The sequence below is a fragment of the Myotis nattereri genome, assembly GCF_964212035.1.
Source record: "Myotis nattereri genome assembly, chromosome: 18".
NCBI lineage: Eukaryota > Metazoa > Chordata > Mammalia > Chiroptera > Vespertilionidae > Myotis > Myotis nattereri.
This window is the reverse complement of record NC_138093.1, coordinates 23024470-23302616: the sequence shown is the minus strand read 5'-3', so window position 1 is coordinate 23302616 and position 278147 is coordinate 23024470. Positions and strand designations below refer to the sequence as shown.

At 43.0% G+C, this 278147-nt stretch overlaps 6 protein-coding genes across 7 annotated transcripts; 1 reads left to right on the top strand and 5 right to left on the bottom strand.

Moving 5' to 3' along the window:
* Window positions 1-27268: 27268 nt before the first annotated feature.
* Window positions 27269-29238, bottom strand: IER5 (immediate early response 5). The gene has a single exon (XM_081112890.1). It carries the CDS (start codon window positions 29057-29059, stop codon window positions 28151-28153), a length of 909 nt encoding a protein of 302 aa, XP_080969016.1. The 5' UTR covers window positions 29060-29238; the 3' UTR covers window positions 27269-28150.
* Window positions 29239-51776: 22538 nt separating this feature from the next.
* LOC308533713 (major histocompatibility complex class I-related gene protein) lies at window positions 51777-63211 on the bottom strand (the record flags this gene model as incomplete). The annotated part of the gene is made up of 6 exons (XM_081111804.1): window positions 51777-51847; window positions 51946-52050; window positions 52632-52907; window positions 56530-56805; window positions 57494-57754; window positions 63133-63211. 6 exons carry the CDS (start codon window positions 63209-63211, stop codon window positions 51777-51779), a joined length of 1068 nt encoding a protein of 355 aa, XP_080967930.1.
* A 3931-nt stretch (window positions 63212-67142) lies between these two features.
* On the bottom strand, window positions 67143-68081 carry LOC308534166 (tRNA (cytidine(32)/guanosine(34)-2'-O)-methyltransferase-like; the record flags this gene model as incomplete). Its single annotated transcript, XM_081112514.1, has 1 exon — window positions 67143-68081. One exon carries the CDS (start codon window positions 68079-68081, stop codon window positions 67143-67145), a length of 939 nt encoding a protein of 312 aa, XP_080968640.1.
* Window positions 68082-72145: 4064 nt separating this feature from the next.
* STX6 (syntaxin 6) lies at window positions 72146-97856 on the top strand. 2 transcript variants are annotated; one of them, XM_081111802.1, is made up of 8 exons: window positions 72146-72396; window positions 81940-82109; window positions 84043-84137; window positions 86715-86777; window positions 89733-89858; window positions 91095-91201; window positions 92330-92424; window positions 96342-97856. In XM_081111802.1, the coding sequence occupies exons 1-8, from the start codon at window positions 72362-72364 to the stop codon at window positions 96416-96418; spliced, it is 768 nt and encodes a 255-aa protein (XP_080967928.1). In that variant the 5' UTR covers window positions 72146-72361; the 3' UTR covers window positions 96419-97856. The 2 variants fall into 2 exon arrangements, with proteins under 2 accessions (XP_080967928.1, XP_080967929.1); XM_081111803.1 differs by lacking the exons at window positions 72146-72396; window positions 81940-82109 and adding an exon at window positions 82912-83905 and having other exon boundaries at window positions 84049-84137.
* Window positions 97857-108613: 10757 nt separating this feature from the next.
* On the bottom strand, window positions 108614-135766 carry KIAA1614 (the record flags this gene model as incomplete). The annotated part of the gene is made up of 10 exons (XM_081111801.1): window positions 108614-109798; window positions 112684-112868; window positions 113583-113710; window positions 116606-116861; window positions 118547-118673; window positions 120553-122075; window positions 126679-126825; window positions 132506-132569; window positions 133272-134218; window positions 135717-135766. 10 exons carry the CDS (start codon window positions 135764-135766, stop codon window positions 109605-109607), a joined length of 3621 nt encoding a protein of 1206 aa, XP_080967927.1. The 3' UTR covers window positions 108614-109604.
* A 20411-nt stretch (window positions 135767-156177) lies between these two features.
* XPR1 (xenotropic and polytropic retrovirus receptor 1) lies at window positions 156178-258223 on the bottom strand. Its single transcript, XM_081111800.1, has 15 exons — window positions 257943-258223; window positions 230617-230668; window positions 202241-202342; window positions 195656-195879; window positions 192181-192330; window positions 191759-191842; window positions 190474-190555; window positions 184048-184238; window positions 183678-183857; window positions 179881-180052; window positions 178538-178732; window positions 168636-168802; window positions 164807-164946; window positions 159198-159419; window positions 156178-156669 (listed from the first exon to the last, which is right to left on the bottom strand). Exons 1-15 carry the CDS (start codon window positions 258009-258011, stop codon window positions 156609-156611), a joined length of 2091 nt encoding a protein of 696 aa, XP_080967926.1. The 5' UTR covers window positions 258012-258223; the 3' UTR covers window positions 156178-156608.
* Window positions 258224-278147: the final 19924 nt, after the last annotated feature.

The window sequence follows — 278147 nt, the reverse complement described above, 5'->3', positions numbered from 1 at the left end:
GTCACCTCACTGGCCACCTGCCTCCTTTCCCCTCCCCCAGCTCAGACCCACCTGGGGGCTGTGCGCTGGGCAGCTCTTTGCCTCTCTTCCTGTCACTCTCTGAACTACCTTATTTTATTTTTTTCATAACACAACTATGTGAAAGCATATTATTTCTTTCTTTCTTGGGACTGTTTGCTTCTTTGGCTTGTTTATTTGTATCTGTCTCTGCTGCCCAATCCCTCCCCACAGTGTCAGCTTTGCGAGAAGTCGGGCATGTTCCCCACTGCACCCCTCGCTCCCGGAACAGCTCCTGACTCGCAGAAGTACTCAGTCGTTATCTGTTGGGTGAATGAATGAATGAGTGAATGAATGAATGGGAAGAGACCTCAGAGGAGAGGGAAGCTGGGGCTTTCCCCCCACCCCCCACCCACACACACTGTAGAAATGGCCCCATCGAGCTCCCCAATAGGCCATGTGAGAAAGCACAGCAGGGCTGGAACATAAACAAGACAAGTGTTTGGTCAAGGAGGGAGAACTATTGGGAAATTGGGAAGTAAAGAAAGGAGACTAGAAATGTTGGGTTTGTGCTGGTTGCTGTGATTTTTAAAGGCCACTCAAGGGGGTTTCCGTAATGGCTCAACATGAGCCAACATGAAAACTTCTAGAAAACAGAGGAACGGGGGTGGGGGTGGGGGTGGAAAGAACTAAATGTTGTGAGCGAAATGGAAGCGGCTCCCAGAGCTTGTCCTCATGTGTGTGGGCTCAGAAGAACTTCAGGGTGGCCTCCTCCAGAAGGAAAAAAAAAAAAAGGAGGAGGAGGAGCAGGCGAGGAGGGGGAGGGGGAGGGGAGAAGAGGAAGAGCAATCATAAACAAGGCAGCCCAGTGACCTCAAAGTGGGCGTAGCCCGTGTCCAGATAACCTTCACAGTGAGGTCACGCGGGGAGGTCACAGTGTGCTTGTGTACTGACTTCAGAGTTGCCAGGGCAGGCAGGTGCGAGGTGGAGGGTGGAAAGCGACTTAGCACCCCTGTGCGATGCTCCAGCCGCTCTTCCTGCTCTGACCTGTACTTGGCGTTACCTGCTACTCAGGCACATCTCTTCGGCGATGGCTAAAACACACAGTCCAGAAAGAAAGGCCAACTGAGCAAGGTTGCAGGTGGGGGAGTGGAGCGTAGGATACACGGAGCATCAAAGAGGTCCTGTGCCTGGGGCACTGGAGTGTGTGTGAAGATTGAGAGGAGACATGACACTACAAATACCCAAGGTCCAGTTCAAACGGCCTTTTATTCACAATAGTGGGTTTTTCATTTATCCTGAGGTCGCAGAGAGGCACTGTCCAGCACAAGGTGGGTGGAAGGGGGTGGGGAAACTCCAGGCAGAGGCCACTGGGATGAGCAAGCAGATAAATTCCTAGAGCCTGGATTAGAACAGTGGCCCAGAATGGAAAGAGGAACTGGATGCCTGAGCTGTTTGAGCAGTCAGAAAAACAAACATGAACATGGGGATGAGAGAGAGGGAGGCTTCACACTTCAGAGCTAGACCAGGGCCATTTACCTAGGGGACTGAGGAGAAGTCAATGACGGTGAACTTGGTTTTAGATAAAATGAGTTTACAATACTTGAAGGACAGCTAAGTGGTACCCATAGAACTTGCAAGCAGCACCGGGTTCAGGCCTGGCCCTTGAAAGAATGGAGACTGAATAAGACAGTGTGGGAAAGCAACAAGCCCTGGGCAGCACACGGTGGGAACGCCAAGGATATGTGTGGAACCTGAAGGTGATCATGATCATCAACGTGTCTCTGTTTATATACTGTGACCAGGAGTGTGTGGGCAGCTCCTTCTTTTCATCACGGTCCCCTCAGGGCAGCACTGGCTCAGAGGAGAGGGCTGTGGCCACTGAGCAGGGAGCTGTGGTGTCCACCTCCTCAGCTCCCACGCTGGGGATGTGCCTGCCTCTTCCCGCTCCCCCACAGCCCGCCTGCCCAACGGGATTCCAGAGCCTAGGAGGTGTCCCCCATCCTGACTCAGGCAAACTGAGAGACTGTTTCTGACATGCAGGCCCTGAGGCGAGTCTTGCTCTGGGAAGATAAACAGGTTTTTTATTACCTCCACCTTTGGACAAAGCTCCACCTCTGGCTGCACTAGCAGCACCGCCCTGGCCGTGGGAGGCCAGAGGGGAGAGCTCCTTGAGGGCAGGACCTGGGTCCCTCAGGTCCCCATTTTCTCCTGGCACCTAGCACCTTGCCAATGACCTGGTCAAGTACATGGTCCAGGAAGGAGTGTGAAATTTTGACTCCTTTGTGTTTGGTTTCTACTTCTGAGCCAGAATGGACCAAGGAAGCAGAGTAAGACTCAAAACTCAACAGAAAAATGTCATTCATGCTGGGTGGCGGGTAACAGTGTCCAGAGCCAAGAGTTCCTGCGGCTTCCTCCTCCTCCAGCTCTGCACCTGCCCCGGCCTCTGAGGCTGAGGCTCTCGGGCACAGATTTCCAAGTCACTTCTGAGATAATACAATTGGTTCTTTAATAAGTGAAGTTCACCAGCCCCCAAATGACATCACCTATCACCTTTAGCAGGAAATTGAGGCAGCTCCACAAGCTTCTCCTGCCCCAGGGCCTCCAACACTGGTCTACAGGAGCCTTGGAGTGGGAGCCAAAGACATGGGGGCCTGCCCCCTAACACCCCACAGGGGCTTGCCACTAAAAACAAGCCAACTAACATGAACTGCCCCTCCCCTCCATATCTTCTGTTCTGTTCGCTCACCTCTGTAACCTCTCTGGCCAGTACAAGGCAGACACCCAGGGGCTGCTTCTTACTCCAAGGAGCTATGGCCATACACATGCTAACTCAACCCTATGCCCCAAACAGCAGTTATGGCCTTTCAGCAAAAGGGTTGCTCCCAGACCAGCCCCGCTCCCTCTTGATCCCCTGGGCACCCTTGGCCCCTGATTTGGTGACCAGCCCAGCCTATCTTTGCATTTTGGCCAGCCCCTGACCCTCCCTGGTGAGCTGTCAGTCATCCAACGACTCCACTTAGAGAACAATCAATTTAGGTTTCAGAGATTTGGGAGACCTGGGGAGATTTTCCTAAATGAGATCCCCACTTCCAGTACAAACTCCCAGTTGCCTAGCAACTGTAGGAAGGGATCTGGGAAATCCAGAGCATACTCTATAGCCCTGTATATAGTGATGAGCTGGCTCAGTGTGGCTCACCTACAGGGGAATGCACTGTAGCTGATAATTATCAGGGGTGACAACCAGAACCAGACCTGCTATTACTGTGTTTACGGAGAAGCAATTGCTACAGAAGCTCACACCACTGGCCTTTCCCAGGCCCTCACCCTTCCCACCCCATGCTGACTAAGGGAGTAGAAATGGCCTCAGGCTGTTCCCAGGAGTAGAAGCTATAGCCTCAGAGTGCCCCAGGGTGCTGTGACACCGGTTCTGCCACTTAAGCTGCTCCCCAAAGCTGTGAGTGGCCCCCACAGAGGCAGAAGGAAGGGTGTAAGTGCGGCTCAGGGCACATACCCTTGACCTGGGTAGAGGCAGGGTGCATCCAGGGCCAAGAGAACCAGAAATTATGTTCGGGATGCGGGATGGGGGTGGGAGGGGAAGGAATGATCCTGTTAAAGGGATACAGGGCTTTCTGTTTCTTTCCTGAAGCCAGTGGCCTGCTCTCTGCCTTCTGGGTGGGTCACTCAAGGGCAGGCTAAGGATGAGGAGTTGAGAATGTTAAGCCCCACTCTCCACCCACCCTCAATTCCAGCCCCTTCCGGTCTCTGTGGCTCTCCAGCTGTGTGAATATGAGCTTTCATCCACTGTCATGAAGCCAACAAGGAAAGAGGGAAAAAGACATTGATAAAGCCAGCCCACTTGCATCTCTCTTGGGAGCTCCCTTCTTTATGAACTGCTGACCTAAGGTTCATGGGTAAAAAAAAAACAACAAAAAAACACCCAGACTTCCAGCAAATTCTCTGAGAATGATATATCACCCTTTCAGAAAGCGTCCCAACTCTGCCTTCTGTGTGCATTCTCCATGCTCTGGTCCCACATCCTGGCTCTAGCAACAATATTCTGATGTGCCCCACCTCTTTTCTTTGGTTTCTCTGCCTCCATGAGGCACAGGACTATGGTGGAGCCTACCTAGAATCAAGACCATGAGGACAACTAATCAAAATCATGGACTCTTAGGCTGTTAAATTTTGGCATGATATTACATATAATCTCATCTAATGCCCCCATTTTACAGATGAGGAAACTGAAGCCCAGAGAGAGAAAGTGGCTGACCCTCAACCACACTGCTGGTTAATGGCAAAATTGAAACTGATTTCCAGTCAGTGTTCCCTGTGACACACCAGCCTGCCCTTTGATTCTGCTTGCACTTCTGGTTCAGATCACAGAAACAGGGTGGTTGGTGTAGTGTTTTAACCTAGCATTGTAGGTTTAGATACCAAACACTCCAAACTTTTTCCAAAAAAAAATTTACAAGGCTCTTATTCTATCCTCAAAGCTTTGATTTCAGGGAAATGAAGTTGATATTATTCTCTTTCTGGTCTCTGAGACCAGAAAGAGTTGCCTTGAGTCACAAAAAAGATGTCAAAGAAGAAGTGTTCATGTTTCCTGACCCTTTATCCAGGGCTCCTTCCATGGCACTCCATGCCTCCATACACAGGAAGTACCCAAGTGCCACCTGTCACAGGTGGGGCCCCTTCCAGAGAAGAGGACTGGACACATAGCCAGACATCACGGCACTTTAATTCTGAGCTAACCTGCTTCCTCATGCAAGTCACTGGTCTCCTGAACATCATCCTTGAGGAGAAGCCATTCTCCCCTTTCTCGTCTCACTGCCCCCTCCCAGGGTCACCATGCCCTTGGGGAAAGAGCACCCCTGCTCCTCTGTCGAGTCCGCTCCTGGTGGGAAAAGGGCCTCTGGTGGTGGTGTCCATGGGTGTCAGCACCTTTTGCAAGCTGTAGGGTGTTCACCAGGAAGCCTGGCCTGTTAGAGCAGTTAGCGCTCCAGCCTCGGCCTCCCTGCTCTGGACAAGGGTTTCTCTGCTCAGACTCCTGCAGACCCTGTGGGAAGGTTGTGGCCCTGGAAGAGAGCATCAGAATCACTGGGGAGGCTTGATAACCACAGATTGCTGAGCCCCAGAGTTTCTGGTTCAGTAGGTCTGGGGTGAGTCTGTGAATTTGCATTCAAGCTCCCAAGTGACGCCGATGCGGCTGGTCCTCCTGGACTTTGAGGACCGCACTCTGAGAACCACTGTGATAAAGGCCACAACTCACACAATCTGTGATCACCTGCATGGGTCTGGAGTCTGGGGAGGATCAGAGAGTGTGCAGAGGAGGGCTGGGGCTGAGAAGGAGTTTGAGGACCAGCCACCTACACGGAAATTCGGCATGTGCTAGTGGTGCACACACATGTGACTATTGAATGCTCATCCCCGGATGAGTGTAGCAATTTGGGAATTGGGAGCCTGGAGATGAAAGGCCCTGGCTGTTTTCACTCTCCCTGGCCCCTTCACTCTCGGCTGCTTCCCTCCAGGGAAATTTCTCTGAGCTTTGGCTTGCTGGAGCTGCAAGGGCAGCAGGGTGGTGGAGTGGGGCAGCAGAGTGAGCCATGCCACGGGTCTCTGTGCGCACCTGACTGCAAGGCACAGAGACTTCAGGAAGGGCACACTAAGGAGCTCAGAGAGCAGAACTCGCTGGCCAGTGGACAAAGGGCCCAGATAAATCGCTGAAGAGGGAGGCATTGGGCATGACAGGGAGAATGTGGGGACAGGGCAGCCCCAGCCACTGTTGTCTTCTGTTGGCAACTGTCCCTCCCCTCCTGGGTTCCTTCAGAGGCCCAGGCAGGGCCAGATGTCTGCCAGATTTTCAAGAGGGCAAGAATCTAGTCCCTTGGGAGGTGGAGGAATGGCATCCAGCCATTCACCTCCCCCCCACCTCTCCTTGCTGGTCCCTTGGGGAAGGAAGGCGGGAGGAGAGAGAAAGACAGTGCCTCTGCAAATCAGTGAGCATAGCTGCTTAATCAGTCAGAGCGTAAGGCTGCCCAGGAGGGTGAGAAGCCCAGGCTTTACAGCTGAGAAACATGATGACTAAATGCCAAGAAAGGTGACCCAACCCTCCGGAGTCATTTACAAAAGGGCTTCCCAGTGGCCAATGGGCTCAATGTGCCCAGAACCTGCCTTATCGGTAGGCAGAGGAGGCATACAGTGTGTAATTTAAGGGGAAGCCAAGCAGATCTGCCCCCAAATCCCTCTTCTGTATCCTAAACTAGAGTAGGGCCAGAAATGAGTTTTCATTGCTGTGGGACTTCAACTACTTGGGAAGAGAAGCATGCTCGTGCCAGAGGAGCATCCCAGGCATGCCACCCCGGCCCCTGTGAGCAACACGTTTGGCCTCCCTGCCTCCACAGCCTCGCCTCTTCCCGCCTCCCCCCGGTCAGGCATGTTGCAAGACTCCACTGACCAATGTTTATAGAATGCTCCTAAGCATGATCCAGTTGCCAAATGCTTGAGTCACCTGACCTAGTCACCCTTTGCTTCCCACCAGCGTGGAGATCAGGCTCAGCAACATTTCGTCATAAGGCCTCACGGGCTTGGAGGCCAAGCACGCCTCCTAGACCTGCTTTTCCAAAACCAGGCAGGAGAGAAAGAAAGACACCTTTAGCAAGTGCCTGATATACGCAGGGATGGAAGCAGCTGCCTTCACAAGGTTTACATTATCAAACGTTACAACCTTGTATGGCTTCATGGCACCCATTTTCAGCTGAGGCAACAGGAGCAGACAGGTTAAGTGGTTTGATCCAAAGACAGAGCTTGAAAATAGTAAATTTAAGAGTGGAACCCCATTGTCTTCACCTGGGTTCCCCCAAAACCGGAGCCTCAGACAAAGGTTGATATGTGAGCAGTAAATTTGGGGATGTGACCCAAGGCAGCAGAAACAGGGAAGAGAAAGCCAATATGGTGATGCACTGATTGTCCATAAGGGTCGAGTGGTTGACCAGTACCATGGGACCATCTGAGGACACTTGGATGTATCTCAGGATCATCCATCGGGAAGAAAAGGGGAAAGTACTGATCCACTGGCTGTGGTCCCCTGTTGCCCCCAGGTATTACTTCCTCTATATGTCTCATTTGCATGTGCACAGGGCTGGGAATCCTGCACAGAACCGGCCATGGTAACAGAGGCTGGAATAAGATTCCAGGCTGCAAAGACTTGAAGTTGCACCTGGTCCCACCACGTCATTCCTGTAACTTACACACAGTCCATTGGACACTCAGGGGAAGAATCAAACTGCGGATTACAACCCACTGCTTCCATCCATTCATTCAACAAGTAGTCATTGCAGGCCCACTATGTGCCAGACACTGGGGTTTAGCAGTGAACAAGGAAGGCAAGATCCTTGCTCTTACGGAGCTTAAGTTCTAGCGGGAAGGGTGGGGACAAGGACGATTAGCATCTAAACAAACAAGTGCTGACTGTACACCAGGCACTGTACTGAGCACAAGGAAACCCCAAAGAAGTTGTTTCCTTGTTGGGGAGATGCAAAAGCAGTGTACCGCCATCTGTTATGGTAACTGCCATGTTAGGGAATACACACCCTTCTCTGGAGCACGCGGCAGAGGCCCTGGGGGTATCAGGAAGAGCTCTCTGGAAAAGACAAGACACAAGCTCCTTTGAAGGTCAGGCATCTCTGGAGCGGGGAAGAGAAGGGTGTGCTCCAGGAGAGGGAACAGCATGGGCAAAGATAGAGGCGAATATGAGTCTGCCATGCTCCGGAAAACTACAAAGAATCCAGTGTGAGTAAAGGGTGCTCTATGTGCAAGATGGCGTCAAAAGATGAGGCAGGAAAGGCAAGCAGCAGACAGACCACAAAGACTTGAGTACCTAATATTGAAGCATTTGGAAGTAATTTTGAAAGTGAAAGTGAGCCTGTTTTAGTCCTTTAAACCCAATGAGTTCTTGAATACCTCAGCCAAACAGGCACAGACAGGCTCCAGTGGCCTTGGAGGATCTGAAAATGCCAACTCTGAGTTGCCTGGGTTACATGTCAACAACTCAGCTCTCACACTTGATGGGCCACAGTGGTCACTCTGCTCAGTGCACCACCCTCAAGTCAGTTCCTTTGAGGCTAAAGAGTCCACCTTCTACCCCATGTCTTTCACCTTCCAACTCAGTCTCTCCCCTCCTCAGCCTTCCCCTTTGCAGGCAGAATTTCAAGGGCTGTAACCCAGGTCTGTGACACTGAGGACCCTGAGTTCTTCGGTTTGCATGGAATATTAACCAGGGCTTGGCAGCTGAACCACACCACCGAGAGCTAAAACCAGAGAAGCAACTGGCGTCTGGCTGCATCCCTCACAGAGGCCCATCACATCCATCATCTGGGCAGAAGAGCTTCCTGCAGCCCACAACGCATCCATCCCACAATTCCCTTATAGAGCCCTTGTCAACTGAGCCCCTGGCTTCTGTGCATTCTTCAAAGCAAAGAGCCCTACGATGATCTGAATGCAGATGAGAGCAAAACTCAGCAGCAGCCTTCTTGTTCTCCAGTTCAGCAGAGAATGAAATCCCATTCCAGCACCCTCCTATCCCAGAGAGGCTCTGAGATAACCCAAGCCACAGTCGTGGGTCCACAGGCCCTGTAGTTCCGAGGTGTTTGAGCACCTTGAGCCTGCAGCCAGCGCCTGGGGTCAGCTCAGAGTCCTTCAGCTCACAGGGAAGACATGAAGACAACTAGGCTCCTAATCCTAGCCCTGTTGTTGGAATTTTTCTTCCTTGATCTGTCCCTATCCCCAGCAAAAGTTCCTGGTCCTACATCCCATTCCTCCAGGCTCCTGGTCTGTGCTGGGTGGCCCTTTTCTATGCCTGCCTGCTGGTCTGCTCCTCACAGCAGATGGTTATGTGAGTGCGCGTGCGCGCGCACACACACACACACACACACATACACACACACACACAGCCCTTCAATCCCACACCCCGGTCCTTCTGGAGCTATAGGACATGAGCCCCTGAAGGACATTCTGGGCCTGAGATCCTGAGTGTCCACAGCTGTCCTGGGAGGCTATTCCAGGACACACACAAACATAAATCAACAAGGCAGCAGTTTCCATCCCAAATATGCCAAGGATTCTAATTAAACTGACTCCTGGGTTGCTCCCCTGAATAGATAAGCAAATCAGAATCCTTGTGTGGGGCCCTCTCGTTTCCCAGACATTCACTATCCTGCAGTTCACCTCCATCTCCACCTCCACCCCCACCCCGAGGCTCTCCCTGGCTTACAGGTCCTGAGAGTCCTACAGATGCTGGGACTCTTCTTGAGGGGGCGCTGACGGGAGATGTGCGGTGCTGAGCACCGGCCAGGAAAGGAATTTCTGGGGTTTAGCAGGACTTGTCTTGCCAAAGATGGGGGGAAAGATGGCCCCAGAGCTGACTCCCGGCTCCCAAGTGCTGGGATGCCATCTTTCACAGCAACCATGGCAAGCCCCCACCCGCTCCATCCCCAGGCTCCTGGTCGGAGCCAACAAAACAGATCTGTCTTCATAAATCCAGGCCCTCTAACTGACACTGCTCATCTTTTAAAAAGACCAAGAGAGACTAACCCTCCCGGTCCCTTCCTGAGTCTCAGTGACAGATTTTTCTGATTCACCTCATTACCTCCTCCTTTCTACAGGGGCCCATTCATTTCCACCTCATTTTCCTCGAGGTTCTTATTCCTGTCCCCATCCCGCCCCAGCGTATCCCAGCAGGGTGGAGTCTGTCTTCACTCAGCTTTCACCCTTGCAGACCCAACCCCACTCCCTCGGCACTTCTCTCTGGATTAATAGTTTCTCTTTTCTGCCCCTCTCCTATAGATCAAAGCCCTAGAAGTCTTTTAATCCAGTATCTCAGGAAGAAACAAATCACAGGGCAGTGGTGTAAGAGGATACTGACCTGTGGGCTTTGATTGAGAGTGATGGGGGACAGGACCCCTCACTCTGGCTTGGAACCCTTCCTGCCTCCGTTTGCTCTGAATATCAGTGACCTCTGCAAAGATCTTAAACACCAGCATTCACACCTCTGACCCCCCCACGGCATCTAGCAGAGCAGCAGTATAAAGTACACACTCACCAAATAATTGATGAATGGAATCCCTATATAACTGGAGCCATTCGTTGAATGCTGCCTAGGATCATCAGTATATTTCAAAGTTGCAGGCTCTTGGAGTTCGAAGGGACGGACCATGGAGGCCATCAGTTCCTCCCCCTCCCGGCACAGGAACATGCGCTGCAGGATTTCTGACAGGTGGACATTTAGCCTAGACTCCTTGCCCATCTCCATGACTATGAATGCTCAGGAAGCCCAGCCCTTCATAGTTGAGATCTCTGATTATGAGAAAACCCTCATATTCTGTCAGAAATCTCCTCTCCCCATGGCTGTGCCCCACACCCCTCCACACAAAAGCCACAGAAATGGTTGCAGGACTTGTGTTTGCTGTGAAACAGTAAGCTCTCAGTGCCCCGGTAAGTGCCCAGCAGATGGGTTTGCTAAGTGAAGGTGATGGCAAATTCCCTGTAGAGCAGCGGTTCTCAACCTGCGGGTTGCGACCCCTTTGGCAGTCGAACGACCCTTTCACAGGGGTCTCCTAAGACCATCCTGCATATCAGATATTTACATTACGATTCATAACAGTAGCAACATTATAGTTATGAAGTAGCAACGAAAATAATTTTATGGTTGGGTCACAACATGAGGAACTGTAGTTAAAGGGCCAGAAGGTTGAGAACCACTGCCCTAGAGCACTAGGTAAGTAGAACAGCAGGAAAGGAAGCCCAACCCCATGGCTCTGCCCATACTTGTCCCAGGTCCCCGCCCCTTCATACTTTCCTCTGCTAAGGAGACAACAATGTAAAACCAAAAAAATTAAAATAAAATCCTAGAGTTGTTGGGCTCCCATCCTGACCCTCAGCCCCAGAGCACCAAATGTTGTTAACACTTTCCCACCAGAAGAACATGCTTACAGAGAGAGTGAGGATGACTTTCCAGACTGAGAAAAACAAAAACCTACTCCCTCTGCTCAGTGTTCGTGACTCTGTTAATAACCCAGAAGATGGGCAGACAAACAGCAGTTAACTTTGGACTAGGTTTCAGGTTAGCTCTTCCAAAACACAAATCAATTTTTTCTCATTCTGAGGCTTTCAAAGAACAAGATGCTGCCTGGAGAGCCATAAACCTGGCTGGCAGTTTTCTAGCCATTTGGATATTAAGTGAATGAAGATGCAAAGATACACTATGCAAATAATAGTCACATAGCTGAGCACCCGTTGGTACTGGACCACAGGCCTAGAATAGACCAAAGCACGTCCTTGCCTGTGTTCCTGGGGCCTGGAATTGGGCCTAAGTTAGAAAAAAAAGAGTGGAAGGAATGGCAGAGAGCAATACTCATGAATATTTATTCCCTGAAAGGCTGAGTTTTAAAGTTAGGGGGGGAAAGAACCAAGTAGGGAGGTGATGATAATGGTTGAGATGAGGTAGCGTTAAGTGACAGACCTTTATAAACTGTAACACCCTTCGTAAATGTGCAGTTACAGACTGTAAGAGTAGATTCACACAGAGAATGTCCTCAGAAAATGTTTAGAATCCTTTTTCTTACCTGGGGCATAGTTCTACCCTGGGGCTTTTTATGGGGGGAAAAGGCAAAATAAAAGCTGACTGTGTTGGCCAGAAAAGAAGCAAAAGGAAAGGGAAACATTAATGAAGCAAGTGCTCCGAGTCTGCAGCACACATTGAACTCTGCCCACCTCCCTTAAACATGCCCACCAAAACATGCATCCCCTCCAGGCTCAGGCAGGCAGTCCCAGCATGGGTTCTGGGAGATGGCAGCAGAACCTTGGTTCTGGGATGGCCTTGGGCTTGACTTTGGAGAGCTGAAGAGGAAAGAAGTTCAAACAATGCAGCGCCCTCCCACCGGATTCCACCTTCTTCTGTTGGCCACTTCCTTCCTTCCCTCCTTTTTCCTTCCCTTCCTGCAGGAGCTGCTCTGCCCCACCTTCCTTCCTGGGGAGGAGGACCTGCCCTTTCCTCTTCTAGGGCTGGTGCCAAAGGGATGAACAATGTGATGCTGAGGGGGGCAGGGGCAGAGGTGAAGGGACTCTAGAGGTGGGAAGAGACAGATGGTGGATGCGCTAAAGCAAAGAGTGGCCAAGCAGAGGTGGAATAAGAGAGATGTTTTACCAAGGTTTTCTGGTTACTTCCCAGTGTCCTTTAGTATGATCCCAAGCAAAGAGACTGCTAATGGCAGCAGCAGAACCCCCTCTCTCCCACCTACAGGCCTACCCATGATACCCGAATAATGTGATTTCAGGGTCACAGAAAGGGGTAGTGTCAGGGAGATAGAAAGGGGGCTCAGTTTAGGTAGCCAATTGCCATTCTCTCCCGCTGTCCACAGCTCTCTGAGAGAAAAAAAGTGGGAAGGGAACCAGAAAAGAGGCAGAATGTCAAGAGGGTTTCTGGAGGTCTGGAAAGGCTGAGGGCAGAAAGTAGGGTTAGTAGGCAGGGGAGCAGACAATAGAGAAAGCAACTCAGAGCTGCGAAGCAGAAGGAGAGGGAAGCAGTCGCCCTTATAATAAATGTATTAAGGAGAGGACAGCATGGGGGAGGGACAAGGTCCAATGGAGTCGTGTTTTAAGGCAAAGCTTTGGAGTGAGGGCCAAACTGGAGGTGGCAGCACAAAAGAGAAAGCACCCCAGGAGGCAGCTGTGCGGGTGGACCGAGTGAGAGATGAAAAGGAGAGTGGGAAGAAATCAAAGGGTCGGTGGAGTGAAGGGGGGCGCCCGGGAGAGTCCCGCTTTGTTTGTCAAGGGCGGCGGGGCAGCACGTGCAGCCAGCCCGCACAGGGCCACCAGGCTCCCCGCGGAGGACCCGAGAGAAAGCAGAAAGCGCGATGAGCTGGGGGCATCCTCCGCCCCTCCGATTAGCCGGCCTCTCGCCGGAGGCCCGCGCTGCAGAAGGGACGCATTGTTAGGTCCCTGGCCGCAGCAGATTGCCGCTGTCCTGCAATACCCTCGCGCCCTGGCACCGCGCCACTGGCACACCCGCGGCTTGGAAATAGCTGCGCCGTTCCCATGGTGACGAGGCAGCGACTCCCGCCCCCGCCCGCCCGCGGAGCTGGCCCGTCCACCGGGTTGCAGCGGCCTACCCCCCACCTGGGCTCCCCCCTTGTTACCCCAGCAACCGTGGCCGCGGCTGCGGGAGGCAACTCTGAACCGGCCCCGCCCCCGCCCGACCGGCTCTCAGGCGGGGCGACCGGGGGAGCAGCACAGGAAGCCGCCCGCCCCTCCCCGGATCCCGCCGGAAAGGCGGGCGCAGGGAGGAAGCTCCCCAGCGGCGGAGGCTGCCTGGAGCGCCGGTGCTGGGCTCCCAGTCTCCTCACCCCTGGCACCGCCTGACCTCCCTGCCCCTGGAAATCTTCTCGGGATCACCCGCCCTTCCGCCAGGGCTGGGAGGGGACCTTGATGGAGGCCAGATGAAAGAGGGGCCTGCAAAATAGAGCCCTCTCTTACCCCAGGGCCTGAGAAACCTGTGGGCCCAGGGAGAACTGGGCTGGAGGAGGATCGTCCTGGGGTGTCCCCCTCCCCCAAGTGCACTGCACCCCATGAAAAAGGTCCCTATTGCTCCGTGCTGGGATTACCACCCCCCAAAAAATTTTGAAGGTGCATGACCCGCCCACCCCATCCCGTGCGTGCGTTTTGTTTGCTGGTGTGCTGAAGAGGGAAGACTGCAGATCCCCCAAACAGTGTCTCCAGCATCCAAGTTGATCAGATCAGAACTGAGGCTTTCTGACCGACCAAATGGGGAAGGGTGGGGAGAAAAGGGGCAGACCAAAGAGGGTCCCATCTATGCTGTCCTCTTAAGGGATAGTCTACCCCTAACTTACGTGGAATGTAAGTTCCTTCAGGACAAAGTCCACGGCACATAGAATGTTCTGAACTAAATTAATGGTTAGCGAATGGATATGGCTAAAACCAGGTAGTGCCTTCCACATTCATTTGTCCTGGGTGGGCAAGCATCCTAAGGAAATACAGTCAGAAATAATTCAGGGTCACTTGCAATTTGGTCCCAAATTAAAAGAACATAATAAAATAATACATTGCATTGATAAAGTCCTTTCCTCTAAAAATGTCCTCATTTCCTATATTTTTCTACTTGAGATTCTATATCCTTGAGATACCAGAGGGGGGAAAAAAAAAGATTCATATGTGGTGAATAAAACAAGGGTGGCAGCTATGTATGGTCATAGTGGAGGAACATAACGAGTTCGACTTTGCTCGTCTTTAGAGCCCTATGTCTTCTTGGACGTGGTACCGTGGGATTACCTTGGTATGGAGGAAAGAATTGGGGGGTGGACAGTCAGAGGACCTAGGCATGAGACTTGCTGGGCCATTTACGCTTAAGTCTCCTCATCTGTGAGATGGTGGTTGTAAGGATGAGATGAGTTAATGTTTGAAAAATTCTCCATAAGCCATATAGGATATGCCACACATTGCTTTCGTGATTGGGACATCTATAAATAGATACATAAGTCATGATTCATATACTGTAGCTGCAAAATGCTTCCCTGTCACTGCTGGTTACTTCTCCAGATATCCTCGTAAGATACAGACCACCTCTGCCAGTCTCCTCTGAATCAGGGAAGAAATCCCCTCAAAGAGAAATTGAGCTGTTTTTTCCAGGGCCACTCCTATATCCTTGGCATAAAAAATACAAAAAAAAAACAAGCAGTAACAGACTTCCTTTTTAACTTCTCAGCCTAAAAGATAGCTTCAATTACTACACACCCCAAGTGAAGGTACCCAAATCCAAGCCCAGAAGAGCAGTCCCAATAACAGACAGGCAGGGAGTTATGAAAGAACAGATGTTGACACAGGACCAGAAAAACAATCTGTTGTCCAGAGAGCAAGACAAGAGGGTGCTTGGACTCAGGATTTGCAAGTTGGGGGTCTTGGGGCAGGACAAAAGGGTTCTATGTACTGTTGAATCTCATTTAATATTTACTAGGGACTGAATTATGCCCTCCTCGTTCATATGTTGAAGCCCTAACTCCCAATGTGATTGTGTCTGGAGACAGGGTCTTTGGGAAATAAGTAAAGTTAAGTGAGGTCATAAGGACTGTGGCCTCCCCACCACCACCTTGTGAAGAGCTGATGAGAAGGCAGCTGTCTGCAAGCCAGGAAGAGAGCTCTCACTAGAACCCAACCATGCTGGCAACCTGATCTCAGACTTCCACCCTCCAAAACTGTGAGAAAATAAATTTCTGTTGTTTAAGCCACCCAGTCTTTTGTCATGGCAGCCTGAAGATACTGAGACAGGTGTGTCTTTGCTTGGAGCCGAGTGGCCCTCCTACCACCTCCACCACCTAGCGTTTTGTTCAGCACTTCCACCGTTGTTTCATTTTTAATTTGTAACTGTGAGTTGGAATCGGCAGAATTTAAAACGAAGAATTTAAAACTCAGAACGATTAAGTGACTTGCTGAAAGTCATACTGATTGCAAATGGCCAAACCAAGACTCAAGTCTCCCCAGACATCCTCTCGCCAACTAATGCTAAGTACGTACCACGTGCTAGGTTCCGACCTAGATTATGGGGGTAGAAAGATGAATGTGACTTAGAGGACGGGAGGGCACAGTCTGGTCAGGAAAAGAAACATGTGAACAAATAGTTACAGCAAGAAATGTCTGCAAGGAGTGACTGGCCCAGCAGGCATGTGGGGAAAGTGGTCCAGGCACAGGAATCCTGGGAAAACATGGCTTTGAGGGGAGTCACAAGGACTGCTGAGAGCAGGGGACAGTGGAGGAAAAGAAGAGGCAGAGATGCCCCAGATGCCATTGGAGATACTGCAATTTTTCCTCCCAGTCAAGGACTCCGGGTGCCTCCTCAGAGCCCTGGCCAAAGGGGAGAACTGAACTTGAACAGAGACCAAGGCTGAGGCCTTAAGGACCTAATCTCCCTAAGGAGAAGCAAGAGTAAACTCATCAGTTAGGTTCATGTTGGTAGTCTACAGTAAATTACCTTTGTTTGTTTGACCCGGGGCCTCCTATTGGTTCGTTATTGCAGCCCTAACTATTTGTAAATAAGCGATAATGTGCTTTAATTAGGAGATGATTGCATAGCGATAGCTTTAGGAGCAAGGTGTCACTGTTTTCACAGAATCTCGGGTCCCTAGTCGCAGGAAGTCTCACGTAAACGAATACTTGACCATTCCTCACCATGGAAATGCAGAAGGCAGACACCGGACTGAGTTCATGTCCATCCGTTCCCTTTGAGGGGCATTAGTCCAGGTTCTTGCCAGTTATAGTCACACACGTGAGGATCAGCTTTTCTTCTACTGTTTTCTTTGAGTACAAGTTGCATACTTGTGTTTATCACATCTTTAATCTGCTCTAACTTTCGGGGGTTCATTACATGCTGCACTCAAATGCCCTCCTGGGGGGAGGGAGACTGTGGGTTGGGGAAGAAATGAGCCCAGTAGCACTACTTGCACTCCAAGCCCCTCTCCCAGAAATCCACTCCAGAGGCCCAAGTTGCCCACCCCCACCCCCACCCTGCCCCCAAAGGGTAGCCAATTTAAGAGCTGTTCTGGGATTTCAACATCTCTCTGTCTGGGAGGAATGAAGACTATCACTTCTCCCTCACTGGAGACCTCATTAGAACTTGAACTCTGGTCTTTGTTTCTTCCCAGTGGGTTCAATACAGTGGAGAAGGTGAGGGGAGAAGGGGGGTTAGTAAGCCCACAACTCCCAGAACAGCAGGAGTCCAACAGCCTCTGAGAACTGGAAGCGAGTAAACAGGCAATTACCTACAAGACAGCAGGGTAACCAGAGAAGTGGCTTAAATGATCAGATTCTGCTCACTGCCTCAGAGGCGGCTGCCTTCCCGGCAGCCCCCCTCCCATCCAGCTCCTCCCGGCGACTGGTCTCCACCCTCTGCCTATTTCCCAAGTGCAGCGCCATCCTCCTTAGCAGCAGGTCCCAGGACTGAGAGGCAGAAGGCTCTGTTCTGCCGCATCCTTCTTGGCTTGGCCATTGTCAACATCGCTGCTCTTTGTCTATACCATGAGAAGGGGAAAGAATCAGAGGGTGCCGCTTCCCTTCCTACTCAATACCCCTACAACCGTCAAATCCTTTTGGGGAAGACAATTTAGGAAGAAAGAGGAGTGGGAACCCAGCTGGCGGCAGGAATTGCGGGGTTGGAGGGAAAGAAACCTTACATTCCTTTCTCTCTCTTGGCTGTGGGCTCCCTCCCAAGACTTGTAGGCTAGTCCCCATTTTTTCACTTTCTTTCTCTCAACTGACATCAGTGTAGATCCTGGCACAGGAAGGCCTTTACATAGATAAGATTAAGGTCCAGCACTTATCTTCAAAGAATTTACAATTGGATGGGGAAGAAAGAGGTAAGGAATTTCAGGAAATTAAAACACATGGGCATAAATAACAATACAAGCCAATGTTCAATAGGTGCCTGAGAAGTGTCACTGTTGCTACTGGCCCCAGTCATTTCTCACCTGGATTTTTTTAAAACATGTTTTTATTGATTTTTTAGAGGGAGAGGGAGGAAAGGGAGATGGAAACATCAATGCCTCCCACGTGCTCCCTACATCTGGGCATGTGCCCTGACTGGGAACCGAACCAGTGACCTTTTGGTGCATTAGATGACTGAGCCACACCAGCTGGGCTCACCTGGATGATTGAACAGCCTTCTGACTGGCCCCTGCCTCACTCTGCCTCCAGTCTTTCCTCTTCTTCCATTTCCAGTCTTGTCACAAGACAGCCTGTGATGGATCTAAATGCAAATCTGATTGTGTCCCACCCCTGCTTAAAAGCCTTCATATTTCAAAATGAGCAAACCCCTAGCATGGCATGCCTGGCCTTTGTAGTCTGACCTCTCCTAATCCTTGGGGCCATGTCCACTCTCACACCCATGTTCCAACCATAATGAAGCATTTATGATGTCCAGACACTATCAGCTCTCTGGCCTCAGGGCCTTTGCACATGCAGCTCTAGCTGCCTGGAATGCTTTTCCTCTTCACTTTGCCTTTTGAGACTCAGCACAGAAATGACCTCCTCTTCCAGGAACCCTTTCCTGACATTCTGTCTGGGTTAAGTACCCCTCATCAATATTCCTTGATCACAATAGTACTAAGCCTGAACTGTAATGAGTTTTCCATCCCTCTTGCCCCCCAGGCACCCAGTTCCTCACTCATTTTGTACTCAGTGCTTGGCACAGAGTGGATGATAACTAATGATTGAATGAAAGGCTGAATGCCAGGCAGAGGAATTCATGGAGGCAATAGAGGCTTTGAGTCAGAGACTGACAACATCACCAAAACAATATTTGTAAGATGCATAATCTATTAGTTCTAAAGTGGGGCTAGGAGAAAGGGGGCGTTGAGGGAAAGGGGAGAGCGGACTAAAGTAATAAGGGCCTGAAGTAAAGAATGAAGGAGGTGACAGTGGGGACTGGGAAGCAGGAGTGGAAATGAGCTTCACTGTGAATGAAGGTAATGCTATAAGCTTTAGCAAGTGTCTGGATGTGTTGGCAAAAGGGGGGGCGGGGGGGGTGAGGAGAGAGGGGTGAGGCCAAGGTCTGCAGCCCTGGCACCTGAGAAGGAGCTTGAGTGGAAGAAGCAGACAGAAGTCAGGAGAAGGCACTGGGTGTGTATAGCAGTGGGGAAAGGGCTGCAAGGATCTGTGAGAGGAGATGGTCTGTTTTTAGAAATAGCGTCAGCTAATTAGGACAGGGCGCAAACAGACTGCAGGAATTTTGAGCTCTGGGTTGAGTTTTGTCTCTGGGTGGTCTAGGCATGCAAAGACTCCTGTTACCCTTGCAGAAAATTGTGGTGAAGGTCCGGTAATGATGTCGCTTTGTAAATCTCTTACAGCTTTAGCACCAAATGCTCCCACACCAAGGAGAGCTATTAATTCTTTTGCACACACACTCCCCCCTTCAGCCCCCGACTCCAGAGGACTTCACTGGGGGATGAGGCTCTTTCTCCATCTGGTCGGGGCTCCGTTTCATCAAATGCACTGCAGTTCTCGTCCACTCGCTACCTTTTCCTTTTCTCACATTCTCCCTGTTTTCTGACTCTGAGTTTATTTTAGTCTAGTGCTTCTCTTGAAACCATCACAGACATCTGTCTCTCTTGTTTCCCCACCCACCCACCCCTCTTCCCTCTCCCACTCCTGCTCTCATCTCCTTAACCTCTCAGCAGTTGCCTTCGGAGACCTGAAACTGCTGTTTCCTCCTCTTCTCTCAGACCCGGAGCCTCTGTTGGACATGTCTTCGCCTGTCCTCAGCCGCAGACTAATCCACCTTAGCACTGAAAAGGACAGATGAGGTCAGACTTGCTTGGGAGGAGAGGAAGAGATCATTTCTTACCCAGGAAACCACGCTTATTCATAACTGGCTTTCTGAATGAGAACAGGCTATGAGAGAGAGGGAGTGTGTGTGTGCATGTGTGTGTGTGTGTGTGTGTGTGTGTGTGTGTGTGTGTTCTGATGAGAAGAATACCAAATCCTGATTTCTATACACGCCTGCATCCCAATATGTTTTAAACTCCTACTTTGTGTAAAAAGGATGAAGCATCAGAAATATATATGTTGAGATGAGTAGCTGGCGGCACTGGGTTTGGGGAGTGGTCCTTTATCCTCCAGGAACCTCTCCTGGTTTGTTTACCTTGCCAACTGGTATGCCAGAGTTTAAGCTGCAAGAGTCAGGGCTGGAGTGAGGAAGAGAATGCGGCTGCTGATACTAACTAGATCCCTGGAGTGACTCATTGGTGTCTCCAGTCTCCTTTCATTTGACAGGAGAAGGAAAAGAACTTGTTGATTCCTTCTGATAAGAGACCCATACTTAGCAGTTTATAGATTCAGGCCCCGTTCACCTCAGTATCGATGTTTCTGCAGCCATGCTTCTGTCTTAGACATTCGCAGGCCCTTTGAATTGGCCCAACGTCCTCTCTAGCCATCACCCTGGTTCTCTTTTGCGCTTTATGTGAAATTTCTTGGGGAGGGGGATATAGCCAGAGCTTCCACATCCTGTCGTCCACTCCCTTCAAAATAGAGGTTTCTCTACCTTCTTCTACCGGAATCGCTCCCCAAATTCACCAATGACAAGCTTTAGTTCAATGGCATTTTCTTTGTTGTCATTTTCCTTTTCTGCTGCCCATCTCCTCTGGTTCTACTCCCGCCTCTCCACAAACTGTGTTCCGGCTGACAGCACCCTCTCCCCACTTCATTCCCTACCTCTGGCTTCCCCCTCACCAGATCCTTAGTCTCTGCCCTCCTCTCTCACCTGGAGAGTTTATGCTCTCGCTTTAAGGACCATCTCTAAATGTTTCCCCCTGAAGAGCAGCATTTGAAAGGCCCAGAGGCCTGCAGGTAGTATCTTGTGGCTGGAGGAAGCATGTAAGGGGAGGAATGGCCAGAGGGAGCTAAGCCTTGAGTGACCTCAAGCTGCGAAGTTCACACTTGACCCTGAGGTCAGTGGACATAGCTGCTTTTTAAACTTTAGAGTGCATGCAAACCACCTGGGGATCTTGTAAAAATGCCAGAGTCCGCTATCAGGGGTGGGCCCTGAGCTTCTGCACTTCTGGCTGACTCCTCATGAAACCCACGCTGCTGGCCCCTGCACCTTGCTTTGAGAACCCACGGTCAGATTTGGGTTCTCTGTTGTTTCTGCATCTCCTCTGGAATGTAATCTGACTTGAGGGCCAGAGCCCGGTTTGCATCTTTGTATTCGCCCTTGATGAGTTCCTTCTGGTGTTCCTGTAAATAGTAATAGATGGGACCCAGGGCTGAGTTGTTTATAGCTTCTATCTTCGCTTTACAAACACTGATTCATCTCCAGTCACAATTGTGAGGCAAGTGGATACTTTCCCCCCCTTTGGACTATAAATAGAAACCAAAGAAAGTGGAGTGACTCTCCAAGTAGAGTCACATTTTCAGATTCTGGTCCACAGGTCCCTTGCTCAGAGAAGTCCCCCCGGAAACCAGTCCATGGTGGGTTCTATCGCTGCCTCTGCTTGGGGGGAGGGGGGCTCACTTGACCATTCAAGTTCACTTCCTCACTCACTCTTCTGGGCTGTTTACTCTTTCCTGACTGATACTGTAGACCCTCCCTCTCTATCTCCCCCTCCCCCCTTCTCAGAGTGGGGAGTTCAAGGGCCTCAAAGAGCTGCTAGTTCCATGTCAGGAAGCCCGATGCCTGGTGCTGAGGTGTCTAAAGGTCGGGAAGCCGACAGGTGGGCTAGCCCACAGGCCAGAATCGCCCCCACAGCATCTTTACAACTGCTCTCCCCAGTGCAGACCAGGAGAGACTCTTCAAATACATTTTGAACAGGGAGTAGGGTGGGGAGAAACCCGCAGAAATCCGAGTAATAACCACCTGAGCGAAACGTCCCAGGTACCTGCAGTTCAGCCTCTGAAACGGAACCTTTGCTTTCAGGGATTTCTCCCAAGGCCATAAAAAGAAAAGCAACTCCAGTCTCCAAAGTAGGTCACACAGTCAGAGAGAGGGGGGGCGGGTAGAGAGAGAGAGAGAGAGAGAGAGAGAGAGAGAGAGAGAGAATAAATACAGATGCCAAGGCGCTCTCACCCTATTCCAAACCAAAAATAAAACTGGGAAGTTGTTAGAAGAAATGGGAGATGGTGGGGCTTGGAACAAGCCAAGGGGAAAGAAAAGTGGGAGGAAGGGGTGGGGTGTGGAGGGATCCTCCCGGGATTCATGGCCCACAGCTGACCTTCTTGAGCAGAACTTGACTCGGTGGCAATTCCTCCTGGTGACTGCCCTCTGCCCCACATTCTCTTCAGACTCTCTGAGGCTCTAGCTCACTTCCTGCTGGTCAGCCCTGTTGCATGTGTCCAGTGAGTTAGAACCAGGCCCACTCCCACTTCTGGAACTCACAGTTAAAAGTTTCTATTAGTCAATCAAAGCCTCAAGGGGGAAGACAAGGCACAGGGGTGCTTCTGGATCTTCTTCACAGAGCAGCTCTGTGATTCATTCTCTGTTCTAGAAAGTGGCGCATGCAGCCCCAGGAAAGGGAAAGGGGTGGGAAGTGCTGTGTAGCCGGTATCTGGGTTGCCCTGCCTTTGCCTCTCCTTCCCTCCATCTGGCCGCCAGCCAAGCTGGTTTTCATAGCTGCTGCTGTTTCTAGGATGGCTACTCCCACCCCCACCCCCAGCTATTGTGATGGAATTGGGGGTCTGGTGAGGCTCCAGGGTTAGGTGACCAGCTACCACAGCTGTATAGAGTCTCAGGAAGCTCTGCAAGTGTCAAGGTCATTAAGTCCAACTCTGCTCCTTCTTAGCGGATGGTGGCATTCCTGGTCACAGCTCTACCCTGAGCACCCAGACTCTTCCCCAGGCAAACAGTGAACGCCAGTGTCTTCAGGAGGGGAGGGCGGGAGGAGAGGGTTAGACCCAGACAGTCAGAGGACAAGCAGTGCAGCACCGCACAGAAGGAAGTATCCGTGCCACAGAGGGCAGGAGGATGCTCAACTGGCTAGAAAGAAAAAGCCAAGCAGGTGTGGATCAAGGTGGAGAAAAACTCCAGTGGGTGGTATCCTGGGTGCAGGAAAGTGTGGGGAGCAGCCGTGGGAAATCCTGCACCACAGGGACAACTTCAGTGCTTTAAGCAGAGGAGATAGGTTTTCCTTTACCAAGAGACACAAGTTCTTAGCAGCTGCCCTTCTCCAAGACTCAAGAGGCGGAGCAGGTCAAAGAATGAACAGATGGGAACACATGGCTTTTGGCACCTCCCTGAGTTCTAGAAAAACTGAACGGAGCCGTGCCTTGGCATCTACTGGAATGACTGGGCTGGGACAGCCGGTCAGAGGCCCAGTTCATAGGGGAAAAGTGGAGAGCTGGGGCTAGGGCTGACTTGGTGCTAAATGGGTAGAAAAGGGGAAGGTGAGTCTCACCTTCATCCTATAAGTTAGGGGTGTGGCTTATCACACAGACACAGGGGCTTCTTGTGACCAGAAAGCTATTAATAAGTGTATTTAGCTCGGCTGGTGTGGCTCAGTGGTTGACCGTCGACCTATGAACCAGGAGGTCATGGTTCGATTCTTGGTCAGGGTATATACCAGGTTGCGGGCTCAATCCCCAGTGGGGGGCGTGCAGGAGGCAGCAGATCCATGATTCTCTTTCATCATTGATGTCTCTCTCTTTCTCCCTCTCCTTTCCACTCTGAAATCAATAAAAATATATTTTGAAAAATAAGTAGATTTACCAACAAATATCACAGGTCTACTTTATACCAGTCCCCTAAAAGAATCATGTTTCGGGGCCAGCCTTCCTTCCAGCAGCTTTCAAAAGCTGACAGCCAATATTCTTTGTCACCTGCCCATGTGTGGGCAGCATCTTTCCCCAGAAGTGGGCAGGGCCCAGTGGTGGAGTATGCAGCTGGTCAGAAGAGCAGGGGAGAGAGAGAGGCCCTTTCAGGAATGCAGTCCCCGGAGGCTTCTCCCGCCCTGCATGTAAGATTCCAAAAGTCTGAGCTAAACCCCAGGATATAGTCCAGCAAAGATGCTTTGGGCTATATTCCTCTGGGAGAGAGCAATTGCTAGAGAGGGATTTTATTTTTACAACCCTCTTTCCCCGCCGGGGTTGGGGGTGGGGGTGGATGGTAGGCAATGGGAAAAAAACTGTGTTCGGATGAGGAAGGAAGCATTCTGCTAGCTGTGTGAATCCTTCTACACGTTCTGCTCTCACATATTCCCTTCTCTATTGTACCTTCAATAATTGTCTGAAAAACTCCGAGGGCATGAGTTAAGATCACAATGAATCCTAACATAACTCTGCTTCTACTATATTTTTGCTCCCAAAGCTTTCCACTGGGTAGAATTTTAAATTCGAACAATGGTTCAAAGGCTCAGAGACAAACTGCTCATTACTGGAAAGAGTGCCAGGAATCCTGGGAAGCAGCCCTCACTCTCCACTGGAGTTCTGCACCTAATAGTAATGGCTTCTTTCATGGTCACGGGAGGGTTGGATCAGCGTTTCTTTTCATTCTCGTTTTCTTTCAGTAACTGCTGGGATGAAAGCAAGTCTAGGAGAATAAAAATTTCACAAACAGGACAAGAATAAAATATTTAGGGCAAGAGATCAGAAGTTCTTTGGTTATTCAGTGAACTGAACTAACTCTACTTTTAAAAAGTATAAGGAAATAAATGTCCATCAAACTCCATGTCACAGTGGGTATTAGCCTTTCGACCCCATCTCACAGGCTCTAAGCTGCGTTGTCATGCCTAGCAAGTTGCAGTAAGAAACTCAGACTAATCCAGTGACAAAATGGAGCAGTTTTGTCATTATTAATTCTGTTCCCAATATTTACTACATCTTTATTCTGAGAAGCATTCTACCAACGTTGTTAAATAGCCCATTCTCTGTCACTTCCCACCCCAAAACCCAATCAGTGATGAATGGTAGGAACGGAAGGTTTATTATCACTGCTTTACGTCCCTTAGAGCAAACCCGATCACTGCAGAGGAGCAGTTCAAGCTGTCCATCAATTAGTGCCTTTCCCCAAGTTCAATCTGAGTGGGAAACAGTTGGAAAGAGACATGCTTGAGAAGTACTGTACTAAAACTTAACACCTTTACTCATTATTCAAGTGATCTTCTTGGATTGCTTGTCACAAAGCACTCCCCCCGCCCCCCCCCCCCAAAAAAATAAGGTGGTTGTTTTTTAAAATTTATCTTTATTTTTGAAAGAATTACAGATGACCCCATTTCTCCTCCCCATTGATCCTCTCCACTCCCATACCTCCTTTTCCTCAGGCCTTCACCAAACTATAGTCTGTCCATAGGTTATACATATGTGCATATAAATTCTTTGTTAATTTCTTCCCACCCCCAGCCCAGAGCTAAGGTTAATTTGATCAAGAGAACAGGTCCCTCGCAGAGTGGTGAAGAAGCAGTTAGGTACTAACAGTATTGCTTCATTTCTAGCCACATTGAATCTGATTTAGTTGTGTGTGATAACCCTATCCTGGCACTGGGAAGCTCTTTTCCAGGACCCATCAATTAACACAGCTTAAGAAACATTCTATGCCCAAGCAATTCAGGCTAAAAATAACTCTGTGGGCTATTTTTTTCCCCTTTGCTCATCCACAGAAAGCATGTCAACAGGATCTTTGCTCCTTGAGTGTTTTCACTCCTGCTTACTCCTCCCTGAAAATCGAGTTGTTTGATTACAATCAGGAAAGTTGCTAGGTTGGTGTGAGACTTGCCAACCAGCAAAACTACCAGTATGCTGATGGAACTACGCTTTGGGACTGTCAAGTGTCCAGAGAAAAATAGAAGAATAAAAGAACCCAGCATTCACAGACCGGATAATTAAAAAATAGATTATCCTTTCCCCTCCTTTCTTATAAATTATACAATTCTTTAATCATATCTGATTTATATACAGAATTCACTTCTACCTTAACAATATTAACTTAACAATTGAATGTATAAGGTACCTTGTTACGTATAAGGTACTTTTCTAAGAACTTTAGGGGCATTCACTCATTAATTTGCACAACTCTATGAGGTAGATATGATTATTTCAATTTCACATTTGAAAACACGGAGGCACAGAGAGATGAAGTGACTTGTCCAAGGGCCCTCAAGCTAATAAATGGCAGAGCCAAGATACAAGCCCAGAAAGTCTGGCTCCAGAGCCCATGTTCTAACCATTACACACACTGCTTCTGCAACAAAAAAGATGACCTTTTCTGAATTCCTACGAAGCTGTACCTCCCTAACTATCAAATATGTCAATTTACATTCTCTAAATTAAGCAGACACTTGGTCCTCTGGTTCATCTTAATGTGAAAACAAGGACCAACAGGAGGTTTCGTCTCATCTAAAACCTATCAACTCTCTTGTACAAAACAAAGGTTACCCCCTCTCAAATATGAAAATGCACCGAGATGGCTGTTCACGCATCGGAATTACTTTCTAGCAACTGGAAATGTTTGCAAAATTAAGGCCCTGGACACCTCTTTCAGTTTAAGCAGTCAGCACTCAATGGATCTCTTGTGGCTCTAACAGAACTTAAGTAGCTATCTCTGGAAGACAGACAAGTCAATTTTAACAAGACCCTGATTAGAGAATGTTTAATTCTATGAATATATTATGGTGATGGGGCATAAAGTAGAAAGTTCCTTATGCTTAATGACTCACCAATAGGTTCACAAAGATATCAAAGCACTGGCCTACTCAGCTGTGACAGAAGTTCATATAATCAGGAGTTTAGGAAGGCCAAAGCGCTATTCATATGCTCCTTTTGCTCAAAGGCCCTAACTTTTTACTTAAAACTTTGTCTAACCTTTCCTCAATTTCTCCCATCTCTCAAACACTCTCTGTATTCATAAGCTTCATAGGCCAATGCCACATTTCAAAGTACTAACAACCATATTTTAAGACACTGCTCTTCAATTGGTTTGCTTCTGAAATAGATTATTGAATAACTTTCAAATATTGAATATTTTGCCTTGGGCAAAAAACTCTCTCAAATGCAGTAACTGTAGTGAAATGAACTGATGACCTGGCTGTGTTGTAAACACCTATGTGTTTACAACCACCCAAACACTGATGTCACCGTTTGGATGACAAAAACAAATCAGGAAGTTTTGCTAAATAAGTTGAATTTGCTTAGTCCTCCTAGGCCTCCTCCCCTATCTGAGTTGACACAAGCAATTTCCTTTCACTTTCTACAGATATAACAACAAACGGTTAAAAGCATTAAAAATGCTACCCTGACAGTCACTGGAATGCAGAGGTGGGCCTGAGCAGCTGGGCAAATCAGTATCATCGGCTTCCTTCATATGTGAGTTATTTTCAATAACAAACCTGAGAGATGTTATATAGCTTAACAGGAGACAAAAAGGTGTTAGTGAAAAACATTTTTGTGGATGGGAAAACCTTCAAAAATTGGTACTTAGGTTATTTAATATTAAGACACCATCAGACTGAGCTGTAAAAAGTAAAACTGTCCTAAACTGCCTTTTGAAAAAGGCAGTTGCAGTGGCGAGTTTAAAAAAACTGGCAGGCCACTGATATTAGTATCTACTAGCAGGCCTCTGATGGGGAGAAACTTAAACGAGCCTCCCGATACTTAGTGAAGTCAGCAAACAATATCCCCGGCTGTGCCGGCCTGATATTAAGGGCCACACCTTCCATTTCCCAGCCGGGACCATAGTTCCCCGCCTCGCCTCCCTCCCAACCCAGACAGGTGATTACAGACAAGGAGGCAGTGATGTTGCTTCAAAATATTTAATACGTGTCAGACACGTGAAGTTACATTTTTATACAAAAAATCCATACAACGAAGGAGAAAATACTGTACAAAAAATCAGCTCCCCCAACCTTTATACAACAAAGACTGGAGTCACCATATCTACAAAACCGTAAGGTCTTTTCACTTAGGGGTCCTGTCTGTAAACTTTGTTGCATTAAACACTTTTTAAAAGCACTGTGTAGTCGTTTTGAGCTAGAGCTTTTAAAAATAGATCTTTTCTCTAGAACTCCGTATTTCCAAGCCTGAACTCTTCTGTGAAGTCCATCAAGCTTTTTTCCCTGTGGGGTCCCCTTTCCCAGGATAATGGGGGGGGGGTCAAAACGTTTCTTGGGCGAGAGAAAGGCGGGGAGGGAGAAGTCACACGAGTCTCTATTCCAGACCGAATCGCTCTCGTCTGATGAAATCTGCGAGGAAACGCCGCTCCGGGCCGCGCGGGTGTGAAGTCCCTTCCTGCCACGGGCGCGCGGGGGAACTCCCGGCCCGGTGAGCCGCTTCCTCCTCGCGGGGCCGGTGCAGGAAAGTCCCCGTCGGCCCCCCTCTCCTCCGCCCGGGGGCAGGGCGAGCATTCCGGGAGGACAGAATAGTCTTAATTCACGAAACACACGGACGGACACAGACACACAGACACACACATGAACGGCCGTCCTCCTGCGATAAGCCTCACGCTCCCCAGTCTCAAGAGAGGTCCCCAGAGAGGCCGACGCGGCCGGGCCGCCCCGCAGCACCCCGTCTCCCCGGGCGCTCGGCGCCGGCGGTCTCCGGGGCGCCCTCGGGGCCGGCAGGAGCCCATTCTCCCGTCGGGACGCCCGATGCTCAAGCTCCAGCCGCGCGGGCCGGGGGCTCAGAAGGCCTCGATGGCTGTGCTCCACGGGCTCATGTCTCTCAGCACCGCCGTATCGCAGCAGATCTGCCCGGGCTCGGCAGCTTCCGGACCCCGCTCCTCGCCCTCGGCTTCCTCCCCGCCGCCCCGCGGGCTTTTCCGTAGGAGTCCCGAGAAGCTGGAGCCGAAGATGCTAATGAGGTTCGCCACGTTCCCGGTCTCCATCTCCTCCTCCCCCTCCTCCGCCCGGCCCGGCCGCTCCTCCGAGTCCCGGCGGGGCTTCTTCACCGGGGTCGAGCCGGGCGCCAGGCGGCCCGCGGGGCCACAGCCGCCCGCCCCCGCCGCGGGGCGCTTCCTGGGGCCGAGCGGGGGCGGCGCAGGGGGCTCGTCCTCCGCGCAGCAGTCACCGTGGGGAGCCGCGCCCGGCGCCCCCGGCTGGCCCTCCACACCTGGGGGGCAGCGACAGTCGCGGCGAGTCTCCCGGGGCCCCTCCGGGAAGGAGTCCGAGCCTCCGGCTTGGTCCCCGGCTCCCCCTGCCGCCGCCGCCGCCTCTCCGCCCTGAAGAGTGTCCCTGGCGCAGGTCACGGTAGTCGCGGGCTCCGCGTCACCCGCCCGCAGCGCGCCTGGGGCCGCGGGGTGTGCTGGCTGCGGCTCGGTCTCCAGCCCGGCGGCGGGCGGCGGGGGCGGCTCTCCCCAGCCCGCCGAGGGCCCGGCCGCCGGCTCCGCGGGCAGCTGCAGGGGGGTCCCCGGGGGCCCGGCCAGGTAGAGACCGGGGCACGGGTCGCTCAGGTAGACCTGGCGGGCGCTGCGCAGCACCAGGGAGACCAGCAGGTTCTTGTGCAGCTTGATGCCGCCCCGCTGGACCCGCGAGTTGTAGATCTTGCCCAGCGAGATGCTGACAATGCGGTGCGCCTCCAGCTTGAACTCCATCCCGCCTGCCGACCCTTCTCCGGGGGACGGGCGCGGGGGTGACGGCTGAGCCCGGGCTCCCGGTCACACGCGGGGAGTGGAGTCGGAGGCCTCAGGAAGTCGGCCCCAGGGGTGGACCCTCGGTAACTGAAGACGACGCCGAGAGACCGATTTCGATGACGCGCTCACTGACCCCTACGTCCCCTCCAGCGCAGACAAACACCCAGCCTCCCGTCCGGTCGCTAACTGAGGGCAGCCCTACCGCCCGGCGCTTTATATAAGCTCCCCACCCGCCAATCGCGAAGGGCCGCCAACCATTCTGGGGCGGGCCGACACGCCCTCACGAGCTGCGCGCGGCCAATCGGAGCCCGAGGAGGGGCGCCAGAACCATTCGAACGTTAGTCCCGCGGAGCAGGCTCTTAAAGGGGACGCGGTGTGCAGGCGGAGAGCGACAGGCGGGTGGGGCGCCTGGGCTCAGAAAGTAGGTGATAGGGGAGGGGGCTTAGGCCCTGTATTGTTTGTAGGAAAAGGTTCTGGCTTGGGCGCTGGCTTGCCAGAACCAAAGCAAAACAAACCATTCGAACTTGCATCGTGCAGGTGGACTTTGCTCTGCAATCAAGTCCGGATCCCTTGCCTCATCACCCCACGCCCCGCCTCCATTTCCAAGGCGGCGCACACCTGAAAGGCTCTGGTCACCCCTGGCAGAGGTGGAGATGATAGCAAAACGTGGCAAGGGATATCCCTGGATAACAACATAGTATTACTGCACGGTATTTAGCAGATACTAATTTTGTATGAGTTCCTTGCCCCCTAGAAAATCAATCTCTCTCTCTCTCTTTCTCTCTCTCTCTCTCTCATCTGTTAATTGTAAACCCGAAAAAAAGAAAAAGGAGGTTCTAAAAGTTCCTACATTTTTTATTGCTTATCAAGAAATTGTGTCTAGGCACAAAGGCCAGCACCTATCACTTTGTTCTCTAGATTTAACAACAAGCACAGTTGTCACATAGGTTGCCATGGAAGGTGGTACAGATTCTCCACAATGATTTCTCTCCAGCAGGAGGGCTGACTAGTCACCCTTGGAAAAATCTAGCCAGTTCTAAGAATATAAATAGAGAAGTCCTGTGTTCTCATCGTGATGTCATAATTTTATTTTGTGCCAAGGTAAAAACATTGGGGAAGGGTGTTCCAGAATTTTCTGGTCAGTCAACCATCTACTGACCCTCAGTACATGACATTAGGGCAGAACCACCACAGGGTTGTCCAGGGTCCTGGACTGGGTTCCTGGAGAGTCAGTTCCAGACAGTCCCACTTAAACCCCAGCACAGACCTGCCTGACAACTCTGGGTGCGTAACCTCCAGACACTTGAGTTTCTCCAACTCTAAAAGGGAGAATTCACATATACATCTGCTCTGTATGCAGAACATGAATGACAGCTCAGCCACAATCTGAATCATGAAACTATGCACAGTTTTCTGGAAGTCTGTGTGGAACAGTTAGCCTGACTAGGATTTGGCCAAGTGGTGTATAGTAATTCCTCACGCAATGTCATTGCCAGGTTTTGTGACTTTAAGTGAAATGATGTATAATGAAACCAATTTTTACCATAGGCTAACAGACATAAACAAGAGTAAAGTTCCTATGACATCTCATTGTTATAAGGAAATGACGTCGAACGAAATGACATTATTTGAGGACTCGCTGTATTTAGTTAGGAGAAACAATAGTGAAAGAAAGGTGGGCTTGATTATGGCCAATTTGCAATCAGAGGCCTCCACAGGATGCAGTGGCTCAGTAACATTACCTATGCCCACAACTGGTTGATGGCAACGGAGACACCCATCCATGAGGCCCAGAGCTCCTCCCCTCTAGGAATTTTCAGCTCACATAAAGAAGGGCATACAATAATAACACAAATAACTACCAAAGCAACCTGCATATTTTGAGCAATAACATGAGAAATACTTTCTTCTATTCTCTCTTTCTTGGAGAGTTACCAGTCACTATAAGACACTGATTAAGAGCACAGGTTCTGAAGACAAGCTTCCTGAGTTGGAATCCCAGCTCCACCTTTTACTTGCTGGGTAACCTTCGGAAAGTTATTTCACCTTTCTGTGCCTTGGTCTTTTTTCATCTTAAAAGAAGATGATAATAGTGCCTACCCCTTAAGAGTTTTTGTGAGGCTAAAACAAGGTAACATGCAAAGCTCTTGGAACAGCCTGGCACATAATAAGCAACCAATGTACGATAGTTATCAAAACACATCACCCCCAACACCACGTTGGGGCGGGAGAAGAGACATAGTGGGTGGGGAGGGACTTAGATGGGAGAAAGAAGTTGTATTTAAGGAGGGTATTGAAAAATCCTGAAGTAGGATCCACAAATTCCAAGCAGCAGGAGCAACAGAGTCCCTGATAGGGAACTTCCCACCTGACAGGTATGCCACGCATCATAGTAAGTGGAAAAGGCTAGAAAGAGAGGCTGGGCCTCCGTGATAGTGGGTCATAGATGGCTCAATGAAGAGATGGGCCACTGGGAGCTACTAAAGGTTGTTGAGTAAGAGAAGCACAGAATGGATCCTAGAACAGTCAGTATACTTAATTATAGAGAGGACCACTCAAAGCTCTTGTGGGAGTTTAGGCAAAGGGTCATGAGGCCTGAACTAGGTAGAGACAGCAAAAATGAAAAAAACAAGAGACAGAATGAACCTTAGTGATTACCTAGGAAGCCATTACCCAAACAGGTCATTTATAGAGCCAGACTTCACGAAGCCTTCCTGACCCACCTGAGCAGGGCATTCCGCCATCCTGCATCGTATAAAGCATTCTTCATCATTGCCCTCATCACTTTCCTCTCTCATGCCCAGGGCCCCTCCCTAGCTGTGCTCTCAATGAAGGCAAAAGCCCATCTATACCAGGAGATAGTGAAAATATTTAACAACTGGGTGACACAGGCACTAACCATCAGAAGAGTCCCAGAGGCCCTTAGAGTGCCTGCGTTTGGTGGGGCGGGGGTGGGGGGGGGTGGCCTTCTGCAGGAAGGACTGAATGTCCAGAAAGGGAGGTACACAAGGTGCCTAGGGCAGAGATTCTGCCAGCTGGCATGGAAGCATTTCCGTATTTCAACAACTGGCCATAGCAGTGCATACTGAGTGATTGATTATGCACTTGGATGAATGAGCCCCTAATAATGATATTGTCTGCCAGGCACTGTGCTAGTCACTTTGCAGGCCTTATTTATCATCCTTATAAAGTTCTAAACGCACATGTCATTTTCTCCATTTACAGAAGAGGAAACTAGGACTCTGAAAGGTTAAGTAATTTCCCAGAGTCATACAATTGTAGACGGAGAGGTGGGATTCAACTCCAAATCTATTTAACTCTAAAGTGTGAGGGTGGGGCTCTGAGGTTCAAACCTTGTTTCACCTCTTACTTGCCGTGTGATTTTTGAAAAGTTATTTCACATCTAGGTGAAATGAGAAAACCATGTCCTAGTTTAATTATTTAACCTTTCTGTGCCTCTGTCACCTATTATGTAAAATGGGAATAAGAAAAAATACCTACAGTACTTAGTACAGTCTAGCAGCACACAAGCACTTTCTAAGTCTAGTTGTTATTGTTAGAGCAGTGCCTAGCTCCGTACTGAGCACATGGTCGGTACCCTGTCAGTGCTTGTTGAATTTTGAATGCATTTTTCTACTATACCACATAATAGGTGCTCAATAAATGTCTGCTGCCTTGAGATTGAGCATGATCACTATGATTATCAGGATTTTCTCTAATCCTGAGATAGCAAAATGGTAACTTGAGAACTTATTTCTGCAGGACCTGGGCTCTTATGATCAGCAAGCTTCACCTCCATTTCCCAAAAAAGGTGGGAAGATATATAACACATTCTTCTAAGTTTTAGGAAGCAAGTAATTGAATTTACTGTCATCAATCTTTGGGATTTTCTCAGTTAAAAACAAAACCAAACCACACAACTGGTAGCACTATGAGAAACATGAGGGCTATCAGAAAGACAGAAGCCCTGCTCTGGAAGAAGTGGCCAAGCATATGCAGCGGGTCTGGGGTCTGTGCTGTCTGTCCACCCCCTCCTCTCCCCATCTTCTCAGTTTGGCACGAGCAGATTAGCGTGCTGACTACTGGCCACAGCTGCTCCCACTCGGGCGCTATCTGGCTCTGGCCTGGGAATTCCTCTCATACAGGGTCTGTCTGCCCACTGCTGTTGACTTTATTTCTTGTTTGCTTGACTAATGAAGGCTAAGTATTATTATCAGGTGATTACAGTGCTTATATTGCCTTAAACTGAGTCTAGTCTGTATAAGAACAGTGCAGACTCACTAGGGGTTATGCACACAATCTCTCTGTAAGAAGTGACGATGAGTGAGAAGTGGGTGGGTGAAATAAAAATAAGTTCATTGAGGACAGAAAGAGACTTGGCTTTGGGTGATGAGCGCACAATGCAGTGTGCACATGATGTTTTATTGAGCTGTACACTTGATAACCAATATGGTTTTATTGATCAGTGTCACCCCAATAAACTAAATTTTAAAATCCTAAAAATAAATAAATAAATAAATAAATAAATAACCTGCACTGTGCCTGCCTTCCAATGTTAGGACTTTTGACATTTTCTTGGCCAAAGTTGCTGATGTGAGTGAATCATCATTTGTATGACAGCCTGAATTCTTTTTTTAAAATATATTTTTATTGATTTCAGAGAGAAAGGGAGAGGGAGAGAGAGATAGAAACATCAATGATGAGAGAGAATCATTGATCGGCTGCCTCCTGCACACATTCTACTGGGGATCAAACCCACAACTCGGGCATGTGTCTGGATGGGGAATCCATCCATGGCCTCCTGGTTCTTAGGTTGATGCTTAACCACTGAGCCATGTTGGCCGGGTATAAATTCTTTAGGTAAAAAGCTCTATAAAAGTACAGTATTAGCACTTTATGTAAGTGATACTCCTATTGCTCTTCTGAGAACAGACAAATCCACTTTTTAATCCAACTTTCTCTCTCTCACGATTCTGGCATATTTTACAGCCTTTTTTCTCTTGGCTGCTTGACTACTGTAGAATTTCTTTATCTCCAAATAGCATTTGACTAGGGGTGAGCACCAAAGCCTGCTGTCTTTCCTCACCCCCATTTCCTGTTACAGCCCCCACCCTTTTCTTGTCCTGAATTTCCTTTGGTTGTTTTTATGATCATCCTTGTCATACCTTGCTTTCTGTAATACTCCTAAGGAAAGCAAATCAATACGTAGAGCACTCAAAACTCCTCAAAATGAACCTAGTACCCTCTCAAGGCACAGAATGAGGAAACACCACCATATAAAACCCACACTGTTCAATACAGTAGCCACCGGGCCAATGTGGCCCATGCAACTGAGGAACCGAATTTTAAATTCCATTGAATTCTAATCTAAAAATTGAAACATGATCAATAAAACCCTTGTCCCGAAAACCAACTTTATCCTGTATAATAAAAGTCTAACATGCAAATCGACCAAACGGCGAACAACTGGTCACTATGATGTGCGCTGACCACCATGGGGAAAACGCTCAATGCAGGAGCTGCCCTCAGCCCGCAGGCCCAGGCCAGCCAAGGCAGGTGCCAGCAGGGCCACCCCTGCCCCGATCAATCGTCCCACATCGCCCTGCAAAGGGAGGTGACCAGCGGAGGCAGCAGCAGTCAGGGGCGGGGCCGGCCAGCGAGTAGGCGGTGGCAAGGGGCGGGACTGGTGAGTGGGCCCCACCAGGCAGGCCAAGACAGGTGCCAACCGGGGGCCCCCTGATCATCCTGCTGGTCGCCCCACAGATCAGCCCTGATCAATGTCCAGGCCTAAGGACCCTACCCTTGCACGAATTTCATGCACTGGGCCTCTAGTTGTGTCATATTTCTAAAGTTTGAAAATTTAGAGTGGAAGCTAAGTTGTAAAACACAGCATATTTCAGTCTCAGTACCAAAAAGAGAATGCAAAATATCTCATTAATATTTTTAGAATGACTACATGTTGAAATGATAAAATTTTGGATTTATTGGGTTAAATAAAATATATTAAATTTAATTTAACCTGTTTCTTTTTAGATATGTGGCTCAAATTATATTTCTATCAGACAACATTGTCCTAGGGATAATAGAGGAATAGGGAGGTGCAGACATATAAATATGCATGAGCATATTGTGAGCAATTAACAAAGGTCCTTGATTGGAGAAGAGGAAAAGGAAAGATAAAGTAAAAAGGAAATGAAACAAAAAACAGTTGCGGAGCTAAGGAGAAAATCAAAGGAAAATGTAGAAAACAGAGCTAACTGGCCAGCAGAGAGTTGTTTCTAGAACTGAGAAGTCGCCACAGAAGTAGAGAAACACAAGTCTACGTATCTGAATATGATGACCCAGCGATTATCACAATATTATTTTTTAATTCAAAATATGCACATGCAAACCAAAATTCCAGAGAGAGTACTTACTTGGGTAGCATCGCTCTCGTGTGTGGTTAGGGTGCCTTCGTTCTTTTCATCTTGAAGTTACAGGGCCGTTTGTTTTCAATGTGCCACTTTCCTGCACAACAGCTTTCAGTGGTCTCCATGACGTTTATGGCAAAAATCCACTCCTTGGGCCAGGTCTCCAGAGTGGCACACAGTACTCTGTCAAAGACAAACAGCCTGCAATGGTGAACAGAGCCCGCTATGCGTGGGCAGAGTTGCAGACGGTCCTTACCTGGTCAAAGTGGGGAGTTGGACTAAATTATTGTTTCTCAAACTGTGGCTGCACATTAGAATCGCCTGGGGAGCCTGTAAGTATGGAGATGCCCAGGTCTCACCCCAGATGATTTCATCAGAATGAGGCACTGGGATTTTTTAAAGCTGGGTAGGTGATTGCAATGTGCAGCCATGTGTGAGAGCCAGTGGACTAGCTGATTGTTTCAGGATCATTTCAGGTCTAGAATTGCATGATTCTATACATCTAGGCAAACCTTTCCAACCTCTCTACCATCCTGAGCAACATAAATGCCCCCACCTCTTCCCCAGCTAGTCAGGTCTAATCAAAAGCATATGTCACCCTGACCAGTGTGGCTCAGTTGGAGTGTGGTCCAATATACCACTGAAAGGTTGCGGGTTTGATTCCTGGCCAGGGCACATACCTAGTTGTGGTTCAATAGCCTGGTCTGGGTGTGTACCGAAGGCACTGGTCGATGTTCTCTCTCACATCGATGTTTCTCTCTCTCTCCCTTCCCCTCTAAAGTCAATGAGCATATCCTTTGATAACAATTTTTTAAAAAATTGCCTCCTCAACTTCCTCACAAAATGCCCTCTCCCTGGTGCCCAAGTTCTGTACTACCACCTCCTCCAGGAAGCCTTCCATGCCCATTGGTGTTTACAGTGCTCACTTGGACACACAGTCATTTGTTGCTTAAAACCTCAATATCACTTATCTTGTGATACCCTTATTTTGGTTTTGTATTTTGTTTACTCACATGTTATTTATTTAACTTGTATGTAGATGTATTTCTCTGTTCCCAGGAACATTATAAAGTCCCGGGAGATACTGCATTACACTTTTTTGCATCCTGCCTCATCTACACCAGAACCATGAATATTGGTATATAAATATCAAGGGATCACTAACTATTTGAAAAATTAATTAATGAGTTACCAAAAGTTGAAGCTAAAATATGCAAACAGCCAACTCAAGGGAAAGGAAAAAAAAGGAATACTTAACATAAATTATTCTAGTGGCATATTAGCCAAATTATCACTGCAAATACATTTCAACTTAGCCTAGCTCATAATTTAATTATTTATGATCATCAGCTCCACTATTTCCCTATAAAACTATTTTTCACATTTCTGCCATGCTATTTACAAATGTGTGGTTCTATCACTGAGAAAGTCATTGCTTACCTACTCTGTTCTGATTAAGCATTTCTTATGGGTTAGTGACATACTGAAAACCCTACTGGGTACCACCACCTCATTTAGGGGCAACTTATACTAGTATATCTTTCAGCCAATACAAAAGTCTTTCCTCTTCTTCCCATTCCCATCCTAATAAAACGAATTCTAATTCGTTCAAAAGTCAAGTTCATTTTAGATCAACACAGCTTATCTAAATGTTACCATAAAGACTCATTCAGTTTGAAAACCAAAAATCACTACCTCTTTTCAGGCTCATTTTGACTAAGTGAACTCCAACTACTCACACAGACACATCCTTCAGCGTAAAAAGAAATTTAAGACCTGCTGTCTGACCAGGAGCTAGGGTGTGGATTAGCAGATTTATGTTTATAAGGCAGTCCGAGCTCTTTTGAGGAAAATGACAGTAACATGGGCAGCATTCTCACATCCTTCCCTGCATCATCATTGTATAAAGTTATCTGAGTCCAACTCCTCCCGTAATAAGCAACAATTCCTTTAGTAATTCCCTGAAATACCAAAAAACCAGTTCGGGGAGAAAAAATGTCCTTTAAAAGTTAAGGTGGACTAGACATCTTTCCATAGGAGAATTAGTCAAGAAAGAAAAACAACCTACAGGTAGTTAAAAAATATTCTTTTAAGAAGAATAAGATTTGATCCCCTGTCTCTCCTCCCCCCTTCCCCCTCTCCCACACACCCCCTCCCCCAAGACTGAGTAATGCTTGGGAAGTTTCAGAGGCACGTGGTTGGTGAGGTCAACACCGCAAGTAGCCCGTTTTCAGTCTGGCTCTTTCTGTTTGATTTTGAACTTGCCCACGCGTGATGGAGTGAGCGCCTGTCACCATGGCTGTTCCAATCAGTGCGTCTGGGTAAACTGTTTTCTAGTGTGCCAGTGGTGTGTGTCAGTGGGTGTTGGCAGGGAGGGGATCTGCTTAGTCAGTTTGGCCTCAAGCGGCTGAATAAAAGCTCTGGTCTGAATGAATGGGAGGGCTTTTGATGTCTCTTTTCTGTTATGAAGGGGACTTATGGTTTGTTTATTTGTTTTGAGGCTTATAAGTGATTTTGAAACTATTGCACTTTGCTTGGTTGGGGGGGGCGGGTGGTGGTGGGGGTGTCAATATTGTGTTTTTAAATGTGTTCCCAATTGGTTAGAAGAATTGGGTTTATTTAAAAAACAAAACAAAACAGTTTGGTGCCTGTGCTCGAGGAGGAAAAGGAGCCCTTTATCCTCCTCCCCCTCTCACGGATGGGAGAGTAAAATAGAATGAAGAAGCTCTTCCTTCTCTCTCTCTCTCTCTCTCTCTCTCTCTCTCTCTCTCTCTCTCTCTCCCTCCCTCCCTCCCTTCCTCCCTTCCTCTCTCTGCCATGAGATCTAACTAGACTGGAAGGGTTTGACAAACAATTAACAATCCTTCCCACTCAGCCGCTGTTTCCCAAAATAGCATCTCCTTGGCTGCCAGGGTAGATGGGGGCCTTCAGGGGAGGAAGACACAGAGGTGCCCTCTTTCTGAAGCCTGTGTCTCTGCGATCTTGAAGGCAGAGGGGAAACCCAGGGGATTAAATTAGCAGGCAGCCTAGGCTCCACCTGGAAGGGAAATAGATGATAGGCTTTAAAGACAGGAAACTGCTTCGTACTCCAAAATAATAATTTTCAAAAGCAACACATGATGGATGCTGGGGGCGGGGTTCTCTCCCCTCTGTTCATAATTTGGAAGGAAATCACCCTTTAAGGTGCAGCTCATGGAAAGAGCCAGGTGCTCTGACATTCCTGCGATTCTGCTCACCTCGCCCCCTACTTGGAAGGACTATGCCAGCCAGCCCTTCCTTACACCTGACCCCCAGTCACAGAAATTGCTCAACGCCAGGTCTAGAGAGATCTGATTAGGGCTGGGCTTGCCTTTTCTTCTTCTTTCTCTGCCTTGCCCTCTTTCTTGCTTCCTTCCCTTTCCCCTGCTCTGCATACGCAGCAGCCTGCCATGTTTACCTCTTCCTCTTCTCTGAAAAACTGCCTCTCACACTCCCACATGTCAATGTGCTCTGCCAGCCCAGGCTCTCTGAGATGTCTCCTGTCATGACTGGGGGTGTGGATGGGAAGGGAAAGCACACAATGCATTAAACAAAGGGAACAGACCAGCAGCACGCGGTCCAGAAGGTCGGGAGCCCGAAGATAGAGGAGGAAGGCGGAGGAACGGAAGGACCGAACGTGCCCCCAGAGGATTAACAGATTACACATATCAAACTGGAGTCTAGATTTTGCTGTTTTTAAATTGCCCTGAAAATATACCCAGTGGGTATTAAAACAGCTATCAAAAACAGAGATCTGTTCCACAATTTAATTCACAATCCAGCTTCTAGAAGCTGTGGGCTTGGTTCCATTTGCATTGTGTATATGCTTCCCCTGCAACAGTGGCGTTCTAGCTCATGGTCTGATCATACAGCCACATCCCTCTGGGACTGGGACTTCCCGAGAGCAGCTGCAGGTCTCCTGTGTGTATCCTCAGTGCCTTGCATAGCACTTGGTCCAAAACACCCACTCAAATATTAGAAGGACTCAGAGTATTGTGGTGGATGGATGGGTAGATAAATAGACAGGTAGACAGATGGATGGGAGGCTAAATAGTAGAGGAAGACATTTGGAATACTCATACATTATCTCTGTTTCTCCTGATATTCTAGAAAAGGAGATATATAACGGGCAAACTTTCTTCTGACAGGTAGGCGAAACAGAGAAGTGATATGATTGATTCTGATGTTCCAACAAGACTTGCTCCCTATGTATCCTCTTCAGCACCTAGCACGGTACAGAGTTACACTCAGCACGCAGTTGTTAAATTAATAATTTAGAGGGGAGCTATTTTCCTTGAAGAAAGGGTTTTCAGGAAAGAGGATGGAGGAGTGATACAAATACATTATCTTTCCTACCCTTGACTCCCTGAAACAACCTCAGGGTGAAAGAAGACCATGGACAGCCTTGTAACGTAAAGAGAGGAGAAGGGGAGTGTATGCATGTGGTGTGATATTTCCAAAGGACCCTCCTTCCAAGGCATTTGCAGCTGACTCAAATGTTAGACTTTCAGATCCAGAGACGCTTACATTCAAGGACTCTGCATGATCAAGGGACATTAGTTACGGAGCAGGGTTAGAGCCAGAACAGTAGGCAAAATTGAATGCTTGCAGCTCAGAGAGCACACTTCTTCTCTGCCCCAGCCGGAGTGGGGGAAAGGCTGTGTGAATCCATAAAGGGCTGGAATGATGCTAAGCAACTACATGATTATGCAGGTATTTAACCAAAATTGAGTATAAGGACAAGATAGCTCAATCTGGATTTGTCACTCAGTTAGCTTTAAGGCCATTCATGTATTTAATTCCTCCCCCACTGCCCAAGCCCCACAAAAAACAACAGAAACCTTGGAGAGCTGAGATTTACATAGGCCAGGAGCTTTACCAAATTCTGAACACAGAATGTGCCTGGGAGGTATTAGAAAGGGCAGTTAATTGGTTGGCTCCTGAATGTGTTAATCCTGAGCAAAGCGGTGTTACTGCCTCATTAGCACATTAATTCTACGGACTATTCTCTGCAGTCCTGTATCACTTAATATCCTGGGCATTTCTGGAGGTTGTTTTACAAAATCAGGTTGCATTGACAAGAATGGCAAACTAAGACTCTTGGCTCAAAAGCCCTTGTTCAGGAACATTTTAGATTAAGAAAAGATAAGGTTGTAAATACGTGCCTGAAATACTGAGCCTGGTTCTTCCTTCTCTGCTCAGAAAACCTGTGGTTGGTCGGGGCACGGCCAAGGTCCCTTGCCTCTACTGAAGTACGCAGTGAGGGGTGAGCGGTGTTGCAACCCCACCAGCTGTGCTGGAAATAGTCTCTGGTACCAGTGAAGGCCTCGGTGACCCCAGCTCTACACTCCCAGAACCACTCTCCCAAATGAGAAGAGGGGCTCAGTTACTCCAAAGCCAGTCCTTCCAGTTGGAGCTCATTGCCACATTAATTTTTCATGCACCTTATTTTTGCATACATTTTCTACAGTCTTCTGCATGCATGTCTTTCTGCTTACTAGATTATAAAATGGTTCATGGTAGGGACCTTTTTTCAACTTCTGTTTCTCCAGTAGAATCCAGCCTACTGTCTTATATCTAATTAGTACCCCATAAATATCGGCTGCTTTGAATTTTTGAGAGAGAGAGAGAGAGTGAGAGAGAGCAAGGGATCATGGAAAGAACACTGGGTAAGGAATCAGATCTTCCTGTGGGTTCTGTTCCCTAGCCAGCCAGTGACCCTGTGCAAGTCAAGGCACTTCAGTCCTCAGGATCCTAGTCTGTGACATGATGAGGTTCATGTAAGGTCCCTCTAGTTCCAGCACACTAGAAAAAGAGAAATGAGAAGGATTTTTGAGTAGCCTAACTTTATTTGCTAAATTAGTGGCTGTGGAGGAATATTTAAAGGAAAAAGGAGATGAGATGTGTCCTAAATGTTTCTGGGATTTATTAAAATCCCTGCAGTTTGGGTTCTAAATGGACAAAATGTAAGAAGTCAGAAATAACCATCATAATATTTGAGTTAATCAACTTAAAAAATAAATTCTTCCACTTCATTCATCAGATGAAGATTCACTGATTGTCTACTATGGCCCAGGCACAGCTAGGGCCCCAGAAACACCAGGATGGGTATGGCCCCCTCCAGCGATGCCTCCACACAGTTCACCTCCTTGTCGGGGAGACAGGCTGGTGGGAGTATAGAAATTCATTGTGATCAGTCCTACAAGAGGACTATGTGCAAAGACAAGGGTGGGATCAGAGGGCAAAGGTAACTCCTCTGTGATGCAGGGCAGGGGGCAAAGGGAGAGCTGGGGGCCAAGGCTCACGGTGCTGGAGAAAGAGGTTTGAGCCACTTATTCTTCTTTTAGTTGTAGATGAGGATAATGAACAGAAAGATGAGGGTGGGTAGGAGAGCTCTAGCAACTTTCCAACCTTAATCTTCCCTCAAAGCACCTAGGACACCCCTTTCCTGTGTTGTTCCCTGCAGTATCTCTAATATCTAGGGCAGTAACTGGCACATACTGTGTTCAAGCAATCGTTGAATGAGTGAACAAAAAGAATACAATAAACATCTCCTCTGTCACCTTATCCCTAACTACCTTTTGACCAGTTCAGGATGGTACATGGTGGCATCAGAAGCCAAGGAAGATGCCAACAAAGGGAGTCTATTCAGTGATGTTAGTTCATGTCATGCATTGCAGAAAGGACAAGTGAAATTAGACTGAGACGTAGATTGGACAGGTGGGAGTGTCCCGGTGACCTCCCCAGCAACAGTGTAACTGGAGTGCTGGCGACATACAGCAGGCCTTTTGCAGAGCTTTGGAGCAGAAGTGAGGAGTGGAGACACCTAGCAGACAGCCTACTCTTAACTCGGTGCCATGAAGAACGTAGAGAGAGAAACCCAGGACCTTGGGAGGGGTTCTGAAAGTTGAGAACGATTTGCTGAAAGGCAAGGAAACTTCCTCCAGGGGAGGGCCATAGGGAATAAGAGGAAAGGGAACCAACCAATATTGAAGTTCCCATCTTACTTAATCCTCCCAACACTCTTGGGAAGGTGAAGGACTGACGGGTGAGGAAATGGTTTTTAAAACTTGCTCAAGACATTGCCACAACATGGATAAACCTCCAGGGCATTATGCTAAGTGAAATAATCCAGTCACAGAGACAAACATATGAGGTACCTAAAGTAGTCAAACCCACAGGACAGAAAACAGAATGGAGGTTGCCAGGGGCTGGAAGAGAGGAAATAGAGTGGTGTTTATTGAGTCTAGAGTTTCAGTTTGGGAGGATGAAAAGTGCTGGACAACAATGCGAATGTACTTAATACTACTGGACTCTATACTATAAATGGCTTAAATGGTGAATTTATGTTATGTGTACTTTACCACAATTTTTAAAAAGTTCTTAGATCACACAGCTAGTAAACGGAGGAGGTGGGATTCAAACACTTGTCTGTCTGGCTGGGAAATCTTTGCCCTTTTCTATATCTATCACACGAGTCTATGAAGTTGAAGCTACAGCAGGGAGAGGAATAACTGGTGGGGAAAGGTCTTGGGGGCGTCAGCAAGGGGTGGGATCTACAGCCTAAGAAGAGGGACCAGCCCAGAGCAAAAAGGAGAACACCTCTGCTGAGGCTGAAGGAAGGAGGTGAAGGGAGGTGGGTTGCAGGTCCCTTTGTGGCGGGAGAGATAAGGAACTTCTGAGAACCTCCGCTTTCTTTGTGAAGTTGGAGGCAAAGGCGGTGGGACCAAGCAGGGAGCCTGAGGGACTGAAGAGCCTTTGGATAGCTGTTATGGACAAAACCGACCAGGGTTATATATACAAATAAATGCCACGCAGAGTTGAGATTATGGCCATTATGCCTAACTACATACGTGGATAAATTCCATGGGAAGCTCCCTCTGAGGAAATAGGCAGTTATCGGAAGTTCATTCATTAGGTTGACAAGTACAGGCACAATGGGAAGCATTAGTTATACCCCTAAGACACTAGGAGCCCCAGAAAATGGGTGATTTCCTTATAGACACAAGGTGCAGCTGTGAACAGCTAGAAAACAGCTGCTGCAAAGGAACCAGTTCGAGAACCAACAATCAAAATGGTTCAAGTGTAATCAGTCTCAAGTGGTAGCCCCCTGCCTGTGCAGAAAGAGGCTTAAACTTCACATCACCTTGAGCTACCACCATCAAGCAATGAGAATTTTCAGTCACACAGGTAGATGATGCTCGCCCTAGGGCCTAGTAGGCAGGGGCATCTTCAAATTATGAAAGACAGGCTGAAACCGGTTTGGCTCAGTGAATAGAGCGTCGGCCTGCAGACCGAAGGGTCCCGGGTTCGATTCCAGTCAAGGGCATGTACCTGGGTTGCGGGCACATCCCCGGTGGGGGATGTGCAGGAGGCGGCTGGTCGATGTTTCTCTCTCATCGATGTTTCTGACTCTCTATCTCTCTCACTTCCTCTCTGTAAAAAATCAATAAAATATATTTTAAAAAAAAATTATGAAAGACAGCAGCAAGATCCAGGCACCAAATACCTTTTGCCTTTCATTCTATGGGGTTTGAAAATAGTGGAAATGTCCCCAATACTTCCCAAACAAATACTTTTAATTTTATAACAGGGGATGACCAAATTCTAGTAATACAGCCTTTTCAGATCATTCTACTGTTAATGGGTCCCCTTGCGTATCTAATTTACAATCTATTGACTGCAAACTAAATGGGATTTTTCCAAAGAAGAGTTTTTGGGGTAGCTGTAATAACAGGCACAGATTACTTTAACGAGCTCAACTGTCATTCACTTTTATTATTTGGCCAATTTTTACATGAAACTAGTTTCATGTGAGCCAGATAATTACAAGTTATCCTAACAGAAATGAGTTGCTGCATTGTCCTTCAAATTAAAAAAAGGTATTCGGAAATAATTAGAGTCACAGGAAAGCATAAAGATAGTCCAGAGAGATGCCATGTACCCTTTGCCAAGTTTCCTCCATGGTTACATTTTATAATTACGGTACAATATTGAAAGCGAGAAACTGATACTGATACAAGATGTGTACATAGTGCTATGTCATTGTCACAGGTGTGGATTCATGTGACCACCACTGCAATCAAGGCCTAGGACTCCCATCACTAAAAGGTCTCTCCCATGCTACCTTTATAGTCACGCCCACCCCCTGCCCCCCACCTTCCCTAACCCTGGCAACCACTTATCTGTTTTTCATCTCTATAATTCTGTCATTTTTGAAAATGTTGCAGAAATGGAATTATATAGTATGTGACCTTTTGAGATTGGCTCCCCCCCCCCCCACTCAGCATAATGCCCCTGAAATTCATTAAAATTGTTGCATATATATATAAATAGTTATCCCTTTTTGTTGCTGAGTAGTATTCCATAGCACAGAGGTAGCATTGTATAACCATTTTTCTATGGAGGTATGTTTTGGTTGTTTCCAGTTTCGGGCTATTGCTGGTACACGTTAATGTGTACACCCTTAAATTGCCAGAAGTGTAACTGCTAGTAAGTACATATCTAGTTTTTAAAGAAATATCCATGCTATTTTCCAGAATGTTGGTACCACTCTCTTTTCCCACCCACAATGAATAAGTGATCCAGTTTCTCCACATCCTTATCAGAGTTCAGTGTTGTCAGTACTTTTAATTTTAGCTGTTCGTATAGGTGTGGTGATAGCTCACTGTGGTCTTAATTGGCATTTCCCTAATGACTAGTGATGTTGAACATATTTTTGTAAAGACATGAAGTTTATAATTGGTTTCAGGGTTCCTTTTGGCAAATCATTTCACTCCCTCCAACCCTCAATTTTTTTTTTCATCTGTAAAATGAGAAAATTTCACTATATCACCCCTAAACAACCCTTCAGCTATAACCACTAGATCCACCCTGGGTGAGTTTGTTTGCAAGGTGAGGAGCTTTTAATTTTCCCTTTGGGCACCAGCTATTCCCATCGGGCAAGCATTGACAAGCAATGAATCTTAGCCATGGCCTTCATTGACATTTCCATGAAATGTGTGACAACTCCCTAGGCTTCATTTGGCCCTGAGGCCTTATTCAGCATTTAAGTCACATCATCAAAGGCTGAGCAAAAAGACTCGGGCTTTCAGGAATTTATAAGGGGCTTTATTGATTTTCTGATTCATTATAAAATTCTTATTCCTTTGTTCTCAAGGTTCACTACAGAGCAGGGTTTTGAGTAAGTGATATCTTACAATTTTCATCAAGCATCCCCCGAGTGTCTCCTGTGTGCTGACAGAGTGGTGCACTAGAAAGAGCACAGGCCATATATAGAGAGGAACTTGGGTTTGAATCATGCCTCTGCTACTTAGTAAGTAAATGTGACCTTGGCAAGACACACAACTTATCTGAACTTCAGCAACGTGAAGGTAACACCTGCTGACAAAGTGTTATCAGGAATAGAGATAACCTATGTAAATGCCCAGTTCATAGTAAGCACTCAATAAATGGTAGCTATGTTTACGTGGGACATAGGGAGTACATCCTGGAGAAAACCTAGAGGACAAGAGACATGACCTGTGCCACACCCGGTGCAATGTGCCTACACGCACGCACACACACACCTCAGTTAATTTCTACATTAACTAATGCTGGGAGACAGATAGTTGCAAACCTGGTTTTATAAAACGGAGGCTGAGAAGTTAAATAATTTAAGATCACCCTGATACTAAGTGAAGGAGATGGAATTCAAACTGTGTCCTTAAGGGGTTTATAGTCTAGCCAGAGAGATAAGCTGGGCAGAAATAGATAAGTACCAACGCAGAATGGCCAAGTGCCAGTTAAATAGCAGAGCCAAAAAGCATTTGCCAGTTTAAAGAGGGAGTTCATTCTGAGGATTGGCCAACTGGGGAAAGCAAAAGGAAACAGGATTAGAACTTGCTCTGTCTCCCTGAATACCCTTGAGTTCCTAGATGTCACCATCACAACTGCTTGTTGGTCCTGGAAGCCCAGCCCAGCTGCTGCAGGGACAGAGGCAGCCCTCAGCTCTCCCAGTCCCCCCTTCTCTCCCTCCTCCCATTCGTTAATGGAATATTCATATGCAGGTCGTCCCATTTCACTCTGAAGTTTTATCCAACCTGTGCTTTTCAGCATTATCACAAAAGGTCACTGTCAGAGTGGTAATTCTTCTATTAACACAAAACCCAGGTCTATTTTATAGAAATATGTTCTAGATTATCTTTCTTGAAATCCTTTTCTATGATGTGAGCTTGAATTGCTTATAAGCGTATGTCTGGGCCATTTCTGCACTTGGTAATTTTCAAAACATCTCTTTTGGGCTCTATTGCCTATGTAGTCTGGCTCACAGTGGGTACTGCTGAAACTCATTTTGCCAATATACTGTGTATTGAGCGGTTCCTATGTGCCAGGCACTGGAACATAGAATGTATGTTCTATGAATGGCTGATTAACTAATGAAGGCCATAAGAATCTAATTTGAATATCAATATCCATGGCAGATTATTAGTAAATAAACTCTGCAGCATTAATGAAAATATAGTGTATACAGTGACATACAGAAAAACTCCCAATTCCTTGTGGCAGGAAACAATCCTTGACAATTTCATCATTGGGCGTATAAACACGTCATCATGTCGATGGACTTTGAGTCAGCAAAGCTGGGCAAATTCATACATCTTTGAAATTTGATCTTAATTTCAATTGCAAAGGCCTAAATTGGGTTAGAGCAGCCTGCCTTCTGTCTTCACCGCTCCTCCTCGATCCTCAGGGATCAATGACTAATTCATTCTTTAAAAGTAAGGTAGAGGGCAGCCCAAAGACTCAGCCTCAGGGATTCCATCTGGTTTGCAACTTCCTGTGTGTAATGCACAGACTATGTATTTCAGCTGTTTTGTGAGTAACAGAGAACAGGCTTTAAGATCTTTTAAAGCATGTCAAAGGGTTCTATTCAGCAGCTGATGAGACTCCAAATGTTTTCCTTATTATTCCTAGCCCTCCAAGTTTCTCCAGAATTGTCACCGTTTAGTGTCTTTTCACGTTGTTCCCAAAATTCTCTATTTATGCTGCTGTCATGTTGCTCAGAAAAAAAAAAATAGAGCTTTTATTCAGTTCGGGTAACACCTTGGATCCACACCGGTACACCTCAAAAAGGAAAAAAAAGCAAAGACTGCCTTAGCTAGAAGTTGAATATCTCATTTCTTTCTTGGTTTCACTTCCTTTTCCATTCTGGTGGCTTCCCATTTTGGTCTGTGGCCTCCTGTTCCCTCAATTTATTTTCCGTTTGAGAAGCTGTTTTCTCTAAAGCTGTTTTTCTTGATTGTTCTCACTCTCTGGCCCTGTTTTGCTTCTTCAGAGGTCTGGCTGCTGCCGCGGCACTGGCCTCAGACCCAGCCTCTGCTTGCCAGGGATCCAGGCCAACCTGGCCTTCCACTCAGTCCCTCAGCTCCACTGTCCAGCTCCAACCGGCTCGGCTCAGAACCTTCTGGTCCCTAACATTCTCTCACACAAAACCCTGCCAAGGGACAAATGCAGAAGGTCCTGCCTAATGGGCTCGGCGAACATGGAATTCAGGGAAGGAGGGGGAGAGGAAAAAGTATACATGATCAGTCCTTAGAAGGAGCAGTTTCACATGCTCCTTAGGTAATTAATAATAACTGATGAAATTTGTATTTCAAGAACTGTAATGAATTAAAGACCCAAATGACAATAGGAAAAAAAATCCAGATTATATAACAGCTCTACAGACCTTACGAATGAAAAGATATCTGTTAGGTATCAGATTTGGGGCCCCCAAGATGACTTAGAACTCATACCTCAGCACCTCTTCTCGTAGCCTTTAAGAAAAATGGTGCTTTGAGTAAGAACCTTTGAATTCTGTCCTTATCCCTAATATGTGTGTGTGTGTGTGTGGGGGGGGGGGGTGGAGGGGGGGTGGAGTGTGGTTAGAACGTTTGGGATCCCTAATGTCACAGGCAAGGCAACGACAAGATAAAGTATTAAATAATGTTAATGCTGTAGAAACCTTGGAAGAGTTCAGACTAGTCTTTGGGACATTGATCCTGAGCTCTGGAATGTCTTATGATCCTGAGTGGGATATTTCCCCTCTATGATTTCAGTTGTAAGATGACACTGTTCTTTTGCACCAGTACATGAGGCCTAGCTAATTAAAATACTATACTGGTTCATTCAAGAAGTATTTACTGGGTTCCTACTACATTCAAGGCATCGTGCAAAGAGACTGTGTAATATGACAAAAATTTAAAAATAGATAGCCATAAATAAACTCCATGATAGGATTATGTAAAACCTTTCAGATAATTTTAGCTCTTTGGATATACAAACAGGGCTTCCAGTTCCACTGTTTTGAATAAACTGACCTGTTTTTTTCCACTACTACCCCTCTCTTCCAAATCAATTCATTCATCTTAGTCTACTGTCAATTTCCATCTATTTTCTAATGGTATGACCAGAGCTGCCATGTAATGTTGTGTCCGGCACACCAAGGGGACAAACAGGGCAGAAATCCATTCTATGTTCTGCTGATTAAGCCATGTCATCCAGCCTGGGTCAGTGTCCACCCAAAGGAACAATTCTCTAATTTGACAAATGCCCCCTATATGTATTAGCGGTGGCCCTGCTCATGTCCTCAGGTGGCTTACAAGCCAGACATAGAATAAATGGGCAGAGCTGTGTTGTGATCAAACAAGATTCATAACAAAGACACATCGGTTTTTGCTTTTTAATATATTTTTATTATTGATAGTATTACAGATATCTCCCATCCCCCCCTTTCCCTCACTCCTCCAATCCCTTACCGCCCCCCTTCCCCTCCCCCAGGTATAAAGACACATTTAATGGCATATATGGCGCTTATCTTCATTTATTTCTGTAAGTGGCCATATTTGGTGTCCTTTTTACTCAGCCAAGCCTACTGTGGGGAAGCAAAAAGAAAACTTGTTGGGGAAGGAGGCCACAGTGAAAGCCTTGGTGAGGTCCCCTGGAGCCACAATATGGGTTCCCCATGGTCTGAGTGTTTCCAGAAATCCTATGTCCAGGAGAGTCCAAGATCCTGGGACCTGAACTCATACTTAACTCACTGAAAAACATCAGCATCTTCCCTCTGGTAGATTTTGACCTTCTTACTGAGAATCAAAGATGACAGGTGAACAAGAGGCAAACAACAGTGAAGATTTTAGGGGTACAATAAGGCGGATCAAGGGGTGTTAATTCTCACAGTGGGGCTTTTATTTACTCTCAGTGGGTGGGGAATAAGCATGGAGAATAAGCATATTTATAAAGGTGAGTCAGGCCCATCTACAATAAGCCAGTAGAAAAAAGACAGAAATTGGATTGAACACTATTCTGATAAACATACTATCATTTTTATATTAAAAGGTTGCACTTGGGTCTAGATCTTTGTAGTTCCACTGAAGGTGATAATATGTCTGATAATTATTGTCCTTACTCTCCCACAGAAGACAGAAAGAATGAGATCACTTCCATAATCAGACCATGCACATTTCCAAGATTCCAAGCTACCAGGCAGAGATGCCAGAAGAATGGGACACTTTGGCTTTCTCTCGGGCCAGGAAATACGTGAAGTGATCCAGCTATTCACAGGGCACTATAGAAACTCGCTGGCTGCTCTCAGGGGTGGTCCAAGGCTGTCTGTAGGGTCACAGTCATGGCACCCATGGTTCAAAGCTCTTGCATAACACATTCTCATGATAGAAGAAAAAGGCCACTTCATGATATAGTGAGGTGCTCTTCACTGGCGGTATTCAAGTGGAGCCTGGATGCTCCAGTCAAAGGCACTAGAGAAGACATTGCTGGCCTTCATATGGAAGGATATCTCCAGCTCTGAGATTCTCTAATTTATTTGTAAATCATCATTGACAGATGGGATGTAGGGTAGTGTTGGATCACGAGACAAGCAAAAGGTAGAGCCAAATGTGATAAAGGAGTCCATCAGAAGAGCTTGAAAGCTGACAGTCTTTTGGGAGCCAAAGAATGAAGAAACCTTTGTGGCTCCTGTCTTTCTGCCATAAATGTTCAGTCCTGTAACATCCATGTCTGTGGTGGGTGTGGTCAAGAGCTTTGAGCACTGGACTTGAGTCCATAGGGGGCAGAGGTGACCGTGGGTCCCAGAGGAGAGACAACTAGAAAAGAGCTGTCCCCAATTATTGATCTGGTGCAGGAAGGTAGATGACTTCATTTTTCTCTGAAAGAAAGACTTTTTAGTCAGATACGTGCATTTTTCCTTATAGCTCAAAAAAAGATTATGCAATGTTCAGCAAAATCTGAGAAGCTGCCATTGACATTTTTAGCCTGCTTTGTCAAGATTCTCTCAGTACTTGACAAATTTTAACTCAAATTCACACACTCCACAAGATAAAAAGCAGGAACTCAGTGTCTCATTCTTGAGACAGGTGTGTCATTGTAAAACTTTTTTTTAATTTTCTTTTTTGTGTTGTTTTTTTGTTTGTTTGTTTTTTCTTTTTGCTTCAGCCATTCTTATTGCTTAGATTGAGATTAGTGCTGTACTTTGTAAAGAGAACAGAATGATCCACTAACTCTGAGCTGATTTTCTAATAAAAGGGGTTGTTTTTTACTTTGATCTAATAATATGCTTTATACCATAGCACTTGAATTGGGGTTGAAATCTGTGGTTATGAAGCAATACCAAAGTCCTGGCCCACACTGGGTTCAAACCCAAAATCCGGGTCTCATCAATATTATGCTGTGATCAACCTGAGCATCAACTGAAATCGGAGGTGGGAGTAGTGTGGGGGGAGGTGACCTTAAAATACAGCGGAAATCATGTCTGTCTTTTGCATTCCTATATCCCAGCATCCAGTACAGTGCCTGGAACATAGTAGGTATTTAATACATATATATGGAATGGTTTCCCCAAGGTATCAAGAACCTATATCCCTCCCATTTCTCCTTCCCCTCTGCCTTACCCCAATTCCCATTTTCCAAAGGTATCTATTTTTCAACATTTTATGTATTGAAAGATGAATTTAGAAGGAAAAGGAATTTCATATAATTGGGTCAGAAAATGTTTGTCAAAATGGGAAAACTTACTGATGTCTTGAAACAAAGGACAAAATAAAAAGTCAATAGTAATTAATAATAAGGATATAGTTTAGAAAAAGACAAATCAAGATCACTCTGTCTTCTCTGACCCAACTTCTGGGAGGACAGTTCACCTGGACAGAAGTTGTCCTACTCTGCTGATGTCAGGCATCACCTATGAAACAGACCACTCTCCTTGCAAGCATTATTCACGTGCGTGTTCCCAATATGGTGGGAGAGGTGTTCCTTCTGTGATCACAAAGTGTGGACCAACTCACATCTAAATGGAGGGTAGAGTGGTAAGTGCAGAAAATAAAGTTTGTGGGGCTATGGGAGTGATAATCTGCAGCCCCTTGGACCCTTCCACATGCCTCTCACCTTGGGGCCTCCTTCTCCAGGCCAGGAAGCCAACTCCAGCCAGGATCATGGCGAGGACAATGGACCCAGAGACAGCTTTGACCACCAGAAGGATAGCTTCTGACCCTAAAAGCAAGCATATGGGGGGAAATCCACAAGTCCTTCTCCCGCTCTGTATTAACTTTTGGGCACTTTTGTCCCTGTGATCATCGGGAAGCCCAACACCATTTTTCTTACTCCTGCTTCTCACTTCACAGATCCATGCAGAGCAGTCATCTAAAACAGGGGGACAGTAGCTCTCAAAGTGGGGTCTGAATGCCCCGGGGTCTTCAAGCAAGACCCTTCAGAGAGTCCACGAGGTCTGTCATGACTTCCCTTTCCTTATCTCTCACATGTGCACAGTGGGGCTTTCCAGAGGCTACATCACATGTGAGGACACCATCGCTCTGATAGCTCATGAAATGTGTACTCGTATTTTCTTGAGTTTAAATGTTAAAATTTTTAATATAGTAAGTAGCAATAGAGAAAACCCACATAAATAAAAGCTCTTTGGGATCCTCAGTTTTTAAGAACACAAGGAATCCCTGAGACCAAAAGGTGAGAGAGCCTCTGATTTAAAAGACACATTCTAAAGCATCCAGTGATCCCCCTCGCTGCTCGCCCCCCCTTCCTCGTCTCACTTCCCAGACAGCACACCCTGTCCTTACCCTGAGGGACCTGAAGAACCATTTGGACGTCACAGTGCTCCACATGACAGGAGTAAAGGTCGCTGCTCTCAGAATCCAGCTCCACAGAGACCCATGACTGATAGGTCCCATCTCCACTGGGAAGAATACCTCCATAATCCATTTCTTGGATCATTTCTTCCCCATTTTTCATCCAAATCATGGAAATTTCAGGGGGGTAAAAGCCATAAGCTCTGCAGACAAGAGTTGTAATCCCTGGAAAAGTTTCTTTGCGGCTTACTTTGACCAGTGGGGGCTCTAGGAAAAAGAAGATAAAGTTAAATAGAAATATCTTATGTACTGAGCATACAATATCAGAACTTGGTGACTGGGTTTCCCAATTAATTTTCTTCATTGCAGGAAACATCTAAAACCAAGAATGACCCGGAACCCAGTTTCATCAACAACAAATTTATTGTGCACTTCCTGCTAGGGCAGTGTGCTCAAGAATAATGCATGTGTTGCTGAGCCATATAACTGAGCTACAGAAGTTGTATGTAACTGTGACAAGTAATTCAGCAAAAGTTTGGAGATTAGAACTCAGCACTCCTTTTTCTCAATTCTGTGCTTATGCAAAGATATCACAGCCATCTCCGCTCAGCTTTGGCTCTGAATTGCCTTTGAACTCAAGTTGGTACTTTGGTGATTGCTGTGGTTTGAATGTTTGTGTCCTCCCGCCCCCCTCCGCCCCAAATTCATATGTTGAAATCCCAGCCCCCAAAGATGATGGTATTAGGAGGTGAGGCCTTTGGGAGGTGCTTAAGTCATGAGGGTAAAACCTTCAAAAATGAGATTAGTGCCTTATAAATGAAGTTCCAGAGAAATCCCTTGTCCCCAGCCACCATGTGAAAACACAGCAAGAAGTCAGCAGTCTGCAACCTGAAACAGTGTCCTCATCTGACCACGCAGGCACCCTGATCCCGGACCTCCAGCCTCCATAACTGTGGGAATACATTTCCGTTGTTTGTAGGTTACCCAGCCTGTGGCATTTTCTATGGCAGCCCGAATGGACTACGACAGTGACTGTCATCAGATACAAACATATGGAACAGGTCACGTCACAGTTATGCCCTCCAAGGGGCTATGGACATTCATATCCTGGAGGAGCGCCAGCAGTGACAGCAAAGAAACTGTCCATTTGTGGTCTTGCTTCCTCTTAACCATTCTGCTCATTTTCCATATGGCGCTGTCCTTAGTGCTTCCTGTTGACACTGGGTCACATCGAGACATGAGCCACACAGAGCCCAACGCCATCCCTGGAGGGGCGGCTTCCTGTTTGTCTCTACTCACTTCCTCACCCCACGGTGCTACCTGCCACCGAGATACAGGAGGAGCCCTCGTCTCAACAATACCTCCCAGTTCTGTTTTCTGTGGCATATAGTTTAGAAGGAGAAAAGGCTTTCCAACATTAACAAGAAAATATAAACGCCTCCGAGAGGAACTCTGCTTGCTGCCTGTAAGAAATGATCCCAGATCCTTTCCTAGGAGTGGGTTTTGACCAATGGGTTGAGACACCTTTAGGACACTCGTGGTAGAGAGAGAGTAGGCTTGGAGGGGGAGCAGCTATGCTGAAGTTAGACTTCCCACACTGCTCACGCACACCCCAGGTATGCAAGCTTCCCCCATTTTCCCAAAGAGTACTCGCCCTCAAATCCCAGTTAAACTCCGTCTTCCTTCTCCTACTGCTGGTTTCACTGAGAACAGCAGGCCTGGCAACTGGGTTCTCTGTTCGAAAAGGTTACGCCACTAATCATGCTGAGGAAGTAGAGACTCTCACAGCTTCTCTTCAGACCTGGCTGGCCTCGGCCTAAAATGCCTCATGATTAAGGGTCCCATGCAACCCCAAGGTGGCCCTAGACTTCAACCAGATCCTGAGCGGTCAGACGTTTTTCAATCTGGCAACAATACCATTTAATGGGTAAACGGAGACCTATAGTATACAAAGAGCTTTCATATACATTATTTCACAGCAATTTCTGTGAGGTAGGCATATCATTTACTTAATTTACTCACAGTTATTGCTTTGCTGGCCTAGCCTCTATTAGCCCCATTTTTTCTCATAACAAGAACCCCGTCTCCTGAAAAGCACACTCCCTATATTGAAAAATTAGTCCACCCCACCCTAACATCTTGCTTCTTTTAAGAGGTACCATTCTTACCTTCCCCCTACTGCTTCTTTTAAGAGGTACCATTCTTGCATGTGCCCTGGCAGGAACTTGAACTGTGACCTCCTGGTTCATAGGTCAACGCTTAACCACTGAGCCATGGCGGCCGGGCAAGAGGTAGCATTCTTAACCCTGACACCGAAACATAACCCAAGCTGTGTGTCCTGGCTGCTCTCTCTTTGCTAGCTCCCACATCTAGTATCAGGCCGTCTGTGCCCTGCTCTGTGCCCCAGGAGGCTGTGCTCACCAGACTGCACTCCAGGGCTCCCTTGCCCCCAGCTACCTGTTGGGTCTGGCCTCTGGGAGGAGAACCCCTAGCAAAAGATCAGAAAACTAGAAGAGAGAGTGGCTAGGAATTTGTCCACCAGTTGCCCAGCCATTGCAGTCTGCTATTGACCATGGTCCTCCATAGCCACAGCTCTTGCTAGAAGGTTCTTCCAGGGTACCAGCCCTTGCGGGGTTCTGGTAACAATAGTTCCTTCCCTTCTGCCTTCAGATCCAGGGGGAGTAATGGCTTCCCTCTGCTGCTAGTCCCTTAACGGGGGTCCTCAACCCTGATTGCACCTATGTAAATAATCTTGTTACTGACTTCCCAGTTAAACCATCCTGAGTGTGCCATTTGGTTCTTGTCAGGACTCTGTAACCCATGGCCAGTCTTAGAAACTTCTCCTGATGGGCACAGTGATTAGTGCAAGAGGTGGCACATGATTCAACTGAGGCCAATCAGAGTCCTCCTATAATTTAAAAAAAAAAATTTTGTAGCTAGAACTAGGAGAGAGAAGCCCATTCTTCCAGAATGGTGAAACTACAAGGACATGAGCTTTGTGTTGGCTACCACCACCTCCCCTTGGAGAAAACCATTCAAATCTTGGTTTTAATTCCTTGGATCCCCACACTGCCCTGATTTCTGCCTGATAAGTAACCTCCCCCCTTATGCTTGGGCCAGTTAGCGTAGGTTTCTGTTAACTGCAACCATTAAAATTGAGATTGTTACTTAGCTAGTGAGTAGGAGAGTTGAAGCTCAAACTCTAGTTACCTGCCTCCACAGGCAGGCTCTTAGAGAGATAGTCCACACTCATAACTGGGGCCCTGATGCCTCCCGAGGGCCGGCCACAGCTCTGGAAAGCCCGCCATTAAAGACCACCCCAGGGGGAAGAGGCACATTGTGTCTAGGAGTTTCCTATAGCATGATACAGGCAAATTCACTTTGAATAAGATTATAAGGGGAAAGTTCTGTATTAACTAAAAGTTAACTGATTAAATCCTTATCATTAATGTGTAAGGAGCTTTTCACCGAAAGAAATCTTATCATAAATCCTTTAGTAAAGCAAAGACCCTCTGTCTCTCTTCTTTGTAAGTCCAGATTTCACTCACACTGGTGTTATGGGAGCCCTTAGTTACCACAGAACTTGTGAGAACTGCTCCACTGCCCAAAGTGTTTCCCAGCTTATCATTGTCAGGAGATGGAAGGATTCGTCTCACTGGATCCCCACAAAAGAAGGTGTCCCCAGGGTACTCCACTCTCTCAAGTGGGATTGCTGAATCTCGTCAAGATGCTGATAAAAGCAACTGGGGAATTCACAGGGAGTCATAGATCATGATGGTCTGACTAACAAGGTGTGTTTCAGAGTAAGGTGAATATAACCTAGATTAGAGGAAGTTATAAAACCAGGGTTCTGGGGGCACAGGGACAAGGTGTTCTCCCTTCTTTTTACCTGTTCTTTGTAGAGTGTCTTTCCCATACTCCAGGAATCTCTTTAACCAGGCGATACATTCTTCTTCCAGCCAATTCTTCTGATATTGTAACTCATGCCAATTGGCCTCCCACGCCCTCTTGGTGATGTGAGCCACATTATCTACAGCTGTCCAGGAGAGCGTGTCTTTATCAAAGATAATGAAATCCTGTCCGTCATATGCATATTGCAAAAATCCTGTGGTGCTTCCATCCTCCAGTAACTCACAGCCAATCATCCTCTGGTAAGTGTGAAACCCTGCAACACATACAGGCCGGGAAAGGGTTCACACAGGGTGTGGAGGTGAATGCCCTGGGGATGGGAGTGGGGGTGTGGCTGGGAGCATCCTCCACCCCAGGAGAGAGCACCCCACAGGCCCACCACGGCATCACTGTCTCCAGGAGGTTCCTGTGACATGATCCCAGCTAGCAACAGATATTCGTGGCATACTTACTGTGTGCCAAAGGAATGTGATCATTCCTGCCTTGGGGAACTATAGGATAACTCCTATAATAGCAATGATTAATGGGTAAACTTTATAGTGCAGTGGCGCGAGAGATATGCAGGAGCCAGGAATATCCCTGGAAAAGTTAATGTCCTAAGTCACTATGCACACGTGAGCAACTCACTCAGCCTGGCCACCAGGAAATGAGACACAGAATGGCCACATTTAGATGGGAAAGGAGAAGATACAGGTCACCAGCCTGAATGATATTGGGATCAGGACACAGGGGGCAAAGGACAAAGGGCTCCTAGGGACGACAGACAATTTGGAAGATGCACAGGGCAGATGGCAGGCACGGAACCCCATCCAGCAAATTGTCCAGGCTTTGCCAAAAGCCACAGAAAGGGCAACTCGGCAAAAGCTTTCACGTGCTGTCAGCCCAGGGACTGGTCTTGGGCGGGGTGGGCCCCAGGGAGGGGAAGCAATCTGCTGCGCTCACACCTGAGTGATTGTAGTGTCTCTGCAGGCGCTCCAGTTCCACCTTGAACGTCTGCTGCCAGCCCCGCAGCAGCTGCGTGTACCTCTCCCAGTGATCCGGCGCCAGGTGCTCTGTCATCCACGGCGCCCGCGGCTCCTTCAGCCGAGAGACACTGTCGTATGTGGTGATGGGATGAGAGTCCACGTACCCCACTGAGAGAAATTCAGGGATCCCATGGCCAGGTTCTGAAACGCCCAGGCGGAAATATCTCAGAGAGTGAGTCCCTGGGAGGGAGGGAAAGAAGGAAGATATTTAGAGTCACAGACCATCCAGGCCCATAAGCTGCCGTCTCTTTAATCGCCACGCACTGCTCCATGTTCAGCGGTGCCCACTCCTCCCTGGACCGGCTGCTGCCTCCTCTTACAGAATCATTGTCCCAGGAACTGGGGCTGCAAAGGGCTTGAGAACTTTAGCCCAAGACCTGGAGCCTTTTTCATAAAGGGGAGCAGAGCTGAAATCGAATTTATTTGGAGTCTGCAAAAGTATGCTTTTATCTGTCACTGACTTTGAAACTGTGCTATTTCTCCACATCTGGAAAGGTTCTATGGCTTTGCAGATATGCAGCTGTTTAAAGATGGAGGCAAAAGGAAGAACAGATTGTGAACATTAGTTCTCACACCTCCCTGATATCCGTCTGTGTATTCAGCAGACATCTGAGCGCTCTGCACTAGGCCCTGCACACACAACAGACAAGACGGATGCAAGTGTCTGCCCTTATGGGGGGAAGGGAGGAGACAGACAATGCAAAATAAATGAAATGTATAACATGCCTTTAAAAAAGTGCAATGGACAAAAATAAAGCTGCAAAGAGGACTAAGCAATACAATTTTAAACAGCAATGGTGAGGGAAGGCCTCCCCAAGGAGGTGACTTCTGTAGGGAATGAGGGCATCAGGCAGATATCTGGGGACAGCGGTCCAGGCAGGGGGGACTGTGCAAAGGTCCTGCGGAAAGGACCTGCCTGGCATGTTCCAAGAGCAGCAAGAAGGCCTGTGGCTGGAGAAATGGGTAGGAATTGCTTCCCCAGTTACTCATAGAAAAAAAAAAAACACCTCACAGAAATCAAATTCTAGGCATAGAATGAGAGAGGAGAAGGAATAAGGAATTGGGAAAAAAGATGGTGTTACTGAGCTAAGTCGGATTGGTATAGAAGTGCCCTTGGAATATGGGGTTCCATGTATGACAGCTGGGTCTACATGTGTAGAACATGCCACCAAGTTAAAAATAAATAAATAAAGGTATTAACATCGTGGGGCATTTCTGCTCAACAGGAGAATCTTTTCTAAATGAACATCACTAGCATTACCACACACAATATTGACAATTCTTGTAATGTCACTTTCTTCTTAAAAATATCACTTCATAAAAGTCTGCATTACTAGAGTTTATAAGAGGTAAGTAAAGAGAAATATGGTCTGTCGACAATGCTGTCCAAGTCCAGTGTTCTACCCTTTTCTCCAACCTCAATCTCAGTCTAATTCCTGGTTGCGGAGCAGCTCTCTGTCAGCCAGCCTTGACTTCAAAGGCTGCTCCGCCCCTAGAGGCTGGCCTCCATCTGTCCATCATCTGCCTGTCCACCCCTCCTGCAGCCGCAGCCTGGCCCCACTCCAGGATATCTCAGCCCTCTCCCCTTTCTTCACTGTGAGCCTAGTTATCCATCTGGTGTGTCCATAGGTACGAGTCACACTGGCTCCTTAGTTGGGCTTCCAAAATGCAACCTCAGCTGTGATGGGAGATTGGTGGACAGATGTTAAATCAGTGACTCAACAGAAGAGAGAGGGGAAAGTCCATCATCCCCTCTCTCATGGTACCTTAGACCCTGTGATCATTTATATCCTATGGATATATTACCCGGATGATCAGATGAAGTAGAATTATGAAGGTTGAGTCACTTGAAAAGACCTATATTTGATCATTTATTATCTCCTAAAATGGCAATTTCATATGATCCCATCTAAAAAAATCTTCCGATTCTTTCTTCTTGCTCCAATAATTATGAAATTGGGTTTCTCTCTTCCTTTCCATGAATAGACTATCAGTATCAACTCACTTACTGAACTGAAATCTACAATTTTGAATTTGGTCTGTTCAGGCCAGTAAAACTGCTTCTCAAAGGGCCTCCGCTGCCTGTCCCAAGAGCCTCTGATAGACATTGCTGGAAAGCCTGAGCAACACAACCAAACAACTCTTACACCAGACACAGTGGTTAGTGTCCTAAATTATGTTCCTTTAACTTATAGATTAACTGACGAGGCCACTTTTACAAAAGGCTGTAAAAATCACTGGTTATAAAATAATTGATAGTGTTTTCAGATATGCCTCCATGGGGGCAATTTTTATTTATTGGGTATGTACCACGTACATGGAATTGTGAGCAATGTTAGGAAGAGAAAAACAAATCAGATACTAGTTCTTCCCTCCAGGAACGTACATTACTATAGGAGAACTGGTAACATAAATAAATACAGTGCAATGACACATAGCAGCAAGTAGTTAAGTGACATGATCGAGTGCTCAGAGGAGAGAGAGCTGCTCTCTCGTGAAGCAATCCAGAAATGCTCCAAGGAGGAGGTGATGATCCTTCCACCAAATTGGACCTTCAAAGAGCTATGGAGGGCCGCAGCATCTGAGTCATAACCATGAGAATGGCACTTATTTATTGAGCATGTACCGTGTGCTAGGTACCAGGCTAAGCCTTTGGTAATGCATTTCATTTACCCTTCATAGCAACCTTATGAGATGGGTTCTAAAATTCCTATTTCAATAGGATCAGAGAGATGAAGAAATGGCCCAAGATCATCCTTAGAATCCGTACGTGGAGGAGCCAGGATTCACTCTCCTCTGTCTTGACACTCAACTGGTCCTAAGGCAGGGGCACTTCTCCAGCCCAGACTATTATAGGTTCCCCTCTCCACCACCATTGCTCTCTCCTGCCCCCTTGTGTCTAGTATGATTCACTGTCACTGATTCCCCTAGTCCCCCGAGGCTCAGGCTTTTAGAACCTTCCTACAAGAAGCTGTGGGCCCTGATTGGATAACCAGGTCAACAAAGTCCCTATTATTTGCTGATCCTCCCAAGTAGCCTGATGCCTTAATACAGTCAGAATGACTATGATTTCTGGGAACCACTGTTTGGAATTTCAGGCATCTTGGGAATGAGGGGGAGAAGTGGATGGTGATATTTTTAGTTAAGAGAACCCTTGGACACTTCTCAAACCAAGCATCCAGTGAATGTGGACGGTTCTATAAGCAGCCAGAACTCATCTAACTGCAGGAACTGACTTAGGGCATGAAAGTGCTGAACGGGACAGTCTGACATTTCAGCTACTCTTTGGAGGCCACCCTTTTGGAGGTTACCAATGTCTCCTGTTGTATAAGTTTTATTCTTTTCTGAATTTGCAGTAGGCATAGTCCTAGAGCTAGGGATGCAGCAACGAACTCGTCAAAGCCCCAGCCCTATAAGCTAATTTCCAGAAGGTAGTGATGAAAATTGTGAAGAAAAATAAAGCAGATAAAAAGTGTGAAGAAGGCTGATCTTTTAGACAGAAGGATCAGGAAAGTCCTCTCTGAGCAGGTGGCAGTTGAGCAGAGATGTGAATGAAGTGAGGAAGTGAGTCATGGGAGAAGAACCTTCCAGAAAGAACAGCAAGCCCAAGTCCTTGAGGAGGCTGTGTTTAAGGAATAGCAAGGACACCACTGTAGGACCATGTAGAGCATGAGAGAAGGAATGAATGAATGAGCCCTGGTGGGGTTTTTTCTTCTCTCTATACAATGATGACCATGTGTCTCATATTTCCCAGGGAAATTCCAATTTTGTGAATTTTATTGAAGTCATAATAAAACCTGATTTGATACTTATATTCTTGAAAGGGTTTTGATAATAAATATAAATGTGGACATCTGAAACAATGTCCCTTGTCATCTATCTCAATCTGGGTTTCATAAAGCAAGTGGGGTAAGAGGATGGCTAAGGTCAATGGATTTTAGTGAAAATAGATATTCCAACTAGTCAGAAAAAATATCTACAAATTACTTGAATCTCTCCAATTTAGACAGATTCCATGTCAACCAAGAAGAAGAGAGCCTTAGGGGAGTAAAACGTTGTCTTGGAGAATTTTCTACTGCATGTACCTTAGTAACAGCTCCATGGAAACCGACTGAAGTCTAATAAAGTCTATAGCAAATGCCCATATTTCCCCCACATTAACTCTTTGAACTCAGGGTCATTTCTAAACAGATAATCTGTAAGTCTGTGTTTTTATACTAGCTCAGTTGTCAATTTAGGGGGCCTAGACACCATTAGTCTTTATCTGTGAAGGATTCCATCATTTGTGAGGCAAATTGATACCGCAGATTGATATGCATCCATAAAATTATGAGTAATATCAAGAGTCTGACCTTGGTTATTACAAGATTAAGCATACAAACCACATATGGCTGTGCAAGAGAGATCCTATGCAGGGCCCTAGCTAACTGCACCCACCAGGGACAGTTTCACACAGGTTGAAATGAAGAACAGGATGAGTTGTAAAGCATGAAACAACATTTTTTGGTTTTTTGTTTTCATACACATTCTGCAACTACTGTAAACCACCGTTGCAATTTTACAGTCGTAATTACTGCTCAAGTTCTCTCTGGCTCACAGTCAGATAATTTCAACTTCTTAGGGACATGACCTTTGAACATAAACTCACTCAGGAGGCATTTATTAAGTGTCTACTGGTCACTAGGTAGTGCTGGGGAAATAAAGAAAAGAAAAATGACGAGATCTCTCCCTGGCTTTAAGGAGAGCCTTGAAGGAAAGATTTCTGCAAATAGGAAATTAAAAAACTGTGAACAGGAGCTATGGGAGCACACAGGAAGGAGCAGTCTACTGCAGGCTATGGAGCCGATGAAAGCAACACACTGGAAGCGAGATTGGAGTTACCGTGACACTTCCTAGAGCTGTGCTCCCAAGCACTCCCTGCATTTCCACCTCTAGAAGCTCCTACGCAGGGCCAGCATGAGGCTCATATACCAATTAGACCAAGTCTTTTTTCATAACCCTGGCTCTCTTCCCTATCAGCATCCCTCAGTGCTCAAGAACTCTCAGTCAGGGTCATGGCAGGAAATAGCCTTCACTCCAGATGAGTAACATGAAGAGACCTTGAGAAGGGACTCCTTGTATGGGAGGTATGAGCAAGGTTAAGAAAAAAAAAAAAAAAAGAGGGATAAGAGGTCCAGACGCTAGCAATGATGGGAAGCCTTTACCACCCCTAGAGTTGCAGAGATAGGAGTAGCAAGTTGTGTTCCCCAAGCCCAGTGGGAGCTGGACCCGCATGAAGAGGGGCTAGTCAGGGGAAATTATATTGCAGAGGGACACCGCTACCACTGGAGACATTACAGAAATGGGAAAGGGAAGATGAAATACCCCGACCTGTCTTTCCTCCTTGCTCTCTGACCTCTCTCCTGTCAGTGTCTCCCATTGGGTGGAAATCAACCTGCAAGAGAGAGACTGGGTGATGCCGCCTGCAGGCGTCATCCTCCAGGGCACAAGATAGGACAGAGAAGGATGACGTCTAGGAGTGAAAAGGAGAATAACCAGAACAAAGTGAGCCTGCCTACCCTTTACAGAGGACTGGCTTTGTTTCACATCCACCATTACCCAGGTTCCAGGTGTCCGCATCCAGGGGCGCTGTGACATTGCGAGAACCCCTGAACTGTGGGCGAGAAGAACCTGACTGCTCATGACGTGGGCTGGGTTTCCTAGCCTGACCCAGGGGTTAGTGCGACCACAGCATGAAAGATTATGTTCAGCGGGTATTGTGGTCACACTATTGGACAGCTCTTTACGGATCAAAGGTAGCAACATATATGCGCCTTTCACCTTCTGGAAATAGCACCCTTTTCTCCCTTCTTCTGTCCATTAATTTCTCTCTGTCCCTCATCCCCCAATCTTTCCCATTTCTTATTTAAATGGTGGGATTTTTCTGGGTTAAATTTCTGCAGAAGTAGGACCGATGTCTGTCTTGTTCACGGTCGCAACTCCAAAAGTTGCTGGCACGTGGTGGGTCATCAACCAACATTTGTGTGGTGAATACACAGATGATTTGCAAGAGCTCCTTCCCGTCACCTCGGGAGTCACCGCCTGCTGCGGCGCTGACGCCGGGGAGACACCGCCTGCTGCCGCCCAGGGAGCGCAGCCCGAGCAGGAAGAGGAGTTGCTGAGGGCACAGAGCCTGGGGCTTCCAGCCATGGACCTTCTCGGGTTTTGGGGGGTAACCGTAGGCACCTGCTTCCCCAGTGACACGGGCCCTAAGCCATGGAAAACTCCTCCTGGGCTCAGGTGATATCGCTCACACCCGGGAAGCAAGTCCAGAACCAGGGTTTTATCTTTCTGGGACCTTTGGTCACTGGTGGAGCTTGTGGTGAGGAAGAAAAACAAACCGGCACGAGGACTCTGCTCCACTGTTCAAAGCCCCTGAAACTCTGACCACATCCCAGGAGCCTCGGGAAGCCAGTGAAGGGGAGAAACAGACGGAAGAGAAAGGGTCTGAGCAGAAAACAGGGAGCAATGCTCAGAGGAAAGTGAGGCAGCTCCCCGGAAGGTCCTTCCAGAATGGCTTCCGCCCCGTCGGGAGGGGTGACACTGAAATCCTGCACGCGGGAGCTGGGAACTGTTCACGAGTCCAGCCTCCGGCACGTCCCGGGTGTTTTAAACACGCTTTTCCGCCCGGCTTCGTCCACATTCCGCCGCGAGTTTTAGGAAGACAGGCTGTTCCCCCTCGGCGGCCGCAGCTCCGGAGTTCGGAGCAGAGGGAACTTGGGATACTCACGGGCACCGCTGCGCTTCACCGTGAATACAATGAGGAGGGGTAACAGGAGCACCATCGGCCCTTCTAAAATGCTTTCTTTCAGATTCTTTTAACCAAAACACCGGCAGGTCCCGGCAGATCTTTCAGGAACCTAAACTCCACCCACTCTTCAGGGCTTAGAAACTGCTCGAAGCTCAGGGCCCTCTCCCAATAAAAACGGGGGATATATGCAGTGTCATCAGTTGCTAGGCAGAATAGAGAAAGAAAAAAAACAAAAACACGAGCGCTTCCAGATTCATTTTTAACCCTTTGGTGGCTTCAGGCGCCGCTTGATCCTTTTGATATGCCTGTCTCAAACCTGTTCCCAATCTTTTAAAGTTATTATTATCATTATTATTTTTCAATTGCAGTTGGCACACAATATCATATTAGTTTCAGGTGCCCTATTCCCAACGTTTAAAATATTTACAGAGCACAGCTATGTGTAAGGCACAGGGAACACAAAGATAAGTCATTCCTTGTCCCCCCAGGGAGCACAAAAGAAAAGAAGCCTTTATTTCTTCACTGGAGCATAGATTTCACCGTAGAAGGATGTGCAAGATTCACACAAGGTCCCAGTACTTGCAACTCCCTGCCCCGGCTTCCTACAATGCAATAGTCCATACAGCTGATAGAGCACATATCACTTAGCCAGTCTTATCATTTTTAGCTTAGGTCTATTTTCCCTGATGCTCGCACCCAGTACAATAAACTAAAAAATAAAATAAAATAAATAAAATAAAATTTAATGCTTTAATAAAGGAGAGCAAGTAAAAGGCCTAAAAGTAGATTCTGAGGGGCAGCCACTTGGCTTGTTTGAGTAGCAATCTTCAGGATTAAGCTCTGTCTACATTGTGATCAGGAGAGTGTGACAAATTGATAGGCAGCAGCTTAAGCTTTTCCAGGAAACTTGGGGACAGGCCTAGGCAGGAAGTAGAGGTGACTGGGAGAGATGAGTGGAGTCAAGGCTACGAGGACCCAGGTTTGCATCATAGCTACTTGACCTTCAAGAGAACCCCAAATTGAGCTGAGGCTCAGTTTCTTCAACTGAAAAAGCAAATCCTGGCATATATTTCATGAAGTTGTTGACGTAGTAAGTGAAGTTATGTTTATGATGTACCTGGTAGGTATTAGAACTATACAAATTGATTTCCTTCTGTGGTAGGTAAATACTGCTCCCTCCCTTGCCTCCCCCCCCCCCCCCCCCCTCCACACACACATCTTAAAGATATGCACATCCTAATCTCCAGAACTGGTGACTGTTACTTTATGTGGCAAAAGGGACTATATGGTTGAATTAGTAATCTTGAGATGAGCAGATTATCCTAATTAGCTGATGGGCCCAATGTAACCACAAGGTCCTTGTAAGAAGGAGGCAAAAGGGTCAGGGTCCGAGACCAGTAGAAGCAAGGTTGAAGTCATGCCAATGCTGGAAGGGAGACATAGCCAAGGAAAGCAGACTGCCTCTAGAACTGGTGGGAGAGGGAACAGATTCTCCTGTGGAGCTTCCAGGAAGAATGGAAGCCTGCCAACACTTTGATTTTAGCCCAGAGACCAGTTTCAGACTTCTGACCTCCAGAACTGCAAGAGAATAAATTTGTGTTGTTTAGGCCACTAAATCCATGGTAATCTGTTATAGCATCATTAGGAGACATTGGGACTTTAGTTAGAGTTATACACACACTAGAGGCCCGATGCACGAAATTCAGCCCTCACAGCCCCGGCTTTGTCCCGAAGGTCATCCAGACAGTCGTTCTGGTCTAATTAGCATATTAGCTCTTTATTATATAGGATAATCACCATCAGCCCTCTTGAGCCATCCCAAATAAACCGCTAATTTAAGAGAGTAGGTCTGCCATGTATCCTCAGTTCAAGCCTCCTAGCCCTGCTGTCCAAATTTTTAAGCTACATTCTAAAACTGCCCTATGTAGAAATTCTGGAGCTGCTTCTGAAAATTATGCATGTATATCACCTAGCACAATGTCTGCTCCATAGTAAGGAAATGTTAGCAATCATTAGTACTCTGCTGTTATTCACTAGTTTACCAAGAGAGATTGTGGTTTCCCTTCCCCATGCACTGACAAGTTCATAGAGATGGTGAAGAGCCTATCTGCTCTCTACAACGGTTCAAATTCACTGTTTCATCAAGAAGTTCACTGAATTCGAATAATGAATTTTAACTTTTAATACTTGCCAAAATCCATTCATACATACATTCCTAATTTGCCTTACTCTCAAAAATATTTAAAACTGCTAAATTTTGATGTTCTTTTGCATGTGTTACTTGGCTTTCTCACTTCTCTTTAAAAAATATCTTTTTTAGTAATAATGGCCTTTTTTATTAGTAGGTCAAATTAACAGATATCCCATAATTCCAAATTAGTGACAAACATGAACAGTATTTCATGATGCCCATAACAATCCTGCCTTAAAAATGAACTGATTTACTGCTAGAATTCATATTTGGGAATAAGGCTAAATTTCAGTTATATTAGTGAAAATAAAGATGTATTATTTTCCTCCATCAAATTCATGGATACCCCTAGGAAAATCTCAAAAACCCTTCCGCAGTTCAAATGAACATTCCATGATGTTTCTTTCCTGGCTGTGTTTATGGCAGTCATTGCAAGTTCTCGCTCGAAGCTTGTGTTCAGGATCCACTGATGAGGACTTGTTTGAAAAGCAAGTTCACTGATGCAAGTTCTGGTTCTCCTGATACAAACAGCTGCTGAGTTGTCACAGATGTGTTAAGGTGAACAATTCATTTTACTGACTTCCACCTCAGAGGCCATCAGGGTGTGGCTGTGGGGCAGCCAGGGGCTGGGACAATGTGTCCACTGTGTTGATGGCGCAGTCCTGGGGATGGATCTCCCTGGCCAGCTGCTCCTTCTTCTTCAATGTGCAGGCCTGCGGGCACAGGGGTGAGAGGGGCATGTACTTGGGCTCTGAGCTGTCCTCCAGGTCCAGTGGGTAACTCAGGTCCGAATCATAGGAGCTCAGGTCCCCACAGGTCACAAATGGCACAATGCTGCGGGTGGGACCATCTGATTGGTTGAGGCCTCGATTGTAAGAGGGGTCCAGCAGGGGTTTGGTCAGGTCTGGCAGGAAGCCCTCAGGGGGGTCATAACCCTGACAGACAGCGAAGGCCTCGCTGCTGGCCTTCCGGCTGCTCCTGGGCTTGGCACAGAGCACGCTGGAGAAGAAGACATGCAGCTGGCTGTAGATCAGCGTCACATCCCCGCGGAAGATCTTGGCTACAAAGCAGCCTCCGGGCTTCAGGACGTGTGCAGCGATGTTCAGGGCGGCGAGGAGAAGCTGGGCCTGCAGATACTCATCAACCTCATGGAGGCCGGTTACATCGGGAGCCCCATCGCACACCACCAGGTCCGCCGGGCAGCCCTCAAAGTGCCGGATGATGTCCTCGGCTGTGGACAGCTGGGTGATGTCCCCCTGGATCTGTAACACACCTGGGAGCGGAGCCATAGCTTGAAGGTCCACAGCCACCACGTGGCCGGACCCCTGTGGACTCCCGATCTTCTGGCTCAGCACCTGGCTCCAGCTGCCCGGGGCTGCACACAGGTCGACTGCCCGTGTCACCCCTTCAAAGAGTCGGAATTCCTCATTGAGCTGTAGCAGCTTGAAGGCACTGCGGGCGCGCCAGCCATTCTCCTTGGCCAGGCGGTAGTACACATCCCGCTTGTCCTTCGACGCCCGTCCCATCTCGCACACTGTTTGCCCAGGCACTTTGGGTCTGAAGACTACTAGCTGCAGCGACGAGGGTGAACTTCTCTCCTTCCCTCGCTGGCGGGACAGCGCAGTGGTGCCTCAACCGTATAGGCCTGGGCCCACGGGAGGAGTGGGACGGAGGGGTCCGGTCCGCCCGCAGCCCCAGTCAAACCTGTGAGAAATCGCAGGGCTTCAGTTTCTGTTCTTAGTTGATCCGAATGCCTATGGCGCAGGCCTGCGGCAAGGCTGTCAGGGTGATGCGAAAACTGCGGGAGGCGCGGACCAACCGAACTTACTGCGCATGTCCTCTCACTTTGCGTCACCTTGCGTCACCTTACGTGGGTGACGTAGCTGAACGGAGAACTTTCCCAACATGCAAAGGGCACCACCAAAGCTGCTGAACGCTTCCAGCGGTTCTCAGCCTGTGGGTCGCGACCCCTTTGGGGGTCGCCTAAGACCTTCGGAAGACACATATATCATTACATATTGTTTTTGTGGTTAATCACTATGCTTTAATTATGTTCAAATTGTAACAATGAAATTGGGACTGTATTAAAGGGTCGTGGCATTAGGAAGGTTGAGAACCACTGGAAACATTTTTAAATGTTTTTTTGTGTTCCTGATGATCGAAGTAAAGATTTCATAGTGCCAGACTTTAAATGCATTTCCTTTTTACTATGTATACATTCCTTCTATGTATTAAAAGATTTTTTCTTTATAAAAATGAACAGAGTTGAAATCATATATATACAATTTTGCTCTTTCATACATGTCATTATACACTTTTAAATCACATTTCCCATGACCATCAAATGGGTATTAAATTCTTAATGGCTTGCTAGTGTTGGATATGTAAGTTGAGTAGAATTCCTCCGTGTTTACTTTAAACTAGTGTGTAGAGAGTAAGGGTGCAGGTGTTGGTCACAACCTAGGAGAAGGAAGGCAACGCACCCCGTGTGTGGCTATGGGTGTGGCCATTTCCTGCAGATGGGGCTGAGGCATGCAGACAGCTGTGGCGGGACCAGTGAAAGCCAACAGGAGTAAATGTTCCCTGCAGTGTGCCAGGGCATGCATCTGTACATCAGGGTTTTTAAAAGATCGGGATAATGATGAAGAGTGTAACACCTAACACCTATGCAACACGGTCTCCCTTACTTGGTGCTGTTTCTGAAAGGATTTAGGGGGAATTCAATAACAAACAAGCAACCCAATGAAAAATGTGCAAAAAACTTGAGTAGACATTTCTCCACAGAAGACAGAGAAATGGTTTATAAGCACATGAAAAGATGCATGCATTTTAATCATAGTTTTCCTTTCCCCACGGCAGTGGAAGCCAAGATCTTGTCTGGTTTGAGAGAAGGTGAAGAAGGGTGACATATTAAAGAAAGAGACACCCCATACTCCACACATACATATTATATCCCAACCCCCCCCATTCTCTTCATTGTTGGTACCTTTTCCAAACCCCTAATTTTGGGAATTCTCCAAGCCTCTGTCTTCTGTCCTCTATGTCTCTGGCCTCTTACTTGTGATTTAGTTAATAAATTCATGGAATAGATAATAGGCTATTCTAGGCTTTAAGGTGATAATAACATTAACATAGTCTTCCCCTCCCTCCAGGAGTTTTCTGGTTAGTGGAGAAAACCAGCATGCTAATTTCTATCCACCTTACATCTAATCCTCCTCCTGTGTTCTCTTTGCTGGTGATTAGAACTAACAACTGCCCACTTCCAATTCCAGAACCCTGCAAGCCTTCCTCCTTCTGCTTTCACCAACCTCAGAACACCCTGAACCAGTCAGTCACCAAGTCCATTGATGTTGCCTCTAAACTATTTCTCAAATGTATTCCTACTCCCCATCCTATTTGCCATGAGCCTATCTCAGGACACACTCATCCCTCCTCTGGACCATGACCTCCCAGCTGACTTCCCAGCCACCACAGTATCTGTCTCAAATGCCAGTCTGATCCTATTAATTCCCTTGACTGCCATGATCTACAGGAGAGTATCCACAGTTCTTAACATCACAATCAAGGGCCCTGATAACCTCACCCTGTCCATCTCTAGCCCTAGCTCTTCCTGCCACCATCCATCCCTTCCACTCTGCAAGGCCCTCTGCCATGGCTCCCCCACAGGCTGCCATGCTGTCTCCTGGCTGCCTCTAGTCACTGTTTAGGAACACCATCCCCCACCCCCTTCCCAAACACACACAATCAACTTGTATGGCCTCTGTGTTTCTATGGCAACCTGTGCCCTTCTCTCATTGTATGTAACTACCTGTCTCTCCTGCTGGTCTGAGAGTTCCTTGAAGACAAAGACCAAGCCTGTTCTTCTCTGTGTCCTCAGTGCCTAGCACATAGTAAGAGCACAACACATGTCAGGCACTGTTCTAAGCACTTTGCACACATCAATTAACTTAATCCGCATGACGTTCTATGAGGAAAATGTTCTTATGGTGTCCATTACACAGTTGAGGACAGTGAGAGATTAATCAATTGGCCCAATACATAATAGGAAGTATCAGAATTGGTATGGGAACTCAGGCAATTTAGCTCTAAATCACTGTTCTCATCTGCCCCTCAACTTACTACATGTGTTTGTTGAATGAATGAAAGATGATCCCTTTTCACCTCCCCATCACAATATGTCCACAACCAAATAAACAGTTCTCTCCCAATAGCTTCTTTTCTCCACATGTGACCATTGCTCCTCCAGTCTCAGAGAAGCCTTTAGTCTGTGACTTCCAACTCTCTCCTCCCTGACCCCATCCAATCTCTCATCATTCATTTCCTGGAGTTTTGCTTTGTTTTTCCTTGGAAACATGTGTCAGATTCATCTCAGTCTGGTCCTCATTCCTTCAGGCCAGATGTCCACAGCAGCTTCCTGACTGGTTCCCAGGCTTCACTACCTCACTCCATTGGAACCTTGGGGTTTACATGCATTTTATTAACACTTCACAACAGCTCATGGGCTCACCTTTGATAGATGAGAAACTGAATAAGAGAACCCAGGTTCAAACGGGGTTTGTCTGGCTCCAGGGACTCTTTCATTTCCAAAAAGACTGCTGATCTTGGTCAAGTCACTTAATCTCCAACAGTCTGATTTCTTAATGGTAAAATGGGGATAATAACAGTAATTACCTCATTGTGAGAGCAACTGAGACAGCGCAACGCCTGACACACAGGAGCTGCTCAAAGATCATCGGTGATTAAAGTTCACAACCCGCAGCGCATAGCTAACACATGAGTTGGCTAACTGTTCTGACCAAAATGCTTTCTTGAACCACAGCTGAGAGGAAGCTGCCATACCTGGCCCCTGCTTTGTCCCTCAAAGGTGCTCCCTCCTGGGACGCATCATACCACTGCATGAAAAAATTACGTTCCTTGTGACTTGCAGAATGCTCAGCAAGAGAGAACACACCCCGGCCCGGTGGAAAGTGCACAGAATCGGTGAGTCTGTTCTGTCCAGGCTGTGTGACCACAGGAAATCTTGATAGCTCTTTGACTTCTCTCATCTACAAAATGGAATAAATAATAATACACTCCTCCCCTAACTAATATCGAGATAATGCATCAATAGCTGTTAGTGCGTGTCCGGACACAGAGTAAGACCTAAAGGAGTTGTGCAACGTTATCGTAGTCAGAGCATCTATATGGGCACGCTTTACGGTAAGTCGAGGACGAGGTGGATTTATAAATCACGTTATCAAATCAAGTATGAAAAGTGCATAGAGGAAAGGTAACAGGACTGTGCACATCAGGTACCGTCGCGTCACCTGAAAACCTACCTGTCTTAAGAGACGAAGCGGCCCCTCCCCCCTGAATCCTGAGAGGTGGGTAGAGAGAAGACCCGCCCTCCTCCGTCGCCGCCAGAGCCCGGCCTCCAGGCCCAGTGACGCGAGCCCAGGCCCCGCCCATTAAGGGGCGGGGTATCCTCTGATCACGTGAGCGCGGGTGCGGAAGTGGTGCAGCAGGCGGCGTTGGTGGTTGGTCCGGGCCGTGCGTCCCGGGGGCGGAGTCAGGCACGCCGGACCCGCCTGGGAGAGCCGGGGGAGGAGGCGGCCGCGGGGGCCGGCACCAGGTCTGGGATTCGATCTGCGGTCCCATCGAGTGCTGGACCAGCGGCCGTCCGGGGCACCCTGGCCTGCGCGCGCCCGCGGCTCTGGGTCACCCCGGCCCCAGGCGCCGGCGGCTGCGGGAGGGGGAGAGGGAAGATCGGAGGGCGCGGGCGCCCTGTGTGCTGAGCAGGCGGGAGGCGGCCGGGGGCCGGGACGCCATGTCCATGGAGGACCCCTTCTTTGTGGTGAAAGGGTGAGTGTGGCCGAGAGCTCCACTGGAGGAGGAGGTGGCGATGCTGTCTGCCCGCTCCTCCCCGCTCTCCTTGCTGGAGGGGGAGGGGAGACAAGTTGAGGCTGGGGAGGGGACAGTGGGGACGGCTTAGCCTTCAGGGCCGTGACCAAGCGTCCAGAGACACCCCCTTCTGGATCTACCTGGACTGAGGAGTCCCAGCCCCTGGGGAGGGGGTCCCCTTTGGCCTGTGCGCTGCTGTGTAACTTCTGTGGGGGTCGAGTTGTTCAGCAGCTCTGCAGGTGGGGCGGGGGGGTGGGGAGGCACGGGTCCCAGCCCAAACTGGGGCTCTAGTGGAGCACGGGTCTCTGCTTCGAAGGAGGGAAAACAGCATCTGGGCAGGAAAAGGGAAATGGCCCTCCTGAGCTTTGTAGCTGGCTTGGACGGGGGTGAGCTCCCATTGTCCATTGAGATCGGAGCGCCGGCCCGCAGACTGGTGGGACCACGACCGGCCCGGAGGCGTCCCGGCACGTTTGCAGGCTGGGAGGCGGGGGCAGGGCTCCGGAAGGCAGCTTAATTCGGTGGGGGAGTTTCACTGAGGAATGGGCCGGGAGGAAAGCAGTCGTTCATGCTCGGTGATGATGTTGGAAGGAAAACAAAATGAAATCGGCCAAACTAAACTTTCCTAGGCTTTCTGTTAGCACCGGGATTTTCCCACAGTGCTAAAGGAAACGAGTGCTTTCTTTCCAACTCCCCGCTTTCACCCCGACTGTTGGACAGGTTTGCTCACTTGTTTTTCCCTGTGAGCTGTCCTGACTCCATCTTTGATTGCTGCTGGATTGTATGGAGATAGAAACTTTAATTGCATTTTATTTCTGTATCAGCTTTGTAGCCATTAAATAAATGCAAGAAAGATGGATTCTGAGGTTGTTACAACCTGTCAGCTTTATGTTTTAAATGTCAAAACAAACAAATCTGAGAACTGTCAAGTTCCCAGAAGGTTAGTACTAATAACCATCCAGTGTCCCTTTGCTTTCAACTAGTTGCTACTGGCTTCCTGTTTATGTAGTGGAGCAAGTTGAGCTGGTGCCTGGGTGTTAATTTTTTTTAAGGGTTCTTAGAAAAATGTAAATGGTACTTGAAGTGAAATACTTCATTAACCAAGATACAATAAAATATGTAGTTATTGACAAATTCCCTAAAAAGGGTTTTCTTCACCTTACTCTAATTTAGATGGGAAAATGTTAAGTTGTAGATTTGTTTTTTAGTAATATGTCACTATCTGGAAAATGTGTTATTTATTAAAAGGATTGATTTAGGGATTAATTTTTAGATGTTAAAGCTGTGTGTTTTCCCCCTGCATAAAAGTTCTTAAATGCTTAGGTTGCAAAGGTATCTCTGGCACTGGGGATCAGAGAGAATCAGAAATTTTTTGTTTGATTTTAAATGGGATTTGTGAAAATGTTAAATTGCTCTGCCATCTTGACATTTTTTATTTCCTGAGAGTATCCAATACAGTCTCCTGATGTTTGCTCACTGATTAGATATCACTGCTTTATTGGAACATTGACATGGGAGTTTTGGTTGATTTTGACATTTTATTGTCTGTAATGTGCCTGAAGGAAATGAGATTTTCAATATCTTCTGCCTGTGCAAAGGTAAAGTTAGCCACATAGGTGCCTCCAGACTCTATATGTGGCAGTATTTGAGAAGCCATGTACTTCTGCTTATTAAAAGTACTGAAAATGCATCACACAATGTGGAAAAATTAAAGACGCCTAGATTGTGGCCCTTATCCAGGAGCTGATAGTCTAATCTGAGAAACAACTGACCGTAAAACTTAAGTAGAAATGACAGGTGGCAAGTGCTGAAGTGCTGAAGTGAATACTACAGATGATAAATGCCCCAGGAGTTTGGAGAAAGGTGACTCATTAGGGGTGGTTATGACTGGAAAAGCTTTTGGAGGCAGTATTAAGTCTTGCGTTAGGTTTTGAAGGTGGGCAGAATTGAGGTAAGTCAGGCCTGTCTCATCTGGACTCTTACCGAGGAGTCTCTCATTGTTCTTCCTGCTGCCACCCTCTTTCCTCTTCCATGCACCCCTGGCTGTATCGGGTCAGTTCTATCCAAAATACAATGGGAGCCACAGATGCCATTTCACGTTTCCTAGGAGCCACATTAAAAAGCAAAAATAAGCAGGCGAAATTAGTTTTAATGTCAGCCGAATAGGTTCAAAATATTTCAACATGTAGCCGAAACCGGTTTGGCTCAGTGGATGGAGCGTCGGCCTGCGGACTGAGGGGTCCCGGGTTCAGTTCCGGTCAAGGGCGTGTGCCTGGGTTGCGGGCACATCCCCAGTGGGAGATGTGCAGGAGGCGGCTGGTCGATGTTTCTCTCTCATCGATGTTTCTGACTCTCTGTCTCTCTCCCGTCCTCTCTGTAAAAGATCAATAAAATATATTTTAAAAAAAATATTTCAACATGTGATTGATCAGTAAAGATTATTAATGAGATCGTTAACTTTTTTTGAACTAAGTTTTCAAAGTCTAGTGTGTATTTTACACTTACAGCACATCTTAATTTAAATGCTAAGTTGTTTTTTTTTCATGAGAAATACTTATCTGCGCTTAGGGTTTATTAAACTTAGCGTTGAGAAAGTAGAGTCACATACCCAAACTATTCCGAGCATACTTAACATTTTTCCAGCAACCGAATTACATATTAGTTTCTCAATTTAAATTAATTTAAATTAAAAATTTAGTTCCTCAGTCACACTAGGGCATTTTAAGCATTCAGTCGTCACGTGGCTTCCGTATTGGGCAGCACAGAACCCAAGCAGGGCTTCTGACTTAGTATCACTTAGCGGCTGCCTGTTGCCTGCAGAATAAAGCCCAAGCACTTCATGACCTTCATGACACAGCTTTATCTCCCCTCCTCTCACTCTCCCTGCCCCCATGCCTGGCCCAGTACTGTGACCATGACCCCAGTACTAGATGCTCCTACTCCATGTGCGCCTCCTCTGGCTGATTCACCCACATGGCTTCCAGCATCTGGTGTCAGCGTCTCCACTGTCTCCAGGAAATGCTTGCTTCCCTTGGCACCTGTAATATCTTATTGCACCTCTTCCTCTGTCTTGCATTATTAGATTATGAGCTCTGAGGGTTGGGACTGTTTACTTTTCCTGTACTTCCAGCTCAGCACCTTGGATATGTTAGCATAAATGTTGAATGAATACCCTTTGGTGGTGGTGGTGGTTCATGGGTGGGAACGCCAGCAGCAAAGGCCCTGAGATGAGCATTGTTTAGAAATCATCAAGGCAAACATCCCAGGTGGAGTAGGAAGTTTATTTGGGGAGTAATAATAATAATGGCTAACATTTAAAGGATGCCACTCCTATGCCAGGCATTGTGTGCTAAGTAAGCACTTTATAAGGATTTTCACTTCATAAGAACAGTTCTCTGATGTGGGTATTGGCCACATTTTAGAGATGAGGAGCTGAGGGGGCACAGAGGAGTTAAGTCACTTGCCCAGGGTTACACAGCTAATAAGTGGTAGACCCAGGATTCAGATGTGAACTGCCTAACTCATACTGTTAACTCTTCACAGGAAGTACAAGGTAGGATAGGGTCAAGGAGAGACTTATCTTGAGGCCACCAGAGATTTTTATAGCTGAGAAATTGCATGAAATCAGGGTTTCAGGAAGGTTGATTTGGTAATAGTGTTGGATAAATCAGTGTGAGGAAAGATGAAAAAGGAGACCAGTTAGAAAGCTGCCTTACAAGACAACCCGCTTGGGTCCCCTCCCTGTAGTAGGGAGCTTTTCTGTAATATACCTTTACTTTCGCTAAAAAAGAAAAAAAAGAGAAAAAAAGCTTATATATGCCATGATGACTGGGTGTTTGAGGCTCATTTTTTACCCTGTTGAAGTCTTGTCCGGAGTACAGAGGAGAAAAGCCCACAGCTGGAAGCCGTGTGAGGGATGGGGTGGGGTGCCGACAATTCACCGTGGTTTACACACATGGTCAGTGGTGTAATTCACACTCCATGCCTGAACCTCCTGGCTCTGCCTATCACCTTTGGCTGCCTGTGTCCTCTCCCCATCCATCAGGGTAGCCTCACTGGTTGATCCTCCGCGTGTTCTCAGGTACTTCCTGTGTGTCTGTGCACCTCCCACATCCGGGTTACTCTGGTACAACTCTCTCCTGAGAGCTTTTCTCTTTTCTACTAATTACTGCACATCCCCCACGCATATCCAAGGTGCTGGGCGCGTATCTTTTCTTTCTCTTCTCCTTCCTCCTGCCTATAAACGCCTGGCTGGTCCATCCTCTTCTCATCCCTCTTCACACCTGACTCCACACTCTCCTTCAGTCCTGTGTCCACTTGGTCATGTCCTATTGGTGCCATCACAAGGATATCTCTGGAATCTTCTCTAACGCTCCGGTTTTGGTTTGGTTCCTCTACCCTAGTTCATGTCCATGTCCTCTCCCACCATACTTTTATTTCCAGGTTCTCAGCTGTGGATCAGTGTTGAAATAATGGCATAAGTAAGCAGAAAAGCAAGATAGGGGTTATGTTGTATTATCCTCTCACCATACCTTATCTATATACTAGAGGCCTGATGCACGAAATTTGTGCAGGGGGCTCAGCCCTTGCAGCCCCGGCCGAATTGGTCGTCCGGCTGTCTGGTCTAATTAGCATATTATGCTTTTATTATTATAGATAGAACCTTTTAGAGTATGAGCTCCTTGAAGGCAAGCAATGTGCATCCTGTTCACAATGCTGAGAGAACTCTGTTTATCAGTATAGTCTCTGTGGAAAAAAAAGAATTCTTGTTGGCAGAGGAGCTTTAGTCCAGTACAATTGGATGTAAGTCATATCTGATTTCCTACTTTTAAAAACTCAGAATCAGATGTTTCATTGTAAAAACAACGTTACAAACACTGGTTATAAATGTATTGAATGCCTAATACTATATTTGGCTCCTGAGATTGTAGTCTAGTTTGGAGAACACTGTGCAGAATGGGAAGAGTGTAGGGGAAGACAATGTGCATTGTGTACAATTTTGGAATGGAGCTGAGATGCTGTGGAGATTGAAAAAAGGAAAGACCCTGAGTGGGAATGTTGGTCAAGGACACTTTAGTGACGCAAGTAGGGTCTCAATCTGGGCTTAAAGGAAACGTCTGTTTTTCATTTGCAGAGGTGTAGGGACTCTCCCCGGCTAGGGAAACGCGTACAGAAGTCCAGAGCCAGGAATGAGAAAAGGGAGGGTGCGAAGATGGCCTCCCAACTGAAACCAAATTTGTGTTAATGAAAACTCAGGTTGGATATTAAAGTCGGTCAGCTTAGGGGAAGGGGAGGCATGGAATACCCAGCTGAGGAGTTTAAATTTAATATGTTTCCTATCATCAATTCTTAACCAGGAGGCGGTTTTCACTCCGTTACTATTCACTTGCCTGTGGTCAAACAGCTTTTCAGGGCTCAATCCCAGGTGTTCTGAGTCCAGAAAGAAAATCCACTTGTCTGGAGGCTTAACAAAGATGGAATTGACTAGGTCTTCGTAGTGAAAGGTGCTTCGTACTCAGAGTCAGAAGAACTCGGGGCAGGCAGCCAAGATGGCTGAGCCCCAGTTCTCTTATTTGCTCAAAGAGTGCAGACTAGTTATCTTGAAAGTTCCTTCCAGATCTCAACTCCAGTGATTGGGCTTAAGTAGAGGTTGTGCAAGGTGAGAAGTGAGAGGAAGAGGCAGAGAGGACACTTGTCTAGACAAGTTTTGAATCTTGGAAAACAGTGGCACTATTTACTCAAACAGGAAGTTAGAGAAGGAAGCAGATTTTTAACCCCAGTTTTACCTTTTTGTTTGAATACTTGCCTTTTTGTGTGTGTAGGGAGGACATGGTTTGTTTGGTTTTATGCAGCTAAAATATAGGAGTTGATCCTGGGTGAGTGGCTGGGGTTGGAAACGCAGTTGGGGAGTCCTATAGGGGTCTTTTGAAACTGTGAATGTTGACGAGAACCTAGAAGCTGTAGAAAGACTGCTGAGGGAGAAACACGGGCCAGGTGGAGGAAGAGCAGAGAGAAAATGGGTAGAAACTAGAAGAGCACACAAAACCAAAGGGAGTGAGAGTTGCAAGAAAATCAGTATGAAGGCTGTGTGTCTAGTGACTGAAAATGAGAACGAGTTACGTCACTCACGACTCGGACCTGCAGGCAGTGGTGGCGGTAGCCCCATCCCAGGGGAGCCGCGGAAGCAGCAGCAGGTTGAGGTCAAAACTGTAGGTAACTAAGTCAAGACAACTTTTCTTTTAACCCACAAGAGTAATTGCAAAATTACTGTTGACCCACCCGGGGTGGGATTGTGGGTCATGTGGTAAGTGTACACTTAATTTTAAGAAACAACCAAACTGTTTTCCAAAGGGCTTGTACCATTTTGCATTCCCACCATGAACACATGAGAGTTCCAGGTTCTCTGCCACCTTGTCAGCACTCGGCACGATCAATGTTGTTTTCTTCTTAAAGCCATTCTAGGTCTGTAGTGGCATCTCCTGGTGGATTTAATTTGCTTTTCCTGATGACTAATGGCATTGAGCATCTTGTCATCTCTGTCTTCTGCGGTGAAGGGACTGTTCAACTTTTTTTGCCCCTTTTTAAATTAAGGTTTTTTCTGTTAAATTTTGAGTTTTTAAAATGTATATTAAAAAGGTATGTCATTAGTTCGATGTGTAAAAGTTTTCTCCCTGCCTTGGTGCCCATTTCCATATTCTATGGACAACATAAGCGCGTGCACGAAACACTCTTGCTATCTTGTGAAATAAGCTGGCTGTCTCCAGGAAAAGCACTTCCCCCACACAGAATCTCATTTCTACTTGAAAGAATGACTGACAAACTGATTGTTGAGACTTGCATATGTTCTCCGATCTCAAAATTACCTAAACAATACTTGAGACATTTTCTTTAAAATGGATGGGGCAAACCTGTCACTTCATGGAAAACACCTGAAAATATTTTTGCAGATGATACAATTAGAGTCGACCTCCCTTTTAAAAAGAATTTTGGAAAGTTTTTAACAACTATTATTATCTTACAAATTCCCAATGCTTACATTTTTTCTGATGAGATTGGTGGTGATATTACATGATTTGAATACTGTGTAATAAAATGAGTCAGCATTTGAAAGATCTGTGATACCCAGGAAAGTAATACTTTCCAAATGACCATTACATGATGTTATAAAGTCACACATGGGTAAAAGAGCCATTCCACATACAAGATAGAGCCATAGATTGTAATGTAGGATAGTTCAAAAAGTCTTTGATACAGTTCCAGGCTCCACATTGCAACGTTTAAGAAACTGCCATTTGCCGTGTTTTGGTCCACAATTACCTGCAAAAACTATTAAAATACTCGCTTTCCCAACTATATATCTACATGTGGCTGGATTTTATCATCTACTCAACCAAAATGTATGCCAAGAGACTGAATGTAAAAACAGACATGAGAGTCCCATTTTTTTGTGTGAAACCAGATATTAAAGAAATTTGAAAAAATAAAAATATTAAACAGTGCCATTCTTCTCATTATTTTTTTAGAAGTCAGTTTTTACGAAAATGTGTTAACGTGTAGTAAGTTCATTGTGATTTTTAATTAGTTGATACATATTTTTTAAAGTTCTTTGGAGTCTTCAGTCATTTTGAAGAGTACACAGGAGTCCTCAGACCAGAAAAAACACACATGGTTGCTGCTTAAGTAATTCTGATCCTGCCTGGTAGTTGGGTGCCGGTGGTGGACAATGTGGTATGCCCTCGCCTGGGGTTTCTTGGGTTTGAGGTTCTTAGTTCTCAAAAAGGAATTTGTATTTACTGTACAGAATTGGTCAGTTTTACATCCTTTAAAATGAGATATTGGTCTAGATCCCGCTCTGTCTTCCCATTATCGTAGATGATGTCCTACACTTACAAATAAACCCAGTGCCTCGTGGTATGGGAAGAGTGTACCTCTTTCTCCACCAAATCAGCCGGAAACCTCGGTAAAGAGCAAAGATAGTGGATTTACATCTCACTTCCTTAGGCCTTCCCCTGCTTGTCTCAAATGGAATTTCTCATTAGGACTGAAAGCAAAGGCCGATGGGAGAGGAACTACAAGAGCACTTGCCCAGCACGTAAGCTGGGTATGAACATACCTTGGTAGATGCTTTGCAGGCTGTGGAGCTCAGTGATGTATTCAGCTTGGGCCCAGCAGCTATATGATTCTCTACTGAACACTTACCCTTTTTGCTCATCAGTATTCCACAGACAAAATATTGTCAGACACTTTTCTTCATTTTTGTTAGTGTTCTCTCTTCTGGCACTTGAAATGTCAGCGGGAATCGGATGCATGCAAATATGGATTTAAAGCTACAGACAACAAACACCCTGATTGAACACAGAAGAATTGGTTAAGAAATGATAGAAAAATCAGAACTGATCTCTTAGTTTGGGAGCAGTCAAGTCATTATCTTTGTACACAAGAGACCATCTATAATAATAAAAGTGTAACATGCTAATTAGACCAGACGGCCGAACAGCGGAACGACCGTCCAGACGAAGCCGTGGCTGTGAGGGCTGAGCCCCTTGCACGAATTTCGTGCATCAGGCCTCTAGTACGATTATAAAATGACACCTTTTTTGGCTTTTATATGTGGTAGTGTTAGATTATAACATTTATCTAGTGGATTTTGACCCAATGGTGGGGGAAAAGTTTTTGAAACCTTGTGACATTATCTAAGGTAAAAGAATACTCGGTCACAGCACTTATGACCTAGTCCAGGGGTGGGCAAACTTTTTGACTCGAGGGCCACAATAGGTTCTTAAACTGGATAGGAGGGCCGGAACAAAAGCATGGATGGAGTGTTTGTGTGAACTAATATAAATTCAAAGTAAACATCATTACATAAAAGGGTACGGTCTTTTTTTTTTTTTAGTTTTATTCATTTCAAACGGGCCGGATTCGGCCCCCGGGCCGTAGTTTGCCCACGGCTGACCTAGTCTCTCTCTGACCCAGAAACACACGAATCTGCTTGACAGCATTGCTAAGTCCAGGAACTAATACTGTTGGGAATCTTCTAATGAGGTTTGGGGTTTTTAAATGTCCCAAATAAAAATCCTTTACCTCTAAAAGATTAACCGAGTAAGAGTAGCCCTTTTTACCTCCCCCTCACCTCCATCCCCAAGAAAATAAATGTTAATGGCTCTTTAGTTAATTTGTAGTATTGCTTCTAATACTGTGTTAACCTTAGTGTGTTCGAAGCATAATTAACTTTTTGTCCTTCTCAATCAAACTTGATATTAGAGCTGCTTAAATAATGTCTATTTTATTCTGGACCTCAGCTGAGAATATAATACTTAGACTGTTACTTTAGAGTTTTGAACTTTGATATTTGCCCTTGAAGAGCCTTCTATAAAGACTTTAAGACACTTTGGGGAATAGTGGTTGCTGCTGAGGATGGTGTGTGACCGTAATGTTCACGTACGTCATGCAGGAACTTGTTTATGGGACATGTTGTCTGTGACACTTCTACTTTCTACCTGATTACAGAGAGGTACAGAAAGCTGTCAACACTGCCCAGGGGTTGTTTCAGAGATGGACAGAGCTCCTCCAGGACCCTTCCACGGCCACAAGGGAGGAAATCGACTGGACCACCAACGAGCTGAGAAACAACCTCCGGAGCATAGAGTGGGACCTAGAGGACCTGGATGAAACCATCAATATCCTTTCCCTGCTGTCTGTGCCATTTGGGGCAAACGGACTGATGAACACGTTTTTCCCCAGATGTCTTATGCACGTTCATTGGGCATTTCCTTTTATAATTGGTTGATCTTGTTTTTATTTATATGCCAAGATCTTCTCTAGGGCATGGCGATCCTGCAACACAGCAGCATAGCGCAGTGGTCACGCGTTTGGACCTTGGAGTCAGTCTGCATGTTAAGTCCTGGCTCTGTCAGTTACTGTATGACTTTGAACACCCTGCTCTGTGCTTTAATTTCCTTTCCAGTAGAAAGTTAGGATAATAATAGTACCTAGTTCATAGGGTTGTTGAAAGTTTAACAGGCAGAGAGCTTAGAATGGTGCCTGACACACTGTGAGCTTCTGTAAAAGTGTTAGTAGGCATTACTACATAGAGGTACATACAGACCGATGTTACACATTGGTAATTGGAGCGCAAAAGAATTCCTTTTGTAGACTGCCTTTTTCCTGTTGAGGAAGTGATGTGACAATGTCCATTGGAGAAATATCTTTTTTCACGAAACAGCATTTAGTAAAAGAACTATTATGCTAAGTGATGCTATTGATGTTAAATAAGTCCACTGATCTGACCGACAAACCAGAGCCCTGTAGAAGCTGAAATGATGTGGCCTTTTCCACTGAAAAAATCCCATTTAATAACAACTTTAGATTGAAGACACACCAGGTATATGTTCTGGGTTCTGTTTTGTTTGTGTAAGTGTGATAAGGCATCAAGGGAACCAGACCTTGTCAGGAACACTCCGTAATAAGCACAGGTTCACATGCAGCCATTGCGTGAAATGCATCATTTCTAGTCATCATAATGACCCCAGACACCTTTTAAATTATGAAAAGACAAGTGTGTTCTCTAAAATGCGTGGGACAAAATATGTGAGAGGGTGGGATCACGGTAAGTCTTCCCTTGAAACGGGGCAAGATAAAAAGATTGGGGGAGATAGTATGAAAGAAAGAGGACAAAAGTTTTAATAAGTAGTCACCAGCTAGCAAATAGTTCTTGACTGTACCATGTGCTGGACATTTTGTTAGTTACTGAGGTTGGATTAATAAGCAAAACAGCGTACCAGCCCTCATGGAATGACAGTGAGGGGTAGAGAAGGACTCGGGGACAGACATTAATGAGATAATAGCACAGATGTGTCCTGCACACCATAAGAGACAAGTCCAGGGAGTCATGCCAGTGTCTGACGTGGGCAGCAGGACCAGGCTGGGCATGAGGAGATTGGGGGAAGCCCTGTTGAAGAGGCCTCCGTCTCCAGATGAAGAAGGGTTAGCACCTCGAAATAAGTGGGAAGGTTTAATGGCAAATGGAAATGGCTTGCAGAAGCTGTCATGGGAGGCCTGGCTGGTGTGGCTCAGAGGTTAAGCGTCAACCCACGAACCAGGAGGTCATGGTTGGATTCCCAGTCAGGGCACATGCCCTGGTTTCGGGCTTGATCCCCAGTAGGGAATGTGTAGGAGGCAGCCGATCGATGATTCTCTCATCATTGATGTTTCTATTTTTCTCTCCCTATCCCTTCCTCTCTCTGAAATTAATAAAAAACTGTTTTTAAAAAAAGCTGTCATGGGAAAGGTGATCTCGGGTCAAGAAAGAATAGATACAAGTGCTGGTCAACATCTGGAAGAGCCCATCCCAGCTGTGGCCAGCCAGAGGGCTTTATTGTGGACCCAGTCAGGCCTGTGGGTCTTCCCCTGGCAGGCGTCTCCACCCTGAGGCACAGGATCCTCCCACAGTGTGGGCAGAGCAAGTCTGAGAACAGTGAGTGCCAAGTTGACTGTCTTTCCAGAAGCCTTGGGCAGACTTGACTGCTTGCCTGTGACAGAGTCTGTGGTCTAAGGGAATGTGTTTGTGAGGCTGTGGTAATGACATGGCTTTCCCTTGACTTTTTGACCCACGCATAGTTGAAGCAAATCCTAGAAAATTCAATCTCGACGCAACTGAATTGAGTATAAGAAAATCCTTCATCACAAGTACTCGGCAAGTTGTCAGGGTAAGGAAGATGATCTTATCATGTCATTTGTGTGAGAAATAGCCAAACTTCTCAGAACTCTTTCCCTTAATTGTAAACTAATACGTCGACTCTGAAACCACTTCTTCATATGAATTGAATGCCAGTTTCCCACATAGACTTTCTCTAGTTGAAAAGAGAGAAATCTGTCTTTAGTATTGTCAGGCATATTTCTTAGAGCAGAAATGAGAGTTGACTGCTGGCTTTGGGAAGTTACTTCAGTGCTATCTACTTGTCCACACCTCTCACTCCTCCAAACCAGTAATCCTTTTCCTCTTTAGTTCTTACTGTACTATGTATCTGGACTAAAGGAAGAATTACTATTGTAGAGACCATTTGGTTTCTTGATGGATTGGTGATCACTGCATTGTGAAGAGGGACTCTTCTGGGTTTGGATGGCGGCTTCTCACCATCTGAGTTTGAGCTTCGGGAACTCTTGCCACCGACATTTCCATATACACTGCCTGACAGGCTTTCGAGAGTTACCCAGAGCAAGCAGGCATCTCTCAGAGCGCAAAACCCAACACAAGTGAACAAATATTTAGTCTCCAATTATTTAGGAAAGAACCCATTGTTTAAAAACTTAAGAGAAAATAGCATTTAAGTCAAATCTTGTATCATTAAGATTTGTTTGTATATTGAAACTGTATGGCTAAGCCATTTGATTAGCATAACTAGATGTAAGAGAACCAGCTGTCTTGAACATATGTACTAGAAAGCAGCTTCCTGGAGTAAAAAAACTTGGGATCATATCAGTGCTAACATATGGCTTTTTAAGAGTCATCTTAGGCAGGAACCTTGGTACATGTTTGCCAAAAACTTTATGTCATGTGATTTCCTTTTGAAATTATTTCAAATGGTAGATTATCACTGAGCTTGAAATATTCTTGCTTCTCATTTTATTCATTAGTTGCCTCTTTATATACATATATCTAAACTGTTTATTCACAAACATTTTAATGGGGCGGTAACCTCTTTGGACCTCTGGTGTGCCCCATCTATATAATGAGCATTTGGATTAGACAATCCTATTTTCTGGCCAGTTCAGAAAGCTATTCTGATAAGGAAGCCCTGTTGTTTGATGATGTATGTTTTGGTAAGGTAAATAATTCCCCCTTATTAATCTGATAAATACAGTTTGCTTCTTTATTTTTTGTAGATTTTCTGAAGGACACCGCTGTAAATGTTGGTATTTAAATGGTGTCTTGCAATAAAACATATATTCCTTGACCTTATTTATTAAAGTTGTTCTTTCTGAAAGGTTGTATTGTAAATCTTGCAAATTGAAATTCAGAGGTTAATATATTGAAAGTTAAGTTAGTTCTTACTTCAAATTGTAATTTGAAGTAGAATCCAAAGTTTGTTTTCTGATATCAGAAAAGGTGTTTAAAGTGCAGTCCTTAAAAGAAGTGTTGTAAATCAAGTCCGCGCATCATAATGTTGTAGCTTCTAGAGCTGAGATATAAACCATCCTCTGCTATATATGATCCGACTGAATACTTAGGGTTGTTCATCATCCTTGTTTTAGTTTAAATAAAGTCTAGCTGAAGTCCTATAGAAGAGAAGGAAGCAGTGGGTACTTTGAAAGTTGAAGCAAAGTGGTTATCACTCAGACTTTCCACAGTGGGACTTGCGAAAGCTGTGGCACTGTCTGCTCTCCCATTCACTTGTCATGGGTCTTAGAAGAAGTTTCCAAAAGCCTAAAACCTCAACATTTGCATCTATAAAATAGTCTCCCGGCCAAGAGAAAATTATATTTTGGCAGCCTTAAAAAAATTGTATTATAGTAATTAGTACTCAGTTCAAATCATTATAAAGTATATTGGATTGTGGTTACAGTTGATAAGCAAAATGGCTCATATTTAGCAAAGTGATTTTTCTTCATTGTAAGTAATGGGTCTATTCATTTTTCTTTTCATACAAAATTATTTCTAATGCCACTCTGGAAATTCACTCTGGTTAGAAATAGTCTACACTTCACATGAGTCCAACTCAAAAATAAAATAAGTGGCCTGTTTGTCATATCACTATTTGGGAGTTTTTGCAGGTGTTCAGTGGTAATTATCCTGAAGTGCATGGGTTCTCATTATACTTGATGATGCTAGCCCATGAGCACAGGCTTTGTGTTTGAGCCCCAAGGTTGCCATTTTCTGACTATGTGACCTTGAGAAAGTACCTTAAGCCTTTTTAGATGTCAGTCTCTTCAGCTGTAAAATAGAGACAATGCCAGCTTCATCGGGTTGATGTGAGAATTCAGAGATAATGTCCAGAAGCATTTAACAGTGTTTCTGGCTTATGGTAGGTTCCCAGGAAATACAAGTTCCTTTTCTCTTTTCTCCTAATTAAATTTAGTGCCTAGGTTACCTCGTTTTAATGGGAGGTTCTCTTTATTTCCTTTATTCATGAGACAAAAAAAAAAAAAAGCCAAAGAATGTTATCTTTTTGTTTTAAAAAAATTAGTAAGTTATGTGTATTTTGCTAGTGTACAAAATGTTAACTGTGACTCTGTTTTATCTAAGGATATTCATTTGTTTTCTGGTCTCCTCCTTACCTCATTAGGACATGAAAGATCAGATGTCAACTTCATCTGTGCAGGCATTAGCTGAAAGAAAAAACAGACAGGTGAGTAAACCTCTGAGTATAGAGTATCAAATCAAGGAAAACGCAGAGTTAGATGCTGACATCTGTGTATCATGTGACCCAGCAGAAGCCCTGTGCCTGCTGAGCCTGGAGGGAGGCTGCAGGTTTTGTGAAAGGCCAGTCATCAGCCTGCCCTGCAGCATGGTCAGCTGTCCTGCCCTGCCCTCCTCCCTCTCACCCTCTGCTTCTCTCCTCTGGGGTTCAGAGTGCCCTTACCACACAGCCATTTATTCTGCACCTGCTGGGCACATTCTGTGTGCCAGGTTCTGTTAAGGGCTGTAATTGCTTAGTTACTTGTCTTTTTCTCTGCTGGACCCCAGGCTCCATGAGAGTGAGGAGGGATTGTGTCATGTTTTTTTTTGTTGGTGGGGTGTGTTTTTTTTGTTTGTTTCTTTTTTTTTTCTTCACTTCCAGCTGCTATTGCATTGCATACCTCATAGAATTCACTAGATAGTTAATGACTGAAATTTTATGAAATTTAGAATAAAATGAAAGACATTTGAAGAATCTTAAATGTGTGTGAATTTAATGTGTTAAATTTAAATCTTTCATCATTTTAAATATATTTTCTTTGAGATGAGATCCAGTTTTTATTAGTTATTACAAATGAATCATGAAACCTAATAAATTTCCGAAACCAAAGCACCAATATTAACACATCTAAAATAAAAGTTACAAGAAACCAGCTCTTGAATTTTAGGTATCTTTTTAAAATTAGACACTTTTGTGTATGATAGAAATTCCTTTCCAACTGATAAAATACAGTCCTTTTTAAAAAAATATACATCACCTAAAATATAGACGTGATTTAGATTTCATTCAGACTCCATAAAGTTACCAATAGTCCATTTATTAGACTCTTAACTCAAGAATTCAGCTCACCATATCTAACTGACTAGGAATCAGCAATTCCCTACTTTATACCTGGAGGTGTGTCTTGACCCACTTAATTTTGAAAAATAAATACAAAAGCTCAGTGAAGGGGAGGGGAGTCTCCAAGTATCACCTCACTTAATTTTTCTGTTTCCTTTCCCTGGGTTTCATTTTTCAAGTTATTGTTGTTTTTATTCTTCCTGTCTCCCTACCTTGTGACAGCGAAGTAGGTAACACCTACTCTCCGTTACTCCTAATCTCTAGATAGTATAGTTGAACATATAATATGTGCATTTATGCATTGCCTTTCCAAGTATGGCTTGGGATTTTGTTTTGGGGGATAGTGAAATGTCTTGGAGTCACAGATTGTGAAGGAATAGCAGGGCCAGGGTCCTCTAAGCACTCAAGCAGGCAGAGTCCCCCTTGCTGCCCCACCAGTCCCTGGTGCTGTGCTGCTTGCTGCCTAGCCAGGACCTCCTGCTCTGGCACCCACACAGAGGCTGGTCTTCCAGTGCCCTGGTCCCTCTCTCCATTTTCTTTCCCAGTAGAACAGACTCTTATAGGCCAGACTGATGAAATCTAAGCTACTGCACAATAAAGCATAAACAACTGTTAACACTGTGTCCTATGTCCACCTAACCGTAGCCCATGGATAAGCTAGAAAAAGTAGCCTTTCTTCAGCCCAGGAACACACAAGGCCCTAGGGGAGCCCCAGTTCTCTGTCCACAGCCTAATGATGCACTAGAGCCTTTTTCTGACCTGGAAGAAATTAACTGTGGGCCTCAGTGTCCTCCACAGAGCGCCTTAGAGTCTGTATCAGACCAGCAGATGTTTTAAATATTGACTGACAACCCTAAGACCAGGCTGGGGCAGAGCCACCCGAAAAAATCTTTGGTCTGCTTTAAACCTGAGACAGTCACTGTCCAGCCTTTTGATTGGACTGGGGCGCTGGTCTGCTGGGAGCTCTCAGGCATCCTGATCCTGCCCTCATAACCATCTGGAATTATGCTCTGCATCCCAGGATTCCCCGAGCCTTGTCCTTGACTGTGGCCATTTGACTGAATTCACCCCTGAAAGTCAAGGGAGGTCAGTGTCGGCATTGAGGAGCTATTGGAGGGCTTTTCAGACAGAGAACCAAGTAATCAGTGAGGCTTTTAACAGTCCTAGAGATAAACAGTAGCTGGGACGAAGATCTGGCAACTCTGTAAGGAAAAAGAATCGTGGTCACCCCAGGAGCTGGTCCACGTGCAGGGCTGGGCGAGCAGTTACTTTACCAGCTTGTCAGAAAGGCTTGCAGGGATCCTGGTCAGCCTAGACAGAGCTCATATCCCTGCCCGCCTCTTCATGTATGGAAGACAGTCCCAAACTTCTCCTTTCCTTGCTACAAACTTCCTCGAATTCCTACTGGGGAACCTGCCCCTGGCATCTGAGGGCCCTGGTGGTGATACTGACATGGGTCAGGCACCCATTGTGGCCATACCTGCCTGGTGATGCCACGCCCAGTTCCCGTCTGTGAGGCTTGTAGCCTTTTAGTTCAACTGAGGGGCATTTGGATTTACTCATGGGTTAAATGGAACAGACATTGATGGTTCTTATACCTTCTGTGTGTGAGCCTATGACTTAGCTTCTTATCATTCTAGGACTCTCTCTCCCCCCTTAAAAAAACAAAAAACAAACAAACTAAAAACCTCTTGGGTCACAGGACTGTAGGTCTCTGGAATCCATGGGACTGGAACATGGGTCTCTGGAACTTCCGAGGGTGCTAGGCAAAGCTGGCCTGGAGGCTGGGTGCTCTTAGATTGTAAAGCTGTGTACAGGTGGGCGTTTGTCGATTTAAAGTTGACATTTGCATTTTAATGGGACAAATCCCATTGGTGAGTCCCACTGGGAGAGTGTGGAGACAGTGCCCTTCCTGGCATCTCTTAAATCGGACCACGCAGGCACCAACCTGTACCACTATGAAGGCGGACCTGGGGAAGTCGATGGTGAGCAGGAGAACGCTTTATGTCGGTGATGGAGCACTTGCTCAGAAAGTAACCGCTTGTTTCCCCTTCCCTCTCGCAGGCACTGCTGGGAGACAGCGGTGGCCAGAAGTGGAGCACAGGAACCCCGGATAAATACGGGCGCCTGGACCGGGAGCTCCAATTAGCCAACTCCCACTTCATCGAGGAGCAGCAGGCACAGCAACAGGTACTGGGAACCCGCTGCTGAGGACTGACATGTGGAGGCGGGCCCCTCCCTGGGTCCTCGGCCAGCCAGGGGGCTCTGTTGTTAGGACAGGCAGGTTGGACCAGAGCTTGCCCTGCGGCTGCCTGTGTCTGCCTGTGCAATGATTGCATATATCAAGGGTTTCTGAAGCCCCCTCTACAGCACGGCTCTTTCACGAGAACCAAGCTTGATTAGGTCTCTGAGGAAAAGCAGACCAGACCTCCAAAACTGACAGACAAGGCCACTGGTTTAAAAACAAACAAAAGAAACCATCTTCCCCCACCTCCACTCATATATTCAGTTTCTTGTTCATTTCAACAAAGGCACACTTTCAGAAGAATTGAGTCCTTTTTTTTTTCATCAAAAATTTTTACTGGTTCCATTATAGATGAAAATGGTTGCTTGAGTGGAGGTGAAGGGTAGAAGGAAAGGGAGGTTGATTATCTCTGTGTTGTTGCTTTTGACGTGTAGTTGGAATAAAAGGAAACTAATAATAATATACTTGAGGATTTGAAGATTTTCTACCCATTGAAGCTCTTGGTTCTTAAATATTGTGTTATATATATATATTATATAGGCTATATGTTCTTTTGCCATTAGCATGTTTGCTTAACCAGCTGTCTGCTTAAATTGCTATTAACCAAGCAAATTTAAAAAAATAAAAATAAAAAGGAGGAAGCTACCACACATTAAATGAAACATTTATCATCCAGCAATTATCCTTGAGGTAACTTACTGTCACAGGCCGCCTCTGTGTGTCCTTGAGGAGGGCGGAAAGGACTCTGTGTGTGTGGTTTCCCCACGTCCAGAGCTTTGCCAGACGCTCTGTGTATAAGTCAGCTGTGGATTGAAACTCTGACCCCGGCACTGGCTTCCTCTGCCCAGCATCCCCGTGTCTCCGTGATCACTGCACAGGTGCTCTTGGCCATTGTCTGGTCCCTTGTTGGACTCCAGCCAACAAGAATCAATCTCTCTTGGTGGCTTTAAGCCCCGCTGACTGTTCACAAGTCGGATCAGCAGGAGATATCAGAAGCTTGACAATCCAGCCTTTGGAGCAGTGTGTTCTTAGAGGCGCCGGTCTGGTCCTTTGATTTCTGGGCTTTGCTTCTGAATGAGAATTGTCCCAAGTTGGCAGAGAAGGTAGCAGCTGCTGGAGTGCTGGGCTTGGACCAGGTAAGACGGCTTTTAATTGCTTGTTTCCCATTTCTCTGGCACCAGCTGATTGTGGAGCAGCAGGATGAGCAGTTGGAGCTGGTCTCTGGCAGCATCGGGGTGCTGAAGAACATGTCCCAGCGCATCGGAGGGGAGCTGGAGGAGCAGGCAGTGTGAGCACGAGACGCCCCTCTCGGGGCCATGAAATTGAGGGGAAGGGCCATCTTACAGGACCCCTAACAAGCCTGACAGTTACGTGACTAGTAAAACCCAAACTATTTTATTTATAGCTACATCTTTATTGTTTTATAGACTTGCCCCTCCAAAAGAAGCAGATTGTCAGTTAAAATATTCAGCAGGGTTTGGGCAAAGTTATGATGATTATTATTATTTTTCAACACCTGCAAAAACACAAATTCCTCTGAGCAGGTACTTGAAGTGTGGTTGGGACTGGGAAACAGACATGTAATCTCTGGAGATTTGTGTCCTGCCGAGGACCGGACGTGAGCTACTGTTATCATCCCACGACTCTCCCACTACATCTTACATTTCAACTTCAATGGAAAAGCTTAAAAATTTAACTCCAATTAATACTAAATATTCCCCTTCAAACATCACAAGTAAAAATACACCAGGAAATATAGCTGGAGTTGTTTTTTCCTTCAGCACAATCTTTTTTAACTCTGAAGGATGACATCAAAATTTTTAAATGCTACTACATAATACCTTTACCATTTTATAATATTTTTTATGAAGAAAAAAGATAATCTACTAGAATATATCAGAAAGTCTTCTATCTCAATTTTGTGTTCAGTGTTATACATTCATTTATTATAAGTTCAAACCGGGCACTTGTTAGGGAGGCCCTGGGTATCGTAGAGGAGCAAACAGAACAGTCAGTGTCTCTGCCATCAGAGAGCCTCCCATTTACTGGGTAGACTGGCTATTATGTAAATGAATGCAAGTCACGCGTTGGTGACAGAGGAGGGGGACCTGCTGTGAGGGGGAAGTGCATGGTGCCTTGAGAGCCCTGGCTTAGCCCAAGCGCAGAGTTCTCCGCAGAAATATTCACGTGTGTGATTATGGGGACTGCCCCAGGCCCTGCTGAGGCCCTGTTTAAATTCCAAAAATTCTGAATTAAGAAACATATCTGTCCCAGATAATAGGTGGGGGCTTGAATCCCAGTGTTGCTGGCTGATGTTTGCTAAAACTCAGGCCCAGGCCCTGACCGAATCCCACGGCCCATGCGTCGCCCAGGCTGCGTGCTTACCCGCCGCCTTCCCCACCCTGCTTCTCTCTAGCATGCTGGATGACTTCTCCCACGAGTTGGAGAGCACTCACTCCCGGCTGGACAATGTGATGAAGAAACTGGCAAAAGTATCGCACATGACCAGTGGTATGTATGGTGCTTCATTGTAGGAACAGTCTCGGGGGTTCTCGCATGGCGTGCCCATTCAGATCCCTTTCCTGTGGCACATTTTCCCACAGCTGGTTGGTGGTTGGTGGCCTTTCTCCTGGTGGAGCCACTTGCTTGCCAATTACAAAATCCTTTTTTCTTTTCTTTTTTTCCTATTTCCTTGCCAAAATGGGGAACTTATTTTAAAATAGTAATTAAGGAGCCAGTTACTGTTTCTCCTGGACTGGCTTCATTGAAAGGAAAACCCTACCATTTCAGAATAAGATGCCTTGGCAGATCTAATTTAAATAGTTTATATTTAACTCCACCCTGAAACATTCCAGCAAATTTGCACCAGGATGGGGATGAAAAAGTAACATCTTTCAAATTAGTTACTATATAGGAAGATGTGTTCCAGTGACTATTTTATTACTGCAATTGATGTCCCCTATTACAGAAGAAATAACATGTTTTAAATCAAAGAAAATGCAGGATTTCTTTTTTTTTCTCTTTACTTGATGGGGGTGGGTTGGCGAAAGGAGGAACTGAGATATGCCTTGAGGTAATTTAAGTATTCTTGAACCAAAACACCGCCTCCCCCATGAGAACTTCCTGTTTCTTGACACCTCGTTTTCCTATTGGTTTCCTGGTCAGGTACATGGCAGAGAGTCTAATAGTTTAGCCTTTTGAGGCAAAATTTAAATATATGTGTATATTTGCTTTTCAGCAGTTTAACTCATAGTCAAGTTACATTAACAGTTCTCTGGGCCTCAGTTTCTTACTGATTAAAAATTAGGGTGATGCCTGGCTCTTAAGGTCATTTTGAGGATTAAATGAGATAGTAATAATTAATGTTTAGTAGTGTCTCCCATGTATTTTAGTACTTAGTAAATGTTTATTTTAAAAAATCATAAGACAGGAAGAAGATGGCCCTAAGGGGCAATGACCTGGTATGTCCAAAACCAAGGGAAGCTCATAGCGAGGCTTATTTCCTTCTTTCTTCCCAGGATCAAGTGTGTTTGTGCTTCTAGGAGGCTTGTCATTGCCTGAAGCAGGCACAACTTAGTTCATCTTTGACACTTTGAGAGAGAGGTTTGCAAAGTGGTTTTTTTTCTGATTCCCTCTGCTCTCTCCTCTTCCACCCTCACCCCTCTGTTTAAAAAAAAAAAAAAAAAAAGCGTTAATGAAGTATTATATAATCAGTTTAAACACCAGCCCTCTCACTAGTGTATGTATTAGTCGCAGTCAAGTAGCTACTTCAGCACCAGTTTTGTTTGGGGAAGAGCAAACGAACAAAGATGCTCTGTATCTGTGCTTCCCGGCATTCCGGGTATGAATAATTTAGAAAAGTACTTGCATTGTGATAAGCTGTCCAGTGTGTATAAATAGCACCGAAACTTGCTTATGTTTTATTCTACTTTCTCCCGAACGAAAGGTTTGGGAAGCAAAGTAAGAACTTTGCTTATATTTGTCTAGGAAAGGGAGCCAGGGAACAGAGCATTTGGCCTGAAAGGCCCTTCAGTTTGGACAGCTCGCCTGTGGTTTTCATTCCCATCCTTGCTTGCTGCCTGGGAAAGATTGTCCAGGGCCTCCTGCTTGGTGGTGTCTGTTTCAGTTTGAGGACACGGCAATTTGTATTTGTCTCCGTCCTCCTTAACTTTTAGGAAAGTTTACTGCTTTTTCATCAAACCTGTACATACAGAAAGTATATTAAGACACGCTGAAGTTTGATTAGGCAGTAACTGAACACACGTCCCACGGTTCTTGAGAGCCCGAACATCTGGGCTCCCATGGCCGGCTGCTTACCCAAGAGACACCATCTTGTCATTTTCCTACCCGATGTACATTCTTTTAGGTAGATGCCAGGGTTTCCTTCCCCCCACTTTCTGAATTCTACTGTTCATCTTTTCTCTTTAGGGGAGGAAAATATTTTGGGAGGAAAAAAAACCTACCACTGGTGTTCCCTTTGTTCCCTGTGCTCTTTGAGGCAAGTGGTTAGGACTTTTCACTTGAGGTCCCAAAAGCCCTGTGCTTAGTCCCACCCCTTCTCTGGAGAAGTCAGCTCAGGTAACAGTACCCTGAGGTTACCTAGTTCATGCTTCATAGAAGCAATTTACCACTTCAAAGGAACATGGCTTTAAAGAGCATTTCTGGGCTGTGCTAGCTTGTGTGATGGATGTTCTCCTTGATGAAAACTCCTACTTAATGCAATCACAGAAGAGAAAGTGGTGGTGGTGGTGGTGGGGGGGGGAGGGTGGTAGAAGCTAATGGGAAGCCAGAAGATGGAAAGCTGGTCGAATGTTGGAAATCTGGTTTTGAACGTAGCAGGATGCCTGGGGGTGGGGGATGAGTGCAGGAATTAGGTGTGAGATGGGGGTGGGGTGGTTAGGAAGCAATCACCTGGACTGTTTTGTCCTGGAAGAATATGGACTATTTTCAATGACAGTGGTTTTAAATTATTGTAAACATTTAAAAATAGATGAAAGAATGTTAAGTTACTGTAGTGTTCTTCACCATTGAAGTGATCATTAAACAGACTAAAAATAGCCTCTGGAGTAGGCCAGCTGCCTACTTTGGAGCAGTTCTGCTTCAGAAAAGGACTTAGTGTTGCCTGTGGAAAGTCATACAGTCTAGATTCAGATCTTTTTATAATGTGGTTCTCAGTAGCCATGGTGTGCTCAAATGTGCAGGCTTTCGAACAACCTTCTGATGGATCAGTATTCGTTGATAGTTCTATTTAAACGGAATTCTTATTTGTAGCAGTTGACCTACATTTTCACAGGCTAGTGAAACTCTTTCCTATCAGACCCCCTGTAGGAAATGGCAGGGATCTCCAGTGGAAAGACCGCTTGCTTTCTACATCTTCCCAAGTTAGCCAACCATCTAGACGAGGACAGCATCCTGTGCTGTGGGCCCTAAGAGTGCGTGAGGGTGTTCTTGCTCAGCTCTCACAGCAGCCCCTGTGAGGCTGCTGTTGTGGAGTCGGGACTTGGGCTGCAGCTGGGACTCCCCCCGGGGCCTGCTTGGGCCCCTCTGCCCCTCAGGGCCTCCTGCTCTCAGCCATTTAGATGGACTCCAGCCATCTTGTTGCCTGTGCCTTTTCTAAATTGTTGGTGGGGTAGAAAGTTTCAGAAAAGACAGTTCACTGTCATTCACAGAGAAGCTGTGGAGTTTTCACACAGTCACTGGTTAAGTAATCTTCTTTCTTCACTAGATGTGGTGTCATTAATCATGCTCGTGATCCCTGGAGCTTGCTTTTTCAGCTCTTCGTTTCCTGAAGTGACCAGCAGAAGCTTTCCTTCCCTTTCCATTCTCCCATAGTGCTTTGAGGACAGGACAGGATTTATTGCTTCTTTAAATGATTTTACTTTGGTGGGAGATGAAAGCAGATGGACTTTGATCTGCAATGCCAGGGCCAACACCTTTTCCAAGGATGTGGCAACCACGAGCAGAAAGCTAAGAGCCGCAGGCTTTAATTAAAGTCAGAAACACAGGTTTTAATTAAAGACTTGAGATGGGAAGCACATACTTATCACAGGGCAGCTCTTGGGGACGGCAGAGCTGCAAACGCAGGTGCAGTGCAGGCCCAGAGCGGAGCAGCATCAGAGGACCAGGCCCCTGGGCAGTTCAAGAGCCTCCCTGCCCCTGTCATGTGCACATTTTGTCGCTTTTCTGCTTCCGAGTGTGGCCTTAGGTTTCTTGTAACTGGACAAATAATGGGTCCGCGCTGCCTGTCACTACTTGAGCCAGGTCAGCAGAGACAGGGTTGAATCACGTATGAGCGGTTAACAGAGCATGATTAATATTTCTTACAATTCTAGCTGGCTCCCCAACATTCTGTTTCTGCCCCTATCCATGTGACTGTATCTCGGGGAATGCCCGGTCCTGAGAGCTAACCCTCGTGTCCTGCCTCGCAGATCGGCGCCAGTGGTGTGCCATAGCCGTCCTCTTTGCCATCCTGCTGGTCGTGCTGCTCCTCTTCTTGGTGCTGTGACGCACAGGAACCGGGAGGAGGACAAGCAGCCCGCGGTGCCGGCTCCCACCTGCCACTCCTGGGAACACAGCCCGCGCTGACTTTTCTCTGGGCGACCCCACCTTTGAGGCAGCTCCTCCGTCCAGCGCTGGAGGGGCCGGTGGGAAGAGGACCTAACAGCTTCGCACTCCTGGCGCCCCCTGTCCTGTCCTGAGGACGGCTGGCCTCTGCTTTGCCTCCCTGGACCTCGCTCCCCGTGGAGGGCCTCTGAGGAATCCAGAACAGTTTGCAGACTCAGTAGTGTTCAGTGTTGCTCATTGCGTCCGTCCGTCTCTGGCGGCTCTTTTCTCCTGCTCAGACCCTCTCCCTGCCCAGCCGGCAGCCAGAAGGACCCTGTCGGGAATGGGGTCCTGGGTCCCCTCCGCTGCCCCTCGTGGGAGTGTTCTTTAGCCCCTGAGAACTGGTCATTCTGGGGACAGAAGGCCCAGAAGCAGTTTGGGACAGAAAATGCAGTGGTTCTTTTTGCAGGGATGATTGCCTTTCCAGGCACATCTTTTTGTGGTAAGAACTAATGGGAAATGATGAAAAGCACTGGGCTTTGGGAGTGCTAACAACTTGTGTCTTGAATTGAAGGGAGGAAGGGGAGCAGGACCCTGAGTGTGCACAGCTGAGGGAAGGGGGCAAGGTCACGGGAGGTCACAGCCTGGCTGAATTCAGGTGGCTGTCCTGCAGGCTCCTCCCCAGAGGTTCAACGTGTATTTTTAGGATGACCCTTAAACATATGGCTGCTGAGCAGCACACGAATGGATTTAGATCCTGTGGCTCTCTCTCCCCCTTGGCAGATGGGGTTGGGAATGGTTAACACATTTATTACATTTAGTCAGAAACTGTAATGACAAAAAAGGCTAGTTCTGGACCAGGCTTTTCTAGCCCTGTGAGAAATGGCAAAAAGGGGTAAGTGAAATGGTTGTTTTTTCCCTTCAGATGACAACTTGATTTTTATCCATTCAAATCACTGAGCCAATCCAAATTTAAACAACAGATGCTTCCATTGAGTTTTAGTTGCTGAGACTCTAAACTTCAAGCTTCTGGTGACTCTGCGTCCAGCGTGACCATGTACATAGGATATTTTTATAACCTCCCTGACGAATAACCTAATACTGAAGCAGCAGCTGAGCGCGGCAGCCTGGCAGCCGAAGCTGCATCTTCACCGTCCTCTTTTGCACGTGGGAAGCGCAGTGACATCAGATAGAGTTCTAGCTTTGACTTCTCATTTCCTAATCTTTTGGCGTCCATTCCTAACTTTTTCAAACTATTTTTTCTCCTTTTGTTTGTATTTCTTGGTTTTTGTTTTGCTTGGGGCTTTTATTCCTCTTTTTTTTTTTTTTTTTGTGATTTGCAATGATGTATTTGCCCAGCTAACTTTTGAATTGCACTTTTTAATAAATATTTGTAACAATTTTTTAAAGAAGGGTATTTTCTCATGTGTAGGATGCTGGTAGATAAGGCCGTCTGCATGTTGATGAAAGCTAAAAATAGATTTACAAAACTTAAAGGGTGGTTGACACCCATGTTTACACTCGATTCTATTTGATATATAAATGTTAATTTCTTTTCAAATGAGTAAAAAGAGGTAATTGTTACAAAGGGCTTGAGATGTAGGGTACTAGATTGTTTGTTTTACAAAGTTTAGAGACATTCAGATAGCCTTCTATAAACTTAGAAGAGGGATGGTCCTCAGATTTGCGTTAAGGTATACAAGGCTTTGTTAAAACTTTTTAAAATGTGGGCCTTGTCTTAGCGCTCTCATCTACCCTCTCCACCTTCCACCAAGGAACCGGAGTCTGAATTACGTGACTGCCCCACTTAGGGGCCATGCTGTTGTCCAGATTTACCGTGTCGCGTGTCAGGAGGGCCTGCTGGGAACACGCCTGATCATTAATGAGCAAGACATTCCCCTGACTTCAGGGTCGAAGTTTTGAGATCATGAGGCTTAATGACTCAATGTTTGGATATATTTAGAATTGGCATGCTGACCTCACCCATTTCAGGTGTCAGCTAAACAGGGGTTATTGTAAAGCAGACTCACGGGCCGAAGCTGAATAGAGAAATATTTGGAAAGAGAACATTTACTGAAAATATAAGCACTATGTATGTTCTCCCTGTAGGCCACTGCCCTCCACCCGCAACGGAGCTGTTCCTGGGCAGCCGGCCTCGTAGTGTGGCCTCAGAGCTGGCTCTGTCCCAGGCATCACTCTGGCCTCACTAGTTTGATCCTAGGTCTGAGCCTGTTGTGCCCGGACTGGGTGGTCCCTACAGACGAATGGTCAGGCCCCCAACCCAGATTCCAAACTAGCACTCCAAAAGAGCAAGCCAGGCCCTAGCTGGGTCGGCTCAGTAGATAGAGTGTTAGCCTGTGGACTGAAGGGTCCCGGATTCAATTCCAGTCAAGGGTACGTGCCCAGGTTGCGGGCTTGATCCCCAGTAGTGGGCATGCAAGAGGCAGCTGATCAATGATTCTCTCTCATCATTGATGTTTCTATCTCTCCCTCTCCCTTCCTCTCTGAAATCAATAAAAATTATACAGTATATGTGCCCTGAGTGGGAATCGAACCCGGGACCTTTCAGTCTGCAGGCTGATGCTCTGTCTGTCCACTGAGCCAAACCAGCTAGGGCTGAAATCAATAAACATTTATTTTTTTAAAAAAAGAGAGAGAGAGAACAAGCCAGGGCTTAGGTTATGGTTAGGCTAGACTCCCATCCTGAGGCAGAGGTGGGCTCTCCTCCCTCAGTCTCCACGCTTCATCCCGTGCCCATCATCTGGAGAACTGGCAGAATGTGATAGGTCACAGAGAGCTCAGTTTACGTTTATGGGAGGAACATCTTCCTAATCAGCTGGCTTGGGAGTGAGCCACTGAGACAGTCCGTCGTGGCAGGAACCCAACTGCAAACTCAAGTCACGGTGAGTTTTCAGTCCAACCTTTGATCTCGTCCTGCGGGGACTGTGAACGGTCGCCGTGTTCCCTGTGTGCCACTGCGTGCTGCAGTTGTGTGTTACATGAGCATCTTCATGCCAGAGCCCGAGGGGGAGAAACTTGGTAACTTGCCCATCATTCTCTGCTTTTAGCCAGAGTTAAACAGACTGATGGGTCTGGGAGCCAACGGCTTGGCAACTTCCCCTCTTTCTCACCTCGTGAGTTTAAGGGCTGTGAAGAGAAATCCGGTCTAACTCCAACCGAAATCTGTCTGTTAAGTGCTGTACCTTCTGTATGGGAAGGTAGCAGAGCCAGGATTTTTCTTCTGGTAATTTTCCTGGCTGTAAAGTGAGCCCGGTACCTTTCCAGAGAATTCATAGCTGGAAGATCTAAGTGCTGAATGATAGATATGAGTTGCCTTCCAACTGTAGATTTTGAACTGTTCAGCTTTCCCTTATAAACTGCAGGACGAATTTGTTAACAACACAACATTCGGACCATCTAGAAAGCTGAGGTTCTAACTACCTTTAATTCTCCCTCTGTCTTCCTCTCGCTGGCATTTCTTTTCCTCCCAGATATTTCTAAGAATTTTTTTTCCCTTAAAGAGTTTTCTTTGTCCATCAAGAACAGAGAGGAGAAAGCAAAGGACTCTCACAGCCCCTCAGTCCCTCTGCGCCTTCCCTAACCAAGGTCAGTTCTGCTCACTGGGAGACTGCTGTCAGGGTCCAGTCCAGAAATCGAAAGAGTAGAGAACAGCCCTTCAGGCTGGAACAGACTAGGCCAGCCCTGCTGTGACCCTCTGGGACTGAAGCTTGGTGCTGGGGTGGAAACTTCAAACCAGCTGACTTCTGGGGTTAGTGTCTCTAAGAGGCTCAGTGGACTTGACCACTTAGTTCAGTCTCCTTGTTTCAAAGATGAAACAGTTACAGCTCCCCCAACAGACACATGAGGGTCATTTGGTGCGTTGCATCTTGGACTTGGCCCAGGGGCCACACACCTGGGACGAGCTGACCTCGGCGATGTGACTTAGGCTAGGCTGGTAGTAACTTGTCGTGTCACCCCAGCTGTTTGCCGTAGGACAAACACCGAAGCACCTCCGTCATGTTGCTGCCACCTACATATACATTATACGGGAGCTCTTTATGTCATAGTGTCTTTACTGATACAGATATTTGGGGAGGTGAGGAAGAAAGAAAAAGAACTTGTTTCCTTCTGAGATAAACTCACATGTTGGTGCTGTTTTCCTTCTGACGTGACCTTTGCCCTTGCCGGAGGCTATGCCATGGAGCTGTGCCTAGATGGCCCCGTGACCTGCCCCACTGCTTGGCTTTCACATGGACATTTCATGGACCGGGTTTGCCAATTGCAGCCAGACCCTCGTGAGAAAGTGTATTTTACCGTTTCTTCTAGGTTGAGTTTTCAAACCTAGAAGCCACTTGATTATTCAGGGGGTTTTGGATTAAGACCACCCAGCATCCTTATTCTCTGACCAAAGCTCCCCCGGCCCCGGCAGCAGCCAGTGCTGCACTCCAGTTAAGCTTCCTGTCACCCCTGGGGTTGGGCCAAGTTCAAGGTGGCTCTTTCCTGCTCTGTAGAAAGTAGGGTTAGCTGAGACCCACCACTGAGTGGCGGTTTCGACTCTGCAGTTAAGGTCTGTTCTGGGAGAGGCAGATGTCCTCATCCTCAGGAAAACAGGTGCCCTGTCGTCTGTGCGGGTGAGAGGCCAGCCAGGTGTCCTCGGGAAGGTGTCGCTAATAAGTTCTCGGAACTGCTCGTAAATGCCATGTGACTGTGTCCTCACTGACCAGGCTGGGAGAATGCCCAGGGTAATAGCCAGAGAGAGCGAGCTGTAGATGATTATGGATTCATTTTCTGTAAGTGAAAATATGCCTTCCCTAGCTCACTTGTTATTAAAAATTCGTGTAATTTAAAAATAGAATGTAATCCATGGCAGTGCTCAGCAGGACTAAACCGTCTTTTTTTCTCGCAAGGATAAATAACCTGATAGCATTTTAATGTTAAGTAACTAGAAGGTACAAACTAAAGTGAGATCAAGGATTAAAACTGAGAACACCTGGGTGACTTCCTCTGTCCCCGCCCCCCATGGAGAGCGCCGGAGCCCTGGTGCCAGACGTTTACAGCCCTCGCTGCAGGGAGAGCTCGCTCGCTTCTCTCTCTACACGGTGGGTCTCCAGGTGTGCTGTGGGACCAAGGATGCAGCATCCTCTGGAACTTGCTAGAAATACAGGTGCGCAGGCCCCACCCTGACCTGCTGAATCCCAGCCTGGGTGGGGCCAGCAGCCGCGTGTAGCAAGCCCCCCAGGAGGCTCGGGGCCCCACTCCCGCGTGAGGACCACTGCTGCATTGGGAGGTCGGGCTACAGTGCACGCTCCCTGCAAAACAAAATACCTTCCACAGCCTTCGTTGTAATCCTAACATTAAACAAGATTTGACGACACTATAAACTTGAAAAATTTTTTAAATACTTGTGTCAAATAAAACCTCAACTAGCCATCTTTTAAAGTGATACTTTTACACCCCAAAGTCTATCAGTAATGTTTCTTTCTCCTGCACTTGAAATCATGTTATAACTGTATAAAGAATGCTATTCAGTATTAAAAGGAAATGGGGAGAACGTGATCTTTGTCCTGGGTTGTTTTTCTAAAAGTTTGGTTGGTTTTTGTTTTTATTTTCATACTTAAGCATGGCTTCTTCCCTTCCTTCTGCCCCCGCTAATAAACATGGACATGTGCATACGAAAGGCCTAGCTGCTGGAAGATCTGAATTTCTGGGCCAGAGAAAGCTAAGTTGTGGTCTGTCTGGTCGAACTAGTTATATGGATTCTCAAGTCCCAAAATAACAATACCAGTATTCAGAATATTTCCAGCACAAGAGTTTCCGTTGGGACTAGGAATCTGGGGGAGCAGAGAGACTAGGACACAAAAGGAAGTTAATTCTTTACTTCTCCCCTCAGTGAATGTCGGCGAACAATACTGGCCATCGGATCTGCAGATGGAGGAGCCTGCCCTCAGGAGGAGGCTACATAAGCTCGCTGAGGGCAGGGATCTTCAACCCACTTGCTCTCCTCACCCTCATTCTTTAAATGAGCACCTAGGAGGTGCCAGGCACTCTTCCAAGGACTTTGTCCGTATTAACATATAATACTTATATGTTCCATATAATACTGCGTGAAACTGAAGTTTATACATCTAATATTACCTCAAATCTGAAGGCGAGGAAACGGAGACAAGTAATTTCTCAAGGTCACACAGCTGGCGAGAGGCAGAGCCACTCACTATGTCCCAGTGCCTGGCGCAAAAATTGGCTCCCCCGTGCTTCCCAAGTCCTGGCTGGATTTCCCCTCACACTGAAACAGCCAGCTTAGGGGAGGAAAGGCAAGTCCACACACTAACCGGCCTTGCTGAAGAAGTGAGTGCTGATCCTAAGAGTTACGGTTCACGTTTGAGGAGGAAGAGATTTAGGAAGGAAATGGTATATGTATTCCCTAATGAAAGCAGATCACCCCCCACCCCCCACCATGAGGAAACGTGGACTGTGGCGTGGACAAGGGAAGTGAATCTACTCATGGTTCTGCTGTGCAGCTGTCATTCAAAAGGTCCCCACTGGCCAGTCTTACATAAAACTAATGTTGGAAATGTTAAAAGGCAAGGCCTGAGGCAAAAAATGGCACAGACAGGAAAGGGAGGCTTGTCCAAGTGAAATTGATACACCTCCATCCTTGGCATCTCCGGGGTGTCAGTTGTCGGGGAACAGGACCCTCGCCCCCTTCCCAAGGTGCCCACACCCAGAACCTTAGCGGCGGCTCCTGTTTGGTGCAGACACAGGCAGAATCTAAGCAAAACGTCCCCACCAATGCACCTCTCAGAGTGGGGGTGACGGGCTCTAGAAGCCTCCTTGGACTTGGGTGTGTCCTCCCAAACCCGCCCTCTGCGGCCGTGTTTCCTCTTTCCCTCTTTCCTTCCTCCCAAACCCCGTCTATGCTTTCTGTCTCCACTCACAGAAGTTCACAGTAAGAATGGTCGGCCTTTGGGAAAGGGTCATCAACTGTTCTAGGGGCAGATTTCTAAAATGTATTTCATTACAAAAATATCAATATGTCTATAGCCAACATTTGATCTGATGTGCCAGGCAGGTCTTGACCAAGGCATTAAGGACCCAATGGGGAGCAAAATACTGGGTTTAATTCTCACAGCCTATTCTCCTCCCCACTCTCCCCCCCCACAACCCCCACCCCCAGCCCTCGGAAATACTATTGAGGCCCATCTTACACCTGAAGGCAGAGCCATGGAGCAATGAAAAGAAATTTGCCCAAGGACACAACTAGTAAGTGCTACAGCTGGAACCCATTACATAGACTCCCTTAAAAAGAAAAAAGACGCCATTTCAGTGGTGGCAAGCAGATGTTTCACTAAGCTGTCTTTCTAACCAGAGAAATGGTGGAGGATGGCTAAGGAGAGGAAGAGAGAGCAAAAGAGCTGTGGTACAAGCCCACGGTGGATTAAAGCACTGAACTCCTAGCCATGCCCAAGATAAAGCATGGCATCCTTGCCATGGATTTGACCACATCTCAAATCCTATAAGCCCACAGTGGAGTTTAAGAAACCTGGTCAAGGCAGGTCAGCCTTGATAAAATACAGGGTTAGGCAAAAGTAGGTTTACAGTTCATATGGAAAAAGACATGCAGGATATGAGTATTATAATAGCTTTATTAACTAAAAAGAATGTTACAATGCAACTGTAAACCTACCTTTGCCCACCACTGTATTTTGGAGCTTTTATGTGGCTGGAAATGTGTACAAGAACTGAGTGAGTTGATCTCATTGTATAAACTCAGAAAAGCCTGGAGACTCAGTCTGAGGAGCCCAGGATGAGAATCAAAGTTGTGGCATCTGGATGCTGCTGTGAGCTCCCGTGCCTGCCAACATTCCTTATTCCTGAGATAACACCAGAGCTGATGGAGGCTGGTGAGCCTGGGGCTGGCTTTTCTGGGAAGAGTTTCTGCTCACCAGGTGGAGTGGGGCTCCTGCCTGGCGCTTCCATTGTAGCCCTTGGCACACTGGTCTGTCTCTCCACAGCTGTAGCTGACTCCCCCTGGGGATTTGGGCTTCCCAAGGGCAGGGCAGGTCTCTCCCCAGTGCCCGGCACCCAGCCAGACCCCTAAGGGCAGCTCCACACTGCGAGGAGCCCCTGCCTAAGCCCAGATGCAGCAGGGCAAGACAAAGGCAGGCCCGGCAGGCGGCCCGGCATCCACAGGAGGGCCCGGGAGACCCTCCAGGCCTGGCAGGGCCGCTCTGAGGGCCGGGCTCCACAGGCAGATGTCAGAGCCAATCCCAGCAGCCCCTCCTGGGGGCCCAGCACTCCGACCGGGTCAGACCTGCAGCCTGAGAGAGCTGGGCACAGCTTCTTGCCAAGGAAGGCTGCCGCCATTTCTAAGCAGGTGCTCTGGCTCTACAGGGAAAGATGGAAACTTCACAGAGGATGGGAAGGGGGAGGGGAGGGTGTCCAGCGAATAGCTCCAGAACCAGCCTGGGGATTTGGGTGGGGAAATGGGTTGGGCAGATGGACCAGGGATGTCCAGTTGTTGCCAGGTAAGTTTGTCAGGATAAACAAGCAAGTCTATGTTAAAAGAACCACAACAAAGAGCCCTGGTACCAGATTCTATGGGAGCTCAGAGGAGGGGCCAAGGCCAGCACCCCGGTGTCAGGGAATGCTTGTCAGGGCAGCACCTTTGAAGGCTGCCAGGGTGGACAAGGGGAAGGGCGTTCCAGCAAAGACACAGATAAGCGAAGCAATGGGGTGGGTGAAAGAATATGTGGAGTTGGCGCATGCCTGGATCGGGGAACCAATAACCCAAACTCCTGCCAATAAATAAATACTCACATGGGAATGGGGGGGTGGGGGGGACCAGGAAGTCCAGTCATTGCACTCCAGCCCTGGGATAGGGGCCTCCTCTGGGCCGCAGGGATGTACGATCAAGGGTGCCTCCTTCCCAGGGGCCAGGCACCCTCGGACCAGCACCCGGCCCCGAAGGCTTTGGTAGCCACCAGCAGGCAGCTCACAACCCCAGGAAGCACAGGGCCAGACAGAGGGACCAGACTGCCTGGACGCCATCCCACCCCCCACCTCCAGAGCAGGGCCAGTAACAACACTAAATCACCACTCAGGGCGCACACCTGGAAGAACCGCTTCCCAGACAAAACCTACTCTCGCCTGTGGGAGGCACTTTTTTCTAAAATGCTGGTGTCCGCCCACAAGACAGCTTTTGTGCCTCCCGACTGAACTGTCCGCCCTTCCTTCCCCCAGCGGCGGACAGGTGGGGACGCCAACCCCATTTCCCTGCAGGAAAACCGAAGCCAAGCCCCTACACTGACCTTCTTGGAGGCCAGAGTCGGCGGCAGAGCGGCGAAGCCGGGGCCATGGGAGCCGGTCGTGGCCGCTGCTCTCCCCGCAGCCTGTGCGGCCCACGAGGATCCTGGACGGGGCTCCCGGTGCGGCGAATTCCGGGATGGACGCAGGCTGGGAGTTAGAGGGCTGGGTTCAAGTCCTGCCTCTGCTAATTATTTGCTAATTTAACCTCTGAGTTTCCGGCTCCTAGTTTGTAGCCCGGAGATAAGGGGTCCCTCCTCGCAGAACTGCCCTAAGGTTTCAGCACTGTGTTCCTAATGTCCGCAGCAGAGCTCTGGAATATTTGCGGAGGGCACAGCGCAGTGACTGCACAGCCTGAATTCCCAGGTTAACCTTGATTCCCCAAGTTCCAGCCACACCTGCAGTTCCTCCCTCGTGCGTGAGACCTCGGGACACCGCCCGCACCTGGTCCCCACCCCGCACTCCTCGTCACCACCAGCTTTTAGTGGGAAATTCCCAGACTCTGGCCCTCTGGCCCTTCTTCCCCGTGAGATCCTCGAGGGCAAAATCAGGGTGCCTTCCTCCCAGCAAAGTGTCTTGCATGTAGGGGATGGGGTGCACCGGACTTCGGGCTCTGTCTGTGCCCAAGGCCCATCTCTGCCCCCATGGAGACGAGGGACCGGGACTGGAGGCAGCAGCAGGGGGTGGCAGGGCGCCAGGACCAGGGCTGCAGGGCCAGCGAGGCCTATACCTCCCGGGTGGCCGAGTGCCTGGGATGGCGCAGAGCCTGGACCCGCAGGACCACGGCGGCCCCTGTCCTGACTTTGCAGGGACACCCGCATGGGAGTAGCCTCTTGTGGAGGGTGCAGGCGACTGGATCCAGGGCAGGTGGGTGCAGGACGTTGCCAGTGCACAGTCACTGGCCCGCAACAGACCCAGGGCACCTACCTGGTGCAGGCCTCGCCTGCCTAGGGAAGATGCCCCCCCCCCCCAAAAGCAAGTTAAAACAGGCGTCAGTGGGGGCGCAGCCTGCCCAGGACCGCCAGGCTTCTTGCTAGTGGCGTCTGAACTTCCTCTAAGGATACTGACTTGTATGAGGCCAAAGTTGGTGCCACTGGTGTGAATCAAGGTCTGGACACACAGAGTACCACGAACTGCCTCGTGGTGGGGGTGGGGAATAGGTGAGGCACAGGAAACAGCCACACCTTTGCACTTCATTCATTTTCGGTGCCACACCTCCTTTCCCTTCCCCTTCTTGCTAGTTCCCACTCATTTTACAGAACCTGTGTGGCGCACCTCCTCATAGGCCTCCCTCCCCAGGTGATCCCTGACCCCGCCCAGGCTCCTTACCCCACGTCCCCAGGTGCCAGCTTCCCTTGCTGCACACACCTGGCCTTGTGGTAAGGGTTGAGCGTCTTTCCTAGATTCTGGCAGCTTGAGGTAGAGCCCGTCTTTCTCATCAACCTGAGCTCCTGCCTGGCACATGGCCGGGCTCTAGTTCTAAGTGAGGGTTCTGGTGGTCCTGTGGGCGGTACCAGGCCGGACCCTAGGCAGCAGAGATGGGAAAGGTCAGAAGGACACCTGGAGGAGCCACAGTCCCCTCCCACCTAGACAAGACGTGGCCCTGGCACGCTGTACCTTCTTGGAATTAGAGCAGGGCACGGAGACCTCACACAGTCCCAAGTGCCTCTCCCCTTCTTCCTTCTCTTTACTTCTTCCCCCTTCCCCTCATTTCTATGCAAATGAGGAATCCATGTTTGCACAGCCTGATTGGTCCAAATAGCACTGTCCTGATTGGTTATTATGGAGCTACTCTGATTGGTCAACAAATATACAAATGAGGCTACAACTGTGCAGTTCTGATTGGACAGGGCAAGTCTCAGTCCATTGGTTGAAATAGGATTCCAGATTTGGCTCAGACTGCAAGACCGCAATGCAGGAAGCTTGGCACCTCAGTCTGTGGCTTTTCTCTGACATGCAGTGTGCAAGACAGGCCTCGGTAAACAATGGCTGCTAGGCTCCATTATGAATTTGGGCCCTGCTAACCATGAGGAGTCCTTTTTGGAAGGTATACTTCTTGGGTCAACATGTAAAGGCAAGGAATTGGCATATAGGAGCCACCAGGGTTTCCCTATGCCTGTGGTTTCCTGTTATGTGGGGCCATTTCTATACTTTGGGGGCCCCAGGTTGGTCTGTGAGGTGTCCCAGTCCCTCCTCACACCCTAAAGACCCAAGTACTTGTTCCTTTGGCCCCTCTGCTCACCTGCTAGAGCCTTCCCATTCTTCTTTCATCTCCTACTGCAGGTCAGCCCAGCCTCCCCCTCCTGCCCTGCTGTGAGGCTCTGGGAGCCCCCCTAACCCCCTAACCTCCAGGGGCAGTAAGGAGGGGTTTTAACTGGCTCCTGTGCATAATACCCTAGAATGGGAGAGTACTCACACTCCACAGGATTGCTGCCTCCTCTCCTCATCACCTTCCTCTTAGGCCCCATGCCTCCTTCAGTGACTTTGCTCCCTGAGAGCTGCTTAACACTCATTTTAACTGTGTTTGTTTTTAACCACAGTCTGCACCCGGCCAAGTTCTAAAACAGCCAGTTGCACCTATTCAAGGCCCCTTAGCTTCATTCCACCTCCTGCTCATAAATGTGCTTTGCCAGGGCTCCTCTCCCTGCCCTAGGACTGACCCTGGAGGTTTCTGCATCTACACTGTCACCCCAACCCCAGGTGCCTGCCCAGCCTCCCCCTCAGGCGTGCCCAACACAGGCCACTGCGGTGCCCTTGTCCTCCCTTCTCCTCCCCCACCCAAACCCCTGCTGACAGCTATTAAAGGTCAAGCGAGCGAGCGAGTGTGCAGCCCAAAAGATAGCAACTCAGGATAGAAGCTTCAGATTTGGCTTTTAATAAATTAAAACGGACACATGGCCACCCACTAACCCTTTGGGCAGTGTTCAGTCCTAGAAGAGGGGAGTGACCAGGTGGGACAGCCCATCTTCCGGGCCTGTGCCCGGCCTTCTCCCTGTGGGTTGGCGTATCCAGAGCTGCTGTCAGGGAGTCTGGACAGAGAGCTGTGGCTGAGGATTGTGTGGCCCTAGCTGCGGCCCAGTGTCCAAGCTCAGCAGAAGGGAGACAGAGGCCTTCCTGGCCAGGCGGCTCCGGTAGCTCCCGCCTCGCTCTGGGCAGAGGCAGAGGCAGAGGCAGAGGAAGGGCAGTGGGGATGGGGCAGATCTGGCCAGTCTCACTGGCCACAGCTGCACCTCCCTGAAACTGGTCTCAGTTTCCTGCCCCCCCCCCCCCCCAATCTTATATATTACAAAAAATTTGTAATATTCTAGCTACCAGGTCACATTTCCTAGATGTTTTCACACCAGACCACATGTTCCAATTTTTGACTTGGAATATGGGGCCAATGGCTACAAGGCTGTTACTCGAGGACACTTTTCCCATTCCTGGAAAAAGAGCAAAGGTGTGGAATGGGAGCGGGGAGAAACGAGATGGGAAGAGGCTGGCTCCAGGCCGATATGGCCCAGCACTGTCTTTGGTTCGGGAGTGCTGGAAGCTGCAGGAGCCCTTGACAAGGAGTGGGATGGGACCTGAAGGTGAGGCGATGCTCGGGGACCAGCTGAGTGATTCAATGAATCTCTTTCCTCCCGCTGCCAACAAAGGTGCAGGAAGCTGTTGACACCACCCCAGGCCTGGGCACCCGTATTTTCTTCTCCTTGTTTTGCACAAATTACATCCTTAAACAAAATATCCAAGTAGGCTCCTTCCCTCTTCCAAGTAGCTTTGTGCAGCGCATTCCCAGTCACCCCTCCCCCGAGGGCGCTTCATGGCTCTGAGGGAGTGACATTGAGGCCCAGAGCACCTCTGAGTCACCGGGGGATGGGCCTCTGCCTCAGCACACGGAGTGACAAGCTCTCTGCATGGGTCAGGAGCTCCTCAATGTGAGCCAATCCCAGCCCTGCAACCTTGGCCCCGTTCACCTCCAGGATCTCATCCCCCACCCCCAGCAGCCCCGAGTACAGCTTGGCCGTACTTGCATCCGCCATCTCCTGCACGTAGAAGCCTGCAAAGGAAAACAGGAGAACTTAACAAGTGAAATGAGACATGCATCTCTGGCATGCTGACCAGGTGGGTGCTGTTTTTGGTGGGGAGAGGGGCAGGGGCAGGTGCTCATACAGGGCACTTCTGCTCGCGCACGTGCACACACACATACACACACACACCCTCATTAGTCCCACTCAAAATCACAACTACTTCATATATAGATATGGTAGAACTTCATTTCTCCATCTCCTCTTTTAAAATGCCCGAGTGCAAATAACGCTTTCAGCTGTAATGGTCCACATATACCCCAGTGTGAATGAGCTAATCTTAGCTTTTCCTGAGACGAGCTTTGATTGTAGAATAGGAAAATAATGCTTAAAAATTAGGAAAACGACCTACGACGTGTCCGGCACAGTGCTAAATGGCACTCACACACAAACTCCACTGCTGCCCTCGTGTCGCCGAAGCGGGGGAGGCATCGCTGAAGCAGCTGAGGTCCAGGCCAAGCCCGGCTTGCTTCCTGGTATTGTCTAGGGCCAGCCCTGGCCTGTCTTCCCCAAAGTTAAAGACATGGTGGCTCCCTTTTCCCTTCTTCACCCCACCCCCCACCGCCCCCGGGAGGCCCTGCCTGGCCGGTGTGACCATTCCGAGGTCTCCAAAGTGCATCGGGAGCCCTGGGAGAACCCACTGCTCCCCTGGGTCTGACTCAGAGAACCCACGTTGGTGGGACAGGCTCTGTGGGGCCTCAGGGATAGGCCGGGTGACCCTCGCCTCTCCTGGCCACACAGGAGAGGGTTCCCCTCTCACCAAAACTTCTGCTGAAAACCTTTCAAACCCCTTCAGCTGCTTCCACCTAAGAGGTTAGAGGAGGAGCAGGCTCTTCCAGGGAAATCTGGTGAACACAGGTGTCTGAGGGCACAGCCCAGGTCACTGGGGGGCCGCAGGGGATGATTGACACCGGCAGAATTCATGGGGGGAGGGGGGTGTTGGGGGGGACTTTGCGAGGCCTCAACGCCCTCCCTGCTGCCAGCCCAGGCTCAGCTGGCTCCCTCCACACTGAACAGCTGCCTGTGCATCACTCCCCACCTCCTCTTCCTGGAACCAGCTTCCTTAGAAGGGACACGAAAGGGCCACTTGCCCTGTTTCTCAGTCTCTGACCTAAAGCCATTTAACACATCTCGGACCAGTGGGAACTCATCTCTCTGATCCATGCGGCCCAACTCTGGCCCCAGCAGTCAAGCTTTCCAGAGCCCACTCTGTGGAATTTGGGTTTGAATGTACATTGAAATCTCCTCTGAGGCACCTGAGGATTTGTAGCTCTGGGTTTAGCAAATCCGATTTTTTGTCAAGTTCCCTGTCCCTGGGCTGAGGTGGGGAGCCTCTTTCGGTGTTTCTCAATCACCCCTAGCCTTTCATGAGAGGCTGTCTCCCCCCAGCAAGGTACATCTGTCATCTTGATTGCACAGGCTTCTATCTCTCAGGCCCTGTCTTCTACCTCTGCCATCTGGGTGTTTGAACTGCTTGCTGGCCTCTCTGCATGTTTGAAAAAGGCAGGTAAAACAGGGAGGGGTGGGGCCTGTAGAAATGGCTGCTATACAGCAGGATGTGAGGTGGGGAGTGTTGAGAAAACCCAAAAGAATGCAGCCAGAGACAGACCAGACACTGATGTCACGCCAGCCATTTGGGGGAGACTCTGGGGTAGGTTTTACAACTGAAAGTCATGACAAAAATATGACAGAGAGACTGCTTTGTAGGCATTTATTGGCTGCTGGACACGGCCTTTGCTAAGGATGTATGCTCCTTATGTTGCATTAGAAGCAGAAGACAAAGCCTGCTATTCTCTCATGCTTGTATAGAATCGGATGTGGTAGCCAGCAAGTTAGCACCAGCATCTTGACTCTTTAGGAAGGATTGCAAACCAACACCAGCCCACAGCGCCGCTGAGGCCCAGGAAAAAGGACTCTTGGCTGCGGGAGGACAGTGTGCGGCCAGGAGGCCCTGTTCCGCATGCATGGGGATCTCTGTGACATCCGGCGGCTAGCTGCAGCAGTAGAGGCAGGACACCACCTGGGCAGGACAGGGAAGAGCTCTCACCAACCAGGTGAGGGAGCCTGGGAGAGTGGGCCAGGGCAGAGCCCGAGGAGCCCTTGGTGATTACAGACCCCTGCCCATCAGAACTCCATGACAGGTGATGGGGGAGGGGATCCCACTGCCTGCAGAGGATCCTAAAAGGACTTTTGGGGAGTATGGGGGGGCCGAGTACATGCTTGGTTGTGTATGATCTCACACTGACAGATGATGCCAGTCCCCATCTGGAATTCTGCTCCCCAAATACATTCTCTTTCTGAGGAGGGAAGTGAAGAAAAGCGCCAGGCACTTTTCTCCGTACGCCACCGAACGCTCCTTCTGACTCCGCCAGGGTCTGGGAGCCAGGATGCCTGAGAACCTAACCCTCGGGAGCCAGCTCTGAGGGAGGGGCCTGGATGCACAGACAGGCAGGCACATTCCGCGTGCCCAGACACACTCAGCAGCTGGAGGAGGGAACCATTTAAACACATCGGCCACATCAAAGGACTGCCTCTGAGAACTGGCAAGCACAAGCAGTCTCCCTCTGGCTCCCCAGTGAATAGTTGGCCTTCAAGATTCTGATTTTAAGAATGTCATCAGACAGCAGAGGGACAGTGGGGTCAGGCCTGCCAAGAGCTACTTCCCCCCGCCCCCAGCAGCCCCATACCTTGACTCTTCAGAAAGAGCCCCTGTGGGGAGAACTCTAGTCCTTTTGATAAGAGGTTCTCTGAGCTCAGAGCTCCACTGCTCAGCCAAAGACCAGAAAAAAACTCTGATCACCAGTGTGGTTTGCTAAGGTTCCAGGGCTGTGGGGCCCAGAAAGTGGAGGGAGCGTACCTGAGTCCCGGCGCCCATTCCCCGAGGCCACACAGAAGCCAAAAGTGCCCTCTGGGGAGCGTTGCAGCTGCAGCTGGCTGGTGCCGTCTGGGAACACCTCCACCACGTGGCCTACTGTGCGGGCCAGGCTGGGGGCACCCACATCCTCCACGCTGAGCGCACGCCGGGGCGGGGCCTTGGCTAACCTGCATGGAGACCGGAGACAGAGTGAGGGCAATGAGGGCTGGCACTGGGCTCCAGCCCCTTGGCTTAAAGAAGACTTGCCTCTCCACTGACGGCTGGGGCTCCAGCATGAAGAGCCTGCTAGGGCCGAGACTGGCACCCCCATCTTGAAGCTCCCCAGCCTGCTGCTGCACCAGAAGCCCCAGCCATGAGCAAAGTTTTTAACCTTTTCAGGTGCAGAGACTTCTCTGAGAACCTGATGAAAGCTGTAATTTTATATAAAATTTCCAGGAGTTAACGGACACCCTGAAGTCCCTCCATGGAACTCTAGGTAAGAGCAGCTAACCTAGAGGGTCACAGGTCAAGCGCCTTCTCCAGGCAGGGTCACAGGTCAGGGGCCTCTTTTGAGGTCTCTGTCTCTTTAATTTGATCTTTAACTGAGCTAAGGAAGGTCTCTGGACATTCTGACTTCACGATGTCATCAGACAGCAGAGAGATGGAGGAATCAAACCTTCCAACTCCACCCCTTTCAGCACCCCACACCTTCTCAAAGCTCAACTGCACATGAGGTGCAGGTTCCAAGACTCCTGTGGCTCCTGAGGCTCAGAGAACTGGCCTCTTTCTCTTCATGGGATCCCGTTCAGGGCCATGCTGCTGAGGCAAGAAGTTAAGCTTATGGTTCCATTGTCCATTCTTAGTTTGTCCTCTAGACCACTTGCCCACTTGCCCACTCTTACCTGCCAGGTTCACTGTGGTCCCCTGGCTCCCCTACCAGGTACAGGCTGGACCGGTCCACCTTGCCACTCAGCAAAGAACAGAGGTTCTGAAAGGAGGCAGCTTTCCGATGTTGGTGAGAGGGTGACACCTAGAGGCAACGGTCCAATATTGCAGGTGAGAAAAGCCACCTGGCAAGGGGATGACAGAGACTTGACCCCAATCATGAACCTGAGGGCCCTCTTTCAAAGTAACAGGAGGAGTTTTGTCACTACTTCAAGCTGCTGCGCCATAATTTACTCAAGTAGATGGGTCTACACAGGTGATATGATCTGAAGCTTCCAGGTTTGGGGTTTTCTTGGCTGAAATAACAATTTAGTACTAAGACACTAATTACCACACCACTTATTACGAAAATCTAATTTTCTTGTTAAAAAAAAAAGTAAAATCAAATTAATTATAGAATAACAAACATAACTTTAGAGTTAAAATGTTAAATAGTGTTTTTGCGATTCTTTAGCATATCCCTTTTATGATCAGTTACATTTAAACTTTTTAATCTAAGTGTGCACCTTAAACCATCATGAATAAAAAGATGGCAAAGACAAAAGTCCCTTGAGGACTTTCCCCAGTGGTGGGTGTGGGGTGGGCACAGGTAAGTTAAAGGCCCTAAATGCAGTAGGAAGTGCTTGGTTGAAAGTGCAGATGATGTGCAGGTAAGCAGAAAGAGACTTCGTTTGGCTTAGGAGGCCTGGGGACACTTAGAGGAGCTGATCTCTGAGTGAGGCTTGAGGCAGGAACCCGTGAGGTGAATACAGGGGTAGCGTGCTCCAGGCAGAAGAAACAGCAGGTACGAAGACATGGAGGGACGAGGGAAAACATGGTCGGTTCTGGGTCATACTCATGGTCTGGTGGTGAGGCTGCAGAGGTGATGGGAGGTGGGCTGGAGCAAGGGGCCAGCCCTGGAAGGACCTCGTATGGCCTCCTAGAGAGCCCCTGAGTGATGCTCATCTGAAGAGTTACAAAATCTGATCTGTGTTCTAGAAATCGACCCAGTGAGGAGCCCATTTGGAAAGTGGGGGGTAGGAATGGTAGGGAGAAGCAGACTTTAAAACAAATGTTACAGACATGTATTACATTTGGAATCCATGCTCTAGAGAAATAAGGCATTATCATCAAGAAATTGAAGGGGGGGGGATTTGTAGCTGGTTTATATCAGAGTTCAACGAGGCTTCCTGGGATAAGTCATGTTAACGCAGACCTGAAGGACAAGCAGGAGTTTCCTGAGGAGAGCCTTCCAGATGCAGGTTTAAAGGGAAAGAGCCACAGCCAGTGGAGGATGTGGGAGCATCAGGAGGGGGCGGGTGAGAGAACAGGGCCGCTGCCCACTCAGGAGGGCAAAACGGAAAGCAAGCTGCTGCAGCATGCACCCACCCTCTCACCCCACACCCGGCGGCACAACAGTCTAACAGGAAGTCGCTCGCCCTGAGCTATGTCCTGAATAGTTCTGGGTGAGAGATGGGTTCTTCTTTTATCCTCTTTTTCCAGTTCTTGTATATTTCTTTCTACTCCTCAGTCCGCCCTTTCTCACCAGCTTGCTCTCTCCCTTCCCACTCGGCTTAGATTGCTGACAGCACCTCTACTACACTGACATCATTGTCACTTCCCTAGAGGGCTTTGCAGAGCTCTGAGGGCAACACACCAGGTGTCCTGGCTCAGATATACAGGGGACAGATCTAACTTCATGGGGAAAGTGAATTTCTGGAGCATGGTGTCACTCTCGGGTCCTCTTCCCAGCTTATATAAGGCTGTTTTGTTTCTGTTTTTGCCTTCCATTCATTCATCCAGCAAATACTTATTGAATGCCAACCACGTACCAGGTAGAGTTCCTGGAGTCAGACTGAAATGGAATTTTCATTCAGTCTGAAAATAAAAGACTCCAGTACGGCAAACCACAATCACCTGCTTCCTTCCGCCCAGGGAGGGGAGCAGAGACTAGAAGAACAAACATAATACTGGAAACACCTGGAACAGAACAGGGTTTTCAGAAACATAGCTGAGTCAGTGAGCGGCTGTTGGTTTACCCTCCAGCACACGGGGAGGGACAATTCAGCAGGCTGCCCTGCATCTACTCACTCACTGTGCATTATGTCTACTATAGTCACCATTGTACTGAATATTGGGAATATAAAGATCAACGGCGTTCCCTCAAAGAAGTCACACTCCAGTGAAAGGAGACAAACAAAAATCAATTAAAATACTATGTGCAAGTTCCACCAAGGAGGGTAGCCCAGAATGAGATAAAAACATAGAGTAAGGAAGGGTAGGAAGTGGCTTCCTGGAAGATGCAATGGCTGAAGTATCCTTGGATGAGAAGACATTAGCAGGTAGAGAAGGCAGGAGAAAAGAAACATGAAGGTTGAAAGTCAGACAGTGTGTGGCCTTCATGACAGAACTTCAAGGTCAAGGACAACTGGGCTGAGTGTTAGAAGGAGAGTGATGAGAGATGAAAGCAGTCAGATCACAGAAACCCTCTGGCATTGTCAAGTGACCTGAGCTTTATCCTGAGAGTGGTAAGGGACCAACGGCCTGTATGAAGTGAGGGCATGGTAAGCCAGATTTGCATAGCACAAGGACCACTCTGGAAGCCAGTGGAGAAAGACAGACAGGAATGCCAGTCTGGAGGTCCTGGAGGTATCCAGGAAGTGATTTGTGCTAGACTAAGGGTCACTGTGGCCATGAAGAAGGTCCTAGAATGACCAGGCAGTAGACTCCAGGTCTTGGCAGCAGTGACAGAGTTGAAGGAGGGGGAGAGGAAGGCATCTAGGATGAGTCCATACTGGAAAGCCGGTGGGGGAGGGGAGATGCTGCTACCGTACTGTGTCCTGGGGACCCAAGTCTCCGAGATCAACTGTGGGGAGGCAGGAGCCTCCTTTTCTCCACCTTTGCCTCCTCAGCACTTCATTTCTCCGTTCACCTTTTGTTCCAATGGTGCCTACACCACCACCTGCCTCACACAGCCCTTGTCTGGGCCCTTCGGACTCACCAGATGCAGGGATTGTAACGATGGGGCTCTCTTCACTTTGGGGGTGCTGGTGTGTGAAGCCGGACCAGGTGCAGAGGGCTGCAGCTGCTCCACACTGCGGCTGCGGGACTTGCCCAACGTGGGCCGTGTGCCCTGGCCCAAGGCCAAGAAGAACTTTTTCAGCCCCAGGGTGGTGATGCTGCTGCTGGCTTTCTTGTTCCTGTCAGAAGGGGCAGCTGAGGGCGGTCCAGGTCCTGCACTGACCCCTGGTAGGCCTCTGAAATGCAAGGGTGGACATGAGGTTGGGGGGAGAGGGCTGTGGAAGCGAGGTGGGCTTCTCCTGAGGGTTCTGTGGGCCCCGGATGAGCCAGCACCACGCCTTGTGGAGGAAGAGACCGCCAGGCTGCAGAAAGAAAGGTTGAGTGGATCTTGCACGGTAGCTTTTAGAAAGGGCAGCTCAGACAGGACCCTTGGTTTCACACTCAACAGTGGGTTTACCCGATCATTCATTCATTCATTTGCTCATTCACTGTTTCCAAAGAACTTCTTCTAGGCCTCTCGTAGGCACTGGGACATGTGGCAAATGGCCTGGGTAAGTGAGAGTGATAAGCAGACAGACAAGGTTCTGACTCTTGGGAGCTTATAAACAGCAGATTAGGAAACAAAGGAGAGACACCATCAGCGACGGCTGAGTAGGGTGAAGCAGAGAGAGACAGGGTGGCCAGGGAAGGCCTCTCTGAGGAGGTGACCTTTAAACTGAAAGTTGAATGGCAAGAAGTCAGTCCCACCAAGCCCAGAAATGAGAGCTCCAGGGAGAAAAAAGCTGGCAACAAAGCTCGAGGGCAGGAAGGGGGTCGGTGCATTCAAGAACATAGCGGGGCGGGCGCGGGGGCCAGGCCGTTAGGACGTGGATATCATCATGAGCAAGGGACAAGAAGCAGGTGAGGTCAGACAGGCAGATTACACTGACCACATAAACCCAGGCGAGAGGTTTGAATTCTACTCCAAGCTAAAGGAAAAACATGATGGGTTTTAAGTAAGAGAAATGACATCAATGAATTAAAGTTTTCAAAGCTACCTTTGACTCTTGTGTGGAGAAGGGACTAGAGGGGCAAGAGGGAAGGCAGAGAGCAGCAGGGCTGTTAGAGTTGCACAGAAAGAAGTAAGGCAGCTTAGACCAGGAGAAATGCAACACGGGTGGGCCTGGGGCTGGAGAGGACCGGCCAGTGGGTTGGAGTCGGAAAGAAGGAAAATGGGGCAGCTCAGAGGATGCCCAGATGTGGGTGTGAGTGGTTCTGTGTTCGTGGGGAAGAGACCCTGGGGGAAGCGGTTTTGGTCAGAGTGATCAACAATTCAGCGAGGCTCTCAGACACCCTGGTGGATGTGTCAGGGAAAACTGGATGCACAGGTGTGGCGTTTGGGAGCACACAGGGCTGGAGATGGAGACTGGCTTTCAGTGGCACGTGAAGCCTTGGGTCATATGTCACCATGAATGATGCATAGCAGAGAAGAGGTGGCCCTGGCTAGAGGATGGCTCCCCAGAACAAGGACTCAGACATCACGCTAAAGAGAGAATGGCAATGTGAATGCTGAGCTCTTTCCTCAGCATCTGGTTGTCTCCAAGCCCAGGATGAGGAACAAGTCCTCTCAGACAGGCTGTCCCAACCTGGGGCACCTTGAGGGCTGAGACTGGCTGGCCAGCTGTGCCTAGCACAGCACCTGGAGCTTGAGGCCATTCAGTGAATGTTTGGTGAATACATAATCAAGCACATTAGGTTGGAAATGTTTGGGAGAGAAGGATTGGGGTGCCATGGTTAGATGTAAGTCTGGGAACCCGCCAAGGACTTGGGAGCAGTGAGGTCAGTCATGCTACCACTCCAGGGGGGCTCTTTCTTCACTTAGCACCTCCCCCCCCCCCCCCACCTCCTATGGGCAGGGCTCACTCTTGCTCCTGTCACTCACTGGGATGACACCAGCCCTTCAGAACTTGACTCTGTCCTCTGCAGGCCTTCCTCTGGTTCCTGGCTGGACTCTGGCTCCTCTAAAGCCAGGGAGAAGGTGACACCCATGGAGCTGACGGTGCCAACACCTGCGGAGGTGAGAAAGTCAAGGATTCCTCCTGCAACAACCACAGCATCCCTCCATGTCACTGACCCATCCCACAAGGGAGGGGACAGTCCCAACCCAGAGGCAGGAGAGCCGGAGAAAGCTGGAGAGAGGCAGTGGTGAGACCCACAAAACAGGGACAGGGCCTTACTTACTGCTGTTACCCCATTTCCCCCAGCACAATACTGGTGCACAGTAGCTGATTAATTAATGCCTGTTAAATGAAGGGACTGTTTGTGGTAAGTCATGTCCCTCTTATATCAAGGGACATAGTTGAGAGCAGGGGAATATTCTGTATTCCTGAGGCATCTGGAATGTGCTGGGCAATGAGTTAACCCCTCCCCAGAGATTATTTCATGGGTTCCTAGGAGACAGGTTCTATGATTACCCTCAGATTACAGTGGAGGAGCCTGGAGTGTAAAGGGGTCCAGTGACATGCCCAGGACCTCCTGGCTAATGAGAAGAGGAGCCTCACCTGGGCCTCTGCTCCAGGCCCCAAGGAGGTGAAGATCGGCTGCCCAAAAAGGTCAGCAGTTCTCAGAATAGAAGATCCACAGGAAGTGGTTAAGGGCAGCCAGCCTAGAGCCCACCAGGGAAGGAAACCACACCTTAGTTCAAGGAGGGGCCTGCTTCCTCCAGGTTCATGTGAGCAAGGGAGGGAGAGGGAAAGTGTATATCTGTGCAGGGGAGGGGTGGCCAGCACACAGGGTGGGGAGAGTCTTGGCATCCTCATCCTCAGTAAGGTCAGTATGGCCTGTCGTCTGTCTGCCCTCTCCTCCTCCACTGTGTCCAAGCCCTCAGTCCCTCCTGAGCCAGCCCAGCCCCAGGGCTGCCAGAGCTGTGGGCACATTAAAGCAGGCTGTGTGGGATGGGCATGTGTCTCCTGCCTAAAAGTAAGTGGCTGAGGTGCTCACCTTAGCTCACAACATGAGGGATCAGAGCTAAGGCTGCTGATGCCCAGGTTTGCCCACATTATGTGGACCCCTTCCAAGGGCAGAGGTGATATCCTACATCCTTTGCCTGCTGAAACACACCAGTCTGTCCAGCAGGGCCGGGGGTCTGGGGGGGCGGGGGCCTCAGGTGCCAGAGAGCAAACCCAGCATTCCTTGTAAGAGCTTTGCCTACTGGTCACTGTGTCCTCTGGACCAGCGGTTGCCAAACTTTCAGACCTCTGTGGACCACTGGTTGGCAATCACTGCTCCAAAGGTTTCCTTAAACCAGCGGTCGCCAACCTTTCGGACTTCACAGACCACAAGTGGTCCATGGACCACTGGTTGGCGACCGCTGCTCTAGACAGCATGTCTGTGCCTGGCCACGGAAGGTCTCAAGGGCAGGACTGCTGCTGAATTAATTCACTTATTGCATTTATTCCCCTCAGTGCCTAGAACAGTGCCTGGCATGTAACAGGTGCTCAAACAATACTGAATGAATGAAATGAAGACACTGAAGGGGCATTTTAGCACTTACTACTCTAAGCAAATGGGCAATTCTAGAGCTGCTGCCTCTCCTAGCTCTGCTGATGGTACAATTTCCTTGCAGCCCAGGCCACCAGCAGCCGCTTAGCTTGGACCTTCTATACACCCCTCAGGATTCCCAGAGGTCAGAGGCTTCAGCACCACTTTCCCATGCTCTGCCTCCTCAGGGGAGTTGTTAACCCGCCTCCAGGCTGATGCTGAACCCTGCACCCAGCCCACAGACCCTGCTAGCTTCCCTGACACCTGCCATTGATCAGGGGGCTCCACGGGGCTGCTAGGAATGGTGTGTGGCCGTGTAACTTATGAAGACGAGCAGTAAGAGAAGGATGTGTGAGGCCACAGACTTGGCTTCAGCTCTAGGACTGCCCCGGGCTGGGGCCACCTTACCACCTCTGCAGTTCTCCAGGGGTGCCTCTGGCTCCTGGCTGCTGGTGCCCTTCTCCACCCTGCCCTCGAGGACAGCGCCCTCCGAGGACCCAGGCACACTGTTGTTGCAGTTGTTGGTGGAGAGGCCCAGCAGTGGGTGCCCGCCGTGGTGGCTGCAGGGCTGTGTCTGTGGGGGGCTGAGCTCACAGGTCCTGGGAACTACACTTCCTGAAGGAGGCCGGGGGGTGCCAGCAGATTCTCCCCGGTCACCAGGCCTGCGGGGTGCCTTCCTGTGAGGCCCAGGGGAAGTGGTTTTCCTAGAAGAAGGAGGAGTTGGCACCCAGCCTTCCCAGGAAAGGGAAGCCGTTGGCTGCTGGGCCTGGTGTGGGGCAGAGGGCTCTTCATGGCTCTGTTGCAGGGGGATGGTTTCCAGAGATTGGTGGCTTCCCATAACCTGGTCTTGTCTGCCTGGCCCCAAGGGTGCCAGCTTCACGAAGGAGGCCGGGGCACAGGCCTTCCGGCACAGAGCCGAGGAATCCACAGAGGGAGCCCAGTGGTTTCCTGGTCGCAACTCCCCCTGGGGCCCCAGGGGGGCCCCCTCAGGTTCCTGCCCAGGAGGCTTGGAGTAAGGGTTTTCTCTGGGGAACAGAGTCCCCTCGGGTGTGTGTCCTCTGCCTTCTTTCACTGCATCTGAAACCTCCAGGAGATCAACCCCAGGCAGGTTGTGCGGGGCGGGAGGGCTCTCCGGTGGTTCCCTTTCAGTCTTCCGGCACCACCTGTGGCCTCCACGAGGCCTAGAGCCCCGCAATCGGGGGCCGCGGGCTCTGGGGGGCTGAGAGGTCCCGGCCTCTTCGCTGTCGGTCCTGCAGCTGTCGGAGGTGTCCGTGCTGTCCAGGGCGGAGTCCACCTCCTCGGGGCGCACAGAGTCTCCCATACGTATCTCCCGGATCCGTTCGGTGCGGGGCCCTTGCTCGGCGGGGAGCAGCCTGAAGGGGGCGCTCAAGCCCCAAGAGCTAAGGGGCTCTGCCAACCCTCCCTCCAGCCCACAGGCAGCCCCGTGCTCCTGGAGGAGCTGGGGGTCCCGGGCTGCCTTCCCAAGGGCAGGGCGTAGATCCTCGATGCAACTGCCACAGGCTCGGCAGGTCCTCTCGATGCCCCGTGTGGGCGGCCGCTCCGGGAAGGCTCTCCGGTCCAGGTGGCCCACAAGCCTGTGCAGAGTCCGTTCGCTTGCGTCCCTGCGCGGGAGGCCCCCGGCGATGTAGTCTGCGAGCTCTGGCTTGGAGCGCAGGGGGCCCTGCTCGGCCATCTGCAGCGCAGGGCTCAGCACCTGGCGCTGGCGCTGCTGCAGCCGCTCCAGGTAGCGGGACTCGGCCTCCCGGGCAGACTCATCCTCAAAGCGGACATGGGACGGGGAGGGGCCCCGCTTCGGCCACTGCCCGCTGCTGGACTCCCCGCTGGAGGAGTCGCTCGTGCTCCCGTTGTGGCGGTTGTCTCTGCAGGCAAAGGGCATCCTCCGGTCCAGGGCTGGGTTTCTCCTGCCATCCCTGATGGGGAGACAGAAGCAAGGCCACAGAAGTGAGGAAGGTAGCCTAGGGTGCTCCGTGGTAACCACAACCCCAAAGTTACCCCAAATCAGGTTCCTGGGGAGTCAGGCAGCAAACCAGAGTAGCTCACAAGCCTGAGTTAAGATGAAACTTTATTAAACTCAGGATTGTACAGGAAGGTGACACCAAAGTCTTCCAGCGTGGCATGCGTTATGTGTGTGCACACAGGAGTACATGAGCCTGGCCACCCTGGCATCTGGCTGGCAGTGATGACTTGTGGCGGTACCGTATTTGCTATAAAGATTTAATGGGAAGAGTACGTTTTAAGTCTCTACAGAGACTGTTGGGACCAAAAGTTAGGGTTTCTTACTCTCCCTCTGGGTTCCCAATCATCTTGCTTAGACACAATTTAGACAGAGCGACAGTGATGCTCCAGATGCTCCCTCTGCCTGTTCCCACGCCCCTTCCCTGTACCTGTCCCACCTCAGCCCCTCAAGCACACTCATCCTGAAAAGCTGTGATGAGAATTACCGTGCTAGGAAAGGTCTCCGCATTCTGTCACCAACCTGTGCTCTGGGAGACACTGTGCCTGGTGGTCAAGTCAGATCTCACACCAGGGCACCCTGGAGCAGGTTACCTGACTTTCAGACCACTATGCGAATGGACCCATTTTTCTGTCAGAGGCCAGGTAAGTACCATACTTCTCCCTCCCTGAGGACCCACCTACACCTGGATCACTTTAGGCTGTCAGGACCTGGGGAAGGGGCTGTGGGACAATCACATCTAAAAAGGGATCCAGGTCCTGCCAGCCACATCACTGACCTTAACTTTTATTTTATTTTTTAAAGTAAATTTTATTGATTTCAGAGGGAGAGAGAAATAGAAACATCAATAATGAGAATCATTCATCAGCTGCCTCCTACATGTCCCACACTGGGGATCAAGCCTGCACCCTGGGCCTGTACCCTGACTGGGAACTGAACCTTAACCTCCTGGTTCATGGGCTGATGCTCAACCACTGAGCCATGCTGGTCGGGCTGACCTTAACTTTTAATACAAGATGGTGAACTGAGTCACCCTGGAATTTATGCCAAAGGTAGAAGTACTATTTTTGTTCTCAAAGGAGAACTGAAGGAGAGCTTAATCACATGAGGCACCTTCAACTCAAGTATTAAAACCCAGAGGCCTCCGCCAGCAGTGCTGGGACAGTGCAGAAAGGTGCCCGGAGGATTTGGAAGACAAGTGCAGAGCAAACAAGGCACTTCGGCAGCGAGCAAATCCCACCCTGCTAAGCTTCTCAGCCAGCAGATGCCTCAGTATGCATCCTCGGAGAGTACTCTGTCAGAACCTGGGCTGAATGGCCTATGGGAAGGATGGGAAGGCCACCTTCTGGAGCCCACTTCCTGTAACAATGCTGTCCTAACCACACACTCAATACATCCCACTCAAGTTCTACAGTTTGAACACAGCCACTTTCTGACACAAGACAATGGCACTTATGGTGTCACCTCCCAGGTCCTGCATCTTGCTGACATGTTTACCCTCCTGAGATTAGACCAACAGGCTAGGTGTATCTGTCCCCCAAACGGCAAGAGCGTGTATTTCCAGGAGCTGCTTGATATCAACGCTGATGTGTTTCCTCTGGGCTGGCGGGGTATAGGGAGGCTCCTGCATCTAATCAAGGCCCAGGGCCTACGTGGCATCTCCATGTTAACTCAGCACGGCTCTCCAGGATGATCTGGCCAGCATAACCTTTAAGAGCATCTGTACCAAGCCATCTGGCGTTGATTTTCAGCTCTACCCTCTGAGGATTCACCAGTGCTGCCAAGTCAAAGTAATTCCTTTCTGGACACAGCAGCTGCTAAAGTGGGTCGCCTTGCTTTCCGATAGCATTTCTACAGCCAGGGGACAAGCTGGCAGAGGGGAACCTACTTAAGGTCAGTGAATGGGTTGTTGTGAGCTGCTGACATGATTCAGGGAAGAGGAAGCATACAAGAGTACATTTACGTAGTCAAGTATATTTTGCAAATAGACTTGCCTATGTGAGGCTACCCAATCCAACCTATACACCTGTGGAAAGTGAAACAGGAGGGTTCCATGGAAGTCGAAGGCTCTGGGCCCCATATACATGGAGAGAACAGTTAGGTTGCTTCAGAGAAGCCATGCCCATTCATAACTAGTGCTCTCCAGCCAGAGGGAAGACAAGGCACAAAATGTGGAAATAAAAGGGTAGCCGGTTTGGCACCTGTTGCCAGGGTATGGGGTCTCCTGAGCCCCTCTCCGAAGGGCCACACTGACACTGAGCACAGAGGCAGGCCACAGCCCTCTGCTCATGCTGGAGTCATCTCAATGGTGCTGTGAAGGTCCTCGCCCTTTCATGATTGGGCTCAGCATCCTCCATCAAAGAGCATGTGGTGCTGTTCCACTGAGAAGCCTCATTTCCTCTAGTGCCACGTGGTGATGCAAACTGGCAGGCCCAGCACGCCCACCATGCCACGGAAGCCACAGGCCTTATCGACCACAGAGAGGGTCCTGCTCAGGCCTGGTGCAATCTGCCATGGGCTGGCCATCTCATCTCAGGCCCAGAACTCCACATGTAAGTGGTTCTTTGCAGTGCACCATACATGGAACAGTCCCAATGATGGTGATAGGGTGTGACTCAGGGAGTAGCCACGTATGTGAAGTGCTGGTCTGAATGTCCTTGAACTTGTTTCTTTCCCATCTCTCCATCCTTGATGCACTCAGGCTCACCCACAGCTTCAGCATCATGAAAACAGGGTAATACCCAAATCTGCAGTTCTGACCTCTCTCCTCCTCTACAGATCCCATATCCAACTGCCGATAAGGGTCTCTAGTGGGTGTTCCGGGGGTAACTCCCTTCCAAGCCTGGCCCAGCACCTAGGCCTCACCCCTTGCATAAGGTCCCATCGAACCTTCAGACACCAAGTCAGAACCCTGGGCTCCATCCTGGATGCCTCCCCTCTCCTACTTCCTACATCTAATTAATTACTAGATGTCATTAAAAGGGGTAGTCCCCCCTTTTCTGTGTATTCGCTTTCTGTGGTCTCAGTTACCTGCGGTCAACAGCTGTCAGAAAATATTAAGTGGAAAATTCCAGAAATAAAGAATTCATAAGTTTTCAATTGCATGCCATTCTCAGCTATGTGATGAAATCTTGCACTGTCCCACACCATCCCACCAGGGACATGAATCATCCCTTTGTTTAGTGTGTCTCCACACTGTATATGCTCTCCGCCCATTAGTCACTTAGTAGCTCTCTCAGTTATCAGATCAACTGTGTGGTATCGCAGTGCTTGTGTTCAAGTAGCTCTTATTTTACCTAATAATGGCCCCAAAGAGCAATCGTAGTGATGTTGACAATTCGGATATGCCAAAGTGAAGCTATAATGTGCTTCCTTTAAGTGAAAAGGTATGAATGTAGAGGAAAAACATAGGGTATATAGGGTTCAGTACTATCTCTAGTTTCAGGCACCCATTGGGGGTCTTGGAACATATCCCCCAGTGGAGAAGTGGAGACCACTCTAAGTTACTTTCAAGAGGTAACACTCACAGAGTACTCACTATGTGCTAGGAGCTATTCTAAACACTTTACATGTATTTATTAACTCATATAACCCTCACAACAACTCTGTAACATAGGCACTATTATAATCCCCATTTTGCAGATGAGGAAACTGAGGCACTGAGACTTCCCCAAAGACACACAGCTAAAAAGAGGCAGAGCCAAAATTCAACCCAGTGGTCTGGTTCCAGAGTCTTCTAGCCACTTTCTCTGCTGCCTCATTAAAGCTGCTTCCTTCTGGCTCTCAGTAATCTCTTGTCTCCAAACCCTCCTCCCTATCACATTGCACCAGGAGCGTGGTGCAGTCTCCTCACTGCCCCCAGAACCCCAGATCCAACACATCTTTGCAGCCAGGACTGCTTTACTGAATCACAAACGTGATCATGCTACTCACCTGTTTAAAACCCTTTGTGATGCCTCACTGTTATGAGAGGCATGCAAACTGTTCAGCAGTCCTGGGGGCTTCCATGACTGGCCTGCGTGGAGCTCTCTGGCCTTCACACCATGCACCCAACAGGTCCTCAGGCTCCAGCCTGGCCAAACTCCTGAGCACAGGGCTTCTGCTCGTGATTTCTGCCCTGGGATGCTCACCCCTGCCTCCCTCATCTGTCCAGTGAATATTCAGTCTCCTTCAAGCCCCAACTTAGAAACCGCCTCCTCTTGAGCCTCCCAGTCCTCCCCAGGTGAAGGTACAGATTTCCTGCCCGGCACGCACGTCTTTCCTACACCACGATCCACAGAATTGTATTGATCCCTTTGCCTGCCTTTCTCCCTGGAGACAGTGACTTTTGTCCCTCCAGGGAGCTCGGATTATGTTTTATTCATCTTCATATCCTCAATGCTTAACACTCTAGGCCCTCAGTAAAAGTATGTTGACCAACTAAATGAATTAAAGCAAACACTCGATAAGGGAAACACACACACACACACACACACACACACACACACACACACCGGAGGAGTGAGCAGAGGTATTTTGGCGAAGTCCCATCTCTTTTCCCTGGCCCAGGCCCCACTCACCGGCCACCCTGGTCAATGGTGGGCATGATATCATGGCTGGCACGGAGGGGCCGGGTCCTGGCCTTCATGCGGGCTCGCTGCAGCAGGTGCTTGGCTTCCTCATGCCTGGGGCTCCTCAGCACGGGCTCCGGCTTGGGGCCAAAGGTCCTGCAGGGTGGCACACAGGCAGGAGCAAGCGGGCGGGGGGGGGGGGGGGGCGGGATTAGAAGAAAATAACACGGATTAGGAGGGCTTTAACAGTATCTGGCACGGCTATGCCAGGAAAACCCTGCATGGGCCGCCTTCCTTGTCCAACTCCCACAGAAGGCCCTGAGCTCCTCCGGACAGGGCTGCAGAGCTGGCCCGCCTTGGACATCTGCTCAGGCACCAGAGGCAGAGACCCCAGGAGGATCTAGAAAAGGATAGAGGAGTCTCCAGATTATTTTATTGTTCCTTCCCCGGCAGACAGCAGGAGTTACATGGCTGGGGGAGGGAGAGAAAAGGGCCTCGGTTGTTGGGTTGGGCCTGTGCCCAGCCAGATGGTCTTTACACGCATCATCTCCCCCTCTCCTTCTGTCTCTTTGCACCCACACATACCCTCTCAAGCTCCCGAGCACCACCATGAGCTCCCCCCACAGGCACAACAACTCAGGGCTCTGCCCATTGCAGCTCTGCTCTTTGGAGAAGTGACATTTTTATAGGTCCTGCTGTTTTCCTGCCTCAGTCCCAATCCAGACCCATCAGGCATCCGTTGAGGGCTGGGAGAAATTAAGCTGGACCCATACCAAGTTGGCAAATGGCTTGATTTTCATAATTATAAGGGTCCTCACCAGCCCTCATCACCTACACGTTGTGCTGCCTCCCCAGCCAGTCCAGAGCTGCAGAAAATGACAGCAGCCCTTTTTCAACGCTGTCTTGCAGACAGTGACATACAGCCGGCGCCAGGTTACAGCAGTAACAGCATCCCCACAGCCTCCCGCTGATAAGATGTTTCTCTCCACAGAGCTCACGCTCCCAGCCAGGCCGGCCGAAGGCAGGTGTTCACTCCGTTTGACAGATGAGGGTGTTCCGGAGCAGAGAGGCACACTTGGCACATTGCTCAAGGTCGAACATCAGTTGAGAGCAGAGCAGACGATAGCCAGCCCCACTGCCTCCAGCCTCCTTCCCATATCCTCTGTCCCCTCTCCTTCCTGGGTCCCAGGACAGGCTGAGCGTGTTTGTGGCTAGAGTCAGACATGCTCTTTGATGTGACTTCAGCATCCCCCGTGGCTGCCCCTGTCCTCACCAGGGAGGTCCGCAGGAGGCGGCTCAGGCAGCGAGAGGCTCAGCAGAGCCTAGTCCTCTGCCTACCCCATTCTTTCCCACCGTATGTAACCTGGAGAAACAGGCCTTGTGCTGATAGGGAGAAGGTGCCAAGTAGTTTCCTAGATGACAGGTGACAGATCTGTGAGTGGCATAACTCTGAAGCCCTCTTGGGACATCCTGAGATAAGCTCTGGGCAGTCTAGGATTTTTTTTCTTTTTCCCTCCTTCCCTCCTTCCCTCCTTCCCTCCTTTCTTTCTTTCTTTTTTTCTCCTTCCTTCCTTCCTTCCTTCCTTCCTTCCTTCCTTCCTTCCTTCCTTCTTCCTTCCTTTTCTTTCTTTCTTTCTTTCTTTCTTTCTTTCTTTCTTTCTTTCTTCTTTCTTTCTTTCCTTCCTTCCTTCCTTCCTTCCTTCCTTCCTTCCTTCCTTCCTTCCCTCCTTTCTTTCTTTCTTTCTTTCTTTCCCTCCCTCCCTCCCTTCCTTCCTTCCTTCCTTCCTTCCTTCCTTCCTTCCTTCCTTCTTCTTTTCTTTCTTTTTCTTATTATTTGTGCCTAACCCTGCTTTGAGGCCCAAGAAAACAAAAAGTGCTGCTAGTATAAAGTCACCATCTGTGCCTATGAACCCTGGCAGGGCCCAGGCACAGTTTTGGAACCAGAAGGGTGACTAGAGTGATGTGCAAGTGAGTCTCCAGGCCTGCTGCCCTGCGCAGCCTCTTTTGGCAGGAGAGGCCTCCCTTTGCACAGCTTCCCGAGCAGGCAGCTCCTCCAACACACTGCTGAGAGCAGCTCTGCTCCCTGGGGCTCCTGCTCCGACAGCAGAGATAATGAGGTTACCAGCCCGGAGAGCCGCCCCTGCAGCTGCAGGCCTCTGGCTGCCAGCCTGCGCACTCGGAGCCTTCCGGTGACAGCTGCGTTTCCCTGGCTGTCGGGGGGCATTTGTCACAAGACCTGGTGGGCAGGCAGGAGGGCCCCAGGCAGCTGGCCAGATGCTGCCAAGATCAGCCTTGCCCCAGGTTTCTAAGCCATTTCCCAGCTTTGCTATTTCCTTTCTGTCCCTCAAATTGGAGCGGTTGATTTTTTCCCCCCCATCAGCTGCCCTGCTTCGGTTCCTGACACACAAAGCTGTTTTTCCCACTGATTAGAAAAACGGCTTTTGGGGCGCCTGGAGGCATCCATGCAGTAACAAACTGAGAAGGGGGAGAGTGGCAGTCACCTTCACAGATGGCAGCCAATGTTAGCAGGGGAGGCAATTCCTAGTCATGGTACACCCTGGAGAGGGCAGGCACTGCCCAGCCCTTGGAGGGAAGGTGGTATTTCTCCCATGACAGGGGGCATGGGAGATGGTGAGGGATGGTGAGCCTGCCCCAGTCTAACTGCCCACCTCCTATGGCTGCATCGTACTGGACCACTACAGGGGTGCCAACCCCAGCAGACAGGCAGGCTCAGACTCTTCCATCTGAGGAAGCCCTTCCAGTCTACTCTGACCTTGGCTTCTGCCAAGGGCACACAGCCCTGCAGCCAAACCCTTCCCATCATGAGCTGTCACCCACAACCCCAGCTCTCACAGTTCTGGGAAGTGTCCTGAAAGGGCTGGGCAGCTAGAACATGGCGAGGTAAAGGCAATTCCACCTGAGAATAGACGGCTTTGGCCACTTTCCTGAACCCCTGCACACTGGGGCTCGTTTGCTCAGGGGGGAGGGCACAGGGATCAAGTGGCTGAGTGCTTTTCCTCCCTGGGCCTCAGTTTCCCCATCTGTAAACAGCAGGCATATAATAGGGGAGAGGACTCACAACCCTGTGAGTCTGTGTCTTTGGCTAGGGAGTCTAGTGCACCCCAAAGTGGGGTGGGGAGACTCTGACACTCTCCCTGTGGGGTTCACACCAGAGATGTTTGGCTCTCAAGGAGCAGCAAACCCTACAAAGACAAGGGGAATTCCATGTGAGTATTCTGGCCCTTCCCTTGGCCCCTCCAACCACCAGGGTCCTCAGCTATTTCCCAAGGACAAAGGGCAGCATGCGGCCCCCTCCCCTCTGGTTTTTCCATCTGCGCCAGTTTCTTGTTGAGGGCACAGGCAGGTCGAGATCTCGAGTCCTCTCCTAGCCAGGACAGAGTGGCCTCTTTCTGCAGCCATCGTAATCCTGGATTAAAACAATAAGCTCCAAGTCTGGGTTTAACCCTTTCATCCCAGGAACACGATTTAGGGAAATAATTTGGCATGTAACACCAACTGACATTTCCCAGTTTATAGGAGGAGGCGGGTAGAGAGAACATGTATAGTGTACAGAACATACATAAACTTTCTGCCCAGCATTTGTTTCGTTTTTGTATATTATCTAGCCTTTTGATGACCAAGGAGAGAGCGCTCCTGCTGTCGTCACACTGTGTGTAGTTTCCTGAGTGAGGGGAAGAGGTAAGGAAGGCCTGGTACTCTGGACTGTGTGCTTCATGAGGCAGGGACCTTATCTTGGTGCCTTCTTCTCTGACAGGCCAGAGCCAAGAGCGGTGGTTCTGGGCAGCCTGCCTAGGCTCCTGTTCTGGACTGTCACTAGCTGTGTCACCCTGACAGGTTGCTTAGGGGTTAAGTCTCAGTTTCCCCATCTGCTAACTAAGGACTCAGTTGTTAAGTGAGACCTGAGTCTCTTTAAAGGGGTTAGCACAGGGCTGTTCACATTTACGATGATTACTGCTGTTATTAGTAGCACCATTATTTTGTTAAATTACTCTCACCCACTCACTGAGTAAAGAATGCAACCCCGCAACAGGAACTGAAACCACCTGCCAAAGAGATGGCCCAGCAGCAGTCTGCAAGGGAAGTCGTGTTTGGAGTTGACACACCATCTCGAAGCTAGAGAGGGCGAGGTGGTGCTTTGTCTTTAGACTTTCACAAACCTTTGACAGGGCTTCACACAAATCATCTTCCACAGAGGACGCTGTTGGGTAGCAGGGGGAACCAGCTGTCTAGACCATAAACAGGAGCTTCTCTCAGCAGAGAAGGAAGAGAGGGCATCCTTAAACAGGACTGCTTTGAACATACTTCATTTAACACCTCTCAAAGGATCTGGATGGAGCCACACAGAGCTTTCCTAAGACATCAAAGTGTCTCCATCCTTGCCTTCTTGAAGAAGGCTAACACGTTCCCCCACTGGGCTGGCCATCTGGTGTGTGGGGACAGGTGTCCAAGACACCCCAGGTGGGGGGACAATGGCCTGCTCAGCTCTGGTGGCCAGGAATTCCTCTTCCTGAATTTCAGCCTGACTCCCCAAAGATGACTTCTTAAAATGGCTTTCTTGAGCCCCTCTATTCATAAAAGTTGGGACCTGAATGAGATTTTAGTGTGAGGTGTGTGTGAGTGCGATAATGACATGGCATGGAAGTCCCAGGTGGCACTAGCTGTGTGGTAGGACTTCAAGTGTTAGTTAGCATCCTTCCCTCTCCATCTAGGATTTAGAACACTAGATGCGCCAGGAGCATGGTATTTGAAAACACTGGTGAATGGTTAAATTACTTTTTCTTTCTAGTTTTGGTCTTGGTGTTTTTGAGAGTGATAAGAGGGCTTCCCTCTAGCTTTCCTTTGAGTCTATATCTGAATAAGCAGGCAGGACTGGGAATAGCAAGGATAAGCAGGGTGGGCAGGGCTCGGTCATTCTTCCTTACAATCTTGCCTTGGGTGTCCTCAGGTACCTACAGCCCCGAGAATCCTGGGAAGTGCAGGAGTGTCTCTTCCCCCATGCTCACCCCCAGGACTGACTCATCATGACCTCCTGATCCTAGGGGCCCAGAAGATCCAGAACCTGACTCCTGAGCAAAAATGACTCCAATGAAACATGTACCAGGCCAGGGCTAAGGCCAATCTCTGAGCAGACAGCAGTGGGCAGCAGCTCAGACTCACAGATGCCCCCCGCACCTCCACTGTGAGTGTACTCTGACCATCCTTCCCAGTCAGGACACTGCCCACCCCACCTAATCACCTGGTGTGCCCACTTTCCCCAAGACACTGACTGAGTGGCTAGAGCAAACTCTGTGGGATAGCAGGGTGAGACTGGAGGAGGAGAGATCCTTTACATGACCCCAGCATACCACCTCGATTGGGAAAGAAACTGGTGCAGAAAGTGCTTTGCATTTGTACACTTTCCCTAAGGTTTTTAAAACCATTATTTCCTTTTAGACTCACACAGGCCTATGAAATCAACCGCACACATACTAGTGGTCCCACTTTAAAGATGAAGAAACAGAGGCCAGGCAGGAGAACCGAATCCCACAAAGCAAGAGCACGTTGTTTGCAATGCTCTGCAGTGCCTCATGCCCAGGGTGGTTTTGCTGAAGTAGCAGGCAGGCCCAGCCTGGGACATGAGGTGACTGGCACCCTCTACTCTGTCTCAGAGTTGACAATCCATAGTGGCCCATTGTCCCCTGATCTGCCCTTGTGCTTAAATTGGCTTTCTTGAGCCCCTCTATTCATAAAAGGTCTCCTACTCTCCCATTGATCGGTAAGTGGAGGGACAATGGGGAGGAGGGAGAGAGAGAAAGGGTGCGCTCTGAGCTCTTACCTGTTCTGGTCTGAGTCCTGCAGGGAGATGCCTGAGTCCCAGCCCATGTCCCCAGGTGGTTGCTCTAGGACCCAGAACAGAAGCAGAGATCAGGGCAGAGCCAGCAACGGGGCTCTCCACTGCCACTCGAGGAATGTCAAGGAGAAACGTGTCTCCAGAAGCCATTTGCTTCCCAGATAAACGCACTCCTCTCCTCTGCCTGTGTCTCCGCCTGAGAGGTGGAGGCATGGCCTGTCACGGTGGCTGTGGTAGGCCCTGCCGTGGGCTAAGGGGCCCACACGGGTCCTCTCGGGAGTGGGTGAGGAGTGAGCTCTTGGAATGGGAAGGAAAGAAGGGACAGAGGTGTCTTCTCAGGCTTGAACACTTGCACAGCCCAGTGGTGCTACTGCCTGAGTTCAGTCCACCTGACAAGATGCCCGGCCACTTTGTGGTGAGGGCACGTCATTGGAGGGCGATGCAGAGAGCCTCTAGGAAAGGATACTTGCCACAGGAAAGCAGCTATGGTAGCCGCCATCCCCAAGCAGAGAGGGTGGCCTCCCATTGGCCTGGGGAGTCATGGGGGTACTCTGCTGAGTACCAGATGGGGCTGGTTGTGGGGTGGTAAACACTCTATGTCAAGGCCAAGAACAAGAGACATCCTGATGATTTTGGTGACAGGCAGCTCTCCTCCCTCTCCGGCCCCAGCCCTTGTAGTACCCGCTTCTGCTTTCCCTTCTGGACTCCCTTCTGCTGTCCCCACCACCCAGACCTGCAGAGTGAGCCTCACCTGATACAGCTCTGTCCCAGGATAGATTCCGGGCTGGGATTCCCACCTTGGGGGGGCCCTGTCCCCCAACAATGAGCATCTCCTGCAGAAGAAGGCGGTTCCTCTCCACCTGTTCAGACAGGGGCAAGGCGCTGCGCTCAGTGCCCAGAGCCCCCAGGTCTCCCGCTCTCCAGAGGCCCCCCAGCAGGGCCGGCCTGGGGACAAAGTCCTCCTCGGAGGTTAGAGACAAGCTATCCAGGTCTTGGCCTGCAACTAGAGCATCCTGCAGGGGGCATGGCCTTCCTTTCCTCAGGTTGGGCACGTGGGTAATTTTGTTACAAGGTCTAGGGCCCCTAGATTGTCCTGAAGTGACTCTGTGGAGGGGGCTGTCTTGCGAAGAGCTGGACCCCGGCAGCAGACTCCTCTCCTGGTCAGGCAGTATCCTTACTGTTTCTGGAGCCCACAGGCTCCTCCCACTGCAGCACTCTAGCCCAGGGGCAGGCGGCCTGGGAGGTCTGGGGGCCCCATTCATGGCAGGCTCCTTCTCATTGACACTGTTGTCCAGCGGTCCCTCGTTTGGGTTCTGAGCATGGAGAACCACAACTGTATCCAGCAAGGGAGACCCTGATGATGGAGTTCTGGCTCCACCCACTTTGACTCGTCGGCATTTGGTTTTCTTGGGGGATGGTCTTTCATGGGTTGTGAGGCAGGGGCTTGCCCCCTGTTTGCCTGCTGTCATACTTTCCTTCAAGGCCCTGACTTTGGACTCCAGCACGGAGGGTCCTTGGGACGGTATCCCCCATGCCCTGGGAGGGTGGGGGGCCATCTGGCTGGGTGTTCTGTCTTCCTGAAGGCAGGACCAGGGTCTTGGGAGGTGTCCATTATTGGGCTGTGACTCGGTGCCACTTCTCTCCATAGCTGAGGTCACTTCCATGGAGCTGGCTATTCTGCTCCCTATGTTGGACTCTCTGGAAAATAAAATAGACAGAGCTCCTTAGACCCAGCCCCTGGCTAGCTCCAGCAACTTCCTGGGTCCCCAAAGCACCTTCATATTAAGCCCTGTCCAGACAAGTAATCTGGGGCAGAGCAGGGAATAAATACCCTGTAGATAATGTGAAAGCACTTTGGAAAGCAAAAATCACTGAATGATACAAAAAGGTATTATTAAATTTAGGTTTTCTAACTCTGTTTTACAGAGGGGGCACAAACATCAAACAACTAATCCTAAGCCAGATGGGGATCAGAGTGAAAAGCCAGGTCAGATCTCTAATGCCTGGCTTCTTGTTTTCCTGGCAGGTGATCTCAGTGAAGATGTGATATCACACAGGACCTCAGGGTCTGACCGTCGGGTGGAAGGTGCATCTACTCCAGGCAGGCCTGCAAGTGCTTTCAAACACACTCTCTCAAATAATCCTCACATCCTTCAGCCACACAGCATTATTATCCTCATTTTCAGACTGTGAACCTGAGGTACGGCAAGTTTATGTCACAGAGGTGCTAAAGGGAAGCCGGTTTGGAATGCAAAGCTCTTTGTTTCAAAGCCATGGCTCTTCCAAAGCACTCCGTGGTCACTTAACCTCACTCCCCTTATTCTGTAGTGAGAATAATCCAGACTAAAGGGCTTCGGTGACTTGCCAGGATGACACAGCTCCTTGGTGGCATAGTTTGCTGTCAGTCTCTTTGTAGGGAATGAAAGTGAGCACGGGATTTTAGTCACCAAGCCGTTCTGTGCACACATACAGGCCACAATGTCTTAATATTCACCCTGCTCTCTGAGAAAATGTTCCCTTGATATCATACATCTAGATATGTCCCACTTGAAATAAACTGCATGTATAAAAATCCATATTTACACATATTACAAATTAGGAGTTAATTATTTACTTCATATGTTGACTAAAGAGTCACCATAGAATTATCTTAATTGGCAAGTCCCTCTACTTGTTTATTACAATTGAATTTACACATGTCTCAGGCATGTACATATTTCATAAAGCAAAGTACACACAGCGCAAAATGTCGCATCAGCTTTCAGCCAGTGTAGTTTAGGGACCATCTTTAGAAGGCCGAGATCATCTACAGTTAAACTAGGATTTACCAACTTTCTCCTTGCAGCCTAGTCACGGGTTTCTCCCTTCTAAGGTTCAATCCAGAGAACAGGGGATTAGAATATAATGGGAGTGGTTTTGGTTAAATAAAAATAAACTTTCTGACGGGGAAACTCTAGAGCTGTATTCCAGAGCTAATCCATCTAGGGAGACCTTCCAATGGGGCACTGCAGGCGGCCTGGGGAGACAGAAGGTGCTGCTCGGAGTGATTCTGTGGCCCGAGTGCTGCATTAGCTCAAACTCAGAAAGGCTGAAATGAAGATGGACATGGAGGGCAGGCCTCCCCCAACCCTTACAGCTCGGCCGCCCGCCACCCGCCACCCCACAGCGACCGGCTCCTTGCCTCCTCCGTACTCACTGAAGGCCCCCACTGGCAGGTCTGGCCTCTGGCTCCTCCATCCCCTCCATCCTTGGACCAGCGAGCCCTCCGCTGATCCCCTCTCTCTCCCAGGCCCCCGGGCCAGGCTCCGCTCCCTGCTCCGCAGTCAGCCCTGGGCCCGGGTGGGGTCCAGCCGCGGCCTCCCTTCGGGCCGCAGGAGGGAAGCAGGTCGGGCAGGGATGGCTGTGGCATCGGCTGCTAGTTCGTGGCTGTGCCATGAAGGGGAAAAAGCCAAGCCCGGCGCCTTCCAGGGCCGGGACTGGGAGAGCGGAGCGGAGCGCAGACTGGAGGGGAGCGGAAGGGGCTGGAGCAGCGGGGCCTGCCCCGCCCGGCCTCGCCCCCTCGGCACCGGCTGCAGCAGCCCGAGCCCCAGGGAGCGAGCGCCTCGCAGACGTCAGAGGGGCGGGAGGGCAGGCGAGGCCCGGGCTGAGTTCGGGAACACGCCTGAGCCCTGTGGGGACACAGGGACGCGGGGTGCTTAGCCCGACTGACCCCTCGTGGCCGGTGGCGGACCCTGGGGCGGCTGTGGGCAGCGCAGCTGTGGGATGAGGCTCAACGGGAGCAAAAGCTAAGAAAACAGCACGTCTTCCCGAGCTTCGTGGGAATGCGTGTAACTCTACACCCCAGGCTGGGAATGAGGCTCCGCTATCCGGCTGGAAGCTACGGAATGCCCTTTGTTTAGACAGCTTTTCCGGAGGAGTTCGGAGCCCTCTCCCACAGGCTGTCCCTGACGTCCCCATCAGCCTGCGGCACCATTTCCTTCGAGGTCAAGGTCACGAGTTTCTGTTTTGCAGAGGCGGGAGGGTAACCAGAGTAGAGGTGGGTTCCCCCATCCTGTCTTGCCAAAGGGAGAGCCTGGTGCCTGTGTTGCCAGCCCCCTGGGGTCGGCGCCTGGGTAGGGACCCCTGAAGACACCTTGTCACTTTTTCCAGACCTGGAAGTAGCAGTAAAGGGCTTCACCTGCACCTGCGGCCCAAGCCCACTGGAGCTTTCTCTCGCGATACCCGGAGAGAGGTGCGGAGCCTTGCCTATTTCCAAACCCATTTTTTCACCAAGGTTGGGAAACGGGAGAGTCTGGAAATCTCTACAAAGGGAAAGTGCCATTCATCTTCCCTGCAGCCAGCAAGCTCTCTCTGAAGCATGGGTAGCTCTTCTATTTGCACATGTTCTACAGTCACCATCTAGATGACAGGCATAGCAACAGCAAGGACCACACAGCGAGGGTGCGGTGGCGGAGAGAGGCCAAGGCCGTTTCCAGAGGAGGCCTCTTTAGAGAGGAATCCCCCTGTAGAAGGTGGGGCATGTGGGCAGGGCCAAAGCGCCCAGTCCTGAGAGCAGCTGTCTGGGGAGCTGTGGTAGAATAGCCTTGAGCTAATTTAGGAACCCGGGGCAACCCCGCTGTGTTACAGAACAGGCCCAGGGCCCCACAGCCCTCCTGACAGGCGGTTTCCAGAGTCCGGGCCCAGCGCTCTTGCAGTTAGCTCCCTTCCCTCTGCATTCTCCTAGAGCCAGTGGTTTCTCCAACAGGGCACACTGTTCTTTAGTACTGATCACCTCATGACGGAGTACCATCGATGATGGCATACTGTGCACCTGCATTGGGCTAAGCACATTGCTTTCCTTAGCTCATATGGCAACCTTAAAAGATGGGAACTGTGTATTATCTCCTTTCTGCAGATGGGGAAACTGAGTTACTAGCTCTGTGACCTTAGGTGATCTGCCCAAGGTCACAGAGCTAGTAAGTGGCAGGCCTTCTGGAGTACAAGGCCCTCACATCAAACACACTGTACGAGCTGCCAGTATTCTGCACATTCAGCATGAAAAGCTTTAGTTTAAAAAAAAAAATCAAATTTTTTGGAAGTGTTATAATAGTCAATATATGCAGCCCAGCATAATGGTCTGGCCTTTTCTTTCTGGGTCCTTTCTGCCTTCCTTAATCCTGCCATTCAAGGTGAAATCATTCCTCTCCTCCAAATGCCATGTCAAACCTAACAACAACAATACCATTATTATTATCAGGACCTCCTATGAACTCACGTACTCCGTATAGGATCTTTACAACAACCCTGCAAAGTGGGTATAGGGTCCCCCCACTTTAGTAATAAAGAAAACAGGGTACAGAGAGATTAAAGGGCTTGCTCAGGGCCACACAGCAAGCAGAGAAGCTGAACTAATCCTGTCCAGCTCCAAGATCTTCTTCCTTGCTTCCCTTTTTCAGAGGCATCTCAGGACTCAAACTCTTAGAGGTAACTTCTCCATGATGCCTGTCCCCACCCCTCCCCCAGAAGTTAATAATCTCTAAGGCAAGTTTCTGAAAGTTCCAGCAGAGGCTTAATGTTTAAAAGAAACCTGCCCCCCCCCCCACACCTTTTGAGATGCAAATAAACACTTACAGTTTACTTATTAAATGTATTTTACACTTAAGATAGGGGAACAGAGAGTCACATCTATACAGAGGCTTTAAAAGATCACATATTTAAAAGCACCCATAAGCAAATCCTCCGAATGTGATCGAATTACCAAGACATGTGAATCTGAGGTACTTCTCATTCATTTGGATGCTGTTTGGTTCAGTAAATATCTGTTGAGCTCCTACTGTGTGCCGGGCACTGGGGAGACAACATGTAATACCATCAAGCCTGTCCTTGAGACGTTTCTGGTCAAGTGGGGCATGGAAGGGGCAGGCTGTAAACTTTCTGTATAAGCGCTCCCATTTGAGGGTAGCATAGGGTAGTGGAGCTGGTCGGTTCACAGGAACGCACTCAGGTGTGTGTGGGGTGGGAGGGGATATCACAGAGAGCTAGGTCTTACAGAATCAGCAGGAATTAGCCAGACAGAGGGTGGGTGGAAGGCATTTCAGGTGGAGAGATTAGCATACACAGGCATTGAGGTGTGAAACTGCCTGGTTTCAGTATTACTAAGCGTAAAAGTGAAACTGGGAAACGCCAAGGGAGAACTGAAGCTGCAGCATAGGGTGGTGTGGCCTGGTTTAGGGCCTCTGGGGCTAGGTGAGGAATTTACACTCTGTCCTGTGAAGTGGAAATCTCCCAAAGGTGGTCTACCTTGGGCCTACCCCCTTCAGCATAGCATGTTTCAGGGCTGGGGAACTACCTTATATCCTTATGCATCAGACTCTTTCATTTCATTACCATCTTTTGGAGAGAAATCTAGGAAGAACATAAATACATGGTAAGTAGCAATCACATAGCCCTCTTCTTCCATTTGAACAACTAGGGAAGCGCACCTTCCACTCAGCCTGGATAAAACATCAAGCCTCACTCTTCCTCATGCTCTCAACACTCAGCCTGAATGAAGAGCCATGTGGAATGTGGAAACAGGGTTCCACTTAGGATGAAGGCATAGGTGAGAAATAGTCCTTCAAGGTCACACTGTTAGAGTCAGGTGTGTGTGGGGGGGTGGGGGAGTGGGGTGGGAGAGACAGCTCTGGGTATCTACTCAGGCCTCACGATTTCTTTTCAGTATAGACCCAAGAGAGTGTTGGGGCTGTCTCCCATGCACCTGCCTCCCCCCTGCGTAGAGCCCTCCCACGACTTCCCAAGGCCTAATTTGACCTGTGCCTGTGTAGAGAGTCTCCTGGGACACTAGCCTCACCCAAGGTGATTGTGATTCCTTAGGTTGGAGTCAGGCCCAGGAGTCTGCTTTCTAATGTATTGCCCAGGTGAGGCTGAGGCCCAGTCAGTTTTGAGAAGCACAAGTCCTGGGGTTAAAACACAAACTCCTTGCCCTAGCCGGTTTGGCTCAGTGGGTAGAGCATCGGCCTGCGGACTGAAGGGTCCCAGGTTCGATTCCAGTCAAGGGCATGTACCTTGGTTGCGAGCACATCCCCAGTGGGGGGTGTGCAGGAGGCAGCCGATTAATGTTTCTAACTCACTGATGTTTCTAACTCTCTATTCCTCTCACTTCCTCTCTGTAAAAAAATCAATATATTTTAAAAACAAACAAACACAAACTCCTTTACACAGTGCATGGTCCCTCTTGCCTCAGCTCTCACCACCCCAGCAGCCTATCCTATGTGCCCTTCACATGGAATTGCTCCCAGTTTCCTCGACTGCCACATGGATTCATGGCTCCTTGCCTTTACCCAGGGTTTCCTTCAGCCTGAAACACCCTGCTTCACTGCACACACACATACCAATTTCTCCTCCTCAGGGAAGCCTTCCCCAATACCTTCCACAGTCCTCCTGACCTGGGTTAGAGTACCCTGGGCTCGCTCCTGCCAGAGCACTTATCACACTCGGTTGTCAATATCTAATACTTCACAGAGAGCTTCCTGTTCCTTATCTTTGTCGCTGGTCCCTAACGTGTGCCCGACCACATGGAAAGTATTGACTAAATGCCAGATGGTTACATGGAAGAGAGAAAAAAAATCCCTGTCAAGTTAGAATGCCTAAGAGGAGAAGAAGGGGGCATTGCTTGCTAAGAGGATCTAGGCCATTTCCAAAGGATTTGGTTCATTCACTATGACTCGTCCTGCACAAGGGCCTGTGAGCAGTCACTGTCAGGGTCTGGACAGCACCCAGGCTTCCTGACTGACTCCTATTTACACCTGGTGACCAGGCCTCTTTGCCCCTGACCCTCTTCCTTCTTCCCAAAACTGATCACAGATAGCAGTGTGGACTGTCACTTCAATTTTGAATGAGACTGGAAATTTGGAGATAAAATAGCTTTCAGAAGAAGAAATGGATGGGGACATGGAGAGGATAAGATAATGAGAGAGAAGCATGCACAACAGGCTGGGAGAGGACACCAGAGATACATACAGTCAGGCAACATGACAACGGGCACATCCAGAGAGCAGTCACCTTAGTTCCTTGTTATGCTTCTCTGCACACTCCAACACACATGTATAAACACATGTATGCCATGCTCTCTTATGCCACACCAACCTGAATTGACTAAGCCCCAAGGAAAACAGAAATGGGGTTCTTACCTGGTCAGGGTCAGCCTGCACTACTCCCCCAGGCTGGCTTGTAGGCAGAGAGCCCACTAGGATGGGACAGGGACCTTTTCTGGAGATACGGCCTCCAGACTTCACGGCCTTTAATGATGCCCACTTACCCCGTATCCACCCTGACTTTCCTAGACATTTGGTCCCAAACTGCAGCTTTTCAGTTCATAATCCTAATCATAGGGAAATGACTGATATTAGGGAAATATTTTAATACTGTCCCTCCTACTCTACCATGCCTGCCATGTGGGAGGCTGTCATCAACAGGACATCTGACTTTGACCTATCTATAATCACTGTATCTTGGCCAAGTCAATTTTCTCATCCACAAAATGAGAACTGATTCAGGGAGAAAGATATTGAAGGGTGACTGATCCCTAAAGTCATGTTTGTGACAATTTTTGATCTCGAGAAAAAACAGAAAGTGCTTGGTACTATATTAATGATTTGCTTAAGACATAAGAGAAACTATGAAGAAATATATTAGTATAGTCCTCATACCAATTGTTCCATTAAAAATAACTTCGCTCAGCTGGTGTGGCTCAGTGGTTGAGCATTGACCCATGAACAACAGATCACAATTCGATTCCCTATCAGAGCACATGCTCTGGTTGTGGGCTCTGTCCCCAGTAGGGGCATACAGGAGGCAGCAGATTGATGTTTCTCACCTATGTTTCTATTTCTCTATCCCTCTCCTTTTCTCTCTAAAAGATCAATAAAAACGTATTTTTTAAAAATTACAATGATTTCAATGGAAGCTAAAAAGGTATTTAACAAAATTCAACAATGCACACAGAAGTAGAGGCTGATGAAACCTCAGGGTGGTCCTACCAAAATTAGGGACTGAATAAGAATGCTTTGCATAACCACATTCATTTAACAATGGCCTGTAAGTTCTGTAATGTATAATTATTTAAAATGAGTATAATTATAATATATAGTTATTTTGAAGGAATATAAAGTCATTATACTTTGTAGATCATATGATTGTTTACTATGAAAAACCCAAGCATTTAATTTAGTTGAGTTCTGGGTATAAGCTTGATCAAATGAGAGACTGGTAATGAGGACAGTGGAAATGCATTTTACTTGTTGAAGAAACTCTCTAAGGAGGTTTTCGCTCAGGATGGATGTGCTGGGATCCTGGGTTGTGAACATGCCTTCCCATAGCTCTCCCCTCCTACATCCGCAGGGACAGGAGCTAAACACTGCCATCTGCCTCACACTGTCCTTCTTTTTGTGAAAGGCAGATACCAGCATGTGCGTTAGAGCAGCAGCTCCTATTCTTTAATGCCCCCAACAGCCCTGCAAGTCAGATTTTGCAGAGGAAGGAGCTAAGTAAGACTCAGGGAGGCCGAGGAATCTGCCCACAGTTACAAGGCTGGTGAGTGATCCAGCCCCCAGCCCTGCTCCAGGCCAAGCAACCACATTTCTGGCTGAGTTATAGCAGGGACTAACCTTCCAGAGAAAGTCCCACACATGGCCCCACCAGACCACGGATCTCAGATGGGTGCCCTCTAGGAATGCTTCCCTCCCAAGTCAGAGCCTTTCCAACCCCACTAATGCCCAAAGGAAAACAAGGCTTGCACCTGGGGGGTGTGGGGCGGGGAAAGGGTGAGTGCCACCTCAGGCATGGCGGACAGTTGCTCACTGTCACACACACACACACACACACACACACACTTTTGGTGGCAGGCAGGGAGAGAGGGAGGAAGTTCTGACTATGTGAGTGGAGGTCTAACCTGGTCAAGTGGAATGGCTCAGTGTTGGATGGGGGTGGGGGAGGGTGTCTCCCCAGAGCCTCAGAAGCTGCTTTGGGCAGAGGGGAAAGATAGTACATCTTGGCCACCTGCAAGGTAATGAATGCTATTGCATTGGAAAGCCCAAGCTCTTCATTTTCTATCTTTTTTGTGTCCTTTCTCTGGACAGAGTAGCTGAGACTACTCTGGAAAGGGAGTCCAGTGTCAGTTTATCTTGCTGCCTTTGAACACACAGCCTCAAGCAAGTGGGGAAGTCAGCGTGGAGCCCTGCAGACTCCTGGCTTCTGGCTGGGGATGAGCTTGACAAGCTCTGAAGAGCAGTTGCATCCTCTTTCTCCTGGAGACATCGTCCCAGGCCACAGTGGGGACAGACACCTGAGAGCCCTCGCCAGCAGTCTCCAGCTAGCTTACACCACGAAGGGTGGGCTTGTAGGGACACCAAGAAGGCCAGTCTTCAGGGTCCAGGGGAGTCTGCTTTTGCCTATGTGGAAGCTGCCCTCAGGCTTTCCTGCTGCGGACTACCTCCTCAGATCGACTACTCTGGGCCTTTCGGAGCTAAGCCCTCTCTAAACACCAGGCTGTGCGATGCCTTGTCCTATGGGGGTCCCGGCCTCCCTGCTCCCTCCTGCCCCCACCACCTGGGAGGCTTTGCTGAGGGCACAAATGAACCTCAGAAGCAGCCTCTCTGAGCGGAATTCCTTCCACTTCTGCAGTGCATGGAACGTTTTTTCCTGGATTAGTTAAGGTACATGGTGGGCGAGGTATGCAGGGAAAGATCCAAATTCGAAAAGTCCAGGATTATACTCTGGCAGCTGGGATTCAGCTCCTGGTAGGCTCCATGTACTTGTAGGACCAAGTGCTGGCCAGTTCCTCACCTGGAAATGCTGGACTGGACTAACAGGTCCCAAACTAAATTCCTCAGAACCTCAGGGTCCATGATGTATTAATAGGTCTCCTATGAAAAAGAGAATTCAGGTCTAGTAAGTTTGGGCAGATAATGTATGTCATCTCATCCTCCTGGCAGATCTTTAGGCTCAAGGACATTTCAATGGCTCATGGAAGTCCTGAAGTGAAAACAAGATAAAACCAACCCAGTTTACTTTTGTTTAACCCTGCCTTTCTCGGAGGTAACTGGCCGCAGAAGCCGTTTCCCTTTGGAATACACTTTAGGATAATCTGGTCCTAATAAACTCTCAGGTTTATTCCTGCTTGGATAGGCTAGGTTTCTCAACCCAGCAGAGAGGAGCAGGCAGCTGCTGTACCCCAAATTCCAAGATCCCACGAAAGGTCCAGGCTATTATGTAGAAAAGGCTCCCTCAGGACAAGTGGCAGTCAATCTCAGCTTTATTTTATTTTAGAAAATCTAGTGCTGAGACCAAAAAAGGGGAGACTTCTAAAAATATCAGTTCCCACTCTGATTCCTTGTCAATTTGATTAAGCCAATTCACCTTAAAAACTAGCAGCCTCGTTTGCCCATCTGTAAAAAGGGAAAACTAAAGACTTGGTTGGCATTCACTCAACATTAGCCCTTAGAATAGAAGTTTCCCATCCTGTGGTCCCAGACACCTAATGAAGAGGGGAGCATAAACTATTTCAAATATTTAAAGAAGTCTAATGGAAATTATACATTTACCATGAGAAATGCCTTTGCTTTTGACTGGTATTATCAACTCAGTTTGACTTCAGTTGCCATGGGGACGAGGATTATTATGCAATAAATATGGTTGGTTTGTTGGACAATATTTTTACGAACTTAGGGTACATGGAACTAATAAAAGGATCAGCCAGTAATAAAAAGATAAGCAGCTACTGACTCAAGGGGTTGGGTTCAAAACCAGTTTAAAAGTACGATAGTGGAGCGTGAAGAGGTGGATTGGATCCGGGGGAGGTTAGCGTGTTCCATGGGAAGATGCTGCCCCAAGTAGCCTCTGGGGTACATCCAGGGTTGTGTGGAGAAGCATGTGTTTAATGGTGAAGTGGCTGTGACAAAGTGGCTCTTTTCAGAGCATACTGGGAAAGGGTTTCAGCTGGCTGAGTCAGAGTAAAGAGTGCCACCTCTACTGAGCTGAGAGCAGAGACCTCAGAGTTCCCAGGACAGTGGGCTCATGGATATGGCCAAAGTGGATTCTTTACAACTTCTTAGAAAGCCTTCTGGGAGTGCCAATGTCTGAGGATTTTTCAACCACTTGAGCTCTGGTTTTATAGTGAAAAGTCCCGCCCCATTGGGCCCCATGTCACGCCTTCATGAGCAGCCACATCTGGAAAGGTCCTGTGTGGTTCATGGCTGTTTACCTCTAAGATGTTGCTCACCCAGAACCACCTCACTAGTTTCCTACTCCCTTTTTGCCCCTTCTCTCCCCCAATGTCCAGCTCCATTTTGCAGTAGCCTTGGGAGCTAAGCCAAGACTTGTCTCTGCCGCCAGGACAGCAATCGTGAAAATCATGGTTGGTAGATCCCTATAGGTAATCCAAAAGGGGGTTAGATTTTCCTTTCTTCTGTATCTAAGACAGAAAGACATTGCTAACATCTCTTGCTAAGAGTTGGGCCATTTCTGTGAAGATTTAGAAGTACCAGGAGAAATGAGGTAGATTCCATCTGCCTCAGGACCTAAAGGTGAAAATGATTTTTTTCTCTAGGGTAGAGAACAAAAGCATTTCACTGTGTTTTAAAAAATTATGTGCCCTGATAAATAAATGCATATTTGGGGTGGAGGAGTTAGCCATTAATTAAAATGCAGGGAGAAACATGACTTAGATATGGACCAAAAAGGTCATTGGGTGTACTGTCTGTAGTGCATCCTTCCAGACCAGCATCTCAGTATTTCACAATTCTATAACTTGTAGAATAAGTGTTAGTAATTAAAATCATTTTTTTCATAGAATTGCCAATTATTTATTTGATGGAACTGCCCCCCATGAATATTGACCAGTTTTGATGATTTTGCATTCTGTAAATTTTTCTCAGCATTCCAGATATCTTATATATGTGTGTTAAGGATTCTCTTTTGAACAGGTTGCAACATTTTACTTATTGTCTCAATTAATGAAAAGTAGAATTTCTGACATGTGTTCATTTTATAGCTATATTGAGAGGCATGATGAATATGCCCTCTTTTAAAAGTTATCTTTTGATGCGTCCACAGAGAAGGGGTCATGTAAGGACAAAGAGAGAAGGCAGCCTACTGCAAGTCCAAGAGAGGCTCCAATCCTCTGGAACACACATCTTATAAAGGTCTCTATTGTGCTAGCCACCTGTTACTCACCAAATCAATGGCTAAATACCATGTACTTGAGGTGGCATTGATCTGGTCTAATGAAAATACCACATTTGGCACTGTGCCTGAGACTGGGGTTTTACTTGAGTGTGTGGTCTGCAGTGACTCTTCCTAATCCATCCAGTTTCTCCAGGAATCAGATTGGTTAAACAAACAAGGATAAAGAGGAGGATAGATAAAATGTGGCAATAATCTATTCCCATCTCTCCCTATTTAGTATGGCTACAGGGAGGGTTAATTTTAGACTTCCACTTGGCTTATTTGGCAGACAAATGATGCAATTGGGAGTTTGGTCAGCTACCAAAGGTCATAATATATATTTGAGGACTGGGTAACTGACCACTGGGCAGGTCCATGGATACTGTGAATTTCTGTAAACTAGATATTGGTCAGGACATTTATTATCTGGCTCCCATAAGACCCAAATCTAGCATGGGAGCCAAGACGACTCAGGTCTTCGGCATCAATGGCAACTCAAGCCCTATGTCCAACAGTCCTCAAAATATCTAAGTGTTCTCTTCTTTCAGGTGCATAGTTACCTGAGTAAATAACCATAAGTGCTTGTGGGAAAGTTCTAGGAGAATCATTACTGTGTATACTTGCCATTATTGCAATGCTCTTCCTCCTACAGTCCCAGCCACTTCTCTTGTCAATAGTTCTGGGTCTGAAAACTGGCTTAAGTTTCAACATTGGACAAGGGACAGCACTTTTTATTGGGGCAACTGCCCTCAGCCTCCTGGCAACATATATATATATATATATATATATATATATATATATATATATATATATCCTTCTACTAGCATAATCTGAGAAGTACAACTTGGGTCATTGCCATCATTTATCCATGTTTCTAGGAGCCATGCTAGTAGCAAGTTTCTTCAACTCCTGGAATTCTTACTAGGGAGTTAAACTCTATCTTGGGGAGCACTTTCAAGTAAAAAATTCTTCTCTATTCAGGCCTCTTTCTTGAAGCATCCTCAGGATCTCCTCTAGCTCCTATCAGTACATGCTGACTCTTACCTCATGGATCCTTCAAACTACGGCCCGCGGGCCACATGCAAATACAAATATTGTATTTGTTCCCGTTTTGTTTTTTTACTTCAAAATAAGATATGTGCAGTGTGCTTAGGAATTTGTTCATAGTTTTTTTTTAAAACTATAGTCCGGCCCTCCAACGGTCTGAGGGACAGTGAACTGGCCCCTGTTTAAAAAGTTTGAGGACCCCTGCTTTAGAGTACAGCCCCTATCCTCCCTTCACAGGTCTAGCAGGTCCCCAGCTGAGACATGGAGGATCCTGACTGGTGCACACATTGTCTTGCACAAGAGAAGCCTCTTTAATGTCTGCCATCATGGATGGAAGAGGGTGGGGAGTCAAATCTTTGGGGCAGGGGATCCAACCAGATGTTGTATTTGATGTGTCAGGTTTTCCCAATTAAGGGATCTAACCTTGCATAACAGACCTGCCTCAGTTGGGTTTTTAACTATCTTTGAAATTCTGCTACTCTATTAAGTCCTGGGCTTGGTCCTCATGTTCTTCTCCTTCCTATTCTAGGAGATGAGAGCTTCTTTGTATGCAATCAGAGGCCCTCTGTTTCCACATCTGGCTTTCAATTGCCTGATACTTGTCCTCAGCTGTTCATTATTCTGCTGTCGGCATCGGCATCGACATCAACGGCACTGAGCCATAGCCATCCAATCTCATTGTTCTATAGCTATGCTCTCCTCTTTAAATCTCAAATGCCTGATACATTGCAAGTACATGTCTTCCTCTACTATACCATCCCAAGTCATCACCAATGAGGACTTGAACAATTGGAAGGAAGGGAAGGGAGGTGGTTGGCTGGAGAGAGGACTCCTGTGAAGAGCAGTCATTTAGGGAGCTAATTTGTTATTACTATTTAGTTTTCAAAAGACCCTAAGAGCTGTCTTCCCTGGAAGGGCAGAGGATAAATTCCCAGAAGGCAGCAATCAGTGGGACCCAGCTTGCTGAGGAAACTATGATTGTGTCTGTTGTGTGTGTGTGTGTGTGTGTGTGTGTGTGTGTGTGTTTATGGGGGGGGGGGGGCTTGGGAGGTAGAGAGTGTTCTTTGATTTTCTTGAAAATGGTTGTATTCTGATCTTGATCAAACATAGCTTTCAAAAGAAGCAATAATTCACAAGCCACTTTCTAGTTTTGACTGCCAAGTAGGTAAAATCCCTTCTGGCCCGTTTTTCTTTAAGGAGAGTGAATGTGGGCTAGAGTAGTCGGAACTCAGTACTAATCCTAGGTTCAGTAATTACTGCAGCATCCAAGGCCAGTCAACACTGGTTTTCTTCTCTATAAATGGAACTAACGCTACACAATGTACTCTGATGTGAGAACTGCCTTGCCTATGGTAGGCAATGAGAGTAAGCTGTGCCTACTCTGCTCTGGAGGGACCTGCTCTTGTGAGATAGAACAGAAAGTCCACAGGATGAAGAAGCATCAGCTAATTATCAGGAGGGAGCATCAGAATAGTTTCCACACAGGATCAAAGTGAGGAGATTGACCAGTAAGCCAGTGAGCAAGCATTCTTAAAGGGCACAGCCTCTATAGCAATCAAAAAAGCCAATTACCCCCCGACATTTACTTGGCAGCTCACCTGATATAGGCTATAGAAGTTACTTTCAATTAAACAAATATTTATTAAGCCCCTATTATTATATGCTCGAATATTTTTAGCAAATATCATTTTTGTGACTTCCTGATGACAACAAAACACATTTGGGGGAAAAAAAAAATGTCTCTTCTTCCCTGAATTATACTACTAGAGTTCCAGACTAGTAGAGATTGGGGCATTGCCACATAAGGAAACAAGGGTATGTCTTCATGGACACAATAACTGGCAGCAGGGCATACACCCTACTCAGCAAATCTTTTGACTAGGGCTGCCATGGAGGGGCTTAAAGTTTTTGAGGCCCTGGCTGGGTAGCTCAGTTGGTTAGAGTGCCATCCCACTATACCAAGGTTGTGGGTTTGATCCCCAGTCAGGGCACATACAAGAATCAACCAATGAAGTGGAACAACAAATCAATGTCTCTCTCTCTGCCTTCTTCTCTCATAAATCAATCAATCAATCAATCAATAAATAAATAAATCTATGGAAGTACAGAAAAATGTCTAAATTTAATAGTTGACAGGAATAATCTCTGGTGAACTGGTATTTCTGATCTATCTTTGATACTTCCTCAAAGGGAGACAAAAGCCCTGATTAACTGAATTTTTTAATTTTACTGACTGATCTAGTCAGAAGGCAGTGTTTAAGAAGCCACAAATAAGCAAATTTCTGTACTTCACACAATCTATACTAATTTTTAAATTTAATGAACTGGCAAATACTTTGGGAGTTAATATTAATACCCTTCTTCTGGATTCTCTTATTACCTGCTCATTTCTCTTTAGTTGGTTTTCTCCTTACCTTATAAACTTACCATAACAAAGTAGAAAAGCATAGTAAATCTACTACCAAAAATCATATATTAACACTGGTTGTTCTATGAACTTATGCAGGAAAGCAGCCATGGGGCTGCTGTAGTTGGAGCAAGGCAAAACGATCTATCATTCTCATTGTCACTCAGCTATCCAGTCAATATAAATATGTTAATATTTGAGGGGAAACTTTGTTTTATAAAGGTAAACAATAGTTGAACTTTGATGCTAATGTATTGCTTAGTTATATAATTTAAATGTTTCCTGTGTGGGAAGCTGTTCCCAGTTGTTAAAAAAGAAGTATATCCATTCAGATAAGACATATCTAACAAGTAAATTATAAGATGAATTGTAAGTACAGTTTTTTGGCACTAGAAAGTTTTGAAGAAATAAATCTTGTCAGATTTAATAGTTCTATTTTTTAAAGGAATTAAAAAAACAGAATAATATCTATCTGGGAAGTGGTGAAGAGGAGTCTCTAACTTGAGATAGAAAATTCAGCTTACCCTGGGGTGGATACCTAGTAACAAGACAGTCTGGCTTTTTTGGCATGTGGTTTTAGATAAGTTGTTTAGAAATAATTTTATCAACTTTCCCTGCTTGTCTCCATAAAACTATGATGATAGGAATTCAATAAACACATACTAAATTAATTTTTAAAAATTCAAAATGCCTTAATTTCCTTAGGACATGGTGAGAAACTAGAAAAAGAAGTAAATCAGAAAGTATAAAATTAAGTCATTATTATTCTCATAAACTTAAATGAGCTAATCAAAATTGTCCATATGAAGGCGAAGGTCACTAAACACAGTCCAAGGATTCTGGATATGTCTAAGATAGATAAATGGAGAGTGGCCTCTGCAAATAATCTGGGATTGTATTCTCAGCTGGTCTAGGTCTTTATTCATCTACAAATTGAGATGCCTTGTTAATCCACATATCCAAGATGCTTAGTTTGAAAAATGTAAAACACTATGCACACAAATGTTGAGCATGTATTATTATCATCAGATTGTAGAAAGGGGTATTAAGCATCCAGTGATTCATATACATTCACAATTTATCTTGAATTTAATCTGAAAACTCCACATTAGCACATTCTGTTTTAGCCTACACAGAAATATAGTAATAGAGCTTGTGGTATTAAAATAAAAAGGCTTTTATGCTTTAGTCAATAAAATATTTTTCTTTTTGCTTTTTGAGTATATTCATCTTAGTGTTAGTTAATTTCAGAATTTTTCCTAGACAGACTGATGTAAAAACTGGTAAGTAATTATATAGAAAGTTCTATGTTCCCACACAGGGCATAGATATATAGTGATAATAGGTGTCCAGCTCTCCAACATACAATTGAACATATTATTTCACCTAATACTTCAGATTCTTTGAATCAACCCCATTAGTTTAATGTCACACTTCATATATTACCTAAAGAAAAAAGTTCATTTACGATTATTAAGAGTCAAAATGTTTGAGCTAAACCCTTTTACAAGTTAGTCCAAAGAGGAATCATGTTCAGGAATCCAAGAAACTCAGAGAGAAAAACACAATCACACAAACCATTCGCCAGTGACAAAGGAGTCAGAAAACTGTTGGAAAACAGAGAGAGCTTGTAATAATGAAAAAAAGGGACAGAGTTTTGTAACCAATCACTTATTTTCTTTTAAAAACACATAACCACAATAATTTTTTGCTTTATACAACCATCTAGAAACTATAAAACAGTACCACATTGTGCATTTTACCTACTTATCAAAAAGGGAACTCCACACTTCATAAGAATTCTATCCATTTAAGAAGGAAAAAGGAGACAGCTAATACCATAATCACAGATACAACATGAGTCCAAGCAAGCATCAATTCTTTGACGTCACCTTTTCCATTTACCAGAGTGGAGAGAGTAAGAAAGAAAGGGAGAAAAAAAGGAAAGCACCACCCACAGAGGACTAATCACATTTCATAGTTACTTTTGACAACTATAGCTCAGGGTGTTATAGAATAGCATCATTTGACCAACACAATGTGGTAGGGGGTGAAAGGAAACATGAGTAGAGCGAGAGGATTTGAAAAAAACATACATTTCACCCTATTCCCCTCCTAAATACTCTTCATTGACACAAACTTCTATGCTAATCTGGAAAATAGCAAGAAATTAATCTTCACAATGTGATAAAGCTTATGAGTTCTCTTTTTTGCAAATGCGAGTGGCTCACAATTTTACAGTTCAAAAGACTAACAATGTCATGATCAATTACTCTTTCTAGATTCCCCACAATCTTTCTGATTATTCTCACCATGCTGGTGTTGCTATACGACAATCAGGGAAGTATGGGTAAGGACTTCAGAGATTATGATACAGGGATAGTGAGATGGAATCTTGCTCTTTCTTAGAAGTCTACATCTTTCTGTCTGTAAGTCTTCCCTCTGATTGGTGGTGGTTCAGAGGAAAGGGCACAGGAAGAACTAATATGGTAGAAGTTTAATCGAGTAACTGGTTTGAAGGTATACAGATGAGATTGTGTAATTAGCAGACACACTAAATCCAAGGCAAACAGTTGGTTATTTGATTGTCCTTAGGTTCAATGGCACCATTAAAAAAAAAAAAGAGTCAAATCCCGCTCCCACCCCCCAAACCTGAAGGTGGCTTTAATAAAATAAACCGAAGGTCTGCTACAAGGAAACATACATTAGATGAAAATTGCTATAATGATTCTCCTCAAGGAAACTCTCATCTTGTCCCTTTCCCTACCTCTTTCCTGGTTTTAAATAAGCCAATACATCTTGGAAGGTTGTTTTTAAGGGGCACCTCAATATCAAGAATTTTGCCAGTTCATACAAGAAAGGCATTATGAGCCACACCAATCAGCAGGCTCCTCTCCATTCCCAGGCAAAATTCTCACAAAGCTTATATTAGCTCTTCCAAATCTAACGAGATACTTTTTTCATATTTGTTGGATGGAATGTGGTTTTGTGCTGGTAAAATTATTAGTGTTGTAGCACAGATCAGCACAAATTTCTTATGCTCTACTATAATCAACTCTATCCTATATTACCACTGTGCTCTGACATTGTTTAGACTGAAATTCAATGCAGACACTTATATTTTAAAATTTACTATCAAGACTGATACCTCAAATGCAGACATGTATGCTTAATTTATAAAATCTCACCTAAACTCTCCTTGCTTCAGTTAATTATCACAAGCAAAAAACAAAATTTAGATGCATCATAAAAAGAAAATGAACTAAGCTGATAAATTGGATTTATTCTTTACCTAACTTTTCCCCAAAGTTCTACCAAAATTTTTATTGTCTTAACCTAGTGACTATAGATCTTATGTGTAATGATACTGGCCTTTTTATTAGATTTGAGAAAAGCATGGTGATTTTGAAGTTGAGAAAGCCAGAGATTCAACATGATTATTTCTGAAATCTGAGCAGCTATCTTAATTTTAAAAATTTAAATGTTATATAGCAAGAAAGGCAAATATTATGCAAATGATAAAAAACAGTAATTTGAAATTTGTTTACCAAATAAAGTGCAATAATTTCAGAGAATTCTAAGTTTTTGAATAAAATAATTCCATGGATAGAGTTATTTTCTAAATTATTTTCCTTAGCCTAAGACATTTTGCTAGTCATTGCTTGAAAAATGACATTTGGGCATGAAGAACTATTTCTTGAATAATGCAAAGTAATGGACAAAGATGACAGGAAAATAAAGGCAGGTCTCTGGCAGCAACATAACCATTGAGAGGAGAGACAGCATCATCTCTGTGCCATGGAGTTCACCTACCTTCCTAACCGCCCTGCATTTGCTTCCAAGTTCCAATATCTTCTTGCTCTTTTCTGCTATCTCCACAATTATTTGATTTCTCTTCAACTATGTCTGTTAATCTGATGCCTGTAGGACTCAGTAATAAATTACTTTCTTCTTTTACCTGGTAAGAAAGGATGAACTTTCTCTAGTGATCATGAATGTACTTCAGTCAAACCATGGTGGATTTTACCTCTCGTAAAATCTCAGGTAATTTCTTAGAACTCTCATGTTGAGAATATTGGGAAGTCATAGATCCTAAGGGCTGAGCCCCATTTTCCTTCTTTAAGGGTCCATATAGGTTACTGCTGAGGTGACTGGCGTTCTCCTCACATCATTGCTTTTGAATCTGAAGTTAAACAGCTTTCTTAAGGAGAAAAATGGTAGATGCTGGAAAAGAAAGTTGCACATGGGTTTTCAACTTCTTTCCAATCTTAAAAATAACCATTTTAACCTAATTTATGACTTAACCTTTGATTATTTTGTTGTCGCTCTGTAAGATAAGAAATCAATTACTCCATTTTAATGGTATAGGCAGCCTTAAAGGTGCATATTTGTGCATGGAAAATAAGCCACTTTTGTCTTTTACTTTCTCTATACACATCAATGCTTTCCATACTATCTATCACAAAATAAAAAATGAACTTCATTCTTTTATTTATACTTCCTTTACAGTCCTTTGGGGAGTATTTTAACTGGTATCATAAATTGCACACTTTCCAAATAAAATAAAACAAAACTAGAATTTCTAAACCTAAAATCAGATGAAAGTTTACCTTTGGTTAGATTGCTGTTCCTTTCATATGACTCTGTAATATTCATTTCCTAAGAGTCCTACTGAGAGTTTCAGCGCACAGGAGTCTCCATTAAAATTTTAGGTTGCACAGAGCATTCCCAACTGCTAGAACATATAAAACTTAGGAGAAAAAAAATACACTGTCTTTTTTGGAGAAAAAAATTGAAATGTATATTCTGTCTCCCAAACTGCTTCCTCTTGATGAGGAAAAGCCCTCTTTTCTCTTTACAGCTTTAGGAGAAACATAAAGCTGTGCATATGTTTAAATATACATTTAAGCATCTGTCATGGTAAGCTGAAAGTTATGTAAGCCTTATCATTTTTGAATAGACTATGCTAATAGGACAAATACACCAGAAAAGGAATACATCCTAACATTATATTACCTATGAATAAATAATACTGATTAGGGCCTAAAATCATAATAGTTGAATAAACACCAAATTGGCCACAGGACACACTGAGGAGTTCATATGCCAGAAGTCACCTGTAAGATTTTGTGTGTGTCATTATACAGAGAATGGAGTTGATCATTCAAATTGCTCTGGATACACATTAGTACCACCAATTTTATTTGTATAAGAAATGACTGGTCCACTGGACTTATCTATGTAATTCAGTATTAATTACTGCTATTTCTTGACAGACCAGTGATATTTCCCCCATACTTTTAAAGTACAAAAACAATAGTTAGGAAAAAATAATGCAACCTTTAATCTATTATGGGGCACTAACTCGTTATCACTGATTACCATAAATGATTCAATTTATTTAAACTAAAAAAAAATCAGTAATTAAACTTTTCTTCTTCAGTTTTGGGACAAGAAATGCTTGGCAAAACACACAAAAAAAGCAATAAAAACCACAAAGCTGTATGATTTTTCGGAAGAAAAAAGTATTTGGATTCAGAAAGGGAACATTTTCAGAATCAAGATGGAAGAAAGTACTTTAAAAAGAAACTATTGTCAGTTAATTGATAGAATTTTGCTAGTAAGAATAACATTAATATAATCTATTGAAATTATGACAGGGATGAGTGAAGACTTGTGATGCATGGGAGAAGAGCTGATGATAAAAGGGGTATATCAAGGGGGCAGTAAACATGTTTTTTAGACTAAGTAAGCAATAATAGCTGCCCTTCCATTCATTTGTCCTTTTGTCTAAAATTAGACTGAAAACAATATAAGTAATTTAATTTCACAAATCCAATGATGTTGAATCTTCACCTGGATCTGGAAAGACAGGAGGATTAAAACACATTTTACTTTTCCTGGTATTTATGTTAATTGTGTTAGATAATGAAATGCTATATTTAATGCTAACCAAATTCAAGAGTAAAATCCTTTATAGTTTTTGGGCTTATTTGGGTTAAGTTTAGGAACATAGGAAAGAAATTAGACAAAGTGCAAATGGACATTGTGAACAGACCATGACAGTCTGAATTGTCTAGTAATATACTTTTTGTGTATGACCAAGCTTAGACCCTTAAAATTTTACAAGTGAGTTTTCTATCAAGGAGGGCATACAACCCAATGTTCATCCTTTAAAACTGCTGGGAGAAATGGCTGCCAAGGTCTGTTTTATCAGCATAATGTGAAAGAGGAAGGATAATTTGTTCTATGCTCTCAAAAATATGGTTTCCCCAAGACAGACTTACTCTGATCACATTCAGGCTAATGGAAGTGAGCCCAGAAGAAAAGCTATCCAATGAGGGTGTAGAGACCCTGAAATAGCTTTGTCTTCTAATTCAGAGTTAGTAAAGGCTATACAAGGCTATACTTCAATTACCTTACATGCTGAAGCTTAATTAGGCGTAACTTTAGTTGTTATGGTTGGAATATGGGAAAATGTATTCCACATCTGCTCCTCAAAGAAAAAAAAAGTATCAGACCTCTTAAATTTTAACCGGTTGTGTGAAAGTGTGCGGATGTTTTGTTATGAGAGACATGCTCAGAATTCTAAAGCAGCAGCGACTTAAGAAAATTAGTAATGAAGCTTTGGCTTAAAATTAAAAAGAAAGAAAAGAAAGTCAAACGGGTGCAAGTTGTCCCATGAAAGAGGTATTGTGGACTAAACCCTCATAAATGCTGTCCAACGTTAGTTTCCCCCGTCTTCTTTCACTGTTATCACCTTCATTGCACAGGAGTTAGATCATTCTTTTATGATTAAGTTTCATAAATAATGAGAAAACTATATGTAACAAATACATCATATTTCCCACCCACCCAGCAACCCTCCCCAAAATAAGAAAAGTTACATCAAATTAAAAAGTAGCTTCATGAATGAAGGTACTGCTCTAAGTTGCACTTTCCCTGCAAGTGCGGCCAGTGCTTTTGCGCTGGGTATGAAGGAAAGGAAAAAATTCTCCACATAAACTGACGAAAAATTTAAAAACTAATGTCCGGTTTCAACCAGTCAAAACCGGGCCAAGCAGAAGCCAAGGTAACTCAGTACCGTCCCATCACAGGGTCCTTGCAGTGCCTGTTCATCCTGATAGGTTTCTGTGTCCTTGTGATTGTAAACAATCCATTTGATACTATGTTTTTGTTCCTTAAAATGTCCTCTGATTGGCAAAATGAAGTAAATATTTGTTTTAAAAATAGAAAATGAAAATTAACCCAGAATAAAAGAAAAGAAACACAGTGAGCTTGTTTGGAGTCCATAGGATCCGATCTGGAAGAGCTCAGAAAATGTGTTATGTATCTTCTCCTGTTTTCGGCTGGAAAGGTACTAGAGGTTGCGTTGGTCGAGGAAAGAATTGTAGAGTAGGAAAACCAAGGATGTTCATCTAGACTTCAGAGGATTCAAGTGTTAGCTTCATCATCTGTGTCTTCTATCAGTACCTTAGTGTCACGAGTCTTGGTTCTAGTGGTAATAAGGGGAAAAAGAAGACTTAGTCCATTACTAAAATACAAACACATCCACAGTATCAGATCCACTTCCAAAATACCACCATTAAGAATAGATCCTAAACAGGCACTATCTACTGTACCAGAGAGACTATTCCTGAAGTTTTATCTTCAATTGCAGCTATTATTGGAAAAATACTAGGAAACTAGATTGCAACCAGAGGAAGGTAATAAGAACAATGGCAGGTCATGTGCAACAGAGAGTAGTATTCTGTAATAAGAAGATCTGAGTTTGATTTTATTATGTATCTCTTTAACCTCTTGGAGTGCCAATTTTCATCTGTAAAGAAGTAATAATGCATGTTACCCATACTACTACTCTCACCTCATGGAGATAATGTGAATATCAAGTAAGAAAATGGATATAAAAAGCACCAGTAAAGCATTCAACAAATATTAAGAATTATGATGAAGATGGCAGAAATAATACTATTTGAGGTATTCATGAAAAACCAGGGGAGTTAGCCTGCAGAAGACAAGACCTAAAGAGAGGCATGACAGTTGTTTTCAGTTGACAAATGATCCTAATTGGGCTCTCAGATAACAGTCTCTTTGGAAAAGAAACACAGTGAGCTTGTTTGGAGTCCATAGGATCTGATTTGGAAGAGCTCAGAAAATGTGTTATTGGCTAGAAAGTTACTAGAGGTTGCGTTGGTCGAGGAAAGAATTGTAGAGTAGGAAAACCAAGGATGTTCATCTAGACTTCAGAAGATTCAAGTGTTAGCTTCATCATCTGTGTCTTCTATCAATACCTTAGGTTGTGTTGTTAAAGGCTGCACGAGTCACAAAGCACTCAAATTCAGATCTTATTTTAGATTCACTGCTCTCTCCTTGAACAGAACCTACTCTATTGTTTTAAAAATCTTCCTCTGGTTGCAATCTAGTATTCCAGTATTTTCCCATGAACACCTAAGTTGAACATAATCTATTGCCAAAGAGCTTCCTTATTTTTGAGACAGAAATAGTGTATGTTTAGATTGCCCTCTGCTGGCAACTAACAAGGATTAGATTTTCAAATTTAGGAGCTCAATGAGATAATCCCTACAGCATTGTCTTCCTGTCCTTTGTGGCATTTATCTAGGAGACCCCACCAACCCCTATACCTCCTTCTCCTGCTTCTTCAAAACTCTGCTTCCTTGCTATAATAGTATCATGCTTTGTTTTGAAGTTCTTCTTACTGACCCTGACCATTCCTTTTCTGCCCTTTTCATTTATTTTTTTTCTCTTGCCTGCATTTGTTCCCTAAGACTCAGTTCTTTGCTCTATTCTTTTCTCTACATTTTTCTCTTCAGAGAGTTTTCAAATTCTATCTAAAACTTGGGCAATTTCTACTCTGCTCCCCACTATTTATAGGTTATCACTACAACCTCCTATTTTTATTTATCTTTGGTGCCTTTTAAAACATCTGCCCTAGCCAGTTTGGCTCAGTGAATAGAGCGTCGGCCTGTGGACTGAAGGGTCCCAAGTTTGATTCTGGTCATGGGCACATGCCCGGCTTGTGGGCTCAATCTCTCCCTCTCCCTTCCTTTCTGAAATCAATAAAAAAATATTTTTGAAAAATATATATTGCAGTGACATTAAAACTTACGAAACTATTACTTTCAGGGTGTCATTCTTCTTTGAAAAAATTCTGTGACTCCTTCCTGCCTACATGATCAAGCTTGCACTTTTGAGCCTTTTACAATCACATTTCATTTATTCAGTTATAATTTCTTACTATAGTTCTAGTCACATGGTGTTTTCCTCCCCCTCATTTCCAGCCTTATGTCTTTACTGTGCCTCTGCCCTATTCAAACACTCCCTTATCCTTTAGAAAATTGGTTATGCTCAACTTTAAGTCCCCTCTTTCATTCCAATCCATTGCAATATGTGTACTACCTCTAAATTTCAAACATAGCCACATTACATCCTACACTTATTGTTATTTTTAACAACACACTGATAAAATATACTATTGTATATACTACTGTAGGAAAATAAAATAGCTTATATTTATTAAGCTCTTTCTGTGAGGAAACTGGTCAAAATCCCATGTCACAACAAATTTAATCCACTCAGCCACCCTATGAGGGGGGGACCATATTATTCCCAATTTACAAATAAGAGTTAATATAAAGTAAGTAATTTGGCCAAGGTTACATAGATGGCAAGTGGCAGAGCCAGGATTCCTAGTTTGTAACTTGAAAATTATTTGTACACAAAACATACTGAAGAGTCATAAATTATTCTCCAACAAATTTTCTCCAGTGTAATTTTAACACCAAATTAGTGGGCATTAATTAATGTATTAATGCCATTTTATTCTATGTGCTCATTAAGACATGCTAGGTCCTATGAAATTGTTATGATTGCTGTTTTTTTGCAGGTAAAAATGGTTGAATGCCAGCAATTTCATTTGAGTCACCATAACTTATTTATTTAAATATTATCCAGTGCTTAGAACCTGAAGAAAATTTGTCTCACAGAAGTGGAAGCCATACGTACTGAGAAGCAAGGCGAGGCCGGCGCAGGGATATGCTCTGGCTGTTCTTCCACGACCGGTTCTTCTGGCGGTTTCGTACTCCATCATCCTGGTCCATCATCTGCTCTAGAAGTGTCTGATCATCTGCATTCAGAGGGGCCACAGAGATGTCCCGCACAGCACGGAATTCACCACAGTTATTCAGATGTTCATTCTCCAGGCGGAAGAAGTTCCACACAAATCGCCTTAGCAAAATGGAGTAGGCAAATGGAAATGTAAACACACTATAACCTGTAAACCTTCCAGTATATCAAGTGTCTATTCATAGAAGCAAAAAAAACAAGGAACTAAGGGCTAGAACATTAAAATAAAATAGAAAAAGATGTCATGATAAGGGGGGTAGAAGAGTAAGAATGAAATAGGCAAAGGGAAGGGACATGGAATCCAGTTTCAGAGTACTCATTCTTCCACTTTATTGAACATACATTTATTGAGTGCCTACAACATGACAGGAAAAGGCAGTGAACGTGACAGACTAAGCCTCTGCCCTTGTGGGGTGTGACTTCTAGTGGCAGAGACATCATAATCGGTTAATGGTAAGTGCGCTAAAGAAACTAAAGCTGGCAAGGAGATAGAACACGTTTCTCTGAAGAGATGGCATCTAGCAGAAACCGGAATGATGCAAGGAAGCAAGTCAGGAAAATCCTGAAGAAAAGGAAGAAGACAGAGGAAATAGAAAGTATAAGGCTCCAAGTTAGAAAGGCCTTTGGTATGCTGGAACAGAAGGTGGTCAGTGAGGCTGGAGTGGAATAGGGAGGGTAAAATGGCAGGAGATGAAATTGGCAAGGTAGAAAAGGGCCTGACCCACAGAGGGTCTTATATATCATAGTAAAGAGTTTAGATTTTAAGGGTAATAGAAAACAAGAAGAGTTCTGAGCAGAAGAACGATGTGATTTGTGTGTGTTTGTTTTTTTAAAAAAAGATCATTCTAGTTGCTACACTGTGAACAGATCAGAGAGAGGTAAGAACAGCTGAAGGAAGACCAGTTAGAAGCTATTGCAGTAATCCAGGAGAGATGGAGACTTGGACTAAAGCGATGAGAAGCAGGCACTAGGATTTACGAAGATGGAGCTACAAAACTTACTGGGATGTGAGTGGTTTCATTTTTTTGGTCTCAGGAAATGGTAACACCATTTATAAGAGATCCAGATTGTTCCTATTAGGCTAGAACAGCAGTCGCAAACCTTTCTGACCTCAGAGACCACCAGTAGTCTGTGGATCACCGATTGGCGACTGCTGGGCTAGAGCCATTAGGTGTCCAAGGGGGAAATTCAGTACCTGGGTGGACATAAGTCTGCAGTTCAAGGGAGAGTCAGGGCTGGAGATAACAAAAGGAGAGTATTTCCTTTTGGAAATACTTAGGAATGGGCTTAGGAATAATATAAGTGGAGGAGAGACAAGGGCAGAGGATTAAACCCTGGAGCATTCCAGCATTTACAATTTAGGAAGGGGAAGAACCAGTAAAGGAGTTGAGAGGGAATAGCTAGTGAGACAGAAGAGTGTATTTTCTGAGAAATCAAGTGAAGAAAGTACTTTGCTGAGTTGTAAAATAAGTAGAGTACGGGTCATCTCTCCTGGACTTTGGATTTAGCAAAGTAGAAAGGCCATATGTACTAGGAGCACAGATTCTGGGAGAGATGGACTAGATTCTAATCATGGCTCCACCACTTCCTAGGCATAATGCTTGCATGAGTTATTGAACCCATGCTTCAGTGTTGCTAGTAAAATGGACAGTAACAATACTTACTTCATAAAATTATTGTGAGGATTCAGTAAGTTAACATATGCAAAGGGCTTGGAACAGTGCCAGGTATATAACAGGCAATATTTAAGTGCTTGCTATTATTATAGACTAGAGGCCTGGTGCACAATTTCATGCATGGGTGGGGTCCCTTGGCCTGGCCGGCAATTGAAGCCTATTGGGGGCTGGTCGGCCGGGGGGAGGGACCGCAGGTGGTTGGCCTGCCAGCAGGGACGGGATGGGCCACAGGAGGTTGGCTGTGGGAGCACACTGACCACCAGGGAGCAGCTCCTGCATTGAGCATCTTCCCCCCGGTGGTCAGTGCACATCATAGCGACTGGTCGACAGGTTGTTCTGGTCGTTCTGTTGTAACAGAATGACCTGTTGACCAGTCACTAGGATGTGCTTAGGCTTTTATATATATTGATTATTTTAAAAAGTGATTCAGTATGAGTACTGGGGGGAAAAGAATTGAGTTGAATTAAAGGGCATCTAGGGGAGGAGTGAAAGAATAGAAATAGCAAGCACAGACATCTCTTATTTTGGTCTAAAGGAGAGCAAAAAATGGGCAGTTGGAAGAGGAAAGTAGATTCAAAGGAGGTTTTTTGCTTTTGCTTTAAATGGTCGATAGAACAATCTAATTGTATTAAGCAAAAAATCTTTTAAAAAAATAAAATAGTCAAGAATGAAAAAGTGAGTTTTTTTTTTTAACTAAAAGATTTAATTTATAAAGCAGCATACGTGAAAGAGAAAGAAGTGGGTGGGGGAGATCTTGGTAGTGATGAACACCTAGACATTTGGGAAGGTGAAGAAATGCTAACAAATGGTTTACAGAAAGCACTGACAGCAGCAAATACACTGTTTCCAGATTCAATCTTTATCTTTCAGGTTTACCTTTGTTTCTAGGTTCTATCTTATTTTATCAGGCCATCCTGACTCAGAGGAATATTATATACCTGGTCTGAAAATACCTTTATTTCACCTCCATTTATGAAAGGTATTTTCACTGGGTAGAGTTCTAGATAGGCAGTATTTTCTTTCAGCATACTTGACTGTATTAGCATATAGTCTGCTGTAGGAGTTGAGATTCATTCCCCCCCGTCCCCCATATGGATCTAGTTGACTCGATATCATTATTACAAAACTTTTTTCCCACTGTTATTTAGCCACCTTTATCATAAATTAGGTAGTGTCAATGCATGTGTGGATGTTCCTGGGACTTCCTATTCTGTTCCAGTGGACACTGTCTATTCTTTCACCAACACCAGACATTGTCTCAATTACTGTAACTATATAATAAGTCTTGATGTTTGAGAGTATAAGTCCTTTAACTTCATTCTTTTCAGGATGTTCTTGGATATTCTTGATTCTTAGTATTTCCATATAAATTATAGAACTGGCTTTTCAATTTTCACACACATACATCTTTCATTACATTTATTCCTAGATATTTGGTATATTCTGATGCTATTCAAAGTGGTATGGTTTTTAAATTTTTCATTTTCTAGTTGTTTGTGACTGTTTTTATAGAACACCACTAATTTACATTTATATCAACCTTGTATTCAGGGACACCGCTATATTAATTTTAATAGCATATTTATACATTCTTTTGAATTTTCTACATATGCAATCATGTCACTGGTAAATAATTATAGTTATATTTTTCCCTTTCTAATCCTTATACCTCTCAGCCTCATTGCACTAGCTATATACTTATATGTATAATGTTAAATGGTGACAATAGGCATACTCATTTCTGATCTCAAGGGAGAGCTTACAGTGTTTTACCATTAAATACGATTTTGTTTGTTTTTTATAATCTGTTTTTTTCATAAACAGGTATTGACTTATTTCAATGACACTTTCTACATATATTGAGGGTTTTCCCTCTTTATTAGTGTGGTGTTACACAGACTGATTTTTAAATGTTAAATGATTCTAAATTTTAAGTCTTACATTCTTAGAATGAACCTAACTTGGTTGTGATGTATTATCCTTTGTATATATTGTTGGATTCATTAGGTAATATTCAGGATTTCTGAATCTCTGTATATGAGATAGACTGGTCTTTCCTGAAATGTCCTTGTAGGTTTAGATATCAAAGTCATGATGGCTGCATAAAGTGAACTTGGAAGCGCTCCTTTTATTGCCTCTTTTCCCTGGAAGAATTTCCTGTAAAACTGATATTTCCTACTCATATATTTGGAAGAATTCTCTGGGCCTGTAGTTTTCTTTGTGGGGAAGTTTTCAATATGAATTTAATTTCTGTAATAGATATAAGCCTATCTAATTTTCTATTTCTTTTTTAATTGGTTTTGGTAAATTGTGCTTTTTGAGGAATTTGTCTATTTCATTTATATTTTAAAGTCCATTGGTATAAAATTACTCAATATCGTTTTGTGCTTTTAAAAAAATCTTTAGTATTTTTGACATTTGTAATTTGTGCTTGCTTTGTTTTGCTTGATCAGTCACATTTAGACACTGTGTCAATTTTATTAGTCTTTTTTATTACATATTTTTTATTGATTAGAGAGGAAGGGAGCGGGAGAGATAGAAACATCAATGACGAGAGTGAATCATTGATTGGCTGCCTCCTGCACGCCCTCTACTGGAGATTGAGCCCACAATCTGGGCATGTGCCCTTGACTGGACTCAAACCTGGGACCCCCTTCAGTTTGTAGGCCAATTCTCTATCCTCCGAGCCAAACCAGTTCTTTTTAAAGAACTCTGGCTTTGTTAATTTTTTTCTATTGAACGTTTATTTTCTACTTTTTATACTTCCTTCTACTTTCTTTTGGGTTTGATTTTCTGTTTTTAAATTTTTCTAATTTTTTGAGCTGTATGCTTTTCTAATATATACATTTAAGGCTACACATGAGCTTCTAAGCATGGCTTTAGCTGTAGTCCACATTTTCTTTTCTCATATTTTCAATTTCATTCTGTTCAAGATATTTTTCTAAATTTCCACTGCAATTTCCACTTTGACCCATTAAACATGTACTGCTTAATTTCTAAATATTTGGGAATTTTCAGTTATCTTTTGTGACTTTACTCCTTTAAAATTTCCTTTATGCCCCAGCATATGGTTAATTTTGTTAAATGTTCTACATGCACGTAAAATAATGTATATTTAGTATTTGTTATATGCAGTGTTCTGCATATGTCAATAGGTCAAGGTGGTTAACTGACTACTTGTTCATTACTGAGAAAAGTGTGTTAAAATCTTCCTCTACAATTATAAATTTACCTATTTCTACTTTTTAAAAATGTCATATTTTTAAGCTATATTTTTAGGCATATACACATTTGAACTGGCTATCTATATCATAACTGAATCTCAAATCTCTACTTCAGCAAATTTCTTTAATGCAAAATTGGCTTTGGTGTTCTGCTTATACTGGAGTGCCTGCTTTCACTTAGATTTGGGGCTATCTTGTTAGATCATTGATGTTTTTAGGAAGATTTAAAATATTATCCAGCATTTTTTGTTTCCAATGAGAAAATTGGGCTGAACAACCAAGACTGACAAATTGCAAAAAATGATTCTCAAAGGATTTTCATTTTAATTTCTAAGAGTTTTTACTTCCCAAATGTTACTCACGACTCTTCCAATAGAGCCCAATTCTAAAAAAGCTTGTGTCATCATCAGTAGTTATTTAACTTTGTAAAAATTAATCTTAGTCCTATAGAATTTTCCAACTTGGAGGCAGATAACATTGAGAAAATTTGTGAAATTTAAGCTTTTCAAGTATAAGTTTTAATAAATGTTAATTCGGACATCTCTTATGTACAAAGAATCCTTGATAAACTTTTCAGTAGTTTGCTTACCGGAATACCTCAAGGGGAGCAAAGACAGTAGCTATGATGTCCCCAATATGAGGAAACGTAGTCATGGAGGTAACTGAGAGTTGAATAGTCCAAGCAAAGCGCAGTATCACATCCTCTATGATGGCACAGTAGTAATAGGCCTGAGAAATAATAAGCAAATTGAGTATACCTACCATCATGTTTCTCACAAATAAACACACCTATCACAGCAACGAGACACATACACCTTGCCAACAAGCACAGGTTCAGGAAGAAAAAGAGTTTTATTCTATTTTATATTTTTAAAAGATTTCACAAATTTAATTTCTTTTCTTAAAGGGTGCAATATCCAAAATGAAATTTAACTGAATTTCAGTAATCATTTAACAAATATATATTCATCCCCATATTGTATACCAGGCTCTCTTCTGGACCTCAGGAATAGAAGCCAGATGAGATCCTCAATCTGAATGAGATGACATTCTAATATGTACTTGATATGCTAATGACACAACAGCTATTTGAAAAGATTTAAATTTGTTAACTGTGCTATTTGTACTTTCTTCTTATTTATTTTTTTTAAATTGATTTTAGAGAAAAGAAGGGAGAGAGAGGGAGAGACAGAGAAACATCTACGAGAGAAACCAGCCGGCTGTCTCCTACAGGGGCCCACAATCTGGGTATGTGCCCTGACTGGGACTCACACCTGCCAATTTTTGGTGTATGGGATGGGATGATGCTACAACCAACCAAGTCACACCAGCCAGGGTATGCACTTTCATTTTCAAATTGCTTTACCCTATATTTGAAGAAGATGGAAGTAGGCTTGAATTTCACAAACATGGCTGAAGTTAAATAATGTTCCATTTTTACATGAGGAAAACAGCACTCGACTAACCAACTGTTTCAGGTACTAATACCCAGTAATAAGGAGTCCAGTTTTAGCTACAGAAGTCTGTACACACTGCCAAAAGACCAGAACCATAATTCATGGATTCACTCATTATTACTATCCTAACAATTAGCTCTTTAAATAACAAAGTGCTTCCTGGGACTGGGTGTGGTGCTCAATATTATTCACTGTTAATCCCTAGGAACTGATTTTAAGGTTCAGAGCCATGTTCTTAATTTTTAAATGAAGCTCCACTGGTCTCCACAAATAGTTTCTTCCCTTTTCAAGTAGAATGAATAAATCCAAAATTTACCATTTTAAAATTGAAAGAGATGTGGCAAATTTGCAAATTATTATGTAGAAAAGCATATATTTTATTTTCTAGGGTCATGCAAATATGTAATAGTAAACTGATTAAAAGATTCTATTCACTAATTTTATTACATAGAAACCAGTAAGTTATAACTATTTAAAAGGAGGAATGGATTAACATTTACATAAAGAGACGAACAGTTCATCTATGCAATCAGCATAATAAATAAATGTATTATTCTATCTCTCAGTAAGGTAAGAACACTAGAAGGAGCAAAAGGCCACATTCATTTGGTGGGCAACAAAGGACCATTTTTACCTGAGCTCATGTCTGCTCTCTGACTTGTGCTTACCATAACTGATTTTCTTTTCAAAGGAGATTTATGGAGATATGTCTAACATCTTGGTCCTATAGTCTAAGTTTGTACCTTGGAATTATTGCTACAGCTTACATAAAAAAAGATCAGTGTCAACGAATATCTCCTCTTCTGCCTTCATTTGCTTATCTGGTTACACTACATATCATCATTTTTATAGCCACTCTCCTAACATTTATCTTAAATTCTCACACTTGAAAACAGCCTTCCCTATTCCCAACTGAATATTACACATTCACACACTTTCCACAGTACCATTTTGAAGTACTGGTGACATTTTGACATAGTATAAATATTAGTGACCTAATCTATACTTCCCTCCTCATCACAGAATTTTAGAATTAGGAAAAGATCAAGCGATAACCTGCAGTGGTCGGCAAACTACAGCTCGCGAGCCACAATCGGCTCTTTGGCCCCTTGAGTGTGGCTCTTTCACAAAATACCGACTTCTGCGCATGGGCCACGAAGTTTCAATTGCACTGTACATGCGCACCTGCACGTAATATTTTGTGGAAGAGCCACACTCAAGGGGCCAAAGAGCCGCATGTGGCTCGAGAGCCGCAGTTTGCCGACCACTGACCGAGAGCAGTGCTGGCGAACCTATGACACGCGTGTCAGAGGTGACACGCGAACTCATTTTTTTGGTTGATTTTTCTTTGTTAAATGGCATTTAAATATCCTATATAATAAAAGGGTAATATGCAAACTAACCCTAACAGCAGAACAACTGGGAATGACTGGTCACTATGACACACACTGACCACCAGGGGGCAGATGCTCAATGCAGGAGCTGCCCTCTGGTGGTCAGTGAGCTCCCACATGGAGGAGCTCTGCTCAGCCACAAGCCAGGCTGATGGCTGCCAGTACAGCGGTGGTGGCGGGAGCCTCTCCTGCCTCCTTAGCAGCGCTAAGAATGTCTGACTGCAGCTTAAGTCTGCTCCCCGCTGGCAAGTGGACATCCCCCGAGGGCTGCCGGGCTGCCAGAGGAATGTCTCATTGCCAGCTTAGGCCCAATCCCCTGGGGAGCAGGCCTCAGCCAGCAGATGGTCATCCCCCGAGGGGCCCCAGACTGTGAGAGGGCACAGGCCGGGCTGAGGGAACCCCCACCCCGAGTGCACAAATTTTTGTGCACTGGGCCTCTAGTATAAAATAAATATCAAAAATATAAATCTTTGTTTTACTATGGTTGCAAATATCAAAAAATTTCTATATGTGACACAGCACCAGAGTTAAGTTAGGGTTTTTCAAAATGCTGACACGCTGAGCTCAAAAGGTTCGCCATCACTGACCTAGAGTAACACCCTGCCTTATAGAAGATAATACACTGCAGTCTGGGTGCCTAAAAGTTATATAGCTAGTTAGAGAGTGAGCTTGGATTAGAATTCACTTATCAGGATTCCCAGTTCATTGTTTAATTTCTTTTCAATATCTGAATAAAGATACTCTTGATCTTTTGATTTTTTAATTCAGCCTCACACATTTTCATTCATACATAGGTAAACCCTAAAATAATTCCTGAGGAATTATCCATATATTTCGGGTTGAACTGGCACCTTAACAAAGGTTGGTTGAAATAAATAAAAGAAACTTTATTGATGCACCAAGCACTCAGGCACTCCCTTTCCTGTGCTTTCACAGTACTGTCAGTCAAGTATTTATACATTCATTCCACAAACATTAAGTCTACTATATACCAGGAACTATGCAGAGCAGTGAGGGATATGGATACTTAACCAAATAATACAATGTGATCACTGCTACAGTGAAGTTTGTATAGCATAAAATGGGATTAGGATGAATAGCTAAATATGCTTAGCTTAGAGAAGTAAAGAAAGGCTTCTTAGAGAAAATAAAACTAAAACTGACTTTTAAAAGGGAGGAACAGGAGTTTGGTAGGCAAAGGGGAGAGAGGGCATTTGAGTGGAGGGAATTGCATGCTCAAAAATAAATCATAAATTATAGTAAGCTATTTGTTCCTCTATTTTAGTCTTTATTACATGGTATTGCAATCTGTTTACTTATTGGTTTATAATATAGTCCATGGCCTCTTTAAAAACCAGAATTTTACTGTTTTCATTTTTTACAGTGCTTAGCATATAGTAAGCACCTTGATACATTTTTGATAACCAAATCAGTATTTTTTAGTCAACAGCTGTTTTTATAATTACATTAGGTTGGGATTTGGTATATATTGCATGGGATTTAGCTGGTGGTACACCTGAGGTTTTGTTTGTTTGTTTTCTTAAACAAACACAAACATTGTACATACTTTTTGGGGGTATACAATCTCTTCCCGAAGAAAGGTGTTTTCTCCTGCATTCTTATCAAAGAGACCCCAGTCCATCTTCAGATCCCAGATGAGAGTATAGCAGGAACTGATGACATAAAAGACAATCCACAGGTAAAAGAATACTCTGGTGTCTGAGTGATCTTGTTCTGAAGAAAGAAAAGGGAAAGGAAAAATTACTCAATTCAAGTAAATTCTTCATTAAATAAAACTAAAGAATATATTCTTTATACAGCTCCATAAAGGATGTAAGATTTTAAACAAATCCTCCTAGTAGGATTATTGTTGCACAAAGGTTAAATTAAAAAATCTGATTTTCCTGAAGTCCAAAAAGTAATCATCAAAGACTTGTAAGAGTCATAAACTTTGTACAAATGTGCATTTGGAATTTTGGAGATTCTATGTCAAATACATAAAAATCTAAATAATTGCAATGGAGGTTTTTAATATTACAAAAGATGTTATTTTAATTTTTGCCATCAGGTGGCAGCTTAGGGTCAAAGATGAAAAAATTTATGACATACCACTTAACAAGGAATGCACTGCATTTGCGTCAAAAAATTTCTTGGATTGTTTTTACTTTAGAATAATATTACCTTCAGACACTTAGATCTTGTCAATACTTACTGTGATAACAATGAGATAATTTTCTAGATAAAATGCCAGAAAGTAACCAACTGATGAGCAATTTATTCTTAACATGTATACAAGCAAATTTCTTTCAAGCCACAAAGCAAATCATATTTTGCTTCTTACAGAGATATTTACTGATACGAAGGCCCAATGTGACTTTATGCTGGGAATAATATAAAGTGCACTAAATCCAAATAATAAAAATAATTTGCAAATATAGTTATGCAATTTAGTCTTTTTTTAGTCTTAAGTGCTTCATATGTTCTCTAATGAAATTATCTGTTAAGTTCGAGAGTCATCATGGTATTATTTGTGTTCTTTAGGTGCAGGTATAGGCATATAACTAGTAGTATGGTCCTGAATCATCAGGGGAAAAGAGACAAAACATCTAATTCAAAAGGTTTAAATTTTGGTTAGTTTCACAAAGGCACAGAAAGTAAATAATGTATAATGCACTATCCACAATTCTTTCTATTAAAGTAAATAAAGGTTTATTAATCATTTTCAGGTATTAAAGTGTTAAGTACAATATGATTCAAAGACACTTTGGCCATTTATAATCTAGTAAGTGAAACAACCATTTGTTACTGATGATAAATTTGAGCTCAAAATGAATTATAAACAAAGTACTATGAGAACATCAAGGAGAATTTGAATGTTTCCAACAGTAGGAAATCAGAGGAAGTAGCATTTGAGTTATTTCTAGAAGGATAAATAAATAGTACTACAAAAGTCAGGCAGATGAGGCAAGGCCATTCAAGGCTAAAGGAAGATAATGAAAGTGCAAGGTGTGTTTGAGAAGCTGCAAATAATCTAAACGTAGTGTGGATGAAACACAGAAGGCGTAGGGCAGCGGTTCTCAACCTGTGGGTCACGACTCCTTTGGCGGTCGATTGACCCTTTCACAGGGGTCGCCTAAGACCATCCTGCACATCAGATATTTACATTACGATTCAGAACAGTAACAACATTACAGTTATGAAGTAGCAACGAAAATAATTTTATTGTTGGGTCACAACATGAGGAACTGTATTTAAAGGGCCAGAAGGTTGAGAACCACTGGTGTAGGGGATGGGTATGACTTGAAATGAGGCAGGAAAAGATATTTTGTATCTAACTATGGAATGCCTTTTTGGACCTTAGGATCAGAACTATATTTTAGAAAAATAACTGTTTGGCAGGATGCTTGCATCAGAATTAGTTAGTTGGTTAAAAAACACACACACAGATATCTCAGAGCTCCAGTGTTGTGTTGTCAGTTTGTACCAGCTCATGAGAATCAATTGTTAAATTTTCAAAAACTTTCTAAGTTTGGTTGGTAAACACAGTCATTATTAAAAATTAAATTACATAAACTTGCAATTAGTTATATTAAAAACAAAGGTAATAAAAACTCAAAATTCGTCACTTCTTAATCATCTTACTAAATTTTGCTATTATTATTTTTAGGTTATATATTTAGTTTACCAAATGATGGGAACACTATACAATGTTATATATCTTTTCTCAACATTCAATGTTATCATCTTAATAGCTTGAAACTGGCTATGGTGGAAGTATTTATACCATGGAAATTACCAAGCACTGCATATAAGTCGCGCCCCCACCCGCTCCCACCAGAGAGCTGCTTTATTAAATATACAGCAGCACAAACTATCAGTTTCTCCTGGGAAGTCAGTGGTAGGAAAAAGAAACAATTATTTTTTAAAATAGCCCACAAGCGATTCTAGTGAACAAACTTGGATTAAAAAAATACATTTTCAGGTTTAAATTACTTCCACAAAAACTTTTTTTCATCAAAAGCAATGTGGTTGAATATTTATACTACAACATTGTGTAATATTAATCATCAACCTAAATGCCTAACAAAACTTTTTTTTTATTTAGGTGTAGTTGGATGTGTTCTGACATACCTGTTTGCCTCATTCTATTGATAGAGAGGTCTAGCTTAGTAATGTAATTCAATTATTAGCATCATGGTTGCATTTTTTAAAAAATCCTATCACTCATCTACTATGATTTGCAAAGAATAAAGCAAACTTAGCAACTTAACAAAATTCACGCTCTTCTCATATTTTCAAAACCAGATCAACACAAAGAGATTAAGACAAGCAATTTAGCCTTAACTGGTTTGGCTCAGTGGATAGAGCGTTGGCCTGCAGACTGAAGGGTCCCAGGTTCGATTCTGGTCAGGGGCATGTACCTTGGTTGCGGGCACATCCCCAGTGGGGAGTGTGCAGGAGGCAGCTGATCGATGTTTCTCTCTCATCGATATTTCTAACTCTCTATCCCTATCCCTTCCTCTCTGTAAAAAATCAATAAAATATATATTTAAAAAAAAAAACAGACAGGCAATTTAGTTGTAAATTATAATACAGTATTTGCAACTTTTTTTAAATTGAACGCTTACCATGTGTCAAGTGTTTTACATATAATATCTCATTTACTTTAGACAACAATTTTGTTTGCTAGAAAAAGTAATGAATTGAGAATACAGTAAAAGATACATGCATCAAGAAGTAACAAAATGAGCATTTCTCAAATAAGTATAAGTAATATCAAGTCTTATTAATGAAAGCTGATTTTCTTTACTAATTACTGAAATCACTGAGTTCAAATTATTGTATAAAAGGAGATTATTGGGGAAATGTAAAAGCAATGTGCTAATTTTCTTTAATTTCTCTTAGATTTTTAATTATAAGCCCTATCCTTACAGTATAATTCTTAAAATGGTACAATGAGTCAAATGCCTCCCTCCTTTCTAAGACTATATTATTTCTATGAAATATACACAAGGACTTACTTTAAAAAAAACACAAATATTTTAACAAAGTATTTTGTAATAACTAATGTTTTATCTTATGAACTTCTTCAAACGATGATTAACATACACCTGATCTACATATGCTAGGATAAGAGCTGGTCTCTTTTGAATTATTACCCTTATTTGATCTTTCCCATCTCCCAAATGAGGAGTGCTTCCCCCCTGAAATCATCTGCCTTCATTGGTATTCAGAAGCTGTACTGGAAAAATATTATCACTTTAGGCAAGCAATTATATCTAATTCTCTCTTGGCTAACTTTGGTAGCCTACTTTAATGATGTTCAGAATCACAGAAAAATCAAGTCATTGCTATTCTACCCCTGAGCTTCTATTACACACCTGCCATGTTAGAAGCATAATTCACACTAGACATATTTATGGTAATGACATCTACTGAATCTAAAACAAAGAAAAATAAGGTTCTTAGAGTTTTGTACCCACAGCCATCATAGGAACGGTAAAGCAAAATAATTTGCTAGGAAAAGTGCTAAGAAAGAAAACAGAAAAATTACACATGGAAGTCACTCTAAACCATGCTTCAGGGTGGATATTTTAAAAGTAAAAAAATTGGCAATGTGTGAAGAGAAAGTGAACAGTATTATTTTCAACCCAAACCTTTCTATTTTGGTAATAGCTTATTTGAAATTAAATAAGAAAACAAACACCATTTTCAAAGCCCAAAGATATATAGGTAAGCTGAGTTATGAATGAGCTTGACATCCAACAAATCTTAGTTCTAGTCTTATTGCCCAACTAATCAAACCACTAAATTATGAAAATAATATGGCTCTCTGAAAATTAATGGATATAGATACTTCCCTAATCTTCAGGTGATCTTAGTTAATACATATGGTCATATGTATTACCCCTTCTCAGGTGATCATTATATTTATTGTCAGGGCAGGCGAGACAGACATTAAAAATTTGAGATACTTTCAATAATAAGCCAAAAATAAAAACATTTACCCAAATGATTTGTATGTCTTTTAAAAAATTAATAGAATAAAAGTTTCCCTAGAGAATATTTTTTAAATGAGTGTTTCTATTTTATGTATAATAAGACTAAAATTTGGAAATTCAGGCATAGTGGCCCATTATTCAAGGTAGAAATAGAGTAACCGACTGGCCATACCCAGAGAGGAAGCACTTCAGGACTATGTGTGCTCACTCAAACAATGAAACGACTATTTGCACTGAAGGCACTGAACTACTGCTGAGGAATCCTTATTAGGGAGCACAGCACCCCTTCCAGAATATTAAACATGAAGGGATCTAGAAGGGACCTGGGCACTAGGAAACAACAAGCAAACATAAATGAACTCAGCAAAGACTGTTTTCCCGAAGTATTTGTAAAAGTGTAATTGCAAATGCTTGTTAGCTTACTCTTCCAATAAAATTTAAAGTAAAATATGAAGCATTTTTAAAAGAAGCTTTTTCTTCTTTATATTTGGAGAACAACAAAGAGTAAATTACACTATGAATGTATGAATACTTTAGAATATTAGACACTGTAAATGAAAAACAGAAACTCTAATGAAGCACTCTCTCCCCATCAACGGGGTAGAAATGACAACACAATGGCCTTTTCTATTATTGTACCTCCCACAGGCTTTTCCTTGCCAAAGCAAAAAAACCTCAAGGACACACAAAAACCATTTAAAACACTCTTCCAATCCCAAATCCAACAAAAACTTGTAGGAGTTGGCATCAAATTTAGGCTTGTAATAAAATGTGAATTCTTAAAATATGGAGATTGGCTGCTAACTAAATCTTTGCTTGGCTAAACCTTTGCTTCTAAAATCAACGATGGAAAAGAAAATATACTGAAATGTTTAAAATGTGTTTCCTTCTCACTGCAACAAGTGAGGGCTACCTGCAATATTATCATACACAGACTCCCTAAAATGGGCCTAAACCACCTTCCTCACGTTTTAAAAAATTATTCTAGGTACAGAGTTCATTTTTGTGCCTCTGCTTTTACAAATTATGCAGATAAACTAAGACATATCTTTTTTGCTGCTGTTGTCCATCTTCACCTGAGGATATTTTCCTATTGATTTTTAGAGATAGTGGAAGGGAGGAGGATAAATAGAGAGAAAGAAAAACATCAATGTGAGAGAGACACATCGATTGGTTGCTTCCACATGTGCCCCGACTGGGGCTGGGGATCGACCTACAATTTTACATGACCTTGACCGGAATCAAACCCACGACCTATCCTCTGAGCCAAAATGGCTAGGGCAAACTAAGACATGTCTTTGAAAAATATCTTAAAAATTCCCTGATGCTGTTACTATGGTACCTCCTGTGGGCTAGTTCTCTGAAAAGACTCAGAGTTTGAACAAGGTTACTTCACCATCTTCTATCCATCCCCCATCATAAAACATATCCTTTGCAATAACAGCGCATACACAATAGAAAAAGATCTACCTCATTAACCATTCAGATTCTATTCTTTTGGCCCAATAATTATTTCCAAAATTTGTTTTCTCCTGCATTTTCTCTTAGAATACAGAAATCAAATGCTACTTTTGATCATCACTCAATGTTAAATTTTCTGTCATTGGTCCCTCTGAGTTGTCTTTTCAAATTTTCCCCCTCTGTTTTAGGCTTTTTTTTTGGGGGGGGGGGGGGGCGGGGGGAGGAGTGATATAAATATTTAATATGTAGCAACTACAAAAAGTGTTTTTCTTTAAATTTAGGGATATGATTAAGATGTATAACCAATGGCCTGTCTAAAAAATGCTTGTGTTTTAAAAAAATTTGACTGGGGCATGTGAATCAAGTTCAGTGAGTAAACATGTGTTACTTGTACAAAAAGCCAAATACATTCCTAATTGATACTTGCCCCATACAAGCCCCCCACCCAAGGTGATCATAAGGGTTTCTTTTAGAAAGACTTGACACACATATGCCAGCTTTATACAGCAAAGATAACTGTATTTCATTTAATGATAAATTTCAATTATGTAGCAAATTAGAGTATATAAAGTGATTTCAAGTGAATTACCACCTTATTTAATCCTTACAGGGGAGGCTAGGGGACTGTCAAGGGCGGGGGGAAAAAAAGGACATATATGTAATACCCTTTGTAATACTTTAAGCAATAATAATAAAAAAAAAATCCTTACAAATGGTTAAGTATGCCAAATAGACATTATTATTTATACTTTAAAGGTGTGGTTTTGTCTGGGGAGAGAAAAAAACAAACAGCCTTAGGCCAAAGATGAACAGAAATACTTCCAGCACTCACAAATTACATGGCCTTGGGCAAAACACATAATGGAATAACTGGAATTCTCCTTAATTCAATATAAACAATAGGATATAGGTTAACCTCTGGGAAGTCGGCTCTGTACTTCCCATCCTGAAGCCTAAAGGCTGGGTTAGAGATTTGTGCTGTATTGTAGGCTGTTCAATTACCTTGCTTATCTCTTTACCCTTTATTTTAATGCTTTTAAAAAATTGTTATCAGGGTAAAAAATACATAAGCATAAAATTTACCATCTTAACCATTTCTAAGGTGTGCAGTTCAGAAGTTTTACGTAAAATCACATTGTCGTGCAACCAATTTATCCTTTCACTTGATTATTTCTCCTACTAGATTATAAATTCTTAAGGGCAAGAATTTGTTTTGTTTGTAGCTCTATTTTTAGTGCCTAGCACAACCTGACTCATAGCATATTCTCAATAATATTAAATGGTGCTTGCTCAACCTCTCTCTCTATGCACCACCTACCCACCCAACTTAGAACTGAGAAGTGAGATGTTTACCCAGGAGTATATCTAAATATGCTCATTTTAAGTCAGAACTTTTTCTGATAGGGCCAACTGGTTTTCTAATTAGGGTAGTAGTATATGGCAGATATTCTCCATAAATTGGATGAGTAGTACCTGCAATTCCAAGGCTTGTTTTCAAAAATACATTTAAAAGTAATTAATCAAAAAATGCTGCATTGACAAACATTACTGAAATTAATAATATTTTTATTTTCCTAATTGATCTTGAGTATGTCTGGCTAACCAGGGAGCCTCTAAAATTAAATATCATATGATTGATCCTACTCAAACTTTCTAGTATACTGTCCAGAAACAGAAAGTTAATGACTCTAGTGATTAGTTAGCAAATCTTTTTTTATTCAGTTTATGTTCAATTCCTTACTTTATTCAGTTTATTTTCAACAAAAAATCTTTGAGAGATCACTAAAAATAGTTATTGATGATATACTACTATGCAATTTTTTGGTCATAAAACTCAGGATTTGTTAAAAAAAAAAACACTGATATTGTAACAACAAAACTTTCATTCTCATGTGTATACCTATGTTAACAAAGTTTCTCAGAGTTTACCTGTATAAAAACTGAAAAATGCAATAGTAATAAGTAATATAAATTTCTCATATAGAGATTTTGTGTAACAATCATTAAAATTTGTAATACATTTATAATGTTATTTTGATCAACTATAGATAATAATCAGGGCAATGAAAATTATAAAAGAGGAAGAAAAAAGTTTAATTTCTATATACATGTCAGACAAAATTCATTAAAACATAAAAATATATTACATTAAAGTTCAGTGGGAAACATAAAATTTCTAAAAAGAAGTCATGGTAAGTATTATGCTTCTATATTTAAATTACTTGGATACATTTAATAGGAACATTTAGCAGTTTTGTTTTAAAAGTACACTGGAAACTACATTTTTTGGTTATTATTTAAACTTAAGATAAAAAAGTTCAGGTGTAAACTTAAAAATATCCAAGAAGTAATATAGTTTAAATAATTATTATTTAAAATAATAAAATAAAATTATAGTTTAAAAAATTATTTGAAGGGGTACCTGAGCAAAAAAAGACTGAAGACCATAATACTATCCAAACTACTGTTTCTAGCCTTAGGTTTTTAGATTTAGAGTGTTTGCAAATTTAAGGAATTCAGCTTTTCAGTTTCTTAATAAATGGTATCAGGACTATTTTTATCCAGTATGCGAGAAAAGTAAAGGGTTCTTGAGTCATACAGTACTACTTATCAAATTAGTTGCCTGATTTACAAATTCTCTAGTAATAACCTGTAGTAAAAACTAAATCATGATGCATGCCTGAACTGAGTAATAGCATTCCTCATCAAGAGCTAAAATTATAAGAGTTTTGAAAAGGTGTTTCTCTCATTGAGGTACTTAAATTCTCATCTAACAAGAGAGCCTACACAGTAGTAAAGGTTATTGGCTGCATTACCAATAGTACTGTAATCACAGAATCTACTGCAAAAACTGGAAGTATGTTACCCAACTGGTGTGGCTCAGTGGTTGAGTGTTGGCCCATGAACCAGGAGGTCACAGGTTTGATTCCCGGTTAGGGTACATGCCTGGGTTGCAGGCTCAATTTCCAGTAGGGGGCATGCAGGAGGCAGCAGATGGAATCAAAGTTTCTATCTCTCAATCCCTCTCCCTTCCTTTCTCTGAAATCAATAAAAATTTATTTTTAAAAAAACTTTTTTTTAAGTGCAATTATGACATAAAGTGTTCTGGGGCCCAAATTGCAAGCCTTACAAAAAACAAAAAACACCACCCTAATCTTTCATTACCATTAGACACACTTTAGATAAGTAGCAATTCTAAAACACTAAGGCTCCTAAAATACAGTGCCTCAAAAAAAAAAAAAACAATCACTGAAAAAATTTTACAAAAAAAATTTATCCAACTATTTAAAAAGAATGGTAATAGTTTCAATTAGTAACATTTCTTTACCATCAATTGATGAGAGAATGCAGGGTCTAAGGGTGGGCTGATACTTATTTAAATAGACAAAGGAAGAATACATTTTAGTAAAAGGAAGCAAGATCTTTGATAGATTGTTCTTCAAAAAAGGTTAAAAATTCAAAAGCCGTGACTGCATGTGGCTCAGAACTAAAAGCTTTTTTCTCCTCCCAACAGAAGAGCAGTCTCAAGTAATAACTGGTTGCCATGGAGATAGGAAACTAGAGAGATCAGAGAACTCAATTTGCAGTTAAATGGGCTGGAAACACTCCTTACAACTTGGTGAAGGAAAGTGATTAAAAATATACATGATTGCCAGAGGGACTCTTTTCCACCTAGCATTTCCCAACCTCATTAATGAACAAGTCTAAAAAAAACAAATGAAAACCAAAGGTGTTCATATAGACTGAACCCATTAAACATAATTCAGGATTTCAAATGTTACCACAAATCCTTCTATTCCAGATGACTTTGATTCTTTTTAATGGTACTTGTTAGTAAATATTGGAATGAGACTAAAATTATGTTCAAGAACAAATTCGTACAGCTGAGGGGACTAGAACTTCAGTGTAAAAAACACGACAACTGGAAAAGCATGCAGAGGAAGGAACAGATCCAAGCAGTGAAAATAAGGGTGTTAAAATCTCCTCCGAGTCAGTCACAGAATACCTTTGTGAGTGCTGTAAAGGGCCGCAAATGTCACCATGAAGAAAGTGGTCGAGTACTTCCCCGCGTTAACTAAATGAGGAAAGGCCCTCTTTGTGTCTCGGTAGCGGCGTAGGCACTGGATGAAGCGAAGCCAAGCAGGAATGCACTGAACAATGGCCCGAACACCATATGTATATTTGTGGCAAATTTCTAGGTCTGTGAAGATTTCAAAGAACAAAAGATTACAATAAAAGAAATAACTTGTTCACATCATTTCGTCATATGCTATAACCACTAGCAAGTCCATGAAAGCAAAGAGCCTGGGTTTCAGAATCACTTTCTTCTTTGCAACTATTTTAGTATCAAACTTTTTAGTGGTAAGGAAGCCTAGGAGAGAAGGTAAAATACTTAGGAAGGACCTAGTGGGAAAACCCACCCTCACCGGTTTCTGACTATCTCTTCTGGAATCACTTTCTTTGGAGTGTGGTAAAACCATAATAAAATTAGAAGTTGAGTATATTAGTCAAAGAGAAAAAAAATTAGCTCTGTCTCAAACACCTGGAAAACGTACAAATATCACTGATGACTCCAGTCAATTTCATGACCTCCAAACCATTATAATATATCTACTATAGGTTATTCATGCACCTGTACTCTTTTTTTTTTTTTTTAAACTAAGAGCAAAGTTTGTATTAGTAAATGAGAAGGAATTGATAAATTAATTTTTCTTCAAATTCTGGGGATGTGATCAACCTACAATACAGTTGTCATCTACTGGCAATCAATGAAAATGTGTTGGCACTGGCTTCATTAATTTTTGTTAGTCAGATGGTACATAAGCTATCTAAATTTGGTGTTTGTTATTAAGGCAAAATTCCTTAATAACTTGAACTCATGGTATAAACTAAGAGTGGGAAAAAGCGCCAGAAGAAAAACAAGATTCCCAGTAAGATAAAAAAAAAAAAAAATAGACTAATGACTATCTCAAAGCACTTGATCCAATTCTAAATAATAATTTTTTTTGATCATTAAAAAAAGCAATACCATGATGGCAATTGTTGGCACTAAAGCATTTGTGATATAAGTACCAATGTACTGGGACTTTTTTTTTTTTTAAGTTTTAGAATTCTTTAAGTGTAAGTTGTAAATCTCTTGGCAAATGAATGGCTAAAATCATAACATAATTTAAGAGCCAAAGTATATCAGATAAAGAGATTGCTAAAAAAGTGCCAAGTACATTTAATTAAGTTTGTAACATTATTGGATGAGTTTTCATGATGATCTTAAATGTCTTAGTTATCATTCCCAATATTTTTTGGTGTACTTTGGCAGTTCAGTAGTGTGGATGTGCATTCATACTCTACCTTTTGAATTATTTGGCAACAGGCCCCCACTTTCATCCCATTTGAGCTCAAAACTGTAGAAGCAGATCATATATTCCAGGTCCATTAGTATCACTGACAGGCTGTTCAGCTGATCGGCCAGCCAGAAATCAGCAAAGCCTACCTTATGGAAGGGGGCTGTAAATACTCGAAACTGGGAGAAAGGGAGAAAAAAAAAATGAAACAGAGAAATAAGAAAATTCATATTAAATTTCTCTAATTCATGTGTGACCACCCAACGTGATTACTTTAGCTCAGTGGTTCTCAACCTGTGGGTCACGACCCCTTTAGGGGTCAAACGACCCTTTCACAGGGGTCGCCTAAGACCATTGGAAAACACATATATAATTACATATTGTTTTTGTGATTAATCAGTATGCTTTAATTATGTTCAAGTAACAATGAAAATACATCCTGCATATCAGATATTTACATTACGATTCATAACAGTAGCAAAATTACAGTTATGAAGTAGCAACAAAAATAATTTTATGGTTGGGGGTCACCACAACATGAGGAACTGTATTAAAGGGTCGTGGCATTAGGAAGGTTGAGAACCACTGCTTTAGCTGATAAAATGGAAACCAATGAACCAATCATAAACACAGGGACCTGGCACAGTGGCAAGGTTGAGAATTAGAAGTGAAGGGAATGAGTTGAATGTATAACAAAGAAAGGAAATAAAGCTGGGAGGGCAAGAATAACTACAGTTAGAAAATAGAGAGCAGAGAGGTGTGAAGAGTTGAAATCGAAAGCAGAGAGTGGCAGAAGGTAGAAGCACTGATAGAATGTCTAACATTAGGCTCTAAGGTAAATTTTGTAGGAAATCCATGTGTTATGATTATTTCTGGAATATTCTCCCATCTTAGCTGGGATGGAACTTTGCTAAATGAACACGAAGCTCTCCTTTGCCTATGAAGTATCGATAGAAAGGGAAAGATGGTGCAACTCATTGTTTGAAGCATGCCTTCTTCTCTAACCAAAGTCACTTTCATTTCACTAATGTCATGGTCTTTAAAAAGAGCTATATCCGAGAAATATAACTAGGGTGGAAACATTCTTGTAAATCTGCTAGAAATAAGTCTAAGGGTAAGTTTTCTCAGATTTGAATTTAAGTAAGTTGACAGGTCAATTAATATTAAAACTATCTATAAAAATTTTCTTGGTAACAATTATTACTACAAATATAACAAATCACAATGCTTCCTTCTGTATTTTAATGCTTCTGATAGTACATTTTATTCTATTATTTCTTCTTATTATATTACCATTGCCAACCTATTCTATCAACAAGTCCTCATTTATTAGTACATAGCAGATGTATAGATAAATGACTACTCAATGGGGAATCATTCTGCTAATAAGAGTAACTTGTCATGCATGAATCACAGCTTACTATTTAAACAAACAATGATGCACTAGGGGAAATGCTCACTTAACACAATGTACACAACTATATTACTTTGTTATTGCAATGAGACAGTCATATTAATACCTGAGTTTTCTGAGTCTTTCAAACTTCATTTCAAAATAATTATATAGAGATTTCACAATAATTGAAGCAGGGAATAATAGATGTTTATAATCTCAAAGTTATATCCTTGTAACCAGAAGAATACTACATTTTTTAATGCAAGTAACAGTTATAAAACTCCACAAAATCTAGTAATAAAATGACAATCTCAAAATAAGAAAGGTAATCCTAATAATAAAAGCTAATATGCAAATAAACCGAACGGCAGAACTACCAGTCGCTATGATGCACACTGACCACCAGGGGGCAGATGCTCAATACAGGAGCTGCCCCCTGGTGGTGAGTTCCCACAGGGAGTGTTCTGCTTAGCCAGAAGCAGGGCTCACAGCTGGTGAGTGCAGCAGCAGTGGCAGGAGTCTCTCCCACCTCCACAGAAGTCAGACATTCCCCGAGGGCTCCCGGACTGCAAGAAAGTACAGGCCAGGCTCAGGGACTTGCCCCTACCCCCAACTCCCCCCTCCCCCCCCCCCACCCCGTGTGCGTGAATTTCATGCACCAGGCCTCTAGTCTAATAATATTGTACTAACTGGAAATTATTTTAGTATAGATTTTAAGAGGGAGAAAAATGGCTCACATTTTTCCCGTTTATTGTTGAAAGTATTACAGATATCCCCCTTTGTTTGTTTGTTTTCCCCACAGACCCCCTCCGCCACACACCCTCAAATATTTAGCTTTTAAAAATATTCTAGATCAGTGGTCTGTGGACTACTGGTAGTCCATGAAGTCTGAAAGGTTGGCAACCACTAGTTTAAGGAAACCTTTGGAGTAGTGGTCGTCAACCGGTGGTTCGTGGACCACTGCTGGTCTGTGAGGCCCGAAAGGTTGGTGACCACTGTTCTAGATGATGATAAAACCTATTAATGGTAACGGCATACTTATAACTTATCAAAATACTCTTACAAATCTAAGTTCCATACTCAGAATTCAAACCCCAAATTAAGCCTAATGGTACTTAAAGAAAATTATTTGCTCTTTTATTTACATTTAATAAAATTGGAGAAAAAGAGGGAGGTTCTCAATTTGTGATAAAAATTCAATTCTAGTGGGAAAAAAAAATAAGAAATACAAATAAAAAACAATCAGATCCAGGTGCCTCCTCCAAAAAAAAAAAATCAACTAATTTTGGGAGGAAAAATCAAGGAGATCTAGCCATTTTCTTTTCCTGATTGCTATTAATACTCATCTATATTCAAACATAGGTTGCTTTCTATTTGTTGAATGCTTATTATACTTTTTAAATAGGAAGGCCATACTTTATATCTTTAGATTTAAAAAATTTAGTTAATGCTATATGTGGGAAAGTTTATTGCTAAGAATAAAAACAAAAAAATCTAACCCTACGGGGCATACAAAAAGGGAATACACACAAAAAGTACAGTTTTCAAGCAAGTATAGTTTATCAAGTGAAAAAAAAAGTGAGGCAATAATTATGGGACTTCTGAAAGTATGTATAGAGAATGGTCAATTTAATTATTAATCTTTATTCTTCTGTTAGTTGTAATTCATAATTTAAGAAATAATTATATGAAAGCATCCCCAATTGATTTTCAGTATAGAGCTGGTTTAATTTAGGAGTAAGCATAAGTACCTTCCCAGAGCTAACTTTACACTATCACCAAAAAAATATAGCTACCATTTCTGCATATCCTAATACTATATTCTATATCCTAATACTGAGACTACATGATTTTGCAATCATTAAGAAATACATAAAGTGGAAGAAGAAATGAAATTTATTTCAACAAAAATTAAAGTCAGCTTCTCAAATTAAACTTGGTGACCTGGCAAGATATTTCTATTGCTTTCAGAGAACCAATCTTTCATAAACTAAAAACGGTAGACTACTTACATCAATTTAACAGGAAAATAACAATTTTATCACTTTTTAAGAAAAGGAAATTTATAGCATTCTACATATTACCAGAGCTGATTAAATAATGAAGTAACTAAATTAATCATGAATTATTAATTAGCAAAATCATTTCAATATCTGGACACTTCATATTCCATTTTCAGAGGGAAAAATGCACTTGTGCTTTTGCCAAGAGGCTGCACTGTATATCATCAGGTGTACCAGTCATATTGCATTCTTTGACTCTGGAGCTGGGGTGCCACTCGCACAGATTACAATGTGAACCGTGCTTACGGAGCTGTGCAATAAAGCAGCCTGGGTTTCATCCTGGAGGAAGCCAATGACAAATACAGTATACTTCTCTAAAAATGATACACAAATTTTTGGACTTACCAGGAGTTTAAGCAGCCAAAACCGGGATTTATAGTAGAAAGTTTTGGTGGGGTTGATAAGAAAGAAAAACATAAATCCATAAAGGGCAAGTGGGTATACATATGTGGGGATGACACTAATCGGAGCAAAGAAGCATGCCAGAAGGCTCAGGCACCACAATATCCCAAGGAATCCAGCAATCTGATAAAGAATGGAAGAGACAAAAATTTTATTTTTGTCATTACTCAGAATCTCTTAAATAAAAGAAATGGAAGAAAAATGTTATTACGTCAGTAGTCCTCTTTAAGAAGGTGGATTTCAGTGCCCACTAAACCAACTATATAGCTAATGCAAATTATATTTGTAGGACTTTATATCTTGCTTTGATTACCTCAAAGAGATGCTGATGAGACAAATTGCTTCTTGGATTAAGTTCAAAGATGAGCACATGATTTACTCCAGCCTGTCTCCAACCGTATGTGTTGATGCCCAGTAGGAAAAGGAATTCAATCAGAAGAAAGCCACCCCGATAGATTCTTATCAAGGGCCATATACTTCTATCTGCTTCAAGTTTAAATATAGCTGAAAGAATACAAGTTAATTAGTTAGTTAGAATATTCATAACGTCTCCTTTATTGTCTTTTTTCTTAATTCTCAATGATATTGCCCTGGCATAGAAATTTTTATTAATAAACATAAATCTAGATTATCTCAAGAGCCTGTAAATTTGCTTCTAGGTTCTTTCTCATCTTCATTTCACTCTGCAAAATCCCACCAGAATAATTTTCCTAAAATTTGACTACTAGCATGTTAGTTCACCATCCCATTAGTTTGTTAAATTACAGAGAACCAAGGTAAAATAGTTTAGAACTATTTAACATCAGTTCTGTCAGCTGGAGACTTCTGACATGACACAACTTCTTTGGTTTGGTTTTGTCCATCATTAAAGTGGATATGTAATACCTACCTCACTGAATTGCTGTGAAAATTAAAGGAAATAGTACACAGGATGGTAATGTGAAAATTTAAGTGATATAAATGACAGCAGTTAATACTTACAGAATGATTATAATGTGCTAAGGACTGTTCCCAGTATCTTTACATATAATAACTCATCTAATCCTCAATGGCTCTGTGAGTTAAAAACTATTATTGCTATTTGATTGATGAGAAAACTAGAGTAGTGACAGGTTAGGTAATTTTCTAAGGGTTAATAATCTAATATAAGGCAGAGTCAGGATTTTAACTCAGTTTTGCTTCAAAGCCCACACTCTTAACCACTACATTCTATTGTCCATATAAATGTTCGGTATCACTATTATTCTATAGCTCTCTAATAACATTCAAATACTTTAGCCTCCCAATTCAAGTTCTCCACAATCTGATCTCCAATTCATTTTTCCCAAAACTTATCTCATAGTACCCCTAAACATTTTAATTCTTATCATTTTATTATCCTTTTAACAAGTTCATGTTTCACATTCGCTTATGTTGCTCCGTATACATAAAATGACCTTGCTCTTTCCAAAAATTCAAATTCTACTTAAGAGCCAGATCCTCATTTGTTCAGAAATTCACTGAACGAATGTTTCATTTTGAGCCTACTATGTGCCAAACATTTCAATTTGGCTAATAATTTCTCAATTTTTCCAAATAACTATAAAATGTACTAGTAGTACCATACATTTAATATTTAATTATATACTACCTTATACACTTAATATAAATCATTTATTATTTAACTTTGTATTCTCTATAGTACATAGCACATGTGATAATTTAAAAATACAGAGTGAATAAAGCTTTGCTTTGGAGTCAAATACAATAAACCAGATTTCAAACCCTAGCTACACTAGGGCAAATAATTTAATTTTTCTAAATCTCAGTTTCCTTGTCAATGGGGATAATATCTATTCTTAAAAGTTTAAGATGATTATTTGTGAACAACATATATTAAATGACTAAAAAGAAGTTTGGCCAATTTTGAGTATTCAGTATACATCAGTTTCTTTTTCCTTTTACTTGAGAAAACTTCATTTTTTCCTTAGTTTGACAAATATTTATTAGGTGTTTTATAGCACCTCCTTCAATGCCCAATCTAAGAGCTGGGGATTCAGTAATGAACAACAGACAAAACACCTGTCTCCAGAAACTTCTATTCTGTATAATATCAGATAGTGATTTTTTTTTTTGAAAAAAAAAAAAAAAAAGTAGGGTAAGGAGATAAAGGGTGATGTTAGGTGATATTTTAGGTAGGGTGGTCAAGAAAACCTCTCAGGATGTGACATTTGTAGGCCATTTGCATTTCCTTAAGGAAACAGGGAATGAATAATGTGAATATCTGAAGAGATAGAGCTCCAAGCGAAAGGAAAGTAAGAGTCCTACAACAGGTGTGAGCCTGGCATGCTCCAGGAACAGGAAGAAGGCTGAGGCCACTATGATTGGAATAAATGAAAGTTAAAGTGGTAAAAAGATAGCCAGGGGAAGATCAGGTCGGACTTTGAAGTACTTTGTCAAGATTTAAGCTTTCACTCTGATGTATGAAGTCAATGAATTTTACACATAAGTGACATGACCAGATTAATAATTTCAATGGGCTACTCTAACTGTTATGTGAAAAATAGACTGCAAAGAAACAAGTATGTTGTTACCATATCAAATTAAGGTTATTAGGAATCTACTAGAGGCCCGGTGCACAAAAATTTGTGCACTCGGGGGAAAGGGGGTCCCTCAGCCCGGCCTGTGCCCTCTTGCAGTCTGGGACCCCGCAGGAGATAACGACCTGCTGGCTTAGGCCTGCTCCCGGGTGGCAGAGGGCAGGCCCAATCCCTAGGTGCAGCCCCTGGTCGGGCTCAGAGCAGGGCCGATTGGGGAGTTGGGGTTCTGCCCCCTGTCATACACAGAGCAGGGCGATTGGGAGGTTGTGATGCCACCCTCAGTCACGCTCAGGGTAGGGCCAATTGGGGGGTTGGGGCACCATCCCGTCACACTCAAGGCAGGGTGGATTGGGAGGTTGCGGCGACACCCCCTGTCATGCACAGAGCAGGGCCAATCAGGGGGTTGGGGCATTTCCCCGTCACTCACAGAGCAGGGGCCATCAGGGGGGTTGGGGCTCTGTACCCTGTCACGCACAGAGCAGGGCCAATCAGGGGTTTGGGGCGCAGCCCCCTGTCACGCACAGAGCAGGGCCCATCAGGGTGTTGGGGCACCGCCCTCTATCACCCACAGAGCAGGGCCGATCAGGGGGTTGGGGCGCCGCCACTCTTACACTCAGGGCAGGGCCGATGGGGAGGTTATGGCTCTACCCCATCACACACAGAGCAGGGCCCGTGGGGTGGGGGGGTCGGGGCGCCGCACCCTGTCACACACAGAGCAGGGCCGATCAGGGTGTTTGGGCGCTGCCCCGTCACGCTGATCCCGGTGCCGGGAGGCCTCGCGGCTCCGCTGATCCTGGTGCTGGGAGGCATATTACCCTTTTACTATATAGGATAGAGGCCTGGTGCATGGGTGGGTGCCAGCTGGTTTGCCCTGAAGGGTGTCCTGGATCAGGGTGGAGGTCCCCACTGGGGTGCCTGGCCAGCCTGGGTGAGGGGATGATGGCTGTTTGCAGCTGGTCGCACACCCTTCAGGGTGGGGGTCCCCACTGGGGTGCCTGGCCAGTCTGGGTGAGGAGCTGAGGGCTGTTTTCAGGCTGGGGTGACTGAAGCTCCCAACCGCTCCTTTTTTTTTTTTTTTTTTTTTTTATTCTGGGCCAGCTTTAGCTTTGAGGCTTGGCTCCAGCTCTCAGGCCTCCACTGCTGAAAGTAGGTTTCTGGCCTTTGCTTACAATGTTGCGATCCTGTTGGCTGAAGCCCGGTAGGTTTCTGGGGTTTTGTTTAGCTTCTATGTTTGTTACATAGTTGCTTGCAGCTCAGAGGCCTGCAGCGACAGGCGGGGAACGTTGGAGTCCTCCGTCACTGAAGCAAGCAAGCCTCATGTTAGTTTCAAGCTGCCTGGCTGCCGGCCGCCATCTTGGCTGACAGTTATTTTGCATATTGCCCTGATTAGCCAATGGGAAGGGTAGCGGTTGTACGCCAATTACCATGTTTCTCTTTTATTAGATAGGATAAGAGAAGTTAAAAAAAACCTAAACAGGTAATTTTTCATCTTCATGAAAGTAAAAATACATAAATTTCAGACAAATTATTACATAATCAGGTCACGTCCCTTTGAGAAACTACAGAAATTATGCACACAGTTTTTTGATGTAAAGGTTTGAAAAAAGAATCGTGCTTGTACATGCATTACTATTGTTGTGTTTCTCTTTCAACACTGTTATCTTTTAAGCACCTGCTGGGAGATAAATAAGGATAGACAGCTGGCTTTAACTATATTTACCCTGCCTCTCCCCATACAAACACAAAGATCAAACAAACAAGGGCTCTGAGGTGAGAGAACATAATACTCAACACTAAATGCATAAACCACACAGTAAAAACAACTCCGAGTATCTCACAAAAACTTAATCTATATTTACGAAAGAAAAAAAAAAACCCTCAACTTGTCCCTGAATTTTAAAAAACTTCTTTTCAATTCATTCACATAAAATGAATAAAGACATTTACTTATTCTTATGTCTTATTTAATGATGATGATAATACCATGTACAACTTGGGAATAAAAAATTCCACAAACAAATGACTAAGGTTTACCCTATAGAAAAAACAACTCCCAGCACACACACCATGTATACTGATGTAGTGCTTCGCATCCAAAAACATGTTTTACTCACATTTCTTAGCTGAATTCTATGAACTGACCTCAAGCTATATTTTCATTCTTATCACCTAATAATACTCTTCTTTACCCTAGCTGAATATATCACTTCTCTCCTTCATTATTCACTCCCTCCTCCTACACCCCATCCTCTACCCTGGCCAACTAAAATTAAAATCTCTGCTTATTTTTCTCCTCTTGAAATGTCTCCCATTCCATCAATGTCCAGTATAAATTTCATTTCTAAATGAAAGAATGTATGTATGCTTATATATCATTTAATTTCATCTTGGTCCTTTCTCTTCCATCTATTCAAACTTCCACCAACATTTTTTTAATACTGCCCCTACTATATCCCAGGCAGTGTTCTAGGTGCTGGAGATACAATGGTGAACAGGAGAAATAAATGGCCAAGCATCAAGGAACTTACATTCCAGTGGGAAAACAGATATCAAGAAACATAAATATGAAATATTACGCCATGTACTTACAAGTGCTCTGAAGAAAACTAATGTAGGCTAAAGGGACAGAACAAGCTATTTTAGAGGTGATCAGGAAAGGCCTTCCTGGGGGAGGTGGCATTTGAATAGAGAGCATATGAATGAAGTGAAGATATAAGCATAGACAATTCGGGGAAGAGCCTTTTAGGCAATTGCAAGGGCCTGTAGATGGGAATGAGCTCAGAGTGTTCAAAGAATAGTGACAACACAAGAGTGACTGAAAACAGAGTGAAACTGGATGTGGGAAGGATGACAGGATGTAAAGCCAGAAAGGCCCAGAGGGGCGAGATCCTGTAGGGTTTTAGAGACCATAATATGAAATTTCAATTATGTTGTGAGAAGCCATTACTGGGTTTCTAAGAGGAGACTGATATGATCTAACTTATTATTTTTAAAAAGACCATGGTGGCCACAAGGAGGCAAAAGTGGCTGAAGGGAGACAAGTTTAGAAGGCCACTGCAATATATTAAGGATGGCACTGGTAGAGGTGGTCAGATTCAGAATATATTTTGAATACAGAGCAATACAGAGACATGACGAGGGAAAAGAAAGGCTAACGGTTTTTGGCCTGAGAAACTGATGAAAGGTATTGATATACAGAAGAGAAAGTATATTTGAGGGTAAAAAGAAATCTGTCCATGTAATTTTGAGATGCCTATTTGGCATCCAAGTAACCAATGAGATAGCGTTCAGAGAAAAGAGTATATCTACTTGGGAGTCACTAGTATATAAATGATATTTATGCCCACAGGTTCGAATAAGATTGCCTTATTCAAATACATGTAGACAGAGAAAGAGATTTGAGGATTGAGCCCAGTAGTATTTCCCAACATTCAGATGTCACAAGGAAAAAGAAAAAAAACAGCTAGCAAAGGAGACTGGGGAAGAACTGCCAGCTAAGTATAATAGAAAAACCAGTAGAGTATGGTTTCTCAGCAAAATCAATTGAAGAAAAAGTTTTAAGAAGGAGTGACTGACAATGTCAAGTGCTTCTGTTGGGAGGTTTAGTAAGATTGTGCCTCTGTTGCTGTTATATCATTTCTTGATGTTGGGAGTGCACTTGCTTCTAGCAATTCCTTCTACTTCTTTCTAAGTTTTAACTTCTATAGAATAGGAAATTATACAACCATGCTTCTTAAAATTCTATGTAAAGTAATTGTAAATAGATTCTGGAAAAAATGTGAAAGTGTCCAAAAAGCAAAGTAAATAAATCAGTACATAATTTGTGATATCTTATTTATTCTCATCTGTGATCAAGGTAGCTGAGGTTCTTGATGACTGAACACTGAAAAAGTGTGAAGAAATTGTACATAAACACTAAAAAATAATGGAGAATAAGAAGTCATCAACTAATAATCTTTTAAAGGATAATATAACAAAGGGAAAAACAAACCAAAACAAATGACTTTCCCCACCCCCACTTATTTATAAAAACAAGAAATTTAGCCTTAACAGATTTCTCTTTCAGTAGCTTTAGTAGTTTGGTAGTAGCTTTGACAGAAGAACAGAATATGACATATGTACTTGTAAAAATAATTTACTTCAATATTTAAACTACTTACCGGCAAGCACAAGGGTAACATTCAGTACAATGAATATTCCACAAAATAAGCCAACTCTAAAAGTAGTCCATGCTGGTGCAGGCTGTGGACAGAAAAACAGAATTTGGGGTATAGGACAAAATATTAAGTACATTTAGTATATGCTGTCATTAATCAATAACATGAACCTCAAAGTTCTATCAGGAAAATAAAAATATTTTATGATTTGATTTTTAGGAATCTGAACCAGAGACTCATCCCTCATCATTCTATAATACCAGTACAGAGATGCCAATTATTTGAATTCTCTTACAGAGAATTTTAGGCATCAAATTATATATACTCTGATTTTCTTACAGAAGAGATTTAGTGTAATTTAGAAGTCTTGAACATCTTTTTGTCATACTTACACCGAAATATTTCATATTTTAATTATAAATAGCATTATTTTTAAAATTTGAATTTCCAATTGTACATGATGGTATGCAGAAATAGAATTGATAGTTATATATTGATCTTGGATTCAGCAACTTCGCTAAACTCACTTACTAGTTCTAGTAGTTAATCTATCTATATTCATTAGATTTTGAGGTCATCATGTCATGAGCAATAAAAATACCCCATCAGTTTTACTTCTTTCTTTCTAATCTGAATGACTTATTTTTCTTATGTGACTGTACTGGCTATAAGCTCCAGTACAATGTTGAAGAGAAGTAAGTATCTTATTTTGTTCTTAGTTAGGAAGAAAGCATTCAGTGTTTTATCATTAAGTATGATATTAGTTGTAGGTTTTTCATAAATGTCTTTTATTAGAATGAAATAAGAAAGCTCTGTCATTGATTTCTATTACATTGTGGTCAGAGAACATACTTGCTATGATTTAAATCCTTTTTAGTTTATTGAGACTTGTTTTATGACACAGAAGATATTTTTTTGCTATAATGAATATAATTTAATAAATGCTTTTTTTAGGTGTAACTATTACATTTTGGCTGAAGTTGTATAGTAGCCCAGCACATCTGACACCCCAATCATCAAATACACATCTCATCTTTTGGTAAGATCACAAAGTTAGCATGTCAATAAAAATAAACAAGAGAAATATAGGATAAGAAGAGGTAGGTGGGAAAACATAATTCATTATGAAGTGTGATCTGCTATCTAATTTTTAAATTAAAAAAAAGTATTAACTACTTAAAAATTTTGAAACATTTTTTAAAGTAATGAAATAGGTATATTTTATCAGCTAAACAGATTGTATTAATTATTCAATTGGCAAAACCAAACAACTGGGAAAAATACTAACCTGAGCAGCTCCCAAAGGGGGAACACGTAAACGCTTCATAGCTTTTTGTCTGTCACCATCTTCAAGTTCATTGGTCACTACAGCCTAGAAAGACACATTATTAAATTTTTTTAATCCTTCCCCCAACAATATGTTTATTGATTTTAGAGAGAGTAAGGGGGGGAAGGAGAGAGACAAGGAGAGAGAAACACTATTGTGAGAGAGAAACATTGATCAGCTGCCTCCTGTTTGAACCCTAACAGGGGATTGAACCTGCAACCAGGCATGTGCCCTGACCAGGAATCGATCAGGTGACCTCTTCGTTCCTGGGCCAATGCTCAACTGCTGAGCCACTTTGACTAGGCAAAAGGAAGAATTATTTCATTAAAAGTAAAACATGTAACATACTGAAAATATTTGGTATATGAGTGAGATTACTGTACCTCAGTTTCAGAGATGAGCTGATTGATTTTCTTGCATGTATAAAATGGGGCCACTTCTACATGAGCTACTCGCCAATCTGCTCCACGAGATGTTTCCAGGATCTTGTCATGCTTTTTAAGGATTTTTCGAAACCCTGTAAAATTCAGATTCTACAGAAAGAAGTGAGAAACACTACTATAATTTCCAGCACCATAAAAGGTGAAAAGAAATAAGCACTATATGTAAACAGAGCTTACCAAGCGAAATGGCAATGTTTTCAGAAAAGCATTTACTGAAAGGATAAGACTCTTCTTTATTTTATTTATTTATTTCAAGATAGTATGTTATCAGTAATAAAAAGAAGCCCTAAATATAAACCCTATTATTTCTATTTCAAGTAAATTAATGGAAGTTCTAAACTCAAAACATTTTTATTTCCATTTTCTTATGAACAATTGTTCTCAAAATAGCTACTTTATATTATTTTGATTCTTTGATTAAAAGAATATTTTCAGAAAATATTTCAGATTTTTCATGCACTGAATACATTTATAAGTTCTCTGCTATTTGAAGGACTGGTATAGGTATGCATTTCTCCACTACTCCTATGCAAGCATGTACAAACCAGCATGGAAAATCAAAAATTACCTATTTCTCTTAACTTTCATTTTGCTTTCATACATTCTCAGTTAAGGGAAGGGAATGCAAAGAAGAATCAGTAGTAATGAAGTGATCACTCTTACAGGGTTTAGCTGATAATGATGGAAGCTGGTATTTTCCCTCCATTTCTACATCAAAATCCTACTTTTCTACATTCTCAAATTCTGTTGTTTGATCAACATGCAAAAAAAGGAGGAAACCATGCGTTTGCAAGGTTCTTTAAACTAGAGGTCTCCAAATTTTCTGAACACATATCTCCATTAGTAAAAAAAAAAAAAAAAAAAAAAATGAACACTCACTCCAAACTAAGTCTTTGCTTGTTTGCTTATAATTTTTTTCTCATACTTTAATGAATCATCTTAAATTTTTCTTGGGGTGCATACACCATGACTTGAAGACTGCATTCCATCAACTTTTCGTTCTCCTGATTCTCAAAATAAATGTCTTCTTATAGAATAAACAACCCTCAAAGAATAGAGGATAAATCAAAACTTTTATAATTTACAATTAGTTTTGTTTTCCGAAGGAGCTTTTTATAATGACCCCAAACAAAAACTTCTAGGAAAGTTAAAAAATTTAACACGGGTATTTCTCTGCAACACACAAGCATAAATAATAAATTATGAGATATAAGAAAGAAAAAATACATTTTTAAAAACCTTCCCCTAAGGATATTTTTATTGGTTTTAGAGAGAGAAGGGAGAAAGAGGGAGAGGGACCATGGATCGTTTCCCTCCTGTACATGCCCTAACAGGAGATTGAACCTGCAACCTTTTTGGAGTATAGGACAATGCTCCAACCAACTGAGCCACCCAGGCAGGGCCATTTTTTTTTTCTTTTTAAAAATAAATTATAAAGCCTATGAATAAATTGCAAGGAAAAGTAATTTCCTATCAGATATATCTTATATAATTATTTTCTATTCCTCTAAAATTATTTCCCAACTGGATGGTTCTTTCAGTGATAAAAAATTAAACCACCAAAGAAGAAAGCAAAATTATAAAAGGGAAAGATAGAAATAAATACATGCACTAACAACTTAGATCACTGCAGATATGAGACTACACTGACTTTTTATATTAAAACTAGAGGCCCCGTGCACAAAATTCATGCACGGGGAGGGAGGGTCCCCTCAGCCCAGCTTGCACCCTCTCCAATCCAGGACCCCTTGGGGGATGTCTGACTGCCGGTTTAGGCCCGATCCTGGAAATCAGGCCTAAACCGGCAGTCAGACATCCCTCTCTCAATCCTGGACTGCTGGCTCCTAACCACTCACCTACCTGCCTGCCTTATCGCCCCTAACTGCCCCACCCCCTGCCAGCCTGATCACCCCTAACCGCCTCTGCCTGCCAGCCTGATCGCCCCTCACTGCCCCCTCCCAAGTTTGATCACCCCTAACTGCCTCTGCCTGCTGGCCTGATTGTCCCCCAACTGCACCCCCCCCACCGGCCTGGTTGAGCCCAACTGCCCCCCGGCCGGCCTGGTCGCCCCACCAGCCTGCTGCTCAGTCGTTTGGTCACCTCTCACCAATCCCCCTGCCGGCCTGGTCACCCCACGCAGCCTGCTGCTTGGTCATTTGGTTGCCCCTCACCAACGCCCCTGCCAGCCTGGTCGCCCCACGCAGCCTGTTCAGTCGTCCATTCAGTTGCGATGGTTGCTTAGGCTTTTATATAGATAGATACCAGTATTTATACCTAGTAATACTTTTATTATATAACCTTTAGTTCTTATCTATAATAAAAGGGTAATATGCTAATTAGACCAGACGTCATTCCTGACGCCCTTCCTGACAAAGCTGGGGCCAGAAGAAGTCAGCCTGGGTCCCAGGTGCCTGCAGGCAGCCGGAGAAGGGAAGCAGCCTGGGTCCCGGGTGCCGGCAGCTGGGGGAAGGAAGGCCTGCTCTTCCACAAATTTTCATGCATTGGGCCTCTAGTATATATATGATCCTAAAATGATCGCTACCACTGATTAGAAGTAATAATCACAAGAATAAAATGAAAAAAGTACAGTGCATAAGATCTCTCTAAAGATGAGGGGGGGAAAGATGAGGGAGATGCTTTGCCTAATTTAAATGTTTATTATTGAATGATCATCTGTTTTTCAGTAAATTCCTTATAGATTTAACTATATAAACAAATCTATAATTACAAATGAATAAATGCCCTGTATTTCCAAAATTTCACATAGATGGTAGCTCGATTTTTCAGATTGGATTTTTAAAATATTAAGTGATATAGTAGCTTAGATGTTCAGTCTGCATACACATTTGCTGTGACAATTTCTTTTTTCACCAGATTAAAAAAAAAAAGTTGTATCGCAGCCTGTGCATAATAAAACTGAAAGGATTCTTACTGGCAAGTTAAAAAGTCAGTATCTTTTATATTGTTAGTGTTAATTGGAAAGTTAACTGTCTAACTGCAGTTATGAAAGCTTTGCTATAGTTTTGCAGGAATATAGAAGCTCTTACATAGCCAGCAGTGGTTGGGTAGACATACGTTGTTTCTGATTTCTACTCATTAGGGCTGGAAATACCTCTAAATATAGGAAGCAGACTATTAGTCCTTGAGTCAAGGGCTACTCCTGAATATTGTACAAAAAGGTTTTAGAAAACTGATCTTCAAAAATAGAAGTCTTATTAACACTACTTTACAACCTCTGGTAACATGGTTTTAGCCAGTAAGAACATCAGAAATCTCAGTAAGCACCTAAAGAATAATGGCATGCTAAAGATTTCCCTTTTTGGAGTGGCCCATTAGTATAGTTCAAGGTAATTCCATTTATTATAATTTCTCAATTATTTAAAAGTTTCATTCTCCAGGGTAACAATCTAAGTACCTGATAGTTCTGCAGCAGGATAAGACTGAGGTAGAACTCGCTGAAGGCCAGTTTAAGGTCTTTAATATTCCTATGTTGCACACGTTCTTCATGGGACAGATGGAAGACTGGCTTTCTGCGCTGTCGCAGCGTAGTAACACCAGTGCTTTCTTTCTGCGCATCCAGTGATGACTGAAGCTCATTCTGAAGTGTAGCAAACCTGCGCTGAGCCTCTGCGAGCTTTTCTATAAGAAATAAAACAGAATTGTCCAATCATCAAGATCAAAATGGTGGTGAAAGTTCTTACTGACTTGTCTGGATTTTTACTAATCATTCTAATTTGTTTCCCTAAAATTTCTAGAGAAAAAGTTACATTTAGAACTGGATAGGAAAAAAATGTTTTGATACAACACCCTCTTTTTATCTACCCTACATTTCCCGTCCTACAAAATCTCAAATGTACCCTTACTTTTGACAAATGAAGATACAGAATTTAAAAAGCCACTAGAGTAAGAATGCAAAACTGTCCAACCACATTGTAATTTGGAAAACAGTTTGGAAGCTCTCAAAAGGTTACACATAGCTACCTTAAGATCCAGCAATTCCACTCCTACATATATACCCAAGAGAACTGAAAACACATGTTAACACAAAAACTTATGCACATACACAAACTAGTATTCATAATAGTAAAAAAGTAGCCCTAGCTGGTTTTGCTCAGTGGTTAGAATGTTCAGCACATGGAGTGAAGGGTCTTGGGTTCAATTCTGGTCAAGGGCACATACCTCAGTTGTAGGCTTGATCCCTGGCCCCAGTCGAGCTGCATGCAAGAGGCAACCAATCAATGTCTCTCTCTCACATCGATGTTTCTTTCTCTCTCTCTCCCCTCCCTTCCAGTCTCTCTAAAAAATATCCTCAGGTGAGGATTAACCAAAAAAAAGAGAAAGAGAGAGAGAGAAATAACCCAAATATCCATTAATTGATGGATAGGCAAATATGGTATACTAGAGGCCCGGTGCACGAATTCATGCACCTGTGGGGTCCCTCGGCCTGGCCTACGGAATCGGGCTGAAACCGGCTCTCCAACATCCCCTGGGGGGTTCCGGATTATGAGAGGGCTCAGGCCAGGCCGAGGGACCCCACTGGTGTATGATCGGGGTCGGGGAGGAACACGGGAGGTTGGCGAGCAAGGGAGGGACCACACAAGGGCTTCAGGGTGTTTCCAGCCCATCTCGTTCAGTCCCAATCAGCCAGACCCCAGCAGCAAACTAACCGACCAGTTGAGGTGTCTGCCCCCTGGAGGTCAGTGCACATCATAGCGAGCAGGTGAGCATATCATTAGCATATTATGCTTTGATTGGTTGAATGGACAACCGGACATTTAGCATATTAGGCTTTTATTATATAGGATATGTACAATGGAATATTATTTAGCAATAAAAAGGAATGAAGTATTGATTTATGCTACAACATGGATGAATCTTGAAGACATCATGGTAAGTGAAAGAAGCCAGACAGAAAATGCCATATTCTTCATTCCATTTATAAGAAATGAATATCTTTCTCTCTCAGGTAAAACAATAGAGATATAAAGTAGATTAGTGGTTGCCAGGATCTGGGGGGAAGGAGCAACAAAGCAGAGAGAAGAAAGAAGGGAAGGAGAAGATAAGCAAAAAGAATAAATGAAGTTGGTTTCACATAGCTTGATTTTAATAGAAAGTGATCAATCACTTTTTTTAACAAAATGAGAAAGCATAATATATTGTGGACAGTATATAAATAATTCTAATTTTTATCAGATGCATTAATAAGAAAGCAAGTCAGGCTGACTGCTTTAAATAACTTTCTCTCTACTCCCATCTTTTAAAAGCTTTTAAGTAGCTGATTCTGCTGTAATGAACTCAAGATTCAAGATATTCATGATGCAGGAAGAAATGGGAATTTTATCCTAATTAATTAAAAGTAGATTTAATCCACATTTTTAACACATATAAAAGCAAAGAACAAAACCTGCCATATGTGGGGTACTAGATACATATAATCATTTGTAAAAGAACATTCAGTATTTCAGTGAAAGAGATTCTTACGTTTCATTATACACTGTTAGTGGTAAAACAATATACAGTATCTCAAATTCAATAAGAATAAAGAAAAGTAAACACATAGCAAGACACTGCATGACAGGATTATAGGAATAACTGTATAATAGGAATAGTTCTGAGTAACTATTATCCAATTGGTCTTGCATTTATACGAAGCCTGAAAATATTTAACAGACAAGAAATAAATCTGGTCCTAGCTGGTTTGGCTCAGTGGATAGAACGTTGGCCTGCAGACTGAAGGGTCCTAGGTTTGATTCCAGTCAAGGGCACATGCCGGGTTTGAGGGCTCGATCCCCAGTAGGGGGCATGCAGGAGACAGCCAATCAATGATTCTCTCCTCTCATCATTGATGTTTCTCTCTCTTCCTCTTCCTCTTCCTTCCTCTCTGAAATCAATAAAGATGGAAGGAAGGGAGGGAGGAAGGGAAGGAAGGGAGGGAGGGAGGGAGGGAGGGAGGAAGGGAGGGAAGAAGAAAGGAAAGAAGGAATCTGGCCAGGCTGGCGTAACTCAGTGGTTGAGCGTCAACTATGAACCAGGAGGTCACGGTTTGATTCCTGGTCAGGGCATATGCCCGGGTTGTGGGCTTGGTCCCCAGTGTGGGACCTGCAGAAGGCAGCTGACCAATGATTCTCTCTCATCATTGATGCTTCTATCTCTCTCTCCCTTCCTCTCTGAAATCAATAAAAATGTATTTTAAAAAAAGAAAAGAAATCAATGTTTCTACTGCCATAATTTTCTTACTGCAATCTCCTAAATTCCCTCCTTCTATCCCTCCTTTTTGATAAAGAAAAGGAAAATACATAACACTGCTATGAGCTCCTAATATAATAATTGAAGCCAAAAATTAGGACAGGCTAGAAAAAAACCTGAAATTGTTTAGAAACAAAGGAAAAAGCTCTTAGCTATTGAAGACATTCCAAACAAGAAAAAGAAAGGGTTCTCCTGTTTTAATTGTGGAATATTAAAGCAACAGATTGATATTGTAAGATTTTTTAATTTAGGCACATAAAAACACTGCTGAAAAGCTAAGTATTTTGAATAGAACGAGAAAGCAAACTGGTTCAAGAAAAGAGGAACATGTAACATGAAGTGTTTAGAATTATCAATGGAAAAGGACATAACTAGTCACCATGAAAAAGGTTTCTAACATTATAGCCTTCAAAACTAATACCACTTTTAGTATTAGAAGAGACCTGGGAGACTTCTAGGCCAGTGATTAGCAATGGTATCACCAAAAAGGACCACTTCTTTAAAAAAATTACCCTCTCCTCCCAGAGTCTTCAAATATTAAAAGATGTTTACCTATAAATCGAAATAAATGCCCATATCTTATTAACCAAATATATGTAGTAAAAAATAAAGATCGATAAAATAACTTACATCAGGTTTTCTGAAACTGAAAATAGCTTCTGATTCCTCACATGTGGAACCCTAGAAGGCTGGGAATCAATTTGCTCATTTTATAAGCAAGTATATATGGAGGCTTAGGAAAGTTAAATGGTAAACTTCTTATAAAAAAATAATAAGGGTCAAAAATCCAAAATATAATTGGTATATAACAGAATTGGTGTGAAAATAAATATCCACATTTTAGTAGTATTTATTCTGTTTTGTTTGCTTGGCTTTTATAGTATTTGCTTTGAGTGCTAAGTTTCAGTCAAGATTATATCTCACTTAAAAATGACCATTTTAGCTAGCCATTAAATATTTCTATAAGATGTGAGTGGAGGAGATAGGTGTATAAGCTGAACTCACCCCTGTATTATTTATAGTTTCTCATGTGTCCTAGTGTCTGAAGACTGCAGTTACAAGACAATCTGCCATGAAAAAGGCAGCTAACTAAAGAGAAAAATGATACTGTCTAGGACAAATGCCAAATTTTATTTCTGTCAATCATGTTTTCATATTACCCATCACTTCCTGACCTGGCAAAAAGTCAGTCTGAAGACTATGAATTTGTATCTACTCTGTGATGACATCGAGAGACATGCCTTGATGGCCCTGCCACATAGAAAAAGGAAGTTGTTAAATCACAGCCCCCAAGTTTTTAATAGTTGAAAGCCTACAATTGTTTTTGAAAAGTAACCAAGTTTAAGATATCATTTTTCAAACTGAGGTTTATTCCAATATGAGGTAATAAAAGCAATTCAGTGTATCATAAACCAGGATTTTAAAAATCAAATCAAATAGAAATAATTAAATATGAAGAATAGAATAAATCATAAGTAGTATAAGTATTGTTCCATGAAAAAATTATTTAAATATATTACATATACACACATTTACAGATGCACGTAAGCATACACAAAACACACATATCTATGTGTAGCACAAAAACATAAAAGGCATTTATCTATTGTTAAGAGTAGATATTTATTTTTCTTCGTGAACTAAGAACCATTAACTCTTCTTTGTGATCTAAATTATCCATTTAGAGTTGGGCTTAGAAATCCTCCCCCAAAAAATAATAGTAAAAGAAAATGCTATTAATTTTGACCTCATTTGTTTTTCATTTACAGCTTTAGATCATATACAATGGCCTTTTCTCAATCTCAACACTCTTTCCACTGCAAATCCTTCCTCTTTTAGTCTCCTCTTCCTCAGTCTATATAATATGGCTGTCTACAATGCTGGGTTCTTCTTTATCCTCCTACCTCCTGATTATGGAAATGATCTTTGTCCTTGAAAATTGTCATTCCTTCTGTACATTTTCCCCTTGATTAAAATTTATCCATTTGCATGGTTTCAAATAATATTTCCTTTTTAAAAAACAATATGCATTGTTGAGTTTTAGAAAGAGAGGAAGGGAGAGGGACAGAGAAACAGAAATATTGATGAGAGAGGAACATCATCAACTAGTTGCCTCTGGCACACCCCTACTAGGGATCGAGCCACAACCCGGGCATGTGCCCTGTCCAGAATTCAAATGGGTGAACTTTTGGTTTTTGGGTTAACACTCAACTACTGAGCCACATTGGTCAGGCAATAATATTTCTATTTTGTCTCTGCCTTCTAGGTGCTTATAACAAGGGCATGTATATATGCCATGTCCTTTAATGGCTGTGTCCCTTTGCATAAACTATTCCCTCTGCCTGAAAAGAAGTCCAGCCATCAATGAAAGATAAGGAGGAGGACACAGAGTTAAGATATTTGCTTTCTTTACTGTTTATTCTTTGTTTGAAGGGAGTGACTTGTTAAGGAGACTAAACCAGCAAAAAGGAAAATTAACAATGCATTTATCCAATAATTCTTAGAGGAGATAATTACTAGAGCAAGGTCTCGAGAAACTGAAATTCAATCAGTTGTTGTAGAGATTTGCCATAGACTGAAGAGATGATTGGAGGAAAATTAATAAGGGTAAGAATGTCTATTGGTATTTGGGGGGAGTGAGTGGCATAGATCTACCTAAGTATTATACACCAATAGGAATTGAAGGCCTTTATTTTTATTTGTAGAGTAAGAGGTTAATCAGCATGATGGGGAAGATGGTGGGCTCAGAGAACTAAAAAGAATGGTGTAGGGTTTAAAAGAGCACTTTGGAGCATAGAAAAAGACATTGATTAGGACCCACCGGCAGCTTTGAGGACACAGTTAAGAATCCAAAAATGAATTTATAGTGGTTCAAATTTGTTCTGCTATATGATTTTTTTACCAACCATCCTTAGCAGCTGCCTCTGGCACACCCCTACTAGGGATAGAGCACAACCCGGCAAATGGCTTATTGGTCCACAATTGGGAGTTTCGCTAGGCAGAAGCATTACAAGGCATTAAGGGTAAAGGGAGTAAAAGTACAAGGGACAAAGTGGTTAAAATGACAGAAGAAGAAGGAAGTATTCTGGGAGGGGCTGAGGGAGTCAAGGAGCTTGAGCTCTGGGAAACAGCAAAAACAGATATTAAAAAGGGGGAAGTAAACATATATTAAAAACAAAATTTAAAAGAGTAAGATATAAATAAACATAAGTTCTAATATTTTCTTCTCAACTTCAATAGCATCTTATAAAAGCCACTTTGCAAACTGTGAGATCTAGAGAGATACATGAGTGTTGCACAATGCAAGGGGGTGGGGGGTGGGTAATAAAACTGTCATAATTAAAAAGCTGAAACTGTAACTCAGCTCTTAAAGAAATGATAAAATTAAGTTTCTGACTCTTCAAAGCTTAGAATGGGCTATAGTGAAGCTCTATCAAGATACTGTTTCACAACGAGGTCCCAAATCCTTGCAACTACAAGAACATATAGGCCAGCGGTCGCCAACCGGTGGCCTGTGAGGTCCAAAAGGTTGGCGACCACTAATCTAGGCAACAACCATATAAGACTTAAACACTGAGGTACCAGATGTGTTCCCACCTCAGTTAAAGAAAATATCCCCTAACTGCAGTGTAACAAGGAAAACAAATCCCAGTTTTAAAATGATGAGCAAAAGTTTAAACAATGACATGGTAGTTTCTCCTTCCTTAGCAGCAAAAATTGCCTTTTGTATATGTTGCACCAAGAAACCACTCACCTGAATAAAATGTGTTGATTTTGGCAAGTTCCTTTTCACAGGTTTGGAAAAATTTTTCTTCAAACTTGGCAAAATACCTCTTTACTGTGTCCTCATCTGTAACTGAAAGCAAGAAAAACATTATTTAAATTTAATGTCTGAAGGCCAATTTGAAAACTAGGGAAATAAAATTTAAAGTTACTTTTCTTAGTCTTCAAGATGACAATAATATACGGATTTATCTGAAGAAAAATAAACTGTGAACTGTATTAAGAAAAAAATTAAATAACTCTTCATGGGAAAAGTCTTTTTAAACACTATACAAAAAGGAGGTCATAAAGGGAATGACTGGCATTCTCACAAAAATGAAGTATCTTCATTCCACATGATACCATAAGCTAAGTTAAAAGACAAAACTAGACAAGGGAAAACAAATCTTAAATATTTAAAATAAAGGATTCACATGCAAAATGCATTTTTTAAAAAAATTTGTAAAGATATCCCATAAGACAACTAGGTCAATTAGAGTAATTCATTAAAAAACTACCAATGGCCAATGAACAAATGAAATCTTCAACATCCCAGACATCAAATAAATGTAACTTTAAAATAATCTATATAATAAAAGCCTAAGCGACTGTTATGGTGGAATGACTGGAATGACCAGTCACTATGATGTGCACTGACTACCAGGGGCACATGCTCAACGCAGGAGCTGCCCCATGGTGGTCAGTGTGCTCCCACAGGGGGAGTGGCCGCTCAGCCAGAAGCCGGGCTCACAGCTAGCGAGCACAGCGGCAATGGCGGGAGCCTCTCCCACCTCTGTGGCAGTGCTAAGGAGCAGCGAGCTGAGCTGTAAGGAGCCTGCTGCTAAGGAGCAGCATGCCGAGTGGTAAGGAGCGAGGGATCCTCAGGGATTGGGCCTAAGCTGGCAGTCGGACGTTCCCCAAGGGCTCCCGTACTGTGAGAGGGCACAGGCTGGGCTGAGGGGACCCCCCCCCCCCACACACACACCAGTGCACGAATTTCGTGCACCAGGACTCTAATGAAATATAATTCCTCAACCATCATATTGAAAGCAATTTTAAAATACCGACATTATTTTGGCAATGGTGAAGGTAAATAAACACTCTCAGTCCCTGTTGGTGGAAATGTAAATTTGTAAAGCCTTTTAAGAAGACAATCAGACAACAGCTATAAAAATTTTCAGTGTGTTCAATCTCACATGGGAAGTATATTCTAAAGGAATCTGTGCACAAATAGATGTATGTGCAATAATATTCATGCACCATTATTTTTAATAGTAATAAAGAAAACAAAGCAACAACCAACAAAAAGAGAATAGTTAAATAAATTCCAATAATACTATATAACACTATGTAGCCATTTAAAAAATAATATACATACATTCTGGTATGTATGAAAATCCCAAAACACACTGTTGAGGAAAAAATTTAAATAACAGAATATATACAGCATGATCTCATTTATGGAAAAATAAGTGCATAAATTAATATTCTTATGTTCATTCACAGAAAGATGATTGCAAAGACACACATCAAGCTACTAATTGTGGCAGTCTCCTTTGAAAGAGGAGTCGATATGAGAGGGATTCTCACATTTTGCTATTTACACTTATTGAATTCATTCCAATGAAACTTATTCATTAAGGATAAATAAACTATATTATATAAATAAAGGGTATTATTAACAAAAGGGAACAAAAAGAGAAACATGTCATGCCCAAATCTTTAAATTATACATAATAAAACCTAACCAGCATAGCTAATTGAAAAGAGTATCCATATCAGAATTTAGAGGTACATAGAACAACTAGTGGCCCGGTTCACAGATTCGTGCACATTGAAAGGAAATTAATTAGAAGAAAGATCTGTGTGGTAATTATGTTACTGCAAAAAATTACATGTCAAAATAGTATATATAATATAGTATTATAAAATTAAAATATTTTATTATTGTTATTCGCCCTTTCTCTATAATAGAAGTGTCAGAAATGAAAGAAAATTAGTAAAATGTATATGAAAATAATATATAAATTGATTAATAAACAATAACATGATATAAAAACAACATTGATAAAAACAATGATTGATAAATTGATTAATAAACATGATACAACAACAAAGACATGATATAAAAACAAAAACATGATATAAAAACAAAACATGATATAAAAACATTGATAAAAACAATGACTGATGAATTAATTAAACTTATTCTAATATCTCCCTGTACACCACATTAAGAGTAAATACATTTGTTTAAAAAAAAAGAGTAAAAACACTTTCAGAGTGCTTGACTAATTTCCCTTGTGATGAAGTATTTACAACTAACTTTAACATCACATGCTCTTTGAACTCGAGAAAAAGCAATAAATACTAGTAACTGACCATGTCCAAAAACGGGTTCAGGTAGGAATATTCTTACTCTGTCTAGAGTTTGTCCTTGTGATTTATTAATAGTCATCGAAAATGCTGGCATCACGGGAAACTGTCTTCAAATTAATTTAAATGGGAGGACAGTGTCAGATGGTGACAAATCAATTCTTGGAATCAGAACAACCTCTCCTTCCACAGATCCTGTTAATATTTCAGCTTCGATTATGTTAGGTCACAATCTTTTGATAACAAATCTAGTACCATTACAAAGACCCCATTTACTATTAAGATTTCTCAGTAGCATGATGATTGCACCTACTTTCAATTTTAATTTATGACATGGCATTCCCGAAGGAGTAATACTATTAAGAAATTTGATGGAAACATTTTCCTTTTCAGCATTATCCGCTGAATTGATGGAATCATCACTCAAATAGGTGTGAAAATCCCTTTGAACATTTTCCATTTTCCATACATAGACTATTTGGATTTTGTATTCCACATGGTCCATGTACCATATTTGATTTTACAATTTGAAAAAGTCAAGGACACTGGTCTTTATCCAGAATTTCTGCCCTAACTATACGGTCAATGTCATCTTCCATTCATAATTTGGATTTGCTATCTAATATCAATAATATGTGAGCGTGAGGCAGTCCACATTTCTGAAATCTGAGCACATGAATTTTAGCTGTTACTTTGCCAAATAAATCGATTTTACATATATCATTTAAAAGAGCATTCAGCTTAATATTAATAGCCGTGGTACGTTGTGGCAATAGTTGGTCTTCCGATACATTCTGGCATCGCATATGATTGGCACCAGCGAGAGCTTTATATGTATTGCGCATGCACGAGTCAAGGTTTATTTTTAAATTGCCAGTGTGCGTCATATGTACTGGCCCTTCGGTCGGACGGTCGGACAAACAGTAGGTCGGTCACTTAGCCTTTTATATACATAGATTATGCCTTTTACTTTAGTTTTGAGAAATCGGTAGAAGGCTGATTTACACAACATCAATTTCTACAGAATATACCCTATCTGCTGAATAATATTAGAAATCAGTAACTCCAAATTGGAGGATCAGAGAATTTCAGCATTCAGAAACAAACCAGCCCAATACCCTTGTTTTATAGGTGAGGAAGATTAGGTGTTGAGAATCTAGATAATATGAGTTTTTTCTGCGCCCTCCAGTAAGAATGAAAGTATTATAGGGGCTTGCTGTATTTTCTTAATATAAAATAAAGAATATCAAAATGACTACTATGTGTTACATGAGTGTATAGGCTGAATTGTGCACTACCATCCCCAATTTATATGTTGAATTCCTAATCCCCAGTGTGACTTTATTTGGAGACAGGTCCTTTGAGGAGTTAATTAACATTAAATGAAGTCATAATGATAGGGCTTATTCCAAATAGGAAGAGACACACCGCTCTCCCTCCCTCTCTAGATGTGCACACTGACAATAGGCCATGTGAGAAACAGCAAGAAAGCTTGCAGAGGGTAATGTAAAGCCCTCTGCAAGCCAGGAAGAGGGGCCTTACCAGAAAAGCCAGCACCTTGATCTTGCACTTCAAGTCTCTAGAATTGTGAGAACATAAATTTCTGTTGTTTAAAGTACCCAGACTATGGTATTGTTATGGCAGCCCTAGCTGACTATGAAAATGAACTTCACATGAATTCAATAATTAGTTACAAAAGACAAAGCCTAGTTAAAAGAAAGCCAGCATAAATAAGTGCGAACTTCAGCAGGAATGTAATATCAACAATTATAAGATTAGCATCAACAGGAAAAAAAAGGAAGACAAATGGGTGAAAAAATCTAGAATTTGTTAAGTATGACTCACAGAACACTTCGCTCTGAGTTAAATATTAATTGAGTCAGTCATACTAAGGAGAGAGAGAAAATGAGGCAAAGATTTTTGTCATTTCTATTATGGTCTTTACTTCGCATTTGTGAATGACAGGCAATTTCTTTCTCATCTTCCCCCAAAATTACTAAGTTAACAGCAAATAACCCTAAGAGTACTAATCAAGGTAAAAATAGTCCTACTGCATAGCAGCCATCATCAAGTGCTTTTTACAGCAATTTTCAGGAATACTTTTATTTTTATACCATCAGTGTCATCTTCCACATATAATCTCTCAAAAATCAATTCTTTAAAACCATTATTAGTTTCTTCAAATACTTTACATGTGGGAATCTCATCTCTGAAGAAGTGATGAAATCTGAAGGATAATTAGGCATTAGCTAGAGCTTCTGCGCTCCAAGCGACAGAAACAATATATTACCAGATGCTGTAGACCAGCGGTCGCCAACATTTCAGACCTCGGACCACCGATTAGTGACTGCTGCTCCAAAGCTGTCCTTACAGTGTAGAAGATACAGACAACAAATTGATGGTTGCCAGAGGGGAGGAAGGGTGAAAAGGCGGAAAGGAGGGGATTAAGAAATCCAAACTTTCAGTTATAAGTCGTGGTAATGTAATGTACAGCATAGGGATTAGAGTTTATAACATCGTAATAACTATGTATGGTGACAGGTGATTAATAGACTTACTCTGGTAATCATTTTGTAAGGTATATAAATGTTGAATCACTATGCTGTATACCTGAAACTAATATAATACTGTATGTTAATTTAAATGCAAAATAAATAAGTACCAGAGGCAGGGAAACATGGAACAGACTGATGAATCTCACAGGGATGCATTGTCCATGGACACAGACAATAGTGTGGTGAAGGCCTGGGACAGGGCGGGAACTGGGTGGAGAGTAGCAATAGAGGGAAAAAGAGAGGGACATATGTAGCACTCTCAACAATAAAGACAGGAAAGGAAAGGAAGGAAGGCAAGGAAGGCAAGGAAGGGAAGGAGGGAGGAAGGGGAGGAGGGAGGGAGGAAGGGGAGGAGGAAGGAAGGAAGGAAGGAAGGAAGGAAGGAAGGAAGGAAGGAAGGAAGGAAGGAAGGGGCATGGTACATGTGAGAAACTGAAGAGACCTATGTGACTGGAATCCAGGGAGAAAGGGGGACAATGGTGTCATTTAAACATAGACAGGCAAGCAGGGGTCTGATCACTTAGGGTCTTCCAGAACAAAGACTAGCCTATTTTCTATGACCAAGGAAACATTTTTGAAGGATTTTAAGTGGAGGAATAATTATGATCAGATATACTACTTTGTAAATGAGGAGCTATGGGGAGACCAATCAGATGTAGTACAGATATCACGAGAGATCGTGATAGCCTGAACTAGGTAGGGTGAGGGCACTGGAGATAAAGAAGCGGAGAAAGTCAAGAGATATTCTGGTGGTAAAAAATCAATAGATTTTAGTGACAGATTGGATATGGTTCTGTTGCCAACTACCTGTATTAACTTGAGTAAATGACGGTCTGGCTCTGTGCTTTTCTCTTTGACAAACAAGGGCATTTGAATAGGCAATCTCTACGTTCTCACCTAACTCCAAATTTTATATTCCATAATTAAAGCTGCTAATTTCTGCAAAATATGCTGAATCCAACTAGACTGAAGTGGTCCTAAATAAGATTTTTTAATCTATCTTGAGATTTCATCATGAGATTTAACTAAATGTGCTTTTAAAATAAGTCCTGGTAGAACTACAATTAATTCACATTAGTAATACATAATTAAGATAAAATTATTCTCATCGGCACTAGCTGATACAATTGAAACTATCACCCCAATGAATATTTACCAATGTCTGCTAGGCAAAAAACCACCAATAAATGAAATAATAAAATAAAAGAATTCCAACAAGGGCATAATTCAACAGTAAAACAAGTGGCATACGCCAGTGTTTTCAATTGTGTTTTGTTCTTGCAACCTCTAAAAAATTTCTGAAAAACCCACCTGCATATTTTTAAGTTATAACAAAAGATTTCAACATTTTAAACAGTTATAAATAAGTTTCTGTTGCATTGTAATTATTTGCATTTACTAAAGTGACTTTGTTTTAAATGTAGCTAGAATTTAAATGTCACAGTAATATGATAACCACCATCATTCATTATCAAATATATAAAAATAAATTAACAATTGGAAATTTTATATTATTTTGTTTTCTTCTTGAACTTGTATTTCCATTATACTAACATTACAGAATTTATTCGAACATATTTTTAGGTTTGAAAGTTATCATCAAGTATAAATTAAAATTTACATACAAAAACCTTCCTAATTATAAAGCCCTAAATATTAAATTTTCTTTTACACTGAGCTATCATTACAATTATTAGAACACACTACATCAGCACAACATAAATATGTAATAAACTTTGATAATTATTAAATATAACAAGTAAAATTTTATTGGGAATTTGAAAATAAATCTCATATTTAAATGGATAGAGCTTTCTCTCCCAATTAGTTCATATACCCAGTGATAAATATTACATTACTGCTAGAGTAATAAATATTACATTATTTGCTCAAATGATAAATATTACATTATTTGCTAGAATATTATGAATACTGTAGAATAAGACCATTAGCAAGCACTGCTATTCTTATTTTTCATCCTAGAGATGTAAGTGCTGAGAAAACTTGTTCAAATAAATGAGTGAGTAGATAAGAATGAGAGTTTGTTGTAGCAATGTCAATTCTCCAAGTGTTTTGCAAAAATTGCATAGGGATCTATTGTTAAAATTTAGTTTTAATAATATATAAACTTACAATTAAGTTTTCCTTCAATTTCATTGAAAACAAACAATTGAAAATAATTTGACTGCAAAAGGATGTTACCTTGTTACTCACTTACTTTCTCAACACCTATACTAAGTATTGAGTATTTCAGACTACAGGTGCTCCTTCACTTACAATAGGGTTACATCCCAATAAACCATTGTAGGTTGAAGATATCTAAGTTGAAAATATATTTAATACACCTAACCTATCAAACATCATAGCTTAGCCTACCCTACCTTAAATGTGCTCAGAACACTTACATTAGCCTACAGCTAGGCAAAGTCATCTCTGTCACTGCCACTGCCAGTGTCACAAGAGAGTATTGTACCATATATCATTTGCCCAGGAGAGGATCAAAATTTAAAGTACGGTTTCCACTGAGTGAGTATTGCTTTTGTACCATCGTAAAGTCAAACCATTCTAAGTTGGGACTATCTGTATTCTTTTGTTGAGAGCCAGAGAGTCAAGCATCATAACAAAATTCAGACTTAGTAAGAGACAAGCTTTTTACTTTATAAAATCAGGGAAAGGCATTTGAAAGGGGACTCCTTAACTGCTGGCGGTTACTCAGGCAAAACAATTTCAAGAATTAATATATACTAGTATGAAAGATCTGGAAATTAATTCCCCTAAAGGACAGTAAAAAAGGACTTTTTTTTCCCAGCACTGTTCTTTATTTAACCAACATGAGAAAATACTAATCTAATTACAGATGACTATATTTTCAAGAGAATTACCTATTCTTCAAATAAGGTCTTCCATTTGCTAATTCTGTTAGTCTAATTAATTATTTCATATACTGGAAAGTAAATGCCATTATTTAAAGCTACTTTGTTAATCAAATCTATCTAGTTAAATCTACTATTAGCTAAATTATTATTAATCATAGTTCTTTTTTCATTTCTGCAAAACAACAGGTTATACATATTATCAAGATTGGAGTTACTATCAACCAAATACAATATATTTGATGATTACCCAAAATAATGAATAATATTAGTTTAACTGAATGTTCAGTCCTTTTTTGTTGTTGTTGTTGTTAAGATGAGTACAAAAATGAACCATAAGAATGATAAGGACTCTGATTACTTATTCAGGAATAAAGCTTTCAGGTAACTATGGCTATGTAACTATTTCATTTCTCTCTAAAGTAACAGGCATATAACTAAGGACAGAAAGCATTTTTAATAAACATAACATCAATATTCCAGTCAGATATAAACCAAAGTACGTTTCGCTCTTTGTTAATTCTTAAGATCCAGAAACTACATCTTTGTTGAGAATTTTCCCCACTATTTCCAAATTTTATTCTAATTTCAGAGCAACATACCAACTAAAAAAAAGTTCTTAGCTTAAATTCTCTCAAAGCCAGGGTTTTATATGCATCCCTCCTCCTTTACATTCTGGACCATTCAGTATCTTCAAAATAGACATGAAAAGCAGCCACTGATAAAGAGACTCTTCCAATGACTGACTGAAAATTAAAAGCATGCAGTTCAACATCTTCCCGTGTTTAACTCTGAACATGCTTTAGTACCTCAATGACTCTTTCATAAGAAAATTAGATCTTTTGGTTTAACATTAAAAAAGCATCAAATTAAGAAAAAAGCCATTAAAATATAAATTAATATAGTATTTCTAAGAAGCAACAGGGTGGGAATTCTTTAGAAAAGGACAAACATTATTCAAAATGAGTTTTCAAGACAAAAATAAAGACGCAAAGGAAATCAGAAACCCCTACAACTGGCCTTCTTAACTATAAGTTTACAAACTATAAGAAATTCCTTCTGAAACTAAATGTAAAATGTTATAGATCCCAGGAGACATCTCTATTTTCCTTAAGATACTTCATGACTTATTTACCGTAAAGAAAGTTAAGACATACTGCTTCAGAATGTAAAGTCTCTGACATAAAAAGAAAGGATACAATAGCAATTCTGCCCCGTTCCAGAATGCCGGGAACAAATTAGCCCAAGCAGACTGCAGCTGACTGAACTTAATGACTGTTAGCCAGTGAAAAGCATTTTTTGTTTTTTTTTTCTGAACTTACTGAAATCTTTAGTCATAGAATGTTTTTTCACATAAAGGGAAGTTTTTTTATTTGGGCAAGATTCTGAGAATCATTATAAGCAACTATAGCTTAGAGTCTTAAGGACATTGAGAAATGACTCTATTTACTAAAGGAAGGGATCTAAAATGTCTAAGAAGCTGAAATATATTCAGTGGAAAAAGGAGCCTTTGATTCTTATAGAAAAGTTTATGTGCTCCTCAGACCACATTTTAATATTTTCTAATTAAGTTGTTTAACCACAGTGCACAGTTGAGCAACGGGGAAATTCCTAAAAAATCTCCAAAGAAAAGTGATAGGAATAAAGAAGATGAAAAATCAGAGAAGTTTCTTGTGCCAAAACTCAAGCATATAAGACTTTTGGTAAAAAGTTGCTTTTGTTAAAGCTCTCAGAAAAGATAAGAAAAGGGAGATACCAATATTGTTTAATTTTATGGTAAACTCTCATATCCAAGTAATTTTAATTATTCAATATCTATAATAAAACTGTACCAAAGAGAATGAATAAATTTAACCATACAATTCCCCCCAAAAAGGAAAAGAATATTCCTTTTTAAAATTTAGTCATCTATGCTAACTACTATGCTTTATTTTGCCACAGTAGTTCTGTTCTTTTTTTAATAACCGAAGTTCCTTTTCCATCCCACTGCATCTTCTACCAGCCATGGTTAGCATTCAAGTCTGAAAGTAAATGTTAATTAGCTTCAATCTTATTTTCACTCATACTCATACTATCTCCTTTCTCTTTTTCCATTACCAAGTGTCATAGATGATGCTATCATTACATTGCTTTCTGTATTTATAAGGGCCCAAGCTCATATCACCAGACTTATGGGCGACATATTTATTCCCCTTAGACATTAACTCTTCCTTTCTTCTTCCTTCTTGATGGAAACAATTTTCAATAGTCTATAAGAAAGATGAGCTCACCATTCTTTACACACTTAAAATTATAGACATGCTGGTGAGATTTATTTTAATGATTACTGCCATTTGCTCTTTCTATTTTATAGGATAGAGGGTCTGCCACTGCAAACTGAACTATTGGTTCATTGAAATTATTCTATCTCTGAAAGTGACCTATATTTAATTTTCCAGGAAATGTATAAAACACTAATTCACTGTGACAATAATAATATTCTGGAAGAACACAAAGAAAATTTTTAAATGCTACCAGTGAGTTTGACTTCCCTTTTATTGCTATTTAATTTATAAAGCTAATGTTAATGCTCACAAAGTAAACCTACTAACATAAAATAACTGTCCTAAATTTTTAAACAGTAGCAGGTAAAAGATACAGCTTAAAAGAAGCTTAAAAGAGATGGCTTCAGTTTTCTGTAAAAACTAGAAACTTCCATTTTCTAATAAATTCATTCCAAGTACTATTTATTAGATGCTGATGTGAAACTCAAGCTTTGAATGATTGGCCTTCTTAGAAAAGCTATATTAAAGTATTCCTCTATTTACTAATAGCAGAAAATTGATCATTATGATATCAAATTAGGTAAGTTACTAATAATTAAGACAAAAGATACATAAATAAGAAATGCCTCATAGCTTGTGGATTAACAATTATAAAATACTAGAGCCCCAGTACACGGATTTGTGCACCAGTGGGGCCCTCAGCCTGGCCTGTTCTCCTCAGGGGATGGTGGACTGCCAGTTTAGGCCCGATCCCAGCAGTCCCACATCCCCCGAAAAATGTAGTAGTGCACAAAGCTGCAGGCAGCCAGGGAGGAGCCCGAGCCTAGGCCAGGCGCCACTCCCACTCATCCCGCCCCACTGAGCCTGCTGCTGCTCAGTAGCACTGTTGCGGAGGCGGGAGAGGTTCCGGTGGCCGGCCGCAGCTGTGCTTGCCAGCCATTAACCCAGCGTCTGACGCCCGATGGTCAGCTGAGCGGCGCTCCCACTGTGGGAGCGTACTATCCACCAGGGGGCAGCTCCTGAGTTGAGTGTCTGCCCCCTGGTGGTCAGTGCGCATCATAGTTCAACACAGGAGCTGCCCCCTGGTGGTCAGTGCACTCTCACAGCCAACCTCCAAGTTGGCTCCTGATCACTGGCCAGGCTGAGGGACCCCACCCGTGCACGAATTCATGCACCGGGTCTCTAGTATATAGATAAAGCATATGGATCAGAACTGAAAAAAATTAAATTTTAATTCACAGGCAATATAATATGTATGTACCATATCCTCAGTAACCTATAAAAGCATTGCTAGAACTATTAGATGAGCTTAGCGAGGTTTTACATAAAGGCAATATATAAAAAAATTTAGTGGTATTTCTATATACTAGCAACAAGTAGTTAGAAAATAAAATTTAAAATCATTACCATCTATGATAGCTTAAAAATATAAAATACTTAGGGATAAATTTAGCAAAATATGTACAAAGTCTTTACATAAAAATATGAAAAATCAAAATTACATGGAAAATTTTAAATGTTGCAAAGACAAAGTAAATAATACCTAAATAAAGTAGAGAAATATAACATGTTCATGGATTACAATATTTAATATTGTTAATATGTCTATCCTTACCAAAAGAAGCTATGGATTCAATGCAACCCCAATCAAAATCCCAGCAGACTTCTTTCTGCAAAACTTGAGAAGCAGATTTTAAAGTTTACTTGGAAATGCAAAAAACCTAAAATAGCTAAGTAATTTTGAAAATGAATATTTATATTGTCCAATTTCAAAATTTACTACGAAGCTCTAGCAGAGCTTTTCAACCTTTTTCATCTCATGACACACACACTCATTACTAAAATATATTTTTTTGCCTATCTTACAAAAAAAAGGTTTGATTTTGATTCATTCATACCAGACAGCTATTGTTGTGTTGGCTGTTATTACTTTTTATTTGACAATCCAAGGGGAAAGAGGTCAGTTTCCCTAAGAAGTCAAGTAATGCTTTTAAAAAATTTTGCAGCACACAGGTTAGAAATGAAGACAAGTGTTATAATGTACAATAGAGAACCCAGAAACAGACCGCATATGTTTGGCAACTGGTTTCCTACAAAGATGCTAATATAATTCAATTATTCCTTTATATATTTTCAAACATTCGTGAGGAGGAAACACTATTAGCCCATGTTTTTCTTTTGGAAATAATAGGATTAAAACGTGTAAAGGCTTACGTTTCCCTGATTAGTAACATAAATCCACACAGAAAGGTATCTCAATGTTTCATCTTTTCTCTATGTTCAAAAATTGATTCCTCTCCCTTGGGAGTTGGGAAGCAATCAACTATGCACTACAGAAATACAGCTGCTTTTATTTAAACTAGACAAAGGTAAACTACAAGTGAGAAGAGTGACTATATGATTCTTAATATATATCCTGAATGTGTAAGAAAATAACCATCAAACAGAAGCTCTAGAAAATGTTTTATTTCAGATTAAAAATAAAAAGAAAAATCATCATAATAATGGAAAACCTAATGTTGTCAAAGAATCTATAATATATCCTTGTAGTAACTGAAAAAGAAAATCAGCCCATTGTTGAAATGCTTTTTATAAAATCAATTTCCTTATTCACATAGGAAGGTGGATAAGGACGAAAAAGATTGAAAATTAAAACCAAAATTTAAACTGCTCCCATTTATCAGAAAAATATTTTCGAGAAAATGTTGATAATTGCTATGTTTCATAACTGTTTTTTCAATATTCAATAAATATTATATTCTTAAAACTTCTAATGTCCCTCTTTGAAACGTAATGAAGTATTGGTATTTTTAGACCTGAAAGTTCCCAGAAATTCAAAAGAAAACCATACTCCCTCACCCCTTCATTTGTCCTTTTAAACTAAAGTAGCTTTTAATACTGGTGAAAGTGGTAATACTAGAGGATATAATAGCCTTGAAGTTAAAGTCAGTGTTAAGATTTTCTTTCACCAACCCTGATTATATTACATATAACAGATATTTTGATTCTGTCTGAAAAGGCCAAAGGGGAGTAAAGGATAGAAAAAAGCAGTACTTAATAAATGCCTGCTCTGTGCTAGACACAGTGGTGTGCTGATAAATGAACAATCAGCTCTTGGTATGTACGAGTGTGTGTGTGTGTGTGTGTGTGTGTGTATGAAAAAAAAGTATATGTGTTTATTATATATTTTTCTGATATAAAGGATGTATAGGACAAATTTTTAAAAGTACAATAAAATATACAATTCTCTTTATTGTAAATTTCATAGACCCAATTGATTCTCACAGAATACTCTTGATTTTGCCAATTGACAAGTGAGTGTAGTCACAACCTCTATGTTGTTTGATATTTTCATTTACATTAAAAAATAAGAAAAAGAGTGAAACAACGAAGGTGTATGTCATAACCTGACATGTTCATCAATGACATGAGCAACATTTTGCCGAATTAGTTAATAATTTAGAATATTTCCTCAATTATTTTGGTGCTACTCACAATAACAGGCAAGAGACTCAATAAACTTTCAAGTTTAAACCACCTTACTGGCACTTTCTTAGAGACAATCAACAAAACAATAAATCAAGCTCTGGTTTACAGTATTTACTATTTCCTGGTACGACAGCTTTCAAGCTACCAATGAATGAGATAGCATTGAACACAGACTTGGGAAGAGATGTACAAAAGCATATCATTATATAGTATTTCACCACAGATATAATAGACATAAATACTAATAAAATGTAGTAAAATAATTAGGAAGTGATGAGCTTTGAGCATTTATTGCCTTTCCTTTTAATGTAACTTAATTATAAATTTATGTAATTTAATTTTTAATGATGGCTGTCTAACAGTCAGCTCATAAGATTTCTAAAAATTTAACAATCAGCTCCCATACACTACTGGCTGGATAGCATATAAAGGTTTCACAAACATGGGAACTAAAACTCAGCCATGATTTGTTCAAGATCACATAATTGAGCCCTAGCCAGTTTGGTTCAGTGAATAGAGCATCGGCCCACAGACTGATGGGTTTGGGTTCAATTCCGGTCAAAGGTATGTACCTCAGCGGCAGGCTTGATATCAACCCCGCCTGTGGTCAGGGGCATGTGAGATGCAACCAATCAATGTGTCTCTCTCACATTGATGTTTCTTTCTCTCCGTCTCTCCCCCTCCCTTCCACCCTCTCCCCCAAAAAAATCAATGAAAAAATATCCTTGGGTAAGGATTAACAAAAAAACAAAAAAAAAAAGATAACATAGTTGGTAAATGGTAACACTGTGATTCAAACTGGGTTATGACCACCTAATCTATGATCTATTATAGCAGGTTATCGAGGATATAATGTACATAAACTTTAATATGAAAATTTATATAAGAATGTTTTTCTTTGCAAATGTTTAAATGGAAAGCTAATTTCATTATATTCTTTTAAATTCGAAGAGCAGATAATCTAATCACTTTAAATAAGAGAAGGTTTGCCACAGGGACCTAAGTTTGGTTGGAAAGCTAGGGACCCACCCACATAAATACTGATGGAGGTGTGTCTCACGGGAATTGGAAAGCCATGGCAACTAAAAGACTCTTATTTTGCCGAAACCGGTTTGGCTCAGTGGATAGAGCGTAGGCCTGCGGACTGAAAGGTCCCAGGTTCGATTCCGGTCAAGGGCATGTACCTGGGTTGCAGGCACATCCCCAGTAGGAGATGTGCAGGAGGCAGCTGATCGATGTTTCTCTCTCATTGATGTTTCTAACTCTCTATCTCTCTCCCTTCCTCTCTGTAAAAAATCAATAAAATATATTTTCAAAAAAAAAGACTTATTTTTCTGTGTACATGTGCTGTTTATTCTCTACAGACATCTGCATTATCCCACTTTTTTTCTGTCTTTCAGAGTTCAATTAAAAATCAAAATATTTCTGTATCTTCCCACATTTAATTAGTAATAAATTCTTCCCTATTAACTTATTAAAAATTTTTTCACTAATCTGAACTCCAAATAACTTACTCACTGAATATCTATTGAGTGGGAAATGGTAAATACTAAAGAAACAATAATGCCTATATTTAAGAACTTTAAAATCTAACAATTAAGGCAAATTACAAACAAAATAATGCATTCATCTATGAACTTTTATGAGCTAAAGTACAAATAAGCAATTCACTACGAAATGAATGGATAAGAGCTTTGAACATAAGTGTCTTAAAGTTTCTGTTTCCCCCCCATACTCGTAACATCTTCTGAAAGCCAATGCATATCCTGATAGCCAGTAAAGATAAAAACTAAGATAAAAGCTGTTTTTAGGCAACTACAATAACACCATGAGGCTAAATTGCTAACATTACTTGCATTCTTTTTTTTTTTTAAGTATTCCAATTTCTAAGTTTTGGATTCAGGAAATGAAATTATATAACACTTATATACATGCATTTAAGCATAACCAATGAACAGAGACACTAGGGGGGTGAGGGCATGTGCCGGGAGGTGGGAGGGAGCTGGGGGGAGGTTAATGGGGGAAAAAGGAGACATATGTACTACTATGTGTAATACTTTAAACAATTAAAAAAAAACTATTTTGAGGGGGGAAAAAGAAAAGAAATTATGTAACACTTAGATCCCTTGACCAAAAATACTAAACAGGTTGTGAGTGAAGTAGTTGTTGCAAACATTAAACATGTATTAATTACTAATGATTAGAATAAAAGACCACTTGTCATAAAAACAATACTATTAGGCTTTAATATGAAATATGAACTATAAACCATGATGCATAAAATAAATATATTTTAGAGCTAGTTAGATAGATGGGTATTTTATTTTATTTATTTTATTTTTTTTATATTTTATTGATTTTTTACAGAGAGGAAGGGAGAGAGATAGAGAGCCAGAAACATCGATGGGAGAGAAACATCGATCAGCTGCCTCCTGCACATCTCCCACTGAGGATGTGCCCGCAGCCCAGGTACATGCCCTTGACTGGAATCGAACCCGGGACCCCTCAGTCCGCAGGCCGACGCTCTATCCACTGAGCCAAACCGGTTTCGGCAGATAGATGGGTATTTTATATATAGAACAACAAACTGACCAGCTCTCATCATTTGACTGATCAGTAAAATACTTAATGACTATATACAATTCAAATATTTCAAGTTCTGATGTGACAGAGTATTAGTCACTAAATGTACTTAAAATGTGCTTCAAATAAAAATTCTGAACAATACCTAATTTAAAAATAAAAGGATCAAGCTCACTCCTGTCTTCCCAATTGAATTAACAGATGTTGCCTGTTTCTGTTTGTAATACATGTCACTTCATGGAATTAATTATTTAGCTAATATTTTCTTATGAAATCTGGTGTTAATTGGAAATCAATTTTTCCTAAGTCTAAACAAGTTAAATGTCTAGAGAGCCATAATGTAATACCCAAATCTGTTTAAAAACATTTTAAAAAGACATTATCTGATTAGTTTTCAAATAGACTTGGGTTATTAAATACCAAACAGAAACACTCTGTTTGACAATATGTACTTTGGAATTTAAATGTGTTTCTGCTTTTCAACAGGCATTATTCAATGAAGCACAATAAAACTTTATTAAAGATCAGTTCTCCCTCTAAACTGTATCTGTTATTCCTCACTGGCTCATTATAGACAAGGATCTCAGGATCCTTAACTAATTACATCTGCAAAGACCCTATTTCCAAATGAGGTCACATTCTGAGTTAATCTTTTTCTGCTCCAACATCCCCTCTAATACAGAGAGGCAATGCTGATTAAATAAAACCTTAACTTTTGCCACAAACATCAATGATATCATTGTTGCTGCTAAGGCAATGAGGAAAAAATATAAATTATATATAACCTAGTATAGAATTTTCTAAAAAAACATGATTTGGCTTAAAATTATTTTCAGTTATCTTTTGAGATTCCCTCTTCCATACTGACTTATATAGTTCATGAGATGAACTTACAGTTTGTATCCCTCTATCTTGGTTTCCAAGATATTAATCTTCAATGGTAGGTTCTTCCTACTAACGTCTACCTCTACATGAGGAGGACACCAAAATCTTTAACTCTGGCCCATATCACTACTACTGAGCTCCGGACTCATTGAACATTGAACATTTGCCATCGGCTGTCCCACAAACACATTAAACTCAACATATCCAAACCTGAATTTAATAACTTGGCAGTGTAATGGTTAGGAACAAAGGCTCTGCAATCAAGACTACCTGACTTAAAATACTGGCCCTTGCCCTAACTGGTTTGGCTCAGTGGATAGAGCGTCAGCCTGCGGACTGAAAGGTCCCGGGTTCGATTCCGGTCAAGGGCATGTACCTTGGTTGCGGGCAAATCTCCAGTGGGAGGTGTGCAGGAGGCAGCTGATCGGTGTTTCTCTCTCATCAATGTTTCTGGCTCTCTATCCCTCTCCTTTCCTCTCTGTGGAAAATCAATAAAATATATATTTTTTAAAAAGTTAAAATACAGGCCCTGCCTCTTTCTTATTAAATATCTGACCCTGGTAGTCCTCTCATCTATAAATATCTGACCCTGAAAAAGATACTCCAATCTTTTTTTTTTTTTTACTCTTTCTCTAATCTGTAAAATAAGAATAATAGTTATAACTATCCCAGTTAGTGTATCATAGTGCCTAAAATCAAGATCTGAAATGGTCAATCCCTGTTTCACCACAGAGATTTATTCTATGTTGAAATGTGAGTTTTATGGCAATGGATTTCTGGATCCCAAAAAACTACAGGGCTTATTAGTATCAAAGATGTACTTTCCACTTCACCACATTTTAAACACATTTCTGTTATCAATGATGTGTACATCTTATAATAGTTTTTTTCTGATGATAACTGAGGAAATATTAAAATAGATACTGCCTCTCAACATAATGATTAATTCATTGACTAAGAATGGCACCTTAATTTGGGGTTTAGAATATCAAGTGGTGTTTATTCTACCTAAGTACTCAGTTTATTTTTCAGTCATCATTGAGCTTCAACTAGTAGCAGCCTGTGTAAGAGAAACCATATTTATTTAAGTTCCTTAAAGTGAATCTATGATTTAATTATAAATTTATTAAATGTGTTTTTATTGATTTTAGAGAGAGAGAAAGGGGGAGGGATAGAGAGAGAGAGAGACATCAATGAGAAAGACACATCAATCAGCTGTCTCCTGCACACACACTCGCCCCTACCCCCGCCCTCCAGGGGATCGAGTCCATAACACAGACATGTGCCCTTACAGGGATTGAACCGGGACCTCTTGGTTCATGGATTGATGCTCAACCACTGAGCAACACTGGCTGGGCTAATTATCAATTTCTTACTCAAGATTTTGCCAATCTCCGTCCCCAGCCCCCACAAACCCTTACTTACCCTTCAACAATGCAGACCACATTATGACTTTTACAAGTCCCAGGCACTTTGCCTTTGAAGCCACTACCTCAATTTTAAAAAACATTGAAAATTATATTTTACAATTGCATTAGTATAAAGATTAATGTAATCCAGGTCAGATTCATTATATATTCATTACTTTATACTCATTTCTCTTCTGATTTTAAAATAAATTAAAATTGAAACAGGTTTTATTGGTTCCTAAGAGAATCATGGGCCCTAGGAACTAAACTTATAGTACCTAATGGATAAGTTAGCCCTGCTTCAAGATGAGCACTAATGGTCACACAATATCCAGAAAGAAAGAGGTTTCTAACTATGTGATAGAGGTCATTAACTAGCCAAATGTTTCAAGAGGTAAGCTAACTACTTCTAGTAGGTGAAGTATCTGGATGATTCTACAATGAGTTGTCAATTCAGTATAATAAAGAGAAACCTTAAAATGGCTTTGGATGACCAGGGCTTAATGGATATACCAGTAGAACAAAGAGGAGGTTCCAGAAGGAGATGAAGACAGATAAGGGAAAGAAAAAAAAGGAGGAAACTCTTTTACTCTCAATATCTTTTGGAATGGCACTATGTGATATCAGTCAGTTTCTAAACATATGGGAACAGGTTCTCAAAAGGCAGGGCTCTCAAAAAGGAATAAGACCAAAGTACTTCCTGCCTATTGCAAAGAAGTAAGTAAAAACAGGTCCATATGTGAACTCCTCTTCACTGGAGAAGATAGTGGCAAATGACCCTAGTACAATAAAAGGTTACTTACATAATTAATATAACAATGATTTCAGAACTGAAAAATATGTGCAAATGCTAAACTTCAGAAGTTTTTATTGTAGTATTGCCAGTAGTTACTTTCTGACTTTACTATAATTTTGGAATTATAGTATATGTAAAGCTTCAATAATTTATGAATACTTTAGAGTTATACAAAACTCCCTAAAAAAAAAAAAAAAACTCCTGTCAAATAAAAAGCAGAAACTTGGAATGGAAGAATATGCTTATAATTTCTACACTCCTTTTTTTTTACAATATTTTTATTGATTTCAGAGAAGAAGGAAGAGGGAGAGAGAGATAGAAACATCAATGACAAGAGAGAATCATTGATCAGTTGCCTCCTGCAAGCCCCTTACTAGGGATCAAACCCGCAACCCAGGCACGTGCCCTTGACTGGAATCAAACCCGGGACCCTTCAGTCCACAGGCTGATGCTCTATCCACTGAGCCAAACCAGCCAGGGCTCTACACTCTTTAAGAAGACACAAACACATCCTTTAAATTTTTTTTCAAATTTCAAAGCTATATGGCTTACCAGTAACTATTATTCCAAAACTCTGGAAAACTCCTACTATATTAAGGACACCTTCTGTGTTAAAATATAAAATTAAAGAGAGTGTTCTCCATTCACCCAACATAATTACTTCATTCTTTTAAATACAAAAAGTGATAAAACAAAATGTATTCATATTAAAGATCTTATGAAACATTGATAAATCCCCTGATCTGTGTAAACACACCACCTGTCCAAAACACACTAGCCTATAAATAATCAGAGCTCTTCCCATCCCAAAAATGGAAACATCATATCAGGAGGAAAGCAAAGCAAGAGAGACAACTGTGTCAAGTTGAAAAACAGTCTAAACTCTATTTTGGGATCAGTGTTCTGATGGTCAAAGCATTTAGCTGTCTTAGGTAAGATTTTTTCAAAAGACCATTCAAACTTCAGGTTAATAATTATAAATTAACTTATCACTTAAAAACAAAATAAAATTACATGTCTGTTCTACTAAGTTACTTATACATCAGATCATTTCACACCATAGGCTAATTTCTCAACTAATTTCTAGTTTCATTTAGTCTTTTCTTAAAATGAGAGTTCTAAATAAAATAAAAATATATAATTGAATGTATAAATTAATTTAAAGTAACACTGTAAATGCTTCTAGTTTAAGGTTTAACTCTCTCCTTTAAACATGTGTTTAAATGCTCATTGTGTTTAACAATTTAAACCCTAATACTGTGTCTGAGAAAGACACATTTTACCTATATTAGGACAATCACTTTCAAACTGAGACCCACAAAAACAATGAAAAAATGGTTTTAATTCCTGCCCAAATCTAAGATAGGCACAAAATCTTTCCTCGCCTCTATCAGAGACCTATTTTGATACTATTCCAAGTGACATTCCAAACCAATTACTAACAACTACCTAAGTTTATCCTTAGCAGGTCAAACTCAACATTCTCAGACTTGTTGACTAAATGTTAATAAATGGTACCAGCCCCTCCAGCCCCCACCCCCCACCCCCAAAAAAAGGAAAGATAAATTTATCTAGAACACTGAAATCTTACAACCTGGATTTCTCCAGTGTCAACACAGAATGGAGAACTACTCTTTTAAATTTTAATGACATCTAACCACCACATGCTCTGTTTTTACTTTTATCAATTCTACCTTTTAAAAATTATGATATGAATAATTTAACTGAGTAAAGCACTCTATAGGGGCACAATTCTTGAACAGAGTAACATACATAGAATTTTATTTACTAGCTGGTACAAGAAAGGACAGTAACATTCTAAGTTTGTTTTTAAACTTTAGCATGCATCAGAATCCCCTGAAGAGCTTGTTAAAACACAAATGGCCTAGGCCAGTGGTCGACAAACTCATTAGTCAACAGAGCCAAATATCAACAGCACAACGACTAAAATTTCTTTTGAGAGCCAAGTTTTTTAAACTTAAACTGTATAGGTAGGTACACTGTTATTAACTTAATTAGGGTACTCCTAAGGCTTAGGAAGAGCCACACTCAAGGGGCCAAACAGCCGCATGTGGCTCGCGAGCTGCAGTTTGCCGACCACAGGCCTAGGCCTATTCCCTGATTCAGTATGTCTGAGCTGAATGTAAAATTTACATTTCTAATAAGTACCTAGATGATACTGATGAGTATAGGTCAAAAAAACACACTTTGAAAATAACTGATCTAATGTTAAATTATAATATGCAATTTCATTTCCTACACATAAAATCATACCTCAGATTGCTCTAACTCATCAATTTATAAATGTTACTTTATGCTAACAGTTTCTAATTATCTTTTATTGTACAGCAGATAATTAATGTGGCCTATTTCTTCAAGTCTTTTATTATCCTATATAATAAAAGCCTAATATGCTAAGTGTCCGGTCGTCCATTCAACCAATCAGAGGGTAATATGCTAATGATATGCTAAGGCCACTCAATGGCTCACTATGACATGCACTGACCACCAGGGGGCAGACGCTCTGACCGGTAGGTTAGCTTGCTGTTGGGGTCTGGCTGATCAGGATTGAGCTGATCAGGACCCTCCCGCGGTCCCTCCCCGGCTGGTCAACCGATCGTGCACCAGTGGGGTCCCTGGGCCTGGCCTGAGCACTCTCACAATGTGGGACCCCTCGGGGGATATTGGAGAGCCGGTTTTGGCCCGATCCTGCCACCAGGCCAAGGGACCCCACTGGTGCATGAATTCATGCACTGGGCCTCTAGTACTTCCATGAAGAACGAAAACCTTCCATAAGCCTTTAAGACAATGGAAACTGCAAGTCTTCGGAAATTCTACTCTATGTCCCTATATAATTATATTTGCCATTCCTCATTAATCAGGTTTATTCTCTAAGACACATGCTTTAGTTTGGTTTGGATAACTAAGTTTGTCTTCCTTTTAATATTTCTTAAAAGATAATCTAATAAGCTTTATTACCATATTAAAAGGCAGCTCCTTCTCCTATCTCCTAGCACTTTCTCTGTTCTTTTCTTCTGTCAGAACCACTTACCTTTTCATAAACCATACTTTAGCTTTATTCATCTCTAAGAAATAAAATATTAGAAAGATGCTAAAATGCACCAATTTATTAAGTCTAATTCAAACATTTTGATTCACCTGACAGAACCCAAGCATGCCTCTCCAAGCTTATCTTTCAGATTCACACAATCCCTATTTCTGCAAGTCTATCTGCAAACTTTTCACCAGATTTCATTCTTCTCAACTGTAAATAAAGTTCTATGCTCTCCTCTTTTAATTAACATTGCCATTAAAACCAATTTTCCTTGACAGTATGCAATTCATTCCAATCATTTTTGATCTGCAAACATATACAGGCATGCCTCGGAGATATTGTGGGTCTGGTTCCAAATTACCACAATAAAGCAAAGATTGCAATAAAGCAAGTCACACCAATGTTTTTGTTTCCCAGTGCATATAAAAGCTATGTTTACACTATACAGCAGTCTATTAAGTGTGCAATAGCATTATGTCTTTAAAAAATGACCATACCTTCATTAAAAAATAATTTATTGCTAAAAATTGCTAACCATCATCTGAGCTTTCAGTGATTTGTAATATTTGCTGGGGGAGGATTTTGCCTCAGTGTTGATGGTTGCTGATTGATGAGGGTTGTGGTTGCTGAAGATTGGGGTGGTTGTTTTCTTCAAATAAGACTCTTCCTTTCACAAATGATTTCTCTGTACCATGCGATTCAGTTTCATAGGACTTGTGATTGGTGTCTAAAGTGTGCAGGAGGCAGCTGATCTATGTTTCTCTCTCATCTATGTTTCTACCTCTCTATCCCTCTCCCTTCCTCTCTGTAAAAAAAATCAATAAAATATATTTTAAAATAATAATAAATCTTACTATATAAATTACCTTATTCTGTCTCATCCTTTGTAAAAGGAATGCACAAATTTCACTATTTCATTTTCTCACTGTACAGCCAAAAGATTCCTTTGTGAATAGCCTAATAACATATTGTTTGGACTTATACAGCAATTGTAGAACAACAGAAACTCTTAAATATATTTAATCACACTAGATTTCCAATGCCCTGATTCAAATCACAGCTATTTCAACTTCAAATAAGACGTGCTTTCGGTGTATATGCAAAATTAATTGCATGTGGTAACACACTAAAGTAAATTCAATTTCCTTTTCCAAGCTCACTAACTATATCTCTTATAACAAACAGATAGCTGATCAATTTCTCATCAGGAACCATAAATTGGCACTCAGTCTCGTAGGTGATAAACTATGTTTCACTTCTCAACCTCCAATGAAGAAAATGAAATTTTAATCAGTATTGGTACTCACTACCCCTCAACACTCTAATCCCAAAGAGATCAACCTGTGGTTACCAGGCCTAAGAATATTATTCAATCCTAAAAATCATCACACTTCATCTTTTCAAATAGAATAGAACTTTCAAGTTCAAAATATACTAACAATCTATGCTTTAAAGAATGAGATATTTTATCTTTTAAAAATATACACATATATATTTACAAGTGTGTGCATGTGCACGCATGTGCGGATATATATGTATGTACTTCTGCTGAAAAATAAAGCCTAAAACAATGAATAGCTCAGTAGCAATGACACTTTGAAAGAGTTGCCAGTATATGGCTTTTAAAGGAATTAACACTCCCTGGTTATCACTAAAAGGACCTTGACTCCTTGCCAGAATGTCTGATCCCATGTCCTAGGCTGGAAATACATGAGCCTGGAAAATTTTGTCATATCAGGTAAAAAAAAGGAGCTACCAAAGACTATGAGGGTCATATCAAAAGCAATGAGGAACTTAGCTGCAGAGGTTCCCACTGGGCCAAAGATGAAAATCTGATCGTTAACAAAGACAAAAACTACACTGTACCAAAACATACCAAGTATATTTAAATATATTAATTCATTAAGACACTTTTAAAAAGTTTCATTGGTCAACTTTGGAAAATGTTAGAGAACCAATATTATTTTGAAAACTAGCAACAAAGGGAAAGAATTAGGCAATTATCCTACCTTTCCTATACAATTTGTATAGCTAAGGGTAACTAAAGGGAAGTTTCTCTTTACAAAATTTCTGGTGAAAACATAGGAGAATTAGAACATCACTATTTTGTAAACCTTACTGAATTCATGAATCTAGGGTTAGGCAATAATTGTCAATAGCTAGTAACATTACAAAGAGAGAAACAATCTGCTATTATACATTCCTCCTAATAGAAATACACATCAGCACCTATAAAGTGTTCTTAGGGGAATAAATATATGTACATAGTATTTAATCCGAATTACATCAAGTCCCTAGATTTAACTAAAAATTTACAGGAACTACAGAAAACAGAAACCATGTTAAGGTATAGTACACCACAGAAGTGCAATCAGTAAAATCCAGAATCTGAAAGACCAAAAGAAGCAAAAAAGTCTTTTTGTTCTAACAAACAATAATAATAAATTGTAAAGGAAAATGAAAGAGAAATAAAGTTAGAGGGAAAACCTATAGATGAGCTCTGACAACAGAACTGTCTTCAATGAGAGAAATATTCTATGCTATTCAATATACTAGCCCCTAACCTCATGTGGCTACTAAGCACTCTCTCTATATATATAGGTAGTATGACTGACAGTCAGAATATTTCATTTCAATTAATTTAAATAGCTACATCTGGCTACTGGGTACCAGAATGAATGGTGCTACTATAGAACCAATGAAAACTAAGAGATTTTTAATTAATCACAATATATCAAAAAATGAATGTTATTTGGGTTTTATTCAAACTAATAAATCTTTTTTTAAAGTATAAAATAATAAAATAATTAGGAAAATGTGAGTCCTGACAGGTATTTAATAATGTAGAAATTACTATCAATATTTTTATGTGTGATGGGGCAGAGACTATCCTTTAGAAATATTTACAGATAAAATGATACGATTTCTGAAATTTGCTTCAAAACAATCGGGGGGGGGGATTAAATAAGATTAGGCATTGTATTGATAAGGTACTTCATAAATTTTAGAAATGTAATTCAGTCTCCCATCGTCTAGAACTAAAAAGCAAGCTCACATCTGTTAAAACAACAAAGACCTGGGGACAGAGGTGAGGCGGAAGAAGATGCCTAAAGTGAACTCAAGCATATAATCAGAATGAATAATTTACAAGCATACTTTCATCTTCAGTGCTACTAAGAGCTGAATTCTAAGGAGCTTAGGGAGACTGTAACACATCTGCTAACCAAGTTGAATAAGCAGAGGGAACATAAGCAAAAAAGATCCAACAAAACCTGTTCATAAGCTTGGGGAGTAGGTGTGGGGACTAAAGAAGAAATGGCAGAAAAGCAGAGGCCACTGTAGTAGTGGTCAGTGGCTTATGTCCTTAACTATATCTATTCATTTCATTTCAGAAAGTCAGAGAACTATATTAAGCTAACACTAGCTAGGTACACTCCCCATCAAAAGGAATTCTTAACATATGTAGTATTCTCAACAATAAAGATTTTAAAATATAAAAAAATAAAGGAGTACTTTATAACGAGAGGCCAAATGTGAAAAGAAAACAACTAAAGCATCTGGAGGTCTTTCTATTTTAATTCAAACAATCTGAAAAATATATTCCACTGAGTAGACATTTAAAAAAAAATCTCCAACAATTCATATATTTATCAAATCTATGCCTATTACATGTATCTTTGAAGGGAGGCATACCACATATGTAAAAACATGAAGTGGTTTAATATCTTACAAAAAATATGCAGCCAACCCAGTAGCTTATAAAATATGATTCCTCAGCAATCAAAGGGAATTCTATGCTTGGTATCAAGACAACATAAATGCACAAAAACACAAAATCTTTAAACTAGGACTTTATATCATCTGCTTCTCCACTGGTTTTAAAGAAATGCTACGTGTCAGCTCAGACTATACCTTATAAAATTATAGTATCAACATTATAAAACAACAACAAAAAATACAATCAGCCATCTACCCAGCAAGGAAAATCTGCATCTCTTCAGAAAAGTTTAAAAATTTTTAAAAAGACACAAGCTAGGTTAATTTACTCCCTTTTTTCATAAACAGTACTTTGATTTTAAGGAAGCTTGAGGAAAATAATTATTTTTATTCCGACCCACTGATGCGCTCTGTAAATATATAAGGTATATGGCTATTTTAGATAGTAGGACAAAATCTCTGGTCACAAGGGACTTACATTGGTCTCAAGAGAATAAGTCAATGAAAAAACACAGATATCAGAAAGTGACAAATGCTATGCAAAGAAATAAATTAGAGTGATATAATATAAAGTGACTAAATAGCTATATATATGAATGGGCATTCAAAGGCCTCTTGAGGGGCACAGCCATGTGCCCTTCAAGAATGATCTAATGATTCTCAACAGAGGGCAAGAGCTAAGGACCTATTATGGAAAAAGGACTAGATTATTTAGGGCCTTCTAGGTCAGAGTAATGAACTTTTATATTATGCCCTCGGACTGTAAAAAAATAGCCTTATGAAACTCACTGTCTCTGTGCAGTGAGGTAAAGAAAAAGTTCTTAACTCTAAATAATGTTCATTTTAGCAGACTTTTACAGAATTCCATTTTCCTATAAGATCTAGAAGTGTATGAAAATTACAGCATGATCCAGCATAAAGGGCTGAAGAAAGATCATCATAATTTCCAACATATCTCAAAGTATCTTTGTTACAAACCAGATGGTAAAACCTAAAAAGAAAAAAAATTAAAGTAGCACAACCTTGAAAATAAAATTAAAAGAATCACTATTTAAAGCAAGTTACACAAGGTGAGAAAATCAGTTTAACTTCCATGTAATTTCATTTTTCTAACATTACTAAAATATTTTGAGGAGGTATTCTTTAGGACACATTAAATATGAGATAATAACCCAAAAAAGAACTATACATTTTGATAAATCTTAAATGTCTTCAGTGAAATATTAGAGAATTAAATATATTATAAACCAAAATTCAGTGACATAACACTAGTATCTAAGTGCCAATATCCTGGTAAAGATTTTGAAGTATTGAGGGAAGCACATTTTCAATTCAAAATGATTAGAAATGAAAGATGTAAGATAACAAAATTTTAGATTATAGATCTATAGTTTTATTAAACAACTTCAACATCTATGTCATAAAAATAAGCCTGAAAAAGCTTGTCATTAGAATGACTTCATAGAATACCAGTTTGGTATTTCATAAAGATATTGATCTGTATTAATCTAGAATATTCTTGGCAAATACTTTTTCACATTCTTCTCTCCTAAGGAAAAAAAAAAAAGTGATGGAAAAAATTTAAAATACCCAGCCTCAAAAAGAATACTCCCTCAAAAAATAATTGTTGAATTAGCTAATTAAGTACTGACACAAGAACCCATACTACTTTAACTTAGAACTCTCCAAGCCTATCAAAGGTTAAACCCATAAAGAATGAGCTGTGAGCAGCTGAGGTAACAGAAAAAGAAGGATCAATAAAGATAATTAGAGATAACCACTGTCCTTAGGTTGTTTTATGACTGCCAAACTGTGTACTTGCATACATATAAATGCTTATCTCTCTCTCTCTCTCTCTCACACACACACACACACACACACACACACAGAAAATGTGCTTTGTTGTTTTAGTCCCAGTTTAAAGACATGGCATAAATAGAAAGAAAAAGGTGTGTTGTCCAGACTAATTATGGATTAAGGATCCACTGAAGGTTGATGGATAAAGAGAAAGACATGAAAATACATTTGGAGGTTTCAACAATAAAGAATTTTTAAAAAGAAAAAGAAAATACATTTGGAGGGGTTGAAAATGACACAGATAAGAAATCTGACTCTAAGCCAGTATATGATTCACAATGCTAAGATTGATTTAAGGATATATAAAAGATCCATCATAGGGAAAATGTTAACTAAACAAAAAATAATCTGATTGAAATATAATGTAATTATGATATATATTATGAAAACTAAAAAAGATCTACATAATAGGACAGGTTATATTGGTTTTGTACTGTGCAGTTTAAAATATCGTTCCTTAAAAAGAGATTTTATGTGACTACATATAGGAAGGAGTTAATGCATCTTACCTTCCACAGAAGGTGCCTGGTCCTGAGCTGAATACAGCATATCCTTGAAAGCCTATTAGGAAGAAACAAAGGAATACAAGAATTGAATAATCTTTACATTAAAAGCATTTGAAGCTAAACAATTACTTCTTTTTCAATATCCACACAATGACTATATATGGTTCCCTAAATTAATTTAGCGAATTTTTTCCTTTGTTTCTCTTGCCTTAAGAGATGTATCAGCAAAAAATCTGTTATATGAGATGTCTGCATTTTACTGCCTATGTTTTCTAGGATTTTTATGGGTTCATGACTTAAATGTAAGTCTTTTCTCTATTTTGAGTTTATTCTTGTGTATGGTTTAAGTTGGTGGTCTAGTTTCATTGCATGTATCTGTTCAATTTTCCCAACACCATTTATTGAAGAGACTGTCTTTACTCCATTGATTGCTCTTGCCTCCTTTGTCAAATACCATTTGACCATAATGGCGAGGGTCAATTTCTGGGGTCTCTATTCTGTTCCACCGATTTATAAGCCTGTTCTTGTGCAAGTACCAGGCTGCTTTTATTATAATGGCTCTGTAGTATAGTTTGATATCTGGTATTGTGATCCCTCCAACTTTGTTCTTGTTTCTCAAGATTGCTGTGGCTATTCATCATCACTATTCATCAGAGAGATGCAAATTAAAACTACAATGAGGTATTACAGAATGGCTACCACCAGTAAATCAACAAACAACAAGTGCTGGTGAGGATCAAGAGAAAAGGGAACCCTAGTACACTGCTGGTGGGAACACAGACTGGTGCCGCCACTGTGGAAACAGTAAGGAGTTACCTCAAAAATTTAAAAATGGAACTGCCCTTTGACCAAGTAATCCCACTTCTGGGAATATATCCTAAGAATCCTGAAAGAATATATGAAACCCTATGTTCATAGCAGCATTATTTACAATAGCTAAGATCTGGAAACAGCCCAAGTGCCCCTGTAGATTAGTGGATTAAAAAGCTGTAGTACATTTACACAATGGAATTCTATGCAGCTGTAAAAGAGGAGTTCTTACCCTTTGCAACAGTATCGATTGACCTAGAGATTATTGTGTTAAGCGAAATAAGTCAGCCAGAGAAAGGCAAATATCCATGATCTCACTTATATGTGTAATCTAATGAACAAAACAAACTGATGAACAGAATAGGTCCAGAGGCATAGAACAGACTGACAGATCTCAGGAAGAGATTAACCAAAAAACTTATATGCATATATGCATAGCTCATGTCACAGACAATAGTGCAATGAAGGCTTGAAGTGAGACAGTGGCTAGGTGAAGGGGGGCAAAAGAGGGAGGGGAATGGGGGACATCTCTAATATTGTCAACAATACAAAATAAATTAAGAAAAAAAGGAATTTAGTGAAATACTTCAATTAACTGTAATAAGCTAAAACAAAAATACTTTATTTTCATACCAATCCAGTACTAATTTTTAAGACAAGGGCGAATTTGTACACTTTAAAAATTAGAGGGCATTTGAAAAATGCCTCTGAAAAATCATCTGAGAGAACATAAACTCTCTGACTAAAAAAAAGAAGTTATAAAAACTGAGAACAAGAGTCCCAGAGGAATACAATGGAACACCACATAAGAAAATATGAAACACTAGATAAAATTTTTTAAAATTGTGTTATATACATAACATAAAATTTACCATCTTAACTTTGTTCAATTGTATAGTTCAATATTATTAAGTACATTCACACTGTGTGTAGATAATTTCCAGAATTCTTTTCATCTTGGGTAGAAATACTTCTCAATGGAGGTCTGGAAAGTCCTCCCTAACAGTTCAGGACTATAAAGATAGTAAAGGTTTTATTGTTTTTTTTCCAAACCAGGAAATCAATACTAACCAACCAACAACATTAACATAACAGGACAACAGATGTTGTGTGCAGAGACAAAAATCTCAACTGATAATATGAATACCATACTGACTGCCAATATACCTGTTCTTCTGAGTGTGGAATGCCTATGTAACTGTGTCAGATGTGACATACTTCCCCAATCTCTCTTCATGAGGCAGCATAATACAGTGGCTAAGAACTACAGAATCAGACAATATGTATGAAAACCAATTCTATCATTTATTAGCTTGGGAAAATTAACTGTTCCGTACTTCAGTACCCTTCTCTATAAAACAGGAATAGTGACTGCACATATCCCACAGGCTTACAGTGAAAATTAAAAACTCTTAAAACACAAATGCTTATATTAATTACTAGAGGCCCAATGAATGAAAGTCATGCAAGGGGCTTGGCCCTCGCAGCCATGGCGGCTGCCACAGCCCTCGCAGCCCTGCCTTCATCCAGAAGGTCGTTGGTCGGTCCCCAGCTGTCCGGTCTAGTTAGCATATTTTGCTTTTATTATTACAGATGATTCATGATTATACATGAAGAGCACTTAGAACTGCTCAGAACACAGAAGATACTCAAAGAATGTTAATTAACAGAATGTGAACTAACACAAAACTTATGTCATACAGCAGGTTCTGGCATCATCTGGCCCTCTACTGGCCATTTATGCATTAGATACGCTTCAGTTCTTATGAACTCTTCACAAAGTAGTATAGTACTGTCTGAAGCCAACATGACTAAACAAGCATAAACATAGGCACTATAATCTCCTGGCATTATTAGTTTATAAAATAGTCATCTAGATGATAAAGAATATGCTTCTATAATATTTTCAGATGATTGCTGACATGAACACACTGTCTTTTTAATTCTCATAGGAAACCTACAGACTCCTAAGATAATACATGCATATTCCAATTTGCATATGCTTTAAACAACAAGGTCTCCTAAATATATTAGTTGAACTGTCTACAATATATTGTACAAAATAGGTTATAGTTCAAATTTAATATGTATTCAATAATACTGCCAATACAAATTTCTTATATTGTTAATTCTAATAACCCATAGCACTTCAGCTCTAATCTCCTCTCCAAAGCATATATGGATTTCACAGACCATTTCACAGATAAAGGAGGTCAAAAGCTAGAAAAGTTCCTATTTCCTATCAACTCGCCATTAGCCTCATATATAACATACTAAAAATATTATCACCTTTATCAATAAAATATCTAACCTATGTGATTCTTATTGCTTCAACATTCATTCAAAGTCAACACACTGCATGCAATCTAATTATTGGATTAACAAACAATAACATAAAACACAGGCATTTGAAGAGAAAGGGCAAGGAATATTTGTTATATACCTTTAAATGAGTCATAATCCCTGTTAACAGGGCTTTATAATTGGGCACAACTTACATCAGACTTTTTTTTACCTGAAAACTTTTGCAATTGGAATTCCTAAATAATAAAAATTTGATATATTCTTTAAAAATATGTACATTGGGTGTTGATCTATAGCACCAGAGAAACATTCTCCAATTATTTATTTAGTTTCTACTTCCTCTTTTTGCATTCCCTGTTTTAATTTTTTTCCACCAGAAATATTGGGAATCTGTGAATAATTTGCAAGTTGGTTACATCTGACCTGGTTTCTTCGTCTCATCACCCAGAAATCAGTTGTTTCCTAATACTAAAGTGCTAAGGACAGATCTGTAAATCAACTGATAAACCTCAAAAGAGGACATTCTAGTATTCTCAAGTGTCCTGTACAAAGAATCCTCATCTAATTAATTTTCACTTTTATCCCCAAATAGAAATAAACTAACCTGGCTGGTTTTGTTTTTTTAAATTTAAATTCTTTATTGTTAAAGTATTACATAAGTCTCCTTTTTTCCCCATTGACCTCTTCCCGGCTGCTCCCACCCCCCAGCACATGCCCTCAACCCCCTACTGTCGGTGTCCATTGGTTATGCTCATATGCATGCATACAAGTCATTTGGTTGATCTCTTACACCGTCACCCTCCACTTTCCCTCATAGGTTGGACAGTCTGTTCAATGCTTCTATGTCTCTGGTTCTAATTTTGTTCACCAGTTTATGTTGTTCATTATATTCCATGTGATATTTATCTTTCTCTGACTGGCTTATTTCGCTTAGCATAATGCTCTCCAGTTCCATCCATGCTGTTGCAAATGATAAGAATTCCTTCTTTTTTACAGCAGTGTAGTATTTCATTGTGTAGATGAACCACAGTTTTATAATCCACACATCTACTGATGGGCACTGTAGTTAAGTTTTTAACTCAGGAGTGTGTGTCCTCCAAATTTGTTCTTTTTCAAGATTGTTTGGCTATTTGGGGCCGCTTGATTGCCATATGAATATGAGAATCAGAATTTCCATTTCCAGATGGAGTGACTCAGCGGTTGAGCATCAACCTATGAACCAGGAGGTCACGGTTTGATTCCCGGTCAGGGCACATGACCAAGTTGTGGGCTCAACCCCCAGTGTGGGGTGTACAGAAGGCAGTCAATGATTCTCCCTCATCACTGAGGTTTTTATCTCTCTCTCCTCCCTTCCTCTCTCCATTTTGAGACGTTCTTCTTCACTCATTGCAGCGTTTTCCTGCCAGCCCTGGAAAGGCTCTTGGTGGCGGTTTCACTGGGTATCCAGAGTTGGAAGCATCCTAACCTAGCTGTGTTTTATGATAAAAATAATCTATAAAGTCAATAAAAACTCATACAAATTCCTACAATCTAATACATTACAACAAAATTAATATACTCTTGCACCTACTTAATAATTCTGAGCCTACAGTATATTAGAAGTAGTATACATTGACTCTTTTCATGGAATTCAAAAGTACCCCATCGTTAACTTTTGCAATTCAATCTGCAAAAGTTGTTTGAACAGCCCGGACCCAGTGGCTCAGCTGGTTAAACATCATTTCCTAACCAAAAAAGTCGTGGGGGTTCGATTTCTAACCAGGGCACATAGTTGGGGCAAATATTGGAGGCAATCAATTGATGTTTCTCTCTCTCTAAAATCAATAAAACATATCCTCAGGTGAGGATTAAAAAAAAATAATTGTTGCATTATATTACTGAATCTATTAAATGTATACTAAATGTATAAGATATGTATAATTTAAAATAGGAAGAAGTAATTTGGAATATATATTGTTATATTCACATTTATGTATTTCCATACTAACTCTGACCTTCACTGACACGGCTTTTACTATTTCTACGTGAATAAACACCAAACCTATATCCTCGGCTATGTCTGCTAACAAAAACTCAGAATGCCCAAAATTCAATTTGTTTTCTCCCCAAAGCCTAGTCTTCTCATGTTCTTTATTTCTGTTAATATCAATGCCAGTATCCGAATCACACAAATTCACAATCTTGATTATTATGGTCTCACACATTCAACAAATAATTTACTGAATATCTGCTATGTGCCAGGCACTGCCGTAGGTACCTGGGATACATCAAGAGGAAAATAAAATTCCCTGTCCCAGTGGAATTAACATTCCTCATTCTCCTTTCCATCCCTGAGTTTAGTGATCAGGTTCAATCAATGCCACTATCACAATCTCTTCATTCTCTCCTTTCCTTTTATTTGAACTATTTCAACAGACTCTTAAATGATTTACCAATCTATAAGCTTTCATCTCTCTAATACATCTCACAAACTGTTGTCAGATCAATGTTCCCAAAGCACCAATCTGATTCTCCTGCTCTACACTTATAAGGATTTCCCAGTGGCCATAAAATAAAGCCCATACTCCTCTGCTGGCCTCTAAGGCATCCAGAATGGTCTAATCTACCTTTGTAGGCTTATCTTCCAAACTGGAGAAAAACAATTATACTAAAGTACTCCATTTGAAATCATTTATAGCACTTAATATTTCCACCTTATCTTTTAATTACCTATCTGTTATTTGATCCCCATTTGACTGGAAAGTCGGGTTTTTAGCCACCTTGCTTATACTTGTATTTTAATATTATTATTAAGGAAGTTACTAAGCTTTATTCATTCAATGAACATTATTGGAAATCTACTCTGTGCACTATGCCAGGCTCTAAAGAAATACAGTTGACTCTTGAATAACATGGATTTGAACTGCATGGGTCCACTTATACATGGATTTCTTTCAATAAATACTATAAATGTATTAATTCTTCCTTATGACTTTATTCTCTCTAGCTTACTTTATTGTAAGAATACTGTACATAATACATATAACATACAAAATATGTGCTGACTGTGTGATTGGTAAGGCTTCTGGTCAACAGTAAGCTATTTAGTAGTTAAGTTTTGGGGAGTCAAAAGTTATACCCTCACTTTCTACTGTGTGGGGGGTTGGCACCCCTAACTTCAAGTTGTTCAAGGGTCAACTGCAATGATGAATCAAACAAGGAGATGACAAACATATAAACAGATAAATTAAAATATAATATTAAATACTAAAAAGAAATATGAATAAAATTTCAAAGTCTAAGGCAGGAGCAATCCTATATAATAAAAGGCTAATATGCAAATCAACCGAACAGCGGAATGACCGGTCACTATGACTCACACTGACCACCAGGGGGCAGACGCTCAATGCAGGAGCTGTCCCCCTGGCCAGAGCAGCGGCAGTGGTGGGAGCCTCTCCTGCCTCCACAGCAGCACTAAGGATATCCAACTGCCAGAGGGAGAGGGCCTAAGCCAGGGGTGGGCAACCCTTGGCACGCATGCCAAAGATGGCACGAGAGTAACTTTTGCTGGCACGCGAAACACTCTCTTATAATCTTCCATTTACAAATGTTTTCTTAATATCAACTTTTTTATTTTTCAGATAAATTCAGTGTAGGTGCATCTTAGATCAGCCGTGGGCAAACTACGGCCCACGGGCTGGATCCGGCCCGTTTGAAATGAATAAAACTATTGAAAAAAAAGACCGTACCCTTTTATGTAATGATGTTTACTTTAAATTTATATTAGTTCACACAAACACTCCATCCATGCTTTTGTTCCGGCCCTCCGGTCCAGTTTAAGAACCCATTGTGGATAAGGAGAAACTAAGATGGCGGCATAGATAAACACCGGGAAATTGCCGCCTCCCACAACAATTGAAAAATACTGCAAAGGACAGAGCAGACATCATCCAGAACAACAGGAAGGCTGGCTGAGTGTAAATTCTACAACTAGAAGGAAAGAAAAGCACACTGAGAGCCAGAGGAGCTGCGGAGGTGAAGTGCAGAGGTACGGTGGCTCGCGCGCGCGCAGAAAGGGGGTGGCACCTGAGGACGCGGCTGTTCTTTTGAATCACAAGCTCCCAACTGCTCTGAACTATGGTTCCGGGAAGTCTCTGGGGACCCAGGACTCATACGGGGAGAAGCTGGACTGTCGGGCAGCGGGCAAACTTGAGTGCGGCTTTCCCTCAGAGGTGCTTGCAGCAATTATCGGGTCACTAAGACACGCGGCTCCTTAGGAGAATCAGCCATAGCTGCTTGCTCCGCCCTTTGACTCCCTGAGACCCCACCCCACCCAGGCTGCGGCAGAGGCTTTTGCATGTGAATGTACCTAACTGCAGCCGAGCCAGGCAGACCCGGAACTTCCAAGAGAAGGCCCAAGGCCCCGCAGCGGCTTGCATTGCTTCACAGCTGAGCCTCTTCGTGGCTCCTGCTGTATGGCCTCAGGCAGAGGCTGAATTAGCACCTCCTTAGATCCAGGAGCCACTGTACCCAGTGGTCAGAGGGGGACCATCCAGATTGCAACTCCTCAGATCCATAAGGGACACACTCAGGGAGCAGTCTCAGTGAGCACCAAAGCCCCACTGAAGCAAGTCTTGCCCCAGAAGGGTGTCTTCAGCACAGAAGTTCTCCCACTTCAGACACAGCTGATTCTCACAGTCAATTGGCCTGGAGGTCAATTCCTCCCAGTGATCCTACAACAACCAAGGCACCAAGAGTGCACCAACAGTGTCCACCTCAGGTAACTGGGGAGGCTGAGCCACTGGGCCCTACAGGACACCTGGAGCGCAGGGCCACTCTATCAACACAGGGAAGCAGCCAAAATGCGGAGACAAAGAAACAGGTCACAAATGGCAGAAATGGAGGAAAGCAAACGACTGGATATAGAGTTCAAGGCCACGTTTATAAGGTTTTTCAAGAATTTTATGGAAACCGCCGATAAATTTAATGAATCCCTCAATAAGTATAGTGAGACCATGGAGGACATGAAAAAGGACCAACGAGAAATTAAGCATACACTGACTGAAATAAAGAATAATTTACAGAGATCCAACAGCAGACAAGAGGATCCCAAGAATCAAGTCAAAGATTTGAAATACAACGAAACAAAAAATACCCAACCGAAAAAGAAAAAAGAAAAGAGATCCCAAAAATATGAAGATAGTGTAAGGAACCTCTGGGACAACTTCAAGTGTACCAACATCAGAATTATAGGGGTACCAGAAGGAGAGAGAGGGCAAGATATTGAAAACCTTTTTGAAGAAATAATGACAGAAAACTTCCCCTACCTGGTGAAAGAAATGGACTTACAAGTCCAGGAAGCGCAGAGAACCCCAAACAAAAGGAATCCAAAGAAGACCACACCAAGACACATCATAATTAAAATGCCAAGAGCAAAAGATAAAGAGAGAATCTTAAAAGCAGCAAGAGAAAGACAGTCAGTTACCTACAAGGGAGTACCCATATGACTGTCAGCTGATTTCTCAACAGAAACCATGCAGGCCAGAAGAGAGTGGCAAGAAATATTCAAAGTGATGAATAGCAAGAACCTGCAACCAAGATTACTTTATCCAGCAAAGCTATCATTCAGAATAGAAGGCCAGATAAAGAGCTTCACGGATAAGAAAAAGCTAAAGGAGTTCATCACCACCAAACCAGCATTATATGAAATGCTGAAAGGTATTCTTTAAGAAGAGGAAGAAGAAAAAGGAAGTCTTACCATTTGCCACAGCATGGATGGAACTGGAGAGCGGATAAATACCACAGGATCTCACTCATTTGTGGAATATAATGAACAACATAAACTGATGAACAAGGACTGATCCAGAGACGGAGAGGCATTGATTGGACTGTCGGGCCTTGGAGGGAAGGTAGGGGAGGGTAGGGGTAAGGGGGAAAGATCAACCAAAGGACTTATATGCAAGCATATAGGCCTAACCAATGGACACGGACAACGGGGGGGTGGGGCATGAGCGGGGGGGGGGGGGGCGGGGTAGAGGGTAACGTGGGGACAAGGACACATATGTAATATCTTAATCAATAAAAAATATATTAAAAAAAAAAAAAGAAGAACCCATTGTGGCCCTCGAGTCAAAAAGTTTGCCCACCCCTGTGACTTAGATAAATAAATAATTTTACATAACAAGTTATCTTAAAGACCATAGACATGGATTGACGGATTGACGAGAGAGGGGAAGAGCAATTTCTATGCCTCTGCCTTAACTCTCCCTGCCTTCCTAGATCCGACCAGTGTTTTGGTTTCATCCACATACGCTTGTGAATCTTTGTTCTCAGTGATGAATTTTGTTAAGTCTCGTAATAGGAGTAGCCTGATGGATGAAAGTAGTAGCTCATGCATATCTCTGAAGGTCACAAAATATAAACCTGATGTAAAATCTCTGTCATCAGTGATGCAGCAGCAAAAGTACCACTGATAATATCAAACGGAGTCATAAAGTTTTCTGTTGGACTATCAGTGTACATATGTACATTAAAAAATAAATGTATTTTTCATCATCATATGCTGTGTTTTTGTCGCTCGAATGAATTTTATTATTTCTTCAAGGTTCTTCACATACGTACACCTTAAGAGATATCAAGTAGGCGTAACATGTTCTCAAAAAATTAGGGTTGGCACGCAGAAGAATTTTGAGTCAGAGATTTTGCTGGTTTTGGCACACACTCACAAAAAGGTTGCCCACCCCTGGCCTAAGCCATCAGTCGGACAGCCCCAAGTGTTCTCAACTGCAAGAGGACACAGGCCGGGTGAGGGACCCCCCCCTCCCTAAGTGCAAAAATTTTGTGCACTGAGCCTCTAGTGAAAAAATAAAAGTAGATGAAATATGGGGAAAGAAAGATACCATGAAGCAAAACAGAAAAATTAGGCAAATAACTAAACAAGAACAAAGGGAAATTAATATCTCCAAGATTTTGAGCCCAGGTAAAAAGAAAGTTGATTATTGATCATATTAACTGAGTTGGAAAAAATCAAAGAAAAAAATGTGGGCAAAGAAAAGATAAACTCTTGGGTTGACAAACCACTTTAGGTATCCACAGGACAACTGAGATGATCAACAAACAAATGAAAAAAGAGATCAACAGTTTGAAAGATAGGTCATAGCTAGTGGCTAAGAGTTGACAATCATCTATATAAAGGTGATTTGAAATTGCCTAGGGTCTGGATAAATGAAATTTCTCAGAAACTGAGGAGTGGGCTATCGACAGAATCTTTTGGAATATAAAGCAGCAATAAGGAAAAAATCAGATGTATATGGTGCCCAAAAACTAAAGTATTTTAAGAAGAAAGAGAGATTTAAAATTGTCAAAAGCTGTTTAGAGAAGAGATATCTGTATCCCCTTGTTCATTGTAGCATTATTAACAACTAGAGGCCCGATGCATGAATTCATGCACAGGTGGGTTCCCTCGGCCTGGCCGGCAATGGGGGCCGATCAGAGCCAGCCGGCTAGGGAAGAGACCATGGGAGACTGGCCAGCCGCAGGAGGTTGGCTGTGGGAGCTCACTGAACACCTGGCCGGCCAGGGGGAGGGACCTTGGGAGGTTGGCCGGCCATGGGAGGTTGGCTGTGAGAGCGCAACTGACCACCAGGGGGAAGCTCCTGCATTGAGCATCTGCCCCCTGGTGGTCAGTGAGTGTCATAGCCACCAGTCAACCGGTCGTTCAGTCGACTGGTCATAAGGGTCGCTTAGGCTTTTATATATATAGATAGCCATAACGTGGAAATAACCTAAGTGTCTATGAACAAATGAATGGATAAAGAAGATATGGTATGTATGTATGTATACACACACAGAGGAATATTCAGCTATGAGAAAGAAGGAAACGCTGCCATTTGTAACTGGATAAATCTTGAGGGCATTATGTTAAATGAAGACAAATACTATATGTTATCATTTACATGTAGAATCTAAAAAATCTGAACTCAGAAAGTAGAGAAACTTGGTTAACCAAGGGCTGGAATAAGGGGAGGGGAGGAGGTAAAGGAATGGGGAGATATTGGTCAAAGTGTACAAACTTCCAGTATAAGATTAACAAGTTCTGAGTATCTAAAGTATAACATGATGATTATCATTAATAATACTGTATTATATACTTGAAAGTTGAAAAGAGTGTATCTTAAATGTTCTCATCACAAAAAAGAAATGATAATTATGTAATGGGCTGGAGGTGTTAGCTAATGCTATGGTGATGATCATTTTGCAATATATAAATACATCAATTAATACATTGTACACCTTAAATTTATAAAATGTTATATGTTAATTATATCTTAATAGAGCTGGGCAAATAATTTAAAGATAAATGAGAATATCTGAGTTAAAAAAAAAAAACAAGAAAAGGTTCATTATACTAATAGTAGTTCTGTTTCTTTTAAAAATATATAGATTTGTATTGATTTCAGAGAGGAAGAGAGAGGGAGAGACAGAAACATCAATTATGAGAATCATTTATTGGCCACCTCTTGCGTGCCCCCTACTGGGGATTGAGCCGATTAAGCCAAACCATGACCTCCTGGTTCATAGGTCAACCACTGAGCTACACTGGCCAGGCAATAATTATTCTGTTTCTTGAGCTGGATGGTGACCAGAGATGCCTCGTCTACATATGTATCTATCTATCTATTTAATTGCAATGCTGCAACTAAATTATAGAGAAAAATAGCTAAATTAGAATGCCTAGACTCTGACTTTCTACTTTAGAGCCTCTAATGTAAACTATCCATATTAAGATTAATAAAGAAAAGCAAGCTAAAAGTTAAAGAAAATTTTTTTTTAAAGCTGTTTATAAGTCAAAGAGGAAGAGACTAAGAGGAGGTAATTAGAACTGAGGATCAGGAGCTCACTGGCGACCTTCACAAAATGGTTTCAGTAGAGTGATGGGACAGAAGCTAGATTAGACTGAATTGAATACACATGAGAGCTAAGGATATGATGGCAATAAATACTAATCAATAATAAAAGTAGGTAACATTTATTGACTGCCTACTATCAGATGTTGTTTTGAGTATTTTAAACATTTTATGTTAACAGAGGCTCACAACTCTTAAATGTAAATATGATTCTTGTTTTACCACTGAGGATCTAAACTAAGAAAAGTTATTAAAGCATCTTCCCAAGTCTTGCTCATTCTATAATCTGTGCTTCTTTGAGAAAAGGATATGTACCCCACTATACGGAGTGAAATCTTCTTTTCTGAGACTTACTTCTGATTTTGGCCTCTGAATTTCCTTTTATTTTCAAAACTTTTCTAAACCATTAGATATTTACATCAGGTATAGTAACTAGCCTCTGAGAGGGCCCCAGTGATTCTTGCCTCCCAGGAAGTAATGCTCTTGTGCAATCTCCTCCCATACTAAATAGGGCTGACATGTATAACCTATAGAACAGGGGTCCTCAAACTACGGCCCGTGGGCCACATGCAAATACAAATATTGTATTTGTTCCCATTTTGTTTTTTTACTTCAAAATAAGATATGTGCAGTGTGCATAGGAATTTGTTCATAGTTTTTTTTAAAACTATAGTCCGGCCCGCCAATGGTCTGAGGGACAGTGAACTGGCCCCCTGTTTAAAAAGTTTGAGGACCCCTGCTATAGAATATTGCATAAATGACCAAGTACTACTACCAAGGCTACACCATAAAAGAGATTGCGGTTTTCATCTTGCTCTACTAGGTGTACCTGTTAATAATGCGGATTTTTTTTAAAGCTGGAGTTACACATATGTTGATATATATGCGATTTGACATGTATGCTATTTTGTTGTATTGACAGCAAGCTTCAAAACTTCATATGTCAAATTTTCTGAAGGTGTTAACATCATAGATATTTTTACACTTAAAAATGTAGAATTTTGTGCCAAAAAAAAAAGAGCATTTGAAGGAAATTTTAATTCATTACTTTATTTTGAAAAAAAGTGCTGCTGAAAAGTATCATATACTTCGGGAAGCTAATGGTGAACATGTTCCATCTCAAGATGCTTGTGAACCCTGGTTTAAACGCTTTAAAAGTGGTGATTTCGATGTGAAAGACAAAGAACGTCCAGGTCAACGAAAAAAGTTTGAAGACCAACAATTACAGGCATTATTGGATGAAGACGCGTGTCAAACTCAAAAACAACTTGCAGAAAGATTAAATGTTGCTCAGCAAACAATTTCCAATTGTTTACAAGCAGTGAGAAAGATTTTAAAGGAAGGAAAATGGGTGCCACATCAACTGAACAAAAGACAAATGGAAAACCGAAAAGTCATCAGTAAAATGTTGCTTCAACGGCACGATAGAAAGTATTTTTTGCATGGAATTGTGACTGGCGATGAAAAGTGGATTTATTTTGAGAATCCTAAACACACAAAATCATGGGTTAATCCAGGTCAAGCATCAACATCGACTGCAAGGCCAAACTGCTTCAGAAAGAAGACAATGTTCTGTGTTTGGTGGGATCAGGAAGGTGTGGTGTATTATGAGCGTCTAAAACCAGGTGAAACTGAATACTGATTGCTACCGACAACAAATAATCAATTTGAACCACACTTTGATCATGTAATGACAGGAATGGGCCAGAAGACATGGCAAAGTAATTTTGCTTCATGATAATGCACTATCACACACTTCAAAACCAGTTAAAGACACATTAAAAGATCTTGCCTGGGAAGTATTAACCCACCACCATATTCTCCAGAACTTGCTCCTTCAGATTACCACTTGTTCCAATCGATGGCACACACACTTTCTGAGCAGCACTTCAAAACGTACGAAGAAGTGGAAAATTGGGTCTCTGAATGGTTTGCCTCAAAACTAGAGGCCCGAAGCACGAAATTGGTGCATAGGGGGGTGTATGTCCTTCAGGCCAGCCTGCGCACTCTCCAATCTGGGATCCCTCTCACAATCCGGGACTGCTGGCTCCCAACTGCTCGCCTGCCTCCCAGCCTGATCAACCCCTAACCACTCCCCTACCAGCCTGACTGTCGCCTAACTGCTCCCCTGCCAGCCCAGTCACCCCCAACTGCCCTCCCCTGCAGGCCCGGTCACCCCTAACTGTTTTCCCCTGCCAGCCTGGTCGCCCCCAAGTGCCCTACCCTGCAGGCCTGGTTGCCCCTAACTTTCCTCCCCTGCCGGCCTGGTCGCTCCTAACTGCCCTCCTCTGTCGTCCAGGTCACCCCTAACTGCCCTCCCCTGCAGGCCCGATCCCCCTCAACTGCCCTCCCCTGCAGGCCATCTTTGGCCACCATGGGGGTGGCCATCTTGTGTGTTGGAGTGATGGTCAATTTGCATATTACCTCTTTATTTGATAGGATATCTAACCCTCACAATATTCTTGAAAGGTAAATACCTACATTTTACATACACACAAAAAAAACTAAAGTTCAGAGAAATAAAATATCTTTTTAAAGGTATCAGCCAATAAGTGAAATAAATGCAATTAAAGCAAAAATTTATGTAAAAGTAAAGCTACTTTCTCAACTAGCTTCAAATCTGAATAGATCTCATATCCTGAAGGAACCCTTCCCTTTATTCTATTCATTCCTAAAGGTTCTATCCTATTTTCATGTTAATAGAGAAATTTCTCAAATGAAAAGTACACACGTTTCCTTGATTACTTTAACCTCTTAAAATCCAGAATAAAGTTAGCACAAGACAATTAATGTTAAAAATTCACCAATGGGCTCCTTTTGTCATATCCAAAGTCCTATCCTTAATCGTCATTCTCATTGACCTGTTTACAATGTCAATTCTGATAATTCATTTACCCTTAAGACCCCTGACTCTTGTAGCAATATATTTTCCAAGATTTCCTCTATTGTGTCTCTATTTTTCTGCCTTAATACTACTTTCCCTTAGTAAATTGTTTCTTTAATTTCTATCTCAATTAAAACTATCTTATCTTTTGATACAGTTTTTTAAATTCCAGCTACTTATTTATACTTATAGACATTTCACACATGAAATCAGCATATTTAAGAACTAATTTCAAGAGTTTACCATCCCCCAAAGTAGCTACTTTACCAGTTTCCCTAGATTTAAAGCATATTGAATTCTTCCCCCTTCACCCCCTATACCTATACTAGTAAGTGTTATACTTACTGTCCTAAGTGCTTTCCAATAATTAATTCATTTCATTTTACATGATCCTCAGAAGTAGGCATTACTATTATTAAATTGTGGAACAGAAAGGTTAAATGACTTGCCCAAGCTCAAAGAGTTATCACAATTTCAATTCTAATTTCTCAATCAAGAACTGAATTTTTTTAAAGTCCATGATACTAAGCAAAAAAAAAAAATCCTATAGAAAACATTTTGCAACGCTTTCTTTTTAGCAAATATCTAATAACATATTTTGAAATACTCATATTTCAAAAGCTTACTCTACTCAAAAAGAAATATTTATAAAAAAATGTATAAACCCGCCTGACTGGTGCAGCTCAGTGGTTGAGCAACAACCCATGAACTAGTTCAATTCCTAGTTAGGGCACATGCCTGGGTTGCGGGCTCCATACTCAGTAGGGGCCGTGCAGGAGGCCAATCGATGATTTTCTCTCTCCATTCCTCTCCCCTCCTCTCTCTCTCAAATCAACAAAAACTTTTTAAAAATATACAAACTCTGTCATTAGAAGTGGTGACTCAAGTTGATTACCAACAGTTTTATTACCTATCAAATATATTTGAAAAACGAGAAAGACTATCTCAGTTTCATTATCACTGATCACATTTGAGTTTGTTAAATAAAACTAAAAATGGTTAAATCCACATTCACTAAATAAGCAAACTAAAAAAAATAGGAAACTTCTCTAAATTGATACCAAAGCAATTCATTTCCAGAGTTCTAGCCACACTTTGTAGGGGACAGACATGAACTTTAATTTTTTTCATATACTGTCTTCAATCATGCTCTTCTGAAGCTCTATTTCTCATCTTTTAATGACATCTCAGGCAGATCTCATGGCCTTTCAGTCATTTTCTGTTGTTTAAAAAAAAAAAAGTTGCTAAATATGCCAGACACCGACAGATTCTGGATGCTGACAGTTATCTACTACTCTGCCTAACACATAGTAGGCTCTCAATAAATACTATATATTATTACTATTATACTTCATCAAATGTAATATGCCACTAATAGTAATATACTCCATAACTGTATGTGCCTCTAAGCATGAAAGTCTCCAATTAACCTATGAGACAGCATTGATTATAAGATGTATATTGATGTCAGATGTTAAAATGTGGGAAAAGTATATATTAAAATTAATTACATAAGGAATTTATTCAAGGTTTCATTATTTTTGGCTAAACTATTTGGCTTTTCTGTTTTTGGTGTTTTCTCTCCAATGAACCCTTTAAGATCTAAATTACACATCTCACTTTGCACTGATCCATGCCCTCAATCTCTTCTTTAAAATCTGTGATGGGCCGAGACCGGTTTGGCTCAGTGGATAGAGCATCGGCCTGTGGACTGAGGGGTCCCGGGTTCAATTCCGGTCAGGGGCATGTGCCTGGGTTGCGGGCATATCCCCAGTGGGAGATGTGCGGGAGGCAGCTGATCGATGTTTCTCTCTCATCGATGTTTCTGACTATCTTTCTCCCTTCCTCTCTGTAAAAAATCAATAAAATATATTAAAAAAAAAAATCTGTGATGGTTCACACCCAGGAAACATTTAAACTGCTAAGCAAGGTATCTGAGGCCTTCACCCTTTGATCCCTTCCAGTCCACCTTTCCAACCTCACCCTATCAGCTCTCCAACATCTACTAAACCAGGTATCATTAATATGCTTGGACACTTCCACCTATCTATGCCTTTATACAGTATTACCTTTCCTACCTGGATTGCCCCCAGTGCCCTTTCCCTCTTCACCACGTGATCAAACCCTATTCCACCTCTAGTAGCCAGGTCAAATACCATCTCTGTGATACTTCCAAGACAAATACTTTTGATTTCCAGGGCAAGATAAATTTGTCATCCCTCCAGAACATAATACTATGATTAGGAGGCCACACAAGTTATGGGCTCCTCTTAGGGCAGGGTTTTACTTATCTTTACATCTCTGGTCCTTGCATGATCCTGACAATGTCACACCATGTGAAGGCTCTGAAATAAGACACACCTGTGTCTGAATTTTGGATTGTTGTTTTTTCACTCACTAGCTCTGTGACCTTGGGTAACCTACTCAATCTAAGACTCAATGTCTTCTTAAAACAGAAATTACAAAACCTACCTTAGAGGTAAGGATTAAATGTAAAATGCCTGAAACACCAGAAACACTCAATTAACATTAGCTGCTGTTATTATCTTCATAATTGTTTAACTAGAGGCCTGATGCATGAAATTCGTACAAGAGTAGGCCTTCCTTCCCCTAGCTGCCAGCACCAGCTTCCCTCTGGCACCCGGGACCTGGGCTTCCCTCACAGCCTCAACTTCGTCTGGAAGGTCATCCGGAAGGATGTCTGGTCTAATTAGCATATTACACTATTATTATTATAGATTACTTTTTTTTTAAAAAAAAGGAAGGCGCCCTAACTGGTGTGGTTCAGTTGGTTGGAGTGGTGTCCCATGCACTGAAAGGTGGCAGGTTCGATTCCCAGTCTGGTACATGCCTAGGTTTCGGGTTTGATCCCCAATCGGGGCACTTACAGGAGGCAACCAATTGATGTTCCTCTCTTACATGGTTATTTCTTTCCCTCACTCTTCCTCTCTCTAAAATCAATAAGAAGCATATCCTCAGTGAGCGGAAAAAACTAAAAAGATTTAAAAAGTAAAGTGGCACTCAAGAATACTTAATGGATTGGTTTAATACATATTCTGATCTTCTCTAGTCATACTGTATATGCCCCAACTTTGGCTTCATAATGTGTCATAAGAAATGGGAGTGTATTCTTCATGTATAGGTAACACACATAACCTGTGTTAACATTCAAACATGGATTATGTTACAGGGAAATGGCTAAATGATTCTTCAACTTTCCTAAGTCTTGCTTTCTACCTAACCCCTCAAGTTTGACCGTAATTCTTTAGTCCTGTCTCCTTGCATAAGATAGGTTCCTACCCAGACAGAGCAATGGCTAATTTTCTGTAGTCGAGTGAACAATAATATTAATGTTTGAGTTTCATAATTTACTCGAGTCTTTTAATTGACACACACAAGAACTATTTTAGGTGGTTAATGTGATCTAAAAGATTAGATTCAGATTAAATATATTAACGTAGAGTATTTGAGCAATCATTAACAAGAACATTTAAATTCATATTAATTCTTACAAAGAAAATTCATTCTTAAAATTTAAAAGCAAAGAAATATTTGTATGGCAGTGATAAGACTCAGCAAAGTTCAGCAATGAGCAGGAGGTCAATACTCTTTATGCAGCTTCTGCTATCAGCTAGTTCTGAGACTGAACACATTGATTCATCTATAAAATAGAGGTGCTGAAAAGTTCATTTTCAACTCTAAAATCAATTCTAGTATTAAAAATTAAATTATATTAGCAAATTGAGAAGAGCTAAAATTAGACAGCCATTAAAAACTCAAATAACTCACTTAAGCTATTTAACATACTTAAGAATACACATGTGCATTTCACCCCAATTTAAAAAAATACACAGATATAGTAGAGAACCGAAATGAATAGAAGTTACAAGTAACCAGAGTGACCTAATTTTTCAAAATACCTAATTTTTCCTATCTGGTTTTCTTACTATATATAAAAAGGTTAAGGACAATTTATTAACATAAATATTATAGATAACAGAAATAATAGCTAAAATCAACAAAGTCATTTTCCAAGAAAACCTGAACTGGTCAAACCCAGAGGGACAAGTTTTGAGGCTCGGTTTCCCTCACAAAGATACTGTTAACCTAATATCAACACTATTTAGCTCTGCAGGAAAAGTTATTTTAAATATATATATACACACACACACATACATACACACACTAGAGGCCTGGTGCATGAAATTCATGCACAGGTATGGTCCCTAGGCCTGGCTGACGATAAGGACCGATCTGTGAGACAACCAGCGGGGTGACCAGGGAGCCCCTGCTGGCCCCCCGCCTTGGCTGAGGCCTGTCAGCTGGGCGCAGCTCCTGCATTGAGTGTCTACTCCCTGGTGGTTAGTGTGCGTGATAGCGACTGGTCATTCCACCGGTCATTCCACTGTTCAGTCAATTTGCATATTAGGCTTTTAACACACACACACACACACACACACACACACACACGGTTCTTACTATGTGCCAGGCATTGTTTTAGGCACTTTTCTTTTTTAAACTCATTTAATTCTCGCAAAACTCCTATAAAGCTAATATTATTACCCCCATATTATAGATGAGGAAACTGAAGCACAGAGAAGTTAATAAATTTTAGAGCTGGAATATGAACCTAGGCAGTCTGACTTCAGAGTTTGCTCTCTGTATGCATTATTAACATACTAGCATATGATGTGAAAAAAAATAATAAAATGAATCAGCGTGATTGTGTTAACTCAGCCACAAACCAAGTCATGTGACCTTGAATCATTTAACCTCTCTGGACTTCACTTCCCAATCTATAAAGAGAAAAGGGTTTTTTAAATATATATTTTATTGATTTTTACAGAGAGGAAGGGAGAGGGATAGAGAGTCAGAAACATCGATGAGAGAGAAACATCAACCAGCTGCCTCCTGCACAACCCGCCCTGGGGATGTGCCTGCAACCATGGAACATGCCTTTAACCGGAATCGAACCTGGTATGTTTCAGTCCGCAGGCCAACGCTCTATCCGCTGAGCCAAACCGGTTACGGCGAGAAAAGGTTTTTAAAGTACTTACCATAGTGCCCAATACAGTAAGCACTCAAAAGATAAGTTATTATTGTCACTGCTACCACCAGTCTATTATTTACAATTCCCAAATAAAAGCTAGAGCTCCAAAATATGACAGATTTGATTTCAAATTCTGGCTCCACTAAGCCTAGGTTTTCTCATCAGTAAAATGGAGATAATAAATCATCTACTTGCAAAACTGTTGTAACCCTGGTTCCTAACTGCTGAATAAATGTTAACTCCTTTCTTCTTAATGACAAACTAACAACATTTCCACTAATTCAATTCAAAGAAGAGAGAATGAAGTCCCAGGGAGCCAACTGTCCTTTGCAGTGGGGGACATGAAGGGAAAGAGATACCAAAGAATTCTCACCCATTCCTCACCCATGGGGTTCCCTTATCCTCTTATGTGCTTCTTAACACTAGAGCTTTTTCTCAGGCCATTTCCTTACTTTCTGATAGGAGTCTTACCTGGTATACTCTAAGGCAGCAACAAACAGAAAATTTTCAGGAAACCCAAAAGGTCAAAACTATTTTCATAATAATACTACAACTTCATTCATTTTTCTTCATTCATTTTTTTTTTTCACTTTCATTCTTCCAAGAGTATACAGTGGAGTTTTCCAGAGGCTACATGAAGTGTGATGTCATGTCTTTGATGACTAATAAGTGTGCTTGTATACTTTTATATTTTTAAGATTTCTCAGTTTTAATTTCTAATACAGCATGTATCAATAGACACTGGAATCCTCAATAATTTTTAAAAATTTCAATTTGGTCCCGAGACCAAAAAGTTTAAAAACACTGCTCTAAGGCAGGGGTCCTCAAACTTTTTAAACAGGGGGCCAGTTCACTGTCCCTCAGACCATTGGAGGGCTGGACTATAGTTTTAAAAAAAACTGTGAACATATTCCTATGCACACTGCACATATCTTATTTTGAAGTTAAAAAACTAAACGGGAACAAATACAATATTTGTATTTGCATGTGGCCCGCGGGCCGTAGTTTGAGGACCCCTGCTCTAAGGTATAGAAAAAGCCCTCAAAGCACATGGTTTATTCTGTGAATTACAACTTTACCAATTTAGCCCAAATAAGTAACTCACACAATCATCTAAAAACTCCCTACATTCCTGTCTGATTACATTTCAGACCTTTAATCTTAAAAAGAAAAATCACTTGCTCACTAATTATTTATGAATAGTCAGTGACAGAACTGGGTCTAAGGACTTATATCTCCTTATTCCTGGTGTATAGTCTGTCTAAATACTGCAGGTCAACCTCAATAAAAAAGAAATGACTAGGTTCTCAATCAACATATTGTCCCTCTTGTTACAGAGATAACAAAATTGTAAGTTATGCTAACAGCAGGTAAATTATACTTTCCTCTGACTTCTAATAAATAAACAACTTTTAAAGAATTTTCTGATTAGTTCCTATAAATACCATATACCTGCTGGTGATGGGAAGAAATAGGTAATTATTTCCTCCTATAAACAAATTAGATTTAAAGGTGTATAACATAAAGAGTTTGAAAAACTAAGGTGAAAGTCTTCCATATCATTTACACAAGTGATCCAAATTTATAACTATGTCCCAGGACCTCAATCTGCAATCTTCCCTTTCAACACAATCTTTAATTTTGAAAACAGTATGTTTACTGAAATATAAAAGGAAAAACACACACAAAAACAAAAAATACTGTTTTTTTTCTATTTTTAAGATAATGGAACAGCTACAATTTAATAATAAATCATCCTATACCGAAGTAAAACCCCTCTAAATATTGGTTGAGTGAATTAATAATATTTAAGTTATTTATGTTCATGAGCTTTGTCTACTTGGCTTATTTTAGCATTTACTAGGTAAGGGGAAGATCTGAAAAGGCAAGAACCTTAGTGAATTCTGACACTCTCAATCTTAAAAAGCCAATTCAATACCAAGCAACCCATAACCCAGGTTTGGTTAAGCTGTGCAACTTGAGCAGTCTTCCAAGCATTTTTTATGTCAAATCCATCTCCTATGAATATCTATATAATAAGAGCCTAAGGACTGTTACAGCGGAACGACCAGACGACCGGTCACTATGATGTGCACTGACCAGAAGCCGGGCTCACGGCTAGTGAGTGCAGTGGCGGTAGTGGGAGCCTCTCCCTCCTCTGCTGCAGGTGGGCGGTAAGGAGAGAGGGGTCCCAGACTGCAAGAGGGCCCAGGCCGGGCTGAGGGACCCCTCCCCTCCCATCCCAGTGCACAAATTTCATGCATCGGGCCTCTAGTTTACTTATAAATTATATCCTTCTAAAACTGTATACAATATAAAACACAGAATTTTTTATTTCTTGATTTCACAGAGAGAGGAAGGAAGAGAAAGAGATAAAAACATAGATTTGTTGTTCCACTTATTTATGCATTCATTGGCTGATTCTTCTATGTGCCCTAAAAGGGGATGGAACCCATAACCTTGGCATACTGGGACAATACCCTAACCAACTAAGCTACCCGGCCAGGGTCAAAACATACAATTTTTAAAATACAAGTTATTAAAAGATGAGACAATGATAAAATAATTCTTACCTTTCATTTGAGAATACTACAAAAATATTTTTAATCTAAGTAAGTATCAATAATAACACTTTTAGAGAACATAACTGAAAAGCTTCATTATTTATTAACATCTTAATTTAATAATTTTGTAATACAGCATTCTAGTTCAAACTTCAGGATTCAGTTGATTGTGAAACTTGATTATGACTATCCACTGAAAATTCCCTAAGAATACCTACTAAACAAGGTCACATCAATCCATTTTTAGTAAAATGTTATTTCTTCCTTCTCATATGCATAAAAATAAATATAGCTACTACTATCTAATACTACCTTCTCTTACTCCATGGAAATTAGGAGTACTCTCCTTTGGGGTCTATGATGCAAATATACTTGAAACCCCTAACCAGCACAACTTAATCAGTCTCTCAAATGCTTTCCGGAGTAGGGCTAGATTTGAAGCTAGAACTAATTTTCCATGGTCACCGCAGGTCAAATAAGATTCTTAGGTTCTTATGATCTGGGCCTTCACCCAAAAGCTGTTCCAAAACCAAACTGCAGGGTTGGATGGACAAGTATAATCTTCCCAGGATACTTACCCTAACACATTTCATTATAGGAAGATAATAATGAATAGTAATACCTTCCTGTCTTATACAGCATTCATTCACTCATTTAAGAAACATTTGTAAATGCTAGGCATCTTACTGACACAATCATGTACAAGTGTTACCTTAAATATGCTATAGTGTACTTTCATTTACAGAAGCACTGAAAGAAAAAGTGTGATTTGTGCCCCATCGGGTGGCCAAACTGGAAATTTCAAACAAGTTCCAGCAAGGCAAGTTAACCCTAACTAATGAACACAATACCTTTGGGAAATTGAAGCCTACAATACAAGTGTTCTCATGGGAGAGTTCTATAAATGAAAAGCACAATTGTGTTATGGCAATGTTTCCTTACATTTGAAAATAAGGGATGTGCAGTTATGCAGAATCTCTCCTTTCCCAAATCCTGCAACAAAATATTAATCCATGACTATCACTGCTTATTTAATTAAACAAAAGAGTTTCTTTGAGTCAGCTTTCCATTCACAGATTAAAATATAAAAATTTTTGAAAGAACACTATTAATTTAAAAGGATGTTATTAATAATATTCCTTTAAATTATTTCCTCTTCATATATCAAACAATTAAACCATAAAAACATACAGAAATTTAGAGCCAGATGGGTCCTTAGAAAATACAGGGCTGTGACTTAGAAGCCATCAAATCTAGTTGGCTCTAGTTACAAATGAAGAACCTAAAGCCCAGAAAGAGAAAGTGAATTAATCAGGGTCACAGAGCTAGGCTGGGGTGAACTGACTCCTAATGCTTAAACATCTGTGCTCAAGAGACTAGCTATCTACATCTGATCCTGGACGAGTGACTTAACGTCTCTACACCTTAGTTTCCTTGCCTGAAAAAACAAGGAGATAGATAACCTCTAAATTTCCTTCAAAGTCTAAAATCATAAAATTTAGGAGCCTCATTATTTTAGTATCTTACAAAACTAAAGTATACACTGACAAAAACCCTTTCTGGTTCCTGAGAAACCAAACCGCAGGACCCTAGGGAAGAAAATTCAAGTCAGCAGCCTAAGGCACCAAATATATTTGCTTCTTTTGTTAATATTCTGTAAAATATTAACATAGTCAGACTAGTCTATTTGGTTGAAAGTGGTCTAAGTTAATTTTGATTAATCTATTACAGAACTCTATACAATCACTGGTCCTAAATTTTTAAAAAATATTCTTACAAAAATTTATTAATGTTCTATTTTACATGCCAAGATGTACATTCAAATAGATTACTGGAAACAGGAATAGTCTATGCTCATTTTTTTTTTTTTTATTCCTTGTAAAAACTATTCAGAAGTGGGTGGAATAGATGTTCTTCATACGGTTCTCCATATTGCTCTATTCTTTTGTGCTTTATTATTCTCTCTATGAAGACCTCATCTAGGAACTCTACAATTTACTTTTAAATTAGAAACTCCAATAATTTTCAGGATATTGATGGGTCACTATCAAATAATTTTAACAATCCAAGGAAGAAAAACAATTAAAAGTTAAATCAAAAACCTATAACCACAACGAACCTTAAAAAGCACTGGGCCTATAGTCTTACTTTATGGAGGAGGAAGGGGTCCTGAAAAGGCAAAAAGACTGTCCCCAAGGTCTTATGGCTAACATATACAAGAACTAGCCCTATTGTGTGACCAAGTATATCCAATAACACACACAATTACAGATATAAAACAAAATTGTCAGCTTCTATGTAATGCTCTGCTTAAAATAAAATTTAATATAGCAAAATGACATAAAAACCAAAGATAAAGCATAGTGGTTCACAGCACTAGAAACCACCCTAGGCTAGAAATTAGGGGTAATATACCAAAATTTCACTACCAGTGCTTGAATAACAAATGCAAGTGTCTGTTCTGCTAAGAGTGTTCCAAGAGCATCACCTTCATACATGAGAAACTACATTTTATTGCATTACAAGAAGGTTCTTTTCTCTAGCAAAAACTAACATCTTTTATGATGTTCTTCCCCCTACCCTCCTAAGTTTTAAAGCTGCCAAAATTTCTGAATGCAAAACACTCTTATGTATTTCTCTTTATTTTTAAAGGACCAGCACCAGCTCTTGAGAAACAATATACCACACATAAATCCTAGCCCTATTTTTTAAAATGCCTTTAATTGCTCCAATGCACAAAGAAAAGTGCCCCTTATTTAATTTTGCCTACCAAACAATGAGCTTATCCAGGGCAGGAGTCACATAGTAGGGACTCTCTGCAAAATAAAATTTCCATTATCCACAGTAAATGAATTTTCCCCAAAATGATTTATAATTGGCCTGGGAAAGATAATACAATCACAAATGTGCTCAGGAATTCTGTCCCTCTTGTAGCCAACCTTGAGTAACCATTGAAGACAAGTACCCGAATGGAGTAAGTGAATGAAGAGTCCCAGAATTACTGTGGTTACTCCAGCCACAAAGCTGACATTACAAATCAGGAGGTAATTGCATTTTCAAACTAAATCGTACGCTCCCACTTCCATCCCCAGATATTCCAAATTAATACAGTTCTATGAAACAGTTAAGTGTTGTAATACTTAAAATGAATCATAGCAAACAGCCACTATTACTTCTGCCCAAATCAAGCATGCCATACTATACAGCAAGTGCAAGATGTTGCCTCAGCATGCTATGTCCTATGCCTCTATGAAGAACTGGCAGTGGTGCTGAAAATTACTACTACTGGAAAGACGAAAGACCAATACCCGCCTTTCAATAAAAACCATCGTCTGGACTCTAGCCAAGGTTTAAAACTGCCTGAATGTTATTAGGAACAATAAATCAAAAACTCTCCAGGCTGAAAAGCTATCCCCTTATTTCATTCTCACAAATGCAGCCACAAAACACTATAAGAAAATTAAGTGACAAGAAAAGCATTACTAATTTTAGGCCTCTCGTTTCTGGCAATAATAAAATGCTGTATGTTACAAGGTGGATTTATTTTACAGTCTTTCAAGGTTCTGTTTAACCGACCTACAGCCCTTTCCCCGTCTTCTTCAATTATTACAACTGCTATATGATTAAACTCACACTATTGCTGAAACACCCTATCACTGAACTTAAATAGAAATGAAACAGAGTACCAACATATTTTATTTCACAAAATCTAGCTGGCGTATTTGTGTTCCTATTGATTTTATACTCTTTGTTCTTGCACATAACATAGATGTGAATTCCTGGAGTCTTTCTCTATCCAGGAGCTGAACTGAGAATAACCTATTGCAATGCTTAAAGCCCTTCAGGTTATCTCACCTTCTGAATATATACATGGGTTCATTATCTTCACTTTCCCCCTGTATTAATGTAAGTTTCCTTACCACTATCGATTAAGTACCCTACAGGTTATCACAGAAATTAGGAGGGAAGGGGGGGGGGGGCATGATTTCTGTAATAGGCAGGTATGGCTTAAAAAAAAAAAAAAGTACATTGTTTACAATACAGTACTTTTCTCCATAGTTAAAATTTTAGGGGCAAAAAAAAAAAAAACCCTGAAAATTTTAATAATTCTCTTCTTTCCTTCCTCTTGCCCCTTCACTCCTTTCCAAAACAACAGAAGAGTCAAAACCTAAGACGTGATTACTTTGCATACTCCATGCAATCAGCCAAACGAGTCTTCCCATGCAAACGGAGTAGTTGATGACAATACAGTCGGTTTCACACTGCATGTGTGATACACATTTCAATCAAGTTTCAGCGCAGTTACGAAGCCTTTGTCAACAGTGGCAAGTGGGCAAAGGCAGAAGGGCTCTACGGGGCGAGGGAAACCGCCAGAGGGGCTGGTCGGAGAGGAGGGTTCCTCGGGGACAGAAACGCGAGCAAACCTGGCCACGGGGGCGCTCGCCCGGGGTGGGGACGACAGGTCAGGGGAGAGGGGAGGGGAGGAGGAAAGGAGCGCGGAGCGGCCGCGACCCGGCTGCCTTCGCGCCCCGAGCCCCCCACCTGCGGCTGGCCCTCCACCCCCGCGCCCCCGCTCCGGCGGGGCAGTGCCCTCCCTCCGGCCCGCCGCCTGCATATCCGTTACCCCAGCGGCAGCGGGGCTGCGGGGGAGGGGAAGGTCAGCGGGCCCGGAGGGGCCGGCGCGGCGGGGATGCCGCAGTGGCTCCCCGCGGCACCGGGTCAAAGTCTGCCCCGGCGCGGGGAGGCAGCAAGAGCGGAAGGCGGCCGCGGAGGTCGGGCTGGCGAGACGGCGGCCCCTCCGAGTCCCCGCACACCCCGGCCGCCGCCGGTACCTCATACTGGATGTATTGCTTCCTCCACTCCGGGGTGATGTGCGCGGAGAGGTGCTCAGCGAACTTCATCTTGGCGTTCCCCCCTCACCCCCAACTCGGGTCCCGCAGTTCCAGGCGGCGGCAACGACGGCGGCGGCGGCAACAGCGATTCCGACTCCTCCCCACATGGGCCCCGGCGCGGCGCGGCGCTGAGCTTCTCTCCTCCTCCGCCGCCGCCGAGGTCTCCTCAGAGCCGCCCTCCCGCCATCTTCCTCCTCCTCTCCATAGCCCCGCCCCGCTCCGCCCACTCTACGTCATCGCCATGGTAACCGCCTACGCCGCCCCGACGGAAGGGGCTGAGTAAGGGGCGGGATTTGGGTACATTCCTCAAGGCCCCGCCTCTTCGGGGCCGGACGTGCTGGAGGCACCGCCCCTGACCTCTTCCTTCTGGCTCCTTTGGGTCTTACAGCTGCTCCCTACCGCCTCCCCGGGAAGCTGCAGTGTTGTTATTACAATTAATATTAATACTGTAGCGATAATCATTCATAAGAGACGTTTATATTTGCAAAGAATTGTGCAAATATTTTCCACTTTAATACTTATTCTTCATAAAACCCTTAAGGATGGATCAGAATTAATCCGAATGGAGTTAAGAGCCAAATGTATTTAAAGGAGCCAGATTTTACACGCTCTAGGTGCTCAGTAAATGCTTGTTGAATTTAGTGAAAGTCATCAGTGCCAAAAATTGCATGCTGCTTCTGAATTTCAATGTAATTATCCAGTCCCAGGTCTACCAGAAAGGCCAGTAACAACACCTGGACTCCAACCAGGACTGGTGCAGTACCAACTGGACTTGTGAGTAAGCTTTCTGGGGTAGGGAAAGGGAAACCAATGTTGGGAGGAAAGAGAATCCCCTAGGGGTAGTAGCAAGCTCACCCCCAGGGGAGACCAGAAGTGGGTCCAGCATGCAGCTAAACTGTCCTTCAGGAGCATGGGGTATAGATCACGCACACAGCGTGGCACTACTATGAGGGTAAGAGTAATTGTCCTGGAAGACCTGACTTGAGACAGAGACCCAGGTCCTTCCCTGGGTGGAGAAGTCCTAGATAATCATAGCTAACATCTATTAAGCACTCACTGTCCGTGTACCAAACACAATTCCAAATTTCTTACATGTACTTTAATTTTTAATTCTCACAATTTTGATGAGATACAAAGACTAGAGGACTACTGGGACCGGGACAGTATTCTGAGATACCAGTCTCTGCTTTGGGCTTCTTTTTTTTCCCCTCCATGTATTTTTCCCCTTTCCCTTCCTCTTAATTCATGCCAGTAGGGGTTCTGCAATCGTTTTCTCAAGAGAGGGATGAGGCAAATGGAAAATAGGCATAGGCTATGAGTCTTTCTGACTTTTGTGACACAAAAGCCTCAACCCCTGGTGGAAGGCTAATCAAGGTCAAAAAAGAAGAGGAGGAGCAGCGAGGACTCCTCTCACCTCAGCACCGTAAGTACCTTCTGCTCACCATAACAATGCCTCTACGGGAGAAAGAGATAGGCAAAAAAGAGAGCTATGCTCCCAGGAAGAAGGCACAACCACAGAGAGGAAGTAACTGCTCCGTGTGTCTAAGAAGACAGAACCAGGAGCAACTGTGAACAAGATTGCTAGGCCTTTAGCCAGAATGGACTAGAATGGTAGATTCTTGGCAGCAACTCCTGTAGACTATGGTATCCTGCTCCCAACAGCACCATATATTGGTGCCTCAACTGTGCACAAGAGTCTGGAACCATGGCCCCACACCAAAGAAGAAAAGAAATCCTCAATATTAGCTCTATAACCAACAATTCTTAATTTTTCTCATGCCTGATCCGGAGTCCTGATACTCAGTTGGACATAAAAAGCCTAATTTATCTAAAGAAGTAGATTTAATAATAAGTTTCCTTATTCCTAGCATTACTTCAGATATTTCACTGACAGAACCATCAAATACTTAGCATTTATTGAAAGTAGGTACTTTCTGTAGAGCACTGGGCTAGGTACTATGAATGATATTCTGAATAGTTTTACTCTGAATCAGAAGGGTCCCAGGCCTTACACTTTCTTTTGTAAATATGCAAATAACTCTTCACTTAACAAAACTTTATTAAGCACTATGATATGCCAGTCACACCACTTTGACAATGAAAGATAGTTCAAAAATAAAACGACTATTTTTCCTTGGAGGACATCACAATTCAGTCAGAAAGACAGGCAGATAGACCAATATCTAGACCTCAGTGTGATATGTGCTGTAACTGAGGTCTGTACAAGGAAACACACATCCAACTGGATGGTGACCCAGAGAAGGTGACTTTGAAACACAGTATTAAACAAAAATCTAACCTGGAGAAAGACACCCAACAATCTCAAAGGTAAAAAGCAAGAAATCAGGGTTGTTAAAGAATGGCAAGAAATTGTCTGACCAGAATATCCTTTAAGGCAATTAAATGTTCCCTCCTCAAAGAAACGCTCTCTATCCACTCCTCTCCTTTCTTCAGTCTGGCCCCTCAGCCACCTGGTGCACACCCTTCATTGCACTGCCAACAATAATTTGTGTCAAATTGTGAGCTCCTTGAAGACAAATTGCTCATTTCTCTTCTTTTCTCCAATTTAGCATGGTGCCTGGCTGGCACTCAAGAATTCAATAAATGTTGAAGGAACAAAGGAAAGAAAGAAGGGAAAAGAGAAGGAGGATGGAAAAGACAGTCCACATGGAGGAAAGTTGCAGGAAAAAAACATAAATTGGAACGAGATTGTGAAGGAATAGATCATGTCAGCACAGGCAGTGTGGGGTCTTTAAAAAGGTTTAAGCAGTAAGTGACTTACTCAGCCTTGGGACAGTGGTATAGAGTAGCTTCCTGGTTTTGAACACTAGGCTCAGGGAATACACAGGCCTGATTTAAAACTCAAACTCAGGCATTTATAATCTTGAACAAAGTACATTAGCTCTTAAGACCTCAGTTTCTTTATCTCTCAAATGAGGATAGTAACACCCCCCCCCCACCTCTGCAAACAGGTTGTTATGAGGATTAAATGAGATTCTATATACTTTAAAGCACTTAGCACAATGACTGGCCTTTCCTTGACAACTCAAAAATTGGCAACCCCTCAAATACCTCTCTTAGCAGGGTGAAAAATGGACTACAGTGGGTGTGAACCAGAGACCAATTAATTAACACGAACCTATGTAGCACTTACTCTCTGCCAGATGCTGTTTTAAGTGCTTTACAAATACAAAATTATTTAATCCTCACAAGGACTCTAGGAGATTGCTACTATCATTATCCTCATTTTAGAGATGAGTCACTGAGACAGAACAGTTAAGAATCTTGCCTGGCCGGTCAGCTCAGTGGTTAGAGCATTAGCCCACAGACCAAAGGGTCATGGGTAAAATTCCAATCAAGGGCATGTATCTCGGTTGCGGGTTCGCTCCCAGCCCCCAGTCGGGACATGTGCAAGAGGCAACTAGTTGATGTGTCTCTCTCACATCAATGTTTCTCTCTTCCTCTCCCTTTCTCTTCCTCCCTCCCTCCTTTTCACTCTCTCTAAAAATCAATGGAAAAAATATCCTCGGATGAGGATTAAAAAAAAAAGAAGAATCTTGCTCAAGGTCACTTGCCTAGTAAGTGGTCAAGCTGGGTTTGAATGCTGGCAATTCAGCTCCAGAGTCCTTGCTCTTTTTTTTTTTTTTTTTTTTAATATATTTTCTTACAGAGAGGAAGGGAGAGAGATAGAGAGTTAGAAACATCGATGAGAGAGAAACATCGATCAGCTGCCTCCTGCACACCCCCCACTGGGGATGTGCCCGCAACCAGGTACATGCCCTTGACCGGGATCGAACCGGGGACCTTTCAGTCCGCAGGCCAACGCTCTATCCACTGAGCCAAACTGGTTTCGGCCAGAGTCCTTGCTCTTGACCACTACATTATGCTGTTAATACAACCCACACCAGTCATAAGGATGGAGAGAAGGAGGTTTGACATGGGACGCTAACTCTAGGAACTGGGTAGATGCTGCTGCCATGAACCGAGATAAGGAATGGAAGTGGAGGGCAGGTTTGGGGCATTATTGCATGTGTTAAATGGCTGGCAATTTATGAGACATACAGTACTCCAGTGAAAGATACAGAACTAGAGCTTGGGAAAGAGATGTTATTGCTGAAGACGGAGGAGCAATTCACATTTAGGGGATAATTAAGTACTGGTAAGTCTTCCCAGAAATGGAAAAGGGCCCAAGGGAGCATCCTGGTGTGAGCCTGATAATGAAGATGGGACAAGGAAGGAGACTTGCGTACGGCCAGGGTTGGCCTAGCAAGACAACTGGGAGAGAGTGGTGTCAAGGAGGCCATTAAAAGATGGAATTTTTATAAAGGAGGCAGTGGTCCAAAAATGTCAGATTCTACTGAGAAGTTGAGTAGGGTAACGGGTTTAGCAATTAAAGAGTCACTAGTAACCTCAGAGAGAGTGGCTTTGACAGCGTGAAGGGTTACAGACGGCTGAACAGTGAACAGTGTTTTTTTTGTGTATCCTAAATTATATTTATTCTGTGTACAAGTTGTAGAACCACCAAGGGTGAAAATTTAATAGCATACTAAGCTATTTATCTAGAAATTCATAAGTTCTGAGTCTGAACACTTTATATTTATCACACGTAATTCTAAGTTTGGGAACAGTTATACTTACCACAAAGTAACTGTTCTAAAACTTAGAATTATGTGTGATAAATATAAACATTGCCCTGTTGCTTGAGCACATGAGACTAGCGATCATGCTGAAGGGCGAGGAACGGACCTGCAAAAGGATTCAATCTTATGTTGTACCTCTCACTGAGGCCGAATAAGATGAATACTCAGCATGCTTATCTCTAGTTAGAGATTTCAAGTGATTTTTACTCCTTGTATTTTTCTGTGTTGCTTTCAATATTTACAAGGTGCATTTGTCAAATCTACAAAAAACAATAGTGTTAGCTGTTTAAATAACCCAGAACCAGGGATGCCCCATGAGTGTGAAAAACAGTCTGCAGTATTACACACTGCAAGCCACAGGGAAGAGACCAGTGGACTAGCAGATACAGAAAATTAAGGAGACGGAAGCTCAAGCAAGGGCCCAGGAAAGGCAGAAGAGTACAGACAAAGGGAGAGATTGGCCTTTGCCATCATTTGAGGAGAGACATGTCACTTGAGACTCGGGGGTAAGGGGAAGAGTAATGATTGGGGCAGATGTACATGCGTTTGTATTTGGAGGGGAGGGAGTTTAGGGGGGCACATATGAACTCCCTCTTTCCTCTCTGTAGGAGACAAGTGCATCCATTTGCTTGGGGAAATGGGAGCAGAATTAAGGAAGAGGTATGCAAGTAGTACCTTGAGTTTGGAAACTATTTCTTTGTAATGGAATCAACTGGGATGATTTTATCAAATTTTCCAGATGTACTCAGCAGTCTAAGAGCAGGAGATGAGGGAAAGAATAGTGGGATTGCTCCAAGATCAGGAATTGTAGGAATTGCCTCAGGACAGGGAGATAAAGACATGGAGGTACTAATGGAAACAAAATAATAACAATTTTTTTTCACATGCATTATTAAATTTAACCTTCATGGCAATGGATAAGGATTGAAAGGACATTAGGTTAAAGTATTATAGGAAAAGATAAGAATTTCAAATGGATATTATAATCTCCATTGTACAGATGAGAAAACTGACGCTTAGAGGATATGGTGGGCATTTGCCAGATTTTGGAGCTGCCTTCCTAGATAGAAGGATCCTCTTATCTCTTAGGTCTTATTGGGAGGCAAGATCTCAGCTCCAACTAGGCCTAAAGTGAGCAGATAGTCCTATCTCACCTCCTTGGCAGGAAGCAGATTTGGCCAGATACTTCTGCCACAGATCTTGCCTCTTATGGAAGTACTCAATGACCCAGCCATAAGTAGATTACATTGTCAGAGGCTGCAACAGACGTAAGAGTCCAGCAGAGAAAATGGCAGTGAGTGTCCGAAGTTGGGCTGCCAACGGCAGTGTCCTAACCTGATTGTTTCTCTGGCATGACCTCTGCTGTGTTCTTGGGTGTGAGTTTTTCTTGGCTTCTGGATTTTTCTTAGGTTTTGTTTAGAGGTCTTCACATTGATATTGTGAGCAACCCAAAGCCATGCCATAAAATCTATTTCTGTTTAAGTTAACCAGTGTCATATTGTCTTGTTTGTAGCCAACTATGGCTTCTACCAAAGAACTAAGAGAAAGGGAAAATGTCTATGGATTTCCCTGATCTCACCATGTATCTCATCAGCTACAAACACACGCCATTACAGAATGACATTATTACTTACTGAAGACTCAGTCACGGTAACGGCCAGGAGACACCACTCTGAGGAGTCAGAGTGCTGTGCTATGGAATGAGATGGCACTCTAACCAGTAGCCAATCTACAGTGATGCTTCTCCCAGTCAGACTACACGAACCTAGAAATCAAGGAGTAGAATCTTTATTCCATGTAAGGACCAAATCACAAAGTTTTTATATCTGTTTTCACGATGTTTGGCTCTCTCCTGGTTTAGGAGGCTTAAAACCCAGAGAAAGATTGCTCCCACCTAAAGACTCAACAACAGTTCCATTAAAGGGGAAGTTGAGACAGCCATTTGGCCAATGTGTTAAATCCACAAGTAAAAGGGGGTTCCTATATTGCTGGAGTGATGGGTCCTGATTTTCAAGGGGAAATGGAATTTCTACAACAAATGAAATAATGGGTATGGGTGGTTTTAAAACCAAGAGGAATCTTTAGGGCACCCTCTTATGCTGCCCTTCCAGTGGCAGAAGTTAAAGATACAGCAACCCAATTCAGACAGAGCACCAAGGGTTCAGACCCCTTAGAATAAAGGCTTGAGTTACCTCATCAGATAAAGCAGCACGACTAGCCGAGGTGCTGGCTGAAGTTACAAAAAGAAATATGAGATGAGAGTGGAAGAAAGTTATAAATACCAGCTATGGGCTTGGGGTCAGATGCAGAAATAAGGTCTGTATTAGCGACCCCATTTTCTCCCTTGAGTAACACATTTCCTTTGCTTGCCTTTTCGTTTCCCTCTAGTATTTTATACTAATGTGTTGGGGGTGGTGAGCTTTGTAAGTTAGATCTCAGGTTACACTAGATGAAGGTGGTACTGTGACCAAACTAGAGAGGCATGGACACCCTCTTGGAGCCAGGAGTTCCTCTTCGGCCGCTCTGGTTTCTCAGGCAGCAGTCCATTCCTACAGCCCCTCCAATGACTTTGTAAGCACCTAGCTCCCTGTCTTCAGCCTTTCCCGCTTAAAATTGCCAAAGTGGTTTTCTGTACCTGTACCTAAGCCCTGACCAAAGAGCAAAACAAACAACACAATGCTGCAAACAATGTAAGACATGTTTATTTTTTTTTTTTATTGAATCAAAATGATTGGGTGATAGTGGTTTAGATTATTTGTTTGGGTTACTGTAAAGAGTTTTTGCTTTTTATTCAGACTTTAAAAATTGCTGCAGGCCATTATGTAGCTCACTTTGACATGCCTTTGTCTTTTGTGAGTCTCACAGATGTTTTGATCAAAGACGAATCGCTGTTTTCTGCCAACACTTACATCTTTAAAGTTGGAGAAAGAACCTTCCCCAAATCGTAGCTAGGTCCTTAGGGACAGGAACCATTTCTCATTCACTCTTAAAGCACTTATCACAGTAGACTCCACGTAGCAATGTAAATAGATCCTTTAATGTGTGCTTTTTTCACCCCAGGAGTGATAAGCATGATGATTTTGGAATCCATGCAGATCCATTCTTATAAAAACATGTCTTCAAAATCTGGACTTTTCACCAGTACATGGGATGGCTGGAAACTAGAGTTAGAGTGAGAGACCTGTATGCAAGGGATAAGACAGATACCCAGGAAAGTCCGAAATCTGAAGCATTCCGGGAGCGGGGCTTTGTTAGCAAATGTGTTAAAAGTCCCACTGAGATACATAAGCCTTTTGGTATTCTGTTTAGTTGCTAGTACATGCAATGAAAAAATTCCTGACTTCAGGGAGGTTTGATTTTAATTTTAGTATTTTTTCTTAATTATCAAATTAATACACATCAATTGTAGAGAATTTAGAAACCACAGGAAAGTGTAAAGAAGCAGAAAAAATAGACCCTCATTTTATCACCTAGGTTGGAGAAACTACTATCAACCTTTGGGCCTATCTGTTTTGTCTTATTAAGTTAATATAATTGAGGAGCTAGAGAAAATGAGAGGTTGGAGCAGAAACGTATCCCCCTCTTGTAAGTGTTAAGTGTTCCTGACATCAGGGTACAGGTTTCTGAAGAAAGAACCCCCTCCCCCAATTCACAAGACACCTCCAAAGCTACCCCAAACCTCTGACTCGGCCCTTAAAACAAAGAGATGTTTTGTCTTGACTCCAAGGGAAGGAGTTCCTCCACTTTGCGTGACAGATTCTAATAAGAAAAACCAGTTAGGGAGGCCTGTCACATCCTTCCTACCAGTTTACAGTGCATTCCATCTCACCTCTTCCCAGCTGGCTTTTGAGAGCCAGGATCTGGCTAGAGGAGGGGGACGTCAGCAAAGAAAAGAATCAGTTAGACGTGGAGAGATCGGGAGAAGGGTGTGAGTGTGTGTGTGTGTAGAAAGCGGAGTGTGTTGGTATGCCTGGGAGTGTGTAAGGAGTGTAGATTGGTCAGGTGTAATTTGAAGATAACTCTAATGGGCTCTTGCTAATGTGTGCCAAGGCAGAAGCAAAGAATGGGGGAGGAGACACCAAGCAGGAGACTATCTACTTAATTAAGAAAAACATGCATCATTTCCTGCTGCTGCTCTCTGTACACCTCTAAAAACTGTATTCTGATGACAGACAAAAAACCCCCCCAAAAAAACCCCACACATTTTATTTGTTCACTCCCTGAAATCCTGAAGTGAGCCACACACCCCCAGGCAAAGCATGCACTAAAATTCAAATAGATTCTTCTGTCTGCATGTGAATTGGAGGTTTGGGTCTTGCTCAATGCTATATTGCCTGAAACACAATGGGACAGACTCTCACCAGGGGACTTCAGTGATTAACTTCCAGATTATTTGGATTAGAAATTAAAATAATTCAGTAGTGTATTGGTTAATGCTTTCTTTTTATACTCCTCTAAAAAGAAATGTGTTGACTCTGTCTCCAAAATATCTCTTGAATCTCTTCACTTCTTCCTGTCTCCAAAGCACCAGTCGCTGTATCCTCTATCTCCACAGTTTCCTAGCTGGCGTCCCCCTCTTGGCCCTACACCATTGTCCACACAACACTCAGAGCATCTTTTAAAACATAAATCTCATTATGCCTTTCTCCTTAAAAAATCCTTCAGTGCGTCCCCTGACACATATGCTGGAATCCGGAATTACATGGCCATTTTGGATCAAGTCCTCACCTTCCCCCTCCTTCATCTTGATTCACCTTCCTCCTCATTCACAGTGCTGCAGCTTCACTAGTCTTTTTCCAGTTTCTTTGAGGCATCATCAAGCTCTTTTGAATCTCAGAGCCTTTCCATATGCGATTCTTCTGCATAGATATTCTCCTCCCTTCTTAATCACCCTTTGAACTTCAGCGTAAATATCATTGACCATCCATGCCAACCTCACTTAGGTTCTCCCTATTATACATAGCACTCTATACATTTCTTTTACCATTTTTATTAACATTGGTGAATATATATTTATCTGTAAGACTGTTAAGGTCCGGATTCCCCAATAGATGGCAGATTCTAAGAAGATAGTGGTTGTGTCTGTTTTGCTTCTGCTGTATCCCCGAGTGCCTGGCGCAGTACCTGATACATAGTAGGTGCCCAGTACTTATTGAATGGATGATTTAAATTATTTAAGTTTGAGGAGTTAAAAAAAATAATTACCAGCCCTAGCTGATTTGGCTCAGTGGATAGAGCATCGGCCTGCGGACTGAAGGGTCCCGGGTTAGATTCCAGGTCAGGGCCCATGCCTGGGTTGCGGGCTCAGTCCCCTGTAGGGATGTGCAGGAGGCAGCCAATCAATGATTCTCTTATCATTGATGTTTCTATCTCCCTCTCCCTCTCCCTTCCCCTCTGAAATCAATAAAAATATTTTTTAAATAATAATAATAATAACAATAATTACCAAAAAGGTAATTTTCTTGTGTCTGTTTTCTAATACAGGACACATAAAAAACACACTCATTAAATACTATTGATTGGTTAACTTTAGATTGATGTTTTGGGTGAGAATAAAGGTATCACACCTGGAGGCAGGTTAGGATCAAAGGTATGTTATGTCAACTTTATTTAAATAAAAAGCAAAGAGAAACACACGTGTACGCGCACACAGCAGCCAGGCATAATTACAGTCAACCCTTTTCTTACTGTGGTGAAAGTGAAACTGCTACAGTGAGAATTAGGCACAAACATTTCTAATTACTTTAATAATAGGGCCTCTTATAAGAAGAAGAAATCAAGACGTACTATAGCTGAATATTACTGGGCATGGGGGGTTATATGCAGTGAGAGACTATGATTGACTAGAAGGGGCTGTGGACTGAAGTCAAATCTCACTGGATTCAGCAGGCTTAGAAAGAGGAGAAGAGTAAATGTGAGATATATGGGCAAAGCCCTTTCTATCAGGCCAGAAGATATTTCAAATCTTGAGCATTCGATTCAGTAGACAGCCCAACGATTGGTATCATACTGTGGATAAATTTTTGCATAAAATCATATCACAGGAAGCTGTAGACTTAACTTGAGAAGCTAAACTGCATTCACCCTAGTATTCCTGTTGATATTTCTGGGCATGTCGGGTATAGCAGAGGTTTTATTTGTACCTAGGGGCATGATAACAGCCATCGGAGTGGGGCAAAGAGAGGCAAGGCTCATAAGATTGGTTCAAAGACTCTGCTTCAAGGTCATTGTCAGTGGAAGGGATGATTAAGCCCCAAACAGCATCTGTCCTTGTGATTGTCTTCTAGCCCACCCGAGCGGAGGGAACAGGACTTGCATATGGTGGAGAAAAACAAAGTAGAAGGCAGATCTGTCTACAAACAGGTTACGTAGTTGGACGCAGTAGACCAACCTATAACCGGATCAGAGAAGGTGTGGAAGAGGACATTGGGTGCTAGTGGCATTAAGGAGAAAAGCATATGGAAACAAAAAGTGCTAGTTCCTGACCACCCAGGACTTTCAGAGTCACTTGGAAAGAATTTATTATGGCTTGAATTGTGTCCCCCAGAAAGAGATGTTGGAGTACTAGCTCCCAGGACCTCAGAATGTGACCTTTGTGGAAATAGGGTCATTGCAGATGCAATCATGTTAAGATGTGGTCCTTAGGGTGGGCTCTAACCCAATATTACTGGTGCCCTTATAAGAAGTGGAAAATACCACGTGAAAGTGGAGACACACCAACAGAAGAGCAAGTGTTGACAGAAGTCGACATTGGAGTGACGCAGCTGTAATCCAAGAAATGCCAAGGATTGAGGAGCACCACAGAAGCTAGAAAGAAGCAAGGAAGCATGGCCCTGCAGTCACCTTGATTTGGGTAGTTTCTGTTGTTTTAAGCCACTCCATGTGTGGTACTTTGTTACAGCCACTCTAGGAAACTAATACAGAATTTGAGACAAGATTTTCAGAGTGAGTAGGACAGAGCCAAAGAGAGGACATCTCACTGCTGTTATTTTGACCGTAATTTTCCCCATAGATTAGTGAGGCCAGAGAAACACAATGTTTATATAACCTCATATAAATAAAATGCCAGGCTGCTAAGCTTTAATTTGCTGTGCACTATCTAGTACATTTCATGCAACTTTAAGACCTGCCTGTGTCTAATTAAATAAGAGAATGTATGGAAAGCTCTTAAAACAGCACCTGCCACCTGGTAAACCTGTAAACCTACTAATGTTAGATTCCATCTTTATTATCATCATCTCATTATTCTGATCCTAGAGCTAGCTCTCAGCAGCTCATCCCTCTTCTGCATCTGAGAGCTGCCGGGAGCTGCTGAGAAAACCTCACACCTAGGCAGTCAGGTGCCACTAAAAATTGAACATCACCATCCTCACCAAAGTCCTCCACCCTGCCTGGGTTTCCCTAGTAAATAGTCTCCCCACTTTCTACAACCAGCATTTCAAATTATGCCTCTTTAAACCTCCACCCTCTCCTTTTCTCCACTTACTCCCAGCAGGTGAGCTCAATTCCCAGCACTAAGAAAAGAGGAGCCCTTAGAAAAATAATGTCAACTCCCTTCACCAAACCTATTACCCCAAATGTGTCCACAGCTACCCTGCTATTTGGGCATTTGAGATGCCCTGGCGCCATATATATTTTACTGATTTCAGAGAGGGAGGGAGAGGGAGAGAGAGATAGAAACATCATGAGAGAGAATCATTGATTGGCTGCCTCCTGCACGCCCCCCACTAGGGACCAAGCCCACCCCAGACATGTGCCCTTGACCAGAATTGAACCCGGGACCTTCAGTCCACAAGCCGAGGCTCTATCCACTGAGCCAAACTGGCGAGGCCTGCCCTGGCTTCTTTTGAGTTTAGCGATTCTGTCTTCACTGGTCCCTCTTCCTCATTCACACTTTACCTCCATAACCAAGGGTTGTTCATTCTACTTCCTAGATATCTCGCCAATCCACACACTTTTGGGTTGTCTCCATGGCCACCAGCTTGGCTCATACAAACCTGATTGTGTCACCATCCTGCTCAAATCCCTTCAGTGATTCCCTACAGTTCTACAGATCCAGCAAGTCCTTCACATGCTTACAAGACCTTCCCCTTCTTCAGCCCCCCATAATCTAAGCTCTATCAATTTTTCTAACCTCACTTCTTTCTCTGTATTTTTTACACGTTATCCTCTAGGCTAGAAAGTAACTCAAAATACCTCCACTTCCTTGTTAAAATAACTAACACGTAAATAGTTCATATTATGTGCTGGGCACATAGCAACTCATTTGTAAGGACAGCAAACCTATAAGCTTAGTACTGTGATAAGGAAATAAAGGCACGGACATTAAGTGACTGGCCCAGAGTTTTAAGGAAAGTAAGCGATAAGCCAGGGTTTGAACTAGGAATACTGGCTGTGCAGTGCACATCCCTGTGCCACTCTGACCTTGTTCTCAATCTTCTCCCCTCAGCCCCAGCATACATCCCCATCCTCTTAATTTGGCTGATTCCATTGGCTCCTTGATGTCTCAGGGTAAACATCCCTTCCTCGGAGTCAGGCCTCCTTGCTTAATGTCTTCATGCCTTCCTAGCCTTCCCTCGTTGTTATTATTTAACATCTATCTCCTCTGCTATATTGTAAGCTCGTGTCTGCTTTATTGACGGCCATATCCTCACTTCTTAACACATGCCTGACATATAGTAGGTGCTCATGAAGTATTCCTTGATTGAATAAAAGAATGCAAAGAGCTTCATGTATATAGAACACATAACACAGTGCCTAGCACATAGCAAAGACTTGATAAATACATATTTATACTGTGTTCAGGAAATGGCAAGGAAGCCGGTTTGACTAGTGTCAAGGGTGTGCAGGGAGGTTTTGGCAAATGGTTCAAGTCTTTTTAATGAGCCCAAGGAAGAGAGACTTGCATGATGGAAGGGGTTATCAGCAGTATGTAATCTTGCAAAGGCAAATATTAGCATTTCAAAATTCTTCCTACCGAGCCCGAGATGGTTTGGGATTTTTCTTTTAACCGCATCACCCAAGTTTCTTAGAGCAGACTTCAGCAAAGTGTAATTGGTTTGCCCAGGGACCTTGGCCTAGTCAGAAGCATGCACTAATGACCCAGGTGAAAACAAGGATCTACTGTGGGTGTGTTCTGTGTAACACAAACAGCTACCTTCTCCCTACTCAAAAAGGCCTATCTGAAATTCTAATCTCCCCGAGCACAGCTGAAGATTTCCTATTTCTATCTCCTTTGGAAAAAGTAAATAATTTATTACCCTCCAAAGGCTTCTGGGACCACTGGGTTAATCCCTTCAAAAAGCGTACATCTGGACACCCTCACTTCATTACAATTCTAGACTTGAATGCTACCAGGTATGTTTTTTTCTACCCTACACTGAGCGGTGCCAGGGAGTCTAGAGACAGCAGTCAGCAAGGCAGGTTCGAATCGTTGTCTCTTTGTGGCTGTGTGTTGGCAGCCACAGCAACAGCAGGCTCAGCCTTCAAGGCGCAGTCTACTTCTCGTCACCCTTGAGTGACCCTCAACAGGAAAACTGGAAAGAGAAAGGAATGACTTCCAGGGAAAACAGCTGATCCACCACCTGTACAAACACGCACCTAACTGGCCTGACACGAGCGTCCTTGGGGAAGGGCTCTGGGGAACGAGAGGAATTGCCAACATGTGCAGTCAAGCCGCTGCGCTCTGCACGTGCCAGCCCTACAAAAGGTTGCGCTATCTGCCAGACAGCACCAGCGTCACCAAGCTGCTTTATTCCTAGCCATTTTGTTAAGTCAGATCCCCACCAACTACAGGGTAGTGATGGTACAGGGCTCCTGTCACCGGGTCAGCATCTTTGGCCCTGTTTGCACACCACAGGAGACACCTATTCTTTTCCCACTTTCTGGTCTATGGCTAGCTCTTAATTATATTTGCCGCCAAGAACCAGTTAATGAAGGGATATTTCGTGGCCTTTGGCAGAAACCTCAGACTCAGCAACCAAGGAGCTGAAAGCCCTGACCTCAAGGCAATCTCCACACCAGCCTCCTGCCTGATGCATATTTCAAAGGTTTCCAGGTTTTAAAGCATGGGTTACTTTTGCAAATGAAAAATTGAACAAGCAAAAGCATTTAGTGGCATGTTATTACAGTTGCAACGATTTTGAAAAGGCTGCCTGGTTTAACCAGAGGCGGAATTTTAAATGAACATAGACACAAATATCCATTGCTCCCCCCCCCCCCGTTATCTCCTGTTTATTCTACCTTGATTTAAAATATAGTATATATTGATCCCCATCTAAGGTTTCTTACCATTATAACATGCATATGTCAACCTACTGAAAAAAATATGTATAGTAATAAAATATTGAATAGTTTTAGAGGCATTCAATACCCAGCCACCCCCCAAATAGGTTGTTTGTTTGTTTTATCTAAATGGGATTTTGCGTGGTAATGAAAATTTAAAATCTGCTCCAATGGTAGTGTCATATTCTTTCAAATATTTCAAACCTTTCATTTATAAGGTAAATAATTAAAACAGAAAGTAAAAGAAATCAGTGTCTTCACCACAAGGTAGCATTTAGTCCCTGCCGGCCAGGTATGTGGCATTTTCCTGAATGCCATTCGTTGAAATACATTCATTGTACACCTGCTATGTACCAGGCACTTTCTGAAATGAAAATATTACAAACACACACTTTTTTCCCTCAGACAGTTCAAATCTAGAAAGCAAAAAAGAAAATTACAATATAATGTGGTGAATATTATGGGAGTACAATGTATGATAACTATACTAAGATGTATAAATGAAAGAATTAATGAAGGAATGAATTAGCAAGGATAGTTACAGAGTATAATAAATTCAGCATAGATGGCAGGCAATAAATATAGAGTCTTCAGCAAAAATGGAACATGGAATATTTTTAAGTGAAGAAAGTTTCAAGAGAACTCTAAAGGTTACCAATTTTAGCTGTAGGGTTAAAAGAGAAATGAGAAGTCCTACATTAAATTTATGTACAATGCATTGGCAAAGCTAGACTTAAACACAAAACATATATGATAGTGCAGAACTAAACTGCATAACCTAGGACAAATAAGAGAGCTAGGAAACAGATTGTTATAAAACAGTATTAAACTCTGATTTTGGATTTATGAGTGTCCTTGTCCAATTATCATGACATACCTATTTTAATTCCTCCATTCTTGCTGTAATTAACCACAGTATAAGCTACTCCAAGTAGAAGGTATTAGAAAGGTATATAAGATAAAATCGAGCCAATTCTTCCCTTTTGGTCCTTCAAAACACAACGTAATATCCATTTTCACCACTAAGGGAACAAAACCCACATTTGTCACACCCTCAGAAGAAAGATAAAAATTTTATACATCAAACAAAAACTCATCAAGGACTTCTGTGGGCACAAACTCAGTCCCAGAAAAAAAAAAAAGAAAGAAAGAAAATGAAGGTAAATATATGTCCAAAAATATGGTAAGTTTTGGCTCTTAAGAGGCAGTATGTTGTAGTAGATTTGATGCTAAGGAAGTGGGTTCCAACTTTATTATTATTTTGCTATATAACCTTGGTCATCATTGCCTCATCAATAAAACAGGAATAATAATGCATACCTTACCTATTGGATTAGAGCACATGCTTCTTTTTTTTTTTTTCTAAGAATTCATGCTTCTTAAATAAAATAACATGTGATATTTTTTGAAACATTGTGAAATATAAAAATCCTTTATTAGATTTGTTGCACAATTGAATGATATAGTTCTGATAGGATGGTATTTTTCATTTCTAAAGGATGAATGCTTTTATTACAGGGAAAAGCATATTACACTATATGAAATCTTCTCTAACAATCCATGCAATAATAGGAATGAACTAAAAGGAATACTACAATTTATCTATTTCAGATGGAACTATTTCTCGTTCCAGTGCAGTTTCTCCTTCCTTCCTTCCTTCCTTCCTTCCTTCCTTCCTTCCTTCCTTTCCTTCCCTCCCTCCCTTCCTCCCTTCCTCCCTTCCTCCCTTCCTTCTTTTCTGTCCTTCTCTTCCCCTTGTTAATGCTTTCATCACATCTTCATAACATTTTCTAAGGCTGTTTCTTGGCTTTTCTCTTAAAATATTATTTTGATTATCAAATCTTTATTGAAAACCTAAATAAAAAATATTCTAAACCTATTCTTTCCCCTAACAAAGTCTAGCCTCGGTTCTGCCAAGAACATCTAGAAGTTGATAAAAATAGCACATTTCTTTATTTGGACTCAAATGACTTATACTTCTGTGGACCTGTCCAAATGTTAAATAATAAATTGTTGCCTCTGAATAGAGTCTTCTTCACCCAGGACGCAGTAGGGAAAAAAACGTGTTTTAGATGAGTCATTTATCCGGAATAATTTCCCTTTGGATCAGTAGACTCATTAGGCGAAAAAAATATATAAAGGCATGTGAGTAATTTTCCATGTCTCTGGAGTTCAGTACCTGAAATGTCTCATAAGCCTTCTGCATCACAAGACGGTTTATTTAAAAATGCAGGCACATCCTCCTCTCTGCTGTGCATGTCCCTTCCTCTTGAACAGCGTCAGCCAGTGCCCCTTGTGCTTGTGTGTCATCGTTCTGAACTAGCATGTCTGAAAGAGCCAGGCAGAGAGCCTTTCCTCCTCCTCGCCTTTTAGCAACGAGGACAGTAACCAGAGTTATTAATCATCTAAACCCCACGTGCACAAGGCAAAGGTACAACTTCCGTAATTATAGCGAGCTACGGCCGAATCGCCACCTACGCGTTTGCTGCTGTTATTGGGGGGAAAAAGGGAAATATTGCTTTGGCTCAAAGAAGGGGGAGGGAGAGGTGGAGGCCAGGGAGAGGAGGAGGCAGACCCTGTCTTTGACAGGAGTGTTCCAACTGAGAAAATCATTTCTCACCCTCAGCCAGGAGCAGGTGAACCACAGAAACAGGGAGCGCGTTGTGCATGACCCCTGCCAGAAACTGCAGGGAGATGAGGACACATCAGGAGAGACAGTGCCCTGCATGGTGATCTCAAGCTTTGATTTTTTTTTTTTTTTTGGTTAAAAGAGACATTTCAAATAATTGTATAGCCAACACTCCTACATTAGGCTGCCTTGCTATTGTATATGGCATGGATGCTCTGCTAGAGAAATTTGATCAATATATTAGATTCCTGGCAGAAAGATGCTATCAGACAATGCATGTATGCCTTGACATAGCTCAATTTCAATTCATCCAAGAAGGTATTGATTTTCCTCTCACAGAAGTGCACACATACATACTAAGAGCGGTTACAGAGGGTGGGGGTTGGGCAGCCATTTATTTAAGAACAGACAGCTCTGCCATTCCCCAAATGCATTCGAAATACCCTCTGGCTTGGTGACTTAATATTTGGATGATCTATACAAACCCCTCACATCATGATTAAATCAATGGCTAAAGAGGAAAGAAAAAAAAACCCACACACAGTTTTTCTATGCTCACTCTTTGAATACTAAAAACTCAATCAACTTCTTCAGAAAATGTAGCCCTTTTAGACTCCTATTCCAGGCTTACTTCGTATGAAATGGCTTCCTGAAGCCACATCTCCCTAATTCAACTGGAATGAATTCTGTATTATTTGATCACAGTGTTCTTGCCCAATACCTGGAGGCATATTAACACTTCCTTAATCACTCTATCGTTCTCCCCTTGTTTCTGGTGGTCTCTTTCTGACATAGACCATCGTGGCAGATATTCAAGCTGCTCTCTGAATATTTCCAGTTCATCACCTTCTGGAATTGGGCTAGGAGTATACTTCCTGGTCCCTCTGTAGTTAGGTAGGGCTTTGTGACCAGTTCTGGCCACTGAGTTATGCGTAAAAGTAACCTGTGACACCCCCACGTTAAGCTTTTGATTGTCTATGGGAGAGCTTCCAGAGAAAAATATTGATCTATTAGACTTCATACAAATTAAGAACTTTGACATGATAAAAGGCACCATTAACAAAATTAAAACACAAGAACCAAATTGAGAGAAAATATTTTCGAAACATATAACAAAAAGTTGCAAATCGATAGAAATGTGTGCCTCAAATGTAAATTTTGCAGGAGAAATATAAGTAACTGATAAACATATTAAAATACACTTAATCTCAGCTGCAATTAGGGAAATACAAATTATAGCAAAATATGCCATTCTTGTCTATTCAATAGACAAAATTTAAATGAAAAAAGCTTAATAGTTTCCAGAATTGGCAAGAGTGTGGGGAAATGGGCATTCTCATTCCTCCTGGTATAACCTTACTGAAGGGCAATAAGCAGTATCTTTCAAAATTACAAAAATGAATTTTTTACCCCCCGAATTTTATTTCTAGGAACCTAACCTATAGAAGTATTTGCATATAATATTAACATTTATTGAACACATACCATGTGTCAAGCCGTAACTGCTTTATTTATATTAATCAGTTACCCTGTAAATTACGTTCTATTCTTATCCCATTTTACAAATGAGGAAACAGAGGCAGAGAGACAAGCAACTTGCTTAAGTTAACACAACTATTAAGTGCAGAGATTCAGACCTAGAGATTTCGCTTCCGTGTGACACAGCAGACACTATGCTGTCTTTCTCATACGCATATGCATAGAGATATATATTGCACCATTATTTGTAATTTGCAAAAGATGAATAAAACATAAATGGTCCTCAATAGAAGAAATGGTTATGTGGTAAGTTCAAATTACAGAAAATAATGCAGTAATTCAAAAAATGAGCCCAAGAGCATTGAAAACATCTAGTCGCACAAAAACATGTAGAATGTTCACAGTAGCATTAGCCAAAAAGTGGAAACAACCAAAAGGCCATCAACTGATGAATGCACAAACCAAATGTAGTCTATCCGTGCAATGGAATATTATTCAGCCATAAAAAGGAAGGAAGTCCTGACACCTGTTGCATCATGAATGTATCTTCAAAACGTTATGCTAAGTAAAAGAAGCCAGATACAAAAGGCCACATATTATATGATTCCTTTTATATGAAACTAGAGGTTCAGTCCACAGATTCGTGTACTGGTGGGGTCCCTCGGCATAGCTTGCGGGGATCAGGCCAAAACTGGCAGTCCAATGCTGCCTACCGCGCCTGTGTGCTGCTCCTGCTAATCCTGGCCCCACTGTGTCTACTGCCATAGTTCCCCTAGTTGGCTTGCTGCCGCTCTGCTGTGGTCTCCAGGCTGTGGTGGCCAGCTGTGAGCCCTGTGTCTGGCACCCGTCGGTCAGGTGAGTGGTGCTCCCACTGTGGGAGCACACTGACCACCAGGGGGCAGCTCCTGCGTTAAGCATCTGCCCCCTGGTGGTCAGTGCACATCATAGCGACCAGTCATCCAGTTGTTCGGTCGTTTGGTTGCTTAGGCTTTTATCTATATACTAGAGACCCGGTGCACAACATTTGTGCACTTGGGAGGTGGCGGGGTCCCTCAGCCCAGCTTGCGCCCTTTCACAGTTCAGGAGCCCTCAGGGGATGTCCGACTGATGGCT

What these genes read in the sequence shown, in the direction of transcription:
- IER5 (XM_081112890.1), bottom strand. Translation starts at nt 29,059, where the DNA reads ATGGAGTTCAAGCTGGAGGCGCACCGCATTGTCAGCATCTCGCTGGGC.
- STX6 (XM_081111802.1), top strand. Translation starts at nt 72,362, where the DNA reads ATGTCCATGGAGGACCCCTTCTTTGTGGTGAAAGG. An exon ending in GGACCTGGATGAAACCATCA is followed by an intron (nt 82,110 to 84,042) that starts ATATCCTTTCCC and finishes TTTTTGACCCAC; the next exon opens with GCATAGTTGAAGCAAATCCT. An exon ending in AGTATCGCACATGACCAGTG is followed by an intron (nt 92,425 to 96,341) that starts GTATGTATGGTG and finishes CCTGCCTCGCAG; the next exon opens with ATCGGCGCCAGTGGTGTGCC.
- XPR1 (XM_081111800.1), bottom strand. Translation starts at nt 258,011, where the DNA reads ATGAAGTTCGCTGAGCACCTCTCCGCGCACATCACCCCGGAGTGGAGG. An exon ending in AGCAATACATCCAGTATGAG is followed by an intron (nt 230,669 to 257,942) that starts GTACCGGCGGCG and finishes TCTTCCTAATAG; the next exon opens with GCTTTCAAGGATATGCTGTA. An exon ending in CTCATCAGCATCTCTTTGAG is followed by an intron (nt 183,858 to 184,047) that starts GTAATCAAAGCA and finishes ATTCTTTATCAG; the next exon opens with ATTGCTGGATTCCTTGGGAT.